Source organism: Oncorhynchus mykiss, chromosome 18 (assembly GCF_057628025.1).
Source record: "Oncorhynchus mykiss isolate SJ-2025 chromosome 18, ASM5762802v1, whole genome shotgun sequence".
Lineage (NCBI taxonomy): Eukaryota > Metazoa > Chordata > Actinopteri > Salmoniformes > Salmonidae > Oncorhynchus > Oncorhynchus mykiss.
The window spans coordinates 16,442,501-16,713,458 of record NC_143039.1 but is presented as its reverse complement, the minus strand read 5'-3'; the positions used below and the strand labels follow the sequence as shown (position 1 = coordinate 16,713,458).

Sequence of the window (270,958 nt, the reverse complement as noted above, 5' to 3'; positions counted from 1 at the left end):
TTAAGTTGGGTGAATTTTGGCCCATTCCTCCTGACAGAGCTGGTGTAACTGAGTCAGGTTTGTAGGCCTCCTTGCTCACACACGCTTTTTCAGTTCTACCCTCAGATTTTCTATGGGATTGAGGTCAGGGCTTTATGGCCACTTCAATACCTTGACTTTGTTGTCCTTAACTTCTTTGGGACTGGGGGGCAGTATTGAGATAATAAGGTGCCCAGAGTAAATTGCTTGCTAATCAGGCCCAAAAGCTAGAATATGCTTTGGATTTGGATAGAAAACACTCTGAAGTTTCTAAAACTGTTTGAATGATGTCTGTGAGTATTACAGAACTCATATGGCAGGCAAAAACCTGAGAAAAAAATCCAACCAGGAAGTGGGAAATCTGAGGTTTGTAGTTTTTCAAGTCATCGTCTATCGAATATACAGTGTCTATGGGGTCATATTGCACTTCCTAAGGCTTCCACTAGATGTCAACAGTCTTTAGAACCTTGTTTCAGGCTTATACTGTGAAGGAGGAAAGAATGAGAGCTGTCTTATAACTTTTTTGACATTTCGTCTGAACAAGTGATCACGCATTATGCATTTGGATTACTGGGCTAAACGCGCAAACAAAAAGGAGGTATTTGGACATAAATTATGGACTTTATCGAACAAAACAAACATTTATTGTTGAACTGGGATTCCTGGGAGTGCATTCCGATCAAGATCATCAAAGGTAAGTGAAAATGTATAACGCTATTTCTGACACCTCTCCTTCTTTGGAAAATGGCTGGATGTTTTTCTGTGACTAGCGCTGACCTAACATAATCGCAAGGTGTTTTTGAAATCTGACATAGCGGTTGCATTAAGGAGAAGTTTATCTATATTTCCATGCATAACACTTTTATCTTTTATCAAAGTTTATTATGAGTATTTCTGTAATTTGATGTGTCTCTCTGCACTTTCACCGGATGTTTGTTTGAGACAATGCATTTCTGATCATAACACACCAATTTCAAATGAGGTTTTGGACATAAAGATTAACATTATCGAACAAAACACACATTTATTGTGTAACATGAAGTCCTGTGAGTGCCATCTGATGAAGATCATCAAAGGTTAGTGATTCATGTAATCGCTATTTCTGAATTGTGTTAGCCCTCTCCTTGGCTGGAAAATGGCTGCATGGTTTTCTGTGACTAGGTGCTGACCTAACATAATCGTTTGGTGTGCTTTCGCCGTAAAGCCTATTTGAAATCGGACACTGTGGCTGGGTTTACAAGAAGTTTATCTTTAAAATGGTGTAAAATACTTGTATGTTTGAGGAATTTAATTATAGGATTTCTGTTGTTTTGAATTTGGTGCCATGCAATTTCACTGGCTGTTGGCGAGGTGGGAAACTACCATCCCACATATCCCAGAGAGGTGCCATTTTGCCACAACTTTGGAAGTATGCTTGGGGTCATTGTCCATTTAGAAGACCCATTTGCGACCAAGCTTTAACTTCCTGACTGATGTCTTGAGATATTACTTCAATATATCCACATAATTTTCTTCCCTTATGATGCCATCTATTTTGTGAAGTGCACCAGTCCCTCCTGCAGCAAAGCACCCCCAAAAAAGGATGCTGCCACCCCCGTGCTTCGCGGTTGGGATGGTGTTCTTTGGCTTGCAAGCCCCCCCTTTTTCCTCCAAACATAACGACGGTCATTATGGCCAAACAGTTCTATTTTTGTTTCATTAGACCAGAGGACATTTCTCCAAAATGTACGATCTTTGTCCCCATGTGCAGTTGCAAACCGTAGTCTGCCTTTTTTATGGAAGTTTTGGAGCGGTTGCTTCTTCCTTGCTGAGCGGCCTTTCAGGTTATGTTGATATAGGACTCGTTTTACTGTGGATATAGATACTTTTGTACCTGTTTCCTCCAGCATCTTCACAAGGTCCTTGTGTTGTTCTGGGATTGATTTTCACTTTTAACACCAAAGTACGTTTATTTCTAGGAGACAGAATGCGTCTCCTTCCTGAGCGGTATGACGGCTGTGTGGTCCCATGGTGTTTATACTTGCGTACCATTGTTTGTACAGATGAACGTGGTACCTTCAGGCGTTTGGAACTTGCTCCCAAGGATGAACCAGACTTGTGGAGGACTACCATTTTTTTCTCAGGTCTTGGCTGATTTCTTTTGATATTCCCATGATGTCAAGCAAAGAATCACTGAGTTTGAAGCTAGGCCTGGAAATACATTCACAGATACACCTCCAATTGTCTCAAATTATGTCAATTAGCCTATCAGAAGCTTCTAAGGCCATGACATCATTTTCTGGAATTTTCCAAGCTGTTTAAAAGGCTCAGTCAACTTAGTGTATGAAAACTTCTGACCGACTGGAATTGTGATAGTGAATTATAAGTGAAATAATCTGTCTGTTAACAATTGTTGGAAAAATTACTTGTGTCATGCACAAAGTAGATGTCCTAACCGACTTGCCAAACCTATAGTTTGTTAATAAAAAATTTGTGGAGTGGTTGAAAAACGAGTTTCAATGACTCCAACCTAAGTGTATGTAAACTTCTGACTTCAACTGTATTTGGCTTACCTTTATGTGTTTTTGTTTTGTTTTGTAACATCTGTCATAAAGTTACATCTGACAGAACTGAGAGAATCTCTATAGTCAACAATATTAGATTTTCTCATCAGTGCATGTAATAATGTCTTAAAATGGAGAATGTCAACAACACGATGCCTTAATGTAAATTAACAAGATGGCGGAAGAGAAACAAATACGATCTTAATATATATTTTCCCCTTTCTCAGGAGCCAAAGTGCAAGAGGCCACAGACAACCATCTCTTCTATTGGGGGATGATATCAGGCGTTGCAGCATGTGTAGCTGTCCTGGTGTTTGGTGGCGTAATCATGAGGAAAATTCATCTCAGGTCAGATAATACTAATAGCTTGGTAAAAGAGTTGCTGTAATGAGTGTTTGTCAGCCTTTTGGTATTTGAATAATTACTTAGTAAGAATGGTGCATTCTCAAGTTGAAGTCAGAAGTTTACATACAGTGGGGCAAAAAAATATTTAGTCAGCCATCAATTGTGCAAGTTCTCCCACTTAAAAAGATGAGAGAGGCCTGTAATTTTCATCATAGGTACACTTCAACTATGACAGACAAAATGAGAGAAAAAAATCCTGAAAATCACATTGTACGATTTTTAATGAATTTATTTGCAAATTATGGTGGAAAATAAGTATTTGGTCACCTACAAACAAGCAAGATTTCTGGCTCTCACAGACCTGTAACTTCTTCTTTAAGAGGCTCCTCTGTCCTCCACTCATTCATTACCTGTATTAATGGCACCTGTTTGAATTTGTTATCAGTATAAAAGACACCTGTCCACAACCTCAAACAGTCACACTCCAAACTCCACTATGGGCAAGAGCTGTCAAAGGACACCAGAAACAAAATTGTAGACCTGCACCAGGCTGGGAAGACTGAATCTGCAATAGGTAAGCAGCTTGGTTTGAAGAAATCAACTGTGGGAGCAATTATTAGGAAATGGAAGACATACAGGACCACTGATAATCTCCCTCGATCTGGGGCTCCACGCAATGATCACAAGAACGGTGAGCAAAAATCCCAAAACCACATGGGGGGACCTAGTGAATGACCTGCAGAGAGCTGGGACCAAAGTAACAAAGCCTACCATCAGTAACACACTACGCCGCCAGGGACTCAAATCCTGCAGTGGCAGACGTGTCCCCCTGCTTAAGCCAATACATGTCCAGGCCCGTCTGAAGTTTGCTAGAGAGCATTTGGATGATACAGAAGATTGGGAGAATGTCATATGGTCAGATGAAACCAAAATATAACTTTTTGGTAAAAACTAAACTCGTCGTGTTTGGAGGACAAAGAATGCTGAGTTGCATCCAAAGAACACCATACCTACTGTGAAGCATGGGGGTGGAAACATCATGCTTTGGGGCTGTTTTTCTGCAAAGGGACCAGGACAACTGATCCGTGTAAAGGAAAGAATGAATGGGGCCATGTATCGTGAGATTTTGAGTGAAAACCTCCTTCCATCAGCAAGGGCATTGAAGATGAAATGTGGCTGGGTCTTTCAGCATGACAATGATCCCAAACAAACCGCCCGGGCAACGAAGGAGTGGCTTCGTAAGAAGCATTTCAAGGTCCTGGAGTGGCCTAGCCAGTCTCCAGATCTCAACCCCATAGAAAATCTTTGGAGGGAGTTGAAAGTCTGTGTTGCCCAGCAACAGCCCCAAAACATCACTGCTCCAGAGGAAATCTGCATGGAGGAATGGGCCAAAATACCAGCAACAGTGTGTTAAAACCTTGTGATGACTTACAGAAAACGTTTGACCTCGGTCATTGCCAACAAAGGGTATATAACAAATTATTGAGATAAACTTTTGTTATTGACCAAATAGTTATTTTCCACCATATTTTGCAAATAAATTCATTAAAAATCCTACAATGTAATTTTCTGGATTTTTTTTCTTCCCATTTTGTCTGTTGAAGTGAAACTATGATAAAAATGACAGGCCTCTCTCATCTTTTTAAGTGGGAGAACTTGCACAATTGGTGGCTGACTAAATACTTTTTTGCCCCACCGTACACCTTAGCCAAATACATTTGAACTCAGTTTTTCACAATTCCTGACATTTAATCCAAGTAAAAATTCCCTGTTTTAGGTTAGTTAGGATCACCACTTTATTTTAAGAATGTGAAATGTCAGAATAATAGTAGAGAGAATCATTTATTTCAGATTTGATTTCTTTCATCACATTCCCAGTGGATCAGAAGTTTACATACGCTCAATTAGTATTTGGTAGCATTGCCTTTAAATTGTTTAACTTGGGTCAAACATTTCGGGTAGCCTTCCACAAGCTTCCCACAATAAGTTGGGTGAATTTTGGCCCATTCCTCCTGACAGAGCTGGTGTAACTGAGTCAGGTTTGTAGGCCTCCTTGCTCACACACACTTTTTCAGTTCTCCCCACAAATTTTTTATAGGATTGAGGTCAGGGCTTTGTGATGGCCACTCCAATACCTTGACTTTGGAAGTATGCTTGGGGTCATTGTCCATTTGGAAGACCCATTTGCGACCAAGCTTTAACTTCCTGACTGATGTCTTAAGATGTTGCGTCAATATATCCACATAATTTTCCATCCTCATGATGCCATCTATTTTGTGAAGCCCACTAGTCCCTCCTGCAGCAAAGCACCCCCACAAAATGATGCTGCCACCCCCGTGCTTCACGGTTGGGATGGTGTTCTGACCCACTGGAATTGTGATACAGTGATAAGTGAAACAATCTGTCTGTAAACAATTGTTGGAAAGATTACTTGTGTCATGCACAAAGTAGATTTTCTCACCTTTTTGCCAAAACTATAGTTTGTTAACAAGAAATTTGTGGAGTGGTTGAAAAACGAGTTTTAATGACTCCAACCTAAGTGTATGTAAACTTCCGACTTCAACTGTACATATCAGATCTACAATGCGGATAGAGTACTGAGTTGGTGTCTCAGAAATACATGCGATGCTATGAGTTCAGGTGGGCCTTCGCTCTTCAGCAAACAAAGGAAAGGTGAGGTGAAAAGCATGATGAAAAGCATGATGAAAAGCATGATGAAAAGATGATGAAAAGCATGATGAAAAGCATGAAAAGGCCTTACCAAGAAAAACATCCAAAAGGACAAATGAGGCAGAAAGGAGTTGGAGCACTCAACAATGTCACAGTATTATTTCAACCTCATAGTGTGGAAATACCATATAGAACACAGGGGGGAAAAAATCATGTTTTTGACTGCACTGGCCCTTTAAGTCTAAATTGAGTTTGTATGGGTCACTCGTGTCTAATAACAGCACTGTTGTGGCTTTTCGCTTCTCACTTCCTGTCAAAAGTGAGTGGTGAGAGAAAAAAAATTCTCCACAAATGTGCTGTGTAAAACATGTTTCATTTGGTGCTATGTTAATTCCGTCTTCTTATGTATTGCTCAACAGAACACAGCTACAAGTGTCTGGAAACGTCAAGGAGGTGCCACAACAACACTATTTATGTTTTTTGTTTACCCCTGTTATTACTAGCTGTTGCATGTTATTCATAAGAAGGCATCTTCAGAGACTACCCAACAAACCAAAATTGGTTCTGTGAACGTTCCTAGAACATTCATTAGATTGCCCCAAAATGTCTAATTAACCCAAAATAGAATTTAAAAGGAAAAAAACACTCATTCCCATAATTTACAAAATGAAATAACACTAATCTGTGAGAACAATATGTTTCATTTGAGCGTATCATGTGAAAATCTGTTGACTACAAAATCCACAATGCAATGCTGTCGCTATGAGCTGACTGGCTAGCTAGCTGGCAAACGTCGCTACACACAATAATAGCAAAGACACTATCGGCATAGTAGCCTAAACAAACTGCACTATCAATTTAGGAGTCTACAATCTCGCCATGTTCAACCTGCAGATCGATGTGCCTCACAGAGTGGAGTCTGACATTCGCAACGACACCGTGCAATGCACCCTGGACTGAAGATGCAGCCAAATAGGAGAAATGTGTTAGGCCCTCTGTTAAATTACAAATTTCTCGAGGTAGGAATATCGCAAAAAGATCATCAATGGCTCATTCGAGAGGAGACCTTCCGCGTTATGACATCGGCCAGTATTAGAATCTGACACGTTTGATAGATGTTTTCACGATCTAAAAGTCATATTAACTTCCAGTGTAGCGAGAGACACATTAACACAATTCTACATCATACTGGCCGAAGTTCTACCTGCATGAATCGCAATAACTCAGACACACATGGAAACATGAAATGATCTCTGATCACTCAGAGATATACAAAAACAATATAACGTTCAAAATGGGTGAATCTTTCCTTTAATGGGAATGTTAGCTAATGTCCTGGGAATTAAATCTGCCAATTTATTAGAATTTTCTACAGCCCCCAGCCTGGTCTCATAGACTAGACGTAACATAGTAAATGTAATCCGGGACACTCAAATTAGCATGCTATGTTTGGTATGGTTACATAAAACAGATGGTTAGTTTTGGCAAAAACAAAAGTAGGCTGGGTGGATGGGTGGTCCTATAACATGCGTATAACGTGAACGTCAGCAACCCAAAGGTTGTGAGTTCAAATCTCCTCACAGACAACTTTAGCATTTTAGCAACTTTTCAGCTACTTTGCAACTACGTAGCATGTTAGCTAACCCTTCCCCTAACTCCAACCCTAACCATTTGAACTAATCCTAACATTAACCATAACTCCTAAATTTAACACTAAACGCTAGTCTAGCTACCATTAGCCATTTAGCTACAATTTGTAATATATACATTTCAAATTTGTAACATATTTTATGTTTTATACGAAATGCTCTGAGAACAGGTTGCAGTCCCATATGACATTACAGTGTAATGCGGTGACATATGGTTGATGTCTTTGTAGGAGGAGCAACGGGACATCGAACCCTACAGCACATTCACAAGGAAAACCAATGGGCTTTACTCAACTCTCCAGCTGCTTAACCCCTGACCCTGATCCTCTTGCACTGTTGACCAATGATGACATGGTATTAGACACATTTTTTGTAACATACAGCTTATACAGTGGAGTGGTAAATATACATTTACTGTGCATATTTTGATTACTGAAAAGGCCCTTTGAAAGTCTGCCTATTTTTTTCCTGTCTGACTTGCCATACATCAGCCTCTCCTTTACTGTAGATCTTCTGTGGTGGTTGTAAATATCAACACATACTGTCTGCAGGCTGCACATCTGTTATGGAAATACAATTGTTAAATAAATGTTTCAAAATTATAGCTGTTCTGTTGTTGCTTTCTGATAGAACAAAGCATGTTTCTGTGGAGATCACCTGATCTCAAAGTCATAAACTTTTCCACCAGGTGTCAGTGTACTGTTGTAAAACTGCCTCTATATTCATACTGTAACTTTAGAAAACAGAATATTAATGCAGACATTTCAAATTTGTAACATATTGTATGTTTTATACACATCTTATTATATATATTGGTAATAAAACAAACAAAATAACAATATGTGATTTATATTCTGATTTATTAGAACTGCATTTCCCCAAAAAACAAAAATAATGTATGTATTCTATGTACTTCTGTGAATGCAGGGCCAGTCTATTAAATTACTTAACTGTTTCATGGTGTCCCTGCCTGTTGTTTCCCTGCTGCACACCTCAGTAATATTAATGTGTCCCCTACCTTTTTAATTATGAATCTTTTTAACAGAAGTAAAAATCTGTTACAAAAACAATACAAGTCATATTCTGTCTGTTACTGTAAGTATCCTCTGGTTTGACACATTGAGACAGAGCTACATAAACACTACTTAAAGGTTCTGCATGGTCAATGCCATGTCTGCAGTGGCCGTACAGATTTACTGGGATATTGATCTGATATCTGCAGTGGCCATACAGCATTTACTGCGATGCGGCCTCTGCAGAAGTCAGGGCATTCATACCTCTTGCGCTTTGCGTAGCAGAGCTGTTGTTAAGGAAGTGAGTTTGTGTTTCTACAGGACTTCCCGCCCACACCTACGGTCAACCAATCATGTCAATGAGATACACTGCGCTATACGGAGCTTCCGCATTGTTACACAATTTGGAAGGAGCACAGCGATGTGGTATGGAGCTTGATTTGGCCTCTGAACCTCCAGAGGCTTTGCAATTGCGTCACATCCTCTCTGGACCACATTTTCGGTTCAAGCTAAAATGTGCTTTTAGAGAGAGTGATTAGTGAACAGATGGTTGATTCTTAAAGGCTCTGCATGGTCAATCTAACATTTGCATTCCATACAGCATTTACTGCAATGCTGCCTCTGCAGAAGTCAGAATATTCATACTTTGTGCGAATCGGGTCAACAGTTTGGACACACCTACTCATTTAAGAGTCTTTATTTTTACTAGTTTATACATTGTATAATAATAATGAAGACATCAAAAATATTAAATAACACATATGGAATCATGTAGTAACCATAAAAAGTGTTAAATAATTCTAAACATATTTAATATTTTAGATTTTTCAAAGTAGCCACCCTTTGCCTTGATGACAGCTTTGCACACGCTTGGCCTTCTCTCAACCAGCTTACCTGTAATGCTTGTCCAACAGGAGTTCCCACATATGCTGAGCACTTGTTGGCTGCTTTTCCTTCACTCTGCGGTCCAACTCATCCCAAACCATCTCAATTGGGTTGAGGTCGGGTGAATGTGGAGGCCAGGCCATGTGATGCAGCACTCCATCACTCTCCTTGGTCAATTAGCCCTTACACAGCCTGGAGGTGTGTTGGATCATTGTCCTTTTGAAAAACAAATGAGAGTCCCACTAAGTGCAAACCAGATGGGATGGCGTATCCCTGCAGAATGCTGTGGTATCCATACTGGTTAAGTGTGCCTTGAATTCTAAATAAATCACAGTGTCACCAGCAAAGCACCCTCACACCTCCTCCTCCATGCTTCACGGTGGAAACCACACATGCAGAGATCATCTGTTTACCTACTCTCTGTCTCACAAAGACATGGCGGTTGGAAGCAAAAATCTCAAATTTGGACTCATCAGACCAAAGGACAGATTTCCACCGGTCTAATGTCCATTGCTTGTGTTTCTTGTCCCAAGCAAGTCTCTTCTTATTATTGGTGTCCTTTAGTAGTGGTTTCTTTCGACCATGAAGGCCTGATTCACACAGTCTCCTCTGAACAGTTGATGTTGAGATGTGTCTGTTACTTGAACTCTGAAGCATATATTTGGGCTTCAATCTTTTATTTTATTTTTTTATTTCACCTTTATTTAACCAAGTAGGCTAGTTGAGAACAAGTTCTCATTTTCAACTGCGACCTGGCCAAGATAAAGCATAGCAGTGTGAACAGACAACAACACAGAGTTACACATGGAGTAAACAATTAACAAGTCAATAACACAGTAGAAAAAAAGAGAGTCTGTATACATTGTGTGCAAAAGGCATGAGGAGGTAGGCGAATAATTACAATTTTGCAGATTAACACTGGAGTGATAAATGATCAGATGGTCATGTACAGGTAGAGATATTGGTGTGCAAAAGAGCAGAAAAGTAAATAAATATAAACAGTATGGGGAAGGGGTAGGTCAAATTGGGTGGGCTATTTACCGATAGACTATGTACAGCTGCAGCGATCGGTTAGCTGCTCAGATAGCAGATGTTTTAAGTTGGTGAGGGAGATAAAAGTGTCCAACTTCAGCGATTTTTGCAATTCGTTCCAGTCACTGGCAGCAGAGAACTGGAACGAAAGGCGGCCAAATGAGGTGTTGGCTTTAGGGATGATCAGTGAGATACACCTGCTGGAGCGCGTGCTACGGGTGGGTGTTGCCATCGTGACCAGTGAACAGAGATAAGGCGGAGCTTTACCTAGCATGGACTTGTAGATGACCTGGAGCCAGTGGGTCTGGCGACGAATATGTAGCAAGGGCCAGCCGACTAGCGCATACAGGTCGCAGTGGTGGGTGGTATAAGGTGCTTTAGTAACAAAACGGATGGCACTGTGATAGACTGCATCCAGTTTGCTGAGTAGAGTGTTGGAAGCTATTTTGTAGATGACATCGCCGAAGTCGAGGATCGGTAGGATAGTCAGTTTTGCTAGGGTAAGTTTGGCGGCGTGAGTGAGTGAAGGAGGCTTTGTTGCGGAATAGAAAGCCGACTCTAGATTTGATTTTAGATCGGAGATGTTTGATATGAGTCTGGAAGGAGAGTTTACAGTCTAGCCAGACACCTAGGTACTTATAGATGTCCACATATTCTAGGTCGATACCATCCAGGGTGGTGATGCTAGTCGGGCGTGCGGGTGCAGGCAGCGAACGGTTGAAAAGCATGCATTTTGTTTTACTAGCATTTAAGAGCAGTTGGAGGCCACGGAAGGAGTGTTGTATGGCATTGAAGCTCGTTTGGAGGTTAGATAGCACAGTGTCCAAGTACGGCCGGAAGTATACAGAATGGTGTCGTCTGCGTAGAGGTGGATCAGGGAATCGCCCGCAGCAAGAGCAACATCATTGATATATACAGAGAAAAGAGTCGGCCCGAGAATTGAACCCTGTGGCACCCCCATAGACACTGCCAGAGGACCGGACAGCATGACCTCCGATTTGACACACTGAACTCTGTCTGCAAAGTACTTGGTGAACCAGGCAAGGCAGCCATCAGAAAAACCGAGGCTACTGAGTCTGCCGATAAGAATATGGTGATTGACAGAGTCGAAAGCCTTGGCAAGGTTGATGAAGACGGCTGCACAGTACTGTCTTTTATCGATGGCGGTTATGATATCGTTTAGTACCTTGAGCGTGGCTGAGGTGCACCCGTGACCGGCTCGGAAACCAGATTGCACACCGGAGAAGGTACGGTGGGATTCGAGATGGTCAGTGACCTGTTTGTTGACTTGGCTTTCGAAGACCTTAGATAGGCAGGGCAGGATGGAATAGGTCTGTAACAGTTTGGGTCCAGGGTGTCTCCCCATTTGAAGAGGGGGATGACTGCGGCAGCTTTCCAATCCTTGGGGATCTCAGACGATATGAAAGAGAGGTTGAACAGGCTGGTAATAGGGGTTGCGACAATGGCGGCGGATAGTTTCAGAAATAGAGGGTCCAGATTGATTTGTACGGGTCCAGGTTTTGCAGCTCTTTCAGAACATCTGCTATCTGGATTTGGGTAAAGGAGAACCTGGAGAGGCTTGGGCGAGTAGCTGCGGGGGGGCGTCTATGAGGGTGCCCTTGTTTACAGATTTAGGGTTGTACCTGGTGAGTTCCTTGATGATTTGTGTGAGATTGAGGGCATCTAGCTTAGATTGTAGGACTGCCGGGGCGTTAAGCATATCCCAGTTTAGGTCACCTAACAGAACAAACTCTGAAGCTAGATGGGGGGCAATCAATTCACAAATGGTGTCCAGGGCACAGCTGGGAGCTGAGGGGGGTCGGTAGCAGGCCGCAACAGTGAGAGACTTATTTCTGGAGAGAGTCATTTTTAAAATTAGTAGTTCAAACTGTTTGGGTATGGACCTGGAAAGTATGACATTACTTTGCAGGCTCTCTCTGCATTAGACTGCAACTCCTCCCCCTTTGGCTGTTCTATCTTGACGGAAAATGTTATAGTTGGGTATGGAAATCTCATAATTTTTGGTGGCATTCCTGAGCCAGGATTCAGACACGGCAAGGACATCAGGGTTAGCAGAGTGTGCTAAAGCAGTGAGTAAAACAAACTTAGGGAGGAGGCTCTGATGTTGACATGCATGAAACCAAGGCTTTTTCGATCACAGAAGTCAACAAATGAGGGTGCCTGGGGACATGCAGGGCCTGGGTTTACCTCCACATCACCCGCGGAAGAGAGGAGGAGTAGTATGAGGGTGCGGCTAAAGGCTATCAAAACTGGTCGCCTAGAGCGTTGGGGACAAAGAATAAAAGGAGCAGATTTCTGGGCATGGTAGAATATATTCAGGGCATAATGCGCAGACAGGGGTATGGTGGGGTGCGGGTACAGCGGAGGTAAGCCCAGGCACTGGGTGATGATAAGAGAGGTTGTATCTCTGGACATGCTGGTTGTAATGGGTGAGGTCACCGCATGTGTGGGAGGTGGGACAAAGGAGGTATCAGGGGTATGAAGAGTGGAACTAGGGGCTCCATTGTAAACTAAAACAATGATAACTAACCTGAACAACAGTATACAATGCATATTGACATTTGAGAGAGACATACAGCGAGGCAGGTAAAATGGCGTTGACTAGGCAGAGATGGTCGGATTAACTACACACAGAGCCTGAATGCGGCTGGGGCCGACAGATAAAACATAAACAAACAGAATGGAGTACCGTGATTAATGGACAGTCCAGCAGGCATCAGCTATGTAGCCAAGTGATCACAGTGTCCAGGGGGCAGCGGTGGATGGGACAGGGAAGCTAGACTGGCGAGTATTATCCAGGCTAAAAAAACTGGCTGGCTGTGCTGAAGGTAAAAGCCGCTAGCAGTGGCTAACAATGACTAAATAGCTTGTAGCTAGTTAGCTGGTTGGCTTCTGGAGGTTCTTGAATGTGTTCTAAAAATTAAAAATAATAGCGATTCCGTATCACATTGGGTGAGGCAGGTTACCGGAAGGTATAATCTAATTAAAAATCGAAAAAAGATTGAAAGTAAATATGGGTCCAGTGAGTGGATGGGCTGGCTGGGGATGCGGCGATTCAGACAGTTAGCAGGCCTGTGCTAACAAGCTAACAGTTAGTAGGCCGGGGCTAAACAAGCTAGCAGTTAGCAGGCCGAATTAGCAAGCAAGCAGATAGCAAGGGCTAGAAAGTTAGCTTTTGGGGGACGTTGCGATGGGGGTTAAGTCTGTTTATGCCTCTTCATGCGGTGACATCGATAGACCGGTCGTGGGTCCGGATATTGTAGACCAGGAGTATGCTTCGGTGGTAGCACAGGAGCTCTGGCCGGGCTAGCTTCAAGCTAAGTGGGTGGAAACGCTAGCCAGGAGTAGTCATCCGGAGTTGCGGTTAGCTAGTTAGCTAGTTGTGAAGATCCAGATGAAAAAGTTCAGTTTGCGGTGGGAATCCGGGGATAAAAATAATAGGTCCGTTATGCTCTGGTTAGAGTCGCGTTGTTCGAACTGGCGAGAGCTTTCTGAGCTAAAGGTTAGCTGATGACCGCTAGAAATGGTTTGCTGACTGATAGCTGGTGGTTAGCAGTTAATTCTAATGAACTTATCCTCTGCAGCAGATGTAACTCTGGGTCTTCCTGTCCTGTGGTGGTCCTCATGAGAGCCTGTTTCATCATAGCGCTTGATGTTTTTTGCGACTGCACGTTCAACATTCTTGAAATGTTCTGTATTGACTGATGGACCGTCCTTTCTCTTTGCTTATTTGAGCTGTTCTTGCCATAATAGGGACATGGTCTTTTACCAAATAGGGCTATAATCTGTATACCACCCCTACCATGTCACAACACAACTGAACGCATTAAGGAAATCAATTCCACAAATCAACTTAACAAGGCATACCTGTTAATTGATATGCAATCCAGGTGACTACCTCATGAAGCTGGTTGACAGAATGCCAAGAGTGTGAAAAGCTGTCATCAAGGCAAAGGGTGGCTACTTAGTAGAATCTCAAATATATTTTGATTTGTTTAACACTTTTTTGGTTACTATATGATTCCATGTGTTATTTCATAGTTTTGATGTCTTCACAATTATTCTACAATGTAGAAAATAGTAAAAAAATAAAGAAAAACCCTTGAAATGAGTAGGTGTGTCCAGACTTTTGTTGATGATTTACTTACAGGAGAGTGAGACCAAATCATGGACTCTGGACAGAGTGGATTTCAGTTGTAACAAAAAGGCAGTTTATTGAGTCAAAAGATATCTTGCCCTGCAGTTTTAACGTGCACGGACCTGATTCATTTAGCTCAAAATGGAGTTAGCTGAAAAAGGGCTTAGACAAAGGTTACAACAGTTTTTATACATAGAATAATGTAGGTGGAGTCTTGTCGTGGTGGTCTTCTGACTGGTCCCAAAGGGTTGGAGGCGGACCTGCTCCAGCCAGAGCAGGAGCCCCTATGGTGCAGAGCAGAGCCTTCTGCTCTGGGCACCCGACCAGTAGAGGGGGGATGGAGTGTGTGTGTTTATGCAAGAAGGTATTTATGTGTCAGGGGATCGTGAGGTAGGGACTGAAACTGGCAGTTTATGGCTGGGAGTAGGATGCTTCCTGTTCGAACAGGGGTGCGTGCAATGACTTGAGTCAAGCGGATAAGTTTGGCGCTGTATAATATATGAGCTATGTGTATGAATATATGTATATATGACACTTTTGACCGGCACAGTACAAGCAATTGGCTAAACGAAAAGACCTTACCTCTTCTGAGATGTTGGAGTCCGTTTCCTGGTGCTTGACATAGGAGCTCAGCCAAGAAGGTATGAAGTAAAAAGGCTGCACTGTTTTCCACCTGCATCTCCATCCCGAATCTCCCCATTGCCCCCCAGCTAAATTAGGGTACAGTTAGCTATTGTTTGTGTATTTTACACTATGTTGAGGTAAAACTCGTATAATACTTAATACTTATATGAATGTCAACCCTAACACATGTTCCTGTCATCGTCATCAATCAAATGCATTAGTTAGAAACTACTGACTACCACCACCGATTTCTGTATGCTAGCATGATGCGACCAGTTTATACCTATGGGAGTTAGAATTTAGATATATTTTTCTAAACCTACAGCGAAAACAGCCAATTATATCCAAATCTGATTTTGGTAACACATTGTGGGCCTGTTACAATACATCAATCATGACAGATTTAACAAATATCCACTTTGTTAGATTTGTTGAATGTGCGCCAATACAGCTTCCTTCCTTTTACCTCTTTACCACATCTATCCCCATTACCTCCCAGATCTCTTTCCAGGACAAGGTATCATACATATGTTTTTTTATTTGTGCACTTGTTCTGATAGCCTTTCGTCAAAGTTATCCATGTTTGTTGTCAAGGCAGTGCGTTTGTGTTTATACAGGATGTACCGCCCCCACCTAACGTCAACCAATCATGTCAATGCCGAGCTATACGGAGCCCTCCGAATTGTTACAACATTTGAGGCGCACACATTGCTTGACAGAGCTTGATTTTGCTTCCGCAAGCACCGGGAGGCACTACAATTGCGCCTCACCCTCAGTACAGAGCCTCCGGAACACATGTTCAGATCAATATTAAATTGGCCTTTATAGTCTATAGGTTATGCACTGAGCCAGTCCCAGAAATCCTGCTTAATGTAAGAGGTGAGAACTCTACTGTTCTACTCTCACTCTTATTTCTGGTGTGTTTAATAAGTAAACAGTAGATGGTGCCACATTCTGGAAGTTTGAATTTTAGCCCAACAAGCCCAGCCACAAACTGAGGGATGGAGCTGGAGAATAACCACTCTCAAAATCATCAACACAGCTACAGATGCAAACCAAGGACTGACAATCCATGAGATTGACATGACAGTTTAAAATATTTTCACACAAAAGGCTACATTGTTTTTAAATTTTTTTACAATGAATGAATGTTTTATTGGTTCTTTTGGAATCACAGGGAGGTTTGGAGAAGTGCAAAATAAATAATACAACAAGTGCAGAAACGTTCATGTATCTAAACACTGAAAAACAGACAGGGAGACAACAAAAACATAAAACAAACGGATAAAACAACCTTATAAGAACACTTCTAACAGCAGCTGTGACTAATGTGAATATGGCACAGACAGTAAATAACCCTATTAAGGTATGGCTTAAGTAAAGAAAGTGAGAGAGACAGTTTTGAGTAAAAAATGATCATATTAACCAGATTAGTCAATAGTGATTTGGTGTGTGTGGCAATGTGATGAGAGTCACTCAGTAGTCGTCATCTTCTAGAAGGTTTCTGAGAGAGAAAAAAGAGGAGCAAACAAAATGGCAATATTTCAAATGGATGAATACACAGGTCGTTGTGAGGAAGAGTGTTTCTTCTGTACAAACAGTAGCCTACAGAAATAAGATGAAATGACAAAATGTAAACAGGGTCTGAGCCATTGTGGGACCAAATGTTTAACTGCCAATTATAGTCTTAGCTTAATGTAGGAGATAAGAGATAATAAATAGAAGATATGAAATAAAATTAAGATTGTGACCTCTGGTGCTATCTTTGAATTAGAATGATTTGAGCTCACCTTGTTACACCATCATCTGATTCTTGAATGGAGATACTGTAAAAGGAGAACAGAAATGTGGTTTGTTTTGACAAATGTAACATGATGAGCAACACAACAGAAAGATATTAACATGCAGCTGAGTGCATGGATAAGGAGAACATGACTACTCTATGACCACCTCAACAGTACATCATTTCAGAGCTTCTTCCTCAAGAAGAGAGACTACAGCAGAGTGAGAGAATGAAGGTGTAAACCTACCTCTTTACAGCCTCCTGAGCTTGATGCATCCTGCGCTTGGCTGACGAGCTGAGGGATTTTATCCTGAAACAAAAAGGCAATTTTTTTGTTATGTTTTATTTTTGGGTCATTGTAATTTATACTAAAAGCTTTTGTAACATTCTCAATATCGTCTGTTTCAAGCTTTCTATCGGGATAACCAAATAAAGTTGTAAAAATACTCACATTGATGGACTGGAGTTTGGTGTGTCCCTGAAAGATGTACTGACAAGAACAATTTGTTTTTAACGTCATTGACTGATGTTAACATGACCACTCTATGACCACAGACATGATTCCAAAGTTTGCTCAATGAGAGAGATAAATATAGAAGACAATCAGAGACTATGAGATAATAATTAAGTAAGCCTACTTCTTATTCATCCTACGCTTGGTTGACGAGCTGGTTGATGAGTGTGACCTGAAAAAATAAATATACTTTTTTGTTATCAGTATTATTTATCTTAAAAAGCTATTTCAAATACAAGTGTTTTAATCTATCCAGGTGGTCGGGATACTCACATTTGTGATGGACTGGAGGTTGGTGTGAAACTGAAATAAATCAAAATAAACACTGTACTGACAAGAACCACATCATCGTATTCATTTTTATTTTATTACAATTATTTAATCATGAAGAATGTGTTTTAACCTGTATAGCAAATATTCTCAAAACTTGTAATTGTCATGTTTCATGTTTTCTTTCAAATAGGTATCAATCACAATCCCTTAAATGTTCTTTAGGGACTTACTGTTTGGATGGTGATCTGTTCTGTTGTGTCTTTAGAGGAGTCATGCTGGTTTCAGGGTCCGGTATGTTTTTTTCTCTGCACATCAGAGATCAAGTGGCTAAGTCAACTGAAAGCAGCTAAATCACATATTGAATTCATAGTAACTGTTTTAAGTGAATGATTTGTTTTATTTATCTCTACCTGGAGGAGGTTTCTTTTCTATTTTGCCACCATATTACACAGAATACAGAGATGAGACACACTGAACCCATCACTGCACCAATCACTGCACCTGTGAATGAGAGAGATGTCAGAAGAAGACAGACGTCAACTTCCCAGGTACACTACACCAAAGCCTCATACATGTTAATATGGCTCTGCACTACACTGAAAGTTGAATAGGAAAAGAGCCAGTCAATAGGTCGATTATGACCTGTCATTATTAGAATAACAACCACTTACCAATGATCCTGTCATCAGAGACCTGAGATTGAACTAGAACAGAAATACACAGGCAGTACTTCATCATGAACACAGCTAGTACTTCATTGTGAACACAGGCAGTACTTCATCATGAACACAGGCAGTACTTCATCATGAACACAGGCAGTACTTCATCATGAACACAGCTAGTACTTCATTGTGAACACAGGCAGTACTTTATCATGACCACAGGCACTACATCATCATGACATCATCCTTATCATGTCATGTTCAGGGTAGCAGGTAGCCTAGTGGTTAGAGCGTTGGGCTAGTAACCAAAAGGTTGCTAGCTCAAATCCCCGACCTGACAAGGTACAAATCTGTCATTCTGCACCTGAACAAGGCAGTTAACTCACTGTTCGTCATTGTAAATAAGAATGTGTTCTTAACTGACTTGCCTAGTTCATATATTGACATTTTAAAAAGATGGTGGTATTAATCCTAACCATTTCTCACCTGCAAATGAAGCTTGATCACTAGCTGGAATCACCTCTGAAACCACCTTGATGGAACCACCAAAGGATAGTGAAGCAACACACCTAACCTTTTTGGCAGTTAGACTGGATACTACCACTGTTGCAGTAGTTGTCACAGTGACAGTTCCATTGGGATGGGTGACATCGACCATGGTGGAATGTTCTATCATGATGTCATCCCAGGTTACTATAGGAACAGGTCGTCCAGTAGCAGAACAGGATAGAGTGGTGTGACTGTTGTTGGTTTGTGTGATGAGGAGTGAGGGTCCATACAGCTCTATGGGACAACAACAAACACAGTTCACAGTGAATGTAAATACTATTATGTATTAATTTACATATTTTACTAAATTATTCCATTTACATGATTTACTAAATTATTCGCCATCACTATCCAGCTACCACCCGGTTACTCAACCACTCCTCATCAGAGGCTGCTGCCCTATATACTGTACATAGACATGGAATCACTGGCCACTTTAATAATGGAACACTAGTCACTTTAATAATGTTTACATACTGCTTTACTTATTTCATGTATATACTGCATTTTAGTCAATGCCACTCCGACATTGCTCATCCTAATATTTATATACTTCTTAATTCCATTCTTTTACTTTTAGATTTGTGTATTGTTGTGAATTGTTAGATACTACTGCACTGTTGGAGCGAGGAACACAAGCATTTCACTGCACCCTCAATAGCATCTGCTAAAAATGTGTATGTGACCAATAACATCTGATTTGATTCCATTTTGATAAATGCTTGCAAGACATTGGATGTATGATCTGATAAAATGTCTCCCTGAAATTCTGAAGAAGTTGTTCTGGGTCAGTCATTTACAGTACATTATGTTATCAGATTTTACCATTGACTTTGAGGCAGGTGGTTCCACTGATAGCTCCCTCTGGAAAGGTGTTAAACAGACACTTGTAGCAGGACTCGTCTCCTCTTGACACTCCTCTGATGACGATAGAGCAGTTCTGCAGACCCTCGTCTTCAAACTCCACTTTCCCCTTAAAACGTAGGTTGACATGGGGACCGTGTTTGCTGTAGGAGGCTACATATTCATTCTCCCCAGTTGTCACTTTTTGCCAGGTGACTTGACGCACGTCTTTGGGTTTCATGAGCTCACAGTTTAAGTCTGCATCTTCTCCCAGGGTTGCTGTGACAACCTGCTGTGTTCTCACCAGATGAGAGAGCCCTGCACGAAGACAGTTACACACTACTTAGTACTTACAGTACTGCATTAATGGGATACAATACAGTATACAGAGTACAATATTGTGGTGTAGTACTCATAATGGTCAGAAGGAGGAGTACGGAGGTAGGGGAAGTCCAATCTAGGCGGGAGGAAGTTATGAAGTTATGCATGAAGGCACCTGTAAACTGATTGCAGTATGGGTTCATGTGTTGAATTATTAAAGTAACAAAGTATAGAATGTGTGGACATCAGTGAATATAAGGAACTATGGCTATAGATCAATCCTCTTACTTTGTTCACTGATTAAACCATAGTTTATACAGTGACTTTCACTACACTGTACAGTTAATACAGGGAATTTCACTACACATGCATGCATTTCACTTCACTACTATAATTAAATGTATCTGTATAGCTTTTAATGTATCTGAAAAGTTAAAAATAAATTCAATTATGAATCTAGTGTTGTGAAATAAACAGATTTGAACAGTAAAGCACATATCCTAAGAAAAACAACAGTATCAGCAATATTTTGTCAATAAAAAGCTGACAAACGTAGTATATCATGCATAAAACTGATTCTCTCACCTTTAGGTAGGATTATCAGTAGAATAAACAGGTAGTTGTAGAGTGCAGGACACATGGTGGAAATGTGAGTTATCTTATGAAGTCACTTGAGATTTTGAATTTCCCTCTTTACTGTGTCCAACCCACATGGGTTTGAATGAACCTATCACATATGGACCTTTTTTGCAGAAGCCCCTCCCATACAATAAAAGTGAAAGTAAACTCGGCTGGTGCAAGTTTTTCTTCCATAGTGTAAGCCAGTGTCAGAACTATTGTTTAACCTGTTTAAGTTGAGGTGGTTAAAGGAACTCTTCTCAGGAAATAACACAGATAGGAGCTGAAATATTACACACACGTCGCCAAGTGAGCCTGGCGCAGAGCTATAACAACCTACCTCTGATTTTAACAAGTGATTTTACTGTAAACAGAGCTATAACAACCCACCCTGATTTTAAAATGGTGATGTTACTGTAAACAGAGCTATAACAACCCACCCTGATTTTAAAATGGTGATGTTACTGTAAACAGAGCTATAACAACCCACCCTGATTTTAACAGGTGATGTTACTGTAAACAGAGCTATAACAACCCACCCTGATTTTAAAATGGTGATGTTACTGTAAACAGAGCTATAACAACCCACCCTGATTTTAAAATGGTGATGTTACTGTAAACAGAGCTATAACAACCCACCCTGATTTTAACAGGTGATGTTACTGTAAACAGAGCTATAACAACCCACCCTGATTTTAAAATGGTGATGTTACTGTAAACAGAGCTATAACAACCCACCCTGATTTTAAAATGGTGATGTTACTGTAAACAGAGCTATAACAACCCACCCTGATTTTAAAATGGTGATGTTACTGTAAACAGAGCTATAACAACCTAGCCCTTAATGAGCCAGCGATGCTTTCCCCTCCCACAATATTTTCCCAAAATGAACCAATTTACAGTATACTGCATTAAATATATAGCAAAACAGCAATACAGTACTTTCGTTTTTATTTGTATTGAAAACAATTCAATAATTGCTATAGTGAATATTTAATTATATATTACAGCGTAGATATTTGGTGTTTATATCCCTTGCACTTTCTGCTTTAACAAAGACTTCTAAACTGCCAGGGTGAAACAGATCAATAGGACATCAACCGTTAAAGGTTTTGCTGCCACTCTGATCTGTCCCCTATATAAATTACATTTTTGGGAACCATTCCCACATATTAGTTAAATTCGTACAGAATTCTCACTAACGGGTGCAACAAATATATCCTCTTACAAGACACACCACAAAATATGTTAATGGGTCAGAAGCAACAATACCATGCACTCACTAGTGTTCAAAAGGTTTTTGCGGTATAGTACTGTATTCTGAAGTACAGTAAATTACTGGCAGCAATAGGTAGGTTGAGAGTTTCAAGACAAGGTTTGTAGAATTCCTTAAATACAGTATATTACTGTATTATTTGGGCGTACAGCATTCTCACTCACAGGTGCAACAATTATAGCCTCTTACAAGAGACGCCTTAAAATATGTTCATGCACCAGACTCTTTCCCGCCCATAGAGTCTTTTCCACAATGCAACATAATGAATTCTGTAAAATATATTTAAGGTATTTTGCTGTACATTCTACAGTGTTTTACTGTTGAAATTACAGTAACGCCTTACAGTGTGCCTCCTCTACAATTAGAGCAGCTATTCTATGCGTACAGAGAAACAATTGCTTCAATATAGCCTATATATTTATAAATTTACTTTAAAATGTATTAACTTTTATGAGGCAGAAACATAACCATTCACAATGCTTTAATCTGATTAGGCTACTTCAAAAGTCTCCTGTAGGCCTGCGCATGTTCATCCAAAATACAATTCCAGCATCCTCAAAATGGCTCGACATTAACCAGGTTTCCATCCAACCTGATTATGTGAGTAAAGTAGCCTACATATCGAGTAAAAAATGTTCACAACATCATGATAAAGCATGCAGTTTATTAGACTACAGATAAGTTATGGTGAACTTCACAGGGTGGTGGAAGTGCACAGTGATGAAGTTTATTCGCCTTTCAATAAAAATGGAAGTTCTTATTGTGTTGACATGATGATCGATGCTTGGCTGCCATTTGACAAATAAAAATAATCTTGCACTTTTGTCCACAATAATCTCATCTCCCCTATATCAAAGTGTTATGGCACTACCCTTATATGCACTATGCTTTTCCATGTGCCAACTTTTACTATTCCGAAGGTCAGCATAGTCTCCCAGTCTTAATGGTATATCCTGCCCTCTATCCACCATTCATAGTGACAATAGCGGTAGGTGGATCGTTTTTCCAGATCTGCAGTAGGCTAACTAGCAATCATACCACATAGAAAAGTATTAAAAGCTGCGTCACTATGGTGTCAAATCCGATTAAAAAGTGGAACATGGCGCCAGCGGACGAGATGAAACACCTTTGCAAGAGCAAACACTGAGTCCAGAGAGAACAAATGTGGCCAGGGTAGAGATGATGGCACCCTTTGACTCAAGAAACCTGCTTCAACATATAAAATGTTGAATTCCACCTTGTAGTGCAACCTTGTTTAGGCCTCAGCTCAGGCATCCCCATCTGGTGTTGTGTAGACTTGAGTTTTTTAGCACCTGCAGTGCTCCTGTGGACGTATTCCACAGCTGCTTTCACTTTGTCCACAGTGGGCTTCATCACCTTCAGAGCATCTCTTACAATCAGGTTGATTGTGTGGGCAAGACATGAATGATGGGTCCATTTAAACATTTTCATGGCTTTCGTTATGTTAGCTGCATTGTCACTAACACAACAGACCACTTTTCCATCTACTTGCAATTCTCTGGCCACTCTCAACAGTCCTCTGCCAAGTTCTCTGAGGTGTGTCTGTCGCTGAACTCAAAGCAGTCCAGAAGACAGCTAGACATCAAAAAATCTTCAATGAAGCGACATGTAACCGACATGTAAGATGTGGTTACCCTTGATGTCCAGCAGTCAGTGGTAAGGCAAACTGCAGTAGCTTTTTGGACTCTTTCCCGCACTGAAGCCTGTGTGCTCTCGTACAGTTGTGGAATCAGTGATTTTGAAAGCGTTTTTCTGCTTGGAATGGTGTACATTGGATTTAGACTATTGCTATAATAACAATTATATAACATAATCATTTCTAAAACCTCTGTCCTCCACGTTCGAAAATGGCTGGAAATCGGTGGCAATGATTTTAGTCAATGCAATATCAATTTGGCCTTGTTTTTCTACAGACATAGAGTTTGGCATAAACTGGTCCACAGAGAATGTGTTGCTGTGGGTTGTGGAGTAGGCCTACTTGACTGAGTGGATACATCTCTACGTGTGGAGGTGCTGGCTCCACCACTATCACTAGCAGGCCCGCTAGATTCTCGAAGCTCCGCTACAGCTAGCTTCACAGTTGGGTGCACAGTTCGCATATGCCGGTGTAGGTTGTGAGCAGAGATTTTGTTTTGGCAAATTCTACACTGTGCTCTAACATTGTCTACATTATTAAAATGCATCCAAATGCTACTGTGCTTCCGAATCATTTTCCAGCTGTTGTTTTCACAGCTGTCCTTCCTCTCTCTCCTCGGCTGCTAAGTATGTGACTGAGTGAGTTGGCTCGGCCCTCCCTCACGCATCTTTGGTTCATTGATTGTTAGTCTGAGCAGACAGTCAGAACGAATGTGTGTGCTTGAGCATTTAGGCCTATATTATTTCATTTCTTCTTTCGTTCTTTGAATTAGTTAATTCTATTCATTTAAATATTTTGATTATTCATATCTTAATTGTTTTATATTTTATAAATACCGGTAGATTTAGCTCTTCTGATATGCAAGCCGGCTCCCAACATTCACCTACAAAAGCCGGCTCTTAGAGCAGACTCGTTCGCCAACGACCCATCACTACAGTAAACCAAGCAGCTTAATGATAACCAAATTAATTGGGAAATACATTCTAATAGGTATACTATACCTTGAGTAGAATGGAATCTACTTGCTAAAGTTAGCTAGCTTATTACATGTTATAATCTACTTGCTAAAGTTAGCTACCGTATTACTTGTTAGCTAGCAACATTTGTAAAACGAAAAGCAGACTGCCGGAGACAATATTTAGGGTATTAAACCCAAAGTCACTTACACAGCACATGGGGATTTTGAATTATATGAAGACACAAAGGGGAGAATCTGATACCTGCTACCATTCATCCAGTACATAACCAGTCCCAAATAATAGAATGTAAACTGAGATATGATAAACCAGCTAAATTCTGGTTAACATGTCAGAAGCAGCTTTAAATCGACAAATACATTTGCGTGTATAGGAATTTGACTGTGCCACAAACCGAATATACAGACAAAAAAATATATATAGATGCAGAATTTCCACAGATCCACATACAGTATGTATATACTATGAACACTACCATATATATTATGCATCCAAGAGATGTGCAAAGAGCAATGTTCAGTTCTGGGATGATAGTGCAGGGGGCATAGTCTGTGGATGAATAGCGCAAAGTCCATGCATGAGAGGATCATTGTGGACCAGGTGGTTGGTTTGTGAGGGCCACGGTGCGAGGGAAGAAACTTCACGTTGCAAGAGGTTTTGGTCGTGATTGACCTGAACCATTTGCTAGAGGGGAGTCTTTGGAAGAGGGGGTGACAAGGGTGGAAGGGGTCGGTACAGGACCCCTATAGGCTCTGCCCAAATTTATGTGTTCTCTGTCACCTGGAGCTGTATGGAAGATGGTCTAGGAACAAAATGACAATGACCAAGGACAAGTCAGCCCTTCCCCTCTGAGGGGCCAAAATATATCTCTGTTACAGTTTCCAGAGGACTGACTATTGAATGTGACAGAATAATACTACGGTATCCATCTGAAACTTGTTCACAGAGGAAAACTCTGATAATACATCCATATAGATAGAAGTTACCGCAGAGATACTATCTGAACCGCAAAGAGGTTCTATTGTCCTCTCTGGAATTCTGGCTTATTTACATAGGTCTCATCCCCCACACAAGCCTTTAAATACTGTGACACCCTGTGGAGATTGGACCTGGGAGTGTTTAGGTTACTGTAACGTGGTATTGTTTGATTGCACAATGGTGGTTTGCACAATGGTGGTTTGGGTTGAAAGTTTACACCTTTAGATATTATAAATGGAATTTAATGCCTTGGTTCTTTTATCCTGTATTTCCTAGGTTTCTAGGCCTCTGGCCAAGTAAGCGTTTCTTTGTTCATGCTATGTCCTGTAAATTAACCTTAGGATCTACAGTTGAAGTCAGAAGTTTACATACACTTAGGTTGGAGTCATTAAAACTCGTTTTTTTAACCATTCCACACATTTCTTGTTAACAAATTATAGTTTTGGAAAGTCGGTTAGGACATCTACTTTGTGCATGACAAGTAATTTTGCCAACAATTATTTCACAATTCCAGTGGGTCAGAAGTTTACATACACTAATTTGACTGTGCATTTAAACAGGAAAATGGAAAATTCCAGAAAATGATGTCATGGCTTTAGAAGGCTAATTGACATCATTTGAGACAATTGGAGGTGTACCTGTGGATGTATTTCAACGCCTACCTTCAAACTCAATGCCTCTTTGCTTGACATCATGGGAAACTCAAAAGAAAATCAGCCAAGACCTCAGGAAAAAAAAAAACTCAGTTTCACAATTCCTGACATTTAATCGAAGTAAAAATTATGTCTTAGGTCAGTTAGGATCACCACCTTATTTTAAGAATGTGAACTGTCAGAATAATAGAGATAATGATTTATTTCAGCTTGTATTCCTTTCATCATATTCCCAGTTGGTCAGAAGTTTACATACACTCAGTATTTGGTAGTATTGCCTTTAAATTGTTTAACTTGGGTCAAACATTTTGGGTAGCCTTCCACAGGCTTCCCACAATAAGTTGGGTGAATTTTGACCCATTCCTCCTGACAGAGCTGGTGTAACTGAGTCAGGTTTGTAGGGCTACTTGCTCACACACACTTTTTCAGTTCTGTCAACAAATTTTATATAGGATTGAGGTCAGGGCTTTGTGATGGCCACTCCAATACTTTGTCCTTAAGCCATTTTGCCACAACTTTGGAAGTATGCTTGGGGTTATTGTCCATTTGGAAGACCCATTTGTTACCAAGCTTTAACTTCCTGATTGATGTCTTGAGATGTTGCTTCAATATATCCACATAATTTTCCTACCTCATGATGCCATCTATTTTGTGAAGTGCATCAGTCCCTCCTGCAGCAAAGCACCCCCACAACATGATGCTGCCACCCCCATGCTTCATGGTCCTCCAAACATAACAATGGTCATTATGGCCAAACAGTTCTATTTTGTTTCATCAGACCAAAGGATATTTCTCCAAAATGTATGATCTTTGTCCCCATGTGCAGTTGCGAACCGTAGTCTGCCTTTTTTATGGCGGTTTTGGAGCAGTGGCTTCTTCCTTGCTGAGCGGCCTTTCAGGTTACGCCGATATAGGACTGGTTTTTACTGAGGCTATAGATATTTTTGTACCGGTTTCCTCCAGCATCTTCACAGGGTCCTTTGCTGTTGTTCTGGAATTGATTTGCACTTATCGCACCAAAGTACGTTTATCTCCAGGAGACAGAACGCGTCTTCTTTCTGAGCGGTGTCGTGTCTTTGCCGGATTAAGTGATATGACATGCTATTCTATAAAATAATTTATCTGTAATTAATATTACCTGATTAAGCTAACTAGAAAGACGGGGCACCACGAAATAATGTTTATAGAGCTGTTATCTTCCGAATAAACTCTTAAAGACCTAGTAATCTATTACATCAGTAGCAGTCAACATTTAATCCTCAATTTATTCAGTCTCATCTGAATGTTGTAAATTCTTGGTTTTCTTTACAAACCCTGGCTAAGAAGTTGAATCAGCAATACAACATTTTGTTTAATTATTTTACTAATTACCTAAATAGTCACACAGAATTACATCTACACAGAATGGATCATACATTGATTACAAATGATTTCATAAAGGAAAACATCCCTAGCGGACGGAACAGATATGACGGCTGGTTATACAAAGGGGGTTGGGTTCTGAAGAGTGGGAAGATTGAGTAACAAAGGGAGAAGCTATGCTATCATAAATACAGAATCTTATGCATTCTAAATAACCGGCCATTTGGAAAAAGAAAATGCAAGGAATATTTACTCTGAGCTGCGCTTCAATAGATTGGTCGAAGATGGAAGGCCGGGTTGCCCAGCAGGGATCTCTTGTCCTCTGAAGAATGTCTCTGGTGGTAAACTGTGTAGGTTGTAGTATCATTGTGTGTGTTATAGTGGATACGTTGGCCGTCCTTTCCTAGCCCACGTTTTACAGGAGCTGCTGCTGACTCAACTGCTAGGAGGTATCACTTCTGGAGTGAATAAGAGTTCAAAGTTCATACCAAGTTTCCATAATTTGAAGCTTGTGCTATTTTCTGGCTGGTATAGTCGAAATTCATCCTTTCGGCGTGTCGATCGTCACCTTCACATTGAACACGATGCTAATTTCGTTAGGTTATTATGTGAGCCCTTTCAACGTAGGACCATCGTCCTCACATCCTCGGAACAGAAAGTTGAACTTTCGTCAACGAGTTTATATAGTGGTGAAAGAAGGGGGTGTTTCATAGTTTACAACCAAAGTTTGTTCACTTGGGTGGGGCCTCTGAGTGAGCAGAGTTTCTCTATGACAAACTGCTCTCATTTAAAAAGCTAAAATTACATTTAATCTTTCCACAAACAGTTTCATATTTAAACATTTAAATAACACAATTCCATGTGAATCTGAACTAGAATGTGTCAACTTTCCAAGATAGTTTGTCATCCTGTCATTAGTAGTAATGTGTCAAACAACTGATCACAGATCATATTCATTAAGTAAATCATATTTTCAACTGGTTGGATTACCGAAATATGGATCTTTTTCCCACCTTTCGATGTTGCCAGACTCTCTGTATTACAAAAGGCGTTACAAGAGTGAACTCTATAAAGTAGAGAGGGAAAAAGTAACCAGGGACCACAATAAGAAAATTCCAATTCCAACACGGTCAATGTCACCCACCCAATGGAACTGACACTATGACACCTGCTGCAACAGTGTCCAGTCTACCTTACTAAGACACCAAGGTTAAGTGTGTGGTGTCTTCTGGTGGTGCCACTAAGGAGGTTTCTACGGGGATTCCAGTCAGTGATTAAGTGTCATGGGCTGGTGAAGGAGGCCATGGTTTGTCAATACATACATGATAATTGGCATGATTATGAACACGTTGGCATGTTTTGTGTTTCTTTTTTTGTGGTCTAGGTGATTCTCAAATATCTGGATCACTGGAAACTCAGTGATTGTAATAGTGCCAAGTCATAGTCAACTTATTTACTTACTGTAATAGTGCCAAGTCATAGTCAACCTATTTACTTACTGTAATAGTGCCAAGTCATAGTCAACCTATTTACTTACTGTAATAGTGCCAAACCACCCCTTTACTTACACCCCTTGGAGGGGGGAATGCAACTCAACTCCCCGTGGAGTGAAAGAGGTATGGGATTGTAGGTGCGGGTAAGGATGACAGAGAATTACCATTTACTGGGAATTTATTCCATCACACAGTCATTTTGGGAAAAGGGGCTGAACAGAACCAAAGCAAAGAACTTAAAAGCCAAAGCCCCCTCTCTTACCTTACCTGCCTACCCACTACTTACCACCACCTGGTGCGCTACCCAAAATACATGGGGTGGTCCCCCCAGGTCTTACCTAGTGTGCATAGACAGTAAATACTATGGGTTATGTATGCCTGCAGGCATCTTGCCTAAGGACTCCCTAGGTGCCTTCCCCCCTGGGAACAAAAACAGAACAATACCAACAATTTCAATAATCAAAACGGTCCTTTGGACATAGACATACCTCCGCAGGAACTGTTACAAAATACTATCTGGGAAACAACCAACACAGGACATACCAACCAGCTCTCGTTGAGAAACAACCAACCATCAGCTCTATCTGGAAAAAAAACAAAAACAATACAGGATATACCAATCAGCTCTCTCTGATAAAAGGAACACTAGCTTTTATACAGCTGGAGAAGGAGTCTGTAATGGGATACAGCTGTATCCTCTGACGAGAGGGCGGGGTCAGCTCCAATTTGCAATAGGGCCGACCAATCAGCTGCTTGGGGGAATCCAGGAAGCCATTTCCTGAAATACATACACATACAAACCCACAACAACACAGAAACTGGGGAACATAACACCTTCTTATGCTTAACCTGGGAATCATTCCATTATTCTGGTCACTTTCAATCTCTTTCATCACAGGTGCAGTGATTGGTTCATTGTGTCTCGGCTGTATGCTGTGCAGTCGTGGCAGTGTTGTGGTGCAAAGGGAGTGTCATTTATAACATGTCATGTTATTTACCCCCAAAAACCCTCAATCTTTAGCTGGGTCACTGTGGGCGAAGATTGTGTTTTTATTCAGATATCTGAAAGTACCGTTTTACTTAGACATTGATTGTCAATCTTCCTTGTGTTTTCCCCAAAAACCATTAATGTTGTTATGCTGGAATATGTGCTGTACCTTCCAGTGGAATATGTGCTGTACCTTCCAGTAGAATATGTGCTGTACCTTCCAGTGGAATATGTGCTGTACCTTCCAGTGGAATATGTGCTGTACCTTCCAGTGGAATATGTGCTGTACCTTCCAGTGGAATATGATATTTGACTTCTTTCAGATTACTTTATCAAATGTTCTCTTTTTTGATGCACAGAGCCTGATAACCCTGAAATCAGGAGGACTCAACTAGATTCATGATTAAATTACTTAAACAATATGTATGTGGACAAAAAATATTAGAATGATTTTGGCTGTTTGTTTTTGCAATCTATTTGCAGATATTCCTTGTGAAGGTTTGTTGCAAATTCAAACATTTTACTCAAACTACAATATGTTCCACAATGACTGTAAGCCCATTGGCAGCTTTTGCACTAAACCTTTCTGGTTCACTGTACAGACACACTATTCCCCACAAAGATCTCTGAATTGACCAAATGATTTGTTGTTTCTCAGAAACTACAGAGCATGGTGTTGGTTGAGCACAATGTCTGCTCTGGTGCTGATCTAACCGTGGCGCTTATATATCAACAAGGGTGCACACTGGCCTTGACTAACATAATAAAAGCTAACTGGTGGGAAAAGACAAGGATGACTGAAACTTTCTCTCACTTCACTTCTTCTCTCGAGATGATCTTCTTCTCTGAGCGGGAGATCTCCCAGCATGCTCTGCTCCATTTCACCTGTGGGCAGAGCTATAGCTCTGATATGAAGAACTAACATTACTGATATGATTAACTACAAATATTTCACAGCCTTTTGTACAGCCGCCCGTGAATTCACTCCTAAGAAATGCTCAAAACCTTAAAAAAAATCTTAATGCTTACTTAACTCTTACTTACATATCTTTCCCAAACATGAGAACAGATGTCTAGGGCTGTCTAGCCACCCCATCAGGCCACCTCATCAACAGAGGTCCTGGCTAGGCATAACCACTAATAACAAATAAACTCTAGTCCCTTACTTAACTGATGTAAAGGTTTCTCTGCTCTAGTGGAGTAGATGAGCTGCTGTCTGTAGCAGCCAGGCAGGAACACTTAGTCCATCAGGAGCACACTGTGGTGAGAATGTCCTCCTAGGAGAGAGGTGAATGTCACTGATGGAACGCTGCTTTGTTCCAACAGCAGGAAACAGTCCAAACTACTAAGGAGTCAGCTGACAGGAAACTGCTTAGCTAATAGGGCAGCAGGGACACCTGATCCTTTGGGGAGCTAAAGACAGGGACACCTAAAGGCCTGGCAACATGGCCTGACTAATAACTAAGGACAGGACACTGTGGCAGGTAAAGACTGGCAGACAGGTCCTACTATATGGTCCAACAGGTCTCCAGCAACTGACTATTAGAGGCTGTTGGGGCTACCAGCAGGGTATCTGTACTAGGGGCAGAGTTGTCAGAGGAAACAGTCTCTGTGGCTGGCACAGTCTGAGACTCGAAGGAGGGAGCGCTCTGGGCTCCCATTGGCAGGAGCTGGCTTGATCCCTAGAGCAGGGCCAGGTGGGAGCTCTATGGCAGACAGTGTAAAGGGCTCTGGCTCTGGCGGAGACTACCCAACCGGACCAGGCAGGGACCTCCAGACAGTGTAAAGGGCTCTGGCGGAGACTACCCAACTGTACCAGGCAGGGACCTCCAGACAGTGTAAAGGGCTCTGGCTCTGGCGGAGACTACCCAACCGGACCAGGCAGGGACCTCCAGACAGTGTAAAGGGCTCTGGCTCTGGCGGAGACTAACCAACTGTACCAGGCAGGGACCTCCAGACAGTGTAAAGGGCTCTGGCGGAGACTACCCAACTGTACCAGGCAGGGACCTCCAGACAGTGTAAAGGGGGCTCTGGCTCTGGCGGAGACTACCCAACCGGACCAGGCAGGGACCTCCAGACAGTGTAAAGGGCTCTGTCGGAGACTACCCAACCGGACCAGGCAGGGACCTCCAGACAGTGTAAAGGGCTCTGGCGGAGACTACCCAACTGTACCAGGCAGGGACCTCCAGACAGTGTAAAGGGCTCTGGCGGAGACTACCCAACTGTACCAGGCAGGGACCTCCAGACAGTGTAAAGGGCTCTGGCGGAGACTACCCAACTGTACCAGGCAGGGACCTCCAGACAGCGGAAACTGAGTCTTACATGCTGACCAGATTGCTCGCGCGCACGTTGATTTTGTCCACCCACACCAGAAGTGATCAGGACACGCAGGTTGAAATATCAAAACGAACTTTGAACCAACTATATTAATTTGGGGACAGGTCAAAAAGCATTAAGCATTTATGGCAATTTAGCTAGCTAGCTTGCTGTTGCAAACTAATTTGTCCTGGGATATAAACATTGGGTTGTTATTTTACCTGAAATGCACAAGGTCCTCTCCGACAATTAATCAGATAAAAGGAAAAACAGATAAAAGGGAAAATCGAGTTTGTTTCTAGTAATCCCTCCTCCTTTAGGCTTCTTCTTCTTCTTTGCACTTCATGTGGCAGTTGACTACCAACGTTAAGGTGCATTACCACAACCAACTGGACTAGAGTGTGGACCTCAGTTCATCTTTCAATCACCCACATGGGGCGGCAGGTAGCCTAGTGGTTAGAGCGTTGGGCCAGTAACCCAACGGTTGCTAGATCGACTCCCCGAGCTAACAAGGTAAAAGTCTGTTGTTCTCCACCTGAATAATGCAGTTAACACACTGCCATCATTGTAAATATTAGGTCGTAAATGTAAGTTATACAGTATTATCAATTTCAGAGTTGTGTTTCATTATGAGATGTAGATAACTACACTACACTTATAGGTGCATTATGCATAAGTTGTAACTGTAGCAGATAGTCCTTAAAATAATACATTGAATTCAATGAAAAGTATTATATTTTGAACATTATTGAAGCTAACTGGTGAATAGCCGGTCCAGTCACCATTAGTATACAAACATCAGCATCTTCCTGTTCTATACTGTAAAACATGCAACTTATAAAAAGTCCTGTGTCCTGGACATTTAAATTTGGAGGATTTTTGAGCTGACATGGAATACTTCACTAAGCCAATGATTTCTGCTCAAATTGAGATGAATAAGACACATGTAGTTTGCTGAAACTCTCAGCTCAAAATACATGTGTCTTATTAAGATATTTCCCAATGTTCCTCTCTGCAAGATGTATTTTACTTTATTTTTGTAAATGTACTGGGACCAGTTTACAATTAAAATATATATTTCAGTATACAGCTATAGTAAAAAAGTGGATTTGTTGTCAGGACAGAAAAAAAACACTGTCCAGTCAATTAATTGGATAATAACTGAAACTGGAAAGGAGTCAAGGGGGATTCTATGTACAACATTAACATGCTTAACTGAACATGAACCCAACTTGTCAAGTTAAATTGGAACAAAGGTTTTGCCAACTTGAACCAGTTACTTAAAGATGGGACAACTTTATTATTATTATATATTTTTTTTTACAGTGTAGTTGTCAGAAGTTGATTTAATTTAAAGGTTGCAAAAATTCTAGAAGTTCATCTAATTTCAGTTTATGGGACAAAACCATCCATGCTTAGTGTAGAGAATCATTGTACCATCTAAAACACTGTGAAATATATTTTCCAAAACCATCCATGCTTAGTGTAGAGAATCATTGTACCATCTAAAACACTGTGAAATAAATTTTCCATAACCCCAAAAAAATTGTACTTTCAGCAGGAAGCATAGAATAGAAATAGAAATAGCTCACATTAAAACAGATCTACCACTTCTTAGACTTGCTTTCAATGAGAATGACAGATAGAAATTAATTTATAGAAATTGTAATGTGAATTTGGTCTGCGTGCCCAAAAAGTTACATATTCCAGCATTAAATTTGATAGGATTTATTTTAGTCCACCAAGGGCTAGTCTTCCAAGAGTCTTTTGAAATGTACAAACATACAGAATGGGAATTGAAATGATTGATGCAACACTGCATATACCTTTAAATGTATTTCTGCAGTTGTCTTATCCCTTCACAGTGTTCACTGCAGGTTGCTAAAATCTAGCGCTGTATTAGATGTGTGTACTAAACAGGCTGTAACTATCTTCATGCAGGGCTCTCTCAGCTGGTGAGAACACAGCAGGTTGTCATAGCAACCCTGGGAGAGGATGCTCACTTCAGCTGCAGGCTCATGAAACCCAAAGATGTGCTTCAAGTCACCTGGCAGAAAGTGACACCAGGGGCGACTGAAAATGTGGCCACCTACAACAAACGATTTGGACCAGTAGTCAACCCACCTTTTCAGAGGAACGTGGAGTTTGAAGACGAGGGTCTGCAGAACTGCTCTATCGTCATCAGAGGAGTGTCAAGAGGAGACGAGTCCTGCTACAAGTGTCTGTTTAACGCCTATCCAGAGGGAGCTATCAGTGGCAGGACCTGCCTCCAGATTAATGGTAATATATGATAACTAAGGAGGGGTTTAAGGGACATTACACTCTATAATCCAAATTGTATAATGTGAATTCACTTTAACATTAGACTACTTTTGACGTCTTAAAACAATGTTATGTCCCTTTAAAACAGGAACAATGGCCTCCAATATCTTCAATCCATTGTACTACCTTGACCTGTGTGTAAATGATTAACCCAGGAACAATTCCCTCAAATTATCATGCATCCATTTGACCTTGATGTACATGAAAACATGATAGTATTTACATTCACTGTGAACTGTGTTTATCGTTGTTCTATAGAGCTGTATGGACCCTCACTCCTCATCACACAAACCAACAACAGTCACACCACTCTGTCCTGTTCTGCTACTGGACGACCTGTTCCTATAGTAACCTGGGACCACATAGAAAACATCAGTCTAGACAAATCCACCATGGCTGATGTCACCCATCCCAATGAAACAGTCACTGTCACCATAACTGCCATGGTGGCAGCGTCCAGTCTACCTGACAAAGACACCAGGGTTGGGTGTGTAGCATCATCCGTTGGCGCCATCAAGGATGTTTCCATGGTGATTCCAACTAGGGATCAAGCTTCATTTGCAGGTGAGAAATGGTTAGGGTTAATACCACCATAATATATATTGACATTATCAGGAACATGATGTCATGGTGATTTAGGGCCTGTGTTCATGATGATGTACTTCCTGTGCTAGGTCAACCTCAGGTCTCTGATGACAGGATCAGTGGTAAGTGGTTGTTATTCTAATAATGACATAATCAACCTATTGACTGGCTCTTTTCCTATTCAACTTTCAGGTGTAGTGCAGAGCCATATTTAGAGTCGTGGCCAAAAGGTTGGGAATGACACAAATATTAATTTTCACAAAGTCTGCTGCCTCTGTGTTATAGCAAGTTGCATATACTCCAGAATGTTATGAAGAGTGATCAGATGAATTTTAATTAATTGCAAAGTCGCTATTTGCCATTTCCACTGCATTTCAGCCCTGCCACAAAAGGACCAGCTTACATCATGTCAGTGATTCTCTCGTTAACACAGGTGTGAGTGTTGACGTGGACAAGGCTGGAGATCACTCTGTCATGCTGATTGAGTTCGAATAACAGACTGGAAGCTTCAAAAGGAGGGTGGTGCTTGGAATCATTCGTTCTTCCTCTGTCTACCATGGTTACCTGCAAGGAAACACGTGCCGTCATCATTGCTTTGCACAAAAAGGGCTTCACAGGCAAGGATATTGCTGCCAGTAAGATTGCACCTAAATCAACCATTTATTGGATCATCAAGAACTTCAAGGAGAGCGGTTCAATTGTTGTGAAGAAGGCTTCAGGGCGCCCAAGAAAGTCCAGCAAGCGCCAGGACCGTCTCCTAAAGTTGATTCAGCTGCGGGATCGGGGCACCACCAGTACAGAGCTTGCTCAGGAATGGCAGCAGGCAGGTGTGAGTGCATCTGCACGCACAGTGAGGCGAAGGCGTTTGGAGGATGGCCTGGTGTCAAGAAGGGCAGCAAAGAAGCTACTTCTCTCCAGGAAAAACATCAGGGACAGACTGATATTCTGCAAAAGGTACAGGGATTGGACTGCTGAGAACTGGGGTAAAGTAATTTTCTCTGATGAATCCCCTTTCCGATTGTTTGGGGCATCTGGAAAAAAACTTGTCCGGAGAAGACATGTTGAGTACTACCATCAGTCCTGTGTCATGCCAACAGTAAAGAATTCTGAGACCATTCATGTATGGGGTTGCTTCTCAGCCAAGGGAGTGGGTTCACTCACAATTTTTCCTAAGAACACAGCCATGAATAAATAATGGTACCAACACATTCTCAGAGAGCAACTTCTCCCAACCATCCAGGAACAGTTTGGTGACGAACAATGCCTTTTCTTGCATGATGGAGCACCTTGCCATAAGGCAAAAGTGATAACTAAGTGCCTTCGGGAAACAAAACATTGATATTTTGGGTCCATGGCCAGGAAACTCCCCAGACCTTAGTCCCATTGAGAACTTGTGGTCAATCCTCAAGAGGCGGGTAGACAAACAAAACCACACAAATTCTGACAAACTCCTAGAATTGATTATGGAAGAATGGGCTGCCATCAGTCAGGATGTGGCCCAGAAGTTAATTGACAGCATGTCAGGGTGGATTGCAGAGGTCTTGAAAAAGTAGGGTCAACACTTCAAATGTTGACATCAACTTCATGTAATTGTCAATAAAAGCCTTTGGCACTTATGAAATGCTTGTAAATATACTTCACTATTACATAGTAACATCTGACAAAAATATCTAAAGACACTGAGGCAGCAGACTTGTGAAAATTTATATTTTCTCAAAACCTTTGGCCACGACTGTACATGCATGAGGCTTTGGTGTAGTGTACCTGGGAAGTTGACCTCTGTCTTCTCTTGTCATTATCTCTCTCATTCACAGGTACAGTGGTTGGTGCAGTGATGGGTTCAATGTGTCTCATTGCTGGAATCTGTGTAATACTTTGGTTTCTTAAGAGGAGAAAAGATACCTCATCCAGGTAGAGATACAAATATTACCTTGAAACAAAAAAACAGTTACTATGAATTTAATATGTGATTTGACTGCCAGTTGTTTACCAGTTGATCTCTAATTTGATGTACAGAAAAGCCCCAGTGTCTGACCCAGAATTCATCAGGACTCCAACAAAGACGACAACTGAATGGTGAGACTCATTCTAAAGAACCTGTAAGGGGTCAATAGGTCCATCAAATCTATTTGTAAGAAAACCTAAAACATGCTAATATAATTGTTAAAAAATCTCTGCCGTACAGGTAAAAAAAAAACCTGTGTGCTCTTGTCAGTACATTGCCATGTTTTATTCATTTCAGGGAAACGCCAACCTCCAGTCCACCAACCAGGGACACACAAACCTTCACTCCATCACGAATGTGAATAGTTTTACAACTTTATTTCATTATCTTTATAAAGTGCTTGAAACAGGGAAGAATGGAACGATACAAAAGAATGATGTACTTCTGTGGTGGTCATAGAGTAGTCATGGTGACAGCATCATGCACTCTGCTACATGTTGATATCTGTTCTGCTTTGTGACTCATCATGTCACTAATGCACTAGATATTCTCTCAACTTGGGAAAGATGTGTATTTCTTTAATCAGAGAGTGGTCATGTTTATTATGTCAGTGTTTACATCCCTGTCTGCAGGGCCGTTTCTAGCTTTTTGCCCTTCCTCTTGGCAGCTTTAAAGTTATTGTCCTGCAATTCAACAGTATGTTGAGACCCCGACTGACTTCCTAAAACATATGATATTTACTGTATATAAAAACATTGTTTTGGTTGGGGGCCCCCTAGTGGCTGTGGGCCCTAAGCAACCGCTCACGTCACTTAAGGCTAGAAGCGGCACTGACTGGCTGTTTCCATAGATAATATGGTTCTTATCAATACATTGACCATGTTCATTTCTTTCAGGACCACACCAATCTCCAGTCCATTCAAAATGTGAGTATTTGTACAACTTTATTTGATCGTCCTGGTAGAATGCTTGAAACAGATGATTGTGAATGTTAAAATGGGTTACAATAACCCCTAAATTCAAACATTACTCGAAAATGTACTTTTTGTGTTTCAGTTTAGACTCCCTCAGCTCCTCAGCCAAGCGTATGATGCAACAAGCACAAGGTGTTGTAAAGAAGTAGGTTTAAGTCCTCTTGTTTTTTGGGCGGGTGTTTTATACTGTATTCTCTCATTGAACGACAAGCTCTGGAATTATGTTTTGAGGTGGTAGTCATGGTGACTGCATACATGCAAATTAGTTGAATTTGCTGCATTGTTGTTATGTTATGTTACTCACATCACTAATATAGTATACTCCATTCAGTCGATATTTAAATGACCTTCTTTTATGCAGAATATCTCCTGAGAGACCAGATGACCTGCAATGTAGAAGGTGAGCTGAAATCATTACAAATAATTACAAAGATGCCTTCAGAAGTATATATTTTAAAAATAAATATCTATGCCATTCTGTTGTATCTTTCTTAGGAAACTTTTAGAGGGTGACGAGAACTGAGTGACTACCATACTGTCTCACACACATCTGTGTGGTTCGGAGACCGTTTCTATCCATGGGCATTGTGGGTACTGAATAGTGGACTGAATGGCTGACACACATAGGCCTGCTGGTTATTGTATATCTAAATACAGTCTGTATGTAAATATATTTTGTAGTTGGTTAATGATGAAACATGATAAATCCACACTAGACTTGTTTGTGGTTTTATTCTTCACTTATTTATAAATCATGTGTTTATATTATAACCTACACAATGTCATAATGTCGACTACTTTCATGGTGTGTGTGTTTTTGTGTGTGTTGTTTTCTTTCTTCACTCTTTATAACAAAAATGCTTTATGATTCACAATGTTGTAATGTCCTTTGTTGTGGGTGTGTGTTTGTTTTCTACTTTTATCAATACAATTTTAAACAACGTTGTAGTGTATGTTGTGACATCAGCTTGTTATACAATGTGTCATAAATCTGCTGCTGGGAATGCTTAAAAAATGAATTGTCTTTGATTCTTCTGACACTCAAGAGACCAACCGAAGTTACAAACAAGTGCCACTAGGGGTCGCATAAATATAACTTTAGGGAGAGACGTCGTAGAAAAACGGGTTTGATACTGTAGTTTTGCAGCTGACTCTCTGATGTCTCATGAAGAGGCAGAACACATCACACCCTGGTCTGTTCACTTTAAAGACTTTTGAAACATGGATGTGATAGTCAGTGTGCCAGATTGTTTTACCCCATACAGAGGACATAAGTAAGTCTCACTAACTCCTTGGTCATGTTAGCTGACGGATAGTATCTCTTAGAACAAAACGTAAAAGATCTCCGAAGCCTGTGTTAACCTCTGACCTTATTTTCAGCGTTTATTCCAAAACCCCATTCTTTCTCCATTAATTTTCCCCATAGGAAGGGCTGAACAAACCAGAGGTAACTCATTTTCCCCATAGGAAGGGCTGAACGATTTTCCCCACTGGAATGGCTGAACGAACCAGAGGTAACTCATTTGCCCCATGGGAAGGTCTGAACGAATCAGAGGTAACTCATTTTCGGTTTTTAGGACTATAAGTTGGAGAGCTCTATAACCTGGAAAAACTCCAAACACTTACCTTTGACAGAAATACTGAAACGCAAAAGATGTGTTCCTCCATAATGTGAAGACTCACAGGTGTAGTTCCCTTTATCAGATGGTTGTATGTTGGTGATGTGTAGAAACATTCTGTCTGTAGTGTGACTCTGGGGTCACAAGTGCTGTCTGGACGTTTTGGGTCAGATCAATATGACACTGGACACTCATCCCTCTTCACTCTATTTAAAAACATATCATTTGAGTAATGTAACTCAGTGTTTGGTTTTGGCAGATTAGAGGAACATCTGCTCCTCCTGTTCCCAACGTTTTCACTTGAGTCTGCAAACAGGAAGAGAAGCAGATTCTGAGAGTATTTTTTTCATATGATAGGATGGATTGATCATGAAGCTAGAGGTAGGAAAGTGAAAAGGACAGTTTATTCTTAATGACTATTAAAACTGTAATGAACAATTACTGTGTAACTCCTGTAAGTAGTGTAACAAGTACTGTAATTACTCATTGTTAACCTGTACTTAGGGTACAAATGAAATAGATCATGCAATATCTCTCTTACCGTTAACAGCTGTGAATAGACCCCACAGCACCAGAAGCAGAGCAGGTCTGGATACACCTCCACACATACTGACCACCTGCAGAACCAGACGTTGACCCAACACTGCCTGCTGAGACTGACTACAGATGTGATGTATTTACTCAGTAGAGGAACACAATAAATCTCAATCAAACCAAAGTGATGCTTCTTTGACTGGGTCCTCTTGCACGGGGGATTCTGAGAGAGATCAAATATTATGTTCAGCCCAACAAAGATTGTCTTGAATCAACTGTAACGTTTAATACTAGTTATTTTAGAGGCCTCTTCAGTGGATTGAGCAGAATGTTGTAAATGTGTGAAACTTCCTCCTCAGCAGGGTCATTGGGGGTTGGTAGCACTCGCTAAGGAAGCGGTACGACATCCTTTACTGTGATGCGTAATGACTCGGATCAACAGTTGCGCTCAGCTCAACACTGGAGGCGCTGTTGAGGAAGTTTAAGGGATGAACGTAGCACATGGAGATGTGTGAAACTTCCTCCTCAGCAGGGTCATTGTAAGGTCACTTCCATTTTAATTCCAGGTCAATTCAGAAAGTAAACCAAATTCCAATTCTAATTCCAAATGTTCCTAATTGAAAGGCATCGAAGAGAATTGGAATAGGACTTAGAATTGGAATTTCAGTGTACTTCATGAATTGACTGGAATTTAATTGGAATTGACCCCAACCTTGCGCCTCAGCTTTAAGTGTCCCGCTTGCGTCGCCTCATTAGCTTTTGAGGTGGCGTGATCAGCTAAGATGCATGAGGGAGAACGGTCACGTGTGCTAGCAAGGCAGAGGTCCCGAGTTCGTGCCAGGTATGTCCCGAATCGGTGGGAAGCGGTAGTCACTAAACACCTTTTTAAATAAGTAAGGGGCAGGAGGTGCTGCTGTCTTGATAACTCCACAATCTGGAGTTTGTGTTTCAGCCCAGTGGTAGTCCCGCCACAAACTGAGGTAGAAAGACATCACAAGCATAATATCTACATAACAAGGCAGTGTACCTTTTGCAGTTATGACAGGTGTCAGGACATATGCTGACTTAATGACACTTCCCACTTAGGCAAAAAATTGCTTCTGCTATCAGGGTTTCTTCAACAAAAAATACAAAATGAGGACACATTGGCCGATTCAGTGTTGATTGAAACCAACTAATACCTGCATCAGTTCTACACTTGATAAAAACACTCTTCAGCCTTGTGGTGGTGCAGAATCTATTGTTGTTTGTGTCTAAAGAAGGAAGTGGACCTGTTGATGTGTCTGTGGTTGATCACAAGACCTCTCTGTGGGGCTCCACAAAGACCCCAGTCACAAAGACCAAGATGCACTAGCAGAGGTCCAAGTGTTTCTGTCAACCACTTCCTCCTCTCAGCTCTCAAGGTCCATTATAACCAAGACAACCCAGTCAAAGGAGTGTCACTTTGGTTTGAATAAGTTTTATTGTGTTCCTCTACTGAGTAAATACATCATATCTGTAGTCGGTCTCAGCAGGCAGTGTCCGGTCAACGTCTGGTTCTGCAGTTGGTCAGTATGTGTGGAGGTGTATCCAGACTTGCTCTGCTTCTGGTGCTGTGGGGTCTATGCACAGCTGTTAACGGTAAGAGAGATGTATCCCATGATCTATTTAATTTGTACACGAGCCCTGAACCTTACAGGAGTACTTACAGGAGTTACTCAGTAATAACGACACTGTATTGTAAAGATAACCAAATAGTTCACTAGTTTTAATACAATTTTAATACGGTCAAAAATACTAAACTTTCTTTTTTACTTCCCTACCACTAGCTACTCATGCTCTTAATTAAACACAAACACAAGAACAAAATGCCAACCAAACAAAACATTCTCTAAGATGGTTGAAACATTTCCAAATTCTGTCAAATACAGTATGTCTATCTGGCTTATGTTTGATTTTATAAGTCTAATGGGATGTAGCTAGATAGTAACAAACTGGAGGTTTGAACTGAGGGTAGAGATGAGGATTTCCAGTTAATGGCTTTACATGTTTATTGCAGCAAGTAGATCTAGATTACAAAACCTTCTCTGATATTGATCACCAATATTTACATTTCCCAACAAACATAATCGTGGAGATGAACGGATATAAATTCCTAGACCTAATGAAATGGTAGCACATACATTATCCCAGAATGGTGTCAGTTTGTCACAGGACCACAGCATGTGTAATATTCCAGGTCGCAATTGTAAATGAGAACTTGTTCTCAACTTGCCTACCTGGTTAAATAAAGGTGAAATAAATCAAAATAAAATAAATAAAATATAGTTCCTTTGTGCTTTTTGCATCTCCAACAGAGATGATTTCTGGGTGACATTACATGCATTCTGGCAGGAGTATAGTAAGTCCTATGAATGATCTTGCATTGCACTAGTTCATGTCTTTGTAGGAGCAGGTATGAACATTTTAATATATCTGTGACCAATGATTCTCCTTCATTTCTTCATTTAGATCTGTTTACCATTTGTTCATTGTAGGTTCTTTGTCGTAGCAGCTTCTTTCAGTATTTTTCTATGCTAGATGCCTTAGGTTCATCCATATTCTGTTGAAGTGACTGAATAGGATTTCTGAGTTGTAAGAACTGAAAGAAATCGGCCTTGTATAATGTCATTGATTGAATGACAGTATAGATCCATCATAGTAAACATGTTAAATTCATGATGCCCCTTTGGAACACGACTTAAAGATGTCATCACTAAAGGCTCGAGGTAAGGTGGGGTTATAACAAATAAGGGTGCCTGGCAATGTTGTTTCTTTCCACCTCATGAATGTGATGGTGGTATGATGGATTACACTGAAAAAACTGTGGAGATTGTCTGGACATCCTTTTTCTTATTAACCCTGTTTGATCTGAGTGAATTACCTTTTACATGACTGTTTCTTCTGTTTTGGGATTGATACAGTTTGTCATAAAATGTTTTAAAGACTGAGTTCATTTCAGAAGGAACCATTGTTATGCTACCATCTGGGGTTTGATTGCGATGGATGGTACATTACTCTTTCTTATTTTGCCAAGCAAGCATTTCCCCTGCACTTTCACCTTGCTCAACATCTTGTTGCTTGGATTTCATGGAAGCAATCTCTGCAGATCGAGAGTTTGTTTTATATTCAAGCTTAAAAGTGTTCAACTGTTGAAGGGTGTCAACATTTCTATCTAAACTGTGTTTTCGTTCTAAGTCGTGGATTTTTTGTTCTAGTATTTCTAATTCTTTATTGGTCTAATTTTTCTCATGTGAAGAGTAAGACATGATACAACCTCTCATGTATGATTTAAGACCTTCCCAGACAACAGTTGGGCATACTTCATTGTCTACATTAATTTCCAAAAACGTGTCTGTCTGTGTGTTGCGATTTGAGGTAAACTCCTTACCTCTAAGAAACATTGTGTTGGATCGCTATGTCTCTGCTATTGGCATAGGAGGTTGAGCTTAAACGTGAAAGAGAATGGGATATTGTCTGTAATTATTCTAGGAAGGTATTTACATTCAGAAACACAGTCAATTAAAGCCAAGTTTACAATACATAAGTAAATGATTGAATATGAGTTATGGAGGTGAGAGTAATAGGAGTATTGTCTTTCAGTTGAATGTTTCTATCTCCACAGTTCACACAGACGCATCTCCTTGATATTGTGGTTTAATACCTTAGACATGTTAGGAAGAGGATTTAGTTTAGTTGATGGCTTGTCTAGAGTTGCATCCCGTACACAGTTAAACCCCCCATATAATATTCCTGTTACATTGAGATAGTTTTAGTATGAGGTCATGAATTCACTTTGGGTCGTCTTCTTTTGGACAATAAAAGTTCAGTAAAGTGGCTTTTTTTTGTGCCAGGTTTCTTTTTACCATTATAAAACGTCCATTTCGGGTCTGTAGAAATTTCTGTAGACTGAAATGGGACTTTCTATGAATGAGAATTGATAGTACTACTCATGCTCAATCAAACCGATCTCATGAAATAATATACTCACAATCTGTTTCCCTTCCTGTTTACAGTGACTCAAGAGAAAACATTGGAGACCGGAGGAGCAGATTCCACTATTCTCTGCTCAAGCCAAACTCTCACTGACATCAGTACTGTATTATGTCACAAAAATAGAGTTATAAGTGGAGGTCACGAGTGTAGAGTTTCACACGACGTTGAGACAAATCATACCAACAGCTCTTGTAACCCCAGAGTCACACTACAGACAGAGAATGACAGAGTGTGTCTACACATCACCAACATACAACCATCTGACGAAGGGAACTACACCTGTCAGTGTGGATATAATGGGGGACGGGATTATAAAGACATGCATATTTATGTCAATGGTAAGTGTTTGGTCTGATGGGATTGTTCACAATCATTAAAAAATTAACCCCAACATAATGTCTTATCAAGTTTTAATGTCACAAATACAGTGAAATGCCTTTCTTTCAAACTCAAAACCCAACAATGCAGTAATGTGTTACTAGAAAAAAGCACACAAGAAATAAGAATAAGAAATACACAATAAAGTAAGTAAGCATACTATATACAGGAAATAGTTAAAAAGTCAGTTCCAATACCATATTTACATGCACAGGGATACTGGAGTGATGGAGGTAGATATGGATAGCGGCAGTGGTGGAAAAAGTACCCAATTGTCATACTTGAGTAGAAGTCAAGATACCTTAATGGAAAATGACTCAAGTAAAAGTGAGTCACCCAGTAAAATACAACTTGAGTAAAAGTATTTGATTTTATATTTACTTAAGTATCGAAAGTAAAAGTATAAATTATTTCACGTTCCTCATACTAAGAAAACCAGACAGACCCATTTTCTTGTTTTAAAAAAATGTATGGATAGCCAGGGTTACACTCCAACATTCAGACCTAATTTACAAACAAAGCATGTGTGTTTAGTGAGTCCGCCAGATCAGAGGCAGTAGGGATGACCGGAGATGTTCTCTTGAGAAGTGCGTGGATTGGACCATTTTCCTGTCCTGCTAAGCATTCGAAATGAAACGAGTACATTTGGGTGTCAGTGTCACGTTCTGACCTTTGATTTCCTTTGTTTTGTATTTATTTAGTATGGTCAGGGCGTGAGTTGGGTGATTTGATTTTCTATGATTTGGGATTTCTATGTTTCGGCCTAGTATGGTTCTCAATCAGAGGCAGGTGTCATTAGTTGTCTCTGAGAATCATACTTAGGTAGCCTGGGTTGCACTGTTTGTTTGTGGGTGATTGTCTATGTTGATTGCTTGTTTCAGCGCAGTTTGCATTAGCGTCACGGTTGTTATTTCGTTATTGTTTTTGTATAGGGTTTCAGTGTTCAGTGTTTTCTGTATTAAAATTAATGATGAACACATACCACGCCGCATTTTGGTCCTCCGATCCATCTCGCCTCTCCTCTTCAGATGAAGAGGAGGACGACGGTGACAGAATCACCCACCAACCAAGGACCAAGCGGCGTGGTAAAAGACAGCGACGACCGCAGCAGCAACAGCGGCCGGTATCACAGGACTCCTGGACATGGGAGGAGATACTGAACGGAGAGGGACCCAGGGCACAGGCTGGGGAATATCGCCGCCCCAAAGCAGAGCTGGAGGCAGCGAAAGCTGAGCGGCGGCGATATGAGGAGGCAGCACCGCAGTGCGACAGGTACGAGAGACAGCCCCCCCCCCAAAAAAATTGGGGTAAGGGGAACACGAGGTGTGGAGCTAAGCCAGGTAGCAGACCTGAGCTCACTCCTCGTGCTTATTATAAGCAGCGCGTTACTGGTCAGGCACCGTGTTATGCGGTTAAGCGCACGGTGTCGCCAGTACGTGTCCATAGCGAGTGCGGGCATCGAGCCAGGGCGTATGGTGCCTGCTCAGCGGGTCTGGTCGCCGGTACGCAGTTTTGGTCCAGGGTATCCTGCGCCGGCTCTGCGTGCTGTGTCTCCGGGGCGCTGGAAGGGTGCAGTGCGTCCTCTGCCTGCGCTCCGCTCGTGCCGGGCAAATGTGGGAATGGAGCTTAAGGGAGAGGTGCGTGTAGTAAGCACTAGATCTCCCGTGCTTACCCACAGCCCGGTTCAACCTGTGCCTGCACTCTGGAGGGTCCGGGCTATAGTAGTTGTCCAGCCTGGGGAAGTGGTGCCAAGGTTGCGCTCCAGTGCTCCCCCACAGCCCGGTCCTTCAGGTGCCTCCTCCTAACACCAAGCCTCCTGAAGGTCTCCCCAGCCTGGTGGTTCCTGTGGCAGCCCCACGCACCAGGCTGTCTCTCTGTCTCCTCCCTGCAGGTGGTCCCGCCTGTCCGGCGCTGCTGCCGGAGTCTCCCGCCTGTCCGGCGCTGCTGCCGGAGTCTCCCGTCTGTCCGGCGCTGCTGCCGGAGCCTCCCGCCTGTCCGGCGCTGCTTCCGGAGTCTCCCGCCTGTCCGGCGCTGTTGCCGGAGTCTCCCGCCTGTCCGGCGCTGCTGCCGGAGTCTCCCGCCTGTCCGGCGCTGCTGCCGGAGTCTCCCACCTGTCCGGCGCTGCTGCCGGAGTCTCCCGCCTGTCCGGCGCTGCTGCCGGAGTCTCACGTCTGTCCGGCGCTGCTGCCGGAGTCTCCCGTCTGTCCCGAGGCGCCAGTGCCCCTCTGTCCATTGAGAAGAGTTTCCATGGTTAGGAAGCCACGGAGGCGGACAATGAGGCGGACTAAGACAATGGCGAAGTGGGGTCCGCGTCCCGCGCCAGAGCCGCCACCGCGGACAGACGCCCACCCAGACCCTCCCCTATAGGTTAAGGTTTTGCGGCCGGAATCCGCACCTTTGGGACAGCCCCCCGAGAGTGTCATGCGAGTGCGGGCATCGAGGGGGGGTACTGTCACGTTCTGACCTTTGATTTCCTTTGTTTTGTATTTATTTAGTATGGTCAGGGTGTGAGTTGGGGTGGGCAGTCTGTTTGATTTTCTATGATTTGGGATTTCTATGTTTCGGCCTAGTATGATTCTCAATCAGAGGCAGGTGTCATTAGTTGTCTCTGAGAATCATACTTAGGTAACCTGGGTTGCACTGTTTGTTTGTGGGTGATTGTCTATGTTGATTGCTTGTTTCAGCGCAGTTTGCATTAGCGTCAAGGTTGTTATTTCGTTTATTGTTTTTGTATAGGGTTTCAGTGTTCAGTGTTTTCTGTATTAAAATTAATGATGAACACATACCACGCCGCATTTTGGTCCTCCGATCCATCTCGCCTCTCCTCTTCAGATGAAGAGGAGGACGACCGTGACAGTCAGGGAAAATGTATGGCATAAAAAGTACATGATTTTCTTAATGAATATAGTGAAGTAAAAGTTGTAAAAAAATATATGTATGAATAGTAAAGTACAGATACCCCCCCCAAAATGACAGTGTATTCAGACTCCTTGACTTTTTCCACATTTTGTTACGTTACAGCCTTTTTCTAAAAATGTATTAAATAGTTTTTTCCACTCATCAATCTACACAAAATAACCCATAATGACAAAGCAAAAACAGGTTTTCAGAAATGTTTGCAAATGTAGAAATGAAACTGAATATCACATTACATAGGTAATCAGACCCTTTACTCAGTACTTTGTTGAAGCACCTTGGGCAGCTATCACAGCCTTGAGTCTTCTTGGGTATGACAGTACAAGCTTGGCACAGCTGTATTTGGGGAGTTTCTTCCATTCCTCTCTGCAGATCCCCTCATGCTCTGTCAGGATCGATGGGGAGCGTTGCTGCACAGCTATTTTCAGTTCTCTCCAGAGACGTTCGATTGGGTTCAAGCCACTCAAGGACATTCAGAGACTTGTCCCGAAGCCACTCCTGTGTTGTCTTGGCTGTGTGCTTAGGGTCATTGTCCCATTGGAAGGTGAACCTTCGCCCCAGTCTGAGGTCTTGAGCACTCTGGATCTCTCTGTACTTTGCTCCGTTCATCTTTCCCTCGATCCTGACCGGTCTCCCAGTCACTGCCACTGAAAAACATCCCCACAGCATAATGCTGCCACCATGTTTCACCGTAGGGATGGTGCCAGGTTTCCTCCAGACGTGACGCTTGGCATTAAGGCCAAAGCGCTCAATCTTGGTTTCATCAGAACAGAGAATCTTGTTTCTTGTGGTCTGAGTCTTTAGGTGCCTTTGGCAAACTCCAAGCGAGCTGTCATGTGCCTTTTACTGAGGAGTGGCTTCTGTCTAGCCATTCTAGCATAAAGGCCTGATTGGTGGAGTGCTGCTGAGATGGTTCTCCTTCTGGACGGTTCTCCAATATCAACAGAGGAAATGGAGCTCTGTCAGAGTGACCATCAAGTTCTTGGTCACCTCCCTAAAGAAGGCCCTTCCCTGATTGCTCAGTTTGGACGAGCAGCCAGCTCTAGAAAGAGTCTTAGTTACTCCAAACTTCTTCCATTTAAGAATGATGGAAGCAACTGTGTTCTTGGGGACCTTCAAAGCTGCAGACATATTTTGGTACCCTTCCCCAGATCTGTGTCTCGACACAATCCTGTCTCTGAGGTCTACGGACAATTCCTTAAACCTCATAGCTTGGTTTTTGCTCTGACATGTGCTCTTGACAGTGTGACCTTATATAGACAGGTCCCACAGTTTATAGATCATGTCCAATCAATAGAATTTACCACAGGTGGACTCCTATCAAATTGTAGAAACATCTCAAGGATGATCAATGTGAACAGGATGCACATGAGCTCAATTTCGAGTTTCATAGCAAAGTGTACACTACCGGTCAAAAGTTTTAGAACACCTACTCATTCAAGGGTTTTTCTTTATTTTCTACGTAATATAATAATAGTGAAGACATCAAAACTATGAAACAACACACATGGAATCATGTAGTAACCAAAAAAGTGTTAAACAAATCAAAAAATATTTTATATTTGAAATTCTTCTTGATGACAACTTTGCACACTCTTGGCATTTTCTCAACCAGCTTTATGAGGTAGTTATCTGGAATGCATTTCAATTAACAGATGTGCCTTGTTAAATTTAATTTGTGGAATTTCTTTCCTTCTTGATGCATTTGAGCCAATCAGTTGTGTTGTGACAAGGTGGGGGTATGGAAATACGGAAATTGTCAAGAACTTTGAAAGTTTCTTCAAGTGCTGTCGCAAAAACCACCAAGCGCTATGGTGAAACTGGTTCTCATGAGGACCGCCACAAAAATTGCAGCCCAAATAAATGCTTCACAGAGTTCAAGTAACAGACACATCTCAACATCAAGTATTCAGAGGAGACTGTGTGAATCATGCCTTCATGGTCGAATTGCTTCAAAGAAACCACTACTAAAGGACACCAATAAGAAGAGACTTGCTTGGGTCAAGAAACACAAGCAATGGACGTGAGACCGGTGGAAATTTGTCATTCGGTCTTGTGTCCAAATTTGAGATTTTTGGTTCCAACCGCTGTGTCTTTGTGAGACACTATGTTGGTGAGCGGATGATCTCTGCATGTTTATATCCCACCGTAAATCATGGAGGATGTGTTATGGTGTGGGGTGGTTTGCTGGTGACACTATGATTTATTTAGAATTCAAGGCACACTTAACCAGCATTCGTACCACAGGATTCTGCAGCGATACGCCATCACCTTTGGTTTGGGCTTTGTGGAACTATCTTTTTTTCCCAACAGGACAATGACCCAACACACCTCCAGGCTGTGTAAGGGCTATTTTACCAAGAAGGATAGTGATGGAGTGCTGCATCGGATGACCTGGCCTCCACAATCCCCCGACATCAACCAAATTGAGATGCTTTGGGATGAGTCGGGCAGCAGAGTGAAGGAAAAGCAGCCAACAAGTGCTCAGCATATGTGGGAACTCCTTCAAGACTGTTGGAAAAGCATTCCAGGTGAAGCTGGTTGAGAGAATGCCAAGAGTGTGCAAAGCTGTCATCAAGGCAAATTTGAAGAATATCAAATTATCAAATATAAAATATATTTTGATTTGTTTAACAATTTCTTGGTTACTACATGATTCCATATGTGTTATTTCATAGTTTTGATGTCTTCACTATTATTCTACAATGTAGAAAATCGTTTTTAAAAAATAAAGAAAAACCCTTGAATGAGTAGATGTTCTAAAACTTTTGACCGGTAGTGTACTTATGTAAAAAAAGGGATTTCTGTTTTTAATTTTTTTTTTTCTATTTCTTTTTTCACTTCATCATTGTGCGGTATTCTGTGTAGATTGCTGAGAATTTGTATTTATTTAATCCATTTTAGAATAAGGCTGCAACGGAACAAATGTGGAAAAGTCAAGAGGTCTGAATACTTTTCCAAAGGCACTATAAATAGTACTTTAAACTAGGCAACAGGATATGATAATAGTAGATACATTACGGCGCCATCTTGCTTTTGCTATTCACTACATATTTAGTAGAATGCATGTTATGTGCAAAAGTATCTTCAATATGTAAGATGTATTTGACTTACCTTTATGTTCTGTGAGTGTTTTGCTGTCTTGTTTTGTAACATCTGTCATAGAACTTACATCTGACAGAACTGAGAGAATCTCTGTAGTCACAATATTGGATTTTGTCATCAATACATGTAAAATGTCTTAAAATGGAGACCATCAACCTGCCTTGCCTTAATGTAAATGAACAAGATGGTGGAAGAGAAACATAAGATCATCATATATATTTTCTCCTTTCTCAGGAGCCAAAGTGCAAGAGGCCACAGACAACCGTCTCTTCTATTGGGGGATGATAACAGGCGTTGCAGCATGTGTAGCTGTCCTGGTGTTTGGTGGTGTAATCATGAGGAAAATTCATCTCAGGTAAGATAATATTAATATCTTGGTAAAAGAGTGTTTGACAGATTTTTGGTATTTGAATAATTACTTGGAAGCACCGTAGTAGAAATGGTGCATTCTCAAATACATATTAGATCTACAAAGAGGATAGAGTACAACAAGGATGAAAAGCATGCAAAGGGCTTACCAAGAAAAACATCCAAAAGGACTAATTTGAGGCAGAAAGTAATTGGAGCACTCAACAAGAAAGGCAGAGATGGATTTATTTTAGCTCAGTGTAATTCATTGTATAGGATGATAACAACTCCTTTCTGTCTCGAATTAGTCCTTCTGGAAATGTTCTTCTGGAAAAGCAATGCAATGCTATATATTAAACGGACACATTTTTAAATATCCAAACACCATGTATAAAATACAGACTACTTGACCTACTTTAAGTCTGATTCAATGAGTTTGTACTGATCACTACCCACTGAGCAAAAACTGGTTGAATTAATGTTGTTTCCACTTAATTTCAACAACAAAATGCGATGTGATCATAACGTGGAAAACATGTTGGATTTGTATTTATTTAACTAGTCAAGTCAGTTAAGAACAAATTCTTAATTTCAATGACGGCCTTAGCGGTGGGTTAACTGCTTGTTCAGGGGCAGAACGATACCTTGTCAGCTCGGGGGTTTGAACTTGCAACCTTCCGGTTACTAGTCCAACGCTCTAAACACTAGGCTACCGTGCCGCCCCATAGAGAAATGTATCATCACAAGGGAATTTCGTATCCCCCCCCAAACTTTTACCCTAAATCCAATAACATGGTGATATTTTTTGTTGTTGAATTCACGTTAGTTGACAACTCAACCAAAATGTAAATCGAAACTAGGCTAGATGTTCAACTGACATCTGTGACCAGTGAGTAGTTTCCAATAGCTGCGCTGTTGTGGCTTCTCACGTCTCATTTCCTGTCAAAAACGAGTGTGGTGAAAAAAAAACAGATACACTGCACACAATCATTGTGCTCTGGGAAATGTGCTGCTTCAGTTGGTGCTATGTTAATTCAATCTTGTTATTTTTTTGCTCAACAGGAGAACACAGCTACAAGTGTCTGGAACCGTCAACGAGGTGCCACAACACTGCTTGCTGTTGCCTGTTAGTCAGATGACAGCAGCTGGGTCCCCATTTGCAACAGTTGCGTACATTTCACAATAAATATCTGCATGCTCCGTTCCTGAAAAGACCACACACGTACAATAACATTGAGATTCATCAACTTGGGCGGATGCAATACGTATGCATGTTTCCACTATAAATCAGACCCTTCCTGAACCTGTGCTTGCCGTGAGTGAGAATCTGCCTGAAAAACGGCCTTCATTCACCATTTATAGTGACAATAACGCCTTGTTTCACTGAAAACTTTGGAACTATTGTAATTATACCATGGTAGTTTCTAAATAGAAATGGCGAGCTTGATCAAATGTCTCTGGAGGTGTTGGCAGAATGTTTTAAACTTATACAGTGACATTTACAGTATCTGACCATTTCTGAAAGAAGAAACTATTGCAAATGGTTGTGGACCTGTAAACAGATTGTTTGAATTCAGTAATGTATTTTTAATATGCTGCACTGACCTCCAATTCTGAAACACTGTCTATTTGGAAACAAATGACAACTACAGGACAGGCCTACTTACGCTGGTAGCCTACCCAGTTGGCAAAACCTGGTTGAAAAGACGTCATTATGACATCTTTTTATGACGTTTTACTCTGTTGCAAAGTGGTTGACAAATGAAGTTTTTTTTTACGTCTTTTTACTGACCAGAATATCATGTATTTTTCTAACCCCCATATGACCAGTGGGCAAAACCTGTTTGAAAATAAGTATTTTCATGACATCTTATTCTGGTCTCAAACTGGTTGAAAAATGACGCTTTTTTTACTGACCAGAATATGATGTATTTTTCTGCCCGCCAGCGACCAGTTGGTCATAATTGTGACCTCTATCTGACCAGCTGGTCATAATTCTGACCACTATATTATGTGCTATATTATGGAGCCTACTGGTCATAGTTTAGACCTCATCATCACCTGGTAATGACCAGCTGACTACAGCTTATTACTTACACTCTTAGAAAAAAGGAATCCAGAAGGGTTCTTCAGCTGTCCCGATAGAATAACCCTTTTTGGTTCTAGGGAGAAGCCTTTTTAGTTCCATGTAGAACCCTCTGTGGAAAGGGTTCAACATAGAACCCAAAAGGGTTCTACCTGAAACCAAACAGGGTTCTTCAAGGGTTCTTCAATGGGGACAGCCAACACGGACGATGATGGGCCAATTGTGCACCTCCTCATGTGTCTCCCTGTCTCGGCCGGCTGCGACACAGCCCAGGATCAAACCCTGATGTGTAGTAGTGACGCCTCTAGCACTGCGATGCAGAGCCTTAGACCGCTGCGCCTTTCGGGAGGCCCATCAATTAAAGTTAATCTGCAACATATTCTTACATTTAAAATAGATCAAGAAATGGCTAAAACAAATATACATAACAATTTTTCATACATCTGCATAAAATAATTGTTTCATAATTCACCCACAGAAATCTCATGCATAGAAATAAAGGCCAATTGTTTTATTTGACTTGATTATTAATAAGAGCTGTGTGATGGGCAAGATCCTCATCAAGGACCTCTGAGCACAGAAGGCGATCTGGAGCAGAGTGGTCCTCTTGAAGAGTGGTGTGATGGGCAAGATCCTCATCAAGGACCTCTGAGCACAGAAGGCGATCTGGAGCAGAGTGGTCCTCTTGAAGAGTGGTGTGATGGGCAAGATCCTCATCAAGGACCTCTGAGCACAGAAGGCGATCTGGAGCGTAGTGGTCCTCTTGAAGAGTGGTGTGATGGGTCAGATCTGGAGCAGAGTGGTCCTCTTGAAGAGTGGTGTGATGGGTCAGATCTGGAGCAGAGTGGTCCTCTTGAAGAGTGGTGTGATGGGTCAGATCTGGAGCAGAGTGGTCCTCTTGAAGAGTGGTGTGATGGGTCAGATCTGGAGCAGAGTGGTCCTCTTGAAGAGTGGTGTGATGGGTCAGATCTGGAGCAGAGTGGTCCTCTTGAAGAGTGGTGTGATGGGTCAGATCTGGAGCAGAGTGGTCCTCTTGAAGAGTGGTGTGATGGGTCAGATCTGGAGCAGAGTGGTCCTCTTGAAGAGTGGTGTGATGGGTCAGATCTGGAGCAGAGTGGTCCTCTTGAAGAGTGGTGTGATGGGTCAGATCTGGAGCAGAGTGGTCCTCTTGAAGAGTGGTGTGATGGATCAGATCTGGAGCAGAGTGGTCCTCTTGAAGAGTGGTGTGATGGGTCAGATCTGGAGCATAGTGGTCCTCTTGAAGAGTGGTGTGATGGGTCAGATCTGGAGCAAAGTGGTCCTCTTGAAGAGTTGTGTGATGGGTCAGATGAAGTGAAGACAATCAGCGCATTACAACTTTATCAAGTTGAAATTTTATAAGCAAACTAGAAGAGGACACTCTTGAAGAAACGTTGTACTCAGCTGGCTAAAAGTATTTCCATGGTACTAGTTGAATTAATGTTGTGGCAGTTACAGCTTAGAGACGTCTTTAAAAAAGAGCAACTTGATCATATACATACTTTGCGTCCTTCTCCAACACGGCTCAGGGGCATATTTTAGGACTTTCCAGAGGGCACCAAACACATCAACCTCCTGACTCTTCTGGCTTCTCATGACACTTTCTGTAAGCATAAAATATATGTTTCCATAATGTGGATAATGTAGGATATAACAGTAACACACAGTCAAATATATTTAACAGTCAGAATCTACTAAAAGTGGTAGCAAAGCCATGTTTGCTCCTCTGTCCCTTCATATCGAAGTGGGACATTCATTCATTGCTCATCAATCTGAAGCATTTTAAGAAAGAGGTTATCTGAACTCCTCTTTAAAGTGTAGCTTAATCCTAATACACATTGTAATATTCAAACAACTTATTATAAACACACAGCTCCATAATCCTGAGGACATTGTCCTGGACAGAGGTACCCCAATATAGGACAGCTTGGCAGTCTTAAAAAAATGATGCACAAATGGAAGTATGTGTAAAGATACAATATAATATTATATTGTTCAATAGTTATGCGTCTGTCATATCATTCCTGCAACAAACAGTGTTAGAAATGGGTGTAACTGCACGTGTGTGAGTCTGAGTGAGCAACAGAGAGAATGAGCAAGAGAGAAATGGAAGACATTTACATGACTCACCAGGGGAGGTGTCTGTTGAGTCAGGAAACTTTACATGACTCACCAGGGGAGGTGTCTGTTGAATCAGGAAACTTTACATGACTCACCAGGGGAGGTGTCTGTTGAATCAGGAAACTTTACATGACTCACCAGGGGAGGTGTCTGTTGAGTCAGGAAACTTTACATGACTCACCAGGGGAGGTGTCTGTTGAGTCAGGAAACTTTACATGACTCACCAGGGGAGGTGTCTGTTGAGTCAGGAAACTTTACATGACTCACCAGGGGAGGTGTCTGTTGAATCAGGAAACTTTACATGACTCACCAGGGGAGGTGTCTGTTGAATCAGGAAACTTTACATGACTCACCAGGGCAGGTGTCTGTTGAATCAGGAAACTTTACATGACTCACCAGGGGAGGTGTCTGTTGAATCAGGAAACTTTACATGACTCACCAGGGGAGGTGTCTGTTGAGTCAGGAAACTTTACATGACTCACCAGGGGAGGTGTCTGTTGAGTCAGGAAACTTTACATGACTCACCAGGGGAGGTGTCTGTTGAGTCAGGAAACTTTACATGACTCACCAGGGGAGGTGTCTGTTGAATCAGGAAACTTTACATGACTCACCAGGGGAGGTGTCTGTTGAATCAGGAAACTTTACATGACTCACCAGGGCAGGTGTCTGTTGAATCAGGAAACTTTACATGACTCACCAGGGGAGGTGTCTGTTGAATCAGGAAACTTTACATGACTCACCAGGGCAGGTGTCTGTTGAATCAGGAAACTTTACATGACTCACCAGGGGAGGTGTCTGTTGAATCAGGACACAAGGCTCTTACAAAGTTGGTTCGTAGGAATCAATACACATAGAAAATCTCAGTACCAAACAACATTTTTCACACATCTTACTGTCAATGACTATGGATTTAAGGAGGGGTGGTTCTGCACTCTCCATTCCCTGGGATGTGGCAGAATAGGTCACTGGTAACTGAGTGGGTGGCCATAGACATGTTTCAGGAACTGTAAAGACAGAGACGAATTAAGGTCTTCACTAAGTTAGGCTTGGCCTAGCAGGTACATTGACTATGTGGCCTGTTAGCAATATGTAAGCTATTTTCTACAAGAAATCATCTCCAGAAATAAAAGCTTCTCCCAAGTGGGTGTGACACTTACTCCCGTTGTCTGCTGATATCTGCTTTGGTGATTGCTGCTCTCGTAAAAGCCTGGGTTTTCAGCTCGTTAACACTAGAAGCTTATTACCTAAAATGGATCAATTGAAAGTGTGGGTTCACAGCTCCAATCCAGATGTGTTGGCCATTACTGAGACGTGATTAAGGAAGAGTGTTCTGAATACTGATGTTAACCTTTCTGGTTATAAACTTTTTCGGCAAGACAGATCTTCCAAAGGTGGGGGAGTGGCAATCTTTTCCAAGGATCACCTTCAGTGCTCAACCAAGTCTGTCCCCAAACAATTTGAGTTGCTGGATTTTAGCATTAAACTTTCAAATAGCTCTTGACTGTTGCTGGGTGCTATCGTCCTCCATAAGCACTGGCCTGTACCCTACCTGCCCTAAGCTCTCTCCTGGCCCCCTTACACTAAGTCTGAATTTGTCCTGCTAGGTGACCTAAACTGGGACATGCCTAAACCACCTGACCAAGTCCTAAAGCAATGGGACTCCCTAAATCTTTCTCAGATTATTAACAATCCCACAAAGTATGACCCCAAACACCCAGAAAAGGATACTTTGCTCAATGTTATCCTCACAAATAATCCCGAGAGGTATCAGTCTGGTGTTTTCAGTAATGACCTTAGTGATCACTGTTTTACAGCCTGTGTTCGTAATGGCTGTTCAGTGAAACGTCCTGTCCTGATTTGTCATAGACGCTTGGTAAAAAAAACTTTAATGAGCAAGTCTTCCTTCATGACGTGGCCTCTGTAAATTGGTATAGAATCAGCTTGATCCCCTCTGTCGAAGACACTTGGACCTTCTTTTTTATATTTCAGTGGTATTGCTAACAAACACACGCCCCCATAAAGAAAATGAGAATTAAAAACAGGTTTAGCCCCTGGTTCGACCGTGATCTTGCGGAGTTACCCCACCTCAAGAATTGCATTTGGCGAAAGGCTCGGCACACACAAACTCAGGTCGACTGGCTCGCGTTCAGGCAAATGAGAAATAAGTGCACTCAGGCTATCCGGAAGGCCAAAGTTAGTTACTTTAAGGAGCAGTTCTCTCTCTGTGGGTCTAACCCCAAGACGTTCTGTAAACAGTTAAAGACCTGAAGAATAAACCCTCCTCCTCACAGCTGCCCATGTCCCTTAAAGCTGATTATGTGGTTGTTACTGTCATGAAGCACATGGCTGAGCTCTTTAATCACCACTTCATTAAGTTGGGATTCCTATTTGACTCAGCCATGCCTCCTCGCCCGTCCAACATTTTCTAATCTCCCACATTTTCTAATGCGACTAGCCCCTTTTTTTTCCTATCCCCGCTACAAAGTTTCTCCCTGCAGGCGGTCACTGAGTCCGAGGCGCTAGAGGAGCTCCTTAAACTTGACCCCCAAAAAACTTCTGGGTCAGAGGGTTTAGACACTTTCTTTTTTAAGGTTGCTGCCCCTATCATCGCCAAGACCATCTCTGACCTTTTAACCTGTCTCTGCTCTCTGGGGAGGTTCCCATTGCTTGGAAGGCAGCCATGGTTTGTCCTTTATTTAAAGGGGGAGTTTAAGCTGATCCTAACTGTTATTGGCCTATTTCTATTTTGCCCTGTTTATCAAAGGTGTTGGAAAAACTTTCTTGATGCCTATAGTATTATCTCTGGTATGCAAACTGGTTTCCACTCAGGTTATGGATGTGTCACTGGAACCTTAAAGGTCCTCAATGATGTGCCCTTGATTCTAAGCAATGTTGTGCTGCTATTTTTATTGACTTGGCCAAAGCTTTTGATACGGTAGACCATTCCATTCTTGTGGGCCGGCTAAGGAGTATTGGTGTCTCTTTGCTAACTACCTCTCTCAAAGAGTGCAGTGTATAAAGTCAGAACATCTGCTGTCTCAGCCACTGCCTGTCACCAAGGGTGTACCCCAAGGCTCAATCCTAGGCCCCCCACTCTTTTCAATTTACATAAACAACATAGCTCCAGCAGTAGGAAGCTCTCTTATCCATTTATATACAGATGATACATTTTTATACTCAGCTGGCCCCTCCCCGGATTTTGTGTTAAACGCTCTACAACAAAGCTTTCTTAGTGTCCAACAAGCTTTCTCTTCCCTTAACCTTGTTCTGAACTCCTCCAAAACAAAGGCCATGTGGTTTGGTAAGAGAAATGCCCCTCTCGCCACAGGTGTGATTACTACTGAGGGTTTAGAGCTTGAGGTAGTCACATCATACAAGTACATGGGAGTATGGCTGGATGGTACACTGTCCTTCTCTCAGCACATATCAAAGCTGCAGGTTAAAGTTAATCGTAATCGCTCCTCTTTCACCCCAGCTACCAAACTAATCATGATTCAGATGACCATCCTACTCATGCTAGATTACGGAGAATGTATAGATCTGCAGGTAATGGTGCTTTCTTGAGCGGCTAGGATGTTCTTTACCATTCTGCCATCAGATTTGCCAACAATGCTCCTTATCACTGCACTCTATACTCCTCTATAAACTGGTCATCTCTGTATACCCATCGCAAGACCCAGTGGTTGATTCTTATTTATAAAACCCTCTTAGGCCTCACTCCCCCCTATCTGAGATATCTACTGCAGCCCTCATCCTCCACATACAACACCCCTTCTGCCAGTCACGTTCTGTTAAAGATCTCCAAAGCACACACATCCCTGGGTCGCTTGTCTTTTCAGTTCACTGCAGTTGGCGACTGGAACGAGCTGCAACAAACACTCAAACTGGACAGTTTTATCTCCATCTCTTCATTCAAAGACTCCTATCATGGACACTCTTACTGACAGTTGTTGCTGCTTTGCGTGATGTATTGTTGTCTCTACCTTTTTTCCCTTCTGTGCTGTTGTCTGCGCACAATAATGTTTATTACCCTGTTTTGTGCTGCTACCATGTGTTGCTGCTACCATGTTTTGTTGCTACCATGTGTTTTCATGTTGTATTGCTAACATGCTGTGTTGTCATGTGTTGCTGCCATGCTATGTTGTTGTCTTAGGTCTATCTTTATGTAGTGTTGTGTTGTCTCTCTTGTCGTGATGTGTGTTTTGTCCTACATTTTATTTTATTTATTAATATTTGTAATCCCAGCCCCCAACCCCGCAGGAGGCCTTTTGCCTTTTGGTAGGCCGTCATTGTAAATAAGAGTTTGTTCTTAACTGACTTGCCTAGTTAAATAAAAGTTAAATAAAAAAATTAAATGAAAACATCTGTTATAAAGCATCCTTCAGCCTTGTGGTGGTGCAAAATCTATACTTTTTTGTGTCTAAAGAAGGAAGTGGACCTGTTGATGTGTCTGTGGTAGATCATAAGACCTTTCTGTGGTGCTCTACAAAGACCCCAGTCACAAAAACTAGGTTGCACTAGCAGAGGTGCCATTGTTTCTGCATAGGAGTAACGCGAATACAAGCTAGACGACAGCAGAACTTCCTCCTCTCAGCTCTCAAGGTCCATTATAACCAAGTCAACCGAGTCAAAGTAGCATCACTTTGGTTTGATTAAGTTTTATCGTGTTCCTCTACTGAGTAAATACATCACATCTGTAGTCGGTCTCAGCAGGCAGTGTCCGGTCAACGTCTGGTTCTGCAGTTGGTCAGTATGTGTGGAAGTGTATCCAGACTTGCTCTGCTTCTGGTGCTGTGGGGTCTATGCACAGCTGTTAACGGTAAGAGAGATGTATCCCATTACGTGGATATGGAGCATTCCAATTGATGGCGTTATTTTTTTATTGCAGCAAGTAGATCTAGATTACCAAAAGTTCTCTGATATTGATCACCAATATTTATATTTCCCAACAGACATAATCGTGGAGATGAACGGATATAAATTCCTAGACCTAATGAAATGGTAGCACATACATTATCCCAGAATGGTGTCAGTTTGTCACAGGACCACAGCATGTGTAATATTCCAGGTCGCAATTGTAAATGAGAACTTGTTCTCAACTTGCCTACCTGGTTAAATAAAGGTGAAATAAATCAAAATAAAATAAAGAAAATATAGTTCCTTTGTGCTTTTTGCATCTCCAACAGAGATGATTTCTGGGTGACCCTACATGCATTCTGGCTGGACTATAGTAAGTCCTATGAATTATCTTACATTGCATTAGTTCATGTCTTAAGTTGTAGGAGCAGGTATGCACATTTTAACATATCTGTGACCAATGGTTCTCCTTCATTTCTTCATTTAGATCTGTTTACCATTTGTTCATTATAGGTTCTAAGCCTTCAGGTAGAGTTTCAATCAGCCCTTGATATAACTTGGCAATCAACTTCTTTGTCGTAGCAGCTTCTTTCAGTATTTAATCTATGCTAGATGCCTTAGGTTCATCCAGATTCTGTTGAAGTGATTGAATATGATTTCTGAGAAATCGGCCTTGTATAATGTAATTGATTGAATGACAGTATAGATCCATCATAGTAAACATGTTAAATTAATGATGCCCCTTTGGAACACGACTTAAAGATGTCATCACTAAATGCTGGAGGTAAGGTGGGGTTATAACAAATAAGGGTGCCTGGCAATGTTGTTTCTTTCCACCTCATGAATGTGATGGTGGTATGATGGATTACACTGAAAAAACTGTGGAGATTGTCTGGACATCCTTTTTCTTATTAACCCTGTTTGATCTGAGTGAATTACCTTTTACATGACTGTTTCTATGCCAATGAAAAGCCAATACTTCAGCAATGATTTTTGTAATCTACATTCAAAAGTTATACTGGGCAGAAGGATCCGCACGACAGTGGATCATTATCTTTCTTTTTAAGTAGGGTGATTGTAGCCAAACATGGTGACTGGGGAAGTTCATTTTTCTCTAGAGCTGCTGTGAGCATATGTAACATAGGCCTTAGTAACCCGGGATTAAGGTGTCTATAACGTTCCACTGGGAATCCATCATTACTAGGAGATTTCCCAATATGTAGATAATTGATGCCCTCCAACAGTTCACCTGGGGTGATGTTTTTTCCATATTCCTTTTCTCTGGTTCATTTATAATTGGTCAAATGGCCTTATTGAGGAAAATGTCTATATATTCATTTCAACTTTTGTTTTGGGATTGATACAGTTTGTCATAAAATGTTTTAAAGACTGAGTACATTTCAGAAGGAACCATTGTTATGCTACTATCTGGGGTTTGAATGCTATGGATGGTACATTCCTCTTTCTTCATTTGCCAAGCAAGCATTTCCCCTGCACTTTCACCTTGCTCAACATCTTGTTGCTTGGATTTCATGGCAGCAATCTCTGCAGATCGAGAGTTTGTTTTATATTCAAGCTTAAAAGTCTTCAACTGTTGAAGGGTGTCAACATTTCTATCTAAACTGTGTTTTCTTTCTAAGTCGTGAATTTTCTGTTCTAGTATTTCTAATTCTTTATTGGTCTAATTTTTCTAATGTGAAGAGTAAGACATGATACAACCTGTCATGTATCGATTTAAGATCTTCCCAGACTACAGTTGGGCGCACTTCATTGTCTACATTAATTTCCAAAAACATGTCTATCTGTGTGTTGCGATTTGAGGTAAACTCCTTACCTCTAAGAAACATTGTGTTGGATTGCTATGTCTCTGCTATTGGCATAGGAGGTTGAGCTTAAACGTGAAAGACAATGGGATGTTGTCTGTAATTATTATAGGAAGGTATTTACATTCAGAAACAGTCAATTAAAGCCAAGTTTACAATGAAAAAGTAACTTCTTGAATATGAGTTATGGAGGTGAAAGTAATAAGAGTATTGTCTTTCAGTTGGATGTTTCTATCCCCACAGTTCACACAGACCCATCTCTTTGATGTTGTGGTTTAATACCGTAGACATGTTAGGAAGAGGATATACAGTTGAAGTCGGAAGTTTACATACACTTAGGTTGGAGTCAATTAAACTCGTTTTTCAACCACTCCACAAATTTCTTATTTTTCTTCATTTATAATTCACTGTATCACAATTCCAGTGGGTCAGATGTTTACATGCACTAAGTTGACTGTGCCTTTAAACAGCTTGGAAAAATCCAGAAAACGATGTCATGGTTTTAGAAGCTTCTGATAGGCTGATTGACATAATTTGAGTCAATTGGAGGTGCACCTGTAGATGTATTTCAAGGTTTAGCTTCAAACTCAGTGCCTCATTGCTTGACAATATGATAAAATCAAAAGAAATCAGCCAAGACCTCAGAAAAAAAATTGTAGACCTCCACAAGTCTGGTTCAACCTTGGGATCAATTTCCAAATGCCTGAAGGTACCACGTTCATCTATACAAACAATATTACACAAGTATAAACACCATGGGACCACGCAGCTGTCATACTGCTCAGGAAAGAGACGCGTTCTGTCTCCTAGAGATTAACGTACTCTGGTGTGAAAAGTGCAAATCAATCTCAGAACAACAACAAAGGACCTTGTGAAGATGCTGGAGGAAACAGGTACAAAAGTATCTATATCCACAGTAAAACAAGTCCTATATCGACATAACCTGAAAGGCCAAACAGCAAGGAAGAAGCCACTGCTTCAAAATCGGCATAAAAAAGCCAGACCACGGTTTGCAACTGCACATGGGGACAAAGATCGTACTTTTGGTGAAATGCCCTCTGGTCTGATGAAACAAAAATAGAACTGTTTTGCCATTATGACCATCGTTATGTTTGGAGGAAAAGGGGGAGGCTTGCAAGACGAAGAACACCATCCCAACCGTGAAGGACCGGGGTGGCAGCATCATGTTGTGGGGGTGCTTTGCTGCAGTAGGGACTGGTGCACTTCACAAAATATAGATGGCATCTGAGGAAGGAGAATTATGTGGATATATTGAAGCAACACCTCAAGCCATCAGTCAGGAAGTTAAAGCTTGTTCGCAAATGGGTCTTCCAAACAGACAATGACCCCAAGCATGCTTCCAAAGTTGTGGAAAAATGGCTTAAAGACAACAAAGTCAAGGTATTGGAGTGGCCATCACAGCCCTGACCTACAGTGCCTTGCGAAAGTATTCGGCCCCCTTGAACTTTGCGACCTTTTGCCACATTTCAGGCTTCAAACATAAAGATATAAAACTGTATTTTTTGTGAAGAATCAACAACAAGTGGGACACAATCATGAAGTGGAACGACATTTATTGGATATTTCAAACTTTTTTAACAAATCAAAAACTGAAAAATTGGGCGTGCAAAATTATTCAGCCCCCTTAAGTTAATACTTTGTAGCGCCACCTTTTGCTGCGATTACAGCTGTAAGTCACTTGGGGTATGTCTCTATCAGTTTTGCACATCGACAGACTGAATTTTTTCCCATCCCTCCTTGCAAAACAGCTCGAGCTCAGTGAGGTTGGATGGAGAGCATTTGTGAACAGCAGTTTTCAGTTCTTTCCACAGATTCTCGATTGGATTCAGGTCTGGACTTTGACTTGGCCATTCTAACACCTGGATATGTTTATTTTTGAACCATTCCATTGTAGATTTTGCTTTATGTTTTGGATCATTGTCTTGTTGGAAGACAAATCTCCGTCCCAGTCTCAGGTCTTTTGCAGACTCCATCAGGTTTTCTTCTAGAATGGTCCTGTATTTGGCTCCATCCATCTTCCCATCAATTTTAACCATCTTCCCTGTCCCTGCTGAAGAAAAGCAGGCCCCAACCATGATGCTGCCACCACCATGTTTGACAGTGGGGATGGTGTGTTCAGCTGTGTTGCTTTTACGCCAAACATAACGTTTTGCATTGTTGCCAAAAAGTTCAATTTTGGTTTCATCTGACCAGAGCACCTTCTTCCACATGTTTGGTGTGTCTCCCATGTGGCTTGTGGCAAACTTTAAATTACACTTTTTATGGATATCTTTAAGAAATGGCTTTCTTCTTGCCACTCTTCCATAAAGGCCAGATTTGTGCAATATACGACTGATTGTTGTCCTATGGACAGAGTCTCCCACCTCAGCTGTAGATCTCTGCAGTTCATCCAGAGTGATCATGGGCCTCTTGGCTGCATCTCTGATCAGTCTTCTCCTTGTATGAGCTGAAAGTTTAGAGGGACGGCCAGGTCTTGGTAGATTTGCAGTGGTCTGATACTCCTTCCATTTCAATATTATCGCTTGCACAGTGCTCCTTGGGATGTTTAAAGCTTGGGAAATCTTTTTGTATCCAAATACGGCTTTAAACTTCTTCACAACAGTATCTCGGACCTGCCGGGTGTGTTCCTTGTTCTTCATGATGCTCTCTGCGCTTTTAACGGACCTCTGAGACTATCACAGTGCAGGTGCATTTATACGGAGACTTGATTACACACAGGTGGATTGTATTTATCCTCATTAGTCATTTAGGTCAACATTGGATCATTCAGAGATCCTCACTGAACTTCTGGAGAGAGTTTGCTGCACTGAAAGTAAAGGGGCTGAATAATTTTGCACGCCCAATTTTTCAGTTTTTGATTTGTTAAAAAAGTTTGAAATATCCAATAAATGTCGTTCCACTTCATGATTGTGTCCCACTTGTTGTTGATTCTTCACAAAAAAATACAGTTTTATATATTTATGTTTGAAGCCTGAAATGTGGCAAAAGGTCGCAAAGTTCAAGGGGGCTGAATACTTTCGCAAGGCACTGTACAAACCTGATTCAGTTACACCAGCTCTGTCAGGAGGAATGGGTCAAAATTAGTTTCAACTTATTGAGGGAAGCTTGTGGAAGGCTACCTGAAACGTTTGAACCAAGTTAAACAATTTAAAGGCAATACTACCAAATACTAATTGAGTGTATGTTAACTTCTGACACACTGTGAATGTGATGAAAGAAATAAAAGCTGAAATAAATCATTCTCTCTACTATTATTCTGACATTTCACATTCTTAAAATGAATTGGTGATCCTAACTGACCCAAGACAGGGAATTTTTACTTGGATTAAATGTCAGGAATTGTGAAAAACTAAGTTTAAATGTATTTGGCTAAGGTGTATGTAAACTTCCGACTTCAACTGTAGATTAGTTGATGGCTTGTCTAGAGTTGCATCCCGTACACAGTTAACCCCCCCATATAATATTCCTGTTACATTGAGATAGTTCTAGTATGAGGTCATGAATTCACTTTGGGTCGTCTTCTTTTGGACATTAACAGTTCAGTAAAGTGGCTTTTTCTTGTGCCAGGTTTATTTTTACCATTGTAAAAAACGTCCATTTGGGTCTGTAGTCATTTCTGTAGACTGAAATGGGACTTTCTATTAATGAGAATTGATAGAACTACTCATGCTTAATCAAACCGATCTCATGCAATAATATACTCACAATCTGTTTCCCTTCCTGTTTACAGTGACTCAAGAGAAAACATTGGAAACCGGAGGAGCAGATTCCACTCTTCTCTGCTCAAACCAAACACTCACTGACATCCTTACTGTAATATGTCACAAATATAGAGTTATACGTGAGGGTCATGAGTGTAGAGTATCACAAGACTTTGAAACAAATCATACCAACAGCACTTGTGACCCCAGAGTCACACTGCAGACAGAGAATGACAGAGTGTTTCTACACATCACCAACACACAACCATCTGATGAAGGGAACTACACCTGTGTATGTACACATGATGAAGGCAATTCTGATATAGACATACATATTTCGGTCAATGGTAAGTGTTTGGTCTGATGGGATTGTTGACAATCATTTTATAATGAACCCCAGCATATCTTATCATCACATATTTAGTGGGATGCCTGTCATGTGCTTTCCTTGATGTTCTGTCAGTGTTTTGTGTTCTTGTTTTGTAACGTCTGTCATAGACGTTACATCTGACAGAACTGAGAGAATCTCTATAGTCACAATATTGGATTTTGTCATCAATACATGTCTTAAATGTAGATACTGTCAACAACACGTTGCCTTAATGTAAATGAACAAGATGGCGGAAGAGAAACATAAGATCATCATATATATTTTCCCCTTGCTCAGGAGCCCAAGTGCAAAAGGCCACAGACAACCGTCTCTTCTATTGGGGGATGATATCAGGTGTTGCAGCATGTGTAGCTGTCCTGGTGATTGGTGGTGTAATCATGAGGAAAATTCATCTCAGGTAAGATGATATTAATATTTTGGTAAAAGAGTGTTTGACAGATTTTGGGTATTTGAATAATTACTTGGAAGCACTGTTGTAGAAATTATGCATTCTCAAATGCATTTTAGTTCTACAATGAGGATATAGTACTGAATTGGTGTCAGAAATACATGCAATGCTATGAGTTCATGGGGGCTTCAACCAAAATGTAAATCGAAACTAGGCTAGATGTTCAACTGACATATGTGACCAGTGAGTAGTTTCCAATAGCTGCACTGTTGTGGCTTCTCACGTCTCATTTCCTGTCAAAAATGAGTGTGGTGAGAAACACACACACACTGCTCACAATAATTTTACTCTGGAAAATGTTCGGTGTAAAACATGTTTCAGTTGGTGCTATGTTAATTCAATCTTGTTCTTTTTTGGTCAACAGGAGAACACAGCTACAAGTGTCTGGAATCGTCAACGAGGTGCCACAACACTGCTTGCTGTTGCCTGTTAGTCAGATGAAGGCAGCCGAGTCTTCATTTATAACCGTTGCGTACATTTCACAATAAATATCTGCGCGCAGCATTTCTGAAAAGACCGCACACAGACTGCGCACTTACAAAAATATTGAGATTCATCAGCTTGGGCGGGTGCCATGCATGTTTCCTGTTATAAATCAGACCCATCCTGAATTTGTTCGCTTGTGAATGAGCGTTCAAATCAGCCTGAAAAGCCTTTTATGGTAACAGTAACGCCCCTTTTCGCCGTGTACTGAAATTAAACCATTGCCGTTTCTAAATAGCAGTTCGCGAGCTTGATAAAATGTCTCTGGAGGTGTTGGCAGAATGTTTTAAACTTTTACAGTGACATTTGCTGAAAAAAACTATTGCAAATTGTTGTGGACCTATAAACATATTGTAACTTTTTAATATGCTCCAATGGCCGTGAATTCTGAAACGTTGTCTACTCGGAAAGAAATGACAACTACAGTACTTACAGTGGTAGCCTATTCACTTCAATACAAAATATCAACTGTCTGTTCTTCTGTTAAAGTCATCTGTTATAAACCACACTCCCTTTCGCATGTTATTATAGCTTAATCAGTTTAGTACTGTGAAGTGGGTCTAATTATATTTACGATTCAGTCATTTAGCAGAGGCTCTAATCCAGAGCGATTTGTGAGAATCGAACCCACAACCCTGGTGTTACGTCCGTCGTCAGATGAATGAGACCAAAGCCCAGCGTGGAAAGTGTTCTTGATTTTTAATATTGAACTCCAACAAAAACGACCGTAAAGTTCTGTAGGCTACACAACACCTATACAAAATCAAGATCCCACAACTCAAGGTGGGAAAACGGGCTGATCCACAATCAGATCAATACGATCCACAATCAGAGACAATGATAAACAGCTGCCTCTGATTGGGAACCATACTAGGCCAACAAAGAAATAGAAACATAGATTTGCCCACCCAAGTCACACCCTGACCTAACCAAATAGAGAATAAAAGGGATCTCTAAGGTCAGGGCATGACACCTGGCCATGCTCTACCAACTGAGATACATGTGACTTAAATAACAGATGCGATGAATGGCAGCCTATCCTAACTTGTTGTAAGCCTATAGGCTAATGAAACCATCACAGTTTGAAAAGGTGAGGAAATTATTCTGCAATGATCATGGAAATTAAATAAATAATACAAATATACCTATTTCTAACTAGAAAATGGCATTTACTGAAGTAAATGTGGTGTGTTTGCTAGTCTTGAAGTACGAATGGTTGTGAAATAGTAGTAGTAGTGGTAGTGAAGGCAGTAGTAATGTTATTTTTTTTATTTATCCGTTATTTTACCAGGTAAATTGACTGAGAACACATTCTCATTTGCAGCAACGACATGGGGAATAGTTACAGGAGAGAGGAGGGGGATTAATGAGACAATAGTTCTGTGGTTCAGTGGTTGTGTGGTTGTGGTCAGTAGTTGTGTGGTTGTGGTCAGTAGTTGTGTGGTTGTGGTCAGTAGTTGTGTGGTCACTATTCTGTGTTTCTGGTCAGTACTTTTGTGGTTGTGTTGTTGTGGTCAGTAATTGTGTTCAGTAGTTGTGAGGTTCAGTGGTTGTGTGGTTGTGGTCAGTAATTGTGGTTCAGTAGTTGTTAGTAGTTTTGTGGTTGAGGTCAGTAGCTGTGGTCAGTAGTTATGGTCAGTAGTTGTGTGGTTGTGGTCAGTAGTTGTGTGGTTGTGGTCAGTAGTTATGGTTAGTAGTTGTGGACAGTAGTTGTGGTCAGTAGCTATGTGGTTGTGGTCAATAGTTGTGGTCAAATCGATTGATTGATAGAATAGGATAGCCTGAACATGTGAAAGTTTGTTTAGTGTTTCTCGCTTGAATGGTTCAAGAGTTACAGCTGTTGAGTAGTTTATGCTAATTTATGCAAATGCATATAAAAATGAATTAGAAGTTAGGATAGCCTGAATGTTTTAAAGTTAGTCTTTTAGCTTACTTTTATTTATTTAACCAGGTAAGCTAGTTGAGAACAAATTCTCAGTTACAACTGCGACCGGGCCAAGATAAAGCAAAGCAGTGCGACACAAACAACAACACAGAGTTACACATGGAATAAACAAGCGTACCGTCAATACCACAATAGAAAAAAAGAAAGTCTATATACAGTGTGTGCAAATGGCGTGAGGAGGTAAGGCAATAAATAGGCCATAGTAGCGAAGTAATTACAATTTAGCAGATTAACACTGGAGTGATAGATGAGCAGATGATGATGTGCAAGTAGAGATACTGGTGTGCAAAAGAGCAGAAAAGTAAATAAAAACTAAATGTGGATGAGGTAGGTAGATTGGGTGGGCTATTTACAGATGGACTATGTACAGCTGCAGCGATCGGTTAACTGCTCAGATAGCTGATGTTTAAAGTTAGTGAGGGAAATGTAAGTCTCCAGCTTCAGCGATTTTTGCTATTTGTTCCAGTCACTGGCAGCAGAGAACTGGAAGGAAAGGCGCCCAAAGGAGGTGCTGGCTTTGGGGATGACCAGTGAGATATACCTGCTGGAGCACGTGCCACGGGTGGGTATTGTTATCGTGACCAGTGCGCTGAGGTAAGGCGGAGCTTTACCAAGCATAGACTTATAGATGACCTGGAGCCAGTGGGTCTGGCGACGAATATGTAGTGAGGGCCAGCGGACTAGAGCGTACAGGTCGCAGTGGTGGGTGGTATCAGGGGCTTTGGTAACAAAACGGATGGCACTGTGAGAGACTGCCTCCAGTTTGCTGAGTAGAGTGTTGGAAGCTATTTTGTAGATGACATCGCCAAAGTCGAGGATCGGTAGGATAGTCAGTTTTACTAGGGTAAGTTTGGCAGCGTGAGTGAAGGGGACTTTGTTGCGAAATAGAAAGCCGATTCTAGATTTGATTTTGGATTGGAGATGTTTGATTTGAGTCTGGAAGGAAAGTTTACAGTCTAGCCAGACACCTAGGTATTTGTAGTTGTCCACATATTCTAGGTCAGAACCATCCAGAGTAGTGATGCTAGTCGGGCGGGCGTGGGCAGTGAACGGTTGAAAAGCATGCATTTGGTTTTACTAGCGTTTAAGAGCAGTTGGAGGCCACGGAAGGAGTGTTGTATGGCATTGAAGCTTGTTTGGAGGTTAGTTAACACAGTGTCCAAAGAAGGGCCAGATGTATACAGAATGGTGTCGTCTGCGTAGAGGTGGATCAGGAAATCACCCGCAGCAAGAGCGGCATCGTTGATGTATACAGAGAAGAGAGTCGGCCCGAGAATTTAACCATGTGGTACCACCCCCATAGAGACTGCCAGAGGTCCGGACAACAGGCCCTCCGATTTGACACACTGAACTCTGTCTGAGAAGTAGTTGGTGAACCAGGCAAGACAGTCATTTGAGAAACCAAGGCTATTGAGTCTGCCGATAAGAATACGGTGATTGACAGTGTCGAAAGCCTTGGCCAGGTCGATGAAGATGGCTGCACAGTACTGTATTTTATCGTTGGCAGTTATGATATCGTTTAGTACCTTGAGCGTGGCTGAGGTGCACCCATGACCAGCTCTGCAACCGGATTACACAGCGGAGAAGGTACAGTGGGATTCGAAATGGTCAGTGATCTGTTTATTAACTTTGCTTTCAAAGACTTTAGAAAGGCAGGGCAGGATGGATATAGGTCTATAACAGTTTGGGTCTAGAGTGTCACCCCCTTTGAAGAGGGGGATGACCGTGGCAGCTTTCCAATCTTTAGGAATCTCAGACGATACGAAAGAGAGGTTGAACAGACTGGTAATAGGGGTTGCAACAATGGCGGTGGATAATTTTAGAAAGAGAGGATCCAGATTGTCTAGCCCAGCTGATTTGTACAGGTCCAGGTTTTGCAGCTCTTTCAGAACATCTGGTATCTGGATTTGGGTGAAGGAGATGCTGGGGAGGCTCGGGCAAGAAGCTGCGTAGCTGTTGGCCCGGGGTTGGGGTAGCCAGGAGGAAAGCATAGCCAGCCGTAGAGAAATGCTTTTTGAAATGTTTGATTATCATGGATTTATCGGTGGTGACCGTGTTACCTAGCCTCAGTGCAGTGGGCAGCTGGGAGGAGGTGCTCTGGTTCTCCATGGACTTTACAGTGTCCCAAAACTTTTTGGAGTCAGGATGCAAATGTCTGTTTGAAAAAGCTAGCCTTTGATTTCCTGACTGACTGCGTGTATTGGTTCCGGACTTCCCTGAACAGTTGCATATCGCAGGGACTATTCGATGCTATTGCAGTCCGCCACAGGATGTTTTTGTGCTGGTCAAGGGCAGTCAGGTCTGGGGTGAACCAAGGGCTATATCTGTTCTTAGTTCTACATTTTTTGAAAGGGGCATGCTTATTTAAGACGGTGAAGAAATTACTTTTAAAGAACTACCAGGCATCCTCGACTGACGGGATGAGGCCAATATCCTTCCAGGATACCCGGGCCAGGTCGATTAGAAAGGCCTGCTTGCAGAAGTGGAAACAGTGAGAGATTTATTTCTGGAGATATTCATTTTTAAAATTAGAAGCTGGGACTGTTTGGGCATAGACCTGGAAAGTATAACAGAATTTTGCAAGCTATCTCTGCAGTATATTGCAGTAAATCTCAGTTTTTTTTTTCTTCCTAAACCAGGATTCAGACGCAGCAAGGACATCAGGTTTTGCGGAGTGTGCCAAAGCAGTGAGTAAAACAAATTTAGGGAGGAGGCTTCTAATGTTAACATGCATGAAACCAAGGCTTTTTTGATTACAGAAGTCAACAAATGAGAGTGCCTGGGGACACGCAGGGCCTGGGCTAACCTCCACATCAAACAAGGAACAGAGGAGGAGTAGGATGAGGGTACGGCTAAAGGCTGGCAAAACTGGTCGTCTAGTGCGTTGGGGACAGAGAATAAAAGGAGCAGATTTCTGGGCGTGGTAGAATAGATTCAGGGCATAATGTGCAGACAGGGGTATGGTGGGGTGCGGGTACAGTGGAGATAAACCCAGGCACTGAGTGATGATAAGAGAGGTTGCATCTCTGGACACGCTGGCCAAGGAGCAGGATCATTTTTAATAGCTACTGTAATAATAATTCTGTAATAATGCCCAAATTACACTAGTGGGAATTTATTGCAATCAATAAAGATAACTTTCAGCCTGTCAGAAGCTGGCATCAAACAATCCAGATTAAGATCACCCCCAAATTAATAATTCAGAGTTAGTATAGTTAGATAGCAAGTCAGACAATTGGCTAAGAGCACATGTTGAGGCAGAGGGAGTGCTGAACTCAGCTGAACCAAACCGCCCCAACTTTAAACACCCGGAAAAATCTACTCTTTTAGGTATTATTTTGACAAATGCTCCTCATAAGTATACAGACAATTTTTTCTAGTGAGTTCAGTGACTATTGTCCCATTGCCTGCATAAGAGCTGCACATCTACCTAAATCTTGTCCTCGCTTTATTACAAAGAGAAATTATAGGAATTTCAATTAGCAACAATTCTTGTTGAAAGGGGGGTTGTGTCCGATACCTCTGACTCAGATCAGGCCCTAAATGATTTTACTTCTTTGCTCAACTCTATTGCAGATACGCCTGCTCTGTTCAAGAAACTAAGGGTAAGAGATAGTTCATGCGTGAACCAGGGATTAGCTCTATCAGAGAAACTTCAGGAGAGAAATTTAGCATGGGCTACAGCTAGGCTAACTGATTCTACGTATGACTGGCAGTCCTTCAGACGCATGAGAAATAGATGTTTATCCATGATTAGAAAAGCGAAATCAACATACTTCTTGAACTGTGCATCTGAGAATGGTGGGAATTCAGCTGCCGTCTGGAAGGTAGTGAAATCTCAAACAAAACTCCATCCCCTCAATACACCAGCAGGTTATAACAGCCTCTCCATAACAGATCAGATGGACATTTGTAGTGCTTTTAAGAACCACTTTGCCTCAGCAGGCCACCTATTTCATAAAATAGCTTCTGAAAACTAGAACTTAGAATGTTTTTTATTAACTTCTCATTCTATTCTTAATGAACACCAATCTGGTTTTAGACGTGGACATAGCATTGTTTCAGCAGCAACACTTAGCTGATGTGCTGCATTGTTTAGACCATTACATCATTGTGATGCCTTATGTTTTGACTTGTCGAAGGCATTTGATACAGTTGACCATTTCTTACTTACTCTAAGGTTGTCTGAAATGGGCCTAGATCAGGCATTTTGCAATTGGTTCAAGAACTATCTAACAGACAGGACACATTGTTTGCTTACTGACGCTATCAAATCTAGTTTCCTCAATATTACGAAAGGTGTGCCACAGGGGTCAATTTTTGGTCCCTGTTCTCTTCACTATTTTCATACACATCACTGCATTTTGTATAGTTTTCTATGTTCATGTTCACAGGGCTCCCTTACAAAAGAGACCCTGGTCTCAATACCGACCCACCCTGTATAAATAAAAGTAATAAATAACAAATATATTTATTCCTATGGTTCTCATTCAAACCCGTGTTAATTTAAGAACATTTGAAAATGGCTATAGCTCAAAAAGTAAACACAGCATCAAAAATCCTTTGACAAGCAATCTAAACTGGGGCAGTCTGGACATTTGGCACTTTTTTAAAAGCTTAAATCTTTTAAACTTTAGAGTGAGCAGAATAAATATAATAATAATAATAATAATAATAATAATAATAATAATAATAATAGGAAGAAGAAATCTAGAGTTGTGCTTTGCTTAGCAAGGACACCTAATTATTTTAGTGTAAATATAAAATAGAGTTTTTGCACTTCTCACTAACCGCGAATGATTGCATGATATTTAGCTACCTGTTTTATCGTTCTGAATAAGCGTGTTATCATATAGTCCTGCACAATGCTACTACTAGGCTACGTATGCCTTCTTGCATTGCAATACTTCACCACTTGAACTCATGGTCTAAAGTTAGCATGAGGATAAGCACATTCTCATGTCAAGTTCAGTTTTTATAAATGACAACTTTTGCGTGGAAACGGACGCAGGCACGTTATGGGGGATATTTTGTGCGTACGCAGCGTTTATTAATGAGGCCCCTGCAGACTACGCTCTTTCACATTTTCAATAGAATTTTCCACAGCCCCATATGTTATTCTACAGTGTAATATGGTGACTATTGTTAATGTCTTTGTAGGAGGAGCCACAGGACAATGAGCCCTACAACACGTTCACAAGGAGAGACAATGGGCTTTACTCAACTCTGCAGCTGCCGCATCCTAACCCCTGACCTCTGGCACCGTTGACCAATGACGACATGGCATTAGACACCTTCTCGTAACATACAGCTAGCTAGAATACAGCTATATGGTAGAGTGGTAGATATGCATTTACTGTGAATATTTTGATTAGTGAAAATGCATTTTCCCTTGTCTGACTTGCCATATATCAGCCTCTCCTTTACTGTAGATGTTCTGTGGTGGTTGTAAATATCAACACATACTGTCTGCAGGCTGCACATCTGTTATGGAAATACAAGTGTTACACGTCTAAAAAAGTACAGCTGTTGTGTTTGTGGATAGAACAAAGTATGTTTCTGTGGAGATCACATCAAGTCATAATCTTCTCCGTCAGTGTACTGTTGTAAAATACTAACATTGTCCTGTCATAAACATGAAGGGAGAAATCAGTAAAAGTCCCAACTGCCACTGTATTCAAACTAACTTTAAAATACAGAGTATTAATGTAGACCTGTTTTGTAGATTTCTGTTCCTATATAGGCCTGGCTACATGAATTAGTCTACATGTTTAAGTGCATATGTTAATAAAAAAAACACACAACAACTAGTAACGAGCTGGATATGATTTATTACAACTGTTTTTCCCACTAAATGTATGTATGCTGTAGCCTATGTACTTCTGTGGATGCAAGGCCAGTCTATTTAAAGCATGAGAACTGTTTCATGGTGGCCGGTCTGTCGTTTCCTTCCTGCTCATCAGTTAGCCTGACTACCTATCCACATCGCTCCGGCCAAACACCACGCCCACTAGCGTTTCTTCTCCACCATGAGTCTGGATTTGCTTTCCTTCCCAACGTCTTAAGAATGTGAAAACATTCTGACCATTCTGATTGGTCCCAGAAACTGATGGGTTGAGCAAGAGTTGGCTTCCATGAATCATGTAATTGGCTTTGATACTCTGATTGGTTAAACTTCTAATTGCTGGTTAATTTATTTTGATGTCAGCACAAATTATTTCTAGTATGGAAACTTTTGTCATTTATACTTGAATAACTTTGAAAAACTGTATTCACATATATCTATGTCCTTATTGTCCATGAATTTCTAGTGGATAGACCATAAGGTTCAAGAGAAAATTGTCTAATGAAAAATCATCTAATCAACAATAACATTATTTTTTATTAACTCTAATTGTATATATTTTATATGTGATAAGGCCACACAGAGGGCCAAAGATAATTACAGACATGTGATAATCTGAAGTGATAATCTGAAAAAAACTCACTAGATCTTATAAAATTCACCCCCAAAACTTGAAAATTGCCAAAATTCTGGTAGTTTCCTGGTAATATACCCTAGATTAAATTAAACATTATCCAGAAGGAACATTAGTTGTGGCATGTGACACAAGATAAAGAAACAGCAACACACATGACAGATGCACATGCTTACAAGGTATATACTAGATAAACATTAAAAGCTGTACTGATGCCGTCTCTTGGTTTTAAGAGGTCAAAACCTGAGTGTTACCTAATGTCAGAACTGCATACTGATTGTTCAGTGGAAGTGTCCAATACGATTGATGTTCCCCTCTTACGTGTGTGGTCTTTGTAAATGTCTCAGAGAGATTTTTGATTTCTCCCTACAATCTTTAAACTGACCTGCACAACTCTCCCTAGGCCATCATGACCTGAGACAAACCAGGCAACGAAGATAACTGTTATAACAGGCTCAATACAATATCTTTAAAAAGGACTGTTTTTAAAAAAACGGATTGATTGTCACAGACTTTTAAAGATAAAATAACATGAACCAGATGAGTCAGTAATGATCAGGTGTGTGTGTGGCAATGTGAGTACAGTCACTCAGTAGTCATTGAAAAGGTTCCTGAGAAAGAAAAGAGGGGGAAAGAAAATCATAATGTTTCAATTGGATGAAAACACAGGTCATTGTGAGGTAATAAGATGGTCTGACAGCCATTGTGACAAACATTACAGAACAGATATTAACATGCAGCTGAGTGCATGATGCTGTCACCATGACTACTCTATGACCACCACAAAATTACATCATTTCAGAGCTTCTTCCTCAAGAGAGAGACTACAGCAGACAGTGAGAGAGTGAAGGTGTAAACCTACTTCTTTACAGCCTCCTGAGCTTGTTGCATCCTGCGCTTGTCAGACGAGCTGAGGGATTTTATCCAGAAACAAGAGGACATATTTGATTTATGTTTTGATTTTTGGGTTACTGTAATTTATACTAAAAGTTTTGTAACATTCTCAATATTGTCTGTTTCACACTTTCTATCGGGATGATCAAATGAAGTTGTAAAAATACTCACATTTGTGACGGACTGGAGCTTGGTGTGAAAAATATCAAAATAGACAATGTAGCGGCAGGAAACATACACCACAGAAATACATTTCCAAGTTTTATTCCCATGTTTCTTGCTCAATGAGAGAGATTCCAGAAGACGTTAAGACTATGAAAGTATGAGAAGATAAACCTACTTCTTAGTCATCCTCCGCTTGGTTGTTGAGTTGTTTGGTGAGCTGGTTGTTGAGCTGTTTGGTGAGCTGGTTGTTGAGCTGTTTGGTGAGCTAGTTAACGATTGTGACCTGAAAAAACAAAAGGTAATAAAATGATTACTTATCTTAAATAGCTGTTAAAAGTGTTGAAGAGATAATCACATGTGTGATGGACTGGAGGTTGGTGTGACACTGAAATAAATCTAAATAAACACTGTACTGACAAGAACCACATCATCTGATTCATTATTATTTTATTACAATTATTTAATGATGAAGGATGATCTTTAGAATGAGCATCTTACTGTTTGGATGTTGGTGGTGTCTTTAAGGGAGTTCTGCTGATTTCAGGGTCAGGAACTGGGGGTTTTCTACATTAAATTAGAGATCAACTAGTAAACGGCTGGCAGTCAAATTACATTAAATTCAGAATAGCTGTTTTCAGTATCAAGGAAGGAAATGGTTTTCTCTCTACCTGGAAGAGGTGTCTTTTCTCCTCTTTTGCCACCATATTACACAGAATACAGCAATGAGACACATTAAACACAACACTGCACCCATCACTGCACCAACCACTGTACCTGTGAATGAGAGAGATGTCAAGAAAAGACAGAGGTCAAATTCACAGGTACACTACACCAAAGCCTCATACATGTAAATATGGCTCTGCACCACACCTGAAAGTTGAATAGGAAAAGAGCCCGTCAATAGGTTGATTATGACCTGTCATTATTAGAATAACAACCACGTACCACTGATCCTGTCATCATCAGAGACCTGAGATTGACCTAGCACAGAAATACACAGGAAGTACTTCATCATGAACACAGACAGTACTTCATCATGACATCATGTTCCTGATATTACACATTGATCTATAGACATTTCTCACCAGTAATTGAAGCTGGAATCACCATGGAAACATTCTTGGTGACATCACTGAAGGACATAGAGGCAACACACCTAACCTCTTTGTCAGTTAGACTGGACACTACCACTGTTACAGTAGTTGTCATAGTGACAGTCCCATTGGGATGGGTGACATCAACCATGTTGGAATGTTCTATCATGATGTCATCCCAGGTTACTATAGGAACAGGTCGTCCAGTAGCAGAACAGGACAGAGTGGTGTGACTGTTGTTGGTTTGTGTGATGAGGAGTGAGGGTCCATACAGCTCTATAGAACAACAACAAACACAGTTCACAGTGAATGTCAATACCATAATGGTTTCAATCACATTATTTACTAAATAATTCCATTTAAATTATTTACTAAATTAATCAATTTACATGATTTACTAAATGATCACATTTTGATAAATGGTTTCAAGACATTGGATGTATGATCTGATAAAATGGCTGCCTGAAGTTCTGGAGAAGTTGTTCTGGGTCAGTCATTTACAGTACATTATGTTGTCAGATTTTACCATTGACATGGAGACAGGTCGTTCCACTGATAGCTCCCTCTGGAAAGGTGTTAAACAGACACTTGTAGCAGGACTCGTCTCCTCTTGACACTCCTCTGATGACGATAGAGCAGTTCTGCAGTCCCTCGTCTTCAAACTCCACTTTCCTCTGAAAAGGTGGGTTGACATGGGAACCGCGTTTGCTGTAAGTGGCCACATTTTCATTCTCCCCAGTTGTCACTTTTTGCCAGGTGACTTGCCGCACATCTTTTGGTGTCATGAGCTCACAGGTTATGACTGCATCTTCTCCCAGGGTTGCTGTGACAACCTGCTGTGTTCTTACCAACTGAGAGAGCCCTGCATGAAGACAGTTACAATAGTTCTTCGACACTAGTAGTACTCAGAACGGTCAGAAGGGGGACTACAGTGGTAAGGGCAGTCTTGGCGGGAGGAAGTTATGGCACCTGTTGTAAAACTATCAATTTCTATAAATTTCAGGATAGAATATACATGATATGTGCCTAAGGCCACAGCATACATCACCATTAAAGTACCCATTAGAGCGACATCAATCATTCCATACAGTAAGAGCATGGAGCTGCAGATGAAATCATGCATTTACTATAGTCAAATGAACTGGTTTGTCAACAGTTAACACGTATGTGTAACCGGTGTGAAATGGCTGGCTAGTTATAGGGCTGGCTAGTTATAAATTCGTAATTACAGTGACGGACTACCCCAGCCAAACCCGGACGACGGTGGGCCAATTGTGCTATGCCCTATGGGACACCCAATCACGGCTGGATGTGACGCAGCCTGGATTCAAACCATGTCCTACAGTGACGCTTCTTGTACTGAGGTGCAGAATCTTAGATCACTGCGACACTCAAGAACCCAATGATTTTCAAGTATGTCACACTCTTGTTTTAATGTATATATTGAATTAATCAACTTTACAGATAAAATATGATCAAACACTGTATAGCCTCAACATTTATTTTGATATCATGGATGGTCAATCAATGCATCCATTAGTTACATTAGTCTCATAGTCTAGTAGCACGACCTAGTGGCTTAAAGCCTAATGAATCTTGTCCAAGTTCTGTGAAACCAAAACGCGTTGTACTGTGCCAGGCCTTTGTCTTACTACTTTTTGCTAATAAATACGAATTATTTAAGAATTGGAATAAATACGAATTATTTAAGAGTTGGTGGCTATTTACCCATGCAGCAAGAAGATTGAGCTACAGCTTCAATATGACATGTATTTCGTGTTGTGAAATTAACAGGTTTGTCTACAGTTGTGAAAGTACACAATTAGATCAAATAGACACTAACAATATCGCGCCACTTTCAAAGTGGTAGTCAAATGCGGTATTATCATGCGTAAACCTGATATAACTCACCATTAGGGAGGAATATGAGCAGAATAAACAGAGACTTGAAGAGTGCAGGAGACATGGTGAAAATGTAATTTGCTACAGTAATGAAACAAGAGAAAAAGAGCGGGAAATTCCTTATTCCCTTACACCTGCTCCATAGCCTGGGTAACCGTCTGTTTATGCTCTCTTGCCAACGCCTCATTGAATTGCCATAGCAACAATGTTTAGCTTGTCAATGACAATGGAGTAGGCAAAAGCACAAACAGATATGGGACCAGGCTACCTCCTGCATAAAAGTGAAAGTAAACTTGCTCTCTGTATTCTGTCTACAGTCACAGTTAAACTCAATCAATATAGTATTGTGTATATCTGCTGGGGAAATTTGCTGAGGCTTTTTCTTCAGAAGCGTGAAAATAATAAAATTGTTCAATTAACTGTGGAATCTAACACAACAAGCATCTGGAAATTCTGTATTTACATAATAAAATAAATTACGATATGAACTCAAACTCGACACACTTCAATCTAATGAAAAGAGGATATCAAACAATCGTCCTCAACATGACATGAAAGCGGTACCGATGCACCAAGTCTGGACGGTGAACAGCTCCTACCCCCAAGCCATAAGACTGCTAAATAATTAGTTATATAGTTAACCGAATAGCTACCCGGACTATCTGCAATGACTATTTTTACACTAACTAATTTGACTCGTCACGTACGCTGCTGTTACTGTTTATTATCTATCCTGTTGCAGTCACTTTATTCCTAGTTAAATGTAAATATCTACCTCAATTACCGTGTACCCCTGCACATCGACTCGCTGCCCCGTGTATATAGCCATATTATCCTTAGTCAATGTGTATTTATTGTTATTTTTATTAATACGTGTTATTACATTTCTATTATTTTTCTATTTACTTTCTCTCTACATTGTTGTGAAGGACACCTAAGTAATCATTTCACTGTTAGTCTACATATGTTGTTTACGAAGTATGTGACATTTGATTTGATTTTGAAGTTGTATGCATTGCACTGACAGAGGAATCATAGATGAGATCGGACTGCAATGTAACTCAATAATACATGATATAGGACAAGTTTATTAAAATGCATTGGAGAGATGGAGCACATGAGAACTTACACGATATCTGAAGACAGTGGGCCTGGCTTCAGCTTTTGTATCTGTGGTGTAGGGTAAATCAACAATGTTGTCATGGCAACATTTTCAGATAACGATATTGTTTCTCAAGAGCTATGGGACTTTCTGAACTTTGGCCGAGCCTAGCAACTAATGACGCCAAAAGCATTACTTTACTTAAGTAATAATTACTATTACTTAATTGATACCCAATATTTACTTAACCAAACACACACCATAAGTAAAAAAAAATCCAATCACTTTTTCCTACCACAAGACCTCATACACCTTACACCAATAAAAGTTCAACACGTGCTGTCATTTTTAAATGAATTGAGGTGAAATAAGTGGAGGATAAAATATTGCACACAAAGAAAAAAAGTGGACTAATGTCATATTTTGTGAGAGAAGTGAACATTATCTACGCTCCTCTTCTCTTTGGTCTTTCAATAAGTAAACTGCAGGTGGGGCTGCTGTCTTGATATAACCACAATCTGGAGTTTATGTTTCAGCCCAATGATAGCTACATTAGCTGAGGGTATACAAGATCTGATTTCATTCCAGAAGAGTTACAGGTTGTGTTGAGGGGTGGTATTCTGCCCTCTGAGCCCATTGGCATGGTGCAGATAGGATCACAGTAGTGGAATGGGGTAGTGGGTTTTTAATGAGTGTAGAGTTAATTGGAATGGTATTTTTGGGGGGTATATATATTTTTGGGGGGGTATAGAACATTTATTTGATGTTTTTTTTTTCATTTTGTAAGACAAAGTATAATGGGCATATATTATCATCCAGTTGGGGGCGGTAATGCCACATTTTCGATCCCAACCACCGTAAAAATCCAGAGGAGAAGAAGAAGAAGTAGTTCCGGGTAGGCGTGGACCATTCTTCAGAATAACGAAAGCGTTAGAACTGTGCTGTCAAGACGATAACCGTTGTATGTATTACTACAGGTATGTCTTTGCACGTTTGTACTTTCTGATATCGAAAGAACATGTCATAACATGGTAGGTAACAAATCCGTAACAGAGGTTGTTATATTTTTGTGTGTGTGTCAAACCGAGTGAGAGAAGAACGTGAACAAATATTTTACATGTCACATAGCTAGAGATTTGGGGTTTGTCTTTTTGAATGTACTGTACGTTATTTCAGGGTAATTTAATAAAGAATCAATTTAATTGAGATGTTATTGTTTTTTTGTTAAAAAAAAGGCTCACGAGCATGTAAAATGGCGGTGACCATTCTGTCTGTGGTTAATGTTATGACACAGTAAAAACACCACATCAATCAAATTGTAGTCAGTCAAGAAAAACACCTGTGAAAATGTGTATCTTAGACGAAAATCTGTGCTTTTCTCCTAAACAACTGCCATTAACACAACTTTCCAATGATGATTGAGAAAAATGTAGGATATTCTGCCATCATTATTTTGTAAGGATTGATCTGAAATCAGAATAGGAAATACCTTTTTATCAGTAAAATCACTGTGCAAGCCCTAAACATATTATAACCTATGTAATAATTGCATTGTTTGCACTATAATCTGTTAGTTCATATGCCTTGCTCCTGTGGTATATAGGCTTAAGGCCTAGACAATAAGACACAGTGACAGAATAAATTCAACCACACCTTTGTTTCATTACAATACCGGAGAGCAACATCTGTCCAGTGAAGTCTACAAAACATATTGCATGTAACAAACAGTTATATGACCGACAGCATGGTCAATCAAAGTAATGTTTCATACATTTTCAACTATTGATTTAGAACCGTGGAGAGTTACAGCAAGTCACAAAAAAAACAGGAGCTGCCTCCACTATTCCAGCACCATTTCAACTTCAACATTTCTACATCTAATCACCTATGCTTAGTCTAATAAAGTGATAACTAAAAGATACCCAAAACTATTTAGTCCAATCAACGTAAGCTAAACATGTTGTGGCTGTCCATGGCACTGGTTTGTGTGTGTGTGTGTGTGCGCGCGCAAGTAGAAAAAACATGTTGACTCACCCTACTTGTAGAGAAACGCCAATGCTATCCAACTCTTTCATGTTTCCTAAACGGTCTAGAACTCTGTCATACAGTACACGCTTTAAGTTTTTGATGTCCTAGGCTACCTGGATAAAATACCAGCTCACTAGGCTTTCCTGGGCAACAATGCGCCAGGCCAGCTAGGTAACATTAGCATACTACAGTGCATTCGGAAAGTATTCAGACCCCTTGACTTTTTCCACATTTTATTACGTTACAGCCGTAAAAAAAAAATGTGATCTACACACAATACCCCATAATAACAAAGCAAAAATAGTTTATTTTAAATTTTAGTTAATTACAGCATTGAGTCTTCTTGGGTATGACGCTACAAGCTTGGCACATCTGTATTTGGGGAGTTTCTCCAATTGTTCTCTGCAGATCCTCTCAAGCTCTGTCAGGTTGGATGTAGGGTGTGGCTGCAAAGCAATTTTCAGGTCTCTCCAGAGATGTCCGATCGGGTTCAAATCTGGGTTCTACTTTGGCCACTCAAGGACATTGAGACTTGCCCCAAAGCCACTCCTGCGTTGTGTTGGCTGTGTGCTTCGGGTCGTTGTCCTGTTGGAATGTGAACCGTCACCCTAATCTGAGGTCCAGAGTGCTCTGGAACAGGTTTTCATCAAGGATCTCTCAGTACTTTGCATTGTTAATCTTTTCCTGACCAGTCTCCCAGTCTCTGCTGCTGAAAAATATGCCCACAGCATGATGCTTCACCGTAGGGATGGTGCCAGGTGTCCTCCAGATATGATGCCAGAACAGCCTCAATGCACCTTGGCATAGATTCTACAAGTGTCTGGAACTTCCTGTGTAGAAGCATTTCATGCTTTCAATATACTTTGTATCCCTCATTTATTCAAAATGTTTCCTTTATTACATATAAAATGGACAGAGTTGCAAAACAAAATGGAAAATAAAGTAGCGGATAAAGTTTGGAATGACACAATTTCATGCGTACCATCTGTATCACAGTCTCTAAAAGGATGAATTTGGGTGTTTTTGTGCTGCCTTTGTTTTTTCCGTGATATCACGGAAAAGCACAAAAACCCACAGCAGTATCGCCCAATTCACATGTTGTCATTCCTACTGCCTCTGATCTGATTTTTTTTTTTTTACCCCTTTTTTTAACCCCTTTTTCTCCCTAATTTCGTGGTCTCCAATTGTTGTAGTAGCTACTATCTTGTCTCATCGCTACAACTCCTGTACGGGCTCGGGAGAGACGAAGGTTGAAAGTCATGCGTCCTCCGATACACAACCCAACCAAGCCGCACTGCTTCTTAACACAGCATCCAACCCGGAAGGAAACACCATGCACCTGGCAACCTTGGTTAGCGCGCACTGCGCCCGGCCCGCCACAGGAGTCGCTGGTGCCCGATGAGACAAGGACATCCCTACCGACCAATTCCTCCCTAACCCGGACGACGCTAGGCCAATTGTGCGTCGCCCCACGGACCTCCCGGTCGCGGCCGGTTACGACAGAGCCTGGGCACGAACCCAGGGACTCTGATGGCACAGCTGGCGCTGCAGTACAGCGCCCTTAACCACTGCGCCACCCGGGAGGCCCACAAATGCATTTTTCAATGATATCTTAGTGTTGGAGTGTGCCCCCGGCTATCCGTAAATAGAATTTAAAAACTGGAAAATCATGCCATCTGGTTTGTTTAAAGTTTTGCCTTTGCAGAAATCCCTGGTTGAAAAAATGTGAATATTTCACCTAATTTCAGTTTGTGGCCAAACAAGCAGCCATTGTGTAGAGAATCATCGTACCATCTAAACCGCTGTGAAATATATTTTACATCACCAAGAATAATGTACATTCAGTTGTTTGACGCTGGTGTACAGTACAAGACCGAAAGTAAAGGACTCAAACACTTAACTTAAGAATGGAAAGCACAGAAATGGCACACATAGAATGTATCTACCGCTTCTTAAACTTGCTTTCAATGAGACTGAAAGATCTATTACACACATTTGTGCGTTTGGTCGGATTGCCCAAAAAGTTACATATTGTTGCTTTGATATAAGGAATTTGATGTATAGCATTTAAGTTTGACAATTTAGTTATTTTTCCACCACTGACGATCTGGTTTTTGAGAGTGAAAATATACAATGAAGACAAGGTTATTCAGTAAAATAGTACATAGTGCTGCCTAAAACAAACTGCAACCTTGTACTAAAATTTTTTGAGTCAGTTATGCATTTATATTCATTTATTTAATCTACTATAGGTTACATGTACTTACTTTGTCATTTAAAGTGTGCACTTTGTCTAATGTAAATGAATGAATGTTTTGTTGTCAATGTTTAGCTGCCTGATCTATTGAAATTAGATAAGTGATTAAGAAGTGTTAGGTTCTAAATAAACAGTGTAAAAAACTAACAGACAACTAGTCAAAGCTCCAAACAAATATATTCACCCACTGGGTCAAACAGTTGCATAAGACAGACATGTTTACACAAACTCCTTGCCCACCTAGACAGACATGTTTACACAAACTCCTTGCCCACCTAGACAGATATGTTTACACAAACTCCTTGCCCATCTAGACAGACATGTTTACACCAACTCCTTGCCCACCTAGACAGACATGTTTACACAAACTCCTTGCCCACCTAGACAGCCATGTTTACACAAACTCCTTGCCCACCTAGACAGACATGTTTACACAAACTCCTTGCCCACCTAGACAGACATGTTTACACAAACTCCTTGCCCATCTAGACAGATATGTTTACACAAACTCCTTGCCCATCTAGACAGACAACTCATCTCTGTTGCTAGGCAGGAACTTAAGTGGTTCCTCTCATTGGTGCAGTCATGGCCCTGCCTCCTATGTGTGTATGTCATAGGAGTGTTCCTTCATCTGACCTGACCTCGGCCCACATTCCTCACTCCTCCCTAATCCACGGCTATACAACCTTATCAGTGGCTGAAACCAGACCGTTGCCCTTCTCCTCTCCATATCATACATGAGATTTAACCATAACATGTTCTGACAGAGTGTAAACCTTCTGCACTCCCCTTTCTCCCTCAGCACATTTGCATACACCCAGTTCTAATATGTTAATATGAATGAGGATATTTCAAGTTAGAACCCAAGAGAATAAATGTAATATATTTTTAGAGAATAGAGAAAGCACCAGAACTGTCAAGTAAATAACTTTTTGTGTCTGTTTCTCTTTTTTATTACAGTCCGAGGCCAGTAACATCAACAGTGAGGACAAACCCAGCCTGCCTCTCTCCTTTCACACTGAGTCCAAACGTACAGTCACTGGGTCCTGATTGTGACAGTTGAGCCCAGTTTGCACTGCAGGATCCAGAGATGGCATCAGTGAAGCTGGAAGACTGCAGTCAAACACTGGAGCTGAATGTCAACATTAAAGATGAAGAAGAGGAGGAGAAGATTGGGAAATCTGTTAGTCATGGTAAGAGCAGGTTCTGTCTATAAGTTATCTTCAGAAGTTAGACCTCCACAAGTTATGACCCAGTCGGTTGCTAGGTTGAATTCTGTAATTCAACATCACACATCCCTGAACAACTGGTCTATCTGGAATGATCAGAGAGTAGACTAAAGAAGTGAAGTAGACAAACTGACAGTGTTTTGAAGTTGTATGAAATTAGTCTATGTAGTTAGTAGGCTTGGGTGGTATACTGTATACCAGGGTATTTGGAAAACGCCACAGGATGGCTTTTCAATATCGTTGAAACTATTTATTTGATTAAAAAAAAGCTCATATTTGTATAAAGGCTCCAAGGTCACCCTTGGAGCCTTTTTCCTCACTAGGTTTCTTCCTAGGTTCCTCCCTTCTAGGGAGTTTTTCCTAGGAACTGAGCTTCTACATCTGCGTTGCTTGCTGTTTGGGGTCTTAGGCTGGGTTCCTGTGAAGGACTTTGTGACAACTGCTGATGTAAAAAAGGGCTTCTTAAAATACATTTGATTGATATATACAGTTGAAGTTGGAAGTTTACATACACCTTAGCCAAATACATTTAAACTCAGTTTTTCACAATTCCTGACAATTAATCCGAGTACAAATTCCCTGTCTTAGTTCAGTTAGGATCACCACTTTATTTTAAGAATGTGAAATGTCAGAATAGTAGTAGAGAGAATTATTTATTTCAGCTATTATTTCTTTCATCACATTCCCAGTGGGTCAGAAGTTTACATACACTCAATTAGTATTTGATAGCATTGCCTTTAAATTGTTTTAACTTGGGTCAAATGTTTCGGGTAGCCTTCCACAAGCTTCCCACAATAAGTTGTGTGAATTTTGGCCCATTCCTCCTGACAGAACTGGTGTAACTGAGTCAGATTTGTAGGCCTTGCTCGCACATGCTTTTTCAGTTCTGCCCACACATTTTCTATAGGATTGAGGTCAGGGCTTTGTGATGGCCATTCCAATACCTTGACTTTGTTGTCCTTAAGCCATTTTGCCACAACTTTGGAAGTATGCTTGGGGTCATTGTCCATTTGGAAGACCCATTTGCGACCAAGCTTTAACTGATGTCTTGAGATGTTGCTTCAATATATACACATAATTTTCAATTCCTCATGATGCCATCTATTTTGTGAAGTGCACGAGTCCCTCCTGCAACAAAGCCCCCCCACAACATGATGCTGCCACCCCCGTGCTTCACGGTTGGGATGGTGTTCTACGGCTTGCAAACCTCCCCCGTTTTCCTCCAAACATAACAATGGTCATTATGGCCAAACAGTTCCTTTTTTGTTTCATCAGACCAGAGGACATTTCTCCAAAAAGTAAGATCTTCTTCCTTGCTGAGCAAGGAATCTATCTACCCTTTCAGGTTATGTCGATATAGGACTCGTTTTACTGTGGATATAGATACTTTTGTACCCGTTTCCTCCAGCATCCTCACAAGGTCCTTTGCTGTTGTTCTGGGATTGATTTGTACTTTTCGCACCAAAGTACATTCATCTGTAGGAGACGCGTCTCCTTCCTGAGCGGTATGACGGCTGCCTGGTCCCATGGTGTTTATACTTGTGTACTATTGTTTGTACAGATGAACGTGGTACCTTCAGGCATTTGGAAATTGCTCCCAAGATTGAACCAGACTTGTGGAGGTCTACAATTATTTTTTCTGAGGTCTTAGCTGATTTCTTTTGATTTTCCTATGGATGTCAAGCAAAGAGGCATTGAGTTTGCAGGTAGGCCTTGAAATACATCCACAGGTACAGTGCCTTGCGAAAGTATTCGGCCCCCTTGAACTTTGCGACCTTTTGCCACATTACAGGCTTCAAACATAAAGATATAAAACTGTATTTTTTTGTGAAGAATCAACAACAAGTGGGACACAATCATGAAGTGGAACGACATTTATTGGATATTTCAAACTTTTTTAACAAATCAAAAATTGAAAAATTGGGCGTGCAAAATTATTCAGCCCCCTTAAGTTAATACTTTGTAGCGCCACCTTTTGCTGCGATTACAGCTGTAAGTCGCTTGGGGTATGTCTCTATCAGTTTTGCACATTGAGAGACTGAAATTTTTCCCCATTCCTCCTTGCAAAACAGCTCGAGCTCAGTGAGGTTGGATGGAGAGCATTTGTGAACAGCAGTTTTCAGTTCTTTCCACAGATTCTCGATTGGATTCAGGTCTGGACTTTGACTTGGCCATTCTAACACCTGGATATGTTTATTTTTGAACCATTCCATTGTAGATTTTGCTTTATGTTTTGGATCATTGTCTTGTTGGAAGACAAAATCTCCGTCCCAGTCTCAGGTCTTTTGCAGACTCCATCAGGTTTTCTTCCAGAATGGTCCTGTATTTGGCTCCATCCATCTTCCCATCAATTTTAACCATCTTCCCTGTCCCTGCTGAAGAAAAGCAGGCCCAAACCATGATGCTGCCACCACCATGTTTGACAGTGGGGATGGTGTGTTCAGCTGTGTTGCTTTTACGCCAAACATAACGTTTTGCATGGTTGCCAAAAAGTTAAATTTTGGTTTCATCTGACCAGAGCACCTTCTTCCACATGTTTGGTGTGTCTCCCAGGTGGCTTGTGGCAAACTTTAAACGACACTTTTTATGGATATCTTTAAGAAATGGCTTTCTTCTTGCCACTCTTCCATAAAGGCCAGATTTGTGCAATATACGACTGATTGTTGTCCTATGGACAGAGTCTCCCACCTCAGCTGTAGATCTCTGCAGTTCATCCAGAGTGATCATGGGCCTCTTGGCTGCATCTCTGATCAGTCTTCTCCTTGTATGAGCTGAAAGTTTAGAGGGACGGCCAGGTCTTGGTAGATTTGCAGTGGTCTGATACTCCTTCCATTTCAATATTATCGCTTGCACAGTGCTCCTTGGGATGTTTAAAGCTTGGGAAATCTTTTTGTATCCAAATCCAGCTTTAAACTTCTTCACAACAGTATCTCGGACCTGCCTGGTGTGTTCCTTGTTCTTCATGATGCTCTCTGCGCTTTTAACGGACCTCTGAGACTATCACAGTGCAGGTGCATTTATACGGAGACTTGATTACACACAGGTGGATTGTATTTATCATCATTAGTCATTTAGGTCAACATTGGATCATTCAGAGATCCTCACTGAACTTCTGGAGAGAGTTTGCTGCACTGAAAGTAAAGGGGCTGAATAATTTTGCACGCCCAATTTTTCAGTTTTTGATTTGTTAAAAAAGTTTGAAATATCCAATGTATGTCATTCCACTTCATGATTGTGTCCCACTTGTTGTTGATTCTTCACAAAAAAATACAGTTTTATATCTTTATGTTTGAAGCCTGAAATGGGGCAAAAGGTCGCAAAGTTCAAGGGGGCCGAATACTTTCACAAGGCACTATACACCTGTCAATAAGCCTACCAGAAGCTTCTAAAGTCACGACATAATTTTCTGGAATTTTCCAAGCTGTTTAAAGGCACAGTCAACTTAGTGTATGTAAACCTCCGACTTCAACTGTACACTGACAGTTCAAAACATTTTAATATCGAGTGGCACCCCCCCACACACACACAGATATGTAGCATGGACTCTAGGGCTGACACCATTTAGTCGATTATTTGGTCGATAGGCTGTTGGTCCACCAAGATTTCTTTAGTCGAGCAGTAGCAAATAACAAAAAAAATCATGGTGTACAAGACACCTGTTTGATTCACCCCTGTCTGAATGGACTAATCCATTGTGGAGGCTGTGGGGATGGCACAGTCCATCACTCCAAGACGTGCTACTGAAATTGTATATGGTTATATTATGTAAGAACAATGGTGCAACACTAGTTTAATTGTTTTTAAACTTATAACAAATGTGCTTTTTCCCATGTTGGATAGTGGTCGATGTCTGTGGTTCTGAAACACATCAATGCGCTTGAGAGAAATGTTGTCAGTAGTTTATTGAATAAAACAAAAATGTTAATTTTACCAAAATACATACACACAAATAGTAAAATTACTGAAACTGATAATTTTGTAGTGGTCTCTTAATTTTTCCAGAGCTGTACATCAACAGAAATAATACAGATCTTGCTTGTGTTGCCTGTTTGAGTGTTTGTTTAATAGCCTACTGATTCCATGAGCACAGAGCCTCACGCAACCACATGTTGGATAAACAATTTCACGAATTCGGCTGTTTGTAGTCTTTGCTATGCTGTAATAAACGCTTTACTTTCTCTCTGTTAAACAGCCTCCCTGGTATTATTTATGATTCATTTAGTGTCCGATAATAATAACAATACCCCTCCCTTTTCTTGATCTTTCTTGATTATTACTGTTATTATGATCATCATTATGATAATAGGTAATGCCGTTATCATTAGTGGGCTTAGTATAATAGCCTTGTATAACCACCATCCAGATGTAGGCCTAAGAGGGCATCCTGTTTAGTCTTAATACCGTAACTTACTTAGGCCTATATTTCAGTACTTATATAGGGTACTGTATCAGTCAGTCATTAAACAGCAGACGAGTCATTCATGATTTTAAATGCAATCAAGCATTTTAGTTTTAAAATAAAATAAAAAAGCAACACTTGAATAATTAGCGTAAACAATAAATAAACAGGTTCCATTTCAGAAATTGCTTTCACATATGTGACTGTTTTTAGTCTTTGCTGTAATAAAGGCATAACATTTTTTGTTTTTTACAACAGGCTCACCGGTCCGCTTATAATTTATTTAGTGTTGTTTACATTGTTGCAAACGGTCAGAAAAAGGATATTGTAATCTAACAGCACCTGTTTGGCCCACATAATATGCTGACAGCGTTTGCTCCTTCCCTCATTTGTCTTGATCTCCAGTATTTTCCATAACTAGTCACATGTATTCCATATATCTGACTTCCCCTTTCCCTCCTGAGCAACCAGTAAACATTCTCCTGTTTCGAGTTTGCCATGTCCTCCTCATCAATTTTACTGTTATGATGTTCTGAGTTTGTTTATGTGATTATGATGTGCTATAGGTTAGGCCCTATTGATCATGTGCATGCGATGCATACATATCTCTCATAAATAGAGCAAGGATTGAGGGAATAGGGAATGTTTTTCCTAAACAAATGAGGGATTTCGGCAACAGAACTTTTCAGTCAGAAATGGGTGTTATTATGTTGCAGCTTCAGAATCACGGACAGCGCAATAAACCCTTTTGATGTTCTGTGGTGGTCGGTGCAGCAGGGAGGAGAGTGAGACAATGGGTGCTAGTCACAGTGACTCACTGTTAATAAAAAGTCTGAGTCCTGCACAATCAAATCACTTGCGGTCGGACTCCCTCTTGTCATATACCTTTATTTTGAAGGTTAACCGCAAAGTCCACTATTGTGGCTAATCCTTATTGTGGCTAGCTACACATAGATGGGTCCGACCACCATTAATCAAATAAGAACAGGCTAGCTATTTATTTTCATGAACTGAAATTCAATTTAATAGGCGAACCACAAGTGACAACCTAGCTAATACCTATGATTCCTAAATTATTGCTAAGAATAATGAAAAGGACTGCAGTTTCTACTGGTCATTGTTTTCAGGCTGGTTGTATTGGTGCTAACTAGGTACCAAGCTAAAGCTAGCTAGCCACCCCAGAAGTTGCGGTCAAACAAATTATGCTTTATTACCAACGCCGTAATAAACACATCGTTCGTGGCCGGTGTTTGCTTGTTAGCGGTGTTTGCTTGTTAGACTTTTTTGTACAGATTTAACAGTGCTACTGTATCATTTTTGACACGTAAAGACTCAAATCGCGTTCCATAGTATGCATGTCGAGAAGCTAACAGCAGTGACTCTATTACTGTGTAACTCCGGTAGTGCAACATCCTGAAAAATAGCGCACTTGGTAGTGTGTACCGGTGCTCGACCAGTCGGCGAAAGCCGACATCACCCATGACAGAGAACGATTGATTGTCAAGGGCAATGAATTCCATTATCTTGGCTTTAATGGATTTCGCCTTTGAGTTGTCTCACTGAAATGTTCTTACTCTTTCAAATGACTGCTCGACTTGTTGGCGGCTCGATCCACACAGCAGACATTGAATGGGCTAGGTTAGGAATGCGATGTCGCACGTGTAGCTTCATTTTACGTGGCGTCATTACGTAGGTATGCACGGTAGCTTTATTTTACGTGGCGTCATTACGTAGGTATGCACGGTAGCTTCATTTTACGTGGCGTCATTACGTAGGTATGCACGTGTAGCTTCATTTTACGTGGCGTCATTACGTAGGTATGCACGGTAGCTTTGACGTTGCTTTTTAACATCGCCGTTAAACTACACATCAGGCCGATACTGATGTTGGCATTTTTCGCTAATATCGACAGATTCCGATATGTTCACCGATATATCGTGCATCCCTAGTCTGAATACTTATATAAATGTGATGTTTCTGTTTTTTATTATTAATACATTTCTAAAAAACTGTTTTTGCTTTGTCATGGGGTAATATGTGTAGATTGATGAGAAATAACAAACAATGTAATCCATTTTAGAATAAGGCTGTTTACGCAACAAAATGTGGAAAAAGTCTAGGAGTCTGAATAATTTCCGAATGCACTGGAGAAATACATGTTTAAACATGTTGGACCAATTGATTAGTTGAAAGAACAAACTACTCTTGGTTAACCACATATTTTTTGTTGTTGTTGGGGACAGCCCTATTGAACTCTACAAGGTGTTGAAAGGGTTGTACAGGGAGGCTGGCCCATGTTGACTCAAATGCTTCCCACAGTTGTGTTAAGTTGGTTGGATGTCCTTTGGGTGGTGGACCATTCTTGATATATAAGTTAAACTGTTCAGCGTCAACCTAGCAGCATTGGAGGTCTTGACACAAACCGGGGCGCCTGGCACCTACTACCATACCCCATTCAATGGCACTTAAATCTTTTGTCTTGCCCATTCACCCTCTGAATTGCACACATACACAATCCATGTCTCAGCTGTTTCAAGACTTAAAAATCCCTATTTAACCTGTCTCCTCCCCTTCATCTACACTGATTTTAAAGCGGATTTAACAAGTGACATCAATAAGGGATCATAACTTGCACCTGGTCAGTCTATGTCATGGAATGAGCAGGTGTTCTTAATGTTTTTCCCATTCTGCGTATGTCACAAAAACTTGACTTTTTTTCCTGATGCTGTTCACACAGGTGACGTTGAGACATTCTCTACATCCAGAAAGCAGCAGGAAGATCACAGAGCTAAGAGGTCTCACCACTGCCCACATTGTGAGGAGATTTTCCCAATGCTATCAAAGCTAAAAATACACCTAAAAATACACACAGGAGAGAATATGTATTCCTGCACTGACTGTGGGAAGAGCTTCACAACATCAAGGGCTCTGACAGTTCATCAGAGATGGCACACGGGATTGAAGTCTTTCCCCTGCTCTGACTGTGGAAAGAGTTTCACAACATCAAGGGCTCTGACAGTTCATCAGAGAGTGCACACAGGAGAGAAGCCTTACTCCTGCTCCGACTGTGAAAAGAGTTTCTCCCGATTGGATAAGTTAAATAGGCACCAACTAATACACACAGGAGAAAAGTCTTACTTCTGCTCTGACTGTGGGAATTGTTTCGCCCAATTTAATACCTTAAAATCTCACCAGCGTATGCACACAGGAGAGAAGCCTTACTCCTGCTCTGACTGTGGGAAGAGTTTCTCTCAACTGGGAAGCTTACAAACACACCAACGTATTCATACGGGAGAGAAGCCTTACTCCTGCTCTGACTGTGGGAAGAGCTTTAGAACATCAGGGGCTCTGACAGTTCATCAGAGCGTGCACACTGGAGAGAAGCCTTACTCCTGCTCTGACTGTGGGTGCAGATTCTCTCAACGGAGAAACTTAAAAAACCACCAACATATACACACAGGAGAGAAGCCTTACTCTTGCTCTGACTGTGTAAAATGCTTCACAACATCATATGAGCTAACAGTTCACCGGAGAACACACACAGGAGAGAATCCTTACTTCTGCTCTGACTGTGGGAAGAGTTTCTCCCTATTGGATACCTTAATCAAACATGAACGTATACATACAGGAGAAAAGCCTTACTCCTGCTCTGACTGTGGGAAGAGTTTCTCTCAACAGAGTAACTTAAAAAGACACCAACGTTCACATACAGGAGAAAAGCCTTACTCCTGCTCAGACTGTGAAAAGAGTTTTTCCCAATTGGATAAGTTAAATAGTCACAAGCGAATACACACAGGAGAGAAGCCTTACTCGTGCTCTGACTGTGGGCAAAATTTCTCTCAACACAGCAGCTTAAAGAAACACCAACTTATACACACAGGAGAAAAGCCTTACTTCTGCTCTGACTGTGGAAAATGCTTCACAACATCATCTGAGCTAACAGTTCACCAGAGAACACACACAGGAGAGAAGCCTTACTTCTGCTCTGACTGTGGAAAATGCTTCAAAACATCATCTGAGGTAACAGTTCACCAGAGAACGCACACAGGAGAAAAGCCTTACTCCTGCGCTGAATGTGGGAAGAGTTTCTCTCAACAGAGCAACTTAAAAAAACACCAATGTTTACATGCAGGAGAAAAGCCTCACTTCTGCTCTGACTGTGGGAATTGTTTTACCCAATTATATACCTTAACATGTCACCAGCGTATACATACAGGAGAGAAGCCTTACTCTTGCTCTGACTGTGGGAAAAATTTCTCTCAACACAGCAGCTTAAAGAAACACCAACGTATACATAAAGGAGAAAAGCCTCATCAGTTCTCTCAGACCAGCTAAGGTTAAAGTCCATCACTTAATTCTCATGTCATAAAGTAAGTGGTAACACTGAATTGGATCCTATTGTTTCTCACTGTGAGAACTGTGCAGAGGAAATGGAGAATTAGAGAATGTTAGCCTCTCTTTACTAATCAGTGTACACCTTGTCAGTTTTGGTGTGTTTTGTTAGCTTCTACTGTAAAGAGGATCAGTTTTCTGTGGGAATAAGCTAGTAGACACAACATGTATCAGATAGAGATGGTGTGAGGATCAGTTTTATGTGGGAATAAGCTGGTAGACACAACATGTATCAGATAGAGATGGTGTGAGGATCAGTTTTCACCTTTTGTTTGGGTGGATATATATTTTTTGACTACTAAGGGACTGTAAGGTATTTATAATAAGGGATACCTGGAGAAAATCATATCTCTCTGAAATGGAAATGGATGGCCCTCCCTTCAGTTAAATATATTTTTACCCGACCCTCCCTGAACACTTGACAACAACAAAAAACAAGTGACCCTCCCCTATACCCAAAATAATAATTTAAATATGAAGTGGATTGCAGAGAACATGCCTACTGTTTACCCTCACTCCTTGGACAGACCAGAGTCTTAGATATGCTGTTTTAGAAACTGTTCTTCGTTTTGTAAGCGTTACATGGCAAAGTAGCTAGAAGGTTGTGGTTTTGCAGAACACCGTGGATAAGGGTAGGGGTGAACATACAGGTCCCTCCACTAATATTGGGACACTTGGTAAATATGAGCAAAACGGGCTGTGAAAAAAATGTGTTTGCTGTTTATCCTCTTGGTGTTTCATTCAAAATATTAACAAAAATCGAACCTTTTAATTAAAGTAAAATGACTGAAAAAAATACATGTGAAATAAATGTTTTTCTTCAAAACATGTGTTGCACAATTATTGGCACCCCTAGAAATGATTATGAGTAAAATCTAACTGAAGTATATTCCCATTCATGTTTTCCGTTCTTAAGTTCACCTGAGTGATTAGGAACACTTAAGTGGTAAGCCGTGACTTCCTGTTTCACTGGGGTGTAAATATATGGTGACACACAGGCCAATAGTCCGATAGTCATCCATCACTTTTGGAAAGTTGTGATAATGTGCGACAAAAGGTTGTTGAGCTGCACATTTCCACTATCAGGGCAATAATGAAGAAATGTAAAGTTACCGGAGATGTTAACAATGGCCCTGGAAGAGGACATGTGTCTATATTGACCCCACGCACAGTGAGGAGGATGGTTCCAGTGGCAAAAAAAAATCTCCAAGGATCACAGCTGGAGAATTACAGACGTTAGTTGGGTCTTGGGGTCAGAAAGTCTCCAAAACTACGATCAGACGCCACCTACATAACCACAAGTTGTTTGGGAGGGTTGCCATAAAAACGCTGTTGCTGTCATCAAACAACAAACTCAAGCGCCTACAGTTTGCCAAACGTTACTGGATCTTTCAATGGGACCAGGTTCTATGGTCAGATGAGATCAAAATAGAGCTTTTTTTATTTTTTAGAGGTGGGATTGGTGTAGATAGAAAGATATCCATACAGAAAGTACCTCATCCCAACTGTGAAGTCTGGTGATGGATCTTTGATGTTGTGGGGCTGTTTTTCTTCCAAAGGCCCTGGACCACTTGTGAGGATACATGGTATCATGGACTCCATCAAGTACCAGCAGATATTAAATCTAAACCGGACTGCCTCTGTTAGGAAGCTTAAACTGTGCCGTGGTTGGATCTTCCAGCAGGACAATGATCCAAAGTACACCTCAAAATCAACACAAAAAATGGTTTACTGACCACATAATCAAGGTTTTGCCATGGCCATCCCAGTCCCCTGACCTGAACCCCATAGAAAACCTGTGGGATGAGCTGATGAGGAGAATCCACAAGTGTGGGCCTCGGAATCTGAAGAATCTGGAGAGATTCTGTATGGAGGAATGGTCTCAGATCCCTTGCCATGTGTTCTCCAACCTCATTACACATTATAGGAGAAGACTCAGAGCTGTTATCTTGGCAAAGGAAGGTTGCACAAAGTATTGAATGAAGGGGTGTCAATAATTGTGGCACACACACTATTGTTGTAAAAGTTTGGGGTCACCTAGAAACGTCCTTGTTTTTGGAAGAAAAGCACATTTAGTGCCTATTTAAAATAACATAAAATTGCCTCCCTCTTATTTCTTAAATTGGAATATATATTCTCCAACACAAAGCGCTCTTGTTGTTAGTAGCCTAAAGCCATTTTCATTTGAAGACCGTTTAACTGAATTAGACCTTCTCGAATTAGTCTACTTTCAGCACTCATCCGTTGTCCATCTGTAATGTAAATTACTCTGATATGGTTTATGGAGATCAATAACTCTAAAGAAATAGCTTCATTATATGCAATGAAACATATTGTTTTAATTCAAATCAATTATAGTCGTAGCTCTAGTTTTCCTCGTCTTCAGGTTCCCCCTCTCCAACTGAACAGGACATCAGTAGGCCTAGTCCGCGCACACAGATTTTTTTTTTTTTTACAGCCTCACCTCCTGAAATCAAATCAAATGTTATTTGTCGCATGCGCCGAATACAACAGTGAAATGCTTACTTACAAGCCCTTAACCAACAATGCCGTTTTAAGAAAGTGCCACCGTACACAGCAGTCATTGGTAGGTAGCACTGAAGGGTTTACCTCAGCAAGAACAGGGCAGGCCGGGGCTCATGATTACATTTTTAATTTATTTAACTAGGCAAGTCAGTTAAATAGCATGCTCTAGAGGTAATGTATGTTATTGCTGTATAAGTGAGTTAGCATGTTTTAGATGTAATGTATGTTGTTACTCTATAAGTGAGTTAGCTAGCATGCTCTAGAGGCAATGTATGGTATTGCTATATAAGTGAGTTAGCTAGCATTCTCTAGATGTAATGTATGTTATTGCTCTATAAGTGAGTTAGCATGTTTTAGATGTATGGTATTGCTATATAAGTGAGTTAGCTAGCATGCGCTAGATGTAATGGCCGCATTAGCTAATACACCGTTGTTACAGATTCATACTATCGACAGCCATCAACATCATTGAGCCCTGCAATTCTATGTAAGAGTTGCGGTTAGAGCGTTGGGACAGTGAAACCAAAAGTGAAAAATCTGTCGACGTGCCCTTGAGCAAGGCACTTAAGAACATATTCTTATTTAAAATGACGACCTACCCCGGCCAAATCCAGACGACTCTGGGACCATTGTGCCACCCTATGGGACTCCGAATCACGTCCGGATGTGATGCAGCCTGGATTGGGAACGCCTATCCATTGCAGTGTAGCCTAGTTTTATATATACCATCCCAGCAGCGCAAAAACTAGGGAAGGAGTCAATTTTCTTAGAAATATAACTTTGCACTGTGCTTCTCCCTGCATGGTCTTGGTATAGCCTAGGCCTATAGTATAGGCTATGGATCATGTTGGATTCTAACTACTTTATTGAACTTTGTATAGGAAAGTTACTGTGAGACGAGTATAGAAGGTGTCTGTCCAGACATGTTTTGTTCTTGCTGTGTATTAATATTCCTAAGGATGGAGGTTAAGAGCAACAGGCTAGTCTCAGTTCCTGATAAGTCAGGTTAGTTTCTGTGGAACTAGGGCAAGGAGAGAGGTGGAACTCAACATCGAGATGAGGACAACAGTTGAAGAGAGAAGAAACCTCTGGGAGGAAGGCGGCAGGGGTCCACCCCAACCACAGTCCCGTCTCACACACCTCTCCGCTCACGCTGCTCTGGACTCAGGCAGGGCCATGACAATGTAATAAGTAAGAGGAACAGAGACTGATTGTTTATCTTGGAAGTGGTGAGTGGTGACTCCACCTAGTTGGAAGGTATAAATATATGCTTGTGTGACTGAAGCATCCAGTGGGTTGAATAAAGCTGGTTTGTGCTTTTACTAGTTGTCCATCTGCGTTTCTACTCTGTTCGTTCAGAGCTTGATATTGCGGACCCAGCAGAGAATCAGGGATGAGGGGCATCATGAGATACTATAATATGCAACTAATTCTCAAACCCTGAGCAATGAGACGTTTAATTGATTACAAATTACATGACCCTCCCCTGAATTTAATGAATGAATTAGTTAATTAAGTTGACTAACCTTGAACGGTAAGACACATCTGCTTGCGTCTTGATCCACTCGGGTAAACATTGAATGAACAAATATAGCAGGCTTCTTCTGCCCATGTTACATTCTTCGTAGTAATAGACGTCGAGTTGAGAGATGCCTCCGTGAAACCCACCTTGCCAGATTCTCCATTGAGTCGTCTTTGAACAGCCTGTGTGTGATGAGAACTCGATCTGTTGGAATAAATTGATACAAGCCGTATTTTAAAGAGCGCTCCATAAGCCACGCCCCAGTGGGCAGAGTTAGCACGTTGGACTGGGACACGTTTTAATACAATATAAAAAGCTTCTAATTTTACAATGGGTCCGCCATGGCTCTGTTTAGCCTAATTATGCAAATATATTTGAGATCAGTGTATTGCAGTTAATGCCTTATTTGACTTAATAAGCTAAATATATTTCAGTAGTAAACAACGAAACAATAACGAGGCCCAGACAATTCATTATAGAACATACCAGAAAGCTTATAATCCAAATGATTGTGATCATCAGGCACCAGTGTTTGGAATACATTGACGTCATTATCACGCAGACCTTTGACAATGGTCTGTTTTGTCAACGACCTGAATTTATTCCAAAAACTGGGGTTAACCAAATGATGCCAATAATAATGATGCCAATAACAGAATGGAGACTTTTAATTTGAAAACGTGCAGGATACCTCTTTCCGGTTTCCATTACTTGTTTTATACTGTGTAATGCTTGTTCGGGTAGCACTCTTCACAGGCCGTTTGGTGTACGCTTTCTTTGTTGGTGAGATGAAACTGCCAACATTCTGAAAGGTATTATTGTACATCAGAATTGCAACAAGATTTGTACAAGCCTAAAATGTTTGTCCGTAATCGTAACATGTTCACAGATGAAAGTTCACGTTTATGTTTCATGTATTGCTATTCTTACAATCCTAACACTTTAGAATGGATTTTCTTACGATCCTTACGATACGCACGTTCAACGTTTTGGAAGATATCTGGCTCCATAGATGTATGACACATTGTATAACAAGCGATGTCACAACGTACATCACAACATTGTTTTAAACATTTTATTTATAAAAGTAGAAAACAAAAACACACACAACAAAGTATATTACAACATTGTGTATCTTACAGCATTTGATTTTAAAAAGTGAAGAATTAAGAAAACCACACACACCATGAACACCTAACATTTGATTTATAAACATTTGATTTATAAAACCCCCAGTGAAGAATAAAAACCAGACATAAGTCTAGTTTGGATTCATCACGTGTCGTCATTAACCAACTACAAAACATATTTACATACAGACTGTATTTAAGTATAACATAAACAGCAGGCCTATGTGTGTCAGCCATTCAGTCCACTATTCAGTACCCACAATGCCTATGGATAGAAACAGTCTTTGAACCACACAGATGTGTTTGAGACAGTATAGTAGTCACACAAGTTCTCATAACCCTCTAAAACTTTTATTAGATTAAAACAAGTAAAAACGGTCAAGTATTGACATCACAGACTGTGGCTCCCTTCAGTAACCACGAGCACAACCGTTCCTTTTAACTGGCGGCTTTATTCTGTAGTTTTAGTCAGAATTATCACCTTCCGTGAGAAGTATAAAGTAAATGAAAAATACAGTTAAGCACACTCTTACAACCTTATCTTACGAGTGACTTATTAGCTTGGTATAACTCTGAAGTGCTTACATACATAACAGTTTAACCGGCGTTATAACGGGTTCAGATTAAACACATGAATAAAGGAAAAAATACCTCATTGGCTGCTTATTACAGAAGGGAGGAAATCAAACTTCACACTTATTATATAAGTGTATATATGATATAGTACTCTATATCATCTTTATGTAATGCATGTATCACCAGCCACTTTAAACTATGCCACTTTGTTTATATACTCATCTCATATGTATATACTGTACTCGATACCATCTACTACATCTTGCCTATGCCGCTCTGTACCATCACTCATTCATATATCTTTATGTACATATTCTTTATCCCTTTACACTTGTGTGTATAAGGTAGTAGTTTTGGAATTGTTAGCTAGATTACTCGTTGGTTATTACTGCATTGTCGGAACTAGAAGCACAAGCATTTTGCTACACTCGCATTAACATCTGCTAACCATGTGTATGTGACAAATAAAATTTGATTTATTTGATTTGAGCTATGGTCTAAAACAAACATAACTGACCAGTGTTTGAAATACAGTACCAATAAAGTAATCATCACACTTTAATTTACTCCATTTTAGAATAGTTCCAACGGCTGAGCCTAATATAGTGTATAAGAGGTCATACAAGAAGTTTTATAGTGAGTCATATGTTGATGAGGTAAATAATATCTGCTGATCTTTGATGTGTAATGAGGAGCAACCAGACACTGCACTTGACACATTTATGAAAGTGCTTAATCGAGTTACTAATAAGCATGTACCCATTAAGAAAATGACTGTAAAAACTGTTAAATCCCAGTGGATTGCTGAGGAATTGAAACATTGTATGGGTGAGAGGGATGAGGCAAAAGGTATGGCAATTAATCTGGCAGCCCAACTGATTGGCAAACGTATTTCAAATTAAGAAATCATGACTAAATGAAATAAAACTATACTATGAAACAAAAATAAATTATATAAAGAATCCTAGTAAAAGGCTTTGGAGCACCTTAAATTAAATATTGGGAAAAAAGGCAAACTCAGCTCCATCATTCAATGAATCGGATGGCTCATTCATCCCAAAACCAACTGATATTGCCAACTATTTTAATGACTTTTTCATTGGCAAGATAAGCAAACGTATGTGTGACAGGCCAGCAGCAAACGCTGACACAACACATCCAAGTATATCTGACCACATTATGAAAGACAAGAATAGTACTTTTGAATTCCGTAAAGTCAGTTTGGAAGAGGTGAAAAAAATGATTGTTGTCTATCAACAATGACAAGCCACCAGGGTCTGACAATCTGGATGGAAAATTACTGAGGATAATAGCCGATGATAATGCCATATCTTCAATTTAAGCCTATTAGAAAGTGTGTGCCCTCAGGCCTGGAGGGAAGCTAAAGTCATTTCGCTACACAAGAATAGTAAAGCTCCCTTTACTCAAATAGCCAACCAATCAGCCTGTTATCAACCCTTAGTAAACTTCTGGAAAAACGGTATTTGACCAGATAGTGTAAATTCATAGTAAACAAATTGACAACAGACTTTCAGCACGCTTATAGGGAAGGGCACTCAACAAGCACAGCACTGACACAAATGACTGATTGGCTGAGAGAAATTGATGATAAAATGATTGTGGTGGCTGTCTTGTTAGACTTCAGCGCAGCTTTTGACATTATCGTTCAGTCTGCTGTTGGAAAAACATATGTATTATGGCTTTACACCCCCTACTATAATGTGGATAAAGAGTTGATTGTCTAACAGAACACAGAGGGTGTTCTTTAATGGAAACATAATCCAGGTAGAATCAGGAATTTCCCAGGGTAGCTGTTTGAGTAAAGCCAGTGTGTCTATGTATGCGGATGACTCAACACAACACACTCAACAGCTAGGAGTTACCTTGGATTGTAAACTGTCATGGTCAAAACATATTGATACAACAGTAGCTAAGATGGGGAGAAGTCTGTCCATAATAAAGCACTGCTCTGCCTTCATAACAACACTATCAACAAGGCAGGTCCTACAGGCCCTAGTTTCTACCTTCTTAACAACACTATCAACAAGGCAGGTCCTACAGGCCCTAGTTTCTACATTCTTAACAACACTATCAACAAGGCAGGTCCTACAGGCCCTAGTTTCTATCAACAAGGCAGGTCCTACAGGCGCTAGTTTTGTCGCACCTAGACTACTGTTCAGTAGTGTGGCCAGGTGCCACAATTGTAGTTGGCTCAGAACAGGGCAGCACGGCTGGCCCTTAAAAGTACACGGAGAGCTGACATTAATGATATGCATGTCAATCTCTCATGGATCAAAGTAGAGGAGAGATTGACTTCATTAATGTAAGTACTGTAATATGTTTGGACCCAGGAAGAGTAGCAGCTAATGGGGGATCCCTAATATATACAAAATACAAATAACATACTGGAACAACAATGCAGCAATGCAACTCATTTGCATGTATGCGGTCACCATGACTACCACTCTACCAGGATGATCCAATAAGGTTGTACTAATACATTTAGAATGTACTGGAGATTGTTGTGGTCCTGAAAGACATTAACATCAATGATACTGATCAGAGTCAGATCATGTTGTAGTAGTGTACTGATATAACTGCTTTGTGGGTATTTACAGTTACATATTCTCCAGGGAGGACATTTGATACTGAAAAGCAATTCAATGTTTTCTAATCTATTACCTGCAGTAAGTACAAACACTGTTTACTTGTTTCAGGGTCATCATTTTGAGTGTTGATGGTTCTTCTTGTTCTCTGTCATTGGCTGTGGGATTTGGGCTAAAGATTGTCAAACTTACAAAAACAATGTCAAAGTAATACTGTATTTTCTCTGTCATCTGAACAGTAAAACTGACCTTCTTGTTGTATTTCTCAGTTTGCACCACAGTACCACAGCAATGAAACACAGTGAACCCATCACTGCACCAATCCCTGTTGGGTAACATGTGAAAGATGACAAGATGAGAATGGTACAATTCACAGATAAGAGTGTCAGAGATTAGTTGTGGTCATTAGATTAATGACTTACCTCTGATCCTGTCACCATCAGTGACCTCAGGTACACCTAGCACAGAACATACAGAGACAGTACTTCAGAATGACACCAGCATGTTGATTGTTACTGTAGGCATGTACAGAACCATTTCATACCAGGAAATGAAGCTTGTGTTCTAGCTGGAATAACCATGGATACGTTCTTGGTGACACCTCCAGAGAACAGTGACACCATACAGCCAACCCTGGTGTCTTTGTCAGGTAGACTGAATGCTGCCAGCGTAGAAGTTATGGTGACCGTGACAGTTCCATTGAGATGGGTGACATTGGCCATTGTGGAATTTTCTAGAATTTCTGTGTCTTCCCAGGTTACTGTAGGAACAGGCCGTCCAGTAGCAGAACAGGACAGAGTGGTGTGACTGTTGTTGGTTTGTGTGATGAGGAGTGAGGGTCCATACAGCTCTATAGAACAACAGACACAGTTCACAGTGAGACCACAATGATTCCATTGAAATTATTTACTAAATGAATCCATTTACATGATTTACTAAATGATTCCATTTTGATAAATGGTTTCAAGACATTGGATGTATGATCTGATAAAATGGCTGCTTGAAGTTCTGGAGAAGTTGTTCTGGGTCAGTCATTTACAGTACATTATGTTGTCAGATTTTACCATTGACTTTGAGGCAGGTCGTTCCACTGATAGCTCCCTCTGGAAAGGTGTTAAACAGACACTTGTAGCAGGACTCGTCTCCTCTTGACACTCCTCTGATGACGATAGAGCAGTTCTGCAGTCCCTCGTCTTCAAACTCCACTTTCCCCTTAAAACGTACGTTGACATCAGGACCTCGTTTGCTGTAAGTGGCCACATTTTCCTTCGGCCCTGGTGTCTCTTTCTGCCAGGTGACTTGCCGCACGTCTTTCGGTGTCATGAGCTCACAGGTTAAGACTGCATCTTCTCCCAGGGTTGCTGTGACATCCTTCTGTGTTTTCACTAATTGAGAGAGCCCTGCATGAAGACAGTTACACACTACTTAAAACTAGTACTACAACACACACACACACACACACACTCAGTTGGTAGATTATGGTGCGTTGTGGGCTTGATTCCAGCTGGGACCATATTATAAAAAAATGTTTTGCATTAGGACTATTGGTATATGGAATTATGAGACTTAATGAGTCTGTGTCTATACTGCATTATTAACCTATCATAGTGCATTATGAGTACATGTATAATGCTGTATAATGCATCATGCATATGGGATTCATAGAAAGTTTTAGCCAATACGCAGTATATATTCACACACAACATATTGTGGTGTAGTACTCAGAATGGTCAGAAGGGGAAGTACATTACTAGTCTAAAATCTAGTCTAGGTATCGTATTTATTTAATCTTTATTTAACTTGGCAAGTCAGTTAAGATCAAATTCTTATTTACAATGACGGCCTACCCCAGGCAAACCTGGACGAAGCTGGGCCAATTGTGCACCGCCCTATGGGACTCACAATCACGGTCGATCACTGAGATGCAGTGCCTTAGACCGCTGCACCACTCAGGAGCCCAAAGGAAGTCTTGCATGAAGGGGATTTTAACCCGACCGTAGCATGGGTTCTTGTTTTGACAATATGTGGAAAAAGTGGAGTCTGAATACTTTCTGGATTCCCTGTATACATAATGTAGTGTAGTACTCAGAATGGTCAGCAGGGGGAGTACAGAACTAGTCTATAATCTAGTCTAGGTACAGTAGGAGGAAGTTATGAATGAAGTGGCTTTTAAACTGACAGCAGTATGGGTTAGTAACTGACTGCAGTATGGCTAAGTAAATGACAGCAGTATGGGTTAGTAACTGACTGCAGTATGGGTTAGTAACTGACTGCAGTATGGGTTAGTAACTGACTGCAGTATGGGTTAGTAACTGACTGCAGTATGGGTTAGTAACTGACTGCAGTATGGGTTAGTAACTGACTGCAGTATGGGTTAGTAACTGACTGCAGTATGGGTTAGTAACTGGCAGCAGTATGGGTTAGTAACTGACAGCAGTATGGGTTAGTAACTGGCAGCAGTATGGGTTAGTAACTGACAGCAGTATGGGTTAGTAACTGGCAGCAGTATGGGTTAGTAACTGACAGCAGTATGGGTTAGTAACTGACAGCAGTATAGGTTAGTAACTGACAGCAGTATGGATTAGTAACTGACAGCAGTATGGGTTAGTAACTGACTGCAGTATGGGTTAGTAACTGACTGCAGTATGGGTTAGTAACTGACAGCAGTATGGGTCCATGTGTTGAATTATTAAAGTAACAAAGTACAGAATGTGTGGACATCAGTGAATATAAGGAACTATGGCTATAGATCAATCCTCTTACTTTGTTCACTGATTAAATCATACTAAACCAAACTAACCCTGATTCCAATGACCATCCCTCCCATGCTAGATTATTTTTATTTTTATTTAACTAGGCAAGTCAGTTATGAACAAATTCTTATTTACAATGACAGGCCTATTGTAAAGCCCCCCCTCCTGGCCAAACCCTCCCCTAATCCGGATGACGCTGGGTCAATTGTATGCCACCTATGAGACTCCAGATCATGGCCAGTTGAGGATACAGAGACGTAGTTTAAAGATCGGCAGGAGTGGCTAGATGTTCTTTACCATTCGGCCATCAGATTTGCCACCAATGCTCCTTATAGGACAAATCACTGCACTCTATACTCCTCTATAAACTGGTCATCTCTGTATACCCGTCGCAAGACCCAGTGGTTGATTCTTCTTTATAAAACCCTCTTAGGCCTCACTCCCCCCTATCTGAGATATCTACTGCAGCCCTCATCCTCCACATACAACACCCATTCTGCCAGTCACGTTCTGTTAAAGGTCCCCAAAGCACACACATCCCTGGGTCGCTCCTCTTTTCAGTTTGCTGCAGCTAGCGACTGGAATGAGCTGCAACAAACACTCAAACTGAACAGTTTTATCTCCATCTCTTCATTCAAAGACTCAATCATGGACACTTTTATTGACAGTTGTGGCTGCTTCGAGTGATGTATTGTTGTCTCTACCTTCAAGCCTTTGTGCTGTTGTCTGTGCCCAATAATGCGTGTACCATGTTGTCATGTGGTGTTGCTGCCGTCTCTTCGTTCTGGTAGCCTCCACCATTTCTCATTCGTTGGTTTAGTTATTATTTCCGGTGTTCCTGCATTTGCGGGTGAACTCTGTTGCGCCTCAATTGGGGAATCGCTGTGGTTGAAATGTAACTAATGATCCAGTATTAAGCCCCAGTATTTTATTAGCTAGGTGGCTTGTACACAATTGTTACCGATGATACTGTATATACCTACTCGTACTACAGAAGCATGCATTGTATTTTGTCAAGTTCTCTCTGTGTTAATCCTTTTCCCCAAATATAGCAGGTAACTTGTGTCTATGTCGATGTTGTTGAGTTCATATTGCCTAGTTAAATAAAGAGAAAATAAATTAGAACATTTCAAATATATACTTTGACCTATTTCAGGTAACCCCAAGATGCTTGATTCACTACACCTGCTTTTGAATAACTTTCCAGTCGTTTTTGCTTTACATTCCGACTTTTGAACGTCTGTTTATTGGACATATATATTAGTGTCTAATAAAAAATAGAAACTTATGTAAAGCATCTCATCTGTGTTAAGGTTAAAGTGTGTGTATATATATATATATATATATATATATATATATATATGTGTGTGTGTGTGTGTGTGTAGTGTAGGTCTTCTTAATGTCCACTAGGTGTCAGCACAGCTTCAATAATGTCACACCAGGTTCACAACATGTTTTTCATGTGTAACAAATCAAATTGTATTTGTCACATGCGCCGAATACTACATGTAGACCTTACAGTGAAATGCTGAAATGAAGCCCTTAAATTAACCAACAATTTAGTTGTAAGAAAAATGTGTTAAGTAAAAAAATAAGAAATAAAAGTAACAAATAATTAAAGATAAGCAGTAAAATAAAAATAGCAAGGCTATATACATGGGGTATCGGTGTTCCTTTCAAGTCCAGTGGTGTAAACTACTTAACAAAAATGTATTTAAACTACTCCACTACATTCTGTTTATATCTGTGTTTTTTTTTGTATCTCTACTTTTACTCTTTCTGTTTCTTTACAATATTCAATTTTACTTCGCCACATTTTTAAAGAAATTAATATATTTTTTACTCCATACTGTTTCCCTGGCACCCAAAAGTACTTTATGCATTTGAATGCTAAGCCGGACAGGAAAATGGTCCAATTCACACACTTATCAAGAGAACATCCCTACTGCCTCTGCTCTAGCGGACTCACTAAACACATGCTTCGTTTGTAAATTATGTCTGAGTGTTCCCATGGCTATTTCATAATTAAAAATACAAGAGAATTGTGCTGTCTGGTTTGCTTAATATATGGAAGGTCAAATAATTTATACTTTTACCACTGACACTTAAGTATCTTTTAGCAATGAGGTTTACTTAGTATTTTACTGGTTTTTTATTTTTTTTTTTTTTTTTTTATTTTACCTTTATTTAACCAGGCAAGTCAGTTAAGAACAAATTCTTATTTACAATGACGGCCTGGGAACAGTGGGTTAACTGCCTGTTCAGGGGCAGAACGACAGATTTGTACCTTGTCAGCTCGGGGGTTTGAACTCGCAACCTTCCGGTTACTAGTCCAACGCTCTAACCACTAGGCTACCCTGCCGCCCCAAGTGGTTCACTTTCACTTGAGACATTTTCTATTAACATATCTTTACTTTTACTCAAGTATGACAGTTGGGTACTTTTTCAACCACTGTTCAAGACGTTTAGCACCCAATACCCAACATTCACTTGGTGGCTTGAAGTAGGAGTGCTGAACTAGGATCTGTTTAGCATTTGTGAGTAGAATGAATAACATTACTTTGACGGGGGGGTGGGGGGTACTGATTCCAGTTCAGCATTCTTAGCCTGAGACATTTTCAGAAATGCGTACAGAGGAGCACTTTTCTACGATCAGCTTTGCCTAGATCATTCTGAATCAGTTGTCTCTGGAATAACATTATATGGACAGCGGTGGGTTTGTTTGTAGATCAGCACTCCTTCTCAACACCAGTTGCTGTACCCTAACATTTTATAATCCAATTTCCCTTGCTGTCTATGTCCTTCCGGAACCCCACCTCAACATTGTTCTGTCAAGGCAACAAAAGCAAGTTGGCATGCTCTTGAAATGAATTTAACTCACAACCTCTCCTTTGGGAATTCACCACCAGATCTACTACTACAGCTATTTTTAAACTATCTTAACATGTGGCTTTCTTCAGGGGGACCAAGACTAGAAACACCTTTGAATAGTCTACAAAGAATGGCCCCAGGTAAAAGTTGGCTTTTGCAGAGTATGTTTGTATTGTTACTCCACAGCATAGTATGCTATCACAACTCTATTGAAATGACATTTGAAACAAGGTGTCACTTCATTCTTGCTTTTTGATGGGAACTAGCCCCTTTTCCCCTACATACCTCTGGTTTGCTCTTTCAGACCCACAAAGGCAACAAGAAAGAAGTTGCTACATTAACTGTTTCTCTGGGATTTGAACTAGGGGGTACATACCTCAAGTTAGCTCTTTCATGACAACAAAAGGCAACATCAAAAATGGCTCTCTAAAAAAATGCTCTTCTTTTGATGACTACAAACAGAGATTATGAATCTTCAAAACCTACACTATAGGATGGATGTGTTTAGCAACGGGGGACGAAATTCGAAAGAGGCGTATTTCCAATTACCAACAAATAGACCCTAGAAATGTTATTCTAAAATCTTAATATTGGAATTTTGTCCCTTCATTTGCCTACTACTGTCTATAAGCTATCATAACACGTGGGGTTTTTTTGGGGGACAAGGTATCGGAATGCTTTTGAATGGTCTACAAAGCATGCCCCCAGGTCAAAGTTGGCTTTTGCAGACAAGGATTATATATTGTTACTCCACGACATAGTATGTTATCACAACTCTATTAAAAGGACATTCTATACAAGGTGTCACTTCAGTCCTTCTATTTGATGGGAACTACCCCCTACCCCCCAACAAACCTCAAGTTAGCTCTTTCATGCCAACAAAAGGCAGCATCAAAAATGGCTCTCTAAAAGAATTCTCTCCTCAGATTTGAACTCTCAAACTCTGGTTTGGGGGGCAAACACCATAACCACTACTCTACCGGAGAGACCAACCCTTTGTACTATTTCACAGAGTCCTTTTCTTTTTCACATGCTATAACCTAACAACCTTATTCTAAAATCGATTACGTTAATATTTTCCCTCAATCTACACACAATACCCTATGATCACAAAGTGAATATTGGGTTTATACATTTTAGCAAATTATTTACAAATTAAAAAACAGAAATACCTTATTTACATAATGATTCTTCCCCTTTGCAATGAGTCTCAAATTGAGCTCAGGTGCATCCTGTTTCCATTGATCATCCTAGAGCTGTTTCTACAACTTCATTGGAGTACAGCTATGGTAAATTCAATTGATTTGACATGATTTGGAAAGGCACACACTTGTTTATATAAGGTCCCACAGTTGACAGTGCATGTCAGAGCAAAAACCAAGCCAAATCAAATCAAACTCGACCCGCAACCCTTCGGGTGGTGGCAGCACCAGAAATGGTTGAAGAGGCCAAGGCAGTCATTAAATACAAACACCAAGAAGCACACATGTTTCACTATGACACCACGTTTGACCTGGGCAATTTTTATGTTTCGCCCCTTGTTTTCCGTCACCAGAAGGGTTGCGGGTCGAGTCTCCATATGGGTGACAAATCCGGGGAGAATGTCACCCATCATATGTGTTGTGCCACCAACTCGTCCTGGTCCATGTCAGTAATGTCCCTTGCGCGACGATTTGTGTTCTTCACTTGTGCCACGTTGCGAGGTTGGTACTCTGGCATGAATTATGTATTTGGGGGTGGTGGTGGGTTATTGGTCATGTCAGTATACTTTTCCAGGTGTTTCAGTCTTTCGCCTGGACATTTCATCTGTAATTGAGGGAGCCAATCAGATGAAACCCCTTGCTCGCTGCTGTTGGCTGTTGCCGTGGGGCGGTGGGGGACAGCGGAAACCAAAGTAGTGAACTAGCACAGTATGAGGCTGATGCAGCAACTCATACTCCCTTTTTTTGGGAGCCCTGGTGCTTCCTTCCCTGCATACTATCGCACCCCAGGTCCCTTGATCAAGGGACCTGGGGTAGTGTAGGGGCAATCTGGGAGACGGAGGGGGGTTGCTCATTGGCTATACTTCCCTTCCTCCACACGTCGTAGAGTTGACAATGATAGCTGAGGGTGTTAGACCTTTCCAGTTCAATGACCAGCACAGAAAATAATCATTTTCCTGATGGTAGCACGCTGGTCTATTCAAAATTGCAAAACCTTTCCCTGCACAATGGCAAAATGGCCACAATTGAAATGTAAATAATTCAACAATTTAAATTTCTCTCCACCGTCAAGAGGGGGGAGGGCACAACAACGCTTTGCCAGCGAGGTGGGCAGCCCCCAAACCAAATATTGGTTAGGGCCCCCAAAAGCCATGTTAAGATTCAAATGAACAACATAACATGGACAGAGGGGGACCTGGGACTTCATCCACAAATCATCTCACAGTAATTGCTGATCTAGGATGTGTCTATAATCTTATTCTTGTTGTAAACTGCAAAACGGATCCGAGAGGGACACTCCTACTCTGAGACACTTGATACGTAAGGCCCCAGGTTAGATTGAATGTTAACACTTGGCCCCTGAGTGTCATGTGGGTATCAAACTTCATGCTAATTAATTTATCTGGAGTAGGAGTGATGAGTTATTGCTGATGTGGACGAGGCAGAGGCTCAAGTGTTTCCACTGTACAAGATATCTGTGGAATGGTTACAGACAATTTACAGGTGAGAGGTCAAAAGTATATTATATGCAAATAACAGGATTGGGTTGTGTAGCTGACAGTAGTGGCTCGCTCAATCTTTATATATATCCCTCCTTTTGTCCTCCCTAGAAGTAATCACTGATTAGAAATGACTAGACAGGTTAAAGCCATGTAGTGGAGCCCTTCGTTTCACCTGCCCATTCCTGTCTAAGCAATGATTACTTCAAGAAGGGAGGAAGGAGTTGCTCAGTAATTTGTATCAAACATTTCAGTTCTCCCAAAGTGCCCCCTTTCAATTCTCTGCATGAACAGGAAATATGGTGGAAACTCCTTTTGGGCCATGCATACGGCAATCTAATGCTTTTACATTTATGGCGAATAGTGAATCATATTATGTACGCCCTTCAGGAGAAGGGAGTGTTTGATGTCATTACACTAAATTGAAATATTGATCATCATAAGTGATTTCTTACAGACATCCCACCAAATGATGTTAAATATATTTCAAAAGGACAAATTAAGAAAGACTACAAATGAAATGCATCACCCACATATGAAACATATTCAATGTCTACATGAACAAATATAGTAATGTGCAGAATACATTAGCAATTTCAATTGTCATTGATTGTCTTTTCCCCTCATCCCAAATCACATGTCATGTCTACATCAAGTAGCACCTTTCCATCTAACTGCACCGTAGGTCAGCCCACATGGGACAAGTGAGAGGGAAATTGTTTTTCACACGCTAGATCAAACAATGAAAGTTCAGCAGGATGTCATCCAGAATGTGGAAATTTAAGGCCCTTTGCAAGGGGTCAAAGGTCACAATAGGGCAGAATGGAAAGTATCACCAACAAGCAGAGACTGGATGTATTATTACTGTATTTGTATACTGTTCTGCATATACACAGAAAGAATCTGGTTAATTGTTCACCCGTTAGTTGGAATTTCTCTACCCCACACTGTCAGATCGTCAAGTTGTAGGTCATGAATGTATTTGACAGGACAGTTGTGGTTAGCTAATGGCCAACTTTCACCAAAATTGAGAAATGTGTTGTTCTTGTGTATATGTAACACTTAAAGCATAATAAATGCAAAAAGTAACTAAATGTTTTCTGGTAGGGTCCACTACATCATAGGCCCTGTCCGGGGGATTCATAGGCCCTGTCCAGGGGAATCATAGGCCCTGTCCAGGGGAATCATAGGCCCTGTCCGGGGGAATCATAGGCCCTGTCCGGGGGAATCATAGGCCCTGTCCAGGGGAATCATAGGCCCTGTCCGGGGGAATCATAGGCCCTGTCCGGGGCAATCATAGGCCCTGTCCAGGGGAATCATAGGCCCTGTCCGGGGGAATCATAGGCCCTGTCCGGGGGAATCATAGGCCCTGTCCGGGGGAATCATAGGCCCTGTCCGGGGGAATCATAGGCCCTGTCCGGGGGAATCATAGGCCCTGTCTGGGGGAATCATAGGCCCTGTCCAGGGGAATCATAGGCCCTGTCCGGGGGAATCATAGGCCCTGTCCGGGGGAATCATAGGCCCTGTCCGGGGGAATCATAGGCCCTGTCCGGGGGAATCATAGGCCCTGTCCGGGGGAATCATAGGCCCTGTCCGGGGGAATCATAGGCCCTGTCCGGGGGAATCATAGGCCCTGTCTGGGGGAATCATAGGCCCTGTCCGGGGGAATCATAGGCCCTGTCCGGGGGAATCATTGGACATGGCTACAGTGTCTCCCTTACGCCTCGTATCTCAGCCTCCAGTATTTATGCTGCAAAAGTTTGTGTCAGAGGGCTAGGGTCAATCTGTTATATCTGGAGTATTTCTCCTGTCTCATGCACCCTCTAATTCTCTCTCCCTCTCCCTCCCCTCCCAGAGGACCTGAGCCCTGGAACCATGCCTCAGGACTTCCTGGCCTGATGACAACAACCTCTCCCTCAATGTGAACAAGACAAAGGGGCTGATCATGGACTTTAGGAAAAGGAGGGCCGAACATGCCCCCATTAACATCGACAGGGCTGAAGTGGAGTGAGTCGAGAGTTCCAAGTTCCTTGGTGTCCACATCACCAACAAACTATCATGGTCGAAACACACCAACACAGTTGTGAAGAGGGCATGACAAAACATTTCCCCCTCAGGAGACTGACAATATTTAGCATGGATCCCCAGATCCTCAAAAAGTTCTACAGCTGCACCATCGAGAGCATCCTGAGAGGTTGTATAACCAACCGCCTGGTACGGCAACTGCTGGGCATCTGGCCATAAGGCGCTACAGAGGGTAGTGCGTACGGCCCAGTACATCACTGGGGCAAAGCTTCCTGACATCAAGGACCTATATATTAAGCGTTGTCACAGGAAGGGCCAAAAAATAGTCAAAGAGCCCCCACCCCCCAGTGTTTTTACACTGCTGCTACTCACTGTTAATTATAAATGCAAAGTCACTTTACAAATGACCTCAACTAACCTGTACCTCCGCACATTGACTCGGTACCGGTACCCCATTTATAGAGCCTTGTTATTGTTATGTAATTGTCTTGTGTTACTTATGGATTTATTACATTTTTTGACTTTAGTTTACTTAGGAAACAATTTCTTAACTCTATTTCTTGACCGGCATTGTTGGTTTTTGGCTTGTAAGTAAGACCTTCACGGTAAGGTCCACAGCTGTTGTATTCGGCGCATGTGACAAATAAAATTTGATTTGGCTTGGTTTTTGCCCTGGCATGCACTGTCAACTGTGGGACCTTATATAAACAAGTGTGTGCCTTTCCAAATCATGTCAAATCAATTGAATTTACCATAGCTGTACTCCAATGAAGTTGTAGAAACAGCTCTAAGATGATCAATGGAAACAGGATGCACCTGAGCTCAATTTGAGACTCATTGCAAAGGGGAAGAATCATTATGTAAATAAGGTATTTCTGTTTTTTAATTTGTAAATAATTTGCTAAAATGTATAAACCCAATATTCACTTTGTGATCATAGGGTATTGTGTGTAGATTGAGGGAAAATATTAACGTAATCGATTTTAGAATAAGGTTGTTAGGTTATAGCATGTGAAAAAGAAAAGGACTCTGTGAAATAGTACAAAGGGTTGGTCTCTCCGGTAGAGTAGTGGTTATGGTGTTTGCCCCCCAAACCAGAGTTTGAGAGTTGAAATCTGAGGAGAGAATTCTTTTAGAGAGCCATTTTTGATGCTGCCTTTTGTTGGCATGAAAGAGCTAACTTGAGGTTTGTTGGGGGGTAGGGGGTAGTTCCCATCAAATAGAAGGACTGAAGTGACACCTTGTATAGAATGTCCTTTTAATAGAGTTGTGATAACATACTATGTCGTGGAGTAACAATATATTATCCTTGTCTGCAAAAGCCAACTTTGACCTGGGGGCATGCTTTGTAGACCATTCAAAAGCATTCCGATACCTTGTCCCCAAAAAAAACCCCACGTGTTATGATAGCTTATAGACAGTAGTAGGCAAATGAAGGGACAAAGTTCCAATATTAAGATTTTAGAATAACATTTCTAGGGTCTATTTGTTGGTAATTGGAAATACGCCTCTTTCGAATTTCGTCCCCCGTTGCTAAACACATCCATCCTATAGTGTAGGTTTTGAAGATTCATAATCTCTGTTTGTAGTCATCAAAAGAAGAGCATTTTTTTAGAGAGCCATTTTTGATGTTGCCTTTTGTTGTCATGAAAGAGCTAACTTGAGGTATGTACCCCCTAGTTCAAATCCCAGAGAAACAGTTAATGTAGCAACTTCTTTCTTGTTGCCTTTGTGGGTCTGAAAGAGCAAACCAGAGGTATGTAGGGGAAAAGGGGCTAGTTCCCATCAAAAAGCAAGAATGAAGTGACACCTTGTTTCAAATGTCATTTCAATAGAGTTGTGATAGCATACTATGCTGTGGAGTAACAATACAAACATACTCTGCAAAAGCCAACTTTTACCTGGGGCCATTCTTTGTAGACTATTCAAAGGTGTTTCTAGTCTTGGTCCCCCTGAAGAAAGCCACATGTTAAGATAGTTTAAAAATAGCTGTAGTAGTAGATCTGGTGGTGAATTCCCAAAGGAGAGGTTGTGAGTTAAATTCATTTCAAGAGCATGCCAACTTGCTTTTGTTGCCTTGACAGAACAATGTTGAGGTGGGGTTCCGGAAGGACATAGACAGCAAGGGAAATTGGATTATAAAATGTTAGGGTACAGCAACTGGTGTTGAGAAGGAGTGCTGATCTACAAACAAACCCACCGCTGTCCATATAATGTTATTCCAGAGACAACTGATTCAGAATGATCTAGGCAAAGCTGATCGTAGAAAAGTGCTCCTCTGTACGCATTTCTGAAAATGTCTCAGGCTAAGAATGCTGAACTGGAATCAGTACCCCCCACCCCCCCGTCAAAGTAATGTTATTCATTCTACTCACAAATGCTAAACAGATCCTAGTTCAGCACTCCTACTTCAAGCCACCAAGTGAATGTTGGGTATTGGGTGCTAAACGTCTTGAACAGTGGTTGAAAAAGTACCCAACTGTCATACTTGAGTAAAAGTAAAGATATGTTAATAGAAAATGTCTCAAGTGAAAGTGAACCAGTAAAATACTAAGTAAACCTCATTGCTAAAAGATACTTAAGTGTCAGTGGTAAAAGTATAAATTATTTGACCTTCCATATATTAAGCAAACCAGACAGCACAATTCTCTTGTATTTTTAATTATGAAATAGCCATGGGAACACTCAGACATAATTTACAAACGAAGCATGTGTTTAGTGAGTCCGCTAGAGCAGAGGCAGTAGGGATGTTCTCTTGATAAGTGTGTGAATTGGACCATTTTCCTGTCCGGCTTAGCATTCAAATGCATAAAGTACTTTTGGGTGCCAGGGAAACAGTATGGAGTAAAAAATATATTAATTTCTTTAAAAATGTGGCGAAGTAAAATTGAATATTGTAAAGAAACAGAAAGAGTAAAAGTAGAGATACAAAAAAAAACACAGATATAAACAGAATGTAGTGGAGTAGTTTAAATACATTTTTGTTAAGTAGTTTACACCACTGGACTTGAAAGGAACACCGATACCCCATGTATATAGCCTTGCTATTTTTATTTTACTGCTTATCTTTAATTATTTGTTACTTTTATTTCTTATTTTTTTACTTAACACATTTTTCTTACAACTAAATTGTTGGTTAATTTAAGGGCTTCATTTCAGCATTTCACTGTAAGGTCTACATGTAGTATTCGGCGCATGTGACAAATACAATTTGATTTGTTACACATGAAAAACATGTTGTGAACCTGGTGTGACATTATTGAAGCTGTGCTGACACCTAGTGGACATTAAGAAGACCTACACTACACACACACACATATATATATATATATATATATATATATATATATATATATATATATATATATATATATATATATATATATATATATACATACACACACACACACACACTTTAACCTTAACACAGATGGGATGCTTTACATAAGTTTCTATTTTTTATTAGACACTAATATATATGTCCAATAAACAGACGTTCAAAAGTCGGAATGTAAAGCAAAAACGACTGGAAAGTTATTCAAAAGCAGGTGTAGTGAATCAAGCATCTTGGGGTTACCTGAAATAGGTCAAAGTATATATTTGAAATGTTCTAATTTATTTTCTCTTTATTTAACTAGGCAAGATGAACTCAACAACATCGACATAGACACAAGTTACCTGCTATATTTGGGGGAACGGATTAACACAGAGAGAACTTGACAAAATACAATGCATGCTTCTGTAGTACGAGTAGGTATATACAGTATCATCGGTAACAATTGTGTACAAGCCACCTAGCTAATAAAATACTGGGGCTTAATACTATTAGTTACATTTCAACCACAGCGATTCCCCAATTGAGGCGCAACAGAGTTCACCCGCAAATGCAGGATCACCGGAAATAATAACTAAACCAACGAATGAGAAATGGTGGAGGCTACCAGAACGAAGAGACATTTTTTCAGAATAAACGTGGTGAGTGAAAAACGTAATTACATAGCTCACTCCCTACTTTTGTTACTGTTCCTAGTGTAATATGCTTTGTTATTCTACATAAATGGTTGTACATTATTAGAGTAATGAAAGGAGCCAATTACCATATGAGTAACAATTAGCTATATGGTTTGGCATCATGCCAGATGCATGGTACTTTAGCGCGTGCTTTGTATTTATGCAACTTCAAATGTATAATGTACAGCTACTGTCGGTGTGAATTGAATACTAAAGTATATTATTTTCTGTATTTTGCAGTTTCACAACATAAACGTTTTCAATATATTAATTCAAGAAAAGTCACGCCTTGGGAGTTTTATTGAAGACTTAGTTGTTAGCTATCTGTCTAGTTTTGCATGGTAACGCAACTCAAGGGCAGAATACTGATATTACTCACCATTAGCGAGGACTATTAGCTGAATAAACAGGTAGTTGTGGAGTGCAGGAGACATGACAAATGATTTCCCTTCCTGATTTGGAAGTTTTGGCCGACCCCTCCCCTACACTAAAAGTGAAAGTAAACTCTGCTGGTCTATCACGGGTTTTAGTTTAGAATAATAATTAGTTGAACTCTTCTTAAAACAGATAGGCGCTGACATATTACACACATAGCCAAGGGAGTCTGGTGCAGCGCTATTAAACAACCTAGTCCTGATTGTGATGTTACTGTAAACTGAGTTATAACAACCTAGTCCTGATTGTGATGTTACTGTAAACTGAGTTATAACAACCTAGTCCTGATTGTGATGTTACTGTAAACTGAGTTATAACAACCTAGTCCTGATTGTGATGTTACTGTAAACTGAGTTATAACAACCTAGTCCTGATTGTGATGTTACTGTAAACAGAGCTATAACAACCTAGTCCTGATTGTGATGTTACTGTAAACAGAGTTATAACAACCTAGTCCTGATTGTGATGTTACTGTAAACAGAGCTATAACAACCTAGTCCTGATTGTGATGTTACTGTAAACTGAGTTATAACAACCTAGTCCTGATTGTGATGTTACTGTAAACTGAGTTATAACAACCTAGTCCTGATTGTGATGTTACTGTAAACTGAGTTATAACAACCTAGTCCTGATTGTGATGTTACTGTAAACAGAGCTATAACAACCTAGTCCTGATTGTGATGTTACTGTAAACAGAGTTATAACAACCTAGTCCTGATTGTGATGTTACTGTAAACAGAGCTATAACAACCTAGTCCTGATTGTGATGTTACTGTAAACTGAGTTATAACAACCTAGTCCTGATTGTGATGTTACTGTAAACTGAGTTATAACAACCTAGTCCTGATTGTGATGTTACTGTAAACTGAGTTATAACAACCTAGTCCTGATTGTGATGTTACTGTAAACAGAGCTATAACAACCTAGTCCTGATTGTGATGTTACTGTAAACAGAGTTATAACAACCTAGTCCTGATTGTGATGTTACTGTAAACAGAGCTATAACAACCTAGTCCTGATTGTGATGTTACTGTAAACAGAGTTATAACAACCTAGTCCTGATTGTGATGTTACTGTAAACAGAGCTATAACAACCTAGTCCTGATTGTGATGTTACTGTAAACAGAGCTATAACAACCTAGTCCTGATTGTGATGTTACTGTAAACACAGTTATAACAAAGTAACCCTGATTTTAAATGGGGATGTTACTGTAAAACAAGGTGACGGGGAGCACATAATACATTTAAAGAACGATTTTGAATCTTAAACAATATAAAACATACAGATCAAGCGAGAAAATAGCCTGATTTATTAACAGTGTCAAATCAAGTGGGGTCAAGCACAACATCCATGATCAAAATAAATACAAACAGGAACTAAAACGTGATACAATTAAATCTAGTGAACAAGGTACAGTTTATCACACAATCAAAGTGCAAAACACTGTTATCACCATTATATGTTCAGGGCTCAAATACATTCATATAACAGAAATGGTAAAACATCCATGTATCACTAAATGTACCGTATGTAATAATAACAGCATAAACCTCACATTGCACTATAGGTACCGTATGTAATAATAACAGCATAAACCTCACATTGCACTATAGGTACCGTATGTAATAATAACAGCATAAACCTCACATTGCACTATAGGTACCGTATGTAATAATAACAGCATAAACCTCACATTGCACTATAGGTACCGTATGTAATAATAACAGCATAAACCTCACATTGCACTTGTGTCAATCATGTTTAAATGGATTCAAGTTCAATTAAATAGAAGGATATTCTCCCGTCTTCTTCCTGGTGTGTCATAAAGTCAACTGTAGGTGGTGCTGTGTTCTAATAGATTATATTGTATTTCCTCACTGACAAACCTCACTGACAAACATCTCTCAAAACTAAAATGCAATTTTAAAACAAAAAACAGTATTAGTGACATTATGTAATGTATAGTGCAGGTATAAATTAGCTTACATATGACTGGGGAAGAAATGTGACTCTGTCAACTCAAAAAGGTTCAGTATATCTAGTACACAGTGCATCTACCTGTCTCATTAGAAATGTTTGTCATAACCACATCCTTCTAAACGTAGGAGCTGGGCTAATAAAGAATACTAATAAAGAACAGGAAGGCCTGCACCCTGTTCATGCTCCCAAGACTCCCAGACAGTCTCATCCTCATTCATGAATAGTAGTACTGTATCTTGCTAGTCGCCATGCATTTAATATGATCTTTGTCATACAATTAGAATATACTGTAATATTCTAAAGATGGATTAGTAGTCTGGTTGAGACGTGTTAGTGGATCTCATGTCTTGAGGAACTGGGCTCTTCTGCAACTGGACACTAACATTTACAATCTCTGTTTCAAGCACTACCAGGATGATCCAATAAGGTTGTACTAATACATTTAGAATGTACTGGAGATTGTTGTGGTCCTGAAAGACATTAACAACAATGATACTGATCAGAGTCAGATCATGTTGTAGTAGTGTACTGATATAACTGCTTTGTGGGTATTTACAGTTACATATTCTCCAGGGAGGACATTTGATACTGAAAAGCAATTCAATGTTTTCTAATCTATTACCTGCAGTAAGTACAAACACTGTTTACTTGTTTCAGGGTCATCATTTTGAGTGTTGAGTGTTGGTGGTTCTTCCTGTTCTCTGTCATTGGCTGTGGGATTTGGGCTAAAGATTGTTTTTGTAAGTTTGACAATGTCAAAGTAATACTGTATTTTCTCTGTCATCTGAACAGTAAAACCTACCTTCTTGTTGTATTTCTCAGTTTGCACCACAGTACCACAGCAGCTCCACAGCACACAGCAATGAAACACAGTGAACTCATCACTGCACCAATCCCTGTTGGCTTAACTGTGAAAGATGACAAGATGAGAATGGTACAATTCTGTCACGAATCCCATTTCCTGAATCTGTTTTTTACCTATGTTCTGTCCTGGAGAGTTTTTCCGGCATCCTGGAACGCACCCTGTCTGGTTGCCGGGCTATGTAGCCAGTTGGGGTTTCTGATTACCCGCACCTGTATCCCATCAGCTATCTGCACACCTGGTCCTGATCATCATCTCTCCTCTTCATAAGCCCGGACCTGACATCCATTCCCTGCCGGATCGTTAGCCATGAACAGTATGTTGTGCCAGAGTATCAGCCTCAAGTTGGATAGAAGTTGTTTTGTTGTTTGTTACGTATTGCTTGCCTTGAACTTACCTCTGTTTGTTCTGTCTTCAGTTACTCACCCGGATCATTTACCCCATTCCCGCCTGGTCGTCGGAGGATTCCGCTTCCCCATTGGATCCACCTATTTACTCCCATCAACTCATCACCGCTACCCGCTACACCACCTGGATATATCTACCCATTCACTTGTAAATAAATACTCACCTTTTTTCTACTCTCCTTGTCCTGGTCTGCTTCTGGGTTCGACTTTGAAGAATCGTGACAAATTCACAGATAAGAGTGTCAGAGATTAGTTGTGGTCATTAGATTAATGACTGACCTCTGATCCTGTCACCATCAGTGACCTCAGGTACACCTAGCACAGAACATACAGAGACAGTACTTCAGAATGACACCAGCATGTTGATTGTTACTGTAGGCATGTATAGAACCATTTCATACCAGGAAATGAAGCTTGTGTTCTAGCTGGAATAACCATGGATACGTTCTTGGTGACACCTCCAGAGAACAGTGAGACCATACAGCCAACCCTGGTGTTTTTGTCAGGTAGACTGAATGCTGCCAGCGTAGAAGTTATGGTGACCGTGACAGTTCCATTGAGATGGGTGACATTGGCCATTGTGGAATTTTCTAGAATTTCTGTGTCTTCCCAGGTTACTATAGGAACAGGTCGTCCAGTAGCAGAACAGGACAGAGTGGTGTGACTGTTGGTTTGTGTGATGAGGAGTGAGGGTCCATACAGCTCTATAGAACAACAGACACAGTTCACAGTGAGACCACAATGATTCCGTTGAAATTATTTACTAAATGAATCCATTGAAATTATTTACTAAATGAATCCATTTACATGATTTACTAAATGATTCCATTTTGATAAATGGTTTCAAGACATTGGAAGTATGATCTGATAAAATGGCTGCTTGAAGTTCTGGAGAAGTTGTTCTGGGTCAATCATTTACAGTACATTATGTTATCACATTTTACCATTGACTTTGAGGCAGGTCGTTCCACTGATAGCTCCCTCTGGAAAGGTGTTAAACAGACACTTGTAGCAGGACTCGTCTCCTCTTGACACTCCTCTGATGACGATAGAGCAGTTCTGCAGTCCCTCGTCTTCTTTCCCCTTAAAACGTACGTTGACATCGGGACCTCGTTTGCTGTAAGTGGCCACATTTTCATTCGCCTCAGTTGTCTCTTTCTGCCAGGTGACTTGCCGCACGTTTTTGAGTGTCATGAGCTCACAGGTTAAGACTGCATCTTCTCCCAGGGTTGCTGTGACAAATAGTAGTTGAGTCCCCCTGTTATAGTGGCTAATAAGTATTCTATAACACACCATGAGAAAGATGATGTTCTGCTCATTGACAAAAATGTATAAAAATGCATCACACTGATGGTCATTATAATGCTGTATGATCCTTGAGGACTGCAGTATGGGTTAGTAATGCATCACACTGATGGTCATTATAATGCTGTATGATCCTTGAGGACTGCAGTATGGGTTAGTAATGTACCACACTGATGGTCATTATAATGCTGTATGATCCTTGAGGACTGCAGTATGGGTTAGTAATGCATCACACTGATGGTCATTATAATGCTGTATGATCCTTGAGGACTGCAGTATGGGTTAGTAATGCATCACACTGATGGTCATTATAATGCTGTATGATCCTTGAGGACTGCAGTATGGGTTAGTAATGCATCACACTGATGGTCATTATAATGCTGTATGATCCTTGAGGACTGCAGTATGGGTTAGTAATGCATCACACTGATGGTCATTATAATGCTGTATGATCCTTGAGGACTGCAGTATGGGTTAGTAATGTATCACACTGATGGTCATTATAATGCTGTATGATCCTTGAGGACTGCAGTATGGGTTAGTAATGCATCACACTGATGGTCATTATAATGCTGTATGATCCTTGAGGACTGCAGTATGGGTTAGTAATGCATCACACTGATGGTCATTATAATGCTGTATGATCCTTGAGGACAAAGTGACCAGCAGTTATGAACACTATGTTGCTGTACATTATAACATCAGTAGAGGATGCCTGGTTATTTAAAAAAAATGCCTTCCTCACCATCTTAAATAAGCATGCCCCCATTCAAAAAATTCAGAACCAGGAACAGATATAGCCCTTGGTTCTTCCCAGATCTGACTGCCCTTAACCAACACAAAAATATCCTATGACGTTCTGCATTAGCATCGAACAACCCCCGTGATATGCAGCTTTTCAGGGAAGCTAGAAACCAATATACACAGGCAGTTAGAAAAGTCAAGGCTAGCTTTTTCAAGCAGAAATTTGCTTCCTCCAACACTAACTCAAAAAAGTTCTGGGACACTGTAAAGTCCATGGAGAATAAGAATGTCATGTATTGTCATGTTGTGTCTTGTTTCTGTCCTTTCTCTTCACCCTGCCTCCCTCTGCTGGTCGTTTTAGGTTACCTTTTCTCCCCCTCTTTCCCCCAGCTGTTCCTTGTCTCCTCCTAACTACCTCGTCACCCCTTTTCCCACCTGTTCCCTTTTTCCCTCTGATTAGTCCTCTATATCTCTCTCTGTTTTTGTTTCTGTCTTTGTCGGATTCTTGTTTGTGTTATTCATGCCTGAACCAGACTATCGTCATGTTTGCTGCAACCTTGTCCTGTCCTGTCGGAATCTGCCGGTCCATCTGAGCCTACCTATGTTTTGTTATTAAAGAAGCTCTGTTTACGTTAATTCGCTTTTGGGTCCTCATTCACGCACCGTAACAGAAGAATCCGACCAAGAATGGACCCAGCGACTTCGGATCCTCTCCACTCAGCCGTCGAGATCCAGGGAGCGATGCTAGGCAGACACGAGCAGGAATTGTCTGCTGCTCGACATGCCGTTGAGACCCTGGCCACCCAAGTCTCCAACCTCACAGAACAGGTTCACCATCTCCGCCTCGATCCACCGGCCACTTCCAGGGCTTTCGAATCTCCGGAGCCCAGAATCAATAACCCGCCGTGTTACTCTGGGGAGCCCACTGAATGCCGCTCGTTCCTCACCCAGTGTGATATTGTGTTTTCTCTCACAGCCCTTACTTCTGTCAAGACGTGCTTTAAGTGGTCCGTTTCCGCCCAGGGAGCTTTTGATCTCCTCAAGAATCGTTTTACATCCGCACCTATCCTTGTTACACCTGACGTCTCTAGACAGTTCATTGTCGAGGTTGACGCGTCAGAGGTGGGCGTGGGAGCCATTCTTTCTCAGCGCTCCCCCTCTGACGACAAGGTCCACCCTTGCGCGTATTTTTCTCATCGCCTGTCGCCGTCGGAACGTAACTATGATGTGGGAAACCGCGAGCTGCTCGCCATCCGCTTAGCCCTAGGCGAATGGCGACAGTGGTTGGAGGGGGCGACCGTTCCTTTTGTCGTTTGGACTGACCATAGGAACCTTGAGTACATCCGTTCTGCCAAACGACTTAATGCGCGTCAGGCTCGTTGGGCGCTGTTTTTCGCTCGTTTCGAGTTCGTGATTTCTTATCGTCCGGGCTCTAAGAACACCAAGCCTGATGCTTTATCTCGTCTCTTCAGTTCTTCAGTAGCCTCCGCTGACCCCGAGGGGATTCTCCCTGAGGGGCGTGTTGTCGGATTGACTGTCTGGGGAATTGAGAGGCAGGTAAAGCAAGCACTCACTCACACTCCGTCGCCGCGCGCTTGTCCTAGGAACCTTCTTTTCGTTCCCGTTCCTACTCGTCTGGCCGTTCTTCAGTGGGCTCACTCTGCCAAGTTAGCCGGCCACCCTAGCGTTCGGGGTACGCTTGCTTCCATTCGCCAGCGTTTTTGGTGGCCCACCCGGGAGCATGACACGCGTCGTTTCGTGGCTGCTTGTTCGGTCTGCGCGCAGACTAAGTCCGGTAACTCCCCTCCTGCCGGCCGTCTCAGGCCGCTTCCCATTCCCTCTCGACCGTGGTCTCACATCGCCTTAGATTTTATCACCGGACTGCCTTCGTCAGCGGGGAAGACTGTTATTCTTACGGTTGTCGATAGGTTCTCTAAGGCGGCTCATCTTATTCCCCTTGCTAAGCTTCCTTCTGCAAAAGAGACGGCACAAATCATCATCGAGAATGTTTTCAGAATTCATGGCCTTCCGTCAGACGTCGTTTCGGACAGAGGTCCGCAATTCACGTCTCAATTTTGGAGGGAGTTTTGCCGTTTGATTGGGGCTTCCGTCAGTCTCTCTTCCGGCTTTCACCCCCAGTCTAACGGTCAAGCAGAACGGGCCAATCAGACTATTGGTCGCATCTTACGCAGTCTTTCTTTTCGTAACCCTGCGTCTTGGTCAGAACAGCTCCCCTGGGCAGAATACGCCCACAACTCGCTTCCTTCGTCTGCGACCGGGCTATCTCCCTTTCAGAGTAGCCTCGGGTACCAGCCTCCGCTGTTCTCATCTCAGTTCGCCGAGTCCAGCGTCCCCTCCGCTCAGGCTTTTGTCCAACGTTGCGAGCGCACCTGGAAGAGGGTCAGGTCTGCACTTTGCCGTTATAGGGCGCAGACTGTGAGAGCTGCTAATAAGCGTAGAACTAAGAGTCCTAGATATTGTCGCGGTCAGAGAGTTTGGCTCTCCACTCAGAACCTTCCTCTTAAGACGGCTTCTCGCAAGTTGACCCCGCGGTTCATTGGTCCGTTCCGTATTTCTCAGGTCATTAATCCTGTCGCAGTGCGACTTCTTCTTCCGCGATATCTTCGTCGCGTCCACCCGGTCTTCCATGTCTCCTGTGTCAAGCCCGTTCTTCGCGCCCCCGCTCGTCTTCCCCCCCCCCCCCCCATCCTTGTCGAGGGCGCACCCATCTACAGGGTCCGTAGGATTTTGGACATGCGTCCTCGGGGCCGTGGTCATCAGTACCTAGTAGATTGGGAGGGGTACGGTCCTGAGGAGAGGAGTTGGGTTCCCTCTCGGGACGTGCTAGACCGTGCGCTGATCGATGATTTCCTCCGTTGCCGCCAGGTTTCCTCCTCGAGTGCGCCAGGAGGCGCTCGGTGAGTGGGGGGGTACTGTCATGTATTGTCATGTTGTGTCTTGTTTCTGTCCTTTCTCTTCACCCTGCCTCCCTCTGCTGGTCGTTTTAGGTTACCTTTTCTCCCCCTCTTTCCCCCAGCTGTTCCTTGTCTCCTCCTAACTACCTCGTCACCCCTTTTCCCACCTGTTCCCTTTTTCCCTCTGATTAGTCCTCTATATCTCTCTCTGTTTTTGTTTCTGTCTTTGTCGGATTCTTGTTTGTGTTATTCATGCCTGAACCAGACTATCGTCATGTTTGCTGCAACCTTGTCCTGTCCTGTTGGAATCTGCCGGTCCATCTGAGCCTACCTATGTTTTGTTATTAAAGAAGCTCTGTTTACGTTAATTCGCTTTTGGGTCCTCATTCACGCACCGTAACAAAGAATACCTCCGCCCAGCTTCCCACTGCACTGAAGATAGGAAACACTGTCACCACTGATAAATCCACTATAATTGAGAATTTCAATAAGCATTTTTCTACGCCTGGCCATGCTTTCCACCTGGCTACCCCTACCCTGGTCACCAGCACTGCACCCCCCACAGCAACTCGCCCAAGCATTCCCCATTTCTCCTTCTCCCAAATCCAGTCAGCTGATGTTCTGAAAGAGCTGCAAAATCTTGACCCCTACAAATCAGCCGGGCTAGACAATCTGGACCCTTTCTTTCTAGAATTATCTGCCGAAATTGTTGCCACCCCTATTACTAGCCTATTCAACCTCTCTTTCGTGTCGTCTGAGATTCCCAAAGATTGGAAAGCAGCTGCGGTCATCCCCCTCTTCAAAGGGGGGGACACTCTTGACCCAAACTGCTACAGACCTATTTCTATCCTGCCCTGCCTTTCTAAGGTCTTCGAAAGCCAAGTCAACAAACAGATTAACGACCATTTCGAATCTCACCATACCTCATATCTCACCATTTCAGAGCTGGTCATGGGTGCACCTCAGTCACGCTCAAGGTCCTAAACGATATCATAACCGCCATCGATAAGAAACATTACTGTGCAGCCGTATTCATTGATCTGGCCAAGGCTTTTGACTCTGTCAATCACCACATTCTCATCGGCAGACTCGACAGCCTTGGTTTCTCAAATTATTGTCTCGCCTGGTTCACCAACTACTTCTCTGATAGAGTTCAGTGTGTCAAATCAGAGGGTCTGTTGTCCGACCTCTGGCAGTCTCTATGGGGGTGCCACAGGGTTCAATTCTTGGACCGACTCTCTTCTCTGTATACCTAGGTGTAAACTCTCCTTCCAGACCCACATCAAACATCTCCAATCCAATGTTAAATCTAGAATTGGCTTCCTATTTCGCAACAAAGCATCCTTCACTCATGCTGCCAAACATACCCTTGTAAAACTGACCATACTACCAATCCTCGACTTTGGCGACGTCATTTACAAAATAGCCTCCAATACCCTACTCAACATATTGGATGCAGTCTATCACAGTGCCATCCGTTTTGTCACCAAAGCCCCATATACTACCCACCAATGCGACCTGTACGCTCTCGTTGGCTGGCCCTCGCTTCATACTCGTCGCCAAACCCACTGGCTCCAGGTCATCTACAAGACCCTGCTAGGTAAAGTCCCCCCTTATCTCAGCTCGCTGGTCACCATAGAATCACCCACCTCTCCAGCAGGTATATCTCTCTGGTCACTCCCAAAACCAATTATTTCTTTGGCCACCTCTCCTTCCAGTTATCTGCTGCCAATGACTGGAACAAACAACAAAAATCTCTGAAACTGGAAACACTTATCTCCCTCACTAGCTTTAAGCACCAGCTGTCAGAGCAGCTCACAGATTACTGCACCTGTACATAGCCCATCTATAATTTAGCCCAAACAACTACCTCTCCCCCTACTGTATTTATTTATTTATTTTGCTCCTTTGCACCCCATTATTTTTAATTCTACTTTGCACATTCTTCCACTGCAAATCTACCATTCCAGTGTTTTACTTGCTATATTGTATTTACTTTGCCACGATGGCCTTTCTTTTGCCTTTACCTCCCTTATCGCACCTCATTTGCTCACATCATATATAGACTTGTTTCTACTGTATTATTGACTGTATGTTTGTTTTACTCCATGTGTAACTCTGTGTTGTTGTATGTGTCGAACTGCTTTGCTTTATCTTGGCCAGGTCGCAATTGTAAATGAGAACTTGTTCTCAACTTGCCTATCTGGTTAAATAAAGGTGAAATAAATAAAAAAATAAGTCATTATGGTTATAATTATAATGCATTAGGACTATTGGTGTACTGAATTAAGAGACTTAATGAGTCTTTATGTGTCTATAACTATGCTTATACTGCATTATTAACCTATCATAGTGCATTATGAGTACATGTATAATGCTGTATAATGCATCATGCATATGGGATTCATAGAAAGTGTTACAGTATATAGGAGGCCTTTGGTTTACAGTTTAGACAGTGACTTTCACTACACTATACAGTTTATACAGTGACTTTCACTACATTCATAATGTCATTTATCTGTACATATTTGTATATCTGTATAGTGGAAGATGAATTAAATAATGAAGGCAGTGTATTGAAATATATAGGGTTAACCCAGCCACCCCAGTCAGACTGTTCTCTCTCCTACCACATGGCAAGCGGTACCACTTATACAGTGACTTTCACTACATTCATAATGTAATTTATCTGTACATATTTGTATATCTGTATAGTGGAAGATAAATTAAATAATGAATGCAGTGTATTGAAATATATAGGGTTAACCCAGCCACCCCAGTCAGACTGTTCTCTCTCCTACCACATGTGCCATGTGGTAGGAGAGAGAACAGTCTGACTGGGGTGGCTGGGGTTTTTTACGCTGCGGCTACTCTCTGTTTATCATATATGCATAGTCACTTTAACTATACATTTATGCACATACTATCTCAATGCAGATAGTCCGGGTAGCCAATGTGCGCGGGCACCGGTTAATCGGGCTAATTGTGTCCCGCCACACATACATGTACATTCTACCTCAATCAACCCGACTAACCGGTGCCTGTATATAGCCTCGCTACTGTTCTTTTTAATTTATTGACTTATCTATTGTTCACTTAATACTTTTTTTAAACTTAAAAATGGCACTGTTGGTTAGAGCCTGTCAGTAAGCATTTCACTGTAAGGTTTACTACACCTGTTGTATTCGGCGCACGTCACAAATAAACTTTGATTTGATTTGAAAGCACTTCATCAATTAAAATAAAAAGCGGACTAATGCAGTATATCATGCATAAAACTGATATAACTCACCTTCAGGGAGGACTAGTAGCTGAATAAACAGGTAGTTGTGGAGTGCAGGAGCCATGGTGAAAATTATTTTCCCTCAAAGATTTGAATTGGACCTATCACATACGGACCCTTCTACCCTGAAAGTGAAAGTAAACTCTGCTGGTGTATCACCGGTTTTAGTTGAGAAGGTTAAAACAGATCGGAGCTGACATATTACACACATAGCCAAGGGAGTCTGGTGCAGCGCTATTAAACAACCTCGTCCTGATTGTGATGTCACTGTAAACTGAGTTATAACAAAGTAGCCCTGATTTGAAATGGTGAGTAACATAAAACAAGGTGACGATGGCCGATTTTTTTAAATACAGCGTATAGTTTTATCAAACGGGGGAGAACACAATACATTTAAAGAATGCTTTTGAATCTTAGAACAATCTAAAACATTGTACAGATCAAGCGAGAATAATAACCTGAGTTATAAACAGTGTTAAATTAAGTGGGGTCAAACACAACAAGCAACATCCATGATCAGAATAAATACAAACAGGAACTAAAACGTGATACAATTAAATCTAGTGAACAAGGTACAGTATATCAAACTATCAAAGTGCAAAACATTATTATCACCATTATATGTTCAGGGCTCAAATACATTCATACATTGCATTGATATAACAAAGGAGGTAAAACATCCATGTATCTGTATTACTATAGATACAGTATGTAATAACAGCATAAACCTCACATTGACACAAGTGCTACCATATTTAAATGGTTTCAAGTTAAATTAAATAGAAGGATATTCTCCCGTCTTCTTCCTGGTGTGTCATAAAGTCAACTGTAGGTGGCGCTGTGTGGTAATTGATTATATTGTATTTCCTCACTGACAAACCTCATCTCTCAAAACTAAAGTAAAATTTCAAAACAAAAAACAGTATTAGTGACATTATGTAATGTATAGTGCAGGTATAAATTAGCTTACATATGACCGGGGAAGAAATATGACTCTGACAACTCAAAAAGGTTCAATATATGTATCTAGTACACAGTGCATCTACTTGTCTGACTGTCTCATTAGAAATGTTTGTCATAACCACATCCTTCTAAACGTAGGAGCTGGGATAATAAAGAATACTAATAAAGAACAGGAAGGCCTGCACACTGTTCATGCTCCCAAGACTCCCAGACAGTCTCATCCTCATTCATGAATAGTAGTACTGTATCTTGCTAGTCGCCATGCATTTAATATGATCTTTGTCATACAATTAGAATATACTGTAATATTCTAAAGATGGATTAGTAGTCTGGTTGAGACGTGTTAGTGGATCTCATGTCTTGAGGAACTGGGCTCTTCTGCAACCGAACTCTAAATACCAACAGCGCTCTGATGCTCAATAAAAACCCTGTCAGCTAAAGTACATAAGTATAGCAATCAACACAGACAAACATTTACACACTTTCCCCAAAAGCGTCCTGCTCGTTTGCTGTGGTTGCTGCTTGCCTGTAACCTGCCAGAGAGAACGTGAAGGTTAGACTTTACTGTAGGGAGTAAAGACATACAGCGCATTCAGAAAGTATTCAGACCCCTTGACTTTTTGCACATTTTGTTACAGCCTTATTCTAAAATGGATGACAATGTTTCCCCCCCTCATCAACCTACACACAATACTCCATAATGACAAAGCAAAAACAGGTTTTTAGAAATGTTTGTAAATATTTTTTTTTTTAAGTACTTAGACCCTTTACTCAGTACTTTGCAGAAGGACCTTTGGCAGCGATTACAGCCTCAAGTCTTCTTGGGTATGACGCTACAAGCTTGGCACACCTGTATTTGGGGAGTTTCTTCCATTCTTCTATTCAGATCCTCTCAAGCTCTGACAGGTTGGATGCAGAGCGTCACTGCACAGCTATTTCCAGGTCTCTCTAGAGAATTTTGACCTGGTTCAAGTCCGGGCTCTGGCTGGGCCTCTCAAGGACAGTCAGAGACTTGTCCCGAAGAAACTCCTGCGTTGTCTTGGCTGTGTGCTTAGGGTTGTTGTGCTGTTGAAAGGGGAACCTTCACCCTAGTCTGAGGTCCTGAACATTCTGGAGCAGGTTTTCATCAAGGATCTCTTTACTTTTGTCCATTCATCTTTCCCTCCTTCCTGACTAGTCTCCCAGTCCCTGCCGCTGGAAAATGCTTGGCATTCAGGCCAAAGAGTTCAATCTTTGTTTCATCAGACCAGAGAATCTTGTTTCTCATGGTTTGTGAGTCCTTTATGTGCCTTTTGTCAAACTCCAAGTGGACTTTCATGTGTCTTTTACTGAGGAGTGTCTTCTGTCTGGTCACTCTACCGTAAAGGTCTGATTGGTGGAGTGCTACAGAGATGGTTGTCCTTCTGGAAGGTTCTCCCATCTCCACAGAGGAACTCTGGAGCTCTGTCAGAGTGACCAACGGGTTCTTGGTCACCTCCCTGATCAAGGCCCTTCTCCCCCAAATGCTTAGTTTGGCTGGTCGGTCAGCTCTAGGAAGAGTCTTGATGGTTCCAAACTTCTTCCATTTAAGAATGATGGAGGCCACTGTGTTCTTGAGGACCTTCAATGCTGCAGACATTTTTTGGTACCCTTCACCAGATCTGTGCCTCGACACAATCCTGTCTCGGAGCTCTACGGACATTTCCTTCGACCTTATGGCTTGGTTTTTGCTCTGACATGCACTGTCAACCATGTTATATAGACAGGTGTGTGCCTTTCCCAAATCATGTCCAATCAATTGAATTTACCACAGGTGGGCTCCAATCAATCATCCAATCATCTGTTTTTTGTATTTTTATACATTTGCAAATATTTCTAAAAACCTGTTTTCGTTTTGTCATTATGGGGTATTGTGTGTAGACTGATGAAGGGGAAAAAACGATTTAATTAGAATAAGGCTGTAATGTAACAAAATGTGGTAAAGGGGAAGGGGTCTGAATACTTTCTGAATGCACTGTACACTTTATCAGTAACCATTCTAGAGCTCTAAGACATGACTCGCCCACAGCTGATACTTCACACAGTTTATTTCATAAAGCCAGAGACACATACATACATATATATATATATATATATATATATATATATATATATATATATATATATGAGAGAGAGAGAGAGAGAGAGAGAGAGAGAGAGAGAGAGAGAGAGAGAGAGAGAGAGAGGATACACTATGGTTCTGATTAGACATTCACTCAGTTGGTCTTTCTACGGTGTTATTACATCTAGTAGTCTCTCATGACTGTTAAGCAAACCAGACTGACAAAGGTGACATCAGATAATCTTGTGCTGACTCACCTTTTTTCTTTTGAAGCATGACACTGCCACAGATGACTAAAATGGAGACGATTAGGAACACTGGAATGCCAACCGCCCATGGGAATGTCCTCTTGTCATCTGGAAGGTGAAACATTTTTTTAATTTAACTAGGCAAGTCAGTTAAGAACAAATTCTTATTTACAATGACAGCCTAGGAACAGTGGGTTAACTGCCTTGTTCAGGGGCAGAAGCACAGATTTTTACTTTGTCAGCTCGGGGATTCGATCCAGCAACCTTTCAGTTACTGGCACAACGCTCCAACCACTAGGCTACCTGCCGCCCCTATGAAATTGCCGTGATCATGCATTTGGAGAGATCCATTTCTTGAGAAGAGGAAGCTGGGAATTGTACATCCTCTTTCCAAAGAAGTCTGTTTGAATAGCATGTTGATATGGATTTCACCCTTTAACATATCATCCATCCTTCATTTAGCTTCCCTGAGGGGCAGGAAACTACCCAGAACTCAATAAAACACCTGACTCTACAGGGAGTGACTCATGATTCTTTACCACAGTAGTCAAAATGAAACTTAACTGGTGAGATTAGATAACAGCACTACTAGCATCACAACATTAGGCTCTTGCAACCAGCCTGATCTCATTGTGCTCACCATTCTGTTGGAATGTTAGAATAGTGAGCTGTCGCACGATCTGGCTGGTTCACTAGGCTATCCCAACATCATTGGGGATGATCTTTTCTCAATGTTGTTTTCAAGTTGGACCATTCTGACACGCTAAAAGAGCATGGTTTAGAAGTATATGACACGTCAACATTACGTACCCTCTTCAACCTCCCTCTCTCCAGGGAGAATAGGAAGCAAGACCCGCTCGTGTCTCTGTGTCCTCATCCCATTGTTTACGATACAGTCCACGTATCCCCCGGAGCCTGGCAACAGTTGGAGGGTGATGTTGCTATTGGCTGTGACAGTTTGGTCTGTGTTAATGACAGTCCAGTTGTTAGGTGTCTTTATGAGTGCTGCAGCAGATAAGTTCAATTGGATCCAAGGTGCTGGTTTACCCGTGGCAGAGCAGCTGACCACAACTTCCATGTCTGCTTTAGGTTCAGTGCTGGGGACTTTTTGCATTGTGGCTCTCACTTCAGATAAACCTTTGAATAGATGAAACAGGGAATATTAGATCATGTTGATTTTATTTCTTTTACAAAGCAGGTCAATTAAGAATAAATTATTATTTACAATGACAGCCAAAGGAATCCTGTGGCGCAGAGGGCGGGGTTTAAAAGTCTAGGACAAGACAGTCAACACAATAAATCTGAGAAGTCATAATTCCATTTCATATTTTGGTTAGAAAGGCTTAATAAACCATTAGCCCATACTGTATGATTCAGAAATCATGCCTTAGCAAAGGTCCCACTGTAAGACTTTTCTGCCATTTCAACAGTAAAACACTGTAGGATCCATAGGATAATACCATAAATGTGTTGTTTTTCTTACATGTCTATTTCAGGCAGAATTTCGCTGTAAATTTGCAGCAATATCCTGACACCAGAGTTGGCATCTTAATACTGTAATTTTGTTTTACAGTACCATTTTCCTTACTGTAAAACATTACAGCACCCATTTACATTTACTGCAAGTATGCTGTAATATGTCTTTACAGTAAGGAAAATAGTACTGTAAAACATATTACAGCATCTCTGCTAATGTATGATTTCGCTCATAAATTAGTTGTGAAGCATGTATGTATTGCTAAGACTTTATGAATACTGTATAACAGTGTTTTCCCCAAAATGATTCTCTCCAAGAATACCCCCAGAGACTTTTTAGGCTCCTATACTACCAGCACACCTGATTCAACTAGGCCTAATCAAGGGCTGGATAATTCGTTGAGCAGTTAGGTAATACATTGGTAACTAGTAAATTAGTTAATTAGTTGACTAACCTTGAACGGTAAGACAAATCTGCTTGCGTATTGAACCACTCGGGTAAACATTGAAGGAACAAATATAGCAGGCGTCGTCTGCCCATGTTACGTTCTTCACGGTAATAGACGTTGAGTTGAGAGATGCTTCCGTGAAAACCACCTTGCCTCGTTGCGGGTCTATGATTTGAGCTCCAAACCGCTTGCTGTAGGTGGCCAGATTCTCCACCGAGTCGTCTTTGAACAGCCTCTGCCAGGTGACTTGCAGCACACCTGTCGGGTCCGCATGAGTGCAGGTATATGATGCGTCGGCATTGAAGTCAACCCTGGTGTCTCCTCTAGCTACGACGTTGACAGAGACGGCTAGAAATGGAAGAAGGAATGTTAACAGGTAAATAAAAAAAGTTTAGCCTTACAAAAAAAATCAATGGCCTGTCAAAAGTGGGAAATGTTCCTTTATCATATACGAGCAGAATCAACTGGTCAGATCCATGGAAAATAACGTACCTTCAGACAGCACGCATAAGATAATTAGGTAAGTGTTCATTCTCAGCGGGTGAATGTTAACAAGATCATTCTGTTTCTGGCGTTGGACCTTTAAATATTGGTGAGGTGAAAGTGAAAGTTATAGCGGCTGGCGTTGGGAGTTAGTAACATTAAAGTAACCCTTTGTTTCCGGTGACATACTGTAGAATAAACATCGAGAATGAAGTTATCACGGAACTAGAATGAGTAAGTGATTACATTTCTATGGAAGAAACGAGTTTGTTCTAGTATTTCTGTGTGGCTCACAATAAGCTTAATGTCATACTGTAGCTGCACTAAATATAACCAGAAATGTGAAAAATACTGCATGTCTTTGTAGTTGATATACAGGACCTAAAATGAACACCCGCCATCTGTGTGCAGATTTTGGCATTTGCGGGTAAAGATGTCTATTTCACCAGCCATGTTGACGGGTTGTCATGGCTCCACAGTGCGAGCATTTCACTCGCATTTGTGAATTTAAAAAAATGTCAAGTATGATCACATGTATAGTTAAATAAATGCTGCAGCAGCTGTTTTCAGAGTATTTCTGCCGTTTTGTTTCATAGCTGGTAAATTAATCGCACAAAGTCAAAGAACTACGAATCTTAAATAGCCTATTCCACCTCGCGCTGCAACACTGCCTGGCTACAGGCCTTTCTCACGTGAAGAGCGGAGTGAAAGATACATTTCCATACTCTGTGCACAAGGCATAAATAATTGCTCTAATTTACTTGGAAAAAAAAAAATACTAAAAAAAAATACTATTGAAGTGACAACTAGTCCGTGTGTTTCTTGGCTATTTACATTGTTTTGTTCACAAGCTAGGTTGATTTTGTATGTTTGAGTTTCAACTGCTAGGGAAGAGAAAACAACGCTTCTAAATATCAGACTGACTAGAGTCACGTTACCGCGGTAATCTCCCGTCCTTAAAGGGGCAGGGAATTTTGTTTGTCTCATCTTTTGGTTAAAAGACGAAGCTGGGCCTCCCGGGTGGTGTGCTAGCTGTGCCACCAGAGACTCTGGGTTCGAGCCCAGGCTCTGTCACAGCCGGCCGCGACCGGGAGGTCCATGGGGCGACGCACAATTGGCCTAGCGTTGTCCGGGTTAGGGAGGGTTTGGCCGGTAGCGATATCATTGTCTCATCGCGCACTAGCGACTCCTGTGGCGGGCCGGGCGCACTGCACAATTGGCCTAGCGCTAACCAGGTCGCCAGGTGCACGGTGTTTCCTCTGCACACATCAACAACAGTCACCCACGAAGCATCGTTACCCATCGCTCCACAAAAGCCGCATCCCTTGCAGAGCAAGGGGAACCACTACTTCAAGGTCTCAGAGCAAGTGACGTCACTGATTGAAACACTATTTAGCGCGCACCACCGCTAACTAGCTAGCCGTTTCACATCTGTTACATTTACTATGTTATATCTATTAGACCAGACTGGTGGTAAGGGTCATGTGCATGCTGAGGGGATGTGCAGTGAGTGACTTTGTTCCCACATGTCAAAGCAAAAGGAGAACTTCGCAACATGACCACTGCCCCAGAGTCTTGTATCCAAGAGTCTTGTATCCAAGAGTCTTGTATCCAGAAGGCATTATTGAAAAGGTGCAACTGAAAGATCTGTGAATTTATCACTAGAAGCTAATGTCATAACTAGAGGTCGACCGATTTAATTGGAATGGCCGATTTAATTAGGGCCGATTTCAAGTTGTCATAACAATCGGAATTCTGTATTTTTGGGCACCGATTTGGCCAATTTTGTGTTTGTTTTACACCTTTATTTAATCTTTATTTAACTAGGTAAGTCAATTAAGAACATTCTTATTTTCAATGACGGCCTAGAAACAGTGGGTTATCTGCCTCGTTCAGGGGCAGAATGACAAATTTTCACCTTGTCAGCTCGGGGGATCCAATCTTGCAACATTCCAGTTAACTAGTCCAATGCAATAACGACCTGCCTCTTGTTGCACTCCACAAGGAGACTGACTGCCTGTTACACGAATGCAGTAAGCCAAGGTAAATTGCTAGCTAGCATTAAACTTATCTTATAAAAACAATCAATCAATCATAATCACTAGTTAACTACACATGGTTGATGATATTACTAGATATTATCTAGCGTGTCCTGCGTTGCATATAATCTGACTGAGCATACAAGCATACAAGTATCTAAGTATCTGACTGAGCGGAGGTAGGCAGAAGCAGGCGAGTAAACATTCATTCAAACAGCACTTTCTTTGTGTTTTGCCAGCAGCTCTTCGTTGTGCGTCAAGCATTGCGCTGTTTATGACTTCAAGCATATCAACTCCCGAGATGAGGCTGGTGTAACCGAAGTGATATGGCTAGCTAGTTAGCGCACGGCTAATAGCGTTTCAAACGTCACTCGCTCTGAGCCATGGAGTGGTTGTTTCCCTTGCTCTGAATGGGTAACGATGCTTCGAGGGTGGCTGTTGTCGTTGTGTTCCTGGTTCCAGCCCAGGGAGGAGCGAGGAGAGGGACGGAAGCTATACTGTTACACTGGCAATACTAAAGTGCCTATAAGAACATCCAATAGTCAAAGGTTAATGACATGCAAATGGTATAGAGGGAAATAGTCCTATAATTCCTATAATAACTACAACCTAAAACTTCTTACCTGGGAATATTGAAAACTCAAAAGGAACCACCAGCTTTCATATGTTCTTCTGTTCTGAGCAAGGAACTTAAACGTTAGCTTTCTTACATGGCACATATTGCACCTTTACTTTCTTCTCCAAAACTTTATTTTTGCATTATTTAAACCAAATTGAACATGTTTCATTATTTATTTGAGGCTAAATTGATTTTATTGATCTATTATATTAAGTTAAAATACGTGTTCATTCAGTATTGTTGTAATTGTCATTATTCCAAATAAAAATATTAAAAAATCTGTATCAGTATCGGCTTTTTTTTGTCCTCCAATAATCAGTATAGGTATCTGCGTTGAAAAATCATGAAACGCTATTTCACTTCGGTTACACCAGCCTCATCTCGGGAGTTGATAGGCTTGAAGTCATAAACAGTGCAATGCTTGACGCACAACGAAGAGCTGCTGGCAAAACGCAAAGAAAGTGCTGTTTGAATGAATGTTTACCGGCCTGCTTCTGCCTACCACCGCTCAGTCAGATACGTAGATACTTGTATGCTCAGTCAGATTATACGCAACGCAGGACACGCTAGATAATATCTAGTAATATCATCAACCATGTGTAGTTAACTAGTGATTATGATTGATTGATTTGTTTTTTATAAGACTAGTTTAATGCTAGCTAGCAATTTACCTTGGCTTACTGCATTCGTGTAACAGTCAGTCTCCTTGTGGAGTGCAACAAGAGGCAGGTCGTTATTGCGTTGGACTAGTTAACTGTAAGGTTGCAAGATTGGATGCCCCGAGCTGGCAAGGTGAAAATCTGTCATTCTGCCCCTGAACGAGGCAGTTAACCCACCGTTTCTAGGCCGTCATTGAAAATAAGAATGTGTTCTTAACTGACTTGCCTAGTTAAATAAAGATTAAATAAAGGTGTAAAAAAAAAAATCTGCAAAATCGGTGTCCAAAAATATAGATTTCCGATTGTTATGAGAACTTGAAATAGGCCCTAATTAATCGGTCATTCCGATTAATCGGTGGACCTCTAGTCAGAATGATACTTACAGTAGCCACTCCTTCCTTATCTGTCAGAATTATACTTACAGTAGCAACTCCTTATCTGATGACTAAGCTACTGTAAACTTTGATATCATGTGATTGTGTTGAAATGTGTACTGAGTCATCTGGTAGAACTGTAGGTAGCCTAGAGTTAGAGAGGTGGACCAGTAACTAGAATGGTTTCTGGTTCGATTCACAGGTCCATCAGGAAATACAGTATGATGCTGCACCACAGCTGACACGGACCCTCAGGGTATGCATATGTCAGAGTTTACAGTGTCAAAACACTGTATGGTGCCAAATGGATGAGTGTAGTTGCCATAGAAACCCCTAAAAGGAGAAATAGAGCAGCAAGGTGTTTTTTAATCTGAACAAAACATTTTAATTATATCTTGGGAAGTACCTGCCTCATATTCTGGTTGGCTGGTGTGGTCTTGTGTTACTGTGGTGACATTGATACATGTGAAGCTGTCTCACTCAACCAGAGGATGACTCCGGCTGCATCTCAATGCTTAAATCTAGAAACACAGACACTGAAGACAGACAATACACTTTCTGCAGTATACATCTTTCTTTTATCAATTAATGTAGCATTTCCAGCATATGGACCATAAGGTACAGAACAAGTAGCAAACACTAGGTGGCACAACAATAAAAAGGTATGGATAGAACATTCTGGACACAATCAGACGATGCAAGAGAATAAAGTAGACGGCCTGGGTCATGGATAATTGTTGTTTGTTGAATGATTGCTCTGTTTTGATCTATTTTTGCTGCCCTCTTTTTAAAACATTTTTTTTTATGCCATAACCCTGATGTTGGGCCTGGCCAGAGTACTTTAATAACCACAGCAAGTTCCAAACCAATCGCCTGCTAATGCTCCACCCCAGAAGCTAAACATGCCTATACTTAATTCATAGGCCTAAAAGATAAGAACAGAAAATACAACTGTAACAAGAATAGCAGCATACATTTCAGTCCATTTACATAATTAAACGTTTTACAATGTGGGAAATGATGACTCCATGTTATGGGAATAGGGTGAGGATTTTATTTAGAGATGTTAAATCTATTACAGTAGTATGTGTGTCATAGAGGTTTACAGTTTTCACCACATGCTTCTCAGATGCCCAAAGTATGTGCGATTCTGGTAATTGAGTCAGCAGGAAGTTCCCACGATGCTGGTCCTGAGTCTCTCTCCGGTGTTAGAGGTCGGGGTCATGCCCGTCATGCCAAGGAGATTCATTACTTTGTTGCATCATGACTTTGTTCCCACAATTGAAAAACATTATATAATTGTACCAAGTAGCTTAGCTATGTGGCCCAACAGGAGGTCTGAGTCGGGTTTACTGTAGAAAAGAGTCAAAATGAAAGAGGAACCATCTAGGCTGGAGGTTTATTACAGTACTCTGTCCACTCACAACCTCAGGGTTATGCTTTAAAAGAATGTGTGTGACTGTCCTTGCCTTTTAGTACTTTGTGACATGTTTTGTGTTTTTTTCAGACCCCAGGAAGAGTAGCTGCTGCCTCTGCAAAATCTAATGGGGATTCTAATAAACAAATATGCTGACTCCAAATCCAGGAAGGATACGCAGTCAGAAAGATACTTACATGAGGCGCTCCTTATCTGATGACTAGACTGCTCTGGTAAAACTGTAGTTAACCTAGAGCAGCGGTCAACAACCTTTTCTGAGTCAAGGAAACTGCAGACACGGTGATCTGAGCTATCTGATTGGACAGCGGTAGTCCTATAGGTGCACTTGATTTGCTCTTTGGGCCTGCCTGGTAGGTGGAGTTCTACCTTCTAGGGCTGCTGAATCAAGTGCACCTACCGCCATCGGTGTGAAATGAAGAAAAAAAATAGGAAGGCAAGGCTTTATCACAGTTTTTTTTACAGAAATGTTTGGTGATCGACTAGGAATGCCTTGGAGATTGACCATTCGATCGCGATGGACCGGTTGGTGTAGAGGAGGCAGGCCACCAACTGGAGGGTTGCTGGTTCGAATCCCATGTCTGTCAAGAAAGATGTCTGGCTAGAAATCTTTAGCATTTTAACAATTTTCCTGCAATTCTACACTTAAAGGTGCAATATGCAGAAATACCAATTTCCTGGTTGCTAAAATTCTAGTAGTTCACCTAATTTCAGTTTGTGACTAAACAAGCAATGTTTAGTGTAGAGAATAATCTAAACCACTGTGAAATATATTTTTATTAAACCAAAAATATTGTGTTTTCAGATGTTTGAAGCATGTGTACAAAGCAATGTTTGTCAGACCGTGAGACATCCCAAAACATCTTCTCACAAAACCGTCAGTAGTCTGAATGGTTTGGCCTACAAATTATTAGGACCCCTCTATGGAAAGATGAGACTCTCATGTTCTCCGTTTTGCTTGGGACGTCTTGGATTGGTACAGCCGATCTGCCAACCTCTGTCTATAGCGTTTGAACAGTTTTGGCTACAGACTAATATGAAAGGTGGAAAGGTTAGACCTCGTGGAAAGGTGAGACTCTCACGAACACTTACATGTTGGTTGATTTGCTCTGCTCTAGGACGCTCACAAGACTCATCTGAAGGTCCCCGGTACCAGATTTAAAAAATGAATGGAAGTATATATGGAGACTGTTTAGCGGCAAAAAAATTTTACCAACCAGTTGTTACTGGAGTACATGAAGATAAGTGAGATTTTCAGGGAAGGGGGCGTTAGAGGAGACACATCATACTCATCGTCGCCATCTCGAACACACAGTGTGCAATCAAGCGGATTACTTTTGTTAAGTTGGTGACCATCACCAAATCGAGGTGTGTTGCATTATGGGGATCAAAATTATCTGACTTTTGCCTACATGTCGACTGCATTAACTTAAACTTTTTTTGCAGTTACCCTTCACCAACTTCATCCTGCAGCAATAGCCTGCATGGTGGGAGGCTCTATTGTCAACCAATCATTAGCTGTTTTTTACTCACCCAAACGTGACCAAAGACATGACTGAAACAGGAAGCAATTTTGCTATGATTCATACAGATCTATACAAATTAATGTTATGTTTCAGGCACTCTCTCACTAATTGATTGTACACTCATATGATTTCAGTTTGTGAGTGTGTGATATGGGGGTTGGAAACTTTTTATAAACAACGCCAACTCTTCCATGTTGGTCTGAGCCTTGCTAGTGTCTGACTTTCGGCTTTTACAGTAGATGTCACATTGGAATTAGCGACGTAGTGTGACTCTGGGTTCACTGTCTGTACCTTTTGGTCGGTCAGATATATCAATTGTGCTACTGTTTACTTACTGAAAGACCTGAAAGAGGAGCGATATTAGAGTAATACTTTTTTTGACTTTACATTGTTTTCAGTGAATGTAATATTTTATTCCTAATTTATTTATTTCAGCTCAGTGGAAAGCTTCTTTAGACCCCATTTTTTTATTGTAATTTCCTTAGTCATGTGCTCCCTCTGCTGGTACAAAACGTGATGTTGGTTCTCTGTGACCAGTAACTGTGTATGATACTGGCAGTACATTTTACTTTTACTATGGAGAACATGGAGCATTTTTTTGTTTTTGAATTGTACATTTAGTACGCGGTAAATTTCCATGTGCCACATTTCCATGTGCCACACAAGTGGCTCGCTTGTAGGCGTGCTTGCAGCATATAGCAAGCAGCATGTTTGATTGTGCGTCAAGAATTCAGCATAGCAAGTTTGTGTAACGGATGTGAAACGGCTAGCTTAGTTAGCGTGGGCGCTAAATAGCGTTTCAATCAGTGACGTCACTTGCTCTGAGACCTTGAAGTAGTAGTTCCCCTTGCTCTGCAAGGGCCGCGGCTTTTGTGGAGTGATGGGTAACGATGCTTCGAGGGTGACTGTTGATGTGTGCAGAGAGTCCCTGGTTCGCGCCCGGGTATGGGCGAGGGAACGGTTTAAAACTTGTACTGTTACATTTGCATGAAGGTCTAGTTATTAAATAGTTTCATAAATGTTCTGTTTAATGTATTTATTCCCAGGTAAATAGTAATACGCTCTAACCGCTCTGGTGACAAACAAACTTTGGCAACCGGGCAATCCTCCACATGGCTGGAAGACCCTATTTTCTCAATAACAGTCTCTCTTCTTCACTTCATCCTCTCGGTTATATCACCTGTGTCGGTAAACCCCTCCCGCATCTGAACAGGCTACATAGACGGCACAGCATGATCAGAGGTGAGAGGTCACTTGGTCGGGTCAACAGGAAGTACTATTAAAGAGATGTTTTACATTGAAATACAGATAGAAATGTAGAAGTCCCAGAGTTAATGATCCAAGGTCAGTTTGTCATTTCACCTCCTGATTTTTATGATAACTGACAGTATTAGAATAAAAAATACACAGAGCATAATCATGCTTTGTCTCTCATTTGTAGGGTATGTTTTGATGTGAGACAGGATGCCAATCCCAAGTACCGTCATCACCACCTCCGCCGCTCTTAAGAGAACCTTCGGGCCAACTAGTGGCCTAAGGCTAGTTAGGAGAAACCACTGAAGACACTATGTCATTGTGATTAACTGCGATAATATTCTCTATTCACATTATCTACTGGCTGAAATTAAGTCTTGTTTGATGAAATAGTACACTTATCCTGTGTTTATCAGATCAATGCAGATGAAGGAAATTAAATATTGAGATGTACCTGTTTTAGAGTACTTGCATGATGCATAGGAAGTGTAGTGTACTGTTTTTAAAATTATATTTCTGTATTTACAAATCAGCCTTAACTAGTTAAATCCTGTTTATTGCATAGTTACAATGTGTAACCATTGATGTCCCAGGACCAAGATTGGTAAACACTGTTTAAGTGTGTAATTGTAATACAAACATGCAGATACAGCTAGCTACACATCCGTAGGCATACGTGTATTTTTATCCTCTACTGCACAATAATCAAGAAAACAGTTCGCTAGCTACGTTACTTCATCTGCATTGCATGGCAAATATTAGCAAGGCAAGTTTACAAAATTGTACATTAAATTTGCAGTAAATAAATGCTTTAGCTAGCTAGATTCTTTACACCCACTGTTTCACAAGACGACAGCCTGGTTTTCTGGTTGTTTCAGGAGTCCCTAAAACAGTAAACAACCAGAATTACAATTTCCTACTCATGTCACAACACCCATACAGCTAGCCAGCTAATGTTAGCTAGTCAGCTAGCTTGCTAAATCACGATTTTCGTAAATTAACTCCATGACAAAAGCATATGCATAATCGTTAGTCTCTACATTAACTAACATATTCCTCTCAACTGTACATATGTGTTACATGATACGTTATCACTTCCTAATATTTTTGTCAGCCATCTTGACTGAAGAAAGTCTCCAGCGTTGGGTTGCATAGCGTCATATTCGTCATGGAAACCACTCGATATGATTGGTCATCGCCCAGCGGTCGCCGCTGGTGATTGTGCGTCAAAGTTGGGGAAAGTTTTTATTTTTCACCGCCTCCCAAGCCGTCGCCGCTTTCTCACCGCTTCCCTTCCATTGAAAATGAATTGGATGCAGAGTTTCATAATTAACCGGCAACACCGACCAGACAACTCCGCTCGGCACCACGTGTAAGAGTACACAAATGGTCAGAGACGGATCATCTCTGCTGCTTATTCGATCCCTACAGAATACATTTTACCATGGCTTCACGTCTACCTGTTTGTCCTGCTGATAGCTCTCCCCGATTGATAATATACTGCAGTTGACAGCCACTTCGAAATTGGCACAATATATTAGACCACGAGGAAAATTTTAATTCAACATGATAATGTGAACTGGTTTGAAGCATCTAAGGTCCAGCCAGGGCCTGAAAATAATGAATTTAATGAATTGCTGACTATTTATGTGAAATGTATTGAATATATGTTTAGACCTGTTATTTTGTGCAATGCTGGCTCCATCCAATGATTGCATCTTACTGAACTGGTATTATCCAGAAACGACTATCTCTGAGTCAGACTTTTTCCTTCAAATTCGGGGTGTTAGCCATGGGCTCCTCCTTTTCCTCCCAACTATGCAAACCTGTATGTGGGACAATTTTAGGAAGCACTCCTTTACAAAACAGAGACGCACCCCCTACTTTCCTATGGAAAAGAGACATAGATGCTGTCTTTGTGCTCTGGGAAGGAAGTCAGCAGGAACTAAATAAATTCCAAACTCTATTAAACAAGAGCCCCGAATACCTCAAATTCACCATGCAGACTGATGAGAGAAAAATAAACTACCTGGACTCATGGATCATCAAAGAGAAGGATGCATTACACACAGACTTCTACACAAAGCCCACAGACTTCTACACAAAGCCCACAGACTTCTACACAAAGCCCACAGACTTCTACACAAAGCCCACAGACTTCTACACAAAGCCCACAGACTTCTACACAAAGCCCACAGACTTCTACACAAAGCCCACAGACTTCTACACAAAGCCCACAGACTTCTACACAAAGCCCACAGACTTCCCATATCCCTTTAACACTGGAACAATGTTTAATATCCCTTTAACACTGGAACAATGTGTTATATCCCTTTAACACAGGAGCAATGTGTAATATCCCTTTAACACAGGAGCAATGTGTAATATCCCTTTAACACAGGAACAATGGCCTCCAAACATCATAGATCAATTTGACCATGTGATGTGCATGAAAACATGATAGTATTTACATTCACTGTGAACTGTGTTTATCGTTGTTCTATAGAGCTGTATGGACCCTCACTCCTCATCACACAAACCAACAACAGTCACACCACTCTGTCCTGTTCTGCTACTGGACGACCTGTTCCTACAGTAACCTGGGAAGACACAGAAATTCCAGAAAATTCCACAATGGTCAATGTCACCCATCACAATGGAACTGTCACTGTCACCATAACTTCCACGCTGGCAGCATTCAGTCTACCTGACAAAGACACCAGGGTTGGCTGTATGGTGTCACTGTTCTCTGGAGGTGTCACCAAGAACGTATCCATGGTTATTCCAGCTAGAACACAAGCTTCATTTCCTGGTGAGAAATGGTTCTGTACATGCCTACAGTAACAATCAACATGCTGGTGTCATTCTGAAGTACTGTCTCTGTATGTTCTGTGCTAGGTGTACCTGAGGTCACTGATGGTGACAGGATCAGTGGTCAGTCATTAATCTAATGACCACAACTAATCTCTGACACTCTTATCTGTGAATTGTACCATTCTCGTCTTGTCATCTTTCACATGTAACCCAACAGGGATTGGTGCAGTGATGCGTTCACTGTGTTTCATTGCTGTGGAACTGTGGTGCAAACTGAGAAATACAATGAGAAGGTAAGTTTTACTGTTCAGATGACAAAGAGAAAATACAGTATTACTTTGACATTGTTTTTGTAAGTTTGACAATCAGTCTTTAGCCCAAATCCCACAGCCAATGACGGAGAACAGGAAGAACTATTAACGCTCAGCATGATGACCCTGAAATCCAGAGGTCTAATCTAACACATATTCAAATGAGTTGCATTCCTGCATTGTTGTTCTGATGTTACTCATGTCACTTACATACCTCATAAAACAAATATGTGAATTACCGTGATTTATACAGAACAATATGTTAATTACCCTATTTACACACAACAATATGTTAATTACCCTCTTAATACACAACAATATGTCAATTATCCTCTTTACACACATGTTAATTATCCTATTTATACACAGCAATATGTTAATCACCCTCTTTATACACAGATATGTTAATTGCCCACTTTATGCACAACAATATGTTAATTTACCTCTTTATACACACTGATATGTTAATTACCCTCTTAATACACAACAATATGTTAATTACCCTCTTAATACACAACAATATGTTAATTACCCTCTTAATACACAACAATATGTTAATAGCCCTCTTAATACACAACAATATGTTAATTACCCTCTTAATACACAACAATATGTTAATTGCCCTCTTTATACACAACAATATGTTAATTACCCTCTTAATACACAACAATATGTTAATTACCCTCTTTATACACAACAATATGTTAATTACCCGCTTAATACACAACAATATGTTAATTACCCTCTTTATACACAACAATATGTTAATTACCCTCTTAATACACAACAATATGTTAATTACCCTCTTTATACACAGCAATATGAAAACGTTTCTAAAGGATTGCCGAGTGACTATCATACTGTCACACACACATCTGTGTGGCTCGGAGACGGTTTAGTTGTCTCGGACAGATACTGATTAGCTGACTGAATGGTTAATGACACGCATATAGTCCTGCGGGTTATTGTATAAATATGTTCATATGTATTCTATGTAAATATATTAGCAGTTTGGTCATGAAGAAACACTAGATGTGTGTGTTTCATTCTTCAATTTTTTTTATACATTTAAGTGTTGTAATATTATAGCCTACACAATGTCATCATAATGTACTCTGTGGTGTGTTTTGTGTGCGTTTTTGTTTTATTATTTCTTCACTTTATAAATCAAATGCTGTAACAATGTTGTAATGTATGGAATTGTCATAAATCTGCTGCTGGCAAAGCTTAAACGAATCGTCTGATTCTTCTGCCACTCGAGACCAGCCAATGTTCCGAATAACTGCCACTAGGGGTCGCCTGAATATAATTTAGTGAGAGAAGTGGTAGAGAAATGGTTTTGATAGTTTTGCAGCGCTCATGCAACATCGCCAACAGCGTACCCAAGACAATTTGCTATATAGGTCCACTTGACAGTCTCTGTTCTCTGACGCCGCTCTTGTAGAGGCCGAACGCATCACACCCGATCTGTTCAGCTTTAATACTTTTGAAGCATGGATTTGATAGTCAAAGTGTAGAATATTGTGTTATTGCAGAGGACGGAATTAAATAAATCTCATTATTACTAACTCCATGCACTGCTCAACGGGTAAGTCGTTTTATTTTTTTTTACCAGTATTCATTTGTTATAGGGCCCAGTTAAAATAAAACATTGTGTTCTGTTTAAGTAAAAACACTTTAAAATGTTACTTAAGCCGTTTATTTTGGATAACTGTACTTTATAATTCATTGTTTTTAACTGTTTCTGGTAAGACAGGACAGAATTATGATCCCGTTCACGCACCTATCAATATAACGCGTTGTCTTCCCTACTGCCTCGGATCTGGAGGACTCACTAAACACAAATACTGCGTTTGTCAAAGATGTCTGAGTGTTGATGTGCCCATGACTGTCCGTAAAAAAAACAATAAGAAAATCGTGCCTTCTGGTTTGCTTAATATAATGATTTTGATGTAGAGCATTTACTTTTACTCAAGTATGACACTACTGTACACTCAAGTAGTATTTTACATGGCGACTTATTTTTACTTGAGTCATTTTCTATTAAAACCTCTTTACGTTTACTCAAGTATTATCATTTAGTACTTTCCCACCACAGCATTACGTGAATAATATTGTTAGAACAATTGTTTATATCATGTTTATATATTTTTGTATCCCAGTGCAGTTTTTAATCGAGGATTATGACAGATATAGCATCATATTGAAGTTGGATGAAATTGTATTTTGTGCAATTGCTTTTTTTGACTAGGACATCATTCAACTCATGTGGATCAACTTTTAGCCTACATATTGCTAGTAGGATTATCTCAACCTTTTATTGAATTAATATCGTCAATGTATCACCTTATATGCTCAAAATACCCCCCCACGCCCCTTCCCCTCCAAAACAATGTCCTATTATAGTCAAATAGCCTAATCATGGTATTGCATGGTAGTGAATCCATCAACAGAACAATTACAGAAGCCCCATAGGTTGGTACATCAACTGAACAAGCCTTAACAGGCTCTGAATTCCTCAAATGCCCACGTTGAATCAAGTCTGGTGATCTAATGATATAGAATGTCTGGACTCCCCAGTCTTTGATTTGGACATTAGGAAGTCCACGCACCTTGTTACTGAGAACTAAACAAACAGCTGTTGAAGATGTTAACACTCTGCATACACATGCACACTGTTTGGCCCCTGAGGACCAGTGTGCTCTAACGTGTCCTATTCTTGTATAGGCCTACTGCCTGTGAAAGGCCAGGTTTTCCTTTACTCTGTGGCAATGAGGTTGACTTTTAAGTTTGTTGGCTGTGCCATGCACCCTTTTGATATGGAATCAGTCAAACATGGCCCAGTAATAATCTATGCTATTATATTCAGTGAAATCCAAGTCAGTTTGATACAGGCATGGAGTTTCTGTGTCATGTTTTTCAAAGAGCTGCATGAGGGGCATGGATTTGTCTGTTATGGGACTGTTTCATCTGGAAATACTGGTTTCTATGTTTACATTCACTCCATATACTATGTTTTATTCACAACTTTTTTAATGTGTATAGTGGAAAAAGAGAGGAGCCGTTTTAAACTTTGCCCAACGGGGCAGACGGCATGTTTGAACCCAGACGGTTTACGTCGTAAAAGACCCAATGAACTGCCTATAAAAGACTGGTGGGTTCGCTCTGATCTGGTCGTGTGGCTTATATCAGTTTCTTTTTCATTGTCTAAGTGGAGGTTGCCTCTGTAGCTGATCTGAGATCAGTTTGGATATGTACCTCCACAGTAGAAAGGGATAATCATTGTGGTTGTGTAAACGGATCCCAAATCAGCTCTTAGGGACACCCTCTGCCTGGAGGGCTGTTTCTCCTTGCTTTGTCACAACCTCCCACTGGCTCTCTTAAACAAGTGGATTTCCCGGCAACGCAGACACTGGAGCATAACCACAAGTGTTTTTTATAGCCACTGAACCACGCTGAGCTTGGCTGGCAGACCTCTAAGCCCATGCTCAGACAGACAGTGCTTTACAGTAGGCCTGAATCCTCTAGGCTGCTGTATGTGTACATCCACCGTGCTCCATCATGGCTAGTACTGGCTGTTATGGTGGTTCCTCTGTTTCTTCTGTCATGGACTCATCTTGCGTCGTTCACAGATTTTTGCTTCTGGTTTGATTGCACAAACGTGTTTTTTTGAGACCGGGGGCTGGTGCATTGCAGACATCAAAGCAGCACAGCTGGCCTTCTGTTTGCCAGGTGATCACACTCTCAGTGGGTAGGAGTGCAGCACAGGGGTTAAGACCTATAATCTGACAGAACTGATGAATATGCTGTTGTTGTTGTTGTTGATCTGTTGAGTCAATCCCCATGGCGATAGCCCCTCAGACTAACAACACTGTTTGTGTCACTTAGCGTAACCAACCTGGTGCGGTGCAATGCTACTGAAAATAAGCTCCACTTGATTAGAGCTACCGAGCCATTATCCAGTTTAGTTTTCATCCACTAAGCAGAGTGTTAGAATGCTACCGTACATCAAAGGTTCTAATGCAACGTTACACAGTGGCAAGAAAAATGGTTCAAATACTTTTTCTTATCTGGATTAGATCTGATCTTCATCTAAGTCACAGCAACAGACACAGTCTGCTTAAACTAATAACACACCAATTATTGTATTTTTCTTGTCCATATTGAATACATAATTTAAACATTCACAGTGTAGGTTGGAAAAAGTATGTGAACCCCCAGGCTAATGACTTCTCCAAAAGATAATTGGAGTCAGCTAACCTGGAGTCCAATCAATGAGACGAGATTGGAGATGTTGGTTGCCCTATAAAACACAAACTTGAGTTTGCTATTTTACCTTTATTTAACTAGGCAAGTGAGTTAAGAACAAATTCTTATTTTCAATAACGGCCTAGGAACAGTGGGTTAACTTGCCTGTTCAGGGGCAGAACGACAGATTTGTACCTTGTCAGCTCGGGGATTTGAATTTGAAACCTTTCAGTTATTAGTCCAACACTCTAACCACTAGGCTACCCTGCCACCTTCAAGAATCATTGCCTGATGGGAACCATTCCTCGAACAAGAGAGATCTCAGAAGACCTAATTGTTGACCTGCATAAAGATGGAAAGTGTTCCAAAAGTATCTCTAAAAGCCTTGATGTTCATCAGTCTACAGTAAGATAAATTGTCTAGAAGTGGAGAAAGTTCAGCACTGTTGCTACTCTCCCTAGGAGTGGCCGTCCTGCAAAGATGATTGCAAGAGCACAGAGCAGAATGTTCAATGAGGTTAAGAAGAATCCTAGTGTCAGCTAAAGACTTACAGAAATCTCTGGAACATGCTAACATCTCTGTTGATGAGTCTACGATACGTAAAACACTAAACAAGAATGGTGTTCATGGAAGAACACCACAGAAGAAGCCACTGCTGTCCAAATAAAACATTGCTGCACATCTGAAGTCTGCAAAAGTGCACCTGGATGTTCCACAGCGCTTCTGACAAGATATTATGTGGACAGATTAAACTACAGTAGAGTTGTTTGGAGGGAACACACAACACTATGTATGGAAAAAAAGGCACAGCACACCAACATCAAAACCTCATCCCAACTGTAAAGTATGGTGGAGGGAGCATCATGGTTTGGGGCTGCTTTGCTGCCTCAGGGCATGGACAGCTTGCTATCATCAACAGAAAAATGAATACCCAAGTTTATCAAGACATTTTGTAGAAGAATGTAAGGCTATCTGTCCACCAATTGAAGCTCAACAGAAGTTGGGTGATGCAACAGGACAATGACCCAAAACACAGAAGTAAATCAACAACAGAATGGCTTCAACAGAAGAAAATACGCCTTCTGGAGTGGCCCAGTCAGAGTCCTGACCTCAACCCGATTGAGATTCTGTGGCATGACCTCAAAAGAGAGGTTCTCACCAGACATCCCAAGAATATTGCTGAACTGAAACAGTTTTGTAAAGAGGAATGGTCCAAAATTCCTCCTGACCGTTGTGCAGGTCTGATCCACAACTACAGAAAACATTTGGTTGAGGTTATTGCTGCCAAAGGAGGGTCAACCAGTTATTAAATCCAAGGGTTCACATACTTCTCCCACCCTGCACTGTGAATGTTTACATGGTGTGTTCAATAAAGACATGAAAACGTATCATTGTGTGTTATTAGTTTAAGCAGAATGTGTTTGTCTATTGTTGTGACTTAGATGAAGATCAGATGAAATTGTATATTTTATGACCAATTTATTCAGAAATCCAGGTGATTCCAAAGGGTTCACATACTTCTTTTTCTTGCCACTGTAGGTTATAATGCTCTGTAATAATTGGTTATAATGCTGAATAGAGGGTTACAACGTTGAGAGAGTTGTGTCCTCCTCTGGTTCCTGGATCCAGCTACAGGAGTCCGTCTGCCAGTAAGATGAGGTTGCTACAACACTGACCGACAACACGTCTCACACACTGGATCACAGGTAGGGGAAGAAAAAATCTGATTCAACTTTATATGCTGAAGTTCATTGTGACTGTTGGCTGTGGATGTTCCATGGTGCTATTTTTAACAATAGTCCTGTTCTCTATCAGTAACCTGGATGCAACACACTCCCGCAGACCAAGATGTGTGTATCTGCCCTGTCTCGTTGGCTGATGCTGTGTCTGCAGCTAGTGGTGATGGTGGTTTTCAGGACACAAGGTAGCCAACACTCAACATATTTCACTACGTTACAGTAGGTTTAGGTGCCATGTTGAATCCAATAGAAAATGCTATTCTTCCCTTGCAGTGAGAAAGCATGTTTGACTTGGTATGTGGTCGACCACCTTAAAATAGTGAATTGTATTGAGTTTCAGTGCTTCTCTTTGGTTGACTTCCTGTCATGTGTCAGGTGAGGTCATCGCCCCCTCCAGCATGACCGCTGTGGCGGGCCTCCCCTTCACGCTGGGCTGTAACGTCACCATAGCAACTGGCGACACGGTCAAGCAGGTCCGCTGGCTGAACAAACACAAGCAGGTTCTCCTGGCGTACGAGCCAGGCGAGTCGGTCAGAACCACCTCCCGCCAAGACGACGTGGAGCTAACTTCCTCGCACCGCAACGTCAGCGCCATCACCATCAAGAGGGTGGGGCCTAACGACGAGGGCTGCTACCGCTGCATCTTTGACATCTACCCCAGCGGAGCACAGGAGGGAATGACCTGCCTCAGTATCGAAGGTGAGTTTGGCCTCAGTCTAAACAAGGTGGTTTGGTAAACCACGCTCATGTGATGAGTAGCATTGCCTGAGACCTGAAGACTTGCATTAGTGCCCAGAGGTAATGCATAGGCTTTAGCTCAGCATGCTCGGTCAGTCACACTTTTAAGGACTTCCAGATATACTGTAGATTCCAGGACTATGGCATGCAATAGTTTCCTTAATTTCGCCTCCTCAAATACTCTCTCTCCAGCACCAGGTGGCCTTCCTCATAGGGTTGGCACATTCCCAATTGTTACATTTTTCTAAAATAGAAAACAAATCCTCCTGTGAATTTGTTTGTAGTTCCCATGTTTTTCAGCACAGTTGATTTGTCTGCTGATTGTGTAAGGTCATGAAAAGTCAGCATGCTCACTTGGCCCTCCCATCCCAGAATATATCAGTTGTGGATAATCAGAAACAGGAAGTGACCAGGGCCCCGATACTTTCTCTGAATATAACGACCACAACAAGAGGACACCTCTAACCCTCTGTTGTATTACTGCCTCAAAATATGCACTATATATACAGCAGTATGTGGACACCCCTTCAAATTGGTGGATTCAGCTATTTCAGCCACACTCATTTCTGGCAGGTGTATAAAATCGAGCACACAGCCATGCAATCTCCATAGACAAACACTGGCAGTAGAATGGCCTTACTGAAGAGCTCAGTGACTTTCAACGTGGCAACGTCATAGAATGCCACCTTTCCAACAAGTCAGTTGGTCAAATGTCTGCCTTGCTAGAGCTGCCCCAGTCAACTGTAAGTGCTGTCATTGTGAAGTGGAAATGTCTAGGAGCCACAACAGCTCAGCCACGAAGTGGTAGGCCACACAAGCTCACAGAACAGAAGTGCTGAACGCATAGCTCATAAAAATCATCTTTCCTCGGTTGTAACACTCACTACCGAGTTCTAAACTGCCTCTAGAAGCATCATCAGCAAAAGAGCTTTTCGTCAGGAGCTTCGTGAAATGGGTTTCCATGGCCTAGCAGCCACACACAAGCCTAAGATCACCATGCTCAATGCCAAGCGTTGGCTGGAGTGGTGTAAATCTCGCGCCATGGGACTGTGGAAATGCATTCTCTGGATTTATGAATCACGCTTCACCATCTGGCAGTCCGATGGACGAATCTGGGTTTGGCGGATGCCAGGAGAACGCTGCCTGCCCGAATGCATAGTGCCAACTCAAAAATTTGGAACTAGGAGGAATAATGGTCTGGCGCTGTTTATCGTGGTTCCGGCTAGGCCCCTTAGTTCCAGTGAAGGGAAATATTTTTGTATATATCTTTTAAAAATATATTTTCCTTTATAATTTTCCCCTAACCCTACTACCCCTTCCCTAATTCGAATAAACTAATGGACAAAAACACTTAGGCCTCTTCTTCCAGCTAATAAATACTATATACATTTTACAGACACAATGTATTTTACAATAATAATCTCTTGTTTGTTTTTAATCCCATCCTTCATCTACCTCCTACCCCTCTCATATACAGTGGCAAGAAAAAGAAGTATGTGAACCCTTTGGAATCACCTGGATTTCTGAATAAATTGGTCATAAAATATACAATTTCATCTGATCTTCATCTAAGTCACAACAATAGACAAACACATTCTGCTTAAACTAATAACACACAATGATACGTTTTCATGTCTTTATTGAACACACCATGTACACATTCACAGTGCAGGGTGGGAGAAGTATGTGAACCCTTGGATTTAATAACTGGTTGACCCTCCTTTGGCAGCAATAACCTCAACCAAACGTTTTCCGTAGTTGCAGATCAAACCTGCTCAACGGTCAGGAGGAATTTTGGATCATTCCTCTTTACAAAACTGTTTCAGTTCAGCAATATTCTTGGGATGTCTGGTGTGAACCGCTCTTTTGAGGTCATGCCACAGAATCTGAATTGGGTTGAAGATAGGACTGGGCCACTCCAGAAGGCGTCATTTTTTTCTGCTGAAACAATTCTGTTGATTTATATCTGTGTTTTGGATCGTTGTCCTTTTGCATCTCCCAACTTCTGTTGAGCTTCAATTGGCGGAGAGATAGCCTATAATGATGTGGATATACTCATTGGGTATTAGCGGGACATCCTCTATGATAATTAGCTGGATTTATTTACTTATTTACTGGATATGCTTATCAAGTAATTGACCTGGATTGGGAATTCATTTTCCCTTCGATGATAGCAAGTTGTCCAGGCCCTGAGGCAGCAAAGCAGCCCCAAACCATGATGCGCCCTCCACCATACTTTACAGCTGGGATGAGGCTTTGGTGTTAGTGTGCTGTGCCTTTTTTTCTCCACACATAGTGTTGTGTGTTCCTTCCAAACAACTCAACTTTAGTTTCATCTGTCCACAGAATATTTTGCCAGTAGCGCTGTGGAACATCCAAGTGCTCTTTTGTAAACTTCAGATGTGCAGCAATATTTTTTGGGGGACAGCGGTGGCTTCTTCCGTGGTGTCCTCTCATGAACACTATTCTGGTTTACTATTTTACGTATCGTAGACTCATCAACAGAGATGTCAGCATGTTCCAGAGATTTCTGTAAGTCTTTAGCTGACTTCCTAGGATTCTTCTTAACCTCATTGAGCATTCTGCTCTGAGCTCTTGCAGTAGTCTTTGCAGGACGGCCTCTCCTGGGGAGAGTAGCAACAGAGATACTTTAGAGATGCTTTTGTAACCCTTTCCAGCTTTATTCACGTCGACAATTCTTAATCTTAGGTCTTCTGAGATCTGCTTTATTCGAGGCATGGTTCACATCAGGCAATACTTCTTGTACATTGTTGTGAGTGTTTTTATAGGGCAGGGCAGGTCTAACCAACATCTCCAATCTTGTCTCGTTGATTGGACTTCAGGTTAGCTGACTCCTGACTCCAATTGGCTTTTGGAGAAGTCATTAGCCTAGGGGTTCACATACTTTTCCCCAATGTTTAAATGATGTATTCATCATAGACAAAAACAATTAAATAATTTGTGTTATTAGTTTAAGCAGACAGTGTGTCTATTGTTGTGACTTCGATGAAGATCAGATCAAATTTCTGACCAATTTATTCAGAAATCTAGGAAATTCCAAACGGTTTACATGCTTTCTCTTGCCACTGTATCTCTGAAGACCATCCAGTGAAGGGACATCTTAACGCTACGACATTCTAGACGATTTTGTGCTTCCTACTTTGTGGCAAAAGTTTGGGGAAGGCCCTTTCCTGTTTCAGCATGACAATGCCCCCGTGCACAAAGCGAGGTCCATACAGAAATGGTTTATCGAGATCGTTATGGAAGAACTTGACTGGCCTGCACAGAGCCCTGACCTCAACCCCATCGAACACCTTTGGGATGAATTGGAATGCCTACTGCGAACCAGGCCTAATCGCCCAACATCAGTGCCCAACCACACTAATGCTCTTGTGGCTGAATGGATGCAAGTCCCCACAGAAATGTTCCAATATCTAGTGGAAAGCCTTCCCAAAATAGTGGAGGCTGTTATAGCAGCAAAGGGGGGGCCAACTCCATATTAATGCCCATGATTTTTTTATGAGATGTTCGACGAGCAGGTGTCCACATACTTTTGGGGTTGTAGTGTGCATAAGGTTTTAAATTAAGCCAAATTATTTCTATATTTAAATGCCTTGCTGAAATGTAAGCCTCCAAACACTTTGTCATATCTCTCTAACCCACCACTACGAATGTGCTCCTCCCATTCCAATGCTCACCTATTGATACCTTCCTCTGTTTCCCTGTATCTGACCCAGTCAAAGTGGGCAATGAGGGTAATAAAACAGCCATCAGCGGGAAGCTGGCCACCATGTCCTGCTGGTACGGCCTCCCAGACAGGGTACGCCAGGTCCTGTGGAGAAAGACTGCAGAGCAGGGCGACACGACCACGTTGGCCTCCTTTGCCAAGCGAGGCCAACCCAGCATTGAGGAACCTTATCGGGGACGCATGACCCTGAACCCCTCCCTGGGAGACACCCAGCTCTCCATCAGGCCGGTGAAGACGGAGGACGAGGGCTGCTACACCTGCGAGTTCCACACTTACCCAGAAGGCACCAGGAGCGCCACGGCCTGCCTCTTTGTATATGGTGTGTATGGATGGGGGTTATTAGGGGTCATTTGGAAGGTTGTATTGTTGTATTATATCTCAGGGGGTATATCCACTGAGACTATTGCTGTAAGGAAGGTTGTATTGTTGTATTATATCTCAGGGAGTATATCCACTGAGACTATTGCTGTAAGGAAGGTTGTATTGTTGTATTATATCTCAGGGAGTATATCCACTGAGACTATTGCTGTAAGGAAGGTTGTATTGTTGTATTATATCTCAGGGAGTATATCCACTGAGACTATTGCTGTAAGGAAGGTTGTATTATATCTCAGGGAGTATATCCACTGAGACTATTGCTGTAAGGAAGGTTGTATTGTTGTATTATATCTCAGGGGGTATATCCACTGAGACTATTGCTGTAAGGAAGGTTGTATTATATCTCAGGGGGTATATCCACTGAGACTATTGCTGTAAGGAAGGTTGTATTGTTGTATTATATATCAGGGGGTATATCCACTGAGACTATTGCTGTAAGGAAGGTTGTATTGTTGTATTATATCTCAGGGAGTATATCCACTGAGACTATTGCTGTAAGGAAGGTTGCATTATATCTCAGGGGGTATATCCACTGAGACTATTGCTGGAAGGAAGGTTGTATTGTTGTATTATATATCAGGGAGTATATCCACTGAGACTATTGCTGTAAGGAAGGTTGTATTGTTGTATTATATCTCAGGGAGTATATCCACTGAGACTATTGCTGTAAGGAAGGTTGTATTGTTGTATTATATCTCAGGGGGTATATCCACTGAGACTATTGCTGTAAGGAAGGTTGTATTGTTGTATTATATCTCAGGGGGTATATCCACTGAGACTATTGCTGTAAGGAAGGTTGTATTGTTGTATTATATCTCAGGGGGTATATCCACTGAGACTATTGCTGTAAGGAAGGTTGTATTGTTGTATTATATCTCAGGGGGTATATCCACTGAGACTATTGCTGTAAGGAAGGTTGTATTATATCTCAGGGAGTATATCCACTGAGACTATTGCTGTAAGGAAGGTTGTATTATATCTCAGGGAGTATATCCACTGAGACTATTGCTGTAAGGAAGGTTGTATTGTTGTATTATATCTCAGGGAGTATATCCACTGAGACTATTGCTGTAAGGAAGGTTGTATTGTTGTATTATATATCAGGGAGTATATCCACTGAGACTATTGCTGTAAGGAAGGTTGTATTGTTGTATTATATCTCAGGGAGTATATCCACTGAGACTATTGCTGTAAGGAAGGTTGTATTGTTGTATTATATATCAGGGGGTATATCCACTGAGACTATTGCTGTAAGGAAGGTTGTATTGTTGTATTATATATCAGGGGGTATATCCACTGAGACTATTGCTGTAAGGAAGGTTGTATTGTTGTATTATATCTCAGGGGGTATATCCACTGAGACTATTACTGTAAGGAAGGTTGTATTGTTGTATTATATATCAGGGGGTATATCCACTGAGACTATTGCTGTAAGGAAGGTTGTATTATATCTCAGGGAGTATATCCACTGAGACTATTGCTGTAAGGAAGGTTGTATTGTTGTATTATATCTCAGGGAGTATATCCACTGAGACTATTGCTGTAAGGAAGGTTGTATTGTTGTATTATATCTCAGGGGGTATATCCACTGAGACTATTGCTGTAAGGAAGGTTGTATTGTTGTATTATATCTCAGGGAGTATATCCACTGAGACTATTGCTGTAAGGAAGGTTGTATTGTTGTATTATATCTCAGGGAGTATATCCACTGAGACTATTGCTGTAAGGAAGGTTGTATTGTTGTATTATATCTCAGGGAGTATATCCACTGAGACTATTGCTGTAAGGAAGGTTGTATTGTTGTATTATATATCAGGGGGTATATCCACTGAGACTATTGCTGTAAGGAAGGTTGTATTGTTGTATTATATCTCAGGGGGTATATCCACTGAGACTATTGCTGTAAGGAAGGTTGTATTATATCTCAGGGAGTATATCCACTGAGACTATTGCAGGAAGGAAGGTTGTATTGTTGTATTATATCTCAGGGGGTATATCCACTGAGACTATTGCTGTAAGGAAGGTTGTATTATATCTCAGGGGGTATATCCACTGAGACTATTGCTGTAAGGAAGGTTGTATTGTTGTATTATATCTCAGGGAGTATATCCACTGAGACTATTGCTGTAAGGAAGGTTGTATTGTTGTATTATATCTCAGGGGGTATATCCACTGAGACTATTGCTGTAAGGAAGGTTGTATTGTTGTATTATATATCAGGGGGTATATCCACTGAGACTATTGCTGTAAGGAAGGTTGTATTGTTGTATTATATCTCAGGGGGTATATCCACTGAGACTATTGCTGTAAGGAAGGTTGTATTATATCTCAGGGGGTATATCCACTGAGACTATTGCTGTAAGGAAGGTTGTATTGTTGTATTATATCTCAGGGAGTATATCCACTGAGACTATTGCTGTAAGGAAGGTTGTATTGTTGTATTATATCTCAGGGGGTATATCCACTGAGACTATTGCTGTAAGGAAGGTTGTATTGTTGTATTATATCTCAGGGAGTATATCCACTGAGACTATTGCTGTAAGGAAGGTTGTATTGTTGTATTATATCTCAGGGAGTATATCCACTGAGACTATTGCTGTAAGGAAGGTTGTATTGTTGTATTATATATCAGGGGGTATATCCACTGAGACTATTGCTGTAAGGAAGGTTGTATTGTTGTATTATATCTCAGGGGGTATATCCACTGAGACTATTGCTGTAAGGAAGGTTGTATTGTTGTATTATATCTCAGGGGGTATATCCACTGAGACTATTGCTGTAAGGAAGGTTGTATTATATCTCAGGGGGTATATCCACTGAGACTATTGCTGTAAGGAAGGTTGTATTATATCTCAGGGGGTATATCCACTGAGACTATTGCTGTTAGGAAGGTTGTATTATATCTCAGGGAGTATATCCACTGAGACTATTGCTGTAAGGAAGGTTGTATTATATCTCAGGGAGTATATCCACTGAGACTATTGCTGTAAGGAAGGTTGTATTGTTGTATTATATCTCAGGGAGTATATCCACTGAGACTATTGCTGTAAGGAAGGTTGTATTGTTGTATTATATCTCAGGGGGTATATCCACTGAGACTATTGCTGTAAGGAAGGTTGTATTGTTGTATTATATCTCAGGGGGTATATCCACTGAGACTATTGCTATAAGGAAGGTTGTATTATATATCAGGGAGTATATCCACTGAGACTATTGCTGTAAGGAAGGTTGTATTATATCTCAGGGGGTATATCCACTGAGACTATTGCTGTAAGGAAGGTTGTATTGTTGTATTATATCTCAGGGGGTATATCCACTGAGACTATTGCTGTAAGGAAGGTTGTATTATATCTCAGGGGGTATATCCACTGAGACTATTGCTGTAAGGAAGGTTGTATTGTTGTATTATATCTCAGGGGGTATATCCACTGAGACTATTGCTGTAAGGAAGGTTGTATTGTTGTATTATATCTCAGGGGGTATATCCACTGAGACTATTGCTGTAAGGAAGGTTGTATTGTTGTATTATATCTCAGGGGGTATATCCACTGAGACTATTGCTGTAAGGAAGGTTGTATTGTTGTATTATATCTCAGGGGGTATATCCACTGAGACTATTGCTGTAAGGAAGGTTGTATTGTTGTATTATATCTCAGGGAGTATATCCACTGAGACTATTGCTGTAAGGAAGGTTGTATTGTTGTATTATATCTCAGGGGGTATATCCACTGAGACTATTACTGTAAGGAAGGTTGTATTGTTGTATTATATATCAGGGGGTATATCCACTGAGACTATTGCTGTAAGGAAGGTTGTATTATATCTCAGGGAGTATATCCACTGAGACTATTGCTGTAAGGAAGGTTGTATTGTTGTATTATATCTCAGGGAGTATATCCACTGAGACTATTGCTGTAAGGAAGGTTGTATTATATCTCAGGGGGTATATCCACTGAGACTATTGCTGTAAGGAAGGTTGTATTATATCTCAGGGGGTATATCCACTGAGACTATTGCTGTTAGGAAGGTTGTATTATATCTCAGGGGGTATATCCACTGAGACTATTGCTGTAAGGAAGGTTGTATTGTTGTATTATATCTCAGGGAGTATATCCACTGAGACTATTGCTGTAAGGAAGGTTGTATTGTTGTATTATATCTCAGGGGGTATATCCACTGAGACTATTGCTGTAAGGAAGGTTGTATTATATCTCAGGGGGTATATCCACTGAGACTATTGCTGTAAGGAAGGTTGTATTGTTGTATTATATCTCAGGGGGTATATCCACTGAGACTATTGCTGTAAGGAAGGTTGTATTATATCTCAGGGGGTATATCCACTGAGACTATTGCTGTAAGGAAGGTTGTATTGTTGTATTATATCTCAGGGAGTATATCCACTGAGACTATTGCTGTAAGGAAGGTTGTATTGTTGTATTATATCTCAGGGGGTATATCCACTGAGACTATTGCTGTAAGGAAGGTTGTATTATATCTCAGGGGGTATATCCACTGAGACTATTGCTGTAAGGAAGGTTGTATTATATCTCAGGGGGTATATCCACTGAGACTATTGCTGTAAGGAAGGTTGTATTGTTGTATTATATCTCAGGGGGTATATCCACTGAGACTATTGCTGTAAGGAAGGTTGTATTATATCTCAGGGGGTATATCCACTGAGACTATTGCTGTAAGGAAGGTTGTATTGTTGTATTATATCTCAGGGGGTATATCCACTGAGACTATTGCTGTAAGGAAGGTTGTATTGTTGTATTATATCTCAGGGGGTATATCCACTGAGACTATTGCTGTAAGGAAGGTTGTATTATATCTCAGGGGGTATATCCACTGAGACTATTGCTGTAAGGAAGGTTGTATTGTTGTATTATATCTCAGGGGGTATATCCACTGAGACTATTGCTGTAAGGAAGGTTGTATTGTTGTATTATATCTCAGGGGGTATATCCACTGAGACTATTGCTGTAAGGAAGGTTGTATTATATCTCAGGGGGTATATCCACTGAGACTATTGCTGTAAGGAAGGTTGTATTGTTGTATTATATCTCAGGGGGTATATCCACTGAGACTATTGCTGTAAGGAAGGTTGTATTGTTGTATTATATCTCAGGGAGTATATCCACTGAGACTATTGCTGTAAGGAAGGTTGTATTATATCTCAGGGGGTATATCCACTGAGACTATTGCTGTAAGGAAGGTTGTATTGTTGTATTATATCTCAGGGGGTATATCCACTGAGACTATTGCTGTAAGGAAGGTTGTATTATATCTCAGGGGGTATATCCACTGAGACTATTGCTGTAAGGAAGGTTGTATTGTTGTATTATATCTCAGGGAGTATATCCACTGAGACTATTGCTGTAAGGAAGGTTGTATTATATCTCAGGGGGTATATCCACTGAGACTATTGCTGTAAGGAAGGTTGTATTGTTGTATTATATCTCAGGGAGTATATCCACTGAGACTATTGCTGTAAGGAAGGTTGTATTGTTGTATTATATCTCAGGGGGTATATCCACTGAGACTATTGCTGTAAGGAAGGTTGTATTGTTGTATTATATCTCAGGGAGTATATCCACTGAGACTATTGCTGTAAGGAAGGTTGTATTGTTGTATTATATCTCAGGGGGTATATCCACTGAGACTATTGCTGTAAGGAAGGTTGTATTGTTGTATTATATCTCAGGGGGTATATCCACTGAGACTATTGCTGTAAGGAAGGTTGTATTGTTGTATTATATCTCAGGGGGTATATCCACTGAGGCTATTGCTGTAAGGAAGGTTGTATTATATCTCAGGGGGTATATCCACTGAGGCTATTGCTGTAAGGAAGGTTGTATTATATCTCAGGGGGTATATCCACTGAGACTATTGCTGTAAGGAAGGTTGTATTGTTGTATTATATCTCAGGGAGTATATCCACTGAGACTATTGCTGTAAGGAAGGTTGTATTGTTGTATTATATCTCAGGGGGTATATCCACTGAGACTATTGCTGTAAGGAAGGTTGTATTATATCTCAGGGAGTATATCCACTGAGGCTATTGCTGTAAGGAAGGTTGTATTATATCTCAGGGAGTATATCCACTGAGACTATTGCTGTAAGGAAGGTTGTATTGTTGTATTATATCTCAGGGGGTATATCCACTGAGACTATTGCTGTAAGGAAGGTTGTATTGTTGTATTATATCTCAGGGGGTATATCCACTGAGACTATTGCTGTAAGGAAGGTTGTATTGTTGTATTATATCTCAGGGAGTATATCCACTGAGACTATTGCTGTAAGGAAGGTTGTATTGTTGTATTATATCTCAGGGGGTATATCCACTGAGACTATTGCTGTAAGGAAGGTTGTATTATATCTCAGGGGGTATATCCACTGAGACTATTGCTGTAAGGAAGGTTGTATTGTTGTATTATATCTCAGGGGGTATATCCACTGAGACTATTGCTGTAAGGAAGGTTGTATTGTTGTATTATATCTCAGGGGGTATATCCACTGAGACTATTGCTGTAAGGAAGGTTGTATTGTTGTATTATATCTCAGGGAGTACATCCACTGAGACTATTGCTGTAAGGAAGGTTGTATTGTTCTATTATATCTCAGGGGGTATATCCACTGAGACTATTGCTGTAAGGAAGGTTGTATTATATCTCAGGGGGTATATCCACTGAGACTATTGCTGTAAGGAAGGTTGTATTGTTGTATTATATCTCAGGGAGTATATCCACTGAGACTATTGCTGTAAGGAAGGTTGTATTGTTGTATTATATCTCAGGGGGTATATCCACTGAGACTATTGCTGTAAGGAAGGTTGTATTGTTGTATTATATCTCAGGGGGTATATCCACTGAGACTATTGCTGTAAGGAAGGTTGTATTATATCTCAGGGAGTATATCCACTGAGACTATTGCTGTAAGGAAGGTTGTATTATATATCAGGGGGTATATCCACTGAGACTATTGCTGTAAGGAAGGTTGTATTGTTGTATTATATATCAGGGGGTATATCCACTGAGACTATTGCTGTAAGGAAGGTTGTATTGTTGTATTATATCTCAGGGGGTATATCCACTGAGACTATTGCTGTAAGGAAGGTTGTATTGTTGTATTATATCTCAGGGGGTATATCCACTGAGACTATTGCTGTAAGGAAGGTTGTATTATATCTCAGGGAGTATATCCACTGAGACTATTGCTGTAAGGAAGGTTGTATTGTTGTATTATATATCAGGGAGTATATCCACTGAGACTATTGCTGTAAGGAAGGTTGTATTATATCTCAGGGGGTATATCCACTGAGACTATTGTTGTAAGGAAGGTTGTATTGTTGTATTATATATCAGGGAGTATATCCACTGAGACTATTGCTGTAAGGAAGGTTGTATTGTTGTATTATATCTCAGGGGGTATATCCACTGAGACTATTGCTGTAAGGAAGGTTGTATTATATCTCAGGGGGTATATCCACTGAGACTATTGCTGTAAGGAAGGTTGTATTATATCTCAGGGGGTATATCCACTGAGACTATTGCAGGAAGGAAGGTTGTATTGTTGTATTATATCTCAGGGAGTATATCCACTGAGACTATTGCTGTAAGGAAGGTTGTATTGTTGTATTATATATCAGGGGGTATATCCACTGAGACTATTGCTGTAAGGAAGGTTGTATTATATCTCAGGGGGTATATCCACTGAGACTATTGCTGTAAGGAAGGTTGTATTGTTGTATTATATATCAGGGGGTATATCCACTGAGACTATTGCTGTAAGGAAGGTTGTATTGTTGTATTATATCTCAGGGAGTATATCCACTGAGACTATTGCTGTAAGGAAGGTTGTATTGTTGTATTATATATCAGGGGGTATATCCACTGAGACTATTGCTGTAAGGAAGGTTGTATTGTTGTATTATATATCAGGGGGTATATCCACTGAGACTATTGCTGTAAGGAAGGTTGTATTGTTGTATTATATCTCAGGGAGTATATCCACTGAGACTATTGCTGTAAGGAAGGTTGTATTGTTGTATTATATATCAGGGAGTATATCCACTGAGACTATTGCTGTAAGGAAGGTTGTATTGTTGTATTATATCTCAGGGAGTATATCCACTGAGACTATTGCTGTAAGGAAGGTTGTATTGTTGTATTATATCTCAGGGAGTATATCCACTGAGACTATTGCTGTAAGGAAGGTTGTATTGTTGTATTATATCTCAGGGGGTATATCCACTGAGACTATTGCTGTAAGGAAGGTTGTATTGTTGTATTATATATCAGGGAGTATATCCACTGAGACTATTGCTGGAAGGAAGGTTGTATTGTTGTATTATATCTCAGGGAGTATATCCACTGAGACTATTGCTGTAAGGAAGGTTGTATTGTTGTATTATATCTCAGGGAGTATATCCACTGAGACTATTGCAGGAAGGAAGGTTGTATTGTTGTATTATATATCAGGGGGTATATCCACTGAGACTATTGCAGGAAGGAAGGTTGTATTGTTGTATTATATCTCAGGGAGTATATCCACTGAGACTATTGCTGTAAGGAAGGTTGTATTGTTGTATTATATCTCAGGGAGTATATCCACTGAGACTATTGCTGTAAGGAAGGTTGTATTGTTGTATTATATATCAGGGGGTATATCCACTGAGACTATTGCTGTAAGGAAGGTTGTATTATATATCAGGGGGTATATCCACTGAGACTATTGCTGTAAGGAAGGTTGTATTGTTGTATTATATCTCAGGGAGTATATCCACTGAGACTATTGCTGGAAGGAAGGTTGTATTGTTGTATTATATCTCAGGGAGTATATCCACTGAGACTATTGCTGTAAGGAAGGTTGTATTATATATCAGGGGGTATATCCACTGAGACTATTGCTGTAAGGAAGGTTGTATTGTTGTATTATATATCAGGGGGTATATCCACTGAGACTATTGCTGTAAGGAAGGTTGTATTGTTGTATTATATCTCAGGGGGTATATCCACTGAGACTATTGCTGTAAGGAAGGTTGTATTGTTGTATTATATCTCAGGGGGTATATCCACTGAGACTATTGCTGTAAGGAAGGTTGTATTGTTGTATTATATCTCAGGGGGTATATCCACTGAGACTATTGCTGTAAGGAAGGTTGTATTGTTGTATTATATCTCAGGGGGTATATCCACTGAGACTATTGCTGTAAGGAAGGTTGTATTGTTGTATTATATCTCAGGGAGTATATCCACTGAGACTATTGCTGTAAGGAAGGTTGTATTGTTGTATTATATCTCAGGGAGTATATCCACTGAGACTATTGCTGTAAGGAAGGTTGTATTATATATCAGGGGGTATATCCACTGAGACTATTGCTGTAAGGAAGGTTGTATTATATCTCAGGGAGTATATCCACTGAGACTATTGCTGTAAGGAAGGTTGTATTGTTGTATTATATATCAGGGGGTATATCCACTGAGACTATTGCTGTAAGGAAGGTTGTATTATATCTCAGGGGGTATATCCACTGAGACTATTGCTGTAAGGAAGGTTGTATTGTTGTATTATATATCAGGGGGTATATCCACTGAGACTATTGCTGTAAGGAAGGTTGTATTATATCTCAGGGGGTATATCCACTGAGACTATTGCTGTAAGGAAGGTTGTATTGTTGTATTATATCTCAGGGGGTATATCCACTGAGACTATTGCTGGAAGGAAGGTTGTATTGTTGTATTATATCTCAGGGGGTATATCCACTGAGACTATTGCTGGAAGGAAGGTTGTATTGTTGTATTATATATCAGGGGGTATATCCACTGAGACTATTGCTGTAAGGAAGGTTGTATTGTTGTATTATATATCAGGGGGTATATCCACTGAGACTATTGCTGTAAGGAAGGTTGTATTGTTGTATTATATATCAGGGGGTATATCCACTGAGACTATTGCTGTAAGGAAGGTTGTATTATATCTCAGGGGGTATATCCACTGAGACTATTGCTGTAAGGAAGGTTGTATTATATCTCAGGGGGTATATCCACTGAGACTATTGCTGTAAGGAAGGTTGTATTGTTGTATTATATATCAGGGAGTATATCCACTGAGACTATTGCTGTAAGGAAGGTTGTATTATATCTCAGGGGGTATATCCACTGAGACTATTGCTGTAAGGAAGGTTGTATTATATCTCAGGGGGTATATCCACTGAGACTATTGCTGTAAGGAAGGTTGTATTGTTGTATTATATCTCAGGGAGTATATCCACTGAGACTATTACTGTAAGGAAGGTTGTATTGTTGTATTATATCTCAGGGGGTATATCCACTGAGACTATTGCTGTAAGGAAGGTTGTATTGTTGTATTATATCTCAGGGAGTATATCCACTGAGACTATTACTGTAAGGAAGGTTGTATTGTTGTATTATATCTCAGGGGGTATATCCACTGAGACTATTGCTGTAAGGAAGGTTGTATTATATATCAGGGGGTATATCCACTGAGACTATTGCTGTAAGGAAGGTTGTATTGTTGTATTATATCTCAGGGAGTATATCCACTGAGACTATTGCTGTAAGGAAGGTTGTATTGTTGTATTATATCTCAGGGGGTATATCCACTGAGACTATTGCAGGAAGGAAGGTTGTATTGTTGTATTATATCTCAGGGGGTATATCCACTGAGACTATTGCTGTAAGGAAGGTTGTATTGTTGTATTATATCTCAGGGGGTATATCCACTGAGACTATTGCTGTAAGGAAGGTTGTATTGTTGTATTATATCTCAGGGAGTATATCCACTGAGACTATTGCTGTAAGGAAGGTTGTATTGTTGTATTATATCTCAGGGAGTATATCCACTGAGACTATTGCTGTAAGGAAGGTTGTATTATATCTCAGGGGGTATATCCACTGAGACTATTGCTGTAAGGAAGGTTGTATTGTTGTATTATATCTCAGGGGGTATATCCACTGAGACTATTACTGTAAGGAAGGTTGTATTGTTGTATTATATATCAGGGAGTATATCCACTGAGACTATTGCTGTAAGGAAGGTTGTATTGTTGTATTATATATCAGGGAGTATATCCACTGAGACTATTGCTGTAAGGAAGGTTGTATTGTTGTATTATATATCAGGGAGTATATCCACTGAGACTATTGCTGTAAGGAAGGTTGTATTGTTGTATTATATCTCAGGGGGTATATCCACTGAGACTATTACTGTAAGGAAGGTTGTATTGTTGTATTATATCTCAGGGGGTATATCCACTGAGACTATTGCTGTAAGGAAGGTTGTATTGTTGTATTATATCTCAGGGGGTATATCCACTGAGACTATTACTGTAAGGAAGGTTGTATTGTTGTATTATATATCAGGGAGTATATCCACTGAGACTATTACTGTAAGGAAGGTTGTATTGTTGTATTATATCTCAGGGAGTATATCCACTGAGACTATTGCAGGAAGGAAGGTTGTATTGTTGTATTATATATCAGGGAGTATATCCACTGAGACTATTACTGTAAGGAAGGTTGTATTGTTGTATTATATCTCAGGGAGTATATCCACTGAGACTATTGCTGTAAGGAAGGTTGTATTATATATCAGGGAGTATATCCACTGAGACTATTGCTGTAAGGAAGGTTGTATTATATCTCAGGGAGTATATCCACTGAGACTATTGCTGTAAGGAAGGTTGTATTATATATCAGGGAGTATATCCACTGAGACTATTGCTGTAAGGAAGGTTGTATTGTTGTATTATATCTCAGGGAGTATATCCACTGAGACTATTGCTGTAAGGAAGGTTGTATTGTTGTATTATATATCAGGGAGTATATCCACTGAGACTATTGCTGTAAGGAAGGTTGTATTGTTGTATTATATCTCAGGGAGTATATCCACTGAGACTATTGCTGGAAGGAAGGTTGTATTGTTGTATTATATATCAGGGAGTATATCCACTGAGACTATTGCTGTAAGGAAGGTTGTATTGTTGTATTATATCTCAGGGAGTATATCCACTGAGACTATTGCTGTAAGGAAGGTTGTATTGTTGTATTATATCTCAGGGGGTATATCCACTGAGACTATTGCTGTAAGGAAGGTTGTATTGTTGTATTATATCTCAGGGGGTATATCCACTGAGACTATTGCTGTAAGGAAGGTTGTATTGTTGTATTATATCTCAGGGAGTATATCCACTGAGACTATTGCTGTAAGGAAGGTTGTATTGTTGTATTATATCTCAGGGGGTATATCCACTGAGACTATTGCTGTAAGGAAGGTTGTATTGTTGTATTATATCTCAGGGAGTATATCCACTGAGACTATTGCTGTAAGGAAGGTTGTATTGTTGTATTATATATCAGGGGGTATATCCACTGAGACTATTGCTGTAAGGAAGGTTGTATTGTTGTATTATATATCAGGGGGTATATCCACTGAGACTATTGCTGTAAGGAAGGTTTTAATTGATTATGGTTTTTGCTGGAATTTCCTGCTCCCAATCTTCACTGATAAAGATGTGGCTCAAAACCAGTAGCAGTCATCTACTGCCCAGCCATTCTAGTATATTTTATATTTAGTTTGTTGGAAAACGTAGCCATGTGCCCCAAGGTAGTCAGTTGTTGTGCTCATTGAAGGCCAAACAGGCCCATTGAGACTGGATGAGATGATGTGTGTTTATGTCTATACACTCCAGGTCATTAAAGGGCCATGTGTAATCACACTATAATCACACTGTAATCACACTGTAATCACACTGTAAACACACTGTAATCACACTGTAATCACACTGTAAACATGTGATAATTTCCCGTATGATGTTGTCATAGTAGACATTCTAATAGTAGACTGGAAGGAATAGTAGATAGGAAGGAAGTCGTATTATAAGATGATACACTTCTCCGTGTGTGTGTGTGTGTGTGTGTGTGTGTGTGTGTGTGTGTGTGTGTGTGTGTGTGTGTGTGTGTCAGATAGAGCACAGGAAAGGGAAGCCGATGGGAAGAGCCAGAATGGGTCACAATGCTACTGTTTAGACCTGCTGTGGAGATACTCTATTGTACAGTTACTAAACCCAGGGCCCTTTAGGGGTGGAAGGCTACCCTTTAGTTCAGGACTGTCCAACCCTGTTCCCGGAGATATACCCTCCTGTAGGTTTATACTCCAACCCTGGAGGATGGTATCTCTCCAGGAACAGGGTTGGAGTATAAACCTACAGGAGGGTATCTCTCCAGGAACAGGGTTGGAGTATAAACCTACAGGAGGGTATCTCTCCAGGAACAGGGTTGGAGTATAAATCTACAGGAGGGTATCTCTCCAGGAACAGGGTTGGAGTATAAACCTACAGGAGGGTATCTCTCCAGGAACAGGGTTGGAGTATAAATCTACAGGAGGGTATCTCTCCAGGAACAGGGTTGGAGTATAAACCTACAGGAGGGTACCTATCCAGGAACAGGGTTGGAGTATAAACCCACAGGAGGGTCTCTCTCCAGGAACAGGGTTGGAGTATAAACCTACAGGAGGGTACCTATCCAGGAACAGGGTTGGAGTATAAACCTACAGGAGGGTCTCTCCAGGAACAGGGTTGAGCTGTTTTAGTGCATTCTGCCCACTGAAATATAAGAACCACAAATGTTCTGCCCCTTGGTGGCATACTGAGAGAGATACGAGTATTTCACACTGGAGACTCAACATGGCCTATTGTCATTTCACAGTTATGGAATGGAAGTTATAGAATTTGACTTTGACAGAATGCCTCTTAGACGCTGTGTGGCTGTCTATGGACTGATTACAGTCCTCTTAGATGCTGTGTGGCTGTCTATGGACTGATTACAGTCCTCTTAGATGATGTGTGGCTGTCTATGGACTGATTACAGTCCTCTTAGATGCTGTGTGGCTGTCTATGGACTGATTACAGGCCTCTTAGATGCTGTGTGGCTGTCTATGGACTGATTACAGTCCTCTTAGATGCTGCGTGGCTGTCTATGGACTGATTACAGTCCTCTTAGATGCTGTGTGGCTGTCTATGGACTGATTACAGTCCTCTTAGATGCTGTGTGGCTGTCTATGGACTGATTATAGTCCTCTTAGATGCTGTGTGGCTGTCTATGGACTGATTACAGTCCTCTTAGATGCTGTGTGGCTGTCTATGGACTGATTACAGTCCTCTTAGATGCTGTGTGGCTGTCTATGGACTGATTACAGTCCTCTTAGATGCTGTGTGGCTGTCTATGGACTGATTACAGTCCTCTTAGATGCTGTGTGGCTGTCTATGGACTGATTACAGGCCTCTTAGATGCTGTGTGGCTGTCTATGGACTGATTACAGGCCTCTTAGATGCTGTGTGGCTGTCTATGGACTGATTACAGGCCTCTTAGATGCTGTGTGGCTGTCTATGGACTGATTACAGTCCTCTTAGATGCTGTGTGGCTGTCTATGAACCGATTACAGAATGTGAGTGTTGGGACTTGGGGGTGATAAAGTTGTTAGAGGGAGGGGTGACGATTCTGGAGACAGGAAAGGGGTGATTTAAATGGGCTGAGACCCAAGGGATGACTGGGTCACTGTTTTCCCTAGACACAGGCCCTCTCTGTGTGTGTGTGTGGTGCTCTAATCAGTATGTCTCTGGGTGAGTCCCTCTGCTCCAATCTCATCCGAACAGCCCTGCTTTTGTCCACTGTAAAAACAGCAGTAAACCCAGGCACCGATGCCCATCTGTCGTTCCGTCTTGTTTCCATGTTGTGCAGTCTGATATAGTGAGGTCTCATTGTGTCAGATGGAGGGTTGGAGGCCATGTTCTGTTTCCATGTTGTGCAGTCTGATATAGTGAGGTCTCATTGTGTCAGATGGAGACTGGAGGGTTGGAGGCCATGTTCTGTTTCCATGTTGTGCACCAGACAAGATAACACCAGTCTGACTACACCAGACAAGATAACACCAGTCTGACTACACCAGACAAGATAACACCAGTCTGACTACACCAGACAAGATAACACCAGTCTGACTACACCAGACAAGATAACATCAGTCAGTCCACACCAGACAGGATAACATCAGTCAGACCACACCAGACAAGAACACACCAGACAGGATAACATCAGTCAAGACCACACCAGACAAGATAACACCAGACAAGACCACACCAGACAAGATAACACCAGACAAGATAACACCAGACAAGACCACACCAGACAAGATAACATCAGTCAGACCACACCAGACAAGACCACACCAGACAGGATAACATCAGTCAAGACCACACCAGACAAGATAACACCAGACAAGACCACACCAGACAAGATAACATCAGTCAGACCACACCAGACAAGATAACATCAGTCAGACCACACCAGACAAGATAACATCAGTCAGACCACACCAGACAGGATAACATCAGTCAGACCACACCAGACAAGATAACATCAGTCAGACCACACCAGACAGGATAACATCAGTCAGACCACACCAGACAAGATAACATCAGCCAGACCACACCAGACAAGATAACATCAGTCAGACCACACCAGACAGGATAACATCAGTCAGACCACACCAGACAAGATAACATCAGCCAGACCACACCAGACAGGATAACATCAGTCAGACCACACCAGACAAGATAACACCAGTCAGACCACACCAGACAAGATAACACCAGTCAGACCACACCAGACAAGATAACATCAGTCAGACCACACCAGACAAGATAACACCAGTCAGACCACACCAGACAAGATAACACCAGTCAGACCACACCAGACAAGATAACATCAGTCAGACCACACCAGACAAGATAACATCAGTCAGACACCACTGGAGGACTGGAGTTGAGAACCACTGTCTTACACTGTATATATATACTGTCATTCACCATAAACATGATCTCTCATCCATTGTGTGTGACGTCTCCCTCAGTGCTGCCCAACCCAGAGATCACCCACGTGACCTCCAGCGGGGTCATCGAGGCCAACTGCACGGCCGCAGCCCGTCCTGCAGCCCAGATGGTATGGAATGTGGAGGGCGACAACCGGACGCTGGGGCCGTCCGTGTCCTCGTCCTACGACCAGGGGGACGGCACCACCCTGGTCACCAGCACCCTCCTCCTCCAGGAGGGCCTGCCCCACGACCAATCCGTCAAATGCATGGTGCACCACCGAGGCCTGGACTCGCCCATGTCCGTCAACCTCAATGGTGAGCAGCTCAGAGAATCACATTGGCTCAATAAAGATGTGTATATTAGCAGTAAATCATTAATAAGACCACATGTCTTATAAAAGATCTAATAAAGGTATATTAGTTATAGTTTTTTAATAAAAAAACAGTTTTTTTCTGCTTATGAAGACAAGTCTGCTTAACAGCCCTCGCAATGTGACAGTGCTGGGTTCACATAGTTTTTTTTTCTTTCAAATGCCATACATGGAGTGCGATGGGCAGGGTTTGCACTTTTAGGACTATTGTTTTGGGTCCATTCCGCCAGGCGAGGTCAATCAAGCCCAGGACTTGGGGCTACTATTTGAACCCAGGTCTGCATTGTGGTTCAACATGTGTAGAGTTGTGTGTTGAAATCCTGTATTGTAACACTGTCCTGATCTAGTTTTGTGATTGTATCCATTTGGGAGGGTGATTCTTAGGAGCAAGCTTCAGTTGCTATTCTAGTTATGTACAATTATGGCTCGTTTGATAGACCATTAAGTGCTCCAGTTTCCAGGAAGTGGAAAACCAAAATAAGCATCAAGCCTTTTCCACAGTGCATCTATCTCTCTTGTTGTGAAGCTCATATCATGAGTTATGGTCAAAATGAGGCATAGTTTAATGTCCTTGAAGTCAATATTGTGGTCCTGTCTGGCTCAGTTGGTCATGACGCTAGCAACGCCAGGGTCCTGGCTTCGATTTCCAGGGGGTCAGATTTGTTTACCAAAATGTATGCGGTCACTGTACTGTGAGTCATTTTGGATAAAAGCGCCTGCTAAATGGTATATGCTATCAAATTTGATTTGTCACATGTGCCGAATACAACAGCTGTAGACCTTACAGTGAAATGCTTACTTACAAGCCCTTAAACAACAATGCAGTTTTAAGAAAATACAAACAAAAAAAAAAGTAAGAGATAAGAATAACAAATAATTATAGAGCATAAGCAAATAACAATAGTGGGGTGATATACAGGGGGTACCTGTACAGAGTCAATGTGGAGGCTATATACAGAGGGTACCTGTACAGAGTCAATGTGGAGGCTATATACAGAGGGTACCTGTACAGAGTCAATGTGGAGGCTATATACAGAGGGTACCTGTACAGAGTCAATGTGGAGGCTATATACAGAGGGTACCTGTACAGAGTCAATGTGGAGGCTATATACAGGGGGTACCGGTACAGAATCAATGTGCGGGGGCACCGGTGTCGAGATAATTGAGGTAATATGTACATGTAGGTAGAGTTATTAAAGTGACTATGCATAGGTAATAACAGAGTAGCAGCAGCGTAGAAGGGGGGGGGTTGACAATGCAAATAGTCTGGGTAGCCATTTGATTAGCTGTTCAGGAGTCTTGTGGCTTGAGGGTAGAAGCTGTTTAGAAGCCTCTTGGACCTAGACTTGGCGCTCCGGTACCGCTTGCCAAGCAGTAGCAGAGAGAACAGAGAGAGTCTTTGATGATTTTTAGGGCCTTCCTCTGATACCGGCTGGTAAAGAGGTCCTGGATGGCAGGACGCTTGGCCCCAGTGATGGACTAGGCCATACACACTACCCTCTGTAGTGCCTTGCGGTCGGAGGCCAAACAGTTGCCATACCAGGCAGTGATGCAACCCGTCAGGATGCGCTCGATGGTGCAGCTGTAAAACTTTTTGAAGATCTGAAGACCCATGCCAAATCTTTACAGTTTCCTGGGGGGGGATAGGTTTTGTTATGGCCTCTTCATGACTGTCTTGGGTCTTGTTAGTTTGTTGGTGATGTGGATGCCAAGGAACTTGAAGCTCTCAACCTGCTCCAACTTGCCCATTGATGAGAATGTGGGCGTGCTCGGTCCTCCTTTTCCTGTAGTCCACAATCATCTCCTTTGTCTTGATCACGTTGAGGGAGAGGTTGTTGTCCTTGCACAACACGGTCAGGTCTCTATGACCTCCTCCCTGTAGGCTGTCTTATCGTTGTCGGTGATCAGGCCTACCACTGTTGTGTCATCAGCAAACGTAATGATGGTGTTGGAGTTGTGCCTGGCTATGCAGTCATGAGTGAACATGGAGTACAGGAGGGGACTGAGCATGCACCCCTGAGGGGCCCCCGTGTTGAGGATCAGCGTGGCGGATGTGTTGTTACTTGCTCTTACCACCTGCGGGTGGCCCGTCAGGAAGTCCGGGATCCAGTTGCAGAGGGAGGTTTTTAGTCCCAGAGTCCTTAGCTTAGTGATGAGCTTTGAGGGCACTATGGTGTTGAATGCTGAGCTGTAGTTAATGAATAGCATTCTCACATAGGTGTTCCTTTTGTCCAGGTATGAAAGGGCAGTGTGGAGTGCAATTGAGATTGCATCATCTGTGGATCTGTTGGTGCGGTATGCAAATTGGTGTGGGTCTAGGGGTTCTGGGATAATGGTGTTGATGTGAGCCATGACCAGCCTTTCAAAGAATTTCATGGCTACAGATGTGAGTGCTATGGTTCGGTAGTCATTTAGGCAGGTTACCTTGGTGTTCTTGGCCAATGGGACTATGGTGGCCTGCTTGAAACATGTTGGTATTACAGACTCGGACAGGGAGAGGTTGAAAATGTCAGTGAAGACACCTGCCAGTTGGTCAGCGCATGCTCGCAGTACACATCCTGGTAGTCCGTCTGGGCCTGCGGCCTTGTGAATGTTGACCTGTTTAAAGGTCTTACTCACATCGGCTGCGGAGAGCGTGATCACACAGTCGTCCGGAACAGCTGATGCTCTCATGCATGTTTCAGTGTTACTTGCCTCGAAGCGAGCATAGAAGTTGTTTAGTTCGTCTGGTAGGCTCGTGTCACTGGGAAGCTCTGTGCTTCCCTTTGTTGTCTGTAATGGTTTGCAAGCCCTGCCACATCCGAAGAGCGCCGAAGCCGGTGTAGTACGATTCGTTCCAAGTTTGTATTGACGCTTTGCCTGTTTAATAGTTCGTCGGAGGGCATAGCGGGATTTCTTAGAAGCTTCCGGGTTAGAGTCCCGCTCCTTGAAAGCGGCAGCTCTACCCTTTAGCCCAGTGCGAATGTTGCCTGTAATCCATGGCTTCTGGTTGGGCTATGTACGTACAGTCACTGTGGGGACGACGTCCTCAATGCACTTATTGATAAAGCCAGTGACTGTGGTGTACTCCTCAATGCCATCGGAAGAATCGCGGAACATATTTCAGTCTGTGCTAACAAAACAGTCCTGTAGTTTAGCATCTGCTTCATCTGACCACTTCTTTTATAGACCGAGTCACTGGTGCTATCTGCTTACATTTTTGCTTGTAAGCAGGAATCAGGAGGATAGAAATATGGTCAGATTTGCCAAATTGAGGGCAAGGGAGAGCTTTGTACGCGTCTCTGTGTGTGGAGTAAAGGTGGTCTAGAATCTCTAGGTAGACAGTGTGGGCTACAGCTTATCATGAGATACCTCAGGTGAGCAAAACCTTGAGACTTCCTTAGATTTCGTGCACCAGCTGTTGTTTGCAAATAAGCATAGGCCCACACCAAGTGTCTTACCAGAGGCTGCTGTTCTATCCCAACGATAGTGTATAACCCGCCAGCTGTATGTTCTTAATGTCGTCGTTCAGCCATGACTCTGTGAAACATAAGATATTACAGTTTTTAATGTCCCATTGGTAGGATATACGTGCTTTCAGTTCGTCTCATTTATTTTCCAGCGATTGAACGTTAGCTAGCAGGCAAAGGCAGAAGGCAAAGGCAGATTAGCCACTCGTCGCCTGATCCTTTTCCGTGAAATCTCAGTTTTCTTCTCCAGCCAATGACGGGGATCTGGGCCTGTTCGCGTGTCTGTATTATATCCCTCCCGTCCGACTCATTGAAGAAAAACTCTTCTTTTAAACTGAGGTGAGTATTCGCAGTTCTGATGTCCAGAAGCTCTTTTAGGTCATAAGAGACGGTAGCAGCAACATTATGTACAAAACAAGTTACGAACAAACACCAAAAAAGAAAAGAAAAATCACATGGTTGGTTGAGAGCCGATAAGACGGCAGCCATCCCTCCAGCGCCAATCACATCTCATGGGTTGTCATATGTCTGTTGGTAAACATGGTGTGTGTGTGTGTGTTGCAGTTGGTCCGGCCCTCACTACTATCATCTCAGTATCCTGTGTGGCAGCCTTGCTCCTGTGCTGTCTGTGTGTGTGCCTCTGCAAGTGCTTCCTGTGTCGAGACGGTGAGTAGCCAATCAGCTTCTGATCCTCCTTGAGTCCATTTTCCTGGTCGAAGAGGTGACACTCCATGGGCTTATTTAGTGGGAAGCAACATTGTCATGTAACCTGAACATATAGAGTGAACACGATTCTCTCATTCAGAATAGAGGACCCTGTCCATTCAATATACGTTGTAATTATATCTGCAATGTTTCGACGGTTGTGTCCTACTCAATACACTCCCTAGGTGTTTTGTAAACAGTCCCAAAAAGGACATTACTGCTATTTTTGTGTCGTCTCCAACACCATGGATGTGTTGTTGCCATGGTGAGGCTAACGATACCAGTGTTCTTCTGAATCCTGGGAACAAGCCTCTTCAGAGCTGACACAGCAGACACAGTTTGACCGGGTTATGCTTGCCAAGTTATGAGTGCTTCTCATAACCCGGGTCATCTGTCTCCTACTGTGGTTGTTTCATGTGTTCAAGATATAGAGGAGACTTTTCGTTGGCATCGGAATGTGACGTCACTTTCCCTGAGATCTACGATCTCTAAAAGCCAATTGGTCAATCTCAGAGTGAAAAGTTAACATCTTGCTCCATGAGTTTGCACGGTTGGACCATGGCATATAAACACAATGTAGAAGGCAGCTCAAACGTTTCATTGATTGTGACTCCTTCTTGATTGCAACTCCCACTGGTTAGCATGGGAGGGGCGGTTTTGGGTCAATCAAAAAACTAAACCTTAATTTAACAAATTTCCCCTCTGAGATTAATAACGTATTTATGAAATGGGGTCAAGGCCTCGTCATCATATCTCTGTGACTTCAGTGGACTCTCAGGATCTCCAGAGAGCCCTAGAGAGTAGTAATAACAGATGATAAAACAAATAGTTGTATCTCTTTGGTAATAAGTATCTCAAACTTCTGCAACTACCAGTGTTGTTAAAGAACACTCAGTAACAGCTGGCACAAAGCTTGACACAAAAACACAACAGTATGACCTTCAAAATGTTCACTGATGGAAAGTTACCATTCCCCTAAAACACAAAACCAACATCACCAAGGTAAGGAAACATGACTCAAAAGGATAACTCTTTGAGACCGATGACATATTTTAACATGGAGGTGGGAGGTCCACAGGAAAGTGAAAGGGGGATACGCCAGTCCTCTGTCATCATCGCTCCCTTGACCCTTGACCTCTGACACCTTTTCCCATGACCTCTTCAGGGTAGGGTGAAATGGCGATAATAATAGGACTTCCCAGTTCCCAGGTAGATGCAGGAAACAGAACAGATCACGCTACCGACAACAGTTGCCGTCAAAGTGAGCTTTTTGGTCAGCCAAAGGAGAGAGATTTCAGGAAAGGTCCCTTTTTTTTGGTTCCATTTCCGATTGTGAAATCCTGTGGGCACAGTTTCTGGCAGCACTAGTTTACATTGGTATTTACCTGGCATTAAAAATGAAATTGTATGAGTACTTTCAGGTAGTTCCTTCAAGGAATTCAACACAACAGTATTACTCAGTTTCCTACTGAGAAATCCTCCTGCCGCTTCAACATGTTTACGCCTCAACATGTTCAAACTGAAGAGGCTCATTACGCTAACCATATCATTAGTGATAATGATATGATTTAGCCAATGAGAGGGAAGTGGCTCTGGGGTTAGTGTGGTCTATGATAAGCAGTGGTGGGAGGGGTGAGCAGTACGTCAACTTATTCTGAAAGAGGTGTAGTCTGCAAAACACTGCTGCTGAGTCTGGCACTGAGGTGTCAATATAAGCCAGGCAGGGTTGTGGAGGAATTATAATCACAGTCCATGAGAGTTGGCTCTGTTGACTCATGGCTATATCTTAGAAGTGGTGTAGCATTTAGCAATAGGGACAATTTTGATTTCTTTCTTTCTTACAGATAGACCAAGACATTTTAGAAGTTGATCGTGTTCGTCGGATCTCTTTTGTACTCTTGTAAAGTTTAAGGGTCATTGAACGGACCGTCCATGGTTTGCGTACCTCGTAGGTTTAGTAATTATTTTAGTTTCCGTAGCTGATGAAAGTGTCCGACTTGACTCACTGGTCGGTCAGAGCTTTCATCACGATGTTGCTCTTCCTCATTGCTGTGTTCTTACGTGATAAGAAAGGCTGGAACTGATGAGGAAGACCTCTGCCATGTGGGTAGATGTGTTGAGGAGACAGATTCACTGGTACTCATCTACTCCAAAATACTCCAAACTCTTTCCTGTTGAGTTACTTTTCTCAGACTTTCAGCAAAGGCTCCAAAATCAACATCCTGGAGGGCAGACATAGACATGTCCTTGTTGGTTCACCTCCTGAATCATGATGTGGATTCAAGACCGCAGATGCGTCCCAAATGGCACCCAATTCCCTATGGGTCCTGGTCTAAAGTAGTGCCCTATGGGTCCTGGTCTGAAGTAGTGCACTACCTTCCATTACCTGTGGAGGTAATAATTGACTTTGCATAGCTGTTTCTCATAAAATCATTATGAGAAATATTCCGATTGTTAAATAGAATGTGTGTGAGTAAATGTAACTCACTATGATTTAATGTGTGTATAGAACTTAGAGGTGACACACTGTCACCCCTGCCAAAAAACACCACAGAGGTCATTTAGATATGTTTAATAATTCAGTTTGTTCTAAGTGTTGTCTATGGTTCGTGCTCCTCTCCTCTCCCCCCAGAATAACAAGTGCTGGCTCTCCAGTGCTAGTTTCTCAGTAGAAAGGACTTTCTCTAATCCGCTACTTGGAGCCAGATTCACACAAGGGGCCAGGAGGAGGGAAGAGGGGGCAGAAAGAACCCAAAAATCTGACAAACTGCCCAGTGGCTAACAACGCCTCTCTTTTTCTCAAACTGTTCCTGCCGCATGCTAGCCCGGCCCTCACTCATTGCTGTGCCCTCAATGACATTGTGCAGAGTGCCGTGATTAATCACGTGATGGGGTCAGAAGATGGTTTTGATTATGACGTTGCTGTGAGGTTGTTGTATCAAGAGAGGCACCTGCATCTCTGATTTCAGATTTATCTCCCACTGTGTTGTATTATAGGTCAAACAACTGCATGTCAGCAGCTGAAATTACACCAACACTTGCAATGGAATGAGGAGAGATGGCTTCTCTAATTGATCTAATATAATTTCATATTTGACAATTACCTTTGTCCATTTTAAAAAATATGATATTTGTGTGTCTAACTTTCTCACTCCTCATTATTCACGATTCGTTCAGGATGATCTGTAACCATGGTAACATCCACATGAATGTAGAAGTGTTAAGAAACATTCTATTCTTCTTTACAATAAAAGTGTCTCCATCCATTATTGACCATTAATTTCTATTGGGCGCAAAATAATCTGAAACACAACCAAAACAAACAGCAAGTGCATCCAAACAAGTTTGTAGAGTCACAGAGTTTGATGCCATCATTGTGTGCTCGGAATATGGGACCAAATACGACACTTTTGACTACTTTAATACAAATACAAGTGAATTTGTCCCAATACTTTTGGTCCCCTAAAATAGGTGGACTATGTACAAAAAAAGTGCTGTAATTTCTAACGGTTCAAAAGAAATAGATAAATACCCTCAAATGAAAGCTGACATTCTGCACTTTAACCTCATAGTCATTGTATCATTTCAAATCCCAAACAACAAAACATTTGGAGCTCAGAGATGTGGCTAGTCTGGATGGTGGAGTAGATTATTGATATGTGTGGGGAGAGACTGGGAGCAGCATGAAACCACAAGTGGGTTTCTGTGGTTCTACTGTGGTTCTACTAAATCAATGGGCCATAGTGGTGTCTGTCTGCTTCAATGACAGCTGGGAAATAGAACCCAACCCAGAACTGAAGGTATTCCAGTCAAATTGGGCAGTTCTATTTATGTCTACACAGAGTTAGCGTTTGTATGATAACATAGTCGTGGCACACAGGAGACCCGGTCGTCAGACATACTGTTAAAAAGCTTCATGTGTGTCTTGTAGGATATGAGCTTCAGCCAGTCATGCAGAAAGTCAAGTCCAGATAAGAACTTCTGTTATTTGATGAAAGGGGAAGTTTGCATGGGGCACTTTTAATCTGCAACACAGGAGGAAGTGCGGGGAGTAACCATATCCTGTCCGGCACACAAACATGCTCAACCGACCTTACCTCGCCATGAGTGTGGCACTGTTGGCAAAACTCTGATTGGTTGTGGGGAAGTAGGGAAGACAGTTTCAGAAACAGTCTAAGAGAAGAAGGGAAATAACAGTTTTAGTTTTATCACCTTTACGTTATCTTGACCGTTAAGCATGGTCATCTATCACCAATCTGGCAACCTGGTTAGAGATCCTCTGATTGGATGGTTAGGAGACACCTGCTGGTGGTTGCCTGTACATGTTCATTTACTTTTCAATAAAAAGTTGATGCCTATTGTTACTGATAAACCACCATTGATTATCCCACACTCACAAACGCACACTACTATGGAATATCAGCCATGCTTTACTTTTATTTATTTATTTCACCTTTATTTATATAGGCCGTGGTGGCGAAGTAATTACAATATAGCAATTAAACACTGGAATGGTAGAATGTGCAGAAGAGGAATGTACAAGCTGGGGTGCAAAGGAGCAAAATAAATCAAATAAATAACAGTATGGGGGATGAGGTAGTTGGATGGGCTATTTACAGATGGGCTATGTACAGGTGCAGTGATCCGTGAGCTACTCTGACAGCTGGTGCTTAAAGTTAGTGAGGGAGATATGAGTCTCCAGTTTCTGTGATTTTTGCAGTTCGTTCCTGTCATTGGCAGCAGAGAACTGGAAGGAGAGGCGGCCGAAGGAAGAATTGGCTTTGGGGGTGACCAGTGAGATATACCTGCTGGAGTGCATGCTAAGGGTGGGTGCTGCTATGGTGACCAGTGAGCTGAGATAAGGCGGGGCTTTACCTAGCAGAGACTTGTAGATGACCTGGAGCCAGTGGGTTTGACGACGAGTATGAAGCGAGGGCCAGCCAACGAGAGCATACAGGTCGCAGTGGTGGGTAGTATATGAGGCTTTGGTGACAAAACGGATGGCACTGTGGTAGACTGCATCCAATTTGTTGAGTAGAGTGTTGGAGGCTATTTTGTAAATGACATCGCCGAAGTCGAGGATCAGTAGAATAGTCAGTTTTACGAGGGTCTGTTTGGCAGCATGAGTGAAAGATGCTTTGTTGCGGAATAGGAAGACGATTCTAGATTTAATTTTGGATTGGAGATGTTTAATGTGAGTCTGGAAGGAGAGTTTGCAGTCTAACCAGACACCTAGGTGTTTGTAGTTGTCCACATATTCTAAGTCCGAACCGTCCAGAGTAGTGATGCTGGACGGGCAGGCAGGTGCGGGCAGCGATCGGTTGAAGAGCATGCATTTAGTTTTACTTACATTTAAGAGAAGTTGGAGGCCACGGAAGGAGAGTTCTATGGCATTGAAGCTCATCTGGAGGTTAGTTAACACAGTGTCCAAAGAAGGGCCAGAGGTATACAGAATGGTGTCATCTGTGTAGAGGTGGATCAAAGAATCACCAGCTGCAAGAGCGACATCATTGATGTATACAGGAAAAATGTCGGCCCGAGAATTTAACCCTGTGGCACCCCCATAGAGACTGCCAGAGGTCCAGACAACAGATTTGACACACTGAACTCTGTCAGAGAAGTAGTTGGTGAGTTCTAAGTGTGCATGTGGTCTTTCAGGGCTGGTTGTGTGTTAAGGGGTTTCCTCTGTTCCTGGAAACGGGTGGAATGCGTGTACTGTAGACACCCTCTATAACACAGGAGGTTGGTGGCACCTTAATTGGGGAGGACGGGCTCGAGGTAATGATTGGAGCGAAATGAGTGTAATGGTATCGATACATCAAACATGTGGTTGCCAGGTGTTTGTTGCTATCCCAGCCTCAACTGTTTGTTGCTATCCCAGCCTCCACTGTTTGTTGCTATCCCAGCCTCCACTGTTTGTTGCTATCCCAGCCTCCACTGTTTGTTGCTATCCCAGCCTCCACTGTTTGTTGCTATCCCAGCCTCCACTGTTTGTTGCTATCCCAGCCTCCACTGTTTCTTGCTATCCCAGCCTCCACTGTTTGTTGCTATCCCAGCCTCCACTGTTTCTTGCTATCCCAGCCTCCACTGTTTGATTCCATTCCAGCCTCCACTGGTTGTTGCCATCCCAGCCTCCACTGTTTGTTGCTATCCCAGCCTCCACTGTTTGATTCCATTCCAGCCTCCACTGTTTGATTCCATTCCAGCCCCCACTGTTTGTTGTTATCCCAGCCTCCACTGTTTGTTGCTATCCCAGCCTCCACTGTTTGATTCCATTCCAGCCTCCACTGTTTGATTCCATTCCAGCCTCCACTGTTTGATTCCATCCCAGCCTCCACTGTTTGATTCCATTCCAGCCTCCACTGTTTGATTCCATCCCAGCCTCCACTGTTTGATTCCATCCCAGCCTCCACTGTTTGATTCCATTCCAGCCTCCACTGTTTGATTCCATCCCAGCCTCCACTGTTTGATTCCATCCCAGCCTCCACTGTTTGATTCCATCCCAGCCTCCACTGTTTGATTCCATTCCAGCCTCCACTGTTTGATTCCATTCCAGCCTCCACTGTTTGTTGCTATCCCAGCCTCCACTGTTTGTTGCTATCCCAGCCTCCACTGTTTGTTGCTATCCCAGCCTCCACTGTTTGATTCCATTCCAGCCTCCACTGTTTGATTCCATTCCAGCCTCCACTGTTTGTTGTTATCCCAGCCTCCACTGTTTGTTGCTATCCCAGCCTCCACTGTTTGATTCCATTCCAGCCCCCACTGTTTGATTCCATCCCAGCCTCCACTGTTTGATTCCATCCCAGCCTCCACTGTTTGATTCCATCCCAGCCTCCACTGTTTGATTCCATCCCAGCCTCCACTGTTTGATTCCATTCCAGCCTCCACTGTTTGATTCCATTCCAGCCTCCACTGTTTGTTGTTATCCCAGCCTCCACTGTTTGTTGTTATCCCAGCCTCCACTGTTTGATTCCATCCCAGCCTCCACTGTTTGATTCCATCCCAGCCGCCACTGTTTGATTCCATCCCAGCCTCCACTGTTTGATTCCATCCAGCCTCCACTGTTTGATTCCATTCCAGCCTCCACTGTTTGTTGTTATCCCAGCCTCCACTGTTTGTTGCTATCCCAGCCTCCACTGTTTGATTCCATTCCAGCCTCCACTGTTTGATTCCATCCCAGCCTCCACTGTTTGATTCCATCCCAGCCTCCACTGTTTGATTCCATCCCAGCCTCCACTGTTTGATTCCATCCCAGCCTCCACTGTTTGATTCCATCCCAGCCTCCACTGTTTGATTCCATTCCAGCCTCCACTGTTTGATTCCATTCCAGCCTCCACTGTTTGTTGTTATCCCAGCCTCCACTGTTTGTTGTTATCCCAGCCTCCACTGTTTGATTCCATCCCAGCCTCCACTGTTTGATTCCATCCCAGCCTCCACTGTTTGATTCCATCCCAGCCTCCACTGTTTGATTCCATCCCAGCCTCCACTGTTTGATTCCATTCCAGCCTCCACTGTTTGATTCCATCCCAGCCTCCACTGTTTGATTCCATTCCAGCCTCCACTGTTTGATTCCATTCCAGCCTCCACTGTTTGATTCCATTCCAGCCTCCACTGCTCTATAATGTGTCTGGATGAGTGTAACGCTTGGCCAGGATGTTATGATGTTTTTGGCAGGGAACATTGCATGATTGAATCACTTTCAGGAAGAGGAATAAGACCAGGTTTGGTCCTGCTCCTTAAGCAAACCAGAGGAAGTCTCTACTCCGATGTAAGGCCTTTGTTCTTTCAAAGACAAAGGTGTTGATATCTCGCCCTGCACCAGACTTCTCGCCCTGCGGCAGACTGATCGGTCTCCACATGATGCTGGCTGCCTGTTTGTGTAATGAGGACATTAGAGGGTCAGGAAGAGGGAGTGACTGACTGACAGGGGACTGTTGTTTTGAGTTGAAACTGTGGAGTAGATGAGGGTACAACTAACACAATAACACCTCGTTTTTGGATATGATGATTAATTAAATATCTCTCTCTCTGCCCCCCCCCCTACACTCTCTCACTCACTCACTCTCTCACTCTCTCACTCTCTGTCTCTCTCACTCTCTGTCTCTCTCACTCTCTGTCTCTCACTGTCTCTCTCCCGCCTCTCTCAATTCAATTCAATTCAAGGAGCTTTATTGGCATGGGAAACATATGTTAACATTGCCAGTGCAAGTGAGGTAGATAATATACAAAAGTGAAATAAACAATAAAAATGAGCAGTAAACATTACACTCACAAATGTCATATTATGTCTATATACAGTGTTGTAACGATGTGCAAATAGTTAGTACAAAAGGGAAAATAAATACATATAAATATGGGTTGTATTTACAATGGTGTTTGTTCTTCACTGGTTGACCTTTTCTTGTGGCAACAGGTCACACATCTTACTGCTGTGATGTCACACTGTGGTATTTCACCCAGTAGATATGGGAGTTTATCAAAATCGGGTTTGTTTTTTAATTATTTGTGGATCTGTGTAATCTGAGGGAAATATGTGTCTCTAATATGGTCATACATTGGGCAGTAGGTTAGGAAGTGCAGCTCAATTTCCACCTCATTTTGTGGGCAGTGTGCACATAGCCTGTCTTCTCTTGAGAGCCAGGTCTGCCAACAGCAGCCTTTCTCAATAGCAAGGCTATGCTCACTGAGTCTGTACATAGTCAAAGTTTTCCTTAAGTTTGGGTCAGTCACAGTGGTCAGGTATTCTGCCACTGTTTACTCTCTGTTTAGGACCAAGTAGCATTCTAGTTTTTTCAGTTTTGGTTAATTCTTTCCAATGTGTCAAGTAATTATCTTTTTGTTTTCTCATGATTTTGTTTGGTCTAATTGTCTCTCTCTATCTCGCTGTGTCTCTGCCCCCCTCCTCTCTCTCTCACGCTCTCTCTCTCTCGCTGTGTCTCTCCCCCCTCTCTCTGCCCCCCCTCCTCCCACCCTCTCTCTCTGCCCCCCTCCTCCCACCCTCTCTCTCTCCCACCATCCAGATTGAGATTTGACCTGGAATGGTGGAAGAAGGACTGTTTTGATGAGAAGCCAGAGTTCTGGTCATCCAGCTAGACCTATCAGCTCCTCAGCACCATACGCCCCATGTCTGTTAGAAGGAACAACTCACTACAGTACTACACATCACCAACAGCTGTTTCCCCAGACCCCACTGGGTGAACTGGACATACACCTTCATCCCACCAGTGACGACAACATCAACAACACTAAAGCCATGTTTCTATTAACAGTAGATATAAAGACACTTATCAAAATGTGGCTTTGAAGTTTAGTTTGTCTGGTCCCAGATCAGTTTGTAATGACTTGCCAACTCCTATAGTCATTGTTACGCCAATGGCTCAACAGATCTGGGATCAGGCTATAACCGGTCCACTCGATGAAGAAAAAAGTATAGGACAAAGGCCCTTAATTGAAAGTGCTTTAAAAGTAAGTTTTAAATTATACGTTCGCAAAAACTTTCTAATTACACACTGTAATGTTTAACAGTTACAGTGTGTTTAAGGACCAGGCTGCTGTTTTGTGTAGGAGTACTCCTGTTATTTGTTTGTGTGATTTTGCTGCTGTTATAAGGGCCGTGGGGGGGGGGGGGGTGGTGTGTTACACATATCTTTATATTTTATGACTCAAACACACACGTTGACTTCATGGGAGTTCCAGTATTAAAATGCAATTTGCCATGTATTAGTTAGCTATATGACATTTAGAATACAAACAATATCATATATTTCTCATGCTCAATATTTAACTTACATATTTCCAACAGGGAATGACAAAATGTCTGTGTCGCGTGCATTTTCTATTGAATCGTATTACTACCATCTGCCCATTTGAACTGAAGGTGTAATTACAGCAGGAAAATGGCCTCCAACTTTTCAGCCTGTTTAAACCTCACAACAGATGTATGTATACAAATTAACTACTACTGTTTATTAGCAATAAACTCTTCAGCATCTTCCTATAGTTTAACATCACACCAAATCAGCCTGTCCAAAATAGTCTAGACAACGATGGAAGTTGACGTGATTGTGTCAATGAAATATGCTTATGACATTGGATGTCAGATTGTGTATATCAGCATAGCTTTTTAGGCCACTGTCCCTTACGTCACTGTGAATATTCCTGTTGGAATGTCAAACAGCACTAATAGTGAGCTGAGCTGTGTGTTTCTAAGTGCTGCCTGAGGATTACTGGTGAACAGACCTACAGCGGTTTCAGAAACATTCACCCTTTGTCTTTCTCCACATGTTGTGTTACAGTCGGAATTTAAAATGGATTCAAATGAGATTTTGTGTCACTGGCCTATTACAAAGTAATTAAAATTGAAACGCTGAAATGTCTTGAGTCAATTTAGTATTCAACCTCTTTGTTATGGCAAGTCAAAATAAGTTCAGGAGTAAAAATGTGCTTAACAAGTCGCGTAATAAGTTGAATGGATTTTTGAATGACTACCTCCTCTCTGTACCCCACACATACAATTATCTGTAAGGTCCCTCAGTTGAGCAGTGAATTTCAAACAGATTCAACAACAAAGACCAGGGAGAATTTCCAATGCCTCACAAAGAAGAGCACCAATTAGAAGATGGGTAAACAAAGAAAGAGCTGAGGATCAATAGCGGTGGGCAATTTTTCAACCAATATGTTGTGATAATTGCAATGTTTGAGCTATAACCTGTTAGTTCATATGCCTTGTCACTGTGATATATAGGCTTAAAGCCGAGACAATAAGAAGACAGTGGTAGAAGAAATTCAACCACAACTTTGTTTCACCACAAAACCAGAGAGCAACATCTGTCCGGTGAAGTCCAGAAAGCATATTGCATGTAACAAACCTACAGCACGGTAGAACAAGTACATTTTACAGACATTCTCAGACTACTAAACTATTGATTTAGAACCACAGAGAGTTACTGCAAGTCACAAAGAAAACAAGCGCTGCCTCCACTAAATCCAGCACCATTTCAACATCTAATCACCTACGTTTACTGTGATCCTGTGACTACCGTTTCTCAGTGAAGTACTATGTTTATCCTTAACCACGGATTCCTGGTCTGGTCTCTTCTCTGCACCTGGGTCCAACCTCACCACGTCACAAAGACTTCAAAATGGCTGTCTGGCAATGATCAACCACCAACTTGACAAAGCTTGAATAAAGCTTGGGCGGGTAGCAGGGAACCAGGAACTGAGGCTGAGGCAAGGGGAGTAGGGGCAGGGTAAGCAGGACTGACGAGACGAGGGACTGGAGACAGGGACCAGAGTCAGAGCGGACGGAACTGTAGCGGAAAGCAGAGTCAGGCTAGGGAAAACCAGGCACAAGAGGATAACACGATCTATGCAGGAACAAACAGCTTAAACCGCAGACTGACTGAGCAGAGGCTGCGAACTAGCAGCGTGGAAGTGGCAGGGCTGATTATTGGTAAAGGCCTTGATTATGGAACATGTTGCAGCTGGTGGGGATCTGCTCCGTCTCCAGCACACCTGTCTCCACACACACACACACACACACACACACACACACACACACACACACACACACACACACACACACACACACACACACACACACACACACACACACACACACACACACACACACACACACACACACACACACACACACACACACACACACACACAGGGAGAGAGCACTGGGGAAGTGGCAGCAGGTTAGGGAGACACAAGATGAGAAGTAGATGGCAAGAGCAGATGTAGCAGGGAGAAATAATCTATTTAATACCTTTTTGAATTCAGGCTGTAACACAACAAAATGTGGATTAAGTCAAGGGGTGTGAATCCTTTCTGAAGGCGCTCTATGTACAGTATGTAATGCACTATTACAGGACCTACATGGACAATTAAACCACCCAGAGATGCTCTTTATTTCACTCTGTTGATCTTCATTATCAAATGAATTGTTGCAGATGACTCTGTTGCCTTTAGAAACGATGCTTTTTAAAGTATGTTTTATGTGTTTATGATAATTAGTGGACCTCACCATTGGAAGCTCTCCTCCTTGTACCAGGATCTGAAAGTCTTGCTTGACTACAGAGGTGTTTGTGTGCCCCTTGCATCCTGCAGACCATACAAGCTTGGCACCAGCCAGGCTTATTTCATTAGGTAACAGATTTATCAGACCTATGCTTTTTGAAGATGCTTCAACTTTGAAGGGCTTTGTGAGCCACAACATACTTTTTGGGTGTGGGTGTGTTTACGGGTGTGTGTACCTGTATGAATCGGTGTGTGTACCTGTATGAATTAGTGTTGTGTTGTTCTTGAAGATTATTCACCAGGGTTTCACCACAAGAGTCCCGTTGGAAACAGATGGTCAGAATAGATTGTGGGAGGTGAGCTAACAGAAAGCCCATTCAGTCTGCCCCTCTTGTGCCCAGTTTGGACTCGATGCTGTTTCTCTTGGACCGTCTGACTGGCACTGCTTTTTAAACATATCTACTCTTAAATGTTCTGTGACTATTGTGGCACAGTGAAAGTTCTGAAATAGCCTCAAAGCAAACACACACCCAGTCTCACTCCAGTTTCAGGTAGTCATATGAGTCAGGGAAACTGGGCCTACACATAAACACACACACACACTCATCCTGCCTACAATTGTGATTCTCTTCAGCATGTCTGTCATGTCTTGACTTGACCTGTCTTGGTCTATCTTGTCCCTTTCCTGTCTTGGTCTGTCTTGTCCTGTCTTGTCTTTGCCTGTCCGGCCTTGTCTGTCTTGTCTTGTTTTGGTCTGTCTTGGTCTGTTTTGGTCTGTCTTGTCCGGGTCTGTCTTAATAGAACAGTGTTTAAACAGTGTGTTCCTAAGAGAACAGTGTTAAGACAGTGTGTTCCTAACAGAACAGTGTTTAAACAGTGTTTAAACAGTGTGTTCCTAACAGAACAGTGTTAAGACAGTGTGTTCCTAACAGAACAGTGTTTAAACAGTGTGTTCCTAACAGAACAGTGTTAAGACAGTGTGTTCCTAACAGAACAGTGTTTAAACAGTGTGTTCCTAACAGAACAGTGTTTAAACAGTGTGTTCCTAACAGAACAGTGTTTAAACAGTGTGATCCTAACAGAACAGTGTTTAAACAGTGTGATCCTAACAGAAGGGTGTATAAACAGTGTGATCTAGTCACAGCTCTACTGGCCTCAGTTGGAATGTCTGCTTTAGTTGTATAGGATATTTTGTCCATTTATGGTTAAAATGCAAATGCCAATAAATCTAGGAATGGTTATAATGCAACTAATGCAGTTTTGGGTGGCCAGCTCTTCCTAGAGCTGCCCAGACAAACTGAGCAATCGGGGGAGAAGGGCCTTAGTCAGCGAGGTGACCAAGAACCCGATGGTCACTCTGACAGAGCTCTAGAGTTCCTCTGTGGAGATGGGAGAACCTTCCAGAAGGACAACCATCTCTACAGCACTCCACCAATCAGGCCTTTATGGTAGAGTGGCCAGACAGAAGCCACTACTCAGTAAAAGGCTGATGGTCCGCTTGGAGTTTACCAAAAGGAACCTAAAGAGTCTCAGACCATGAGAAACAAGATTCTCTGGTCTGATGAAACCAAGTTTAAACTCTTTGGCCTGAATGCCAAGTGTTACGTCTGGAGGAAACCTGGCACCATCTAAGGTGAAACATGGTGGTGGCAGCATTATGCTGCGGGGATGTTTTTCAACGGCAGGGACTGGGAGACTAGTCAGGATCGAGGCAAAGATGAACGGAGCAAAGTTCAGAGAGATCCTTGATGAAACCTGCTCCAGAGCGCTCAGGACCTCAGACAACCAAGAGAATGCAGGAGTGAATTCGGGACAAGTCTCTGAATGTCCTTGAGTGGCCCAGCCAGAGCCCGGATTTGAACCTGATCGAACATCTCTGGAGAGTCTTGAAAATAGCTGTGTAGCAACGCTCCCCATCAAACCTGACATAGCTTGAGAGGATCTGTAGAGAAGAATGGGAGAAACTTCCCAAATACAGGTGTGCCAAGCTTGTAGCGTCATACCCAAGAAGACTTGATGCTCTCATCGCTGCCAAAAGTTCTTCAACAAAGTACTGAGTAAAGGGTCCGAATACTTATGTTAATGTGATAGTTAAGTTTTTAATTTGTTATACATTTGCAAAAAATTCTAAATATCTATTTTTGCTTTGTCATTATGGGTTATTATATGTAGATGGATGAGAAAAAACAAATATTGAATCAATTTTAGGACTAAGCTGTAACGTAACATAGAGTGGAAAAAGTCAAGGGGTCTGAATACTTTCCGAAGGAACCCTAACCCCCCCCAGAGTCCACACATGGTAATACTAGATATGTATGTTAGTTCTGTTGACTGCATGGGAAGCTGGAGCACTTCACAATGACAGGAAAGTGAACACAATCCGTTCTGTACAAACAAACGTTTATTATTGAGAATGTTCTGAATATTATTAAAGTTCTAAAAGCAAATCATTAATCTAGGAGTGTAAATCAAAGGCTTATCTGGAGGAAACCCTCTGTTACCTATGAATGAACCTCTTGACTCTGGAACTTGGCATCACTGATTTTTCTTTGTCCCCCCTGACTCCACAACTCTGTCAGACCAAAGACATGTATCATTATGTCCAACTCTGTGAGAACAAAGACATGTATCATTATATCCAACTCTGTCAGACCAAAGACATTTATCATTATATTGAATGTGTTTCTTCTTCATTTGAGTTGACGTAACATGACATAAATTCGTAAAGTCTTCATAAGCACTACAAAGGGTCATGTGACAGGTCTGACCGTACGTCTGGTTCTTTACCAAATGTGGCATAACCTTTTTTCTACCCGTTTATATAGCATCACATTGACTTATGGATGACTTATGAAGCATCTATAGGGCTTCATTATGCCTTAAAGGTTATGCCTGGTTTTATGTGGGACCTATATATTTTAGTGGTCATACCCTGCCTCTTAACCTGAGACCGAGCAGCAGGTCATGGTCTCATGTTGAAACTAGATGATTACATTTGGATTGAACCCGTTCATAACAATATTATCAGTCCGAAACAAGATAACAGCTCAGTGGGAGGTTTAGCTAATTGTGTGCTATATATATCCACTAGAGGGCACTCTAGATCATCTTCTGGTAATTAACCCTTTAAGTACTCCCTACAGCGGTTAACTCTGTAGTGGTGGTTCTAATATAAGCAACTTTAAGGTGGTCCACCTGTATTTATATAGTTTTCAGATCTCTAATCTTGGTCCTCTGATGTCAGTTAAGCACATTCTTCAGACACATACTCGTTTACCTGTAGAAGTATGTGAAATATCCAACTTCCTCCTGAGAGCAGAACAGGGAATTGAGACATGAGAATAACAGTAGGAAGTTGTCCCCCCTGACACCACTACCCCTGTCATGGTGCTTGTATAGTACGAACACACACACACAAACACGCACACACACCCCAGCTAGACTTTATTGATTGCCTTATGATGAGGGGGATTAAAAATACATTTTAATGGCAAGTTTTCTGCTCAAAATCTTTTCAGGTATTGTTTTTCTCACTTCTACACATCCTCCTCAGTGTCAGAGGTCAGGGGTCAGACACACAGTCTACTGTCGGTGTAAGTCGACACATCCTCCTCAGTGTCAGGGGTCAGCCACACACTCTGCTGTAGGTGTAGCTCTACACATCCTCCTCTCCGCAGTGTCAGGGGTCAGGGGTCAGCCACACAGTCTGCTGTAGGTGTAGCACTTGGTGGATGCACATATCAATCACATGTATTTATAAAGCCCTTTTTACATCAGCAGATGTCACAAAGTGCTTCTACAGAAACCAACCTAAAACCCCATCCACGTGTCTGTCTGTGTGTGTGGGGGGGGAGCGTGCTATCACAGAGTCAGGCTTCAACAGTTAGTTCCACTCACAGACCACAGAGAGGTGGCGGGAACAACCTACGTCCACCTCTCACCACGGGACTGAAGTGGTTGAGACCAGAGAAGCACCACGTGGTCTAAGTTTTGGATCACTGTTTTGAACTGAAATGGCTCATTTCCTGGATTCAGTGGGACGTTGAGCATGGGGGAGCATGGTCTTGTAGGGGAACAGGTGCTTCCCTCTCTGAGTGTCTTAAATGTCACTGATGTTTTGGTTGGGAAAAAACATATAGGCTTAATAATCAGGTTAACTGTATATGCAGTTCAGACGCAGTTAAACCAAACATAATACATAGCTTCATCCTAATTCATATATAGGCTTAATAATCAGGTTAACTGTATATGCAGTTCAGACACAGTTAAACCAAACATAATACATAGCTTCATCCTAATTCATATATAGGCTTAATAATCAGGTTAACTGTATATGCAGTTCAGACACAGTTAAACCAAACATAATACATAGCTTCATCCTAATTCATATATAGGCTTAATAATCAGGTTAACTGTATATGCAGTTCAGACACAGTTAAACCAAACATAATACATAGCTTCATCCTAATTCATATATAGGCTTAATAATCAGGTTAACTGTATATGCAGTTCAGACACAGTTAAACCAAACATAATACATAGCTTCCTCCTAATTCATGTACAGTTCATCATTCGCCGTTCAGAAAATAGACATTTATTGAATAATACATGTAAAGCAACAACACATATTTTATTTTAAAAAGCCTCATTTTAAATAGCCAGTCAATGGCAATCATCATTGCTGTTCTGTTCCAGTACGTTCAGTGAGAGAACAGTGTCTTATAGAAGCAGCACCCTGGAAGGATTAGCACTTATTTCCCCTTTATTTAACCAGGTTACTCTCGTTGATATGAGACAAATCTATTTTTTCAAGAGAGACCTGGAGACAATGCAGATTGTCAGGTTGCTATAAGAGAAAAAAAGAACAGAAATGAAACAAGTCTTGTCAGAGTATGAGGCCTTGTGGGGTTAACTGTGTTCACAATACAGCCTTTATGGTGCAAGTGACCACACACAACATTATCATGTATGTGATCCGTGCAGCTCAGTTGGTAGAGCGTGGCACAAAAAACGTTTTTAAAATGTTTGCACTCACAACTGTAAGTCGTTCTGGACAAGAGTGTCTACGTAAATGTGCATGATGGTATTGAGAGATAAAGTCCCATTACTGGCCTAAACATGCCAGTCAGCTAAGCGGTTCCTGTTTTTTTAAATCATGGTGTCAGATGACCAGTGCACCTATGGTTCACCTCATCTACAATACTGTGCTGCAGGAGTGTCAAACTCATGTCTGCAGGTCTTTGGTTTTTCCTTTCAATTAAGCCATAGACAAGCAGGTGAGGGGAGTTCCTTACTGATTAGTGACCTTAATTTATCAATCAACACTGTTAAAATGAAGTACGTTGTAATGCCAAAACTTGTGGTAACTGAGCTGCCACCAAATTGAAGGAGACGAAACCTTAACTTTGCTGGAGTGTTGAAACACATCATCCTGAGATATTTTGAAACATGACACGGTGTGTTGTATCACCACTTAATCAAGTGCTGTGCAACACCTTGCCAGAGACTGGGAGCCCTCAGAAAAGGTTGAAAACACTAGGTTGGTGTTTCGAGTCCTGTTTAGTACAGAATTAGATCCCTTCTCTTTTGGTGCCGTTTCCTCTATTTAAAGCTTCTAAACTCCATTCTGATGTTTTGAATCCTGTCTAGTACAGAATTAAATCCCTTCTCTTTTGGTGCCGTTTCCTCTATTTAAAGCTTCTAAACGCCATTCTGATGTTTTGAATCCTGTCTAGTACAGAATTAGATCCCTTCTCTTTTGGTGCCGTTTCCTCTATTTAAAGCTTCTAAACTCCATTCTGATGTTTTGAATCCTGTCTAGTACAGAATTAGATCCCTTCTCTTTTGGTGCCGTTTCCTCTATTTAAAGCTTCTAAACTCCATTCTGATGTTTTGAATCCTGTCTAGTACAGAATTAGATCCCTTTGTCTGAAGTGCCTTAATGTTTAACATTGTTATGTATTTGATCATTTGACATTATTTACCGTTTTGGGCAGGCATTGTCAAGCACAGTGTCCAAATCACCAGCAGTAACTGGAGGGTGAACATTAATCATTTCCACCATTAATAATCTCCACCATTAATCATCTCCACCATTAATCATCTCCACCATTAATCATCTCCACCATTAATAATCTCCACCATGAATCATCTCCACCATTAATAATCTCCACCATTAATCATCTCCACCATTAATCATCTCCACCATTAATCATCTCCACCATTAATCATCTCCACCATTAATAATCTCCACCATGAATCATCTCCACCATGAATCATCTCCACCATTAATAATCTCCACCATTAATAATCTCCACCATTAATAATCTACACCATGAATCATCTCCACCATTAATAATCTCCACCATTAATAATCTCCACCATTAATAATTTCCAGCATTAATCATCTCCACCATTAATAATGTTGAATGTGGGAATGGGTGCTGTCCTCATTGAACGTCAGCCTGACGGTTCAGATATCATGATCCATTACACTTCATGGCACAAGCTCAATACTAAAACAGAAATATACTTGGATTTCATCAAACATGCATAAATCAGTGTGAAAAAATCATAAAGTCACAAAATATATATTACACACAATCCCCTAAAATCAGAGACAAGATAGAAAATACGTGATTAAAACCAGACTTCTAATGAGTTCAATCACTAATTTTCTCTCTCTTTGGTTGTAGTCATAAAATACACTTTTTGAGCAACATGTTAGCTTGGATTTATTCTTACATTGATATGATTGCATACATTTATGATTGCATACATTTTGACAGAGAGGATACAGATAGGTGGGAGAAACAGATTGAAGGGTTGGAGTGGGGATTTGAACCCCGTTCTTCGGGCTCTGCACAATTTGCATTCATTTTTATTAAGCATATGTTTGGTTTTTTTTTGGGGGGGGGGGGGGGCACACACTCTTGCAATCATATAAACCCTCACATCTACTAAATGTGGTTACTTGGAAGTCGGGGGAACGTACGTTTTTGGTTTCCCCATTTCTTCTGCGAAGGAAGCCATACATTTCCTGACCAGTAAAACACTTTCTGGGAATGTCCATTTTTAGCTTGCGGGGAGGTTCTGAGAACGTTTACTATGGTTCCCTGAATGTTTTGGAATTAATCCACTGCGCCACCAAGATGGAGCTAGCGTTCACAAAACCGTCCATTTTGGTCTATTCAAACAGACCCCATTTTAAAGGAAACAAGCACCCATTGCGGTCAACACACCTGAACACACTTAACAAGATAGAGTACAGAGAGAGTTCTGTTGATGTTGAGAATGGAATGTACATGTTTTTAAATAACATTCTTAGAATGTAACTAATGTTTGCTTGTGCTTTTTATGGAAAGTTTTCTTCGTGTTCTGAGAACATGACTTTAAAGTAAAAGATTCACCCATTTTGAATGTTCTATTGTTTTTGTGTATCTCTGAGTGATGCTCTATCGATTCCCTGGGTCATTTCATGTGTATCTGAGTTATTGCCGTTCAAGCAGGCAGAACTTCTGCCAGTATGTTGTAGCATTGTGTTAAAGGGTCTCTGGAAGTAAATAGGAATATGACTTTTAGATCGTTAAAATGTCTGTCATACATGTCAGATTCTAATACTGGCCGATGTCATAACACGGAAGGTAGTCTTCTCTCAAATGAGCCATTCATCATATTTTCGCGATATTCCTACCTCGAGAAATGTGTAATTGAACAGAGGGCCTAACACATTTCTCCTATTTGTCTGCCTCTTCAGTCCAGGGTGCATTGCATGGTGTCGTTGTGAATGTCAGACTCCACTCTGTGAGGCACATCAATCTGCAGGTTAAACATGGTGAGATTGTAGACTCCTAAATTGATATTGCATTTTGTTTAGGCAATTATAAAGCTAACTACCTTCTTCACATGCTGATATTGACTTTGGTAGTATTGTGTGTAGCTACGTTTGCTAGCTAGCTACTGGCCAGTAAGCCCATAGAGAGAGCATTGCATTGTGGGTTTTTTAGTCGTCTTGAGCTGCAACAGATTTTCACAATGATTTTCACGTTGCTACCAACCTTATTACAATGACAAAATAAAATAAAATTCACAATATTGTTCTCACATATTAGTGTTATGCAACACTGTAAATTATAGGAATGAGTGGTTTTGGGGGGATTTTTCCCTTAAATATAAACATGAGGAAACCTGCAGAAAACATTATGCTGAAGTATGGTTCTTAGAACATTATGTGCTAGCTGGGTATCCTGCACCATTCCCAGAACATTGTGGGAAGGTCGTGTGCAAAATAACCATAGCAGAACCACGCTCTCACCAAGGTCTAAGAAATATATGGTTCTCAGAACATTATGTGCTAGCTGGGATAACACATGCACACACACATACAGGAACAGTAGATCAGGCATGAACACACACACACACACACACACACACAGAAAGCTTCTCACATATCATCACAGGATATGTAACCGTGTGCTGCAGCATGTGGGGGTTTTGGTTTGTGTAGCACAGGAAACCTCCTAATCACATCCCAGCACAAGAGGTAAACTGCAAAACACCCTGCACAACGACAGTAACACCTCAACTAAACCCAAGGCCAGGGGATTGTCATCACTCACAGTGATTTCACTGAAACTGGTTGATTACAGTAAGGAATGGAGAAGAGTAATATTGCAGTGAAAATTATATTATAGTAAATCAAATCTGATTATTTGTTTAAATAGGAAACACGCAATCACAGAAAAATGCATTAAACAAAACAATCAATCACAGTTACATTCACAGTCAACTGATTTCCACCTAATTACAGTGCAGTGGAATATTTCATGTAGGCCTCAAGAATCAACCTCTGTAAGAAAGTTGTACCCAAAAGGCCATAGTTAAAACTGACATTATCATTGGTGGAAGTTCAAAGTTCGATGCAGCCAGCTGATCGATTTCTGTAATACCAAGAATGGGTATCTGCAGCCCAATATGGCGACCGAAGTATGAGACAGTGGGTGTATGGATTATTAGCTAATTGGGCAGATTTGTTTCTACTGAATACCGTTTTACGTGGCTGATTGGGCTACAAGAAGAGTCGATAAGCCGGACCAGTGCACCGGGGTTGTATCCACATGCCTGCCAAAGTCCTTCCTACTGGGTATCATGCAGTGGAGGCTCCTCAGAGGAGGAAGGGGAGGAGCATCTTCCTCAGTGAATTTCATAAAAATGTCAATAGCTAAATATTTTTAAGAAGTTACCTTTTTTAGATAAAACTATACTAAATGTATTCAAGTCACTAAATAATTGATTAAAACACACTGTTTTGCAGTGTTGGTCTACAGTAGCCTAAACAGCACCATGGTGTAGCTTTCATTCATAGTCTAGGTTGAGGAAACCTCATGATGAGTATTTGACTATCGTGTAGTAGCCTAAACCTATCGATGTTACATTGAACTGGGTGAATGGAATATGAACGACAGTCATCCAATAAGCTGTAATAGAAATAAGGCCATGCTCATCCCTTATCGGGGCTCCCGGGTGGCACAGCGTCACCACAGACACCCTGGTTCAATTCCAGGCTGTATCACAACTGGAGGTGATTGGGAGTCCCATAGGGCGGTGCACAACAGGCCCAGCGTCATCCGGAGCAGGCCATCATTGTAAATAAGAATTTGTTCTTAACTCACTTGCCAGGTTAAATAAAGGTTTAAATAATAAGAATCTTAAATGGCACCGATTGCCACTGGTATCGTGGTCATGTTGCAGGCGGTAGCTAACGTGGCAATGTTCTCTCTCAAATTATTTTATATAAAAGAGGGCAGCAACCTACACAAGAAGTAACTAATATTGATAACCATCTAGATGTCATCTTGATACATACAGTACATACAGTCTACTACTCAATGGGGAGGACACGCATGAAAAACAAGAACACCGGGACCCAGTACCGTTCGCTCTCGTATGACAGGCACTACTGTCCGGCAACGGTGTGGGAAGTAGCTACCTAGTAGCCAATATCAGAGTGACAGTCACAGTAATATATCAGGGTGACAGTCACAGTAATATATCAGAGTGACTATCACAGTAATATATCAGGGTGACAGTCACAGTAATATATCAGAGTGACAGTCACAGTAATATATCAGGGTGACAGTCACAGTAATATATCAGGGTGACAGTCACAGTAGGAACATGCGTACAACCCATAAAGCAACAGTACACCCATCATCAATACTTTAAAAAATTTATTTAACTAGGCAAGTCAGTTAAGAACGCATTCTTATTTACAATGACGGCCTAGGAACAGTGGGTTAACTGCCTTGTTCAGGGGCAGAACAACCGATTTTGACCTTGTCAGCTCTGGGATTTGATCTAGCAACCTTTCGGTTACTGACCCAATGCAAGGCTAGCTGCCGCCCCAATGAACAATCTTCAGTTTTAAACCGGAAAATGTACAATTATTCATGTACTTCTAACACTCAGACTCATCCTCTGGCTTAAAAACAGATGTCCCAACTCTCGCAGTATGGTAGCTCAATGTGAGGTACACAAAAAGGGTTCCAAAAGGGTTTTACGGCTGTCCCCATAGGAGTACCCTTTTTGGTTCTAGGTAGAACTCTTTTGGATTCCATGCAGACCCCTCTGTGGAAAGGGTTCTTCATGGAACCCAGAAGGGTTCTACCTGGAAACAAAGGGGGTTCTTCAAAGGGTTCTCTTATGAGGACAGCCAAATAACCCTTTTTGGTTGATGATAGCACCTAGTTGTGTGTCACAGTCTGGTTGAGTGGCAAGAAACGGAAGAGAAAAAAACACAGCTCAATCAAAACCGTCTAACCTATAGCAGACGATTTGACACACCCATTCCTTTCCACACACCCACTACTTCCCTTTTGACACACCCACTCGCCCATACTCCGGTCGCCATTTTGGGACGCAGCGACCCCCTTCTCGTAATCAGGGAGAAACAAAGACCAGTCGGACTGTGGCCCTCTGGGAAGAGGAGTTTTACTTCCTGGTTCCAGGGCTTAGGACACTCGTATGGCTGCGTACTCTGAGCCCTCTATCCGAGGCTGTGCAGGGCGCGCAGCGGCCCGAGGCTTTACCTGATGGTTTAGCGCTGCGTACATGATATCACTCTCTTCCTCTTTCTCCTTCCCGTTGCTATAGGTATTGTCCGTGTCCACCGGGACAGCTACCTGATTGGCTGCAGCTTGGCCGGGTGCCGGATGAGTGCGACGTGGGCCCCTGGCAGGTGCGTTGTCATAGATACAGTCCGGCGGTGGGGTGGGCTGGGCTTGGAGCCGGTCCTGGGATTGGTGGGATCGGATGCTTCCTCTGTGGTGGGATTGTGGGTTGGGTCGTGGGAATGCTTGCTGGGTCATTGGTATAGCCATATACTGTAACAACAAGTAAGCTACTTTAATACTCTGTGTATTTGCAACCCCCACCCTTGATTATAGAGGGCCACATCTGTGTCATGACGTTGCCCTGTTGGGTGAGGTTTATGACCCCCCCATAAATACCTTTCCCCCTTTTCTCTCCCCTCTACAGAATGGACTCTTGGAAAGCCCTTTGTTAACGTAGAGAGAGTATGGTAACATCAAAAGGTTGGGGAATTTAACAATATTTCTGTAATCCAACCAGTTGAAAGTACTTAAAGAACATGATGTCAGATCAGTTGTTGTCTGGGACATTATTACTGATGACAGGACAACATAAATTGTATCTTGAAAGTCTACACATTCTCGTCTAGACATCAGATTCACATGGAATTGTTGTGCAATTTAAATGTTTAAATATGAAACTGTGTGTGAGAATATTAAATGTAATTTTAGCCTTCTAAATGAGAGAATTGTTTTCAAGTAATTTTATTCTCACTCAGTGGCCACGCCCAAGTGAACAGACATTGGTTGGAGAGGGATGAAACACGCCCTTCTCTTCCCCAGTATAAAGCCCCCGTGACCTAATTCATGTCAGACTAAGCAAACCCCAGTGTGAGCTGTGGTTGCGAATGGCTGAATATTCCCTCTACATAACGAAATTTACATGACAAGATCATGTGGAGGTGACGATCACCACGCTGGAAGGAGGAATTTCGACTAGACCAGCCAGAATACAGCACGAGCTGATTATGGCAACTTGGTATGAACTTTGAACTCCTATTCACTATAGAATAAGTGAGAAATTCTGTACGTCAACTTATCAGCTGCAGCTGTAAACGTACGTGGCCTAGGAAAGGACAGACGATCTCCTGAGAACGACAGGCTACTTCAACGTACCCGCTCTACAACACTACAACCAGAAATATTCTTCAAAGGACAATGGAGATCTCTGCTGGGCAAACCAGTCTTCCATCTTCAAACCATCTATCGAAGCGCAGCTCAGTGTAAATATATATCTTGCATTTTCAATTTCCGAATGGATGATTATTAGAATGCATAAGATTCTATATTTACGGTAGCATGGCTTCTCAAGGTCCGATAGAGACCCAATCCCCTTTGTCCCTCAGTTATCCCGCTCTTTCATTCAAACCCAACCCCCTTTCTTTGGGTAACCAGCCGTCATATCGGTTTCATCCGCTAGGGACTTTTGCTTTTATGACATGATTAGTAATCAATGTATGATCTATCCTGTGTGTATGTAATTCTGTGTGATTATTTAGGTATTTAGTAAATAAATAATTAAGCCAAATTTTGTATTGCTGATTCAACTTGTTAGCCAGGGTTCGTGCAGATAATCAAGAATTTTACGACGTTCAGATGAGACTAAATAAGGTGATGATTAATAATTGACTGCTATTGATTATAAAAGATCTTCAGATCTTTAAGAGTTTATTCGGAAAAGAGCAACTCTATAAACACTCTTCCGTGGTGCCCCAGGTTATTAACGAGTTAATTGTTGCATGGTTTAATTCAATCACGTAATCAAACGTTAGGTAATCGATTTGATAAAATAGCCTGTCATATAATTGAATCAGTCAGAGACACAACACCTGGGACTGACAGACAAGGAGTGCACCAAAAGACTCCACCATGTTACATACTGTAAACACATTAAAGACCATCCAGAATCTGTACTAATAGTACTAATACAGGACTAAATGAAAGTTAGATGTGTAGTGTATATCTGTTTGACCTGGTTCTCTGTTTGGTCCTCTTTCCTTGACTTCCTGGCCGGACAGGCACCTGCAATTTCAAGGGAATCATGAACAAAACATTGAAATGAAAAGTCATATCCCAGAAATAAATGTCTGTATTAATGTACTATGGTCCTCATTAGTCTGTATTAATGTACTATGGTCATCATTCGTCTGTATTAATGTACTATGGTCATTATTAGTCTGTGTTAATGTGCTATGGTCATCATTAGTCTGTATTAATCTACTATGGCCATCATTAGTCTGTGTTAATGTACTATGGTCATCATTAGTCTGTACTAATGTACAATGGTCATCATTAGTCTGTACTAATATGCTATGGTCATCATTAGTCTGTATTAATGTGCTATGGTCATCATTAGTCTGTATTAATGTGCTATGGTCATCATTAGTCTGTATTAATGTGCTATGGTCATCATTAGTCTGTATTAATGTGCTATGGTCATCATTAGTCTGTATTAATGTGCTATGGTCATCATTAGTCTGTATTAATGTGCTATGGTCATCATTAGTCTGTATTAATGTGCTATGGTTATCATTAGTCTGTATTAATGTGCTATGATCATCATTAGTCTGTATTAATGTGCTATGGTCATCATTAGTCTGTATTAATGTGCTATGATCATCATTAGTCTGTATTAATGTGCTATGGTTATCATTAGTCTGTATTAATGTGCTATGGTTATCATTAGTCTGTATTAATGTGCTATGATCATCATTAGTCTGTATTAATGTGCTATGATCATCATTAGTCTGTATTAATGTGCTATGGTCATCATTAGTCTGTATTAATGTGCTATGATCATCATTAGTCTGTATTAATGTGCTATGGTCATCATTAGTCTGTATTAATGTGCTATGGTAATTGTGAGCATCTTACTTTTACAACCACGCAATGAGAGCATGGATATGGTTATCACCACGATGACAAACACCACAATCCCAGCCGAGGAGTAAACATAAGGCCACACCCACTCCAGGAAGCTGTCACTCTGACTCGCTGTACTGTCTATAAGAGAAAGAGGCCTGATTTCCACTATGAACAGGGAGGAAATGTCCCCCCACCCCACATTTGGATTCATAAAAGCTATAGGCCAAAAAATATACAAATGCAGGAAATTAGTTAACAGCAAAATAATTCTGCCTAATTACACACATGCAGACACATGTTTTAAATCAAAATGCCGCTCCTGAATAGGAGGTTTGACTCAACATGGATACTAGGTTACTAGTTTTAACTGGCTGTTAGGGTGTTACTGGTTACCACAGTGTTTCATAGCTAGGTGTGACATAGCATTGTGTTGTGGTGTGCCTTGATGTACATTCATACTGCAGCACCTTTATGCCCTGTGTGCAATGCATGCTAAGCTATGAAGAGTCAAAATCTCCTCTTACTGGTTGTTTCATTCTTCTGATGCACATATGTGGTGTCCTCAACACTCTCTGAAATGTATACAAAGTGGGACCCGGTCAGGGAGGCTATTGCTAATGTAATATTGTTATTGTTTGACGTGTATTTCAAACTAAAGAAATTGCTTACCTGAGACAGTAACATTGATAGAATGACTCACAGAGGTTTCATTTAATGCACACCTGTACAGACCTACATCGTATATGGAAATGTTGGTGAAGACCAGAAATGAGATCCCTGTAGTGTTTTTCAAACTGGTCCACTGTGTTTGAATGAGAGTTGTTATGTTGACAGTATTGCAGTTGTTTGATTCATCAACCTTACACCATAGGGATGGTGGTGGTGGTGAGTTGGAACAGAAAGCAATAGAACAGTTAATCTTCAATTGTGTCCCAGGTGAAGCTCTCCATACTGTGTTCCGTGCCACTCTAATCTCTGGGAAACAATCAGAATCTTGACCTGCAAAGAATTCAAATAAAGTAAGTCACTGCCTGACCAATAGGTCCCCATAAGATCACCCATCACCTCTATATCAAGTCATTCACACACACACACACACACACACACACACACACACACAAAGATTGCAATAATGGTTACATGGATAGGCCTTAAACTTTCTTTAGCTGGATCCTAGGTGGTGGAAAAAAATATGTTTTACTAAGATGAGAGGTGATTAATGATTGCAGACAGGTGAAGGAGATTTTCCCCTTCATCAGAATTTCCCCTTGGTATCAGTGACAGTGACATGTTCATGACTAATAGAAGGGAGATACACACAGAGAGATAAAAAAAGACAAAACACATTTCACATCCTGAAGAGTTGGAACTCAATTAGCATAAAACAATGGGACTACAGCTTCTAGGGAACTGAGATTCAACCCCACCTGCACTTATTCAGTGCTGCATCCTGTCTCAGACTAAATAGGACCACCTCAGCATACCATGGGGGAACTTAAAGACTTTCAGACTTCATAATCGTCACTAAGGAACTGAGTATATCCAAAATGGTCTCAGTTTAACTCAGTATAACTGACCATCAATGACATTCTGAATGTCAATTAGTGGCATGGAGTGTCAGACTTCCCAGTATCAATGAGAGGACAGTAGAGGTGACAACACGATAGCATCATGTACAACTTTACTGTAGGCCTACCACACAATGGCACACAACTCGATTATACCTTCCAACCACACAGGAAAACCACAGTAGGGCTATAATAAAGATTCACTATGCAGAAATCGTTCCACTCTTTCCTGGTTGCTAAAATTCTAATAGTTTGTCTAATTTCAGTTTATGTGACAAAAAAAAGCAAGTTACAGTGTAGAGAATCATCGTACCATCTAAACCGCTATGAAATATATTTTACATAACCAAAAAGATTGTATTTTCAGCTGTTTGAAACTGGCGTACAAAACCGAAAGTACAAGACTCAAAACTTAAAAATGGGGAGCATAGAAATACCGCACAGAGAACAAATCTATCGCTTATTAGACTTGCTTTCAATGAGAGTGACAGATCTATAACTCACATTTCTATGTGAATTTTGTTGGGTCGCCCAAAAAGTGACATATCACAGCTTTAAAAGAGACCACAGGTATGTTCACACAGAGAGATCTGACAGATATAGTATGACTCATTGTGGTTAATAAAAAGCTACTGAGGAAAAATAGGGCCTGTATTTTCATAATTATCAAGTTATAATAAGTTAATATAACAGTGGACAGCAGGTAGTCTATGTCTTGTTTTGCACGCTTTGTACAAAATAATAAAATGCAGTACTACAGGATATTTCTTAACGTAGCTCTTTATTAGCTAGCTACAACTGGCATGTTCACGTATCGCCAACCAGGATCAACTGACCATCACCTAACCAACTACAGTGCCTTGCGAAAGTATTCGGCCCCCTTGAACTTTGCAACCTTTTGCCACATTTCAGGCTTCAAACATAAAGATATAAAACTGTATTTTTTTGTGAAGAATCAACAACAAGTGGGACACAATCATGAAGTGGAACGACATTTATTGGATATTTCAAACTTTTTTAACAAATCAAAAACTGAAAAATTGGGCGTGCAAAATTATTCAGCCCCCTTAAGTTAATACTTTGTAGCGCCACCTTTTGCTGCGATTACAGCTGTAAGTCGCTTGGGGTATGTCTCTATCAGTTTTGCACATCGAGAGACTGAAATTTTTTCCCATTCCTCCTTGCAAAACAGCTCGAGCTCAGTGAGGTTGGATGGAGACATTTGTGAACAGCAGTTTTCAGTTCTTTCCACAGATTCTCGATTGGATTCAGGTCTGGACTTTGACTTGGCCATTCTAACACCTGGATATGTTTATTATTGAACCATTCCATTGTAGATTTTGCTTTATGTTTTGGATCATTGTCTTGTTGGAAGACAAATCTCCGTCCCAGTCTCAGGTCTTTTGCAGACTCCATCAGGTTCTTCCAGAATGGTCCTGTATTTTGCTCCATCCATCTTCCCATAAATTTTAACCATCTTCCCTGTCCCTGCTGAAGAAAAGCAGGCCCAAACCATGATGCTGCCACCACAATGTTTGACAGTGGGTATGGTGTGTTCAGCTGTGTTGCTTTTACGCCAAACATAACGTTTTGCATTGTTGCCAAAAAGTTCAATTTTGGTTTCATCTGACCAGAGCACCTTCTTCCACATGTTTGGTGTGTCTCCCAGGTGGCTTGTGGCAAACTTTAAACAACACTTTTTATGGATATCTTTAAGAAATGGCTTTCTTCTTGCCACTCTTCCATAAAGGCCAGATTTGTGCAATATACGACTGATTGTTGTCCTATGGACAGAGTCTCCCACCTCAGCTGTAGATCTCTGCAGTTCATCCAGAGTGATCATGGGCCTCTTGGCTGCATCTCTGATCAGTCTTCTCCTTGTATGAGCTGAAAGTTTAGAGGGACGGCCAGGTCTTGGTAGATTTGCAGTGGTCTGATACTCCTACCATTTCAATATTATCGCTTGCACAGTGCTCCTTGGGATGTTTAAAGCTTGGGAAATCTTTTTGTATCCAAATCCGGCTTTAAACTTCTTCACAACAGTATCTCGGACCTGCCTGGTGTGTTCCTTGTTCTTCATGATGCTCTCTGCGCTTTTGACGGACCTCTGAGACTATCACAGTGCAGGTGCATTTATACGGAGACTTGATTACACACAGGTGGATTGTATTTATCATCATTAGTCATTTAGGTCAACATTGGATCATTCAGAGATCCTCAATGAACTTTTGGAGAGAGTTTGCTGCACTGAAAGTAAAGGGGCTGAATCATTTTGCATGCCCAATTTTTCATTTTTTGATTTGTTAAAAAAGTTTGAAATATCCAATAAATGTCATTCCACTTCATGATTGTGTCCCACTTGTTGTTGATTCTTCACAAAAAAATACAGTTTTATATCTTTATGTTTGAAGCCTGAAATGTGGCAAAAGGTCGCAAAGTTCAAGGGGGCCGAATACTTTCGCAAGGCACTGTAGGTGGTCTTAACCAATCATAGCACAGTATGATACGACGGTAAAATGCATTAAATTATAATTCAGTATGTTTACACATATGAATATTACAGTCTAGCAGCTAAGAGCGTTGGGCCAGTAACTGAAAGGTTGCTAGTTCAAATCCCCGAGCAGACTAGGTAAAATGATTTGGCGATGTGTCCTTGAGCAAGGCACCTATCCCTAATTGCTCCTGTTAGTAGCTCTGAATAAGAGCGTAAATTAAAATACATGACACCAGTATTGGTATAACTGAGATGTGCCAAAAAAACAATTCCAGCTGGGTATCAGTAAGCAACAAAATCTCTGTAATGTGTAATTATAAAATATTGATGTTGTTGATGGATTCAAAATGCCATTTTGTGAAATGTGGAGTATTTGCTATTCAGCGGAAACAAAATGGAAGCCAGAAGAGCGATTTGTTTCAACAACAACAACTGGAAAACAGGGAGAAGAACATGAACAACATAAATTATTCATCTTTAGGGAGGAAGATCGGGAAGAAATTAAGATGACTTTGAACAAATGTTCCTACCCCGCTAATTTATTATTTTAAGTCCCTTTATCTTTTTCTACAACAGGATATATTTTTTTCTGTCATCGAGCTCTCACACACAAATAAAAAAATAAGTGTTTTTTTTTGCCAGGATGACAAAAACTGGAAGTCTTGAATGTGAGGATGACATTTCAGATATTTATAAAAATGTTCACTCGAAGAGAGTTGTTCTTTTATTTACCAGCAACACTTCTCTTACTGTGTGTTGAAACTGAACCAACCACAATACGCTGTAGTTTAATCACATACAAAACGTTTTTTTCCCCCTGGGTCTAACTTACCATTGGCATCCCGGTGGAAGAGAAGCACAGCCAGGATGGTGAGAGGTAGGCTGGTCCAGGACCAGCAGTCACGGGGCCCCATGGTGACTTGTAGACCACCGGCCTTCTACAATCAACAGGTTACACCAGAGGTAGTTTAGGAAGACAGCCACAGCATTGGTAGATGATCATCTCTCTGTGTGTTTGTGTGTGTGTGTAAGAGTGAGTGAAATACACTGTCTGTTCTCTCTCTCTCTCTCTGTCTCTCTCTCTGTCTCTCTCTCTTCCTCAATTTTAAATGTCTCTCACATCAGTCTTAACACACCCCAGCATCATAGTGTCGCCGTCACTGCACAAGTGTTTGTGGTAACATTTCTTCCGTTTTACTTCCTTTACCTACTCTCTCTTTCACTCTTTCTCTCCCTCCCCATGTGCTTCATCCTCTCTCAACTACATAAAGTTGGCTGTGGTGATCACTATAGATGAGATTAGGTTTATTAGTCACATGCACAAGGTTGCAGATGTAATAGCAGGGTACAGTGACATTCTTCAGCTCTGAGCTCCAACAGTGCTGGCCAAAGAGAAGTGGATGAAACAATAATAATAATAATAATATACATATTTACAACTGTAACAATTATAAATGTCCATTGGGGGGTGGGGGCAGGGTAAACGTCCGTTGGGGGGGACACAGGGGTAGCAGGTAGCTGACTAGTGGTGGCTATTCATCAGCCTGATGGTCTGGTGGTAGAAGTCTGACAGTTTTTGACATGATGTACCTATACTGCCCACGTCTGAGTGATGGAAGCAGGGAGAACATGCCATGGCTCGGGTGGGTAAGGTCTTCTTATCACATACGACACCTGGTGTTGTAGGTGTCCTGGAGGGCAGGCAGTGTACACCAAATGGTGTGTTCGGCTGAGCGTACCACCTTCTGTAGAGCCTTGCAGGCTGTGATCTAGCCGACAGTATGCTCTCGATGGTGCTCCTGTAGAACACTGTGAGGGCCCTCGGGAACAGGCAGGATTTCTTCAGCCTCCTGTCAGTGTGGTTTGAAGAGTCGCTGTCGTGATTTCACCATGGTGTCAGTGTGGGTTGAAGAGTCACTGTCGTACTTTCATCACCAGGGTGACAGTGTGGGTTGAAGAGTCTCTGTCATGCCTTCATCACCAGGGTGTCAGTGTGGGTTGAAGAGTCTCTGTTGTGCCTTCTTTACCAAGGTGTCTGTGTGGGTTGAAGAGTCTCTGTCGTGCCTTCTTCACCAGGGTGTCCATGTGGGTTGAAGAGTCTCTGTTGTGCCTTCTTCACCAGGGTGTCAGTGTGGGTTGAAGAGTCTCTGTTGTGCCTTCTTCACCAGGGTGTCCGTGTGGGTTGAAGAGTCTCTGTCGTGCCTTCTTCACCAGGGTGTCAGTGTGGGTTGAAGAGTCTCTGTTGTGTCTTCTTCACCACGGTGTCCGTGTGGGTTGAAGAGTCTCTGTCGTGCCTTCTTCACCAGGGTGTCAGTGTGGGTTGAAGAGTCTCTGTTGTGTCTTCTTCACCACGGTGTCCGTGTGGGTTGAAGAGTCTCTGTCGTGCCTTCTTCACCAAGGTGTCAGTGTGGTTAGACCATTTCAGTTCCTCTGAGATGTGTACACAGAGGAACTTAAATCTTTTTGACCCCCTTCACGGTGGCCCTGTTACTATAAATCCGCTATGATCATGAACAGATAGATGCAGGATGTGTGACTGGTTATACAGTGAATGAAACAAATGTACATTACAGTAGGCTAAAGTTAAGCACATTATAGTAGGCTAAAGTTATACACATTATAGTAGGCTAAAGTTATACACATTATAGTAGGCTAAAGTTATACACATTATAGTAGGCTAAAGTTATACAAATTACAGTAGGCTAAAATTATAAACATTGGAGTAGGCTAAAGTTATACACATTACAGTAGGCTAAAGTGATACACATTAGAGTAGGCTAAAGTTATACACATTACAGTAGGCTAAAGTGATACACATTAGAGTAGGCTAAAGTTATACACATTACAGTAGGCTAAAGTTAAGCACATTATAGTAGGCTAAAGTTATATACATTACAGTAGGCTAAAATTATACACATTACAGTAGGCTAAAGTGATACACATTACAGTAGGCTAAAGTTAAGCACATTATAGTAGGCTAAAGTTATATACATTACAGTAGGCTAAAGTTATACACATTACAGTAGGCTAAAGTGATACACATTACAGTAGACTAAAGTGATACACATTACAGTAGGCTAAAGTGATACACATTACAGTAGGCTAAAGTGATACACATTACAGTAGGCTTAATATCTCATACAATATCTGTCAGATCTCTCTGTGTGAACATACACATAGTCTCTAATATAACCCTGCTGTGGCTTTTCTGTGTGGTTGGAGGGTAATATTGAGTCATGTGCCAACATTGTGTGGTGGCTTTAGGATCTATGCTGTCGTTGTTTTGTCAGCTCTACTATCCTCTCATTGAATGATACTAGGAAGTCTGAAACACCTTACTACTAATTTACATTATGAATGGACGTTATACAATAAAGTAATCTTCTTAAAGTAAAACTTCTTTCCTTCTTCTTCTTCTTCTTCATTCAGCGTAGCATACAGGCAGAGATTTTCTACAGGGCCCTAAAACAGATGAAAGGGCTTTAGTTATCATAATCTTTGGCCCTATTCATGAAATCAAAATGGATGCAATTGCGCCCCCATGAGAGTATTAAGGGGAAAAAACAGACAAGATAAGAGCGTATGCAAACGACAATGACGAAGAGCACAGCTTTTGCCTCTGTCAAAAAAGCGGCAAGTGTCGAATACATGACGTAGAGCACCATTTAGTTGACAAACCGAAGATGGCGGAGTACCTGGCCTCCATTTTCGGAACAGAGAAAGACAAGTAGGTTATTTCGTCTTTTTGTGAAACTGCTGAAATAATAATGCTAATAACATGGCTATTCTGTAGAACGTGCACGTTTTAACCCAAAAAGCTACCGGGTTACTTACAAATACGACTGCTACTGCACCCGTTGCTTTTCATTCAGACCTGTGTGGCTAGCTAACGTAGCTTCCTGACTATACTGTAGAAGGCTAGTTAACTTGCTTGAATGGAGGAGGCGGCGGCTTGGTTTGAAAATGCGGCATGTGCTGCGTCGCGTCAGTATCCCTCCAAATCGGCCAGACTAAGCTAAATCAGTCTTTATTTTCTAGATCAATTTAGTATCAAATGTTTTACGAGTCAGTAGCTAAATGGTTTGCTATTTAGTATAACCTCAAAGTTTGGTTTGCTAAGCTAATCTGCAGCTAACTAGCGTGCTACTGTAGCTAGCTAACTCTTTAGCATTGTCTCGAGACGACTCCAGTGGCTAGGTTGGCTACTGCACAAGTATACACCGAATCATGTTTTTGTTTTCCATTGTAGCTAGCTAGATGCAGCAACATACCTATACAAAGCGAACACTAACCTAGCCATTTATCAACATCTAATTTGTTTACTTTCTTGTCCATGTTCAAGGGTCAATTGTTCATTCTACTTTAAAATTGGAGCGTGCAGACATGGGGACCGCTGCTCTAGGTTGCACAACAAGCCAACTTTCAGCCAGGTAAGCGTACTTCTGTGTCTTGAATATGATTAGCTAGCTAGGGGTTTATGGCAAGCAATTGCCCGATGCTTGTGATATTGCCCACTAGAATGTATCAGGACTTCCTTAGGTTTCTTTGTTAGCTAGCTCGCGTTACTGATTATACTCACATTTGATTGTTTACTTGTTTGTGTGGAGATTGGACTTAACCTTGTGTAGGATCAAATAATCATTCATGAAGTACTGAAACATGCAGTGTTGTCAATTAGCCCTAATTCCATTCACGTGTGCAATGTTGCTTCCATGTTCCAATGGGCCTAGGTACATACTGCAATAGCATCATGTGGAAGAACAGGTTGCTGAGCAGATGTAAAGTAGACCTAAATGTTTGCCGATCTGTTTCCACTAACCCTGTGCACGTTTGCATTTCAGATTCAACGATTGGCTTACCTACAGAAGTGTGTGTATATAACATTGTGTTCTGTTGCCTTTCAGAGAACCTGCATTATGATTGATGAGGATAGGCTTGGCAGCATGTCATTGCTTCTCAGTCAATATTTATCATCAGAAGAGAAGCAACTGCTGTTGGTAGGGTGACCACATTTTTAAAATACCCACATGCGGGACAACAGGATGATTTTGCGAGACGTAGGCTATACTGTCCCACGAACGTGAATACATTTTTTTTTGCAGCTGCACCAGGGTAATCGAAGCGCATGAAGCCTACTCTTTTTCCGGGCTCGCACAAAATTTGGTGATGCAAAAGAGACCACATGTGTGGCTGTTATGAAAATCAGGGAATATTTGGCCAAGGAACCATTTCTGGTTTGTCAGAGAATTTAATACAGTTAGGAAGGAAGACTTAAAACGGGATTGAGTGAAGTAGCAGCAATTACGTTGAATGAGCAACTGAGTATGGAGTGCCTTACAAGTGTGACAAAATTACCTTCTGTCAGTCTAATATTTACTCTTGTAGCTATTCATCAGAAGCACACTTTTTGTAAGTAGTTTACTCACTGTCAGCAGCAAATCCCGAAAGGATTTGACATGTGATTTTGGTTGACAATATGACATTGGCCTTAGTCTCGTCTTGCGCTGTGCAGAATATCAGAGATCCTCAACGATTGGAGAAGTGTTCAACGTTACCAGTACCACTGCCTTATAATATATCTTGTCAAAAGTGCAACATGACTACAAAAGAGACGGTTAAGAATGTCAATTCTCATCAAACAAATAGGAAATCTGACTTAAATACAGACATCTAACTTTTTTGTAAATTAGTGATGTTTTAATTGAATTTAAATGTGGGAGTGTCCTGCACAATCCGGGATATGTGGTCACCCTAGCCACTGGTAGGCTACTGCTGATTATGGTATGCATGATGCAATGGCAGATGGCACAACCTTGATGAAAGGAAGTAGTGTTATCCTGAATGGTATATATTTTCCTCCAGCCTGGGTCTTTTGACTATGCTCACATGGACATGCGGCCAACCTGCTCCCCTCATATAGACGGCTTGTCTGGCTCTTTGGTAGACACGGTGGCAGCTCAATTCCCCTGTCCTTGTGCTTCATTAAACAGCTCAGCCACATCATATCGAAAGACTCAATCTGACCCAACCCTAGGTCTCCCAACTCAAGATAGTTGTGCTTGGCCCTATGCCGAACCATGAGAAACAAAACAAAGCTTTCTATCAGTAGACTGATTGGATGATCCTCCTCTACCAGAGCATGTGGGCGGAGTTGAGCCGGTCAGAAATCCCGCTCATGGAGTGGTGCTTGCGCGGCGATCCATGTCCTTTCCAATTGCTCCGCTAAAAAACCGCTCTGCAGACACAGAAGGAAAAAAAAACAGCCGCTCCATTCGTTTAAATCACAATTTAACAAATAATCCTATAATAATTGAAAGCTTGAAAGAGGTAATATGCCAGACCTATTGAGCCAAAATCAATTATGGCATATTGTATAGATAATAGAACCAAAATTTACCAAACTTAGTTTATAAATACTTTGCTACAATAACACTCTTAGCTAGCTGCCCACCTCGTTCCTTTCTGTTAGCATGTACACGTAGTAAGTTCCCCATCATGCTTTCGGGATTTCTTTCAGATTCCAAAATGATAATTTTTTTGGTGTCATTTTTTTACCCCCTTTTTGTCCCTGATTTCGTGTTCACTATTTTGTCTCGTCACTGCCACTCCCCAACGAGCTCAGGAGAGGTGAAGGTCGTGTCGTGCGTCCTCCGAAACATGACCCGCCAAGCCGTGCTTTTTCACACCCGCTCGCTTAATACGGAAGCCAGACGCACCAATTTGTTGGAGGAAACCCCGTTCTACTGATGCCCGAAGTCGGCCTGCAGGCGCCTGGCCTGCCACAAGTCACGAGCACGATGAGCCAAGTAAAGCCCCCCCGGCCAAACCCTCCCCTAACCCAGATGACGCTGGGCCAATTGTTACGCCACCATATGGGACTCCCAGATACGGCCGATTGTGACACAGCCTGAGATCGAACCCCAGGCTGTAGTGACTCCACATCACTGCGATGCAGTGCCTTAGACCTGGGAAGCCGCCAAAATGATTCTTTAGTTGTGGACACTACATCACCGCAGTCTCTCTTGGTCTTTGTAAGTCACCTTGATTATTATTTAAAAACCTTTTTTTTTTATGGAAATAAGTAGCATACTTGATGGCAGTAGCTAAAGCAAGGGGCTATAGCAGCACACAGGTAGACTACAAATGCATGCTGGGCTGGGCATGCTCGGGAAGTGAGCGCTATTGGAATCGGGCAAGAAGGCTGACGCTCCAGCCTTTGGAAACTCGCTGCATTCTCCAGTCAAATTGAGCTCGCTCCGTTCACATTCTGTCCTCTACCCCAACTTCTCTGAAATACAGCCCATAGATTCTAAGGAGAGATTCGACTCCTAAGTCAGTAAACACAATAGCGTATCTACGTCAGTAATCAGGGACCTAGACTCATTTGGAATTTACACAAATTTAATTATTTATCTCTTGTATTCTTGTCATCCCGGCAGACCATCTTGATTCAAAACATCTACCGTAACCCCCAAAACAGTGCACAGACGGCCGACGCCTCTCGCTGTAAGTCCAAAGATCTGTTAGCCTCAGGGGTTCAGAAATCCCTCCTTTCCCCCCTCCTGCTCCCCATATGTAGGTCACGTAGCAGCCGAGCTGTGAGGGACTGCCTCACCTCTGTTAGCAGGGAACCCAACATTACAGTACCTCTCTCACACTTCAGCTACTGTAACTGCTCCTCCCAGTCCCCACCCCGAATGGCAAACCATTACTATCAGATAAATAAACAGGCTGCTCCTCAATCTCTGCTTTGTATAGTCAAATATTTCTGTTTCCTCTGCCTCAGTCTTTGCCCTCTTATACACAATCTCTCAGCCACTCAAAACAAAAACATATTCCGTTCTGCTATAGGCTATGTTGACCAATTTAAGTCCCAAACTACCTTGAGCACTATAAATGGGTAGACCTAGTTGCAACCATCCACTGTGTGAGCAGTACCCAGTGTTGAGCCCTGTCTTACCAGAGCTGACGCCTCTCCTCTCACACAGGTAGGTATGGCTGTGGACTCTCACAGGAGACTCTGTCTGGGCCACGGTTCTGTTCTCTTCTGATGACTGACTTTCCACACAAGGACCTCAGAACTAGCCAAACACCTCCCTCCCTCCATAGCCCAGAGATGGCTTCACATGTGCTTACTTAGATGACTTTTGTACTGTGGCCTATTCACAAACAGCTATTTTCTTTGGGAAAATGTGTTGGATTGAATGATCAACCAACACATGAATATACCAGAGTCCTTGCTACTTCTCCAGTAACACTTCAGTAATGTCTCTTTTTAACTGGCATTACTTTGATTCGTTCTGAGTTCCTTGTGATTGCAGCCTCCTGTGAAGCCCTGGCAGAGACGTCTGTGGTCTGGAAACACACCGTTACCTTCTCTTTCAGCATTTCAGATCACACCATGCACTCTATGGTCCAGAGCAGAGTTCCATAGAGGGGACTAATGAAGTTAGTTATGGCTTCAAATGTGTCCATTGAGGAAGTATTAGCTGACCCAGTGTGTTCTCTTCAGGGCCTGTTGTAAGGAGCATGATACTTTTTCTAATTTAACTTTCTTCCCCCAAAACCCCATTTCTGCTTGACATGTATCACAAAAATGTACGTTTTGTATTTCAGACCATTGCCCTGTTGAACATTTACCGTAACCCTCAAAACACTGCCCAGTCTGCCGATGGTATACGCTGTAAGTTCCCCCTACATTTGCAAGGCCCTGCGGCATGGACTGCTCATTATATACACCAGATACCTATAATATCTACCTACCTACACTGCAACAACACCTCTATTATATACAGTTATCTGGTCTACACCTACCTACACTACAACAACACCTCCATTATATTATACTGTTATCTGGTGTATATCTAACTACACTACAACACCTCCATTATACTATACTGTTATCTGGTGTACACCTACCTACACTACAACAACACCTCCATTATATTATACTGTTATCTGGTGTACACCTACCTACACTACAACAACACCTCTATATTATACAGTTATCTGGTCTACACCTACCTACACTACAACAACACCTCCATTATATTATACTGTTATCTGGTGTATATCTAACTACACTACAACACCTCCATTATACTATACTGTTATCTGGTCTACACCTACCTACCTACACTACAACAACGCCTCTATTATATACAGTTATCTGGTCTACACCTACCTACACTACAACAACACCTCCATTATATTATACTGTTATCTGGTGTATATCTAACTACACTACAACACCTCCATTATACTATACTGTTATCTGGTGTACACCTACCTACACTACAACAACACCTCCATTATATTATACTGTTATCTGGTGTACACCTACCTACACTACAACAACACCTCCATTATACTATACTGTTATCTGGTCTACACCTACCTACACTACAACAACACCTCTATATTATACTGTTATCTGGTCTACACCTACCTACCTACACTACAACAACACCTCCATTATACTATACTGTTATCTGGTCTACACCTACCTACACTACAACAACACCTCCATTATACTATACTGTTATCTGGTGTACACCTACCTACACTACAACAACACCTCCATTATATTATACTGTTATCTGGTGTACACCTACCTACACTACAACAACACCTCTATATTATACAGTTATCTGGTCTACACCTACCTACACTACAACAACACCTCCATTATATTATACTGTTATCTGGTGTATATCTAACTACACTACAACACCTCCATTATACTATACTGTTATCTGGTCTACACCTACCTACCTACACTACAACAACGCCTCTATTATATACAGTTATCTGGTCTACACCTACCTACACTACAACAACACCTCCATTATACTATACTGTTATCTGGTCTACACCTACCTACACTACAACAACACCTCTATATTATACTGTTATCTGGTCTACACCTACCTACACTACAACAACACCTCCATTATATTATACTGTTATCTGGTGTACACCTACCTACACTACAACAACACCTCCATTATATTATACTGTTATCTGGTGTACACCTACCTACACTACAACAACACCTCCATTATATTATACTGTTATCTGGTCTACACCTACCTACACTACAACAACACCTCTATATTATACTGTTATCTGGTCTACACCTACCTACCTACACTACAACAACACCTCCATTACACTATACTGTTATCTGGTGTACACCTACCTACCTACACTACAACAACACCTCCATTATATTATACTGTTATCTGGTGTACACCTACCTACCTACACTACAACAACACCTCCATTACACTATACTGTTATCTGGTGTACACCTACCTACCTACACTACAACAACACCTCCATTCTATTATACTGTTATCTGGTCTACACCTACCTACCTACACTACAACAACACCTCCATTCTATTATACTGTTATCTGGTGTACACCTACCTACCTACACTACAACAACACCTCCATTACACTATACTGTTATCTGGTGTACACCTACCTACCTACACTACAACAACACCTCCATTCTATTATACTGTTATCTGGTGTACACCTACCTACCTACACTACAACAACACCTCCATTCTATTATACTGTTATCTGGTGTACACCTACCTACCTACACTACAACAACACCTCCATTACACTATACTGTTATCTGGTGTACACCTACCTACCTACACTACAACAACACCTCCATTCTATTATACTGTTATCTGGTGTATATCTACCTACACTACAACAACACCTCCATTACACTATACTGTTATCTGGTGTACACCTACCTACCTACACTACAACAACACCTCCATTCTATTATACTGTTATCTGGTGTACACCTACCTACCTACACTACAACAACACCTCCATTCTATTATACTGTTATCTGGTGTACACCTACCTACACTGAAACAACACCCCCATTTGCCAGGAAACAGTAGCAATACCTTAGATTTTTTTTCCTGGGAAACATTTAGTTTGTTTTTAGTAGCCTGGGCCTGAATTCAATGTGCCCAGACAACACCCAGATGCTATTATATTCATATTAGCTGAATCCAAACATGTACACTGTCATCCCTGGAGGCATCACTGATGTGAGCCTGGTGTGATGGGCTCAGTGTAGATAGCTTTCCCCATGGCACACAATAATGCTGTTGCTTATGCGAAATATAAAGGATGAAGTAGTGTTTGTGTCATGGAGAAGGCCAGACATGTCACTTCATCAATAGCTCTGAAAAGCATAACATTCCCACAGACCCCCTCTGACTGGCAAGATATCAGCTATATATTTGCCTAGGTTCTTATGTAGATTTAGTATAAGTAAATGTATCATGCTTGCATTATATTGCCTCTTGCATGGGGGTCATTCAGTTAAATGCCAAGACCACAGGCAAGGGAGAAATGAGGAGCCGTCTGTCCTGTCCTTCAGGTTGAACGTTGTGGGTAAAATACTCCTGAAATGCAGTGAATGTTTCTGTATATTTCTAGACTTTCAACTTCTAAAATTGACTAGTTTGCATGCATTTCTTGCTCATACTAGCTTCGTTGGGACTCATTTTCAGCACCAGCCAGCACCACTGCCAGTGTTCTCAAACGCCGTCAATGGAGCTGGCTGGTGCTGAGACACTGTCATTAAGGTTGTTGTTCCAAAGTGGTGTCATCTTAATGTATACACGAACTTGGCTTAATTGATACAAATCTAATAGATCACTGGCCTGATTTACTAAGCTGTTGCACCATTGTAATGTTTATCTGGGGATTTCCAAGGGGGGTGAATTAACAGGGAGTTAAAATGGTGGCTATAGGACATGTGTGAAACGTACACAAAGTTAACTTGTATGTTAGTTTCATGGTTCAGCTTGGTATGTTGTCTATATATTCTCGTAAGTCGTTGGATGTGAAATTGCACTGATGCAGATGCTTAGTGACTCTGCCTCCTCCGCCTAGCTGCTTTCTGACTGGTTATTTGTTCATGGTTTTAGGTGCCGTCAGCGATGTGGAAATGCAAGAGCACTATGACGAGTTCTTTGAGGTGAGTGACCTCGGCACGAGATACTTGTGGTGTTTCACCTCATCTCTGCCAAACCTGCCTGTTGCGCACCGTATCAACCTCCTCTCTCCCATTTACTTTTCACAACAGGATCAATACTGCTGTGCCAATATTGTCCCTGTTCACTGATGTGAAAGGGGCAGTATTTGTACAGTAGAGGATATGTAGTTGGGTAATGGAGAAGACCCTCAGTGAGTCTTGTCAGCCTTGTAGAAACCATGGGTTCCACATTGCAGCTGACTTTGAAGGTCGAGGCGTAACTGACGTACAAATCGCCTTGTATCATAAATAACTACTCAATAATATTTGTAGATTACTCGGTCACAATTTACCCTTAATACACCATGGTTTTGATGCTCTCAAACAGGGCCTGTCAGTGCGTTATGTCATTGGTTTGACCTGCGGTGATGACCTGTCCTAGAGTATTAATAGACTCATGTTGGTGTCGTTTCCAAGAGCAGACTGTTGTTTACTGCTGCAGCTTAGAACGCATTTAAAGAAAAGAGTCTAGACTAGTGGGTCTCTAGATAAAGTCTAATGATAAAAGGATCTAGTTATTAATTGGATCTCTAAATAAAGTGTTGGTTTCATGAGCTGAAATAAAAAAAATCCCAGGAGTGAACCACACACACAAATTGTAGAGAAATTTGTGGATCATTTCGTTTACATCCCCGTTAGTGAGCATTTCTCATTTGCCAAGATAATCCATCCACCTGACAGGTGTGGCATATCAAGAAGCTGATTAAACAGCATGATCATTACACAGGAGCACCTTGTGCTGGTGACAAAAGGCCACTCTAAAATGTGCAGTTTTGTCACTCAACACAATGCCACAGATGTCTCAAGTTGAGGGAGTGTGCAGTTGGCATGCTGACTACAGAAGATGTCCACCAGAGCTGTTGCCATATAATTGAATGTTAATATCTCTCATTAGCCACCACTAATATCGTTTTAGAGAATTTGGCAGTACTTCCAATCGCAGACCACGTGTATGAGGTCGTGTGGGCGAGCGGTTTGCTGATGTCAGCGTTGTGAAAAGAGTTCCCTATGGTATGGGCAGACATAAGCTACGGACTACTAACACAATTGCATTTTATCCATGGCAATTTGAATACACAGCGATACGTGATAAGATCCTGAGGCCCATTGTCGTGCCATTCATCCACCGCCATCACCTCGTGTTTCAGCATAATGCACATTCCCAATGTCACAAGAAGCTGTACACAATTCCTGGAAGCTGACAGTGTCCCAGTTCTTCCATGGTTTGCATACTCACCAGACATGTCACCCGTTCAGCATGTTTGGGATGCTCTGGACTGACGTGTACGACAGCGTGTTCCAGTTCCCGCCAATATCCACTAACTTTGCACAGCCATTGACGAGGAGTGGATCAACATTCCTCAGGCCATAATCAACAGCGTGATCAACTCTATGCGAAGGAGATGTGTTGCGCTGCATGAGGCAAATGGTGGTCACACCAGATACTGACTGGTTTTCTAATCCACACCCTACCTTTTTTTTTTTTAAGGTATCTGTGACCAACAGATGCATATCTGTATTCCCAGTCATGTGAAATCCATAGATTAGGGCCTAATGAATTTATTTCAATGACTGATTTCCTTATGTGAACTGTAACTCAGTAAAATCTTTGAAATTGTTTGCATATTGTATTTCTATATTTTTGTTCAGTGTAGTTCTTAGTGGATCTTTTAAAGTGGGTCTCCATGGTGCTGCTTTACTTATCAATCAGTGATTGTTTTGTCACACATGACCCTAACCCCATCTTCTGACCCTAACCCCTACAGGAAGTCTTCACAGAGATGGAGGAGAAGTACGGAGAGGTGGAGGAGATGAACGTGTGTGACAACCTTGGCGACCACCTGGTCGGCAACGTCTATGTGAAGGTGAGGGTCAGAGATCCCATGTCAGCCATGTTAAATTCTCCCTGCATCCATCTTCGGTGTGATTGCTTTAATCTGTCTGGAGAAACAGGAGAAAGTCCTGTTTTTATAGCAGCTCGTCTTTGGGTTCATCGACCTTCATCGAAGCATAAATCTGTCTAAAACATGGCCTCTTCTCTCTCTCTGTGTGTATAGTTCCGTCGGGAAGAGGATGCGGAGAAAGCGGTGATGGACCTGAACAACCGCTGGTTCAACGGTCAGCCTGTCCACTCAGAGCTCTCCCCCGTCACTGACTTCAGGGAAGCCTGCTGTCGGCAGTATGAGATGGGGTCAGTGTCCATCTCTCTTTCTGATGAATGTTTCTATACACTGCTGTGTGTGACAGTCGGTGTACCTGCAACAATAACCAGACGCCTTGTTTCACCACTGCATTCCACCATATTTTTACAGTTCCACCATGTAATTTTTAATTTTTTACATTTTTATTTTACCTTTATTTAACTAGGCAAGTCAGTTAAGAACAAATTCTTATTTTCAATGACGGCCTAGGAACAGTGGGTTAACTGCCTGTTCAGGAGCAGAACAACAGATTTGTACCTTGTCAGCTCGGGGGTTTGAACTTGCAACCTTCCGGTTACTAGTCCAACGCTCTAACCACTAGGCTACCCTGCTACCCTGCCGCCCCAAATAATCAGTAGTCCTAAAACTATTTTCAACGTAAACCATTTACACCAAGCGGAAAACGTTTTACACCCGAAAACTAGAGTTTCTGTTGGACAAATTCAGAATCCTCCCTGTTCCATTGTCTTCCTCATGAATACACCCTTGGCTTAAGTTGCCACCTCTTATCCGACAGGAAGAATGTAGTCTTGTTTCCCTGCAGCATATAACTATATTAACTCAGGCTGTGTTGGGAAATGGCATCCTATTTCCTATGGGCCCTGGTCAAAGTAGTGCACTATATAGGGTGTCATTTGGGATGGTGCCTCAAGTGTTTTTCCATTGGAACACCCATCGTTTGCTTAAAGGCTACAGTTGAACTGTTTGGCTAACTCCAGCAGGAGAGATACATGTAGCTAGCTAGGCCTCTGCTTTGGAGTGTAGGGTGGTAAACGTGATAGTCAGTGGATACAGGTGGAGATTGGAAAAGCTTTTCTCACACGCGGTAACAGTATTAACCCCCTGCTTGCCTACCATCCACAGAGAGTGCACCAGAGGAGGCTTCTGCAACTTCATGCACCTGAAGCCCATCTCCAGGGAACTTCGTCGGGACCTGTATGGACGCCGCAGAAAAGGGTAGGATGCATTCTAAGGAATGTTTGTATTCCAGGAAGACCTTGTTCTGCGTCACGGTCAACTGTTTCATGGGATTGAATGGTGAAGCATCCAATACTGTACTTGGCAGTGGTGTAAAGTACTTCAGTAAAAAAATACTTTAAAGTACTACTGAAGTAGTTTTTGTGGGGTATCTGTACTTTACTATTTGTGTATTTGATTGCTTTAACTTTTACTCTACCACATTCATAAAGAAAATGATGTACTATTTCCTCGTGATATTTTCCTTGACACCGAAAGGTACTCGTTCCGTTTTTAATGCTTAACAGGACGGGAAAATGGTCTAAATCACGCAAAGAGAACATCCCTGGTCATTCCTACTGCGTCTGATCTGGCGGACTCACTAAACACAAATGCTTTGTTTGTAAATGATGTCCGAGTGTTGGAGTGTGCCCCTGTCTATTTGTAAATGTAAAAAAATTTAATAATAAGATTTGTGCCATCTGGTTTGCTGAATATAAGGAATTTGAAATGATTTATACTTTTACTTTTGATACTTATGTATATTTTAGCTATTTACTTTTGATAATTATATTTAAAACCAAATACTTTTAGACTATTACTCAAGTAGGATTTTGCTGTGTGGCTTTCACTTTTACTTGAGTCATTTTCTATTAAGGTATATTGTACTTTAACTCAAGTATGACATTTGGGTACTTTTCCCACCACTGGTACTTTTCCCACCACTGGTACTTTTTCCCACCACTGGTACTTTTCCCACCACTGGTACTTTTTCCCACCACTGGTACTTTTTCCCACCACTGGTACTTTTCCCACCACTGGTACTTTTTCCCACCACTGGTACTTTTCCCACCACTGGTACTTTTTCCCACCACTGGTACTTTTTCCCACCACTGGTACTTTTCCCACCACTGGTACTTGTGTAGTTGACTAAAGTAAAAGCCTCATTTTTAGTTGAGGTTTTTGAGTATTCTCTAGGCTGGTTAAGTTGTGTGCTGTGGTTCAAGCATTTTATTTCTCCCTTTCTAGCAAAGGAGGAGGAGGAGGAGGAGGAGGACACCGCTCTCGCTCGCGATCCCGGGAAAGGCGTTCTCGCTCCCGAGACCGTGGCCGTGGTGGCGATGGTGGAAGAGGTGGCGGACGAGACCGCGAGAAACGGAGGTCCAGGGACCGGGAACGTTCTGGAAGGTTTTAAGATGAGCCAAGACCTAATTATCCCCCTCTTCCAACCCCTTGTCCCCCCCCTCCTCCTTACCTCTCTCTCCCGTGATGAAAAATGTGTGTAACATGTTGGAATCCTCGTTAATTTCATTTCTTTTATCCCTTTTTTTAAAGACACAAATACAAGCTTCCGTTGCTTTCTCAATAAAACAGACTTTGTAGTGATTCTCTGCTGTGTCCTCTTTCATTGGTTGGTGTTGGAGTTACAATCTAGCAGGGATAAGACTGGGTGAAAGGGTTTACTGCACGGGCCAGGGCTCTCCAACCATGTTCCTGGAGCGATACCCTCCTGTAGGTTTTCGCTCCAACCCCAGTTGTAACTAACAGCTTATCAACCCAGAGGATGGTAGCGCTCCAGGAGCAGTGTTAGAGAGCCCTGGTATAGGCAATGAGCTTAAGAAATCCTTCTGCATTTATCACACGTTTGAATGTAATGTATGCAAGTGTGGCCGATGTGAAATGGCTGGCTAGTTAGCGGTGGTGCGCGCTAATAGTGTTTCAGTCGGTGATGTCACTCGCTCTGAGACCTAGATGTATAGCTTCTGTCCCTCTCCTCGCCCCAACCTGGGCTCGAACCAGGGACCCTCTGCACACATCAACCACAGTCACTCACAAACTTGTTGTTCCCCTTGCTCTGCAAGGGCCGCGGCTTTTGTGGCGAGATGGGTAACGATGCTTCGTGAGTGACTGTGGTTGATGTGTGCAGAGGGTCCCTGGTTCGAGCCCAGGTTGGGGCGAGGAGAGGGACGGAAGCTATACTGTTACACAGGGTTTCCCCAAACTCGGTCCTGGGGCCCCATCTGGGTGCATGTTTTGGTTTTTATCCTAGCACTACACAGCTGGACAGAGTTTGTCTGTTGGTTTTGGGGTTTTCCTTTCAATTAAGACCTAGACAACCAGGTGAGGGGTGTTCCTAATTAGTGACTTAATTGATCAAGTACAAGAGAGGAGGGAAAACCCGCAGACACTTGGCCCTCTGGAATGAGTTTGACAGGTAGAGTAAAGCTACTGTCACTGGGCATTTAAGAGCCGACCTTAAGCTCACTGACGTCATGATTTGACTTCTTATTTTTCAGAGTTCCCAATTTTGAATGGAGCATTTGAACTTGGAAAAATACGAGGTCAAATCATGACGTCATTTGGAGCTCTAGAAAACGGCCTGAGATCCGGGGTTGGCTCGCCCCCCCTCCAAGTTCCCAGTTATTTGAAGTTATTTAAAGTGTGTCGTGAGTTGTACAGTTGCCCGGTTCAAAACAACTGGGAACTCGGTGGGGGGGGAAACGAACTCCGACTGGGAAAAATCTTGTGAACGGTCACCCAACTCGAACTTCAGCCTCTTTCTAGACTCCGACCTGAAGGTCACTGACGTCATGATTGAACCTATTTTTCCGAGTACCCAGTTGTTTTGAACTCAGCAAATGTAATGACCGTGTACCCAAATGTATCCATCCGTATTATGTATAATGGTTACGCATGGAAATGACCTTGGACAACCAAGATCAACAGTTGGAAAAATACAGTCCTCACAAAGAATAGTGACCTAAAAAAAAAAACATTTACGACCATAAACCATGCGTGAAAGGCACGTTAACGCATTGAATGGCACACTGGGATGCGCGAGTTGCGTATAGGCTCCGATGTTTCTGAAACTAATATTTGAAAAGGTTCTTTACTTTTTGGAAATTAATATAAATAGATCCCTGGTAAACTTCCATACGTTTTCGCCATGTACTATTTGTTTCACCAAATCTGCATCTCTTATTGGAGGAGGGGCAGAAATAGACTCCCTTGCTGCAGCCAATCAAAGTGCGCCCTAAACATGCATTCTTCCCCAACGATTGGCTAACCTCCTCGCGCTGATAGTCATCTTTATTATCCAACTGTTGTTACCTAAGTCTCTTTCTATCACCGGAGGAAGATTCTTTACCTCTCCAGATTCCCAGACCATCAGATACATAGGTAAGTTGAAACTGATCGACCACTTGCATGATGATGTTAGTGCAACTTTTTTTTAATGCACATGTATTTTATGATGCCATGTTCCATTCATCGAAATAAGGTTCTGTGTCCTTGTAAAGTTGTGTAATTATGCTGTACCTACCTTCTGAGTCATGGCAATCAAAATAATAGTAAGAGGTGGGTACTACAATGACCGTTCGTGTTTTAAACAAGCACATGGGTTTATTTCCGGGGTCCATAAACCCCCGACCATATGGGGTCATGGCTAGAAGGGATGCAACGTTTGTCAAATTAACGTCAGATTTGACTTTTCGTAGTACAGTAGGTTAGGAGTTATTGACTACGCTTGTTTATTTTTGACTACGCTTGTTTATTCCATGTGTAACTCTGTGTTGTTTGTGTCGCACGGCTTTGCCTTATCTTGGTCAGGTCGCAGTTGTAAATGAGAACTTGTTCTCAACTAGCTTACCTGGTTAAATAAAGGTGAAATAAAAAGGAACATGATGGTACATTTAGGAAACGGGTTTGGGTTAGCAAAAAGGCACACACAAACATCTGCCTTTGACCCACCATATGGGACTATTTCTGGGTCCTACTGTCTATCATCAGTTACCTGAATACAAGATCGCTTTGTGTTGAGAAATTAAGTTATAAGTTATACCTGTGAATCCTCCATCACACTTGTTGTCTCTTTCTGTTCTGGTGACTGAGGGCTGCAGGTAATGAATTTGAGCTGCACCATTAGTTCATTTTGCCCACCACAATTTGCCATAGTTGAGTGCACTCTTGTGCCATGACTAAACAAAATATATGTTTCTAGTATGGCCCTAAAAATACATTGCCTGTCATAACTATTCAGAGGCAGAGCCCATCTAGTCAGAGCTCGATTCCAGAGAGTCGTCAGAAACTTCCTTCATCATGGTGTTTAATCCGCTATTTTATTTTACCTTTATTTAACGAAGCAAATCAGTTAATAAGAACGAATTCTTATTTTCAATGACGGCCTAGGAACAGTGGGTTAACTGCCTTGTTCAGGGGCAGAACGACAGGTTTTCACCAGCTCGGGGATTCGATTTTTACAACCTTTACGTTTACTAGGCCAACGCTCTAACCGCTAGGCTACCTGCCGCTATGGCCTTCATGGCTCTGAATAGTTTTGACCGGCGTTATTGGACACTGTCTTGGTAGGGCAGTTATATGTATTATTATATGGTTGTAAATCCTGTCCTTTTTGTTATTTACCCTTGTTTTTAGCCAGGCTATATATCATCGCACACTATCGTTTAATTCCACTTTTGGGAATTCTGAAAGAGATTTAAAAAATAACATACTTTGTGGTAGAAGGTATTGAGAATATCCGTTGAGAGAAGCTCCAAAGGAAGTTTATCTCATGTAGTAACTGTTACAACTGGTGGGTTGGGTCTGGAGGGTGTCAGCTCAACTGGTTTGGTTACACAAGCAAGGCCAGCTGTGACGTAACACAACCCTCTGAACATTTCAGCCTCAACTCAGCCTCATTGCCACTCAGTGAACCTGTCTGCAAGGGGGATCAGATTGCAAATGAACTCACCCAAGGAACACTCAAACCTCTGCTCCCATATCTGTCATAGCAGTAGTTAGACAGACGCTGTAACAGCAGTAGCATGACCAGCAGTAGTAGTTCCATTAAGAAATGCGCTGGCTCAGGAGGGAACGTTTCCTTTGGTCTCTCTCTGTCTCCAACCCTACGTTGTTTTCCTAAGGACACAATGCTCTCCGGTGGGTTTATTGTGTGCTGGTCATTTGGTGTCAAGCCACTCAGGCGAGGTTTGTGTCTTCAGTGCAGTTCAGAAAGAGGTCCATTTGAACAGCTGCTTGGAAGTGTACACTGCCTATTTGTATTAGACAGGAGCAACACAACAGACTGAACTCTCTGTCTGGGAATCCAAATAATTAGTACCATTTTATACGTTAGGGACAGTATCTTGTCTTGTTAATACGTTAGGGACAGTATGTTGTCTTGTTAATATGTTAGGGACAGTATGTTGTCTTGTTGATACGTTAGGGACAGTATTTTGTCTTGTTAATATGTTAGGGACAGTATGTTGTCTTGTTAATACGTTAGGGACAGGATGTTGTCTTGTTGATACGTTAGGGACAGTATGTTGTCTTGTTAATATGTTAGGGACAGTGTGTTGTCTTGTTAATACGTTAGGGACAGTATGTTGTCTTGTTAATACGTTAGGGACAGTATGTTGTCTTGTTAATACGTTAGGGACAGTATGTTGTCTTGTTAATACGTTGTCTTGTTAATACGTTAGGGACAGTATGTTGTCTTGTTAATATGTTAGGGACAGTATGTTGTCTTGTTGATACGTTAGGGACAGTATGTTGTCTTGTTAATATGTTAGGGACAGTATGTTGTCTTGTTAATACGTTAGGGACAGTATGTTGTCTTGTTAATACGTTGTCTTGTTAATATGTTAGGGACAGTATGTTGTCTTGTTAATACGTTAGGGACAGTATGTTGTCTTGTTAATACGTTGTCTTGTTAATATGTTAGGGACAGTATGTTGTCTTGTTAATATGTTAGGGACAGTACGTTGTCTTGTTAATATGTTAGGGACAGTATGTTGTCTTGTTAATACGTTAGGGACAGTATGTTGTCTTGTTGATACGTTAGGGACAGTATGTTGTCTTGTTAATACGTTAGGGACAGTATGTTGTCTTGTTGATACGTTAGGGACAGTATGTTGTCTTGTTAATATGTTGTCTTGTTGATATGTTAGGGACAGTATGTTGTCTTGTTAATATGTTAGGGACAGTATGTTGTCTTGTTAATATGTTAGGGACAGTATGTTGTCTTGTTAATATGTTAGGGACAGTATGTTGTCTTGTTAATATGTTAGGGACAGTGTTGTCTTGTTAATATGTTAGGGACAGTATGTTGTCTTGTTAATATGTTAGGGACAGTATGTTGTCTTGTTAATACGTTGTCTTGTTGATACGTTAGGGACAGTATGTTGTCTTGTTAATATGTTAGGGACAGTATGTTGTCTTGTTAATACGTTAGGGACAGTATGTTGTCTTGTTAATACGTTAGGGACAGTATGTTGTCTTGTTAATATGTTAGGGACAGTATGTTGTCTTGTTAATATGTTAGGGACAGTATGTTGTCTTGTTAATATGTTAGGGACAGGACGTTGTCTTGTTAATACGTTGTCTTGTTAATTTGTTAGGGACAGGACATTGTCTTCTATAACCCTGGGTCTTTAGGCAATACAAATTAGCTGGACACACACAATTACCTCCATTAATGATTAGCCCTTCTGAACAGGGGTCATTTCTTTAAATTGTAGCGCCTCACGTCTAGCAACTCGGGTATAGGAGCCAATCTCACATTTGGCCTTTCACATATTTTAAGTGATTGTTTTGTTCATTGACCTGAGGATGTTCACTGACTTAAACATCAAACGTGTTGAGGTAGTGTGTCTGCCTGAATAATTTGTACCTGAACTGTGGGGCTCCCAGTACCACTCTTCAGAGGGACGTACAGCATGGCATGGTGGTGTCAGGTGTGCAGGTTAATATGCACCTCACTGGGCCTCTTGGGGTCAAACGTTTTAGATTTTTTTTTTGTGTCATTTTTGTCAGGAATGTTCTTATTGGCTTCCTGACTGTAATTAGTTTGAAGTCATCAGTCTGTCCAGCAGTGTGTATAGTATGAGACGGACAACAGCAGCAGCTCCTCGATTCCCTCAGATATTCTGAAGAGGCCTTCTGCTGCTCCTGTCCCTCAGACCGCTGGGTGGTGTTGAAACGTTGTCTGGACGTTGGACTCTTAAGTAGCCCCAAACCACTGATACAGGGTCAGATCAGTTATTGTCCAGCTAACGGTTACAATTAGGACTGGGGTCAGGGGAATATGATCCTAGATCTGTGCTTACGAGCAGGACAGATGCTATGTGCCATTTACTAGCCCATGTGCCATTTAACTTCCTAGGTGAGACATGCCTGCGGTCCCCTCCCTTAAAGACAGCAGCGTCCTGGGCCTTGTGTGCCCGCACGCTGCCAGGCTACGCGTCACCAACGGCAATGGGGACGCCAACGGATCCTCCAAGGTCCAGGAAGGGCTGTTACAACTCCCAACCAAGGGGGGCGTCAGAGACAAGCTAGAGGTGGAGGACGTGACTGGAACCATCCAGGCGGTGGGGGAGAGGAAGTGGATCCGTCCCGACCTTCCCAGCCGGTGCACCTGGAGACTGGGGGGCAACCACGCCGACTCCCCCCACACCCATCCTCAACAGTAAGACTGGTCACCCTAACCGTAACCCTCAACAGTAACAATGGTAACCCTCAGCAGTAAGACTGGTAACCCTCAACAGTAAGACTGGTAACCCTCAACGGTAAGACTGGTAACCCTCAACGGTAAGACTGGTAACCCTCAACAGTAAGACTGGTAACCCTCAACAGTAAGACTGGTAACCCTCAACAGTAAGACTGGTAACCCTCAACAGTAAGACTGGTAACCCTCAACAGTAAGACAGGTAACCCTCAACGGTAAGACTGGTAACCCTCAACAGTAAGACTGGTAACCCTCAACAGTAAGACTGGTAACCCTCAACGGTAACACTGGTAACCCTCAACGGTAACACTGGTAACCCTCAACGGTAACACTGGTAACCCTCAACGGTAACACTGGTAACCCTCAACGGTAACACTGGTAACCCTCAACGGTAACACTGGTAACCCTCAACGGTAAGACTGGTAACCCTCAGCGGTAAGACTGGTGACCCTCAACGGTAAGACTGGTAACCCTCAACGGTAAGACTGGTAACCCTCAACGGTAAGACTGGTAACCCTCAACGGTAAGACTGGTAACCCTCAACGGTAAGACTGGTAACCCTCAACGGTAAGACTGGTAACCCTCAACAGTAAGACTGGTAACCCTCAACGGTAAGACTGGTAACCCTCAGCGGTAAGACTGGTGACCCTCAGCGGTAAGACTGGTGACCCTCAGCGGTAAGACTGGTGACCCTCAGCGGTAAGACTGGTAACCCTCAGCGGTAAGACTGGTAACCCTCAACGGTAAGACTGGTAACCCTCAACGGTAAGACTGGTAACCCTCAACAGTAAGACTGGTAACCCTCAACAGTAAGACTGGTAACCCTCAGCGGTAAGACTGGTGACCCTCAGCGGTAAGACTGGTGACCCTCAGCGGTAAGACTGGTGACCCTCAGCGGTAAGACTGGTGACCCTCAGCGGTAAGACTGGTGACCCTCAGCGGTAAGACTGGTGACCCTCAGCGGTAAGACTGGTGACCCTCAGCGGTAAGACTGGTAACCCTCAACGGTAAGACTGGTAACCCTCAACAGTAAGACTGGTAACCCTCAACAGTAAGACTGGTAACCCTCAACAGTAAGACTGGTGACCCTCAACAGTAAGACTGGTGACCCTCAACAGTAAGACTGGTGACCCTCAACAGTAAGACTGGTGACCCTCAACAGTAAGACTGGTGACCCTCAACAGTAAGACTGGTGACCCTCAACAGTAAGACTGGTAACCCTCAACAGTAAGACTGGTAACCCTCAACAGTAAGACTGGTGACCCTCAACAGTAAGACTGGTAACCTTTTATGTTATTCCTTCCACCCGTCTCCTCCTCTACTCATTTCCACTTTATTCTATGATCCATCTTTTAGTCAGATTCATGTCAATGTGGAATGAGCGTTGATCATTCATCAACGTCGAGTTAGTCAGTGACATCATAAATTCCCCTCTTCCAGGACCAAAGCTCCTAAAATCCTCACCAACATCCTCCGGAGGATCGGTGACACCCCGCTGGTGCGCATGAACAAGATCCCCAAGACCTTCGGCCTCAAGTGTGAAGTCTGTGAGTTTATCAGGGAGTCTTTTCTCAGAACCCTTTTGAGATGAATGGTTGAACCTTAACTTGCTACATGGGTGCAAATGTTTCCCACTCAATGTTTCAGCCTTGTTTGTGCACTTTTCTCACGGAGAGTTACCAATTTATTCGTGCCTCCATGATAAAACCTATCCCTGAACCTTGCATTATCTGCCAGTCAGACATAGTCCTGAGAATACCGTTCAGACAGTATTCAAGGCTGTCTTCCCCCTCCACGTCTCTTTCTGTTGAGGCAGACATAGTCCTGAGAATACTGTTCAGACAGTATTCAAGGCTGTCTTCCCCCTCCACGTCTCTTTCTGTTGAGGCAGACAGTCCTGAGAATACTGTTCAGACAGTATTCAAGGCTGTCTTCCCCCTCCACGTCTCTTTCTGTTGAGGCAGACATAGTCCTGAGAATACTGTTCAGACAGTATTCAAGGCTGTCTTCCCCCTCCACGTCTCTTTCTGTTGAGGCAGACAGTCCTGAGAATACCGTTCAGACAGTATTCAAGGCTGTCTTCCCTCCACGTCTCTTTCTGTTGAGGCAGACAGTCCTGAGAATACTGTTCAGACAGTATTCAAGGCTGTCTTCCCTCCACGTCTCTTTCTGTTGAGGCAGACAGTCCTGAGAATACTGTTCAGACAGTATTCAAGGCTGTCTTCCCTTCATGTATCTTTCTGTTGAGGCAGACATAGTCCTGAGAATACTGTTCAGACAGTATTCAAGGCTGTCTTCCCCCTCCACATCTCTTTCTGTTGAGGCAGACAGTCCTGAGAATACTGTTCAGACAGTATTCAAGGCTGTCTTCCCTTCATGTATCTTTCTGTTGAGGCAGACATAGTCCTGAGAATACTGTTCAGACAGTATTCAAGGCTGTCTTCCCTCCATGTCTCTTTCTGTTGAGGCAGACATAGTCCTGAGAATACTGTTCAGACAGTATTCAAGGCTGTCTTCCCTTCATGTATCTTTCTGTTGAGGCAGACATAGTCCTGAGAATACTGTTCAGACAGTATTCAAGGCTGTCTTCCCCCTCCACGTCTCTTTCTGTTGAGGCAGACATAGAACACAGGCAGTCAAAACCTTTTTCATTGGTTGGCTTAAGAAGTCGTGTGAATTTGGATTTACTTTGGGGCGTCTGTGTTCAGCTGACTTCTTTGTAGATTTCTTTATGCTTGACTCCATGATCCCATTTGGGATTTATTGACAGTTATATTGTATCGAATGTAACAGTTTAATTATATTGTTGGCTTTGGACTTTTGCACAGAAAATGACCCCACTTGTGCTTCATACATTTTATGGTACAATGGAATAGCTCCTAAAGTGCAAACTCTAAACTAAATGAGATGAACATGTTTGACCCAGGTCTGGTTACATTATCAGATGTTTTCAGACAAGGTGCTATTTTTATTCAGAATTAAAAACATTTGAATCTGTGTGTGTGATCCAGTGTGTACCGTTCTGTTTTGTCTCTGTGCAGTGGCCAAGTGTGAGTACTTCAACGCGGGCGGCAGTGTGAAGGATAGGATCAGTCTGCGTATGGTGGAGGATGCAGAGAGGGCAGGACATCTGAAACCAGGAGACACCATCATAGAGCCCACCTCAGGCAATACAGGTAACTGTGTGTGTCTCAGTAAATGAATAGGAATGTGTCTCACTAGTGGTAGATTCACTGAATTGTGTGTGTGTCCGTGTGTGTGTCCGTGTGTGTGTCCGTGTTTGTGTCCGTGTGTGTGTGTCCGTGTGTGTGTGTGTGTGTGTGTGTGTGTGTGTGTGTGTGTGACAGGTATCGGTCTGGCTCTGGCTGCAGCTGTGAAGGGTTACCGCTGTATCATTGTCATGCCTGAGAAGATGAGCATGGAGAAGGTAAGACTGCTGTACGCCTGCCTCATCAATCTCCCCTCTGGGAATTTGACAGGACCAATTTGATTGTGAAGTCTGCACAAATGATCATGAAAACGCTGCCTGTCTGTGTGTCTGCATGCACCCAGGTGGATGTTTTGAGAGCCCTGGGCGCAGAGATCGTCCGTACTCCCACCAGCGCTCGTTTCGATTCACCAGAGTCTCACGTGGGCGTGGCTTGGCGTCTGAAGAACGAGATCCCCAACTCTCACATCCTGGACCAGTACCGTAACCCTAGTAACCCCCTGGCCCACTATGACACCACAGCAGAGGAGATACTGGAGCAGTGTGATGGTGAGACAGACTTCCTCTCGACTCCCTCCTTCTATTCCTCCCTCTCTTGTTCTCTCTTTCCTTCTCTCTTGTCTTGCTGGCATTCTCTCTCTCTCTCAAAATACTGTGATTTGTTCAGAGATTGTTATTTAGAAATGCAAATTCATTATTTCTATACACTTTCTGCCTGGTTTAGGTTCAGACTGGAGTATTTTTTTCATAGAATAAGTCATAAAAAAATATATATAACAAAAACACTTATTTTTTTATTATTACTCAGACACCCGCTACCCATTCAAAACCTCGTCGTCATCCACTAGCTGAGAATCACTGTTATACAAGCGTGTGTGTTTGAATAAGGTTTAAATCATGGTTTTGGTCAACAGCAAAGCATTGTCTGAGCAGTTGTGTGGGCTTGTAGCCCTCATAGAGACACTGTTCATGATCTGAATCCATCTGTATGAGCTAACCTGACACCCTCCACGTCTGTGACCTGGCAGGGAAAGTGGACATGCTGGTGGCAGGCGCTGGCACAGGCGGCACCATCACTGGCATTGCCCGCAAACTGAAGGAGAGGTGCCCCAACATCCAGGTGAGTGAACTCTGGGTGTCTACCTGGAATCAATTCCCATCCCCAGGTAGCTTCTGACTAGGGTTGTGGACAGTTCAATTGAAATTGCTATTCAAGTATGGAAAGATCCATACAAATAGAATCAGTCTCAACTTGGATCTTCACATCCACTACTTCAACAGGACGGAATAGAAACGGTTCTGGTTCTGATCACAGGCTATGGCCGTCCTTACTGGGTGTTAACTTGTGTCTGACGTGGTGTGGTTCTGTCTGTTGTGGTTCTGTGTGGTATGGTTCTGTCTGGTGTGGTTCTGTCTGGTCTTGTCTGGTCTTGTCTGGTGTGGTTCTGTCTGGTGTGGTTCTGTCTGGTCTTGTCTGGTGTGTTTCTGTCTGGTCTTGTCTGGTGTGTTTCTGTCTGGTCTGGTGTGGTTCTGTGTGGTGTGGTTCTGTCTGATCTTGTGTGATTCGGTGTGGTTCTGTCTGATCTTGTGTGATTCGGTGTGGTTCTGGTCTGGTGTGGTTCTGTCTGGTCTGATGTGGTTCTGTCTTGTCTGATGTGGTTCTGTCTTGTCTGGTGTGGTTCTGTCTGGTGTGGTTCTGTCTTGTCTGGTGTGGTTCTGTCTGGTCTGGTGTGGTTCTGTCTTGTCTGGTGTGGTTCTGTCTGGTCTGATGTGGTTCTGTCTGGTATGGTTCTGTCTGTGTGTGTGGTCAGATCATCGGTGTGGACCCTGAAGGCTCCATCCTGGCTGAACCAGAGGAGCTGAACAAGACAGACAAGACCCAGTACGAGGTGGAGGGCATCGGATACGACTTCATCCCCACTGTACTGGACCGATCAGTGAGTCAGATGGACACACACACACACACACACACACAAACACAAACACACACACACATAAATACACACACTACCTCACCAGGGTGTGTCTACCTGTAGGTGGTGGATAGCTGGTACAAGTCCAACGATGAGGAGTCCTTCAACATGTCCCGTATGCTGGTCAGAGACGAGGGCTTGCTGTGTGGTACGTTTGTCACCGTTCTGTTTCTCTGTCATTCATCTCACTGTCACCAGTGGTGACTCTGTGGTCGTGTTGCAGGTCATCCGTATTGCACATCAAATGAAGGTGGTTCCTGAGACATTCAGTACTTCTCCAGGGACTGGGATATCTGCACATTCCCACTTCAATAAAGACCACCTGTCATGTTCTGATTTGTGGGTTGACCTGGCCACGGGTCGTCATGCCAACCAGTGTGCCCGTCTCTTGTCCCCTGTGCCAGGTGGCAGCTCGGGCACGGCCATGGCAGCGGCGGTGAGGGTGGCCAAGGACCTGAAGGAGGGCCAGCGGTGTGTGGTCATCCTGCCAGACTCCATCCGCAACTACATGTGAGGAACCGGGGTCTAGAATATACTGTTATATTATGACTATAATATACTGTAGTCCTATAGTAAATCTAATGATCTTTCAGCGTTTAGCTTAGCCTGACCCCTTGTGGCCATGTCTGAATATTGCAGCTGTTGCCTCGTGGGAATCACTGATTCATGATCCCCTCTTTAATCTGAACCTTTAACAGCTGTTCCTAGTGGATGAAGTAACTAACAACCCTTCTCTTTAATCTGAACCATTAACAGCTGTTCCTAGTGGATGAAGTAACTAACAACCCTTCTCTTTAATCTGAACCTTTAACAGCTGTTCCTAGTGGATGAAGTAACTAACAACCCTTCTCTTTAATCTGAACCTTTAACAGCTGTTCCTAGTGGATGAAGTAACTAACAACCCTTCTCTTTAATCTGAACCTTTAACAGCTGTTCCTAGTGGATGAAGTAACTAACAACCCTTCTCTTTAATCTGAACCTTTAACAGCTGTTCCTAGTGGATGAAGTAACTAACAACCCTTCTCTTTAATCTGAACCTTTAACAGCTGTTCCTAGTGGATGAAGTAACTAACAACCCATTCTCTTTAATCTGAACCTTTAACAGCTGTTCCTAGTGGATGAAGTAACTAACAACCCTTCTCTTTAATCTGAACCTTTAACAGCTGTTCCTAGTGGATGAAGTAACTCACAACCCTTCTCTTTAATCTGAACCATTAACAGCTGTTCCTAGTGGATGAAGTAACTAACGACCCTTCTCTTTAATCTGAACCTTTAACAGCTGTTCATAGTGGATGAAGTAACTAACGACCCTTCTCTTTAATCTGAACCTTTAACAGCTGTTCATAGTGGATGAAGTAACTAACAACCCTTCTCTTTAATCTGAACCATTAACAGCTGTTCCTAGTGGATGAAGTAACTAACGACCCTTCTCTTTAATCTGAACCTTTAACAGCTGTTCCTAGTGGATGAAGTAACTAACAACCCTTCTCTTTAATCTGAACCATTAACAGCTGTTCCTAGTGGATGAAGTAACTAACAACCCTTCTCTTTAATCTGAACCTTTAACAGCTGTTCCTAGTGGATGAAGTAACTAACAACCCTTCTCTTTAATCTGAACCTTTAACAGCTGTTCCTAGTGGATGAAGTAACTAACAACCCTTCTCTTTAATCTGAACCTTTAACAGCTGTTCCTAGTGGATGAAGTAACTAACAACCCTTCTCTTTAATCTGAACCTTTAACAGCTGTTCATAGTGGATGAAGTAACTAACGACCCTTCTCTTTAATCTGAACCTTTAACAGCTGTTCATAGTGGATGAAGTAACTAACAACCCTTCTCTTTAATCTGAACCATTAACAGCTGTTCCTAGTGGATGAAGTAACTAACGACCCTTCTCTTTAATCTGAACCTTTAACAGCTGTTCCTAGTGGATGAAGTAACTAACAACCCTTCTCTTTAATCTGAACCATTAACAGCTGTTCCTAGTGGATGAAGTAACTAACGACCCTTCTCTTTAATCTGAACCATTAACAGCTGTTCCTAGTGGATGAAGTAACTAACAACCCTTCTCTTTAATCTGAACCTTTAACAGCTGTTCCTAGTGGATGAAGTAACTAACAACCCTTCTCCTTAATCTGAACCTTTAACAGCTGTTCCTAGTGGATGAAGTAACTAACAACCCTTCTCTTTAATCTGAACCTTTAACAGCTGTTCCTAGTGGATGAAGTAACTAACAACCCTTCTCCTTAATCTGAACCTTTAACAGCTGTTCCTAGTGGATGAAGTAACTAACAACCCTTCTCTTTAATCTGAACCTTTAACAGCTGTTCCTAGTGGATGAAGTAACTAACAACCCCTTCTCTTTAATCTGAACCATTAACAGCTGTTCCTAGTGGATGAAGTAACTAACAACCCTTCTCTTTAATCTGAACCATTAACAGCTGTTCCTAGTGGATGAAGTAACTAACGACCCTTCTCTTTAATCTGAACCATTAACAGCTGTTCCTAGTGGATGAAGTAACTAACAACCCTTCTCTTTAATCTGAACCATTAACAGCTGTTCCTAGTGGATGAAGTAACTAACAACCCTTCTCTTTAATCTGAACCTTTAACAGCTGTTCCTAGTGGATGAAGTAACTAACAACCCTTCTCTTTAATCTGAACCTTTAACAGCTGTTCCTAGTGGATGAAGTAACTAACAACCCTTCTCTTTAATCTGAACCTTTAACAGCTGTTCCTAGTGGATGAAGTAACTAACAACCCTTCTCTTTAATCTGAACCTTTAACAGCTGTTCCTAGTGGATGAAGTAACCAACAACCCTTCTCCTTAATCTGAACCTTTAACAGCTGTTCCTAGTGGATGAAGTAACTCACAACCCTTCTCTTTAATCTGAACCATTAACAGCTGTTCCTAGTGGATGAAGTAACTAACGACCCTTCTCTTTAATCTGAACCATTAACAGCTGTTCCTAGTGGATGAAGTAACTAACAACCCTTCTCTTTAATCTGAACCTTTAACAGCTGTTCCTAGTGGATGAAGTAACTAACAACCCTTCTCTTTAATCTGAACCATTAACAGCTGTTCCTAGTGGATGAAGTAACTAACAACCCTTCTCTTTAATCTGAACCTTTAACAGCTGTTCCTAGTGGATGAAGTAACTAACAACCCTTCTCTTTAATCTGAACCTTTAACAGCTGTTCCTAGTGGATGAAGTAACTAACAACCCTTCTCTTTAATCTGAACCTTTAACAGCTGTTCCTAGTGGATGAAGTAACCAACAACGACTCTTCTCTTTTTTTCAGGACCAAGTTCCTGAGTGACAAGTGGATGTTCCAGAAAGGCTTCCTGAAGGAGTCAGACATCATGGTAAACAAACCCTGGTAGGTCTGAACAAACCCCGCTGGGTCTGTGTCTCTGAACAAACCCTGGTGGGTCTAAACAAACCCTGGTAGGTCTAAACAAACCCCCCTGGGTCTGTGTCTCTGAACAAACCCTGGTAGGTCTAAACAAACCCCCCTGGGTCTGTGTCTCTGAACAAACCCTGGTAGGTCTAAACAAACCCCCCTGGGTCTGTGTCTCTAAACAAACCCTGCTGGGTCTGTGTCTCTGAATAAACCCTGCTGGGTCTGTGTCTCTGAATAAACCCTGCTGGGTCTGTGTCTCTGAATAAACCCTGCTGGGTCTGTGTCTCTGAACAAACCCCGCTGGGTCTGTGTCTCTGACCAAACCCTGCTGGGTCTGTGTCTCTGAATAAACCCTGCTGGGTCTGTGTCTCTGAATAAACCCCGCTGGGTCTGTGTCTCTGAATAAACCCTGGTGGGTCTGTGTCTCTGAATAAACCCCGCTGGGTCTGTGTCTCTGAATAAACCCTGGTGGGTCTGTGTCTCTGAATAAACCCCGCTGGGTCTGTGTCTCTGAATAAACCCTGGTGGGTCTGTGTCTCTGAATAAATCCTGCTGGGTCTGTGTCAGTCTCAGGTGTAAATTGTAGAGTTTTAGCACCCAGGCAATTGTGGGGTGATTTCTGTGTATTATGCCTTTTAAAGGTTGTATTTTGTTTTTATTTATTTAATTGTTTGTCTATGTCTCTCTCTCTCCCTCCATCTATTTCTCTCTCTCTCTCTCCCTCCCTCTATTTCTCTCTCCCTCCCTCTATTTCTCTCTCCCTCCCTCTATTTCTCTCTCCCTCCCTCTATTTCTCTCTCTCTCTCTCCCTCCCTCTATTTCTCTCTCTCTCCCTCCCTCTATTTCTCTCTCTCTCTCCCTCCCTCCCCAGGTGGTGGAACCTGAAGCTGCAGGGGTTGAACCTCTCTGCCCCTCTGACCGTCCTGCCCACGGTCAGCTGTCAGAAGACCATCAAGATCCTGAAGGAGAACGGCTTTGACCAGGCCCCTGTAGTGGACGAGGCTGGGTGGGTGTCCTCCTCCACTGTCTCATCTCCTGCCTCTTTCATTAACCAGAGGACGTTTCCCAAATGGCACCCTATTCCCTTCATAGGGCACTAATGTTGACCATGTAGGGAATAGGGTGCCATTTTGGACATATCCATTATCTTTGTGTCGCTTACTAGTTCACGGTGAAGAAATTAAATGGTTGTAGAGAATCTGAAAATATCTTCCATTGAAATAACCCTGGAATTAAATTCATGAGTATTGTTGATTTGTAAATGTTGTTAACCCATGTTTCACCTGTGGACATTGACCATCTGATTCAGGTCATTCAACTGTTCTGGTGACATTATCCATGGGGTTAGTGTTGTTCTGCTGCTAAAATAACTGTGTGTGTGTGAGTGTGTAGGCTGGTCCTAGGAATGGTTACTTTGGGGAATATGCTGGCCTCTGTGCTGGCTGGGAAGATCAAACCCTCAGACCCAGTCAACAAGGTGATCTACACCCAGTTCAAACAGGTCAGTCTCACACACACACACACACACACACACACACACACACACACACACACACACACACACACGTGTTTGCAGGCACACTTTTTCTGTAAGTAGTGCAAATAGGTCTCACACACACTGAAATCACCCATGTTTGTTTATATGATGAAACGGTCGTCTCTATCTTACGTCTGACTGATAACCTCACGTCTCATCCTATTCTCAGATCCGTCTGACTGATAACCTCACGTCTCATCCTATTCTCAGATCCGTCTGACTGATAACCTGACGTCTCATCCTATTCTCAGATCCGTTTGACTGATAACCTCACGTCTCATCCTATTCTCAGATCCGTCTGACTGATAACCTCACGTCTCATCCTATTCTCAGATCCGTTTGACTGATAACCTCACGTCTCATCCTATTCTCAGATCCGTCTGACTGATAACCTCACGTCTCATCCTATTCTCAGATCCGTCTGACTGATAACCTCACGTCTCATCCTATTCTCAGATCCGTTTGACTGATAACCTCACGTCTCATCCTATTCTCAGATCCGTTTGACTGATAACCTCACGTCTCATCCTATTCTCAGATCCGTCTGACTGATAACCTCACGTCTCATCCTATTCTCAGATCCGTTTGACTGATAACCTCACGTCTCATCCTATTCTCAGATCCGTTTGACTGATAACCTCACGTCTCATCCTATTCTCAGATCCGTCTGGCTGATAACCTGGGGAAGCTCTCTCGTATCCTGGAGACAGACCATTTTGCCCTGGTGGTACACGAACAGATCCAATGTAAGTCTTTCTGCCTGCTATAATGGTGAACATGTTGCGATAAGAGGAGTGAAGGTTTGTTGACCTTTTTTTGAGGGCAGTAACAAGGTGGTAAGGTGGCTGGTCTGAACCCATTTAAACCAGTCTGGTTTAATGTCTGCTGTGTGCATGTGACTGGTATACAGCGCATTTGGAAAGTATTCAGACCTCTTGACTTTTTCCACATTTTGTTACGTTACAACCTTATTCTAAAATGGATTCAATAAATCAAAAAGTCTTGTCAATCTACATACTATCTCATAATGACAAACTGAAAACTGGTTTCAAGAAATTTTAGCACATTTATAACAAACAATAAAATAGCTTATTTACGTAGGTATTCCTAATTTTTGCTATGAGACTCGAAATTGAGCTCAGGTCCTTGCTGTTTCCATTGATCATCCTTGAGATGTTATACAACTTGATTGGAGTCCACATGATTTGGAATGACACACACCTGTCTCTACGTAAGGTGCCAGAATTGACAGTGCACGTCAGAGCAAAAACCAAGCCATGAGGTCGAAGGAATTGTCCGTAGAACTCCGAGACAGGATTGTGTCAAGGCACAGGTCTGGGTAAGGTGACCAAAAAATGTCTGCATCATTCTTAAATGGAAGAAGTTTGGAACCACCAAGACTCTAACTAGATCTGGCTGCACGGCTAAACTGAGCCTTGCCAGGGTGATAACCAAGAACCCGATGGTCACTCTGACAGAGCTCCAGAGTTCCTCTGTGGAAATGGGAGAACCTTCCAGAAGGACAACCATCTCTACAGCACTCCATCAATCAGGCCTTTATGGTAGAGTGGCCAGACGGAAGCCACTCTTCAGTAAAAGGCACGTGACAGCCCGCTTGGAGTTTGCCAAAAGGCATCTAAACAAGATTCTCTGGTCTGATGAAACCAAGGTTGAACTCTTTGGCCTGAATGCCAAGTGTCACGTCTGGAGGAAACCTGGCACCATCCCTAAGGTGAAGCATGGTGGTGGCAGCATCATGCTGTGGGGATGTTTTTCAGCGCAGGGACTGGGATCGAGGGAAAGGTACAGAGATCCTTGATGAAAACCTGCTCCAGAGCATTCAGGACCTCGGACTGGGGCGAAGGTTCACCTTCCAACAGGACAACGACCCTAAGCACACAGCCAAGACAACGCAGGAGTGGCTTCGGGACAAGTTTCTGAATGTCCTCAAGTGGCCCAGCCAGAGCCCGGACTTGAACCCTATTGAACATCTCTGGAGAGACCTGAAAATAGCTGTGCAGCGATGCTCCCCATCCAACCTGACAGAGCTTGAGAAGATCTGCAGAGACAAATGGCAGAAACACCCCAAATACAGGTTTGCTAAGCTTGTAGCATCATACCCCAAGAAGACTCGAGGCTGTAATCACTGCCAAAGGTGCTTCAACAAAGTACTGAGTAAAGGGTCTGAATATTTATGCACATGTGATTTAAAAGAATAAACTTTCTTAGCAAACATTTCTAAAAACACTGTTTTTGCTTTGTCATTAGGGGGTATTGTGTGTAGATTGATGAGGTGGGATAAAACTATTTAATACAGTTTAGAATAAGGCTGTAACGTAACAAAAAGTGGGACAAGTCAAGGGGTCTGAGTACTTTACAAATGCACTGTATGTGCCAGTCTCAAAGTCCTCAGTTGTTTGGTCCCAACATTGATTTGGGCCTGCAACCAACCATAACCCCACCCTCCCCTCGTCCAATGATGGCTGTAAGAGGGAGCTAATGCCACCCTCTCTATCCTTCCCTCTCTCCTACTCTCAGACTTAACGGACGGCTCCCCCAGCCTGAAGCAGATGGTGTTTGGTGTGGTGACGGCCATCGACCTGCTCAACTTCGTCACGGCCAGGGAGAAGAGGGAGAGGTCCTTCTCTGAGTGCAGTGACCTGTGACCGTGTCCCCGTGACGGCTGGGTCATGTGCGCACAAACACCTCGTGTACACACACACGGAACACGTTAATTACACCTACAGCCCCACAGCCATACACAAACACACTGTGATATTAACGACAATATAAAGAATATGAGGTCGTATGAACTTGATTGGTGGACAAACTGTTGTTGCTGCTTTCTCATGACGTGAGTCATTTAGCAGATGCTCTTATCCAGAGCGACCTACAGATAGTGAGGACATACTGTTCACCCCCAACTGGTCCCCCGTGGGAATCCAACCCACAACCCATTTTCATACTGTTCCCCCCCAACTGGTTCCCCGTGGGAATCTAACCCACAACCCATTTTCATACTGTTCCCCCCCAACTGGTCCCCCGTGGGAATCCAACCCACAACCCTAGCGTTGCAAGCGCAATGCATTCATATGAAAGTCTTAAATCTTTGCTATGTTTTGCGATCTTGATCATAGTATGTAGACACTGCCTACAGAGGGAATTCCCATGTTGCTTTGTGATGGCTATTTAAATGATCAGACTGTGCCCCATCCCATGTACTGAACCAATAATTGTGAAACCAATCTTTACTGAAAAAAAAAATGGTTTTAATTGTGAAAACATCAATCAATGCATTTCAACGCTATGCATAATGACACAACCCTGCACAATTACAACAGGTTTGGGAAACAGACCTGTATGTTGATGTGTTTTTTAAAGGTCCAATGCATCTGTTTTTATCTGGATATCAAATCATTTCTGGGTAACAAATAAGTATTTTACTGTGATTGTATTCAATTAAAACAAGTAGTTTCTTAGCAAAGAGCAATTTCTCAAGCAAGACTTTAGCTAGGACAGTTTGGGTGTGGTCTGAGTGGGGAGGGGAAAACTCAAAACTAGCTGTTATTGGGAAGAGAGGTATGGAACATTTTGCTGTTGGTCTATTAAAAAAAATGTATTGCATGACGTCACAATGGAAAGTCTAACCTCCCGCCCATACAAACCTGCTGATTAGAAGGCCCTGTGTAGATTGCATTTTCAACCAGCAACTATCAGGAAATAACACTGTCAGTGTCAGTTTCATCAGCTGTATGATATTAAACACAGGAAAAACAGAATTTTCAGAGTGTTTTTTTCTGTCTTTTATATGCTGTCGCACCAAAACAGGCTGGGATTTCAAGGGCATCAGAATGTTCGCGATTTACATTCAAGTTATTTAGCAGGCGCTCCTATCCAGAGTGATTTACAGTAATGAGTTATTTAGCAGACGCTCCTATCCAGAGTGATTTACAGTAATGAGTTATTTAGCAGACACTCCTATCCAGAGTGATTTACAGTAATGAGTTATTTAGCAGACACTCCTATCCAGAGTGATTTACAGTAATGAGTTATTTAGCAGACGCTCCTATCCAGAGTGATTTACCGTAATGAGGGCAGACTTTTTCAGTCAATCTAATGTATTTATAAAGCTTTTTATATCTGCAGACGTCACAAAGGCCTTATACAGAAAACTCAAAGAGCAAGCAATGCAGATGTAGAACATATTAAATGTACCGTACTCTTCAACGATGAAAGATCTGAGGTTTTGTTCTGGAATGGTCAAATATGTCTATCTAGTAACTACCAAAATATCATTTTTTTTAAAATATGTCTAGCTAGTAACTACCAAAATATCATTTTTGACAAGATCATATGAAATAGAATGATTGATATGCCAGTATAGTACAGAGTCAGAGTTAATTTGGTGTGCCAACAATGTATTTGTACGGTTGTTTATGCTTTTCACTTTGGATGTATCAGAGTAAAAAGTCCTATCGGGATTTGTGTGCTATAAAATCACATTATAATCTTATGAAAAATAAAGTTGTTAAAACATCTCTGAATTTATATTTGCTATGCTATCATTTTGTTTGTGTGTAGAATGTGTAAAATGCAGCGCCAGCTGTGCTATCAGAGACTCTGGGTTCGCGCCCAGGCTCTGTCGTAACCGGCCGCGACCGGGAAGTCCTTGGGGCGACGCACAATTGGCCTAGAGTCGTCCGGGTTAGGGAGAGCTTGGCCGGTAGGGATGTCCTTGTCTCATCGCGCACCAGCGACTCCTGTGGCGGGCCGGGCGCAGTGCGCGCTAACCAAGGTTGCCAGGTGCACGGTGTTTCCTCCGACACATTGGAGCGGCTGTGTAAAGAAGCAGTGCGGCTTGGTTGGGTTGTGATCGGAGGACACATGACTTTCAACCTTCGTCTCTCCCGAGCCCGTACGGGAGTTGTAGCGATGAGACAGATAGTAGCTACTAAAACAATTGGACACCACGAAATTGGGGAGAAAAAGGGGTAAAATTCAACAAAAAAAAAAAAAAAAAAAAAGAATGTGTATAGTGAAAATGCATGAGTTTTTAATAGTAGTTTGAGATTCCATTGTGATTAAGATAAATGGTACTCTAATTATGTTGACCCTAAGCCATAGTAGTTTGAGATTCCATTGTGAATAAGATAAATGGTACTGTAATTATGTTGACCCTAAGCCATTACCTGTTTAGAATGTACAAAGTGGCTGCTTGGCCGAATTCTCTGGACATCTCTTCTCGATAGCTAAACAACCGAACCTTCTGTGTTAAAATGTGTAGCCGAGCTGAGCAAATGAATAACAGTATAAGCAGTTACACCACCCTACCACTAGGCGGCAGTGAAAGAGCATATATTTGGTTGGTCTAACATTCTATGTATGACTGCTCTCGAGTCTGCTTGGGCTTGCAACAATTTAATTATTTAAGGTACTGTTTAGGGTTTTAAAGGGTACATCCATTTTTGGACTTTTAATTAATTACATTTCTTGAATACAACTTATAAATGCCCCATGAGCTTAGTTCAACTGACACTCTACCAGGGGTATCCAACTCTTACCCTACGAGGTCCAGAGCCTGCAGGTTTTCTGTTCTACCTGATAGTTAATTGCACACACCTGTTGTCCCAGGTCTAAATCAGTCCCTCATTAGAGGGAAACAATGAAACAATGCAGTGAAACTGGCTTCGTGGTCCAGAGTTGAGTTTGAGGGCTCTATATCATCCAAACATGGTTAAAACCATAATATTGATAACATGGATGGTGAGTCCTCGCATAATTGTCAGTCTTGTAGGCTAGAAATGTCCTTCAACCATGCAAACAGCAAGCTGTTTAGTTATTACATGTTAACTCATTATGACCAATCCAAATCACACTTAAAATAGCAATGGAACATATAAGCTCATTGATAATTTCAACCATTGAAATAAAGACCGCTCATTGAGTTTTGAATAACAGTGACTTATTAATGCCTAAACTAGTCAATTCCGGAAGTATTCTAGCTACTGTACAACTAGGGGGTCCAAAACCCCCCAATTTAGCTCAGTGTGCTAAAACAGTCTTGTTGTGCACAGGAGACCTGGATTCAAACCTTGTCTACCACATGTCCTTCCTGTCCTATTTCCCTACTCACTATCATTTTGTGATCACCTAAAGGAAGGAATACAAATCAGACTGTAATGGTAACGTACACAGTCGGCATGTATAAAAGGTGCAGTGAAATGCTTCTGTGCTAGCTCCCTCAACATTCCAGTACACAAATCAATATCCCCAACACCCTCAGGTTAGCCTCAGGTTAGCCCCAGGTTAGCCTCAGGTTAGCCCCAGGTTAGCCCCAGGTTAGCCTCAGGTTAGCCTCAGGTTAGCCCCAGGTTAGCCTCAGGTTAGCCTCAGGTTAGCCTCAGGTTAGCCCCAGGTTAGCCTCAGGTTAGCCCCAGGTTAGCCTCAGGTTAGCCTCAGGTTAGCCCCAGGTTAGCCCCAGGTTAGCCTCTGGTTAGCCCCAGGTTAGGTTACACACCGCTGTTCCAACCAGAGCTGACGATGAATAGCCTGACCTGTCTAGCGTACTGTAGGATATACACAGACCAGGGCTTCTATTGTCTGGCTCATTGATAAAACCCTCTCTGCCCCTAAACCTGCTGACAGGGCTGTAACAAGGCCCAACACCCCTATCCTCTCCCCCATCCCCCTCTGGCCTCCATCCAGCCCTACAACGTCCCCTAGGCGCTCAGCCCTGGCCGAGGCCGGTTGGTCTTGGCGGGTGCGTCTGTGGGCTGGAAAAAGGGCCTGGCCGGTGCTTTGTGTAAGCCTCTGTGCTGGACCGGGTGAAAGCCCAGCGGGATTAGGTTAATACAGCAGGGGGCGAGGCCCGGAGGGAAGTCACCGGGAGAGGGATCAGAGCCATGGGAACTGGGGGTGGGTGCAGTGGGCGTGGAGGGGTCTGTTTGGGTGCATAGCTCCTCTCTCTGAGTTCTTAGGCTTTAATACACACACACTGGTTCAGACACACACACACACGGTTGCTTTAGAAACAATTTTGCACGCTACTTCACACAAACACAATGATACAGACACACACACACACACACACACACACACACACACACACACACACACACACACACACAGTGGGGCAAAAAAGTATTTAGTCAGCCACCAATTGTGCAAGTTCTCCCACTTAAAAAGATGAGAGAGGCCTGTAATTTTCATCATAGGTTCACTACAACTATGACAGACAAAATGAGAGAAGAAAATCACATTGTAGGATTTTTAATGAATTCATTTGCAAATTATGGTGGAAAATAAGTATTTGGTCAATAACAAAAGTTTATCTCAATACTTTGTTATATACCCTTTGTTGGCAATGACAGAGGTCAAACGTTTTCTGGAAATCTTCACAAGGTTTTCACACACTGTTGCTGGTATTTTGGCCCATTCCTCCATGCAGATCTCCTCTAGAGCAGTGATGTTTTGGGGCTGTTGCTGGGCAACACAGACTTTCAACTCCCTCCAAAGATTTTCTATGGGGTTGAGATCTGGAGACTGGCTAGGCCACTCCAGGACCTTGAAATGCTTCTTACGAAGCCACTCCTTTGTTGCCCGGGCGATGTGTTTGGGATCATTGTCATGCTGAAAGACCCAGCCACGTTTCATCTTCAATGCCCTTGCTGATGGAAGGAGGTTTTCACTCAAAATCTCACGATACATGGCCCCATTCATTCTTTCCTTTACACGGATCAGTCGTCCTGGTCCCTTTGCAGAAAAACAGCCCCAAAGCATGATGTTTCCACCCCCATGCTTCACAGTAGGTATGGTGTTCTTTGGATGCAACTCAGCATTCTTTGTCCTCCAAACACTACAAGTTGAATTTTTACCAAAAAGTTATATTTTGGTTTCATCTGACCATATGACATTCTCCCAATCTTCTTCTGGATCATCCAAATGCTCTCTAGCAAACTTCAGATACTGCTGTTTCCCCTGCTGTTTCCTCTGCTGTTTCCCTGCTGTTCCCCTGCTGTTTCCCCTGCTGTTTTCTCTGTTGTTTCCCTGCTGTTTCCCTGCTGTTTCCCTACTGTTTCCCCTGCTGTTTCCTCTGCTGTTTCCCTGCTGTTCCCCTGCTGTTTCCCTGCTGTTTTTTCTGTTGTTTCCCTGCTGTGTCCCTACTGTTTCCCCTGCTGTTTTCTCTGCTGTTTCCCTTGCTGTTTCCCTGCTGTTTCCCCAGCTGTTTCGCTGCTGTTTCCCCTGCTGTTTTCTCTGCTGTTTCCCATGCTGTTTCCCTGCTGTTTCCCCTGTTGTTTCCCTGCTGTTTCCCTGCTGTTTCCCTACTGTTTCCTCTGCTGTTTCCCTGCTGTTTCCTCTGCTGTTTCCCCTGCTGTTTTGCTGCTGTTTCCCCTGCTGTTTCGCTGCTGTTTCCCCAGCTGTTTCCCTGCTGTTTTCTCTGCTGTTTCCTCTGCTGTTTCCCTGCTGTTTCCCCTGCTGTTTCCCTGCTGTTTCGCTGCTGTTTCCCTGCTGTTTCTCTGCTGTATCCTCTGCTGTTTCTCTGCTGTTTCCCCTCTACTTTACATTCCATACTGGTCAATCAGACAAATACCCATCCTCACAATGTTTGACCGCTGTTGTTGTGATGTTGACCTCTCCACGCCCTCACACAGCCACCCCCAGACTGTATTGTGACTGAAGTCTGCTCTTCATCCCAACAAAGTACCAGAACAATAGTGTGTGTGTATGTGTGTGTGTGTGCGTGTGTGCGTGCGTGTGTGTGTGTGTGAAAGACAGAGAGGGAGGATGAGCATGTCGGTGCTCCACACCCAGACAGATTTAATTCCCATCCCCCGTATCCAGTGTCAGAAACCCCACCAACCACAGGAGGCTGCTGAGGGCAGGACGGCTCATGATAAACCATGTTTTTGATTTGTTCAATACCATTCTATTTATTCTTTCCAGCGATTACTATGAGCCAGTCCTCCCATATTAAGGTGCCACCAATCCATTTCTTTTCACCCCTGACCTCCTGATTCTCTCTCCGTCTCCCCCTTTTCCTCATCCTCTTCCTCACCCTCTTCCTCACCCTCTCCACAGGCTTGTTTTGTCAGAGCCTTGTCGTCCGGTTGGCGCTGGCACAGGTCCCGCCACGTTACGAGGGCCAGGCTGTAGGTGGACGGGCCAGCGGGCACTCCACCCACCGATTCTGCTGACTGAGCCCGTCCCACCATGAGATAATGCCATTCCACAGAGATCCGCATTAAAGCCCCTCTTTTCTGCCCCACAGGTATATAAAGAGGGGGCGGCTGCAGAGGAGAGGACACGCACCACTTGGGACCCCTACTCCTCTCTACTAGTACTGCTACTACTACCTCTAGTCCTCCCTCACGCCTCTCTCTCTCTACTCCTAACAGAACACAGGCACTAGCGAGCCGAGCTAAAGCAGAGCAGCAGGAAACCGTCTGTATTGAGTATTGAGTTTGTCCCGTCGAGCTAAAACCTAACCTACTAGTATGGATATTGCCATCCAGCATCCCTGGTTCAGACGTGCCATGGGCTCCATGTATCCCGCTCGTCTCTTTGACCAGTTTTTCGGGGAGGGCATGTTCGACTATGACCTGTTCCCCTACGCTGCCTCCACCATCAGCCCCTACTACAGACAGTCGCTGTTCCGCAACTTCCTGGACTCCACCAACTCTGGCATGTCTGAGGTAACAACTAACCTGTTCAACCTGACTGATTGATCACTGTGCTCAGCATTGGAAGTGTTCAGTCTGGTTTACCAGGCTAACCTGCTCCGTCCTCTGGGGAAGAATAGGATCCACTAAGACCTATTCATTCACCATCATTCTAAATCTGTAGTCCCTTTAGTTTAGTTCAAACTACCCAAATGTATGATTTGCATGTTTCTTGTTGTCTATCTTTATGGATAGAAAGCAGACTTGGTTGTCAGTGTTTGATGGGGAAAGATGTAATACTTCATAGACAGATGTTGTCCTGGCTAACAGAGAGAGCTTGTGTGACCTTGGGGGAATCGAATCATCCCCAGTAAAATAAAAAAAATAAGGGTAAAATTAATCAATTGAAGCCGAGTTATTAGGGCCATGATGCATTGGTTACATCCTCTACAGTTTCATTGGTTGAACAGTATGCTGTTTTCCTATAAAAAAAAGAGGATTCGCAAAATGGACTGAGATTGGACAGATTTGACTCGTACTGTAATGGGCCCTAAGGTGGTCTATGTGTACATATCTTTCACAGAGAAACTCAATGTATTTAATCTAGGAGGCCTTCACTGAATTCATTACTAATACAGGGAGATGTAACAGTTATAGAGAAGAGAAAGCTGAGTGGGGGAGACAAGTACATGACCCTGGGGAAGTCGCTATACTAAATCAGAGAGAACCAGTAGCACTAGCCATATCTGTTATTGAATGGCTATGACAGCAGTAGCACTAGCCATATCTCTTATTGAATGGCTATGACAGCAGTAGCACTAGCCAGATCTGTTATTGAATGGCTATGACAGCAGTAGCACTAGCCAGATCTGTTATTGAATGGCTATGACAGCAGTAGCACTAGCCATATCTCTTATTGAATGGCTATGACAGTAGTAGCACTAGCCAGATCTGTTATTGAATGGCTATGACAGCAGTAGCGCTAGCCATATCTCTTATTGAATGGCTATGACAATAGTAGCACTAGCCATATCTCTTATTGAATGGCTATGACAGCAGTAGCGCTAGCCATATCTCTTATTGAATGGCTATGACAGTAGTAGCACTAGCCAGATCTGTTATTGAATGGCTATGACAGCAGTAGCACTAGCCATATTTCTTATTGAATGTCTATGACAGCAGTAGCGCTAGCCAGATCTGTTATTGAATGGCTATGACAGCAGTAGCACTAGCCATATCTCTTATTGAATGGCTATGACAGCAGTAGCACTAGCCAGATCTGTTATTGAATGGCTATGACAGCAGTAGCACTAGCCAGATCTGTTATTGAATGGCTATGACAGCAGTAGCACTAGCCATATCTGTTATTGAATGGCCATGACAGCAGTAGCACTAGCCAGATCTGTTATTGAATGGCTATGACAGCAGTAGCACTAGCCATATCTCTTATTGAATGGCTATGACAGCAGTAGCGCTAGCCAGATCTGTTATTGAATGGCTATGACAGCAGTAGCACTAGCCATTTCTGTTATTGAATGGCTATGACAGCAGTAGCACTAGCCATATCTGTTATTGAATGGCTATGACAGCAGTAGCACTAGCCATATCTGTTAGTGAATGGCTATGACAGCAGTAGCACTAGCCATATCTGTTAGTGAATGGCTATGACAGCAGTAGCACTAGCCATATCTCTTATTGAATGGCTACGACATCCTGCTATCCTATACCGCTGTAGTAGATGTTGCTGATTGTCATAAGAGAGTACAGAGAACAGAGAGGTCAAATACCCCTACTACTGGAGCTGTAAACAACGATCAGAAGTGCATTTTGCAGTTTGCAAGACTATTGCAAGTATGTTGAAAATGAGCGGCAAATGGAATGCACTAATCTTGAGTGATTCTCAGCAGGGAAGAGCTCAGAGACTGCTGCAGTGTTATCCACCAAGTCTAAACCAAGTCTAAACCAAGTCTAAACCAAGTCTAAACCAAGTCTAAACCATGTCTAAACCAAGTCTAAACCAAGTCTAAACCAAGTCTAAACCAAGTCTAAACCAAGTCTAAACCAAGTCTAAACCAAGTCTAAACCAAGTCTAAACCATGCTCTGTCCTGCCCATAATATACTGACTCATTCCGTTACTAGCTCAAACTGCATTTCAACGTGGGTTATATGCCAGGATATCAGAATTCCGATGTCCAAACAACATGTAGTGTTTTGGTGACTAGTGACACACATTTTGTTTTGCAGCACCTATACTCACTTCAGAAATGGATCATCTTCTTCATATCTCTCTGAGATATGACTCCATGACAACATATAGAACTGAACTGATATGGGGGAAAAAAATACATTTCAGAAGATGAGCATCACTGTGGTTACCAGGTTCCCGCCACCTGTGACCTTTAACCTTCAACCCCTTTCCCTCTATCTCTCCAGGTGAGGTCCGACAGGGACAAGTTCTCGGTCTTCATGGATGTGAAGCACTTCTCTCCTGATGAACTCAACGTAAAGGTGACTGATGACTATGTGGAGATCCAGGGAAAGCATGGAGAGAGACAGGTGAGACCTCCCACCATCGGGTGACCACCTGGTTGGATGGGTTAAGATTCCATCCCATCTAAGCAGCACACACCCTAATCTCTCTGGACGGACAGGCTGAGCTAGCTCAAAACTACCACTGTGACTTGTGGTAGTACACCCACTCCTGAGTTCAAACACAATCCCTCTACTATGGCTTGGAACACCAACGCCTGGTTTCTGACACGTGCACATATATATCAGTGGGGGCTGCTGACGGGAGGACAGATCATAATAATGTCTGGAACTGAGCCAATAGAATGGAATCAACACCATGGAAACCATGTGTTTGATGTATTTGATACCATTCCACTGATTCCACTCCTGTCATTACCACGAACCCATCCTCCACAATTACCAACCTCCTGTGACATACTGTCTATACTGTACATGTATAGTGTGAGTGCCTGCACGCCTGTCACATGGAAACACCCTGTGGCAGTAGTTGAAGCAATAAGCGCACCAGATACTGTCATCACTGTGCTTTCCAGGTCAGTGCATTCATCCTTAGGCAGGTTGCTCCTTCCAACTACCTAGACATAGCCACTGCTACAACAACCAGCATTAACCAGCCACGTCCTCAAAGAGATGCTAACAAGATGTGTTATTAGATTCAACATTTTGAGTCAGAGGAGAATTTCTCAACCTAATTAATGTGTGTCGAGCACACCCACCCACCCACAGCCTTGTTTTGTTTATTCTGGGAATTGGTCGGCTTACGCGCATTGCCCCTCATACGAATTCAATTCAACCCTTTTCTAGGCCCATGTTCAGCCAGGATGAAGTCCAACAACCAAGCAGTTACGTGTCCTCAGATGAAACTATACACACTGACACACTTTGCTGGGAAAAACATCTCCAATGATAGGGATTCCTACATAAACAATGGGACACATTGTTTGGGATCATTTCATTTTCTGGGGCCACACGGTGACACAGAACAAATGTGATGTATGTTAGTCATAGAGGTGAACGTGACCCACAATGTTTTGAGTTTTCCTTTGTAAGAGTTAAGAGTCATTAAATTAGATTACAAAATGCTACTTATCTCTCTCTTTTCTCTCTTTCTCCTCTCTCTCCCTCTCTTCTCTCTCTCTCTCTCTCTCTCTCTTCTCTCTCTTTCTTCTCTCTCTCTCTCTCCTCTCTCATCATTTATTTTCATTCTGGATGTTAGTGGCCTCCAGGGACAGGCTGAGTGGGGGAGCCGTTGTAACTAAGGAACGTTTTGCTTTCTCTCACATCCTTTCTGCGTCATTCCCAGCAGCCGCACATGTTTTTTTCCTAGAGTGCTGAATTCCTATGGTTAGGCCTGTATCTGACAGTGTGAAGGGATAATGATTTAAAAAGCACCATAAAAAACGTTCATCATAAAGTGTTGAACGTGGACACTACATCGTTACTCTCATCCTCATTTGTCTCTCTCTTGTCTCCAGGACGACCACGGTTACATCGCACGTGAGTTCCACCGCCGTTACCGCCTCCCCTCCAGCGTGGACCAATCGGCTATCTCCTGCACACTGTCCACCGACGGCCTCCTGACCCTTTGTGGCCCAAAGGTCACCGGTGGCGGTGGTGACCTCGGCCGTGGCGACCGCAGCATCCCCGTCACCCGCGACGACAAGACTAACGCTGCCCCCTCCTCTTAAGAAGACGGGCGTGCTGCCGGCTGGGTGGCACTGGGGATGCGGGGGGTGTCAAAGGGCGGAAGGGGGCATGCAGGGGGGGGGGCTTCTCTTCCAAATAAAGCAGCCGTGTGGCTGGGGCAGGGTGCGGGGGGCTGAACAACACATTCCTTTACCCCCAAAGTCTCCCCACCCCCTCGCCCCTCCCCTCACCACCCTACCCCAATCCCTCTCTCCCTGACTCCACACTTAGAAGATATCAGTGTATTTCTAGTCTAATATCTTCTCCTTTTTTAGACTACGCTAGACTATTATGGCAATATTAATATTCTGCCTCTGATTATGACTCATGACCCATGAGAATGGATAAAGAGAGGGATGGTTGGGGCTTGGGGGGGACAACAAAAACAAAAGGATTTAAGAGAGGGTCACATGACTTAACCCTGGCTTTCTACTTCCTGTGTAAACAAACAACAAATCGGTCACCCCAGGGGTACCGTGGGTAATATTTCACCCAGTGAGGAAGCTGCCGTCTTTCTCCTGGCTGTACTGAAGGGCTTTACTGAGCAACTCTTTCTAAGAGAAAGAGAGGGAGGGAGGATAGGGGGGAGTTAGGGTTAAGTGCGTACCATTGTCTGGTCCTATAGGACTGCTGTAGTACTGAAAAGGGCTTCCATCATTGGGCTTATACCACCACCTGGCTTTTTTCCATTCCTATGTCGCGACTTTTTCTCTCTTGTCCTTTGAGTATTTCCTGTCCTGTAGCGTTAGCCCTGTTCAGCTGATATCTGCTCACTACCTGAGAAGTAGAAACAATAAAACTGTAATATTAACCAAGAAGCAACCCCTTGTCTGTACGTTCTCTGTTTCATCAAGTATTCATTGGATGTGAACGTATCCGTTGCGCAGGTCAACCGCAAAGCTACTGAGCAAAACTAGACCACATATTCATTGTAATAGAGGTGAGTGTTTACTCTCTAAGAGCTGTGATTAATCTTATCCTCTTCTTAATCAGTCACCTAAATAAGTATGAAATAAGTGGCACGAGAGCAAAAGAGCAAAAGAGCAAAAGGGTAAGACAGAGAGAGAGACTGAGACAGAGAGAATGAGACAGAGAGACTGAGACAGAGAGAATGAGACAGAGAGAGAGAATGAGAGAGAGAGAGACTGGGAAAGAGAGAGACTGGGACAGAGAGAGAATGAGAGAGAGAGACTGGGACAGAGAGAAACTGGGACAGAGAGAATGAGACAGAGAGAGAGAATGAGACAGAGAGAGAGAGAGAATGAGACAGAGAGAGAATGTGAGAGAGAGACTGGGAAAAAGAGAGACAGGACAGAGAGAATGAGACAGAGAGAGAATGTGAGAGAGAGACTGGGACAGAGAGAGACTGGAGACTTTCTTGGGGACCTGAATATTGACTGGTTTTCATCAAGCTGTCCAGTCAAGAGGAAGCTTCTCAATGTAACCAGTGCCTGTAATCTGGTTCAGGTTATTAATCAATCTACCTGGGTGTTTACAAACACTACAGGAACAAGATCATCCACATGTATCAATCACATTTGTACTAATACTGTAAAACTTTGTTCTAAAGCTGTAAATGTGCCCATTGGATGCAGTGATCACAATATAGTGGCTATATCCAGGAAAGCCGAACAGCTGGGCCTAAAATAATGTATAAGAGATCATACACAAGATTTTGCTGTGACTCTTATGTGGATGATGTAAAAAACAAAATGGTTGATCTGATTTTTTATTTTTATTTCACCTTTATTTAACCAGGTAGGCTAGTTGAGAACAAGTTCTCATTTGCAACTGCGACCTGGCCAAGATAAAGCATAGCAGTATGAGCAGACAACACAGAGTTACACATGGAGTAAACAATTAACAAGTCAATAACACAGTAGAAAACAAAGGGGGAGTCTATATACAATGTGTGCAAAAGGCATGAGGTAGGCGAATAATTACAATTTTGCAGATTAACACTGGAGTGATAAATGATCAGATGGTCATGTACAGGTAGAGATATTGGTGTGCAAAAGAGCAGAAAAGTAAATAAATAAAAACAGTATGGGGATGAGGTAGGTGAAAATGGGTGGGCTATATACCAATAGACTATGTACAGCTGCAGCAATCGGTTAGCTGCTCAGATAGCTGATGTTTGAAGTTGATGAGGGAGATAAAAGTCTCCAACTTCAGCGATTTTTGCAATTCGTTCCAGTCACAGGCAGCAGAGTACAGGAACGAAAGGCGGCCAAATGAGGTGTTGGCTTTAGGGATGATCAGTGAGATACACCTGCTGGAGCGCGTGCTACGGATGGGTGTTGCCATCGTGACCAGTGAGCTGAGATAAGGCGGAGCTTTACCTAGCATGGACTTGTAGATGACCTGGAGCCAGTGGGTCTGGCGACGAATATGTAGCGAGGGCCAGCCGACTAGAGCATACAAGTCGCAGTGGTGGGTGGTATAAGGTGCTTTAGTGACAAAACGGATGGCACTGTGATAGACTGCATCCAGTTTGCTGAGTAGAGTGTTGGAAGCCATTTTGTAGATGACATCGCCGAAGCCATCTAACATTACAGCTCCCACAATCGTCTTATTATCAATTTACATGTTGAGTGCCCTTTTCTATAAGCATGCTGAAAGACTGTTAATTTGTTTACAGAGAAATAGCATTGTATTTGGTCAAACACAATTCTTTCCAACCGTTTGCTAATTGTTGGCAGCCAGCTGATTGGTCTGCTGTTAGAACCAGTAAAACTGCTTCACCACTCTTGGGTAGCGGAATGACTTTGGCTTCCCTCCGGGCCTGAGGACAAAGACTTTCCTCTAGGCTCAGATTAACGATATGACAGATAGGAGTGGTTTAGAGTCAGCTACTATCCTCAGTAGCTTCTTTATATCATTGATCTTGGCTTCATAATACAGTTTCTTCTTCTTTTTGTTGAGTTCATTCACATCATTTCTCAATTTGCAGTAAGTCAGCCAGTCAGATGTGCAGTAATTCAGCCAGTCAGATGTGCAGTAAGTCAGCCAGTCAGATGTGCAGTAAGTCAGCCAGTCAGATGTGCAGTAAGTCAGCCAGTCAGATGTGCAGTAAGTCAGCCAGTCAGATGTGCAGTAATTCAGCCAGTCAGATGTGCAGTAAGTCAGCCAGTCAGATGTGCAGTAAGTCAGCCAGTCAGATGTGCAGTAAGTCAGCCAGTCAGATGTGCAGTAATTCAGCCAGTCAGATGTGCAGTAAGTCAGCCAGTCAGATGTGCAGTAAGTCAGCCAGTCAGATGTGCAGTAAGTCAGCCAGTCAGATGTGCAGTAATTCAGCCAGTCAGATGTGCAGTAAGTCAGCCAGTCAGATGTGCAGTAAGTCAGCCAGTCAGATGTGCAGTAAGTCAGCCAGTCAGATGTGCAGTAAGTCAGCCAGTCAGATGTGCAGTAATTCAGCCAGTCAGATGTGCAGTAAGTCAGCCAGTCAGATGTGCAGTAAGTCAGCCAGTCAGATGTGCAGTAATTCAGCCAGTCAGATGTGCAGTAAGTCAGCCAGTCAGATGTGCAGTAAGTCAGCCAGTCAGATGTGCAGTAAGTCAGCCAGTCAGATGTGCAGTAAGTCAGCCAGTCAGATGTGCAGTAATTCAGCCAGTCAGATGTGCAGTAAGTCAGCCAGTCAGATGTGCAGTAAGTCAGCCAGTCAGATGTGCAGTAAGTCAGCCAGTCAGATGTGCAGTAAGTCAGCCAGTCAGATGTGCAGTAATTCAGCCAGTCAGATGTGCAGTAAGTCAGCCAGTCAGATGTGCAGTAAGTCAGCCAGTCAGATGTGCAGTAAGTCAGCCAGTCAGATGTGCAGTAAGTCAGCCAGTCAGATGTGCAGCCAGACTTATTAGCCACTCCTTTTGCCCCCATCTCTTTCAACTATACAGTTTTTAAATTTCTCTTCAATCCATGGAGCCTTAACAGTTCTAACAGTCAGTTTCTTAACAGGTTCATGTTTATCAATAATTGGAAGAAGACATTTCATAAATTCATCAAGTGCAGCGTCTGGATGCTCCTCATTAATCACACCAGTTTTACTGGTTCTAACAGCTGACCTATCAGCTGGCTGCCAACAATTAGCAAACGGTTGGAAAGAATTGTGTTTGACCAAATACAATGCTATTTCTCTGTAAACAAATTAACAGTCTTTCAGCATGCTTATAGAAAAGGGCACTCAACATGTAAATTGATAATAAGACGATTGTGGGAGCTGTAATGTTAATGCAGCCTTTGATATTATTGACCATAATCTGTTTTCAACCTCTGCCATATTGTGGATTCAGAGCTATCTTTTTAATAGAAGTCAGAGGGTTTTCTTTAATGGAAGCTTCTCTAATGTCAAACATGTAAAGTGTGGTGTACCGCAGGGCAGCTCTCTAGGCCCTCTACTTTTTCTATTTTTACCAACGACCTGCCACTGGCATTAAACAAAGCATGTGTGTCCATGTATGCTGATGACTCAACCATATATGCATCAGCAACCACAGCTAATGAAGTCACTGAAACCCTTAACAAAGAGTTGCAGTCTGTTTTGGAATGGGTGGCCAGTAATAAACTGGTCCTGCACATCTCTAAAACTAAGAGCATTGTAATTTGGTACAAATCATTCCCTAAATTCTAGACCTCCGCTGAATCTGGTAATGAATGGTGGGGCTGTTGAACATGTCGAGGAGATTAAATTACTTGCCGTTACTTTAGATTGTCAACTGTCATGGTCAACATGTAGATTCAATGGTTGTAAAGATGGGGCGGTGTCTGTCCGTAATAAAGAGATGCTCTGCTTTTTTGACACCACACTCCAAAAAGCAAGTTCTGCAGGCTCTAGTTTAATCTTATCTTGATTATTGTACAGTCATATGGTCAAGTGCTGCAAGGAAAAGACCTAGTTAAACTGCATCTGGCCCAGAACAGAGCGACATGTCTTACTCTTCATTGTAATCAGAGGGAAGATATAAATATAATATATAAATGCATGCCAGTCTCTCTTGGCTAAGATTTGAGGAGAGACTGACTGCATCACTTCTTCTTTTTAGAAAATCCCAAATTGTTTGCATCGTCAATTTACACACAGCTCTGACACACACACTTACCCCACCAGACATGCCACCAGGGGTCTTTTCACAGTTCCCAAATCCAGAACAAACTCAACAAAATGTACAATATTATATAGAATCATTATTGCATGAAACTTGTGTTGTCTCTTCCGCATTTGACCCAACCCCTCTGAATCAGAGAGGTGCGAGGGGGGGGCCTTAATCAACATCCACGTCATCGCGCCCGGAGAACAGTGGGTTAATTGCCTTGCTCAGGGGCAGAATGACTCATTTTCACTTTGTCAGCTCGGGGATTTGATCCAGCAACCAAGGCAGTATGACAGATTTGTACCATGTCAGCTCGGGGATTCGATCCAGCAACCTTTCGGTTACTGGCCCAACGCTCCTGCCCACCAGGCTACCTGCATTAGGTCATTAGGACTAGGCGTTAGGCTCTGCTTTTTCAGGGGAACTCTCTGCCAGCGCAAGGCTCAATCATTCCAATAACAACAAACTACAGGCAGTGAGGGAGGTATAGCAATACCAACCCCCTGACTGGAACCAAAGCAGAGCCAGACAGGTGGAGGCTGGGCTGGTGGTGGTGGGCCAGCTGAAAACAGACAAGTCATACAGAGCAACAGCAATAAACAGCAAAGACCAGTAATAGCTTTTTTCATTCCTTTGTTAAAAAAATGATCCAACAACGTATGAAAAAGTATTCAACTACAAATCTCAATTTACAATGTTCAACAAATACAAAAAACGTATTTCAGAGAGGTTTGTTGAGTCTGGTCCACTCAATACAATAGTCTTCTTGTTTGTTCAAAAGGCACAAGCCGGGTCTGAATCCAAACTGTATGAGAAAACACCTATTTTAAGTCGTCTTCCTCATGCCAACTGCACTGAATCAAAGACAGTTTATGGAAGACGACAGGTAGACAACAACTACCGCTTAACCGAGTTTGTAATAGGATAATAGGAGAATACTGGGAGTTGTGCTTCCTGGAAAAGACTGCTGTCTCCACAGTAGGTCAATTATTGGTATTTTCAGTTCCCATAACAACAGACATGACAGTTTGCACATGATCAGAATAATCTAGCAGACACTTTTATCCAAAGTGCATTCATATTAAGATAGCTAAGTGAGACAATCACATATCACAGTTGAAGTAAGTACATTTTTCCACAATATAGAGGAGTTATCAGCTAAGCCAGTGCTAGTAGGAAAAGAGAAGTGCAATGTCTTATTTAAGACAATGTTTGAAGAGGTAGAGTTTCAGTTGTTTTCGGAAAATGGGCAGGGACTCTGCTGTCCTAGCTTTAGGGGAAACTCAGGTTAAAACTCCACCAATGGACTCACAGTCCATCCTAAGTAGGTCCCACTGATGTCATCCTTCTTCATTAACGTCCACTGTTGCCAGAGCATCGTGGCATTGAGTCATTGGGGACATCAGTCTGAGGCCCAGTTCCACTTCTCCAGTCTCTCTCTCTGAGTCCTAATGTTAGCCTTGAGACCGTTGCTGTCCAACAGCTGCTAGGCCTGTAGTCCTGGGTGTTTCCTACGGTCCGTACGCAGGATCCATTCTCCCTACTGGGCATGGAGGCAGACGTGGCTGGCGCTGGAGCTGGGGCCGCCTGGAGGTCTGGGAGTGGGTATAGAGGTGGTGGTTGGCCCAAGGCCTTGGCTGAGGCTGGGGGTCAGAGTGGGAATACAGTAACTGAGGCTGAGACTGGGGGTCTGGGTAGTTGTGGGGGTGGGGGTGGGGTTGCTGTAGCTGAGACTGGGGGTCTGGGTGGTTGTGGGGGTGGGAGTGGGGTTGCTGTAGCTGAGACTGGGAGTCTGGGTGGTTGTGGGGTTGCTGTAGCTGAGACTGGGGGTCTGGGTAGTTGTGGGGGTGAGGCTGCAATAGCTGAGTCTTGAGGTCTGGGTGGTTGTGGGGATGGATGTGGGGGTGTAGTAGTTGAGACCGGGGGTCTGGGTGGGGGTGTAGTTGTTGAGACAGGGGTTCCGGGTGGGGGTGCAGTAGCTTAGGCTGAGACTGGGGTTTCGGGTGGGGGAACTGGGGCTGAACAGGGAGGTGAGGAGCGTCAGAGAAGGGTGGGGTGTGGTTCTCAACCCGAGGAGAGCTGATATGGAGGTGGGTCTCCAAGAGGTGGCCAGCCGACGCCACCATGGCTGAAGAAGAGAAGGAGGAAGAGGAGGAGGAAGGGGATAAGTCTAGCGGTTGCTCTGAGCATAGAGATAGGTAGGATTGTGGTTGTGGATGTGTCTTTTGGTGTAGCTGTGAGTGCAGCTGTGAGTGTGGGTGTAGTTGTGGCTGTAGTTGTGGCTGTAGGTGTAGTTGTGAGTGTAGCTGTGAGTGTGGTTGTAGTTGTGGGTGTAGTTGTGACTGTGGGTGTAGTTGTGGCTGTGGGTATAGTTGTGGGTGTAGTTGTGGCTGTGGGTGTAGTTGTGGGTGTAGTTGTGAGTGTGGGTGTAGTTGTGAGTGTAGTTGTTGGTGTAGTTGTGTCTGTGGGTGTAGTTGTGAGTGTAGTTGTGGCTGTGGGTGTAGCTGTGAGTGTAGTTGTGGGTGTGGGTGTAGTTGTGGGTGTGGTGAGTGGTTCTGTTGAAGGGAGGGTGTGAGGAAGTCATGTGACAGTGTGTGTGTGGAGAACAGACCAATGGGAGGACGAGGAGGAGCGGGAACGTTAGGAGGGACGGGAGGAGACAGGAAGAGGTGTGGTGGCGGGGAGGAAGACGTGGGGTGGCGTGGAGGAAGAGGTGTGGTGGGGTGGAATTGGCACAGTGGAATCTGGATCACTCTGGGGGAAGACACAGAGAAGAGTCAGTAGAACAACAGGTGTCTAATATTTTAAAATACTTGGGGTGCACTTCATTTAGTTTGCTCCAATACAATGAAACCGGTTGCAGGTGCAACGTCCAAGACAAATCAAGCAAATGTTTAAAAGCTTTTGACAAATGTATTTAACCCACATCAAAATGTCTTGATAATAATTTGAGTCACAATGATAAGAAACAAAAGGGTCTGCCTCACTTCTGCTGCTGGAAGCCTTCCTCTGACAGTGGTGTGGTGGGGACACAGTGGGACAGGTCTCGCCCCCCCCAGGCAGGGGGGCAGGGTGCAGAGCCAGAGGCTGGGGGGGACCACCCGTGCCGGACCCCGGGGCTCTTCATCTTGTTCAGTCCCAGCAGGCCCTTGGCGCTGGCCTCCATCCTCAACTTCTGGCGGAACACCCTCAGACCTGGAACAGAGGTCAAAGATCACGACATCATAAACCTTCATGAAAGCCACCAAGAATAGATCTATAACTACATTTTTTATAACGGTTACAGAATGACGTTCATTTTAGAGAGCAGTTTGTGTGTGCAAACTGACAGGTATCTTAATATCTTGTGGAGTTCCTCAAGGATCCATTCTAGGACCTTTGTCGTTTCTGATCTACATCAAAGATGATTAAAACTCAAGAGATGTCTCCAATGTGTAACACAGGAGCTTATTACAGTATACATAAGAAGCTTTTCTTCTTTCCATCTGTCATACTTGATCTGTGCTTTAATTTTGAAGTGGTCGTCCATACCTTGTGTTAGAGCGCCGGTGTCCATGTCGGAGGCTCGGCGGCCCTCCTGGAAGCTGGGTACGGGGAGGCTATCCTGGGGAGGGGGCTGCAGGGTGGACGACAGGGCCAGATGACCGGTAGTGACCAGTAACTGATAGGGGCCGTCAACAGTGCTGGGCACGGTAGAGGACAGGGCCAGGGGGGACTCTGTGGGGCTATAGGTCCCAGGGCCATCCACAGTAGTGACAAGTACCATATAGGGGTCCTCAATTGGGCTGGACAGGCTGGGACTGGCAGAGAAGGAAGAGGAGGAAGAGGAGAAACTATCTGAGGAAGCTTGGTCGGATGAGTTTACCACAGCACCTGTAGATGAGGAGAGAGTAGGGAAATTTAGCCCTGTAACTTTGTGACAATGTGAAAGTGGGCTATGTATAGTGGTGTGTCTATAGTGGTGTGTGTATAGTGGTGTGTCTATAGTGGTGTGTATAGTGGTGTGTGTATAGTGGTGTGTGTATAGTGGTGTGTATAGTGGTGTGTGTATAGTGGTGTGTCTATAGTGGTGTTTATAGTGATGTGTCTATAGTGGTGTGTCTATAGTGGTGTGTCTATAGTGGTGTGTATAGTGGTGTGTGTATAGTGGTGTGTCTATAGTGGTGTTTCTAGTGATGTGTCTATAGTGGTGTGTCTATAGTGGTGTGTCTATAGTGGTGTTTCTAGTGGTGTGTCTATAGTGGTGTGTCTAGTGGTGTGTCTATAGTGGTGTGTCTATAGTGGTGTATCTATAGTGTTGTGTCTATAGGGGTGTGTGTATAGTGGTGTGCATATAGGTGTGTCTATAGTGGTATGTCTATAGTGGTGTGTCTATAGTGGTGTGTCTATAGTGGTGTGTCTATAGTGGTGTGTGTATAGTGGTGTGTCTATAGTGGTGTGTCTATAGTGATGTGTCTATAGTGGTGTGTCTATAGTGGTGTGTGTATAGTGGTGTGTCTATAGTGGTGTGTCTATAGTGGTGTGTGTATAGTGGTGTGTCTATAGTGGTGTGTCTATAGTGGTGTGTGTATAGTGGTGTGTCTATAGTGGTGTCTATAGTGGTGTGTCTCTAGTGGTGTGTCTATAGTGGTGTGTCTATAGTGGTGTGTCTAGTGGTATGTGTATAGTGGTGTGTCTATAGTGGTGTGTCTATAGTGGTGTGTCTAGTGGTGTGTCTATAGTGGTGTGTCTATAGTGGTGTGTCTATAGTGGTGTGTCTATAGTGGTGTGTCTATAGTGGTGTGTCTATAGTGGTGTGTCTATAGTGATGTGTCTATAGTGGTGTGTCTATAGTGGTGTGTCTCTAGTGGTGTGTCTATAGTGGTGTGTGTATAGTGGTGTGTCTATAGTGGTATGTCTATAGTGGTGTGAATTTTTTAATAACTTTTATTTCACCTTATTTTAACCAGGTAGGCAAGTTGAGAACAAGTTCTCATTTACAACTGCGACCTGGCCAAGATAAAGCAAAGCAGTGCGACACAAACAACAACACAGAGTTACACATATATAATAAACAAAGGATACAGTCAATAACACAGTAGGAAAAAAAGTATATATACAGTGAGTGCAAATGAGGTAAGATAAGGGAGGTAAGACAATAAAATAAGCCATAGTGGCAAAATAATTACAATATAGCAATTAAACACTGCAGTGATAGATGTGCAGAAGATGAATGTGCAAGGAGAGATACTGGGGTGCAAAGAATAAAAATAACAGTGTGGGGATGAGGTAGTTGGATGGGCTGTTTACAGATGGGCTATGTACAGGTGCAGTGATCTGTGAGCTGCTCTGACAGCTGGTGCTTAAAGTTAGTGAGGGAGATATGAGTCTCCAGCTTCAGGGATTTTTGCAATTCGTTCCAGTCATTGGCAGTAGAGAACTGGAAGGAAAGGCGGTCAAAGTAGGAATTGGCTTCGGGAGTGACCAGTGAAATATACAGTGCCTTGCGAAAGTATTCGGCCCCCTTGAACTTTGCGACCTTTTGCCACATTTCAGGCTTCAAACATAAAGATATAAAACTGTATTTTTTTGTGAAGAATCAACAACAAGTGGGACACAATCATGAAGTGGAACGACATTTATTGGATATTTCAAACTTTTTTAACAAATCAAAAACTGAAAAATTGGGCGTGCAAAATTATTCAGCCCCTTTACTTTCAGTGCAGCAAACTCTCTCCAGAAGTTCAGTGAGGATCTCTGAATGATCCAATGTTGACCTAAATGACTAATGATGATAAATACAATCCACCTGTGTGTAATCAAGTCTCCGTATAAATGCACCTGCACTGTGATAGTCTCAGAGGTCCGTTAAAAGCGCAGAGAGCATCATGAAGAACAAGGAACACACCAGGCAGGTCCGAGATACTGTTGTGAAGAAGTTTAAAGCCGGATTTGGATACAAAAATATTTCCCAAGCTTTAAACATCCCAAGGAGCACTGTGCAAGCGATAATATTGAAATGGAAGGAGTATCAGACCACTGCAAATCTACCAAGACCTGGCCGTCCCTCTAAACTTTCAGCTCATACAAGGAGAAGACTGATCAGAGATGCAGCCAAGAGGCCCATGATCACTCTGGATGAACTGCAGAGATCTACAGCTGAGGTGGGAGACTCTGTCCATAGGACAACAATCAGTCGTATATTGCACAAATCTGGCCTTTATGGAAGAGTGGCAATAAGAAAGCCATTTCTTAAAGATTTCCATAAAAAGTGTCATTTAAAGTTTGCCACCTGGGAGACACACCAAACATGTGGAAGAAGGTGCTCTGGTCAGATGAAACCAAAATTGAACTTTTTGGCAACAATGCAAAACGTTATGTTTGGCGTAAAAGCAACACAGCTCATCACCCTGAACACACCATGCCCACTGTCAAACATGGTGGTGGCAGCATCATGGTTTGGGCCTGCTTTTCGTCAGCAGGGACAGGGAAGATGGTTAAAATTGATGGGAAGATGGATGGAGCCAAATACAGGACCATTCTAGAAGAAAACCTGATGGAGTCTGCAAAAGACCTGAGACTGGGATGGAGATTTGTCTTCCAACAAGACAATGATCCAAAACATAAAGCAAAATCTACAATGGAATGGTTCAAAAATAAACATATCCAGGTGTTAGAATGGCCAAGTCAAAGTCCAGACCTGAATCCAATCGAGAATCTGTGGAAAGAACTGAAAACTGCTGTTCACAAATGCTCTCCATCCAACCTCACTGAGCTCGAGCTGTTTTGCAAGGAGGGATGGGAAAAAATGTCAGTCTCTCGATGTGCAAAACTGATAGAGACATACCCCAAGCGACTTACAGCTGTAATCACAGCAAAAGGTGGCGCTACAAAGTATTAACTTAAGGGGGCTGAATAATTTTGCACGCCCAATTTTTCAGTTTTTGATTTGTTAAAAAAGTGTGAAATATCCAATAAATGTCGTTCCACTTCATGATTGTGTCCCACTTGTTGTTGATTCTTCACACTGTACCTGCTGGAGCGCATGCTACGGGTGGGTGCTGCTATGGTGACCAGTGAGCTGAGATAAGGCGGGGCTTTACCTAGCAAAGACTTGTAGGTGACCTGGAGCCAGTGGATTTGACAACGAATATGAAGCGATGGCCAGCCAACTAGAGCGTACAGGTCGCAGTGGTGGGTAGTATATGGGGCTTTGGTGGCAAAACGGATGGCACTGTGATGGACTGCATACAATTTGCTGAGTAGAGTGTTGGAGGCTATTTTGTAAATTACATCGAAGTCAAGGATCGGTAGGATAGTCAGTTTTACGAGGGTATGTTTGGCAGCATGAGTGAAAGATGCTTTGTTGCAAAATAGGAAGCTGATTCTAGATTTAATTTTGGATTGGAGATGTTTAATGTGAATCTGGAAGGAGAGTTTACAGTCTAACCAGACACCTAGGTATTTGTAGATGTCCCTATATTCTAAATCAGAAGCGTCCAGTGTAGTGATGCTGGACAGGCGGGCAGATGCTGGTAGCAATCGGTTGAAGAGCATGCATTTACTTTTACTTGCATTTAAAAGCCGTTGGAGGCCACGGAAGGAGAGTTGAATGGCATTGAAGCTCATCTGGAGGTTAGTTAACACAGTGTCCAAAGAAGGGCCAGAAGTATACAGAATGGTATCGTCTGCGTAGAGGTGGATCAGAGAATAACCAGCAGCAAGAGTGACATCATTGATGTATACAGAGAAAAGAGTCGGCCCAAGAATTGAACCCTGTGGCACCCCCATAGAGACTGCCAGAGGTCCGGACAACAGGCCCTCCGATTTGACACACTGAACTCTGTCTAAGAAGTAGTTGGTGAACCAGGCGATCCAGTAATTTGAGTCTGCCGATAAGAATGTGGTGATTGACAGAGTTGAAAGCCTTGGCCAGGTCGATGAACACAGCTGCACAGTATGGTCTCTTATTGATAGAGGTTATGATATCGTTTAGGACCTTGAACGTGGCTGAGGTGCACCCATGACCAGCTCGGAAACCAGATTGCATAGCGGAGAAGGTACGGTGGGATTCTAAATGGGCGGTGATCTGCTTGTTAACTTGGCTTTCGAAGACCTTAGAAATGGAGGGTAGAATAGATATAGGTCTGTAGCAGTTTGGGTCTACATTGTCTCCCCCTTTGAAAAGGGGGATGACCGTGGCAGCTTTCCAATCTTTGGGGATCTCAGACGATACGAAAGAGAGGTTGAACAGGCTAGTAATAGGGGTTGCAACAAGTTCGGTCTCTAAGTTTAGAAAGAGAGGGTCCAGATTTTCTAGTCCTACTGATTTGTACGGGTCCAGATTTTGCAGCTCTTTCAGAACATCAGCTATCTGGATTTGGGTGAAGGAGAAATGGGGAGGCTTGGGCAAGTTGCTGTGGGGGGTAAAGGGCTGTTGACCAGGGGTGGCCAGATGGAAAGCATGGCCAGCCGTAAAAAAAATGCTTATTGAAATTCTCAATTATCGTGGATTTATCAGTGGTGACAGTGTTTCCTAGCCTCAGTGCAGTGGGCAGCTGGGAGGAGGTGCTCTTATTCTCCATGGACTTGACAGTGTCCCAGAACTTTTTGGAGTTTGTGTTGCAGGAGGCAAATTTCTGTTTGAAAAAGCTAGCCTTTGCTTTCGTAATTGCCTGTGTATATTGGTTCCTAACTTCCCTGAAAAGTTGCATATCGTGGGAGCTATTCGATTCTAATGCAGTACGCCACAGGATGTTTTTGTGCTGGTCAAGGGCAGTCAGCTCTGGAGTGAACCACGGGCTATATCTGTTCCGGGTTCTACATTTTTTTAATGGGGCATGCTTATTTAAGATTGTGAGGAAAGCATTTTTCGAGGATAACCAGGCATCTTCTACTGACGGAATGAGATCAATATCCTTCCAGGATACCCGGGCCAGGTCGATAAGAAAGGCCTGCTCGCTCAAGTGTTTTAGGGAGCGTTTGACAGTGATGAGGGGTGGTCGTTTGACCGCAGACCCGTTACGAATGCAAGCAATGAGGCAGTGATCGCTGAGATCCTGGTTGAAGACAGCAGAGGTGTATTTGGAGAGCAGGTCGAGAGCAGGCCTGTGTTTACGGATTTGGGTTTATACCTGGTAGGTTAATTGATAATTTGTGTGAGATTGAGGGCATCAAGCTTAGATTGTAGGATGGCTGAGGTGTTAAGCATGTCCCAGTTTAGGTCACCTAACAGCACGAGCTCTGAAGATAGATGGGGGGCAATCAATTAACATATGGTGTCCAGGGCACAGGTGGGGGCAGAAGGTGGTCTATAGCAAGCGGCAACAGTGAGAGTTGTCTCTGGAAAGGTGAATTTTTAAAAGTAGAATCTCAAATTGTTTGGGCACAGACCTGGATAGTAAAACAGAACTCTGCAGGCTAACTCCGCCCCCTTTGGCAGTTCTATCTTGTCGGAAAATGTTATAATGTTATATAGTTAGGGATGGAAATTTCAGGATTTTTGGTGGCCTTCCTGGAGCCAGGCACTGCAGGGCCTGGATTAACTTCTACATCACCAGAGGAGCAGAGGAGGAGTAGGATAAGGGTACGGCTAAGTCTATGAGAACTGGTCGTCTAGTACGTTCGGAACAGAGAGTAAAAGAAGCAGGTTTCTGGGCGTGGTAGAATAGATGCAATGCATAATGTACAGACAAAGGTATGGTAGGATGTGAGTACAGTGGAGGTAAACCTAGGCATAGAGTGACAATGAGAGAGATATTGTCTCTAGAGACATCAATTAAACCAGGTGAGGTCACCGCATGTGTGGGAGAGGGTTAGCTGAGGCATATTGAGCAGGGCTGGAGGCTCTACAGTGAAATAAGACAATAATCACTAACCAAAACAGAAATGGACAAGGCATATAGACATTAGGGAGAGGCATGCGTAGCCGAGTGATCATTGAGTCCAGTGAGTAGCTGGGCAGGCTGGAGACACAGCGATTCAGACAGCTAGCGGGCCGGGGCTAGCAGGCTAACAGAAGGGCCTTAGAGGGACGTCGCAAAGGAAGGAGTCAGTTGTAGCACCTTTGTGCTCTAGACAGCTAGCGGGCCGCGGCTAGCAGATGGACATTCAGGAGACATCGCAACGGGGGAGCAAGTTGAAAACCCCCCTCGGGTGGATTACGTTGGTAGTCCAGTCGTGATTGATAGGAGGGGCTCCGTATCGGCAATAAAAATGGTCCAGGCCAATTGGCAAAATAGGTATTGTAGCCCAAGGAGTGGACCTCTTCAGCTAGCCGGCGAGATGGGCCTAGCATAGACTCGCTCGAGGCTAATTGGTGCTTGCTTCGGGACAGAGACGTTAGCCAGGAGAAGCCAATCGGATAGCAGCTGGCTAGCTGCGATGACCCAGGTGAAGAGGTTCAGCGCTTGCGGTAGGAATCCGGGGATATGGAGAATAAGAAGTCCGATACGATAAGCTCTGGGTTGAATCGCGTTGTGCAGACTGGCAGGAATTATCTGGGCTAAAGGTTAGCTGATGACCACTAGCAGTGGCTAGCTGGCTACTAGCTAGTAGCTAGTTAGCTGGCTAGCTTCTGCTGGGGGTTCCGCTTCTGAAGTAAAGAAAATAGCAGATCCATACCACATTGGGTGAGGCGGGTTGCAGGAGAGTATGATTAAAGTTGGGGTTAAGAATTTCAAATTTATATATATATATATATGCGAAGAAAAAAAGATATAAAAATATATATACACGGGACATGACAAGATGAAGACAAAAGACGCCGGTCTGCTATGCCATCTTGGATTCTATGTGGTGTGTCTATAGTGGTGTGTATAGTGGTGTGTATAGTGGTGTGTCTACAGTGGTGTGTATAGTGGTGTGTCTAAAGTGATGTGTATAGTGGTGTGTATAGTGGTGTGTGTAGTGGTGTGTATAGTGTTGTGTGTATAGTGATGTGTGTATAGTGGTGTGTGTATAGTGATGTGTCTATAGTGGTGTGTAAGCTTCAATGCCATACAACTCTCCTTCCGTGGCCTCCAATTGCTCTTAAATACAAGTAAAACTAAATGCATGCTCTTCAACCGATCGCTACCTGCACCTACCCGCCTGTCCAACATCACTACTCTGGACGGCTCTGACTTAGAATACGTGGACAACTACAAATACTTAGGTGTCTGGTTAGACTGTAAACTCTCCTTCCAGACCCATATCAAACATCTCCAATCCAAAGTTAAATCTAGAATTGGCTTCCTATTTTGCAACAAAGCATCCTTCACTCATGCTGCCAAACATACCCTTGTAAAACTGACCATCCTACCAATCCTCGACTTTGGCGATGTAATTTACAAAATAGCCTCCAATACCCTACTCAACAAATTGGATGCAGTCTATCACAGTGCAATCCGTTTTGTCACCAAAGCCCCATATACTACCCACCATTGCGACCTGTACGCTCTCGTTGGCTGGCCCTCGCTTCATATTCGTCGCCAAACCCACTGGCTCCATGTCATCTACAAGACCCTGCTAGGTAAAGTTCCCCCTTATCTCAGCTCGCTGGTCACCATAGCATCTCCCACCTGTAGCACACGCTCCAGCAGGTATATCTCTCTAGTCACCCCCAAAACCAATTCTTTCTTTGGCCGCCTC

General features: G+C 42.1%; 15 protein-coding genes and 3 long non-coding RNA genes across 43 annotated transcripts in view; 11 read left to right on the top strand and 7 right to left on the bottom strand.

Moving 5' to 3' along the window:
* Positions 1-8,180, top strand: part of LOC149975413 (uncharacterized) — an 11,011-nt gene extending 2,831 nt beyond the window's left edge. Inside the window, exons 3-5 of one of the 2 annotated variants that reach the window (XM_090207425.1) lie at positions 2,789-2,909; positions 5,996-6,029; positions 7,456-8,180. In XM_090207425.1, coding sequence (XP_090063551.1) covers positions 2,789-2,909; positions 5,996-6,029; positions 7,456-7,542 — 242 coding nt within the window. In that variant the 3' untranslated portion in view covers positions 7,543-8,180. Of the gene's footprint in view, positions 1-2,788; positions 2,910-5,995; positions 6,278-7,455 lie in introns of those variants that run through there. The other variant, XM_090207424.1, reaches the window with a different exon arrangement.
* Positions 8,181-16,068: 7,888 nt separating this feature from the next.
* On the bottom strand, positions 16,069-20,602 carry LOC149975412 (nectin-4-like). Of its 2 annotated transcripts, XM_090207401.1 has the most exons (12): positions 20,469-20,602; positions 19,545-19,880; positions 18,657-18,953; positions 18,180-18,212; positions 17,919-18,009; positions 17,739-17,813; positions 17,509-17,538; positions 17,360-17,407; positions 17,173-17,211; positions 16,969-17,031; positions 16,729-16,764; positions 16,069-16,442 (listed from the first exon to the last, which is right to left on the bottom strand). In XM_090207401.1, the coding sequence occupies exons 1-12, from the start codon at positions 20,521-20,523 to the stop codon at positions 16,415-16,417; spliced, it is 1,131 nt and encodes a 376-aa protein (XP_090063527.1). In that variant the 5' UTR covers positions 20,524-20,602; the 3' UTR covers positions 16,069-16,414. The 2 variants fall into 2 exon arrangements, with proteins under 2 accessions (XP_090063527.1, XP_090063528.1); XM_090207402.1 differs by lacking the exon at positions 17,509-17,538 and having other exon boundaries at positions 20,469-20,567.
* Positions 20,603-34,081: 13,479 nt separating this feature from the next.
* On the top strand, positions 34,082-38,896 carry LOC118936384 (nectin-4). Of its 2 annotated transcripts, XM_090207409.1 has the most exons (10): positions 34,082-34,481; positions 34,782-35,087; positions 35,198-35,230; positions 36,923-37,019; positions 37,125-37,184; positions 37,351-37,410; positions 37,950-37,979; positions 38,110-38,172; positions 38,389-38,427; positions 38,523-38,896. In XM_090207409.1, exons 1-10 carry the CDS (start codon positions 34,220-34,222, stop codon positions 38,548-38,550), a joined length of 978 nt encoding a protein of 325 aa, XP_090063535.1. In that variant the 5' UTR covers positions 34,082-34,219; the 3' UTR covers positions 38,551-38,896. The 2 variants fall into 2 exon arrangements, with proteins under 2 accessions (XP_090063535.1, XP_090063536.1); XM_090207410.1 differs by lacking the exon at positions 35,198-35,230 and having other exon boundaries at positions 34,139-34,481.
* Positions 38,897-59,861: 20,965 nt separating this feature from the next.
* Positions 59,862-74,645, top strand: LOC110495469 (uncharacterized). 4 transcript variants are annotated; one of them, XM_090207422.1, is made up of 5 exons: positions 59,862-59,985; positions 65,598-65,915; positions 66,236-66,356; positions 66,772-66,835; positions 73,996-74,191. In XM_090207422.1, the coding sequence occupies exons 1-5, from the start codon at positions 59,919-59,921 to the stop codon at positions 74,086-74,088; spliced, it is 663 nt and encodes a 220-aa protein (XP_090063548.1). In that variant the 5' UTR covers positions 59,862-59,918; the 3' UTR covers positions 74,089-74,191. The 4 variants fall into 4 exon arrangements, with proteins under 4 accessions (XP_090063548.1, XP_090063545.1, XP_090063546.1 ...); XM_090207419.1 differs by lacking the exons at positions 59,862-59,985; positions 65,598-65,915; positions 66,236-66,356; positions 66,772-66,835 and adding exons at positions 67,850-67,980; positions 69,302-69,397; positions 71,475-71,522; positions 71,595-71,681 and having other exon boundaries at positions 73,996-74,645; XM_090207420.1 differs by lacking the exons at positions 59,862-59,985; positions 65,598-65,915; positions 66,236-66,356; positions 66,772-66,835 and adding exons at positions 67,850-67,980; positions 69,302-69,397; positions 71,475-71,522 and having other exon boundaries at positions 73,996-74,645.
* A 1-nt stretch (position 74,646) lies between these two features.
* Positions 74,647-79,556, bottom strand: LOC100653484 (uncharacterized). 4 transcript variants are annotated; one of them, XM_090207397.1, is made up of 10 exons: positions 79,379-79,556; positions 77,994-78,329; positions 77,459-77,743; positions 77,319-77,354; positions 77,042-77,147; positions 76,872-76,937; positions 76,549-76,656; positions 76,380-76,397; positions 76,177-76,239; positions 74,647-75,925 (listed from the first exon to the last, which is right to left on the bottom strand). In XM_090207397.1, exons 1-10 carry the CDS (start codon positions 79,554-79,556, stop codon positions 75,904-75,906), a joined length of 1,218 nt encoding a protein of 405 aa, XP_090063523.1. In that variant the 3' UTR covers positions 74,647-75,903. The 4 variants fall into 4 exon arrangements, with proteins under 4 accessions (XP_090063523.1, XP_090063524.1, XP_090063526.1 ...); XM_090207398.1 differs by having other exon boundaries at positions 76,177-76,224; XM_090207400.1 differs by having other exon boundaries at positions 76,177-76,224; positions 77,994-78,141; positions 79,379-79,491.
* Positions 79,557-81,363: 1,807 nt separating this feature from the next.
* Positions 81,364-95,602, top strand: LOC110496958 (uncharacterized). The gene is made up of 3 exons (XM_036951691.2): positions 81,364-81,448; positions 85,717-85,949; positions 93,122-95,602. The coding sequence occupies exons 2-3, from the start codon at positions 85,847-85,849 to the stop codon at positions 94,717-94,719; spliced, it is 1,701 nt and encodes a 566-aa protein (XP_036807586.2). The 5' UTR covers positions 81,364-81,448; positions 85,717-85,846; the 3' UTR covers positions 94,720-95,602.
* A 4,283-nt stretch (positions 95,603-99,885) lies between these two features.
* Positions 99,886-117,981, bottom strand: LOC110523347 (OX-2 membrane glycoprotein). Of its 2 annotated transcripts, XM_090207418.1 has the most exons (6): positions 117,877-117,981; positions 104,201-104,536; positions 103,681-103,986; positions 103,559-103,594; positions 103,386-103,461; positions 99,886-103,294 (listed from the first exon to the last, which is right to left on the bottom strand). In XM_090207418.1, the coding sequence occupies exons 1-6, from the start codon at positions 117,929-117,931 to the stop codon at positions 103,288-103,290; spliced, it is 816 nt and encodes a 271-aa protein (XP_090063544.1). In that variant the 5' UTR covers positions 117,932-117,981; the 3' UTR covers positions 99,886-103,287. The 2 variants fall into 2 exon arrangements, with proteins under 2 accessions (XP_090063544.1, XP_090063543.1); XM_090207417.1 differs by having other exon boundaries at positions 103,242-103,461.
* LOC149975411 (uncharacterized) lies at positions 117,379-121,356 on the top strand. 3 transcript variants are annotated; one of them, XR_016488293.1, is made up of 4 exons: positions 117,379-117,461; positions 120,736-120,847; positions 121,002-121,091; positions 121,194-121,356. It is a non-coding gene; the product is annotated as an uncharacterized LOC149975411 (long non-coding RNA). The 3 variants fall into 3 exon arrangements; XR_016488292.1 differs by lacking the exon at positions 120,736-120,847 and adding an exon at positions 120,571-120,653 and having other exon boundaries at positions 117,383-117,461; positions 120,910-121,091; XR_016488291.1 differs by lacking the exon at positions 120,736-120,847 and having other exon boundaries at positions 117,392-117,461; positions 120,910-121,091.
* On the bottom strand, positions 119,222-129,602 carry LOC118941059 (OX-2 membrane glycoprotein-like). Of its 5 annotated transcripts, XM_090207412.1 has the most exons (6): positions 129,439-129,602; positions 122,127-122,414; positions 121,584-121,886; positions 121,462-121,497; positions 120,716-120,821; positions 120,382-120,638 (listed from the first exon to the last, which is right to left on the bottom strand). In XM_090207412.1, the coding sequence occupies exons 1-6, from the start codon at positions 129,491-129,493 to the stop codon at positions 120,524-120,526; spliced, it is 903 nt and encodes a 300-aa protein (XP_090063538.1). In that variant the 5' UTR covers positions 129,494-129,602; the 3' UTR covers positions 120,382-120,523. The 5 variants fall into 5 exon arrangements, with proteins under 5 accessions (XP_090063540.1, XP_090063537.1, XP_090063542.1 ...); XM_090207414.1 differs by lacking the exon at positions 129,439-129,602 and having other exon boundaries at positions 119,222-120,624; positions 122,127-123,136; XM_090207411.1 differs by lacking the exon at positions 129,439-129,602 and having other exon boundaries at positions 119,627-120,638; positions 122,127-123,136.
* A 49-nt stretch (positions 129,603-129,651) lies between these two features.
* Positions 129,652-136,397, bottom strand: LOC118941086 (OX-2 membrane glycoprotein). Its single transcript, XM_036951693.2, has 5 exons — positions 135,138-136,397; positions 134,652-134,993; positions 133,531-133,857; positions 132,730-132,828; positions 129,652-130,925 (listed from the first exon to the last, which is right to left on the bottom strand). Exons 1-5 carry the CDS (start codon positions 135,175-135,177, stop codon positions 130,867-130,869), a joined length of 867 nt encoding a protein of 288 aa, XP_036807588.2. The 5' UTR covers positions 135,178-136,397; the 3' UTR covers positions 129,652-130,866.
* On the top strand, positions 135,234-141,986 carry LOC149975410 (uncharacterized). The gene is made up of 2 exons (XR_016488294.1): positions 135,234-135,362; positions 140,327-141,986. It is a non-coding gene; the product is annotated as an uncharacterized LOC149975410 (long non-coding RNA).
* Positions 141,987-145,538: 3,552 nt separating this feature from the next.
* On the top strand, positions 145,539-147,391 carry LOC149975409 (uncharacterized). Its single transcript, XR_016488295.1, has 2 exons — positions 145,539-145,846; positions 145,933-147,391. It is a non-coding gene; the product is annotated as an uncharacterized LOC149975409 (long non-coding RNA).
* A 102-nt stretch (positions 147,392-147,493) lies between these two features.
* Positions 147,494-189,339, top strand: LOC110525760 (OX-2 membrane glycoprotein). Of its 6 annotated transcripts, none has more exons than XM_090207408.1 (8): positions 147,494-147,747; positions 151,987-152,113; positions 152,223-152,331; positions 152,522-152,845; positions 156,622-156,951; positions 172,938-173,213; positions 177,283-177,384; positions 186,444-189,339. In XM_090207408.1, the coding sequence occupies exons 3-8, from the start codon at positions 152,256-152,258 to the stop codon at positions 186,446-186,448; spliced, it is 1,113 nt and encodes a 370-aa protein (XP_090063534.1). In that variant the 5' UTR covers positions 147,494-147,747; positions 151,987-152,113; positions 152,223-152,255; the 3' UTR covers positions 186,449-189,339. The 6 variants fall into 6 exon arrangements, with proteins under 6 accessions (XP_090063534.1, XP_090063532.1, XP_090063533.1 ...); XM_090207406.1 differs by having other exon boundaries at positions 147,495-147,747; positions 152,037-152,113; XM_090207407.1 differs by having other exon boundaries at positions 147,495-147,747; positions 151,947-152,113.
* A 6,816-nt stretch (positions 189,340-196,155) lies between these two features.
* LOC118965232 (uncharacterized) lies at positions 196,156-208,435 on the bottom strand. Its single transcript, XM_090209470.1, has 4 exons — positions 208,354-208,435; positions 203,469-203,675; positions 202,567-202,616; positions 196,156-200,828 (listed from the first exon to the last, which is right to left on the bottom strand). Exons 1-4 carry the CDS (start codon positions 208,433-208,435, stop codon positions 200,457-200,459), a joined length of 711 nt encoding a protein of 236 aa, XP_090065596.1. The 3' UTR covers positions 196,156-200,456.
* Positions 208,436-211,105: 2,670 nt separating this feature from the next.
* Positions 211,106-224,146, top strand: LOC110527295 (splicing factor U2AF 35 kDa subunit). 3 transcript variants are annotated; one of them, XM_090207393.1, is made up of 8 exons: positions 211,106-211,248; positions 211,864-211,951; positions 216,138-216,204; positions 219,496-219,545; positions 221,369-221,467; positions 221,660-221,793; positions 222,668-222,760; positions 223,790-224,146. In XM_090207393.1, the coding sequence occupies exons 1-8, from the start codon at positions 211,205-211,207 to the stop codon at positions 223,953-223,955; spliced, it is 741 nt and encodes a 246-aa protein (XP_090063519.1). In that variant the 5' UTR covers positions 211,106-211,204; the 3' UTR covers positions 223,956-224,146. The 3 variants fall into 3 exon arrangements, with proteins under 3 accessions (XP_090063519.1, XP_090063521.1, XP_090063520.1); XM_090207395.1 differs by lacking the exon at positions 216,138-216,204 and adding an exon at positions 214,961-215,027 and having other exon boundaries at positions 211,120-211,248; XM_090207394.1 differs by lacking the exons at positions 211,106-211,248; positions 211,864-211,951 and adding an exon at positions 214,961-215,027.
* Positions 224,147-225,330: 1,184 nt separating this feature from the next.
* Positions 225,331-244,934, top strand: LOC110496973 (cystathionine beta-synthase). 3 transcript variants are annotated; one of them, XM_090207390.1, is made up of 15 exons: positions 225,331-225,940; positions 229,923-230,225; positions 231,705-231,811; positions 233,306-233,440; positions 233,612-233,691; positions 233,817-234,021; positions 234,501-234,592; positions 235,284-235,409; positions 235,509-235,593; positions 235,850-235,955; positions 238,748-238,825; positions 239,721-239,855; positions 240,242-240,350; positions 241,048-241,132; positions 242,925-244,934. In XM_090207390.1, the coding sequence occupies exons 2-15, from the start codon at positions 229,930-229,932 to the stop codon at positions 243,050-243,052; spliced, it is 1,767 nt and encodes a 588-aa protein (XP_090063516.1). In that variant the 5' UTR covers positions 225,331-225,940; positions 229,923-229,929; the 3' UTR covers positions 243,053-244,934. The 3 variants fall into 3 exon arrangements, with proteins under 3 accessions (XP_090063516.1, XP_090063518.1, XP_090063517.1); XM_090207391.1 differs by lacking the exon at positions 225,331-225,940 and adding an exon at positions 227,463-227,698; XM_090207392.1 differs by lacking the exons at positions 241,048-241,132; positions 242,925-244,934 and adding an exon at positions 240,597-240,662.
* Positions 244,935-249,231: 4,297 nt separating this feature from the next.
* Positions 249,232-255,086, top strand: LOC110495380 (alpha-crystallin A chain). The gene is made up of 3 exons (XM_021570606.3): positions 249,232-250,078; positions 252,480-252,602; positions 254,054-255,086. Exons 1-3 carry the CDS (start codon positions 249,881-249,883, stop codon positions 254,264-254,266), a joined length of 534 nt encoding a protein of 177 aa, XP_021426281.2. The 5' UTR covers positions 249,232-249,880; the 3' UTR covers positions 254,267-255,086.
* A 4,878-nt stretch (positions 255,087-259,964) lies between these two features.
* LOC110491196 (serine/threonine-protein kinase SIK1-like) overlaps positions 259,965-270,958 on the bottom strand; it is a 20,315-nt gene continuing 9,321 nt past the window's right edge. The window contains exons 10-12 of the mRNA XM_036984399.2: positions 262,880-263,221; positions 262,336-262,543; positions 259,965-262,102 (exon numbers count right to left, since the gene is read on the bottom strand). Coding sequence (XP_036840294.2) covers positions 260,860-262,102; positions 262,336-262,543; positions 262,880-263,221 — 1,793 coding nt within the window. The 3' untranslated portion in view covers positions 259,965-260,859. The remainder of the gene's footprint in view (positions 262,103-262,335; positions 262,544-262,879; positions 263,222-270,958) is intronic.

What these genes read in the sequence shown, in the direction of transcription:
- LOC100653484 (XM_090207397.1), bottom strand. Translation starts at nt 79,556, where the DNA reads ATGAGGCGTTGGCAAGAGAGCATAAACAGACGGTTACCCAGGCTATGG. An exon ending in GACCTGTCTCCATGTCAATG is followed by an intron (nt 77,744 to 77,993) that starts GTAAAATCTGAC and finishes GTTGTTCTATAG; the next exon opens with AGCTGTATGGACCCTCACTC. An exon ending in ACACCACCAACATCCAAACA is followed by an intron (nt 76,657 to 76,871) that starts GTAAGATGCTCA and finishes TTGTTTTTTCAG; the next exon opens with GTCACAATCGTTAACTAGCT.
- LOC110496973 (XM_090207390.1), top strand. Translation starts at nt 229,930, where the DNA reads ATGCCTGCGGTCCCCTCCCTTAAAGACAGCAGCGTCCTGGGCCTTGTG. An exon ending in AGACGAGGGCTTGCTGTGTG is followed by an intron (nt 235,594 to 235,849) that starts GTACGTTTGTCA and finishes CCCCTGTGCCAG; the next exon opens with GTGGCAGCTCGGGCACGGCC. An exon ending in ATCATGGTAAACAAACCCTG is followed by an intron (nt 238,826 to 239,720) that starts GTAGGTCTGAAC and finishes CTCCCTCCCCAG; the next exon opens with GTGGTGGAACCTGAAGCTGC.
- LOC149975412 (XM_090207401.1), bottom strand. Translation starts at nt 20,523, where the DNA reads ATGTGTCCTGCACTCTACAACTACCTGTTTATTCTACTGATAATCCTA. An exon ending in TGATCAAGCTTCATTTGCAG is followed by an intron (nt 18,213 to 18,656) that starts GTGAGAAATGGT and finishes TTTCTGTTCTAG; the next exon opens with TTCAATCTCAGGTCTCTGAT. An exon ending in AGAAAAGAAACCTCCTCCAG is followed by an intron (nt 17,814 to 17,918) that starts GTAGAGATAAAT and finishes TCTGATGTGCAG; the next exon opens with AGAAAAAAACATACCGGACC.
- LOC110496958 (XM_036951691.2), top strand. Translation starts at nt 85,847, where the DNA reads ATGGCATCAGTGAAGCTGGAAGACTGCAGTCAAACACTGGAGCTGAAT. An exon ending in TGGGAAATCTGTTAGTCATG is followed by an intron (nt 85,950 to 93,121) that starts GTAAGAGCAGGT and finishes CTGTTCACACAG; the next exon opens with GTGACGTTGAGACATTCTCT.
- LOC118965232 (XM_090209470.1), bottom strand. Translation starts at nt 208,435, where the DNA reads ATGGGGCCCCGTGACTGCTGGTCCTGGACCAGCCTACCTCTCACCATC. An exon ending in CTTCCACCGGGATGCCAATG is followed by an intron (nt 203,676 to 208,353) that starts GTAAGTTAGACC and finishes TTTGGCCTATAG; the next exon opens with CTTTTATGAATCCAAATGTG. An exon ending in CTCATTGCGTGGTTGTAAAA is followed by an intron (nt 202,617 to 203,468) that starts GTAAGATGCTCA and finishes TTGAAATTGCAG; the next exon opens with GTGCCTGTCCGGCCAGGAAG.
- LOC118941086 (XM_036951693.2), bottom strand. Translation starts at nt 135,177, where the DNA reads ATGAACACTTACCTAATTATCTTATGCGTGCTGTCTGAAG. An exon ending in GATTTGTCTTACCGTTCAAG is followed by an intron (nt 133,858 to 134,651) that starts GTTAGTCAACTA and finishes ATCTATTCAAAG; the next exon opens with GTTTATCTGAAGTGAGAGCC. An exon ending in CATGCTTCAAAAGAAAAAAG is followed by an intron (nt 130,926 to 132,729) that starts GTGAGTCAGCAC and finishes TCTCTCTGGCAG; the next exon opens with GTTACAGGCAAGCAGCAACC.
- LOC110525760 (XM_090207403.1), top strand. Translation starts at nt 152,256, where the DNA reads ATGTGTGTATCTGCCCTGTCTCGTTGGCTGATGCTGTGTCTGCAGCTA. An exon ending in GGTGGTTTTCAGGACACAAG is followed by an intron (nt 152,332 to 152,521) that starts GTAGCCAACACT and finishes GTCATGTGTCAG; the next exon opens with GTGAGGTCATCGCCCCCTCC. An exon ending in CATGTCCGTCAACCTCAATG is followed by an intron (nt 173,214 to 177,282) that starts GTGAGCAGCTCA and finishes TGTGTGTTGCAG; the next exon opens with TTGGTCCGGCCCTCACTACT.
- LOC118941059 (XM_090207411.1), bottom strand. Translation starts at nt 122,478, where the DNA reads ATGGTGTGTTATAGAATACTTATTAGCCACTATAACAGGGGGACTCAA. An exon ending in GACCTGCCTCAAAGTCAATG is followed by an intron (nt 121,887 to 122,126) that starts GTAAAATGTGAT and finishes GTTGTTCTATAG; the next exon opens with AGCTGTATGGACCCTCACTC. An exon ending in TGATGGTGACAGGATCAGAG is followed by an intron (nt 120,822 to 121,461) that starts GTCAGTCATTAA and finishes CATCTTTCACAG; the next exon opens with TTAAGCCAACAGGGATTGGT.
- LOC110523347 (XM_090207417.1), bottom strand. Translation starts at nt 117,931, where the DNA reads ATGTCTCCTGCACTCCACAACTACCTGTTTATTCAGCTAATAGTCCTC. An exon ending in GCTAATAGTCCTCGCTAATG is followed by an intron (nt 104,537 to 117,876) that starts GTGAGTAATATC and finishes GTCTTCATGCAG; the next exon opens with GGCTCTCTCAATTAGTGAAA. An exon ending in GACCTGCCTCAAAGTCAATG is followed by an intron (nt 103,987 to 104,200) that starts GTAAAATCTGAC and finishes GTTGTTCTATAG; the next exon opens with AGCTGTATGGACCCTCACTC.
- LOC110495469 (XM_090207422.1), top strand. Translation starts at nt 59,919, where the DNA reads ATGTGTGGAAGTGTATCCAGACTTGCTCTGCTTCTGGTGCTGTGGGGT. An exon ending in TCTATGCACAGCTGTTAACG is followed by an intron (nt 59,986 to 65,597) that starts GTAAGAGAGATG and finishes TCCTGTTTACAG; the next exon opens with TGACTCAAGAGAAAACATTG. An exon ending in CATACATATTTCGGTCAATG is followed by an intron (nt 65,916 to 66,235) that starts GTAAGTGTTTGG and finishes CCCCTTGCTCAG; the next exon opens with GAGCCCAAGTGCAAAAGGCC.
- LOC110495380 (XM_021570606.3), top strand. Translation starts at nt 249,881, where the DNA reads ATGGATATTGCCATCCAGCATCCCTGGTTCAGACGTGCCATGGGCTCC. An exon ending in CCAACTCTGGCATGTCTGAG is followed by an intron (nt 250,079 to 252,479) that starts GTAACAACTAAC and finishes CTATCTCTCCAG; the next exon opens with GTGAGGTCCGACAGGGACAA. An exon ending in GAAAGCATGGAGAGAGACAG is followed by an intron (nt 252,603 to 254,053) that starts GTGAGACCTCCC and finishes TCTTGTCTCCAG; the next exon opens with GACGACCACGGTTACATCGC.
- LOC118936384 (XM_090207409.1), top strand. Translation starts at nt 34,220, where the DNA reads ATGAAACCCAAAGATGTGCTTCAAGTCACCTGGCAGAAAGTGACACCA. An exon ending in GGATCAAGCTTCATTTGCAG is followed by an intron (nt 35,088 to 35,197) that starts GTGAGAAATGGT and finishes TTCCTGTGCTAG; the next exon opens with GTCAACCTCAGGTCTCTGAT. An exon ending in GCACAAGGTGTTGTAAAGAA is followed by an intron (nt 38,173 to 38,388) that starts GTAGGTTTAAGT and finishes TCTTTTATGCAG; the next exon opens with AATATCTCCTGAGAGACCAG.
- LOC110527295 (XM_090207393.1), top strand. Translation starts at nt 211,205, where the DNA reads ATGGCGGAGTACCTGGCCTCCATTTTCGGAACAGAGAAAGACAA. An exon ending in GTCTGCCGATGGTATACGCT is followed by an intron (nt 216,205 to 219,495) that starts GTAAGTTCCCCC and finishes TCATGGTTTTAG; the next exon opens with GTGCCGTCAGCGATGTGGAA. An exon ending in ACTATGACGAGTTCTTTGAG is followed by an intron (nt 219,546 to 221,368) that starts GTGAGTGACCTC and finishes TAACCCCTACAG; the next exon opens with GAAGTCTTCACAGAGATGGA.